This window comes from Urtica dioica, chromosome 1 (assembly GCF_054948205.1).
Source record: "Urtica dioica subsp. dioica isolate 48M chromosome 1, U.dioica_male_clone48M_v1_H2, whole genome shotgun sequence".
NCBI classification, from domain to species: domain Eukaryota; kingdom Viridiplantae; phylum Streptophyta; class Magnoliopsida; order Rosales; family Urticaceae; genus Urtica; species Urtica dioica.
The window spans coordinates 5,864,988-6,147,592 of NC_142756.1; the positions used below are offsets into that span (position 1 = coordinate 5,864,988).

The 282,605-nt window shown below is 37.3% G+C and overlaps 29 protein-coding genes across 35 annotated transcripts in view; 16 read left to right on the forward strand and 13 right to left on the reverse strand.

Annotated features, from left to right (window-relative positions):
- Window positions 1–5,975: 5,975 nt before the first annotated feature.
- Window positions 5,976–6,929, forward strand: LOC149406745 (protein C2-DOMAIN ABA-RELATED 4-like). Its single transcript, XM_089608518.1, has 2 exons — window positions 5,976–6,218; window positions 6,355–6,929. The coding sequence occupies exons 1-2, from the start codon at window positions 6,108–6,110 to the stop codon at window positions 6,739–6,741; spliced, it is 498 nt and encodes a 165-aa protein (XP_089464644.1). The 5' UTR covers window positions 5,976–6,107; the 3' UTR covers window positions 6,742–6,929.
- Window positions 6,930–8,515: 1,586 nt separating this feature from the next.
- Window positions 8,516–12,811, forward strand: LOC149406746 (PROTEIN TARGETING TO STARCH (PTST)). 2 transcript variants are annotated; one of them, XM_089608513.1, is made up of 10 exons: window positions 8,519–8,630; window positions 8,700–8,784; window positions 8,930–8,960; window positions 9,074–9,353; window positions 9,437–9,526; window positions 9,824–9,892; window positions 10,151–10,256; window positions 11,539–11,627; window positions 12,254–12,366; window positions 12,466–12,811. In XM_089608513.1, the coding sequence occupies exons 3-10, from the start codon at window positions 8,944–8,946 to the stop codon at window positions 12,566–12,568; spliced, it is 867 nt and encodes a 288-aa protein (XP_089464639.1). In that variant the 5' UTR covers window positions 8,519–8,630; window positions 8,700–8,784; window positions 8,930–8,943; the 3' UTR covers window positions 12,569–12,811. The 2 variants fall into 2 exon arrangements, with proteins under 2 accessions (XP_089464637.1, XP_089464639.1); XM_089608511.1 differs by having other exon boundaries at window positions 8,516–8,784.
- Window positions 12,812–18,738: 5,927 nt separating this feature from the next.
- On the forward strand, window positions 18,739–20,389 carry LOC149406747 (uncharacterized). Its single transcript, XM_089627187.1, has 2 exons — window positions 18,739–19,100; window positions 20,021–20,389. The coding sequence occupies exons 1-2, from the start codon at window positions 18,851–18,853 to the stop codon at window positions 20,188–20,190; spliced, it is 420 nt and encodes a 139-aa protein (XP_089483313.1). The 5' UTR covers window positions 18,739–18,850; the 3' UTR covers window positions 20,191–20,389.
- A 288-nt stretch (window positions 20,390–20,677) lies between these two features.
- Window positions 20,678–27,056, reverse strand: LOC149406748 (putative ABC transporter C family member 15). Its single transcript, XM_089608526.1, has 10 exons — window positions 26,918–27,056; window positions 23,909–26,265; window positions 23,735–23,821; window positions 23,021–23,653; window positions 22,776–22,940; window positions 22,388–22,682; window positions 22,102–22,316; window positions 21,715–22,020; window positions 21,323–21,626; window positions 20,678–21,238 (listed from the first exon to the last, which is right to left on the reverse strand). Exons 1-10 carry the CDS (start codon window positions 26,943–26,945, stop codon window positions 21,120–21,122), a joined length of 4,509 nt encoding a protein of 1,502 aa, XP_089464652.1. The 5' UTR covers window positions 26,946–27,056; the 3' UTR covers window positions 20,678–21,119.
- A 12,402-nt stretch (window positions 27,057–39,458) lies between these two features.
- On the forward strand, window positions 39,459–40,956 carry LOC149406749 (thioredoxin O1, mitochondrial-like). 2 transcript variants are annotated; one of them, XM_089626308.1, is made up of 5 exons: window positions 39,459–39,634; window positions 39,727–39,801; window positions 39,882–40,057; window positions 40,139–40,253; window positions 40,734–40,956. In XM_089626308.1, exons 1-4 carry the CDS (start codon window positions 39,550–39,552, stop codon window positions 40,244–40,246), a joined length of 444 nt encoding a protein of 147 aa, XP_089482434.1. In that variant the 5' UTR covers window positions 39,459–39,549; the 3' UTR covers window positions 40,247–40,253; window positions 40,734–40,956. The 2 variants fall into 2 exon arrangements, with proteins under 2 accessions (XP_089482434.1, XP_089482426.1); XM_089626300.1 differs by lacking the exon at window positions 40,734–40,956 and having other exon boundaries at window positions 40,139–40,536.
- Window positions 40,957–57,738: 16,782 nt separating this feature from the next.
- Window positions 57,739–59,524, forward strand: LOC149406750 (Eukaryotic aspartyl protease family protein). Its single transcript, XM_089608540.1, has one exon. It carries the CDS (start codon window positions 57,949–57,951, stop codon window positions 59,275–59,277), a length of 1,329 nt encoding a protein of 442 aa, XP_089464666.1. The 5' UTR covers window positions 57,739–57,948; the 3' UTR covers window positions 59,278–59,524.
- A 6,528-nt stretch (window positions 59,525–66,052) lies between these two features.
- On the forward strand, window positions 66,053–68,372 carry LOC149406751 (uncharacterized). Its single transcript, XM_089617589.1, has 4 exons — window positions 66,053–66,098; window positions 66,202–66,533; window positions 67,003–67,661; window positions 68,102–68,372. Exons 1-4 carry the CDS (start codon window positions 66,053–66,055, stop codon window positions 68,370–68,372), a joined length of 1,308 nt encoding a protein of 435 aa, XP_089473715.1.
- Window positions 68,373–69,716: 1,344 nt separating this feature from the next.
- LOC149406752 (uncharacterized) lies at window positions 69,717–71,319 on the reverse strand. Its single transcript, XM_089627640.1, has 3 exons — window positions 70,816–71,319; window positions 69,928–70,551; window positions 69,717–69,844 (listed from the first exon to the last, which is right to left on the reverse strand). The coding sequence occupies exons 1-2, from the start codon at window positions 71,200–71,202 to the stop codon at window positions 70,033–70,035; spliced, it is 906 nt and encodes a 301-aa protein (XP_089483766.1). The 5' UTR covers window positions 71,203–71,319; the 3' UTR covers window positions 69,717–69,844; window positions 69,928–70,032.
- Window positions 71,320–73,852: 2,533 nt separating this feature from the next.
- LOC149406753 (Pentatricopeptide repeat (PPR) superfamily protein) lies at window positions 73,853–76,345 on the reverse strand. Its single transcript, XM_089609855.1, has 2 exons — window positions 74,961–76,345; window positions 73,853–74,434 (listed from the first exon to the last, which is right to left on the reverse strand). Exons 1-2 carry the CDS (start codon window positions 76,284–76,286, stop codon window positions 74,108–74,110), a joined length of 1,653 nt encoding a protein of 550 aa, XP_089465981.1. The 5' UTR covers window positions 76,287–76,345; the 3' UTR covers window positions 73,853–74,107.
- A 600-nt stretch (window positions 76,346–76,945) lies between these two features.
- LOC149406754 (NADH-ubiquinone oxidoreductase-like protein) lies at window positions 76,946–78,407 on the forward strand. Its single transcript, XM_089625478.1, has 2 exons — window positions 76,946–77,145; window positions 78,062–78,407. The coding sequence occupies exons 1-2, from the start codon at window positions 76,996–76,998 to the stop codon at window positions 78,176–78,178; spliced, it is 267 nt and encodes an 88-aa protein (XP_089481604.1). The 5' UTR covers window positions 76,946–76,995; the 3' UTR covers window positions 78,179–78,407.
- Window positions 78,408–80,864: 2,457 nt separating this feature from the next.
- LOC149406755 (aquaporin NIP2-2-like) lies at window positions 80,865–84,553 on the reverse strand. The gene is made up of 5 exons (XM_089625714.1): window positions 84,316–84,553; window positions 83,837–84,061; window positions 81,921–82,115; window positions 81,776–81,837; window positions 80,865–81,292 (listed from the first exon to the last, which is right to left on the reverse strand). The coding sequence occupies exons 1-5, from the start codon at window positions 84,436–84,438 to the stop codon at window positions 81,040–81,042; spliced, it is 858 nt and encodes a 285-aa protein (XP_089481840.1). The 5' UTR covers window positions 84,439–84,553; the 3' UTR covers window positions 80,865–81,039.
- Window positions 84,554–87,347: 2,794 nt separating this feature from the next.
- Window positions 87,348–89,407, reverse strand: LOC149406756 (E3 ubiquitin-protein ligase RHF1A-like). Its single transcript, XM_089617600.1, has 5 exons — window positions 89,336–89,407; window positions 87,988–88,034; window positions 87,824–87,886; window positions 87,617–87,728; window positions 87,348–87,527 (listed from the first exon to the last, which is right to left on the reverse strand). Exons 1-5 carry the CDS (start codon window positions 89,405–89,407, stop codon window positions 87,348–87,350), a joined length of 474 nt encoding a protein of 157 aa, XP_089473726.1.
- Window positions 89,408–90,522: 1,115 nt separating this feature from the next.
- Window positions 90,523–94,231, reverse strand: LOC149406757 (aquaporin NIP2-2-like). Its single transcript, XM_089625784.1, has 5 exons — window positions 93,994–94,231; window positions 93,515–93,739; window positions 91,599–91,793; window positions 91,454–91,515; window positions 90,523–90,950 (listed from the first exon to the last, which is right to left on the reverse strand). The coding sequence occupies exons 1-5, from the start codon at window positions 94,114–94,116 to the stop codon at window positions 90,698–90,700; spliced, it is 858 nt and encodes a 285-aa protein (XP_089481910.1). The 5' UTR covers window positions 94,117–94,231; the 3' UTR covers window positions 90,523–90,697.
- Window positions 94,232–104,175: 9,944 nt separating this feature from the next.
- LOC149406758 (Tetratricopeptide repeat (TPR)-like superfamily protein) lies at window positions 104,176–112,838 on the reverse strand. The gene is made up of 18 exons (XM_089608562.1): window positions 112,505–112,838; window positions 112,232–112,330; window positions 111,201–111,391; window positions 111,012–111,116; window positions 110,340–110,440; window positions 109,834–109,912; window positions 109,685–109,696; window positions 109,529–109,594; window positions 108,490–108,558; window positions 108,344–108,400; window positions 108,118–108,195; window positions 107,019–107,116; window positions 106,905–106,950; window positions 106,541–106,668; window positions 105,830–105,938; window positions 105,215–105,277; window positions 104,889–104,957; window positions 104,176–104,664 (listed from the first exon to the last, which is right to left on the reverse strand). Exons 1-18 carry the CDS (start codon window positions 112,590–112,592, stop codon window positions 104,464–104,466), a joined length of 1,659 nt encoding a protein of 552 aa, XP_089464688.1. The 5' UTR covers window positions 112,593–112,838; the 3' UTR covers window positions 104,176–104,463.
- A 3,470-nt stretch (window positions 112,839–116,308) lies between these two features.
- Window positions 116,309–119,584, forward strand: LOC149406759 (uncharacterized). The gene is made up of 2 exons (XM_089617612.1): window positions 116,309–118,528; window positions 118,580–119,584. Exons 1-2 carry the CDS (start codon window positions 116,309–116,311, stop codon window positions 119,582–119,584), a joined length of 3,225 nt encoding a protein of 1,074 aa, XP_089473738.1.
- Window positions 119,585–120,017: 433 nt separating this feature from the next.
- LOC149406760 (uncharacterized) lies at window positions 120,018–121,298 on the reverse strand. The gene has a single exon (XM_089626529.1). The coding sequence runs from the start codon at window positions 120,982–120,984 to the stop codon at window positions 120,415–120,417; it is 570 nt and encodes a 189-aa protein (XP_089482655.1). The 5' UTR covers window positions 120,985–121,298; the 3' UTR covers window positions 120,018–120,414.
- Window positions 121,299–131,140: 9,842 nt separating this feature from the next.
- LOC149406761 (glutamine synthetase cytosolic isozyme 2) lies at window positions 131,141–134,566 on the reverse strand. Its single transcript, XM_089608567.1, has 12 exons — window positions 134,380–134,566; window positions 133,752–133,791; window positions 133,550–133,653; window positions 133,392–133,440; window positions 133,188–133,294; window positions 133,003–133,090; window positions 132,727–132,855; window positions 132,546–132,620; window positions 132,398–132,451; window positions 132,284–132,321; window positions 132,044–132,203; window positions 131,141–131,631 (listed from the first exon to the last, which is right to left on the reverse strand). The coding sequence occupies exons 1-12, from the start codon at window positions 134,454–134,456 to the stop codon at window positions 131,479–131,481; spliced, it is 1,074 nt and encodes a 357-aa protein (XP_089464693.1). The 5' UTR covers window positions 134,457–134,566; the 3' UTR covers window positions 131,141–131,478.
- Window positions 134,567–143,509: 8,943 nt separating this feature from the next.
- LOC149406762 (uncharacterized) lies at window positions 143,510–143,961 on the reverse strand. Its single transcript, XM_089617629.1, has 2 exons — window positions 143,956–143,961; window positions 143,510–143,911 (listed from the first exon to the last, which is right to left on the reverse strand). The coding sequence occupies exons 1-2, from the start codon at window positions 143,959–143,961 to the stop codon at window positions 143,510–143,512; spliced, it is 408 nt and encodes a 135-aa protein (XP_089473755.1).
- A 20,625-nt stretch (window positions 143,962–164,586) lies between these two features.
- On the reverse strand, window positions 164,587–167,139 carry LOC149406763 (uncharacterized). 2 transcript variants are annotated; one of them, XM_089625496.1, is made up of 6 exons: window positions 166,978–167,139; window positions 166,829–166,902; window positions 165,600–165,773; window positions 165,180–165,261; window positions 164,988–165,104; window positions 164,587–164,847 (listed from the first exon to the last, which is right to left on the reverse strand). In XM_089625496.1, exons 3-6 carry the CDS (start codon window positions 165,716–165,718, stop codon window positions 164,797–164,799), a joined length of 369 nt encoding a protein of 122 aa, XP_089481622.1. In that variant the 5' UTR covers window positions 165,719–165,773; window positions 166,829–166,902; window positions 166,978–167,139; the 3' UTR covers window positions 164,587–164,796. The 2 variants fall into 2 exon arrangements, with proteins under 2 accessions (XP_089481622.1, XP_089481615.1); XM_089625489.1 differs by having other exon boundaries at window positions 165,600–165,785; window positions 166,978–167,137.
- Window positions 167,140–169,884: 2,745 nt separating this feature from the next.
- EMB2656 (ARM repeat superfamily protein) lies at window positions 169,885–176,549 on the forward strand. The gene is made up of 12 exons (XM_089608581.1): window positions 169,885–170,372; window positions 170,977–171,180; window positions 171,532–171,677; window positions 172,350–172,618; window positions 172,896–172,993; window positions 173,140–173,287; window positions 173,382–173,821; window positions 174,207–174,703; window positions 174,833–174,893; window positions 175,124–175,399; window positions 175,569–175,833; window positions 175,983–176,549. Exons 1-12 carry the CDS (start codon window positions 170,022–170,024, stop codon window positions 176,333–176,335), a joined length of 3,108 nt encoding a protein of 1,035 aa, XP_089464707.1. The 5' UTR covers window positions 169,885–170,021; the 3' UTR covers window positions 176,336–176,549.
- A 3,066-nt stretch (window positions 176,550–179,615) lies between these two features.
- Window positions 179,616–190,004, forward strand: LOC149406765 (exportin-4 protein). Of its 2 annotated transcripts, XM_089608587.1 has the most exons (33): window positions 179,616–179,988; window positions 180,249–180,362; window positions 180,727–180,814; window positions 181,073–181,181; window positions 181,373–181,471; window positions 181,731–181,773; window positions 182,006–182,077; window positions 182,247–182,342; window positions 182,455–182,685; window positions 182,945–183,128; window positions 184,186–184,297; window positions 184,379–184,465; window positions 184,600–184,738; window positions 184,981–185,077; window positions 185,169–185,231; window positions 185,373–185,482; window positions 185,711–185,815; window positions 186,197–186,270; window positions 186,422–186,497; window positions 186,711–186,902; window positions 187,053–187,124; window positions 187,345–187,416; window positions 187,492–187,556; window positions 187,653–187,755; window positions 187,828–187,959; window positions 188,066–188,209; window positions 188,335–188,442; window positions 188,532–188,582; window positions 188,751–188,828; window positions 188,932–189,045; window positions 189,142–189,341; window positions 189,431–189,500; window positions 189,604–190,004. In XM_089608587.1, the coding sequence occupies exons 2-33, from the start codon at window positions 180,264–180,266 to the stop codon at window positions 189,790–189,792; spliced, it is 3,474 nt and encodes a 1,157-aa protein (XP_089464713.1). In that variant the 5' UTR covers window positions 179,616–179,988; window positions 180,249–180,263; the 3' UTR covers window positions 189,793–190,004. The 2 variants fall into 2 exon arrangements, with proteins under 2 accessions (XP_089464713.1, XP_089464717.1); XM_089608591.1 differs by lacking the exons at window positions 179,616–179,988; window positions 180,249–180,362; window positions 180,727–180,814; ... (1 more) ...; window positions 181,373–181,471; window positions 181,731–181,773 and having other exon boundaries at window positions 182,019–182,117.
- An 18,599-nt stretch (window positions 190,005–208,603) lies between these two features.
- Window positions 208,604–210,615, forward strand: LOC149406766 (nudix hydrolase 18, mitochondrial-like). The gene is made up of 5 exons (XM_089608597.1): window positions 208,604–208,812; window positions 209,249–209,360; window positions 209,459–209,542; window positions 209,828–209,956; window positions 210,073–210,615. The coding sequence occupies exons 1-5, from the start codon at window positions 208,715–208,717 to the stop codon at window positions 210,181–210,183; spliced, it is 534 nt and encodes a 177-aa protein (XP_089464723.1). The 5' UTR covers window positions 208,604–208,714; the 3' UTR covers window positions 210,184–210,615.
- A 4,449-nt stretch (window positions 210,616–215,064) lies between these two features.
- Window positions 215,065–219,141, reverse strand: LOC149406767 (G-type lectin S-receptor-like serine/threonine-protein kinase At2g19130). The gene is made up of 3 exons (XM_089608603.1): window positions 218,635–219,141; window positions 217,594–218,066; window positions 215,065–217,222 (listed from the first exon to the last, which is right to left on the reverse strand). Exons 1-3 carry the CDS (start codon window positions 219,077–219,079, stop codon window positions 215,684–215,686), a joined length of 2,457 nt encoding a protein of 818 aa, XP_089464729.1. The 5' UTR covers window positions 219,080–219,141; the 3' UTR covers window positions 215,065–215,683.
- Window positions 219,142–223,551: 4,410 nt separating this feature from the next.
- Window positions 223,552–227,610, reverse strand: LOC149406768 (G-type lectin S-receptor-like serine/threonine-protein kinase At2g19130). The gene is made up of 3 exons (XM_089608607.1): window positions 227,098–227,610; window positions 225,684–226,156; window positions 223,552–225,299 (listed from the first exon to the last, which is right to left on the reverse strand). The coding sequence occupies exons 1-3, from the start codon at window positions 227,540–227,542 to the stop codon at window positions 223,764–223,766; spliced, it is 2,454 nt and encodes an 817-aa protein (XP_089464733.1). The 5' UTR covers window positions 227,543–227,610; the 3' UTR covers window positions 223,552–223,763.
- Window positions 227,611–230,501: 2,891 nt separating this feature from the next.
- LOC149406769 (uncharacterized) lies at window positions 230,502–231,431 on the forward strand. The gene has a single exon (XM_089617655.1). It carries the CDS (start codon window positions 230,502–230,504, stop codon window positions 231,429–231,431), a length of 930 nt encoding a protein of 309 aa, XP_089473781.1.
- A 3,155-nt stretch (window positions 231,432–234,586) lies between these two features.
- LOC149406770 (uncharacterized) lies at window positions 234,587–235,499 on the forward strand. The gene is made up of 2 exons (XM_089617666.1): window positions 234,587–235,294; window positions 235,386–235,499. Exons 1-2 carry the CDS (start codon window positions 234,587–234,589, stop codon window positions 235,497–235,499), a joined length of 822 nt encoding a protein of 273 aa, XP_089473792.1.
- Window positions 235,500–254,408: 18,909 nt separating this feature from the next.
- Window positions 254,409–257,165, forward strand: PDLP7 (plasmodesmata-located protein 7). Its single transcript, XM_089608614.1, has 4 exons — window positions 254,409–254,851; window positions 255,573–255,942; window positions 256,330–256,443; window positions 256,790–257,165. The coding sequence occupies exons 1-4, from the start codon at window positions 254,477–254,479 to the stop codon at window positions 256,795–256,797; spliced, it is 867 nt and encodes a 288-aa protein (XP_089464740.1). The 5' UTR covers window positions 254,409–254,476; the 3' UTR covers window positions 256,798–257,165.
- A 10,245-nt stretch (window positions 257,166–267,410) lies between these two features.
- Window positions 267,411–270,416, forward strand: LOC149406772 (uncharacterized). 2 transcript variants are annotated; one of them, XM_089608624.1, is made up of 3 exons: window positions 267,411–267,520; window positions 268,174–268,425; window positions 269,645–270,416. In XM_089608624.1, exon 2 carries the CDS (start codon window positions 268,180–268,182, stop codon window positions 268,411–268,413), a length of 234 nt encoding a protein of 77 aa, XP_089464750.1. In that variant the 5' UTR covers window positions 267,411–267,520; window positions 268,174–268,179; the 3' UTR covers window positions 268,414–268,425; window positions 269,645–270,416. The 2 variants fall into 2 exon arrangements, with proteins under 2 accessions (XP_089464750.1, XP_089464752.1); XM_089608626.1 differs by lacking the exon at window positions 269,645–270,416 and having other exon boundaries at window positions 268,174–268,703.
- Window positions 270,417–281,944: 11,528 nt separating this feature from the next.
- LOC149406773 (putative inactive receptor kinase At1g48480) overlaps window positions 281,945–282,605 on the forward strand; it is a 4,026-nt gene continuing 3,365 nt past the window's right edge. Inside the window, exons 1-2 of one of the 2 annotated variants that reach the window (XM_089608636.1) lie at window positions 281,945–282,433; window positions 282,503–282,605. The exon at window positions 282,503–282,605 is cut by the window's right edge and continues 704 nt beyond it. In XM_089608636.1, coding sequence (XP_089464762.1) covers window positions 282,076–282,433; window positions 282,503–282,605 — 461 coding nt within the window. In that variant the 5' untranslated portion in view covers window positions 281,945–282,075. The other variant, XM_089608630.1, reaches the window with a different exon arrangement.

The window sequence follows — 282,605 nt, forward strand, 5'->3', positions numbered from 1 at the left end:
GCCGCCCGATATTTCCTCGAAGGTCAGAATCTCTACAAAAGGGGATTTTCCCGAGCTCTACTCAAGTGCCTAGATGAAGACGAAGCCGAGTACGCTCTCAAAGAAATCCATGAAGGGATATGCGGAAGTCACATCGGATGCGAAGCATTGGCGCAAAAGATCATCCGACAAGGACTCTACTGGCCGACATTAAAGACCGATGCACGGCACATGACGCAAAGATGCGTCAAGTGTCAGAAGTTCTCAAACATCTCGAGGCTTCCACCTAATCCGCTCATCACCCTCTCATGCCCGATCCCATTCGCAGAATGGGGAATAGACCTAATCGGAGCTTTGCCAACAGGCCGAGGAGGATGCAGGTATGCGATTGTAGCCATCGACTATTTTTCAAAATGGGTTGAAGCCGAACCCCTAAATAAAATAACGGCCCATGCAATTGAGAAATTCGTATGGAAAAATATCATTACTCGTTTTGGAATACCAGTCAAAATTGTATCCGACCACGGAACCCAATTCGACTGCGATTCCTTCAAAAGCTTTTGTGAGAAATATGACATTAACAAAGTTTTTTCTACACCAGTCAGACCACAATCCAATGGATTGGTGGAGGCCGTCAACAAAACAATAAAACACGGCCTGAAAACAAAGTTAGACGAGCAAAAGTCAGAGTGGGTGGATATGCTTCAAGAGGTCCTCTGGTCATACAGGACCACCGAGCACTCCGCAACTGGCGAAACACCTTTCTCCCTCGCATACGGTTCCGACGCGGCCATACCGACCGACGTCTTAATACCAACAATGAGAAGAGAAAATTACTCAACAAAGGTAAACAACGACATGCTTGAAATTAGTCTAGACCTGTTAGAAGAAAAAAGAGAAAACGCCAGATTGAGAAATCTAGCTAACCAGCAAAAGGTTTCTCGGTATTTCAACAGGAGAGTCCGACCAAGGTCATTCAAAGTCGGCGACAAAGTCCTCAGAAGAGTTTTTCTCCACACCAAAATCCACCAGGAAGGAGCCTTCAACGCAAACTGGGAGGGACCCTACATCATCCGAGAAGACTTCGGAAACGGGGCCTACCGACTACAACAGTTGAGCGGCGATATGGAGAAAAACCCCTGGAACGCTGAGCACCTTCGCCAATTTTACGTTTGACTTGTTTATTTGTTAATCTTTCAAAAAGCGGCTTGGTCGCATGTATCGCATTTACATTTTCAAAAAGCGGCTTGGTCGCATGAATTATGTTTACTTGTTAAAATTTTCGAAAAGCGGCTTGGTCGCACGTACTTATGATCTCAAGTAATTTTCTATCTTTCAATTTTCTACTCGGAGTTTCGAGTAATCACGTGCTTATAATTTCAAGTATTTGTTCATCTTTCTTTCCTCTGCTCGTAATTACTTATGTATCGCATTATGTATTACTTATCATAAATTATCTTTCAAAATTTCGACAAAGTAAACTGGGCGGCTAGATAACTAACGAACAGTTTTTAGAAAATATACCTAGTAATAGTAATACTTTACTTTACCAAAATTTTGAAACTAAATTTACACAAAATATAGATCCGACCAAGGATCATTTGTTCAAATCCCGAAAGGGAAAAACGAAAATTACATAATAAAGATCCGACCTCGGATCAATTGTTCAAAACCCAAGCGGGTTAGCAGAAATAAAAAAAAAATAATGATAAAACAACAACTATAAATTCTACTCCTGGTCGCCTTCTTCGCTAGCCCTTGACTCCGAGTCGAGATCGAGATCCGTCGCATCCAGAGTAGGATTCTTCGGACCAAGAAGCCGAACAGCCTCGGTCATCCCAGCGGTATAGAGATCATCGCGCATATCACGATAATCGTCGGAAGCTTTGTACTCTTCCACCGCCGCTAGACGAGCAGCCTCGAGGTCTTCTCGGAACTTTCGAGTTAACTCAGACCTAACCTTGGCTGTCTCATCCCTGGCAACATCTCTCTCCTTGAGAAATCGATCATTCCTTTGTCTCAAGGAGGTGAGCTCGGAGCCTAGCAGTCCGACTAGCCCGGTCATACTGACAAAATTCTGCAACGATCAAACGATCAGCCACAATGAATTATCAAAAGGGAAGAGGTACCGACTAGACGAGTCAAAACTTACCGAAATCGCCAAGTCAGTGGCCTGGTTAAGCCTCTCCAAAGGCTCGAGCATGAGAACCTCCTGAGCCTTCTCGGCAGGGAAACGCTCGCGGAAGAAAGAAACGACCGGAGTCAAAGGATCAGAGGCAGAGGAAGGCTCGGCCAGACCCTTAACGGGAGAAGAGCTCAGAGGCTCCGAGACCTTCGAAATCGACGAGGACGCCCGCTTGCCGGCCGTCGAAGCCTTAGAAGCCTTGACGCGTTTCGGATTGGGAGGGATCAGCTCGGGAGCGGATTTCTTTTTTGCCATCTGGGCGATCTCTGTTAAGAAACGAAAATGAAAATGAGAAAAGAACATATGTAAGCTGAGAAAGGACAGGTAAAATACTTACTTGAATAAGGGTAATAATAATATTGGTCGAGCAGGTCCGGGTCCGATAACAAAAACGTCGACCGGTCAGCCTCTGAAAGATCAAAAATTTCCGAGTGAAGTGGTCGCTCCTCCTCGGAGTATTGCGGAAGGGAACCTGGAACCAAACATAAAACATATAAGAACCCAGAACAAAAGCCCGGCTCAGATTATCAAACAAAAATTCTGGATCAAAATCACACCCAATTCCGAGAACGGAGCCCTTATGGGGCACCTTTCATAAGAGGCGTTCCCTTCAACCCAGAAGAAATGATCTTTCCAATTTTTCTGGCTGGTCGGCAGGCGAGTAACCACCTTAGACTGATCGTCATTAGCCCGAGCATAATAGTAACCATGCTGCCCTGGGGCCGACTTAAACGAGTAGTATTGTGAGAAATCTTGCAAAGTGACAGGGCGATCATAAATTTTCGCCCACAGCACAGCCATCCCGACAAAGATTTTATACACGTTGGGGACGAGCTGGGTAGGAGAACAACCCAGGTCGGAAACGAACTGGGAAATGAGAGGATGCATTGGCAACCCTCCGATCACGTTCAAAATGGCCCTATTGAACGCAATCTTTCCGATGGGAGGCTGATCGGCTCTCTCGTGTTCCAAAGGTGCCGAGAGGATAATTCCATCAGCGATCTCGAATTCCTCCCTCAACCCTTGTAGATATTTCTCGGTAACCCGAGAAGTCCAAACTTTGGCCGAAAACTGGCCCTCTTTCCGTTCAAAGACCAGGGCCTCTTCCTCTTCCTCTGGAAGATCAACCCCAAAAGTCCTCCCACTTGGACCCGGAGTACCTTGAGAGCAACCCTCTCCTCGGTCTTGCGAAAGAGAAAGGCTCGTCGTATCACGAGATTCCGACCCGCTCTCCTTCGAAGAATCGGACGAGGACGATATCTCCACGACCATAGTGTCCCTACACGACAGGGAAGACGAGTCAAAAACCTTTTTCTCGTTATCAACCCCCTCGGACTCAGGATTGGGAGGCACGCATGATTCATCATATGCCATTACAGGACGGTCCCATCCGATCTCTGGGACATGATACCACACGGGACTTCTGAGGAAAGGAAACTTAGGACCCATCCAACAAGGTAACACTATCGGGATCAGGTTCCGATCTCCGAACGACGCGAGGATCGAAGCTTAGATCAGGACGCGCAAGTCCACCCATAGCCCTAATGAAGTTGAGAAACTAAGATTCCTAAAGTCCGAAGGGTCCGAATACAATAAATAAAGAAGATATCGATCGCCGAACAACAATCTCAAAACAAAAGGAAGGTATCAAAACAATGAAAAAAGAACAGACCTTACCCGCGAGATTGAAGATCGGAAGATCCGAGCAAAAACGAAAAAGCCAAAAGCACAATCTGAATAAGCAGATCAAGCCGAGAACGCTCTGAGACCAGAATTCAGAAGAAAAAGCGAAATGAAGTCAAAAGTTGAGGAAAGGCCTTATATAAAGACTTCATGAACGGTGAGGATTAAGCTTGTCCAGGAAGCCAAACACATCTGACCGTCGAAGCAAAAGACGCTACGGTTCAGAAAGACCAGATGACAAACGACGTCGTCCTGTAAAAAGAAAAGAATGAAGAATTCTACTCGGATCATCCCGAGACGAGTAAGCAAAGATGAACACGGTCACAAAGCAAACCGAAATAGTTCCTTACCATTTTTGCTAAAGAAAAGACTAAGAAACTGGAGGGCAGCTGTTACGGGATAAATTAGTCAGACTCCGATCTGGCTAGTCGGACTACCGAGCAGCGAGAAGAATCCAGCACCGAGCTCAGGTTAAGTAAACCCAAGGGCCATCCATTGAGAAGGAACGAACCGTTCATAAGTTAAGAACGAAACCCACCGATCAGAACTTCGAAGAGAAGAGAAGAACGTGGGTCAAAGACTAGTCAAAACTAATAGAAAACATGTTTCAAGCTCTAAAACGCACACCTCGACGGTTCAGGAACCACGCAAGGAGCATTAACCGCCCACCTCAGAGAGAGGCGAAAGGCAGTTACCTATAACCGTCCAGAACGTGGGATTGATCACCCCACGTTCCTCAAAATAACCGTCAAAGACACGGCCAGATGAGTATAAATAGAGGCAGCAGCACAGAACGAGGGACGGACTTTTTTACACACTTTCTTTCACTTAAAATCTCTAAAAAACATTGCTCTCTTGTATTAGATTCGTCTGTATAAAGAGAAAGTCTTGCCTAAATCACCTCTGTACTCGGAGGCTTTGTACTCGGAGTCAGTATATTTTCGTGAGATATTGTTGTACTAATTTTACAGGTCAACAGACGGGCAATTCAAAATCAAGACGAAGAATATGAGAATTGGAAATGGATATCACTAGATGGATTCAAGTAGATAGAAACATCACAATTTTCAAATTATATATTTTTTTTTTCCAATTCATAATGAGAGTTCTCAATTCTATCTAAAGAAATTAAGTTTTTAGGGAAAGCTCTTGATAAGTCTAATGCATTATCAAATATCATCATGATAAGTCTTAAATGAAAAGTGAATATATTACAATTAATTAAGGTACATTTAGTAACTCCAAGATCTTAGTTTTGGTGGTACTTACTCCTCAATCCTCATTTGTGTGAGGTCTCATCCTGTGTTAGGGCGTGATTTCTATCTCAAAACTTGTAGAAAAAACGCAAATTTAAAGGATTTATCGTCATTTGTATTTAAATGTGTAATATAATCATTTTGTATATTATACATGATAAACATGCTCAATTCCCTTTTTGACGACCCTCCCGAGCCGAACTCGCTAAAGGACTTCCTAAAGGCACGAGTCTTCCAAAAAACGAGAGCCGCAATGGCCAAATGCGACCTAGGCAGGTAGAGAGCATGGGACATGCCTCACTTAACTATTACAAATTGCATTTTACCCCATATTTATTATTTTTATTTTTAGTTTAAAATTATATGATTTTTTCATATATGTCCTGTTGAAAAAACATTTTTTTTACACATTCCTCTTAATTTAAATTTTTGGCTCTGGCACTTGCGATGCGACGATGGCTTCAAGAGGAAAAGAAGAAACTTTACACACTTTTGAAAGAGAAAAAAAAAAAACAGAGAGAACGTCGCAGCCTTGGTTATTCAATTATCTTGATCCAAAAGAAAGTTGACCTACACTGTTTGATTTAAGAATTAAGACTAGCTGACCTAATCCTAGATTTGGCAGTTTTAGCACATAGACTATTGAGTTTGATCCAATAAGACCAAAACACAAAAAAGCGGTTAAAAACTACGCGTGGTTCATGTGATTGAATTGAACACGACTTTCCAAAAATCACGCACGTCGAAATTTACAAAGCAGAATTTGATTTGAACGTTGACAATGACATACATGATGCAATGAATAAAATAATATAAAAATAATAATCTATGTTGCTTTTGCGCGTATATAAATAAGGCGTCGAAAACAAAGCTATCTTCAAAACTCAAACAAAACTTTACTCGATACCCAACTACAACATACTCACAAAGAAGAGATCCAAATACCAGAAAATCGAATTACCCAAATCTTCATTTAATTTTTTCTCAATTTTATCCTTTGGTTCATGGAGAGCTGGTTGGGACTTCTTAGAATTCACGTGCAAAGAGGAGTGAATCTTGCTGTTCGAGATTCTCTCAGTAGCGATCCTTATGTTGTTGTTAAACTTGGCAAACAGGTATTATTTCTTTCTTCAGTACAACCGAAATTCATGGCTTTTAAATTTATTATTTTTATTTTATTTCGAAATCTCAAGGATAATTATTTTGATCTTATCCATGAACTGATAGTGATTTAAATATCGATTTTGGCAGAAGCTGAAGACTAGTGTGGTGACTAGAAGCCTAAACCCAGAGTGGAATGACCTTCTTACCCTTTCAGTTTCAGACCTGAACACCCCAATCAAGCTGTTTGTGTATGACAAAGACACGTTCAGTTTTGATGACAAAATGGGAGACGCAGAGTTTGACATCGGTCCATTTCTGAAAGTCTTGAAGATGGGATTGCAAGGTCTACCCAATGGGACGATAATCACAAAAGTACTGCCCAACAGACAAAATTGCTTAGCTGAAGAGAGCAAAATCTACTTCTCAAATGGCAAGGTTGTTCAAGATATGGTTCTCAGGCTCAGAAACGTGGAGTGTGGTGAAATTGAGCTTCAACTTCAATGGATTGATGTGCCTGCCTCACGGGGTTTGTAAGCAATATCTTTTATTGATAGCAAAAATTTGGTGAAAATCTTATCAACCAATATTCTCAAGTGTAAATTGTAGTATGTTGGAGGTGAGAGAGATAATTGTTTTTCATTTCCTTACATATATCTTTATTCTTTTATTCATAAAATTGTGTATTGTTTTGATCTAATATAGCGAATACTATTGTTTTTTTTTTCTTCTTCTTCTTCTTCTTCTTCTTCCACTTTTCCATAATCATATAAAAAAAAAATACTAAATTGCATGTATTAAAGTCAAAGTACGAAATAAAAGAAATAAAACTAATGAAAACGGAACGAGATTCAAGGTTGGCAGTCTAATGAAGTTAACTTCTTTAGGTAAATTTGAGAAAATATGTGTTGGAAAGATGTAAAATTGATTTTTTTTACAATATTAATAGTACAAATTTGAAAAATATGTGTATTTCGACAAAAATACCCTTAATAAATATATTTCAAATAAAACATTAAACTCAACATTTTTCTTTTAGGTGTGTTAAGCACACAACATAAAAAAGCATAGCATTTCTTCATCAAAAGAGCAGAAATAACAACATACAAATTTAAACCCAAGAGAGAATAACCATAGAAGAAATTCTCAAGCACCTACTCCACATTACAAGTCAAGAGAGCATAAAAAATACAAAGGACATATTGACATGACCAGTTTTCAATTCATAATGATATGGCTCAATAAGAAAATCTCAACTCATTGGGGTTTTCTATTTGATTCAACCTGTGAGTGAAACATTTAGTTAGACCATTAACTATCAATGCAAGAATAATAAAGCAAGAACACGTAAAAAAATTAATAAAAGACACAAAGAATTAGTAATCATGGTCAATGAAAAAAATTCATAATCTGGAAGACAGTATAAGTTTGGTGATGAAAAACAATTTACTAATTAATCAGATGTAAAATAATTTAAGGTTGCATATTACCTCTCAAACTACCATCTCCTCAAATTCTCCGTTTCTAAGCTCCTCTTACATTAGAGATCCCTCTCTTTTTTCACGCAATCCACTCTCGAATATTGTCTCAAGCGAATACGCAAACACACGTTTGCTAAACAGTTCTAAACAAATAAAGCATAACAATGAAAAGTATTTCTTTGAACTCGTTGTCGATGAAGATCCTCAAATTAAAGAAACGAGAATAATAATAAATCGATCGTGTGTGACGAAAACAATTGCTAACATGAAACATAAATTCTATGCAAGTTTTGCTTAGATTAACCAAAAAACCTTTAGCCAATCAAATCGATCAAGAAGCTAAATTTTATCATATTTTTCTAAATATATCGGAATTATAAATATCAAATGTCTTGAAAAGTAGTTGCAAAATTTTTTGTACAATTTATTGTGTTTCGTTAAATTAAAACCATGTCAAGGAGATTTAACATAATTTATAAAAGGGTCAATTAGGTAAATAGCCACATTTACATTTTGACATTGTTAAATAATCAACGTTTTGTAAATTTTGCGTAAATATCTATTTTCATATATTTACAGACGTAAATCTTAGATAAATAGTCACTTTTATTTATTAGGCCACGTCATCTTTATGATTATTACCTAAAATTTACGAAACGTTGACCATATAACAATCAATTCCATTTGTATCCGAAATTCTCGGAAAAAGAAAAAGAAAAACCTTATCTTTTATGCTGGAGAAGCAAGAGAACTACCTACCGAAAAAGGCCAATAATCAATTGAACAACGACCAACCGAAAAAAAAAAAAAAAAAACAACAACAACAACACACACACACACACTCTTAGTTTCCTTTCTACAACAAGAAGGAACCTGAAAAGCGTCTTAGATAATACGAACGCACTCAGCACCAGAGTGTCTACATATTGCTCGTTCAATTGCGAGGTACCCAAAAACGTTATGCTTTCCCGTTAGTTCTAGGGTACAGATTTTGATTCAGAGCTCGTTTTTTAGTTGCCGAAAGAATTAACTTCTTGATCAAGCGAGGAACTTTTGAATACCCAGTTACGGTTTTGATATCAAATGGTCTGTTTATGAGGTAAATTTTCTACCCACAGCATTGCCTTGACAGCAAGTGTTTTTAATTTATTTTTAACTACGAGATTTATGAACAACAAATTTTTGTTCGATTACTGAACGAATGTTCTAATCTTAGAATCTTCTTTATTTCACTCTTTTTGCAGAAAGAGTTTTCAAGATGGAAATGGGTTTAAGGTTGGTATAGAATATTTTTTTTCCCTTGGTGCAAATAATACAACTAATAATTTTCATACTTTATGAGCATGATTAATTTTTTTTTTTTTTTTGCTCATTTACAATTGTTGCAGATGTTGTCTTGTTCAGAAAGTACCATATTTGATCAGGAATCCTACACCATTAGACCTCGAAAGCTCTCATCAGTCTACATGGAATACGACCCGGCTCGGTTTGAATATCGGCGGTCCAAAGTTGACTCAATGTCGGGTTTCGTTCGGGAATCCTCACACACAACACATATCTCGGAGAGCTCATCGTGGTCCTGTTAGCGTGAAGGAATCTTCGTCCGTGGAATCGGAAAACAATTATGCGGCCGAAGAGCCTGTTGCTAAAACACTAAGCGTTGATGAGGCAATGTGACTTGCATTATGTTGTCGATTAATGTGCTCATTCTTTAGTGTTATTTGCTGATAAATGTGGAGATTCTGTTTCAGCTCAAGGCTTGGTCGGCCAACAGTGAAAGAGCATCGCTTCTCAGAAAGCTAAGTGAAGCCAACCAGCAAAACAGGTTCCTAAAAAGGCAGGTTTGTTCTGTTTTCGGTGTCTTTTTTTATAGTTGTATCAAGCACTTTTTTTTTACACTTTATTACAGTTCAACATGGAAATTACCTTTCCCAAAATGGTTGTGGCTCGCTGATATAAATTAAATCATTCTGTTTTGGAAAATTCAAGTGAATAAATTAATAAAAGAGATATGCCGAAATTATTCGGTGGAAGGAAAATGATAAGAGCTCACTAATATTCGCAACATCAACACCTCAACTTTGATCACTAAAACTAGCAATAATCTGATATAATCGTTTATCGTCTCTAATATGTAGTTGCACATAAGGGAAGAAGCCTTGGTTGACTTCAAGAATGAGCTTGCTGATATGGAGCTCGACATTCAGGTTCCGTCTCATTCATATTACCATGACATCATGCTCTTGTTTGATAAACGTAGTCTTATTTTCACGAGAAACAGAAAAATTCATGTTTTTTGTTGGACCAATTCACCATTTATTTTGTAGAGAACAAATTTTAAATTCTCAAGTAGTTTGGTAACTACCAAGCATATTGTCAGATGGCCTAGTCATCGGTCAGAATACAGCATCATAATAAACAAGTCCTACATTGAAACGGGTTTGTAATTTTATGCTTGTGATCAGGCATCAGTCAAACTATCCATAGAACTAGCAAACTCAGCCATTCCAGAAGGTACAAGAAAGATCAATGGGAAATATATTCAATCCCATCTTCTCTCCAGACTTGAAGGTATTTTCATGTTTTTGAGGTTGCTATACAACAAAATCCTCCTTTTTATGACAAAAATTCCACATTCTAACTGGAGATGAGTAAACCTTACATTCTGTTGCTGACTTGCAAAATATCTGCATAATGGAACATGGCTTATATATAGTGTCGACTCTAGGTTCATCTTTTTTATAATCCATGGATTTTTCAACCTCTTTTCTAATTTCTATTTTTGCTAGGGAAAGAGATTTCTAAAAAAGAACATAAAGATTGCTTTGTTGTGTTTGAAAGTACACAAAAAAATTGAAGGAAATAATTAGGAATGTAGGAGGAACATAGAGATTTTGGTAGACAAGAATAAGGCTCTGATTTCGAGATGGTTGTAGCGTAAAATCATCGTGGCAAACCGCGGATAGAACCGTAAACATTTGGGACCCAGGGGACAGTTCTAGAAGAACATTTCACAGCCCATGGAGGTCAACCTATTCGGTTGAAGAGGAATTCTTCAAAAGAGTTTTGTTGGAAGGTATGCGATGGTTTGATAGTCAGATTTTGGGAGGATAGTGGTTTGATAGTCAGATTTTGGGAGGGTAGTTGGATCGGATCGCAATCGTTGGGCAAGAAAGCCCGAATAGTAACCAAGGCTTCCAGAATGGATGGATTTCGATGAACGATGCGGAGGCTTTCTCAGTAAAATAATTTTACTCGACCCTTTTTTTTTTCCTTTTTATAGTTGCTGTTTTGCAACGGAGTTATGTATTCCAAACTCAAGTCGTTCCTAGAAAAACATGAAAATGGAGATCATAAGCGAAAAATAATGTAGGAACTTCTATACCAAAAATTACTACACTGCCCTTAGGACTTATGCTTTGTGCTCGGATTTTAAAGCTTACTACAAGTTCCCTGTAATCAGCCTCATAAAGGCTTTTCTTTCTCTCCTTTGGTGTTTGTAGCCGCCGAAATCAACTTGTGATTTTGTTAATTGCAGTGAATGTTTTGTAATTCCTTGTCATGGCAACTGCCAACACTATTCGTATAGTTTCTCTTGAAAAATTATGTAGAAAATGTTTGGTAGGTGTGTTTTTGCTTTTCCTTTATTTTCAGAGGAGAATAAAATCGATGATATAGTCGATATATTCTCTTTTTTTCTTTTCCCTCAAGTTTCTTTCATCACTGTCTTGTGTCCCAAAAAAAACATTGACGATTTCATGTTCTCCATGACAATTGATATTATTTTATTGAAGTGACTGATATTTTTATTTTATAAAATCTAAGGTTTCAAATTTGTTTTGCATTTTTGAAGGTGTACTCGAGAAGTTACGAGCACAGATTAAAGATGTCGCTGTTACACAGTCTAGGGAGGTTCTCGTAAGCTGGTACGGTATGGCTGAGGTGAGTTAGTAGCCTCTTTGATCTTAATTTCCTCCTTAAGAATGGACTTCTGTGCATTTTCAAAAGTAAAAATTGGAATTACTCTCAAGACAGAGTCAGTACTTAAAGCTTGACCTGAAAAAAAATAAAATAATAAAAGAAGAAGAGACACATACACACACATGGGTATGCAAAGGAAAGATCTTATTGATGAAGTCTCCTTATTGACGTGACCTCCTTTTAGGATCCTACTTTGAAAATATGAACAAATTTTATAAGGTAACGAGTTACTCCTATCATTCTCGAATTGGTCTTGAGATGAAACCACGTGATAAGAGACCGATCAATTGTTAGTTAGACCTATCTTTGTGCATATATGATTACCTCGGGTTATCTCGACGCTCTCTCACAATCGTCTCAAGTAGTTCCTTGAAAGTGCCATATACACCAAAAAAAAAAAAAAAAAACCAATGAATTAGAGTTCTAAACAAAATCACGAACATCAATCTTTGATAAACTCGTTGTTTGTTCATCTGGCCTCGTATGAAATCCATTTGTGTTATCATATCGATCATTAAACTATGTGACATCTTCCCATGCCAAAAAAAATCGTGTGACAAAACCTCATTCCGTGTTCTTGGTAACAGAGTGTTCAGGTGATGGGAACTTTTGACGGTTGGAGTCAAGGAGAGTATTTGTCGCCCGAATATATGGGTGCTTACAATAAATTTTCAGCGACTTTGTTGCTCAGACCTGGAAGGTATTTCCAACACTCATGAGTCGATCAATAACTGCGCTTTCTTCTTTACTGTTACTGCTTAAAAATGTGTTATGCCCTAAAAGGTTTTGTTTTGTGAAGGTACGAAATCAAGTTCTTGGTGGACGGAGAGTGGAAATTGTCGCCCGAGTTTCCTTCTGTTGGTGAAGGGCTGACGGAAAACAACTTGTTGGTTGTTGAATAAAAACTTCCCCGGAATCAAGTATTAGCTCCTAACATAGATTTTGTTTTTTGTTTTGTTTTTTGTTTTTTGTTTTGTTTTTTTTTTTTTATGTCTAATGTACTTGTATACTCTTTTTTTCTTCCTTGTACTTTTTCTATAAATTGTCTCGCCACCATTACTACAAATATAGGCATCGGGTGCAGCGAAAAACGCACCCGATGCCCAGAATGTCGCACCCGATAGTTTTTCGGGTCGCACCCAATAGTCCGTCACTAAAGGCTTCGGGGGTGCGACATGTCGCACCTAAAAGTGTTGCATATTAGGTGTGAAACTTTTAGGTGCGACTTGTCACATCCGAAGTTGCACCTATTTGACTTCAGAAAATCTCAAAAAATGAGTATCAGGTGCGACATGTCGCACATAATACGTTATTTTAAATAATTTTTTTTTTACAAATTAGAAGATGGAATCCTGAAACTATGTTGGTCTCGAGCCGCTCCGCCTTCGGGTTCTTCTTCTGGGTCTGGCGTGAAGAGGATGTTGGGGCCGTTTCGCCGCGGTCCGAGCGCCCAGATCTTCTTCAGGAGCTTCGGCCATTGTCGCCGGCATTTCTCTGCCCGGTCCTTGTCGTCCTTGTTCTTCGACGCGATGTCGATCTCGATGAGGTTTCCGAGGACGCCGAGCTTGCAAAGCGCGTCCATTACCAACGCCAAAATGATAGAGAGAGAGAGAGGCTGAGGCCGAGGTTGGGGTTTCCGCGGAGCGAGGTCGTCGCCAAAGAAAGAGAAAAAGAGTAAGATAGACCGAAAGAGAGTGAGATATATAGACATAGAGAGTGAGAGTCGCTTACAATGAGGCGGCGGCGAGGAGGAGAGGTGATGAGGAACAAGGAGCCACAAGAAAAATACCAAGTGCCGGTAGGACCCGTGACGAGGGCTCGAGCGAGGAGATTCAAGGAGGAGCTTAACAATCTGATCATCAAGCTCTAAGATGAAGAAGGAGATAAGCTCGCAAAGGAGAGAATTCAAGGAAGCCAAGAAACACCAATGAAGAATGTTATTTGGGTCGAATTGAATTAGACGGACTATTCCTATTTTGCTATTTCAATTTGAATTCGAGTTAAACACCTTTATGTGAGGATTTTCATTCTCTCTTTGGTTGTTTAGAACTATTCGAGTTTCTTACAAAGCGGTGCGTGTAAGAGTTCGAAACCGACTCATCAGACGGTCATTCGCATCCGTCCGTGGCGTCAATCGATTCACCCTCGTTCCTAAATTGTAGATGATCCGTCGCTGTTTTATTGGGATATTGGGTCTCGGAGCTTAGTCGGCCGAGGTTCATATCAAGAGGCGGCGGCGAGGACGTTTGTCGCGCAGAGAGAGTCGCATAGGTTCAGAGAGAGAGAGAGTGGAGTCGCGAAAATGAAGAAGAAGAAGAAGAAGAATGAGCGATATTTTATAATTTTAACCTAATACTTACAGGTGCGACATGTCGCACCTGTTGCTCATATTGGGTGTAACATGTCGCACCTAAACATTAGGTGCGACATGTCGCACCGGATATTAAAAAAAAAAAAAAAATTCAATTCAGGACAGTAAAAATAAGAGGGATTTTAAGGGGCTGTTTGGTAACGTTTTTATTTTTTGTTTTTAAAAATAAAAAAGTGACCTTAAGCAAAAAAAAAAACGTGTTTGATAAAGTCATTTTTGTTTTTTGTTTTTAAAAATAGGGGAGAGAATAAAACAAAAACTGGAGAATAAAAAAAACTTGTTTTCAAAATTTTTAAAAACAAAAACTCTCGAGATTCTTCTTCTCTTCGAACGCCGATCTCCTCCGCCGATCTCCTCGACGCCGACGCCGCATCTTCTCCGCCGATCTCCTCGACACCGACGCCGTCTCCGCCGCCGTCCGAGGCTGCCGAGGCGTCTTCCACGTGGCATCCCCCTGCACGCTCGAAGCCCCGCGGGACCCGCAGGCCGAGCTGCTCTCGCCGGCGGTCGACGACACCGTCAACGTCCTGCGCGCCGCCAGAGACACGGGCGTGAAGCGTGGTTATCACGCCGTCGATCTCGGCTATGGTTCCGAATCCTTCGTGGCCTCAAGGGAAGGTCTTTGACGAGGATTCCTGGACTGACCTTGACTACTGCAAATCTCGTCAGGTCTATAGTTTTTTTCTTTTCTATTTCTTTTTCTTTATGTTTAGAAATCTTATCCGCAAAAAAAAAAAAAAAAAAAAAAACAAACAAACAATTATCATTATTTTACGAGAAAATTTGTTATTAAATAATTTCACATTAATTTGTTGCTTAACAGATAAATGAATTATTTATCCTTATTTAGTAATCTTATTTCTAAATTACTGTATATATTTATAACTCATTCCCAGAATTATTAGCTCATGCTATAGCTCTCTCAAAAAAAAAAAAAAGACCTTAATTTTTAATTTTTTTTTCGTATTTTATGCTTTAAATAATAACAAATTTACCCCATGATTTTTGTTATACTTTAAAAGCAGACAAACCAAACATGTTTTTATTTTTTATTTAAAAATAAATAAAAATGTGATTACCAAACATGTATTTGTTTTTTCGTTTTAAAAACAAAAAACAAAAACGCAATTACCAAATATGTTTTTATTTTTTAAAAATTAGAAAACAAAACAAAACAGAATTTGTATTTTGAAAAACAAAAAACAAAAATGTTACCAAACAGCCCCTAAGCCCGCCTAAAATTTTTAAAACTTTTAGGTGCGACCGGATAGTATTGGGTGCGACATGTCGCACCCGATACCACTTAAAATGAGCGAAATTTTTGGTTTTCTGGAAAGGTATCTGGTGTGACATGTCACACCCAATGCCGGTTTAGATGCGACATTTAGGTGCGACATGTCGCACCGGATACCCTTCCGCACAAAAAAATGAAATTTGTAGTAGTGCACATCGAGATAATTTTTCAAGATTTATTATCTCGTACCGAAATTTAAGGGAAATAATGTTATTTGGAAAGAGAAAATATGGCTCGTGTTAGGATTTTTTATCCCCAAATCCGACCTAAAACATAAACGAATCACACAAAATTACGAAGAACAATAGCACAGATTTATAGTGGTTCACTTTCAATGCGAAAGTTACGTCTATTTTACTAGTGCAGATCTCATTAATACTCAAAATTGGGAGAAGGGTGTTTACAATCTCTCACCATGCGAATCATCGTCTTAAGATCTTCAGTTGTCAAACCAATCAGGCTCCATACCTCAACAGCTTGAACTCATATCTTCAATAATTGTATTTATTTATTGAGTAATTTAGAAGACAGTAAATATCATTTCAAACAAAATCAACATCATCACAAATATTATAACAAAATGTCTTTTCGAAACTCTCTGATTTCCAAATTTGGTTTTGCTGATTTTGGAGAATACGTTGAAAACAATTGAAAGCATATGATTGATTAGAAATGGATGCATTATGATGGAGAGCATCAAAGACTATTGAATTTCACCGGAAAAATATATATTTTCTATTTAGAAGTATTTATTTTTTTCTTTGATAGACTTTGGTAGCGCCAGACAAATACCATATAATTCAATCAAAATCTATGTAATTAACAATAAAAAATGAGAAGGTAATGTTTTTGGTGTGGGCTCAGTCGACGATTATTTTCTAATCCTTCTCCATTAATGCATCATGCCTGCCTCATTATTTCCTCAGCAAGAGTCTTTAATTATAGACCAATAACTTGCATCATTTCGACGATTCTTTACAATTAAATGTCCTTTCAAATTTCAATTAATAAGACATTGTAATATTAGTAATACAACATTAATATCTATTCATGTGTTCAAGAAAGGCAAGAAAAAGGCGTGAACGACTATTTTAGTTAAAATTATGACATGTCCTCAACTGGAGAGAGAGAGAGAGAGAGAGAGAGAGAGAGAGAGAGAGAGAGAGAGAGAGAGAGAGAGAGAGAGAGAGAGAGAGAGAGAGAGAGAGAGAAAGAAATTGTTTTAGACCATCATAAATGAAGACAATTGTTTTGCGAGAGAATAAGTAGTGCATCGTATAAAACCCACCTAGAGTTTTTTTTCGATCACTTTCACTTTTCTCTTTGGAAAATTCACGCAACCATACTTTGCATGTGCTCATCTGTCTATCATGGAGATCATCATCGACAGCAATCTCAAAGAAACTTGCAACTTTTATACCGTCGTACTAAGTGTGTGAGAGCGTGTTTTTCATTGACGTGCTATAGCTAGTCAATCTTCGAGAGATGATTTGGTGAAAGTGAGAGGGAGTCTCAGATCTAAGGAGAGCTTAGATTGCAGATCCATTGAGGAAGTCAAAGACGGGATGTTGCAGAGGGAGTTGTCAAACTTAATATTCATGTACCTTTGACTATTGAGATAGTGGATTGTTTTTCACCACCGGACGTATCAACCCCCTTAAGTAGGTGCTTTATCACCGAACATGATTACCAATTCCGTGTGTCTTCTATATGTTTGATTGATTATTTATCAGTTGGTTTAATTAATCCTGTTAAAAATAATCAGTTGTTCAACAAGTAGCTCTACCAACTTAGTTGAACAACCATCTAACATCACGTCACGTTAAGTGATTTAAAAACTAACGGTTAATTGGGGAAAATAAAATGGGACAAACTTTGCAACGTCATTAAATGAACGAAAATAAGAGGGAGAATTACATCCCGCTCATAATTTTTGACTTTTAAATGCGACAAAGTCGTATCCAAAGCCAAGGGTCACCATTGGATGCGACTAGTCGTATACATGCTGCATCCAATTATCAATAATCCCAGTTAAATGAGCGAAATTTTGGTGACTCTTGGTGACTCATTAGTATGCGACTAGTCGCATCCGATGCTCGATTGGATGCATCCAAAAGTCGTCCAAAGCCAATGACCCAATTTGTCATAGTGTTAATCGGTTAAATCTTTGACTGTTTTGAATTTTTAATGGTTAATCATTAACCGTTCAAAATGATTAAAAAATTTAACCGATTAATCATTTTGTCCACTTTTAGTACTTGACACCGACACCATCAACGTCTTTTGACGTTGCGTTTGCTCGCTCATACAAGCCAAGCATGAGAGAGTTCCGAGTGTCACTCTGTAGACTTCATAACAATAAATATTGATTATTTCACATTATGACATACCATATATAATAAGCTGTCATCCTAGCTTTTCTATTTCTATACGAGACTCTTTCTCAAACGCACATTTCTTTTTCTTTAGTGAGCAAATAGACAACACATTATTCATCTCGTCATTTACACCGTTCTTATAGTTCGGAATAATCATTGTTTGACTTGACTACTGATCATTTCTCTAAAGTTAGATATGCTCTCTATAAAGGTTCAAAATCGTCCAAGTGATGACAGTGTTGCCATTGGTTAGCTTTATAAATGATTCCATACCCAATACACGGAGAATAATATTATAGATGTTCTCAATCGAGGTTATGGACATTTAATAATCACCATCAATATTAACCAGAAAATTTACAGAAATAATGTGTAGTATTGCTTACAAGTTACTTGTATTTATTTGAATAACGACATTATTTAAATCGTAAGTAACAATCTTGCGTTAAATCAAATTGTTTTTATTTGACTATTAAAAATCTATTATCTGTCCCCACAGGCTGAATCTTTTGACTATATTTCTAACGTTAAAAAAAATTAATTACATAATTATTGAAGTTCTAATACGTAGGCAATTAGACAGCCTCATTGTCCTTGTATACCAGAATACAAGTGGTTTCAATATAAAAATAGCATGCCTAAAAAATTTAATCAATTATTGGAAGGGGTGTCAATACTATGCTATATCAAATAATATAATAGTGAATTATAATCTCTATATTCCAATAAAAGAATTCAGGGGACCCTCTATCTCCGTCACTATTTAACATTTTATATATTTTATAATAATATATGATGACACTTTTACTGTGACACATCAGTCATCACATACAATGAAACATGCAATATTTTTTTCAAAAATATGAATGAAAGTCAAAAACCGGTTGTTCTATTATTTCTCCTTGGATGTAGTGAATCTCCTGGAAAGCGCTCGCCTACCATTGCGCTTCGTTTCTAATCCAGCTTCCACTACATATATATATAATATATACACAAAAGTATGTTTTCACTTTCCCATCCTCATATTATTCTTTCAAGAGAGAGAGAGAGATAGAGAGAGAGAGAGAGAAGTGGTGAAACTCGCATCTAATTTTCTCTCTCTCCGTCTGTGTTTGCCCTAATTGATAATCTCAGGCGAGCGATGTCAAGCAAGGGCAGGAATTACAAGAGACATAGCGGCGGCGATGATGAGAAAGAGAAGAAGAGGTTTCTGATAACGGTGAACGTCGTGGGAAGCGCAGGTCCGATGAGGTTCGTGGTGAAGGAAGACGATGCGGTCTCGGCGGTGATAGAAACGGCTCTCCGATCCTACGCCAGAGAGAAAAGGCTTCCCATTATGGGCACCGATTCAAATCATTTCCTTCTCTATTCCGCCAATGCCGCTTCCGATGGTACATTCCATTTCTTTCTTGTTTCTCCATAAATAATACTTCCTCTAACCTGTTAGACCACCTCTTTCTTTTCTTTTTATTTTTCATTTTCATAATATATATATATATATATATATATATATATATATATATACTGTTAGTTATTTTATATGTGAGAAACTATTCCGTTCGTTCATATGATAATAATAATACTACTTAACGATCAAGATATGAGATTATATATATGCTGTGTATTTTTGGGTACACGGGTAAACAAACACAGACTTGATATGTATTTTTTATTCGCAGTGTTGTTTTTTTTAGTGGTTTATTTAACTTTTTTTTTTATGTAGTGCAATTATATGTTATAAACTCAATATAATTATTGGTTTGGGGGCTACCTTTGTCCAGCATGAAACCATGTATTTTTTATTGTGAAGCTTTTGATAATCACACAGCTTCATTTATGGTATTATAATTCGTGATTGATTATTTGGTAACTGTTTGTTCTTTTTTTTTTTTTTTTTTTTTTTTTTTTTTGTAAGCTTATTATTCGTTGCTTTCAGTTAGTGGTGACCAATTCAATTGGAAATTCTCAGTGGTTGTCCTTGTTTTTTTTTTTTTTTTTTTTTTTTTTTGAAATAATGAGTTCTGAATTAATTGCGGAAAGTACAAAAAATGGAATATTAGTTTCAAATGATGTTAAGAATATTTTATGGTGTAACATGTTCATTGGTCTCACAATTAGTTAGAAAATACATTAATAAATTCAACCAAGGTTGAATTCTTGTTTGGAGGGCTAAGAAGAAACATACAAACCCTTCTTTTTTTCTAGTCAATAATATTCGTTTCCACACAAGAATAAATTTTACTTTCCAATGTCATTAAACCTGTCTCTTGCTTTGCCTATAATTTAATGATAATTTTGTTTTCTTACGTAGCTTTAAACCCAGTGGCCAAGATAGGATCTCAAGAAGTGAGGACTTTCAAGCTTTGTAAGAAGCAGAGGCAATTACAGAGAAAGGCATCAGAGCTGATAGCTCAGAAGGGTTTTGGGTGTTGGAAATCATGGCTTCATAACCCTTTTACTTCCAAGTTACTTTCCCACTGAAAAAAATATCTCAATTAGAAACTCCTCGCTAATGTAATCAGGTTACATAACTGCGTACTAATAATAATTTCATAAATATTCATGATCGGACAACAATAGCAACAACCGATCTGATATTGATATAGAACTGTCAATATAATGTTTAAGAGGAAATTAGTTATATTAGTCTTCGTTTTCATGGGACGGAAATTTAATATCAGCTGGCCTTTATTTTCATGAGGAATATAATCAACTTTTTTGAAAAATAGAGGTTCACATGTGTAAAGGTCTAAAGCTGGAACGATTTCACTCAACAAACTTTGAATCCGAATATAACATCTGATCTGATGCAACTTCAAAAAAGCAACAAGAGAGTGATCTTTTGCTTTTGTTGAACATCAAGTCTATGATCATCCGGCCATAATCACGGAAATGATCCGATTAACACAACACAGAGAACTCATGTTCAAGGGGTTCCTTTCTATGCATCTTTATATATCTCTAAATCAAAGAAAACATGTGTATAGCTATCTTATTGATCATTACAGTTCTCGCCAACAAATTCATTTAGCACCAAACTTCGAAAAGTTATTGCGAAAAATGGAACGCAATCCGATATCCACCAACGGTGATGTTCAGTCTTTCATTTTCCTAGATTTTTTTATTAATGGCGAAAATAAAATTTAGCTCAGTAGCACTAATACTGCAAAAAAAAAAAAACAAAAAAAAACAAAACAAAACAAACTTGTTTTTTGCTATTACATTGAGTGAAAGTCCAACTGCTCTACGTCTGGAGTAGAGGTACTAATTTATTGCTAACTCGAGTACCTAAATCCCTTAATAAGCCTTAATCCAATAATTATCCTCGGCTCAGCTTGACCTGATCCAGAGCTATGAGCTCATTATTCAATCATCAATATAGATTTTGATTTACTTTCTTTTTTCGCTTGCTAAGCAGTTAGGCTGTTGAAATTCTTCGATCTCGTAGAATACTCCTTTACGAGCCTAGAAAAGAAGGAATCTTCTCTCTCAAGCAATCTAGTCGGCGAGTCATACTCCGCGATCCTCCCTGTTTCATCATTGGACAAAAAGCTTTCATAAAAAATCCAAAAACAGACAGATTTTTTTTTCGGTTATTAGTTAGCTAGCTCACCGTCGCTGAGGACCAAAACGAGATCGCTGTCGACGACGGTGTGGATTCTGTGAGCTATCGTGACGACCGTGCGATTCTCGAACTCTTTGCCGATGATCTTTTGGATCACGCAGTCTGTTGCAGAGTCCACCGAAGCCGTGGCTTCGTCGAGCACGAGAACGGAGCTTTTCTTCAGCAAGGCTCGCCCGAGGCACAAAAGCTGTCTTTGTCCCACGCTCCAATTCTCTCCGTTCTCGACCACTGTGGCATCCAATTTCTTCTCCTTAGAGCCGACCAGAGCGGCGAGTTGACATTTCTCGAGCGCCTGATAATACGCCAAACAAGTTTAGTGATCCCAGATATGAATCAGCTGATGATGAGGACTGATAGTTTTTTTTTTTTTTTTTTTTTACCTCCCAAGCCTCGGAGTCGGAGTGTTGGTGTAGCGGGTCGAGGTTTCCTCTGACGGTTCCTTCGAACATTGTGGGATCCTGTGGGATGATGCTGAGCCTCGATCTCAAGTCGTGGAGACCGATCTCGCGAGTGTCGACACCGTCGATGACGATGCTTCCTTCGATCGGCTCGACGATCCTGAAAAGGGCTTGTATCAGCGTCGATTTCCCGCTCCCAGTCCTTCCCACAACTCCGATTTTCTTCCCTCCTGGAAATGTGCAGTCGATGTTCTTCAGGACAGAGGGAAGATGATCCGCGTAGCGAATCTACACCGAAGAAAATCATGATGTGACAAAGAATATTGCTGATTAGTATTTTTTTTGTTTTTGTTTTGGATAAGTGCTTACATGGAGATTTTTGAAGCGAATTGTTCCGGACGCTGGCCATTCGTTTGGCGGTCTTGAATTTTCGATCAACAAAGGCGCTTCGCTTACGATTTTTGAGTACTGAATGATTCTTTCGACTGAGATCATTTTGTTTTCGGCATTGCATATATTCCATATAACGCTGGCTTGCAACACGTTTAGATTTATTCCGTACGTTACAGCCAACCCCGCTATGCCTGAGTAAAAAAATATAAGAAAATTTATTCCAATCCAATATTAAAAATATCTTTTTTTTTTCGATACTCACTTGGATTAATAACCCCTTCGGGCAGCGTCACGAGCAAGACCAGCGAGAAGGCGAAAACGAAGTTCGATAGGACGTTCAGCCTGAAAGAGAGCCATTCCATCGCAGCGACGTTGTGAAACCATGGAGCCGAGTGATTGTCGATGAGGCAAATATTGGCTTCGATGAAACGGCATTCTTGTTGAAAAGCGCGGATCGTTGACACGCCCGATAGTGACTCGGAAAAGTGGTGGAGAATCGGACTCCTTTGTATGCCTTCCAATCGCGCCAATTCTCGAGCCGTCGGTATGTAATATCTCTGCCAATTAATTTCACCATAACAATGTTTCATATAATCTCACTACAAAAGATAGAGAGAGAGAGAGAGAGCTAAAAAGAAAAAACATCTTACTTGGAACCAAATGCAAACGGCAGTGACCGGAATAAAGATGAGAAACAATTCCCAAGCTACTTGTGACATCACAGCAATGGTCCCCAAAAGCTGTATGATCGAAAAAGCACACCAACCTAATTTCTGCGGCATTTCCAAATCAACGACGCTCTGATCCATAGAAGCCTGTAAAAAGTTTAAAACAATTATTATGACACATCTTATTATATGCGAGGCTCGAAAATTTGACATGGTTTTTTTTTTACCCTGCTTAAGATTCTTCCTGTTGGGGTTGAATCGAAAAACGACATAGGAGCTCTTAGTACACTGTGTAACATGTTCATGAAGAGCTTCTCTGCCGTCCAAAGCCCTGCGATTCCCACCAATGAGGCCCGAAGCAACACGCAGAGCGAGCCTCCCACGGCAAGCAGAGTGTAGATCAATAGTACAGAGTTCATTCCCACTTTAGGCTCGGTCCCGGATTTTGTAGGACACGACCAAGCGATCCAATAGTTGCTCGCTATCTGTAGGACTTGGAACGAGGATTGCGCTAAAATTATGATCGGGACGAGGGCTCCTCCTTTCACGATGGTCAAATAAGCCCAATACACGTCTCTCCCAATGCTTCCTTTCTCTCGCTCTTCGTCTTGGACAATTTTTCCTGTCTTTTCGGTTATCTCGGGGGAGAGATCGTGGTCGGATTCTTGGCGCGCTTGTAGGTGCTCGGAGCTTGAAAGGGACTCGCCATCGGCTACTTGGTGTGATCTACTAGTATTTTCGGCAGTTAGGATCGAATCGAGAGCTTGGCTGTGAGCTCCGACCAAGGCTTCGAATCCTATGTTTTCCTTCAGAAGCTCTTTGAATGTTCCGGCTTGTGCAATTTTTCCACTTTCCATCACCTAATTGATGCAACAAAGTTAGTCCCGGTTTTTTCCTGAGAAGCTCATTATGCTCATCATGTAAGCCTAATAATGACTTACCAGAATAAGGTCCGCAGCCGGGAGAAACTCTACTTGGTGCGTCACAAAAATAATTGTCTTTTCTCGGAGTATTCCCATAAGGCAGTCCTACGAGAAGCAGCGTATAACGGTATAATCATATTGCGAAGCTAGATTTGATACTTAATATTCATTGTAAAAGGAAGAGAAAATTACATGAAAGAGTTGAGTGCCCGTGTGAGCATCGACGGCGCTGAAAGGGTCGTCGAGGAGATAAATATCTGCGTCCTGGTAAACGGCACGAGCGATCTGTATTCGTTGCTTCTGACCACCGCTCATGTTGATCCCTCTCTCTCCGATCTCTGTCATGTCGCCGCACGGGAAAAGCTCCAAGTCTTTCACCAAAGCGCAAGCCTTGACCGTCCTCTCGTACTTGTCTCTGTCGTATCGGTTCCCAAACAAGATATTGTCTCTGACATTCCCCGTGAGAATCCAAGGAGACTGAGAGACATAAGCCTTCGAACCGCTGATCTCGACCGCCCCGGACAGCTTTTCCATTTCCCCGAGAATGCTCGAGAGCAGGCTCGACTTCCCCGACCCCACGGTCCCACACACCGCGACCTTCGTTCCTCTCTTGACTCTCAAGTTTATGCCGTTCAGAGTCGGGGAAGCCGACTCGGCGTCCCACCTGAACTTCCCGTTTTCCACGCACACGTCGAACTCCGTCTCGTGCCTCGCCACGCGCTCGACCGCGTCTCTCTGAAGCTCTTCCTCTCCGAAGAAAGAAGCTAATCTGTCGGCCGAAACCTTTCCCTGCGCAATCACGCTGAGCAGATCGGGGAGAGCGAATATCGGGTCCTGTAACATCCGGAACGTAGCCAGCGCCGCTAAAACCCTCCCGGCTGTGAGCTCGATTCCCATAACGATGCACGACCCGAACGTCACGACCGAGATGAACGTGGGCGATCCCCAGAAGATAAAAGCGCCCAAAGCGTTCAGTTTTATCGACTTCCACAGCCAGCCGCGCTCCACACTCCTCAGCTCCTCGAGCTTTTGACGGAACCGAACGTCCCAAGCTTGAAGCTTCAGTATCTTCATGTTCCTGAGGATCTCCGAAGTGGCCTTCATTCTCTCGTCCTTGGCTTCCATGATCATCGACTGGTATCTCTTTTGAAACCTCGTGAGCGGAATGTTGCACGAGAGCACCGCTAGAGTCGCGGCCAACGTGGCCGCCGAGCCGAGGCCGATATTCGTGTGTAAGATGTAGATCGCCAGCGAGATTTGGATCGGAAGCATCCAGATTATGTTCAAGTACCACATGAAATCGGTGATCCTCTGTATGTCCACGCTCATGTAGTTGATCATCTCTCCGCTGGTCCGGTTCTGGCGGGACTGGCTCGAGAGAACCAAGCCTTTACGGTATATGCGAGATATCAGGGCTGCTCTGAGACGTAGGCCCAGCTGGCGGGCCCCGAATATCCACTGCCTCTGCGCGGTCGTCTCGACCATCTTCGCGACCAAGAACGCCAGCGCGAGAAGGTATCCGTGTCTCAAGCTCTCGCTCTCCTTTTCGCTCAGAAAAGTCACAAAGTCGTTGATGAGATACGGACCCACGTAAGAGGCCATAGCGTTTATCACCGCGAAAGACGCGTTTATGGCCGCTTTCCGACGAACAAAGTAATATATGACGACGTAGATGGACGGGTATGTGGTGGCTTCTTCTTTGTCCCTCACATACTCGAGGCTCTCGTCAAATTCACGAGAGAGGAACTCGGCTGAGTCTTTGACGTCGATGCCCGGGATGTCCTTTTGCTCGAGGGATTTCCTGTACCCGACTGCGAACAACGGGCTGAGCCAAGTGAATGTGACGAGCTGGAATAAACTAGCTTTCCCGTACGGAGATTCTCTTTGTCCCTCCACGTGCTTATCGCTCTTACCGTTGATAAGAGGCTCGGTGACTCTATTGGTGTCTTGTACCACCGCTATCCCCGTTTTCCCTCTGACTGAGACGCCAAACACCCAAGCGGACAAAACGAATTCGAAGATATCAGCATAGTCTCGCAGCCCCAGCTCCGAGTGATCTGCAATTCCCGTGATGTGAATGTCGAGAGCCACGGATATCATTGACATTACGAAGCTCCATAACCACCACACCCTGAGTAACCAAGGAAACATCGCGAGCCTATTCTCGATAGTTCTGAACAGCCCTGCCGTCGATGCAGCCCAAAACAAGACTCGGAGCGTCTCCGAAGAAAAGGCTCGGCCTCTCAACGAGCAGTGGGTTCCTTGTCCTCCAAGCAACATCAGGAGAAGCATTGCGACGTGATTTCCCATCAATGCGATCGAACAAACTATGCTCAATTTAAAGCTGATGCCGAGGCTGACCCGAGTCGAGGACCTGTCTGCAGAGTTTGTCCCATTTTTTTGTGGTGTGGGAAAGAATTTCACTATTAATTGGAGTAAAAAGACTCCAATAAATAGTAATTGCACTGCTATGTTGATGTGCTCTCCCAAGCAAGCTATGTTTTGGTTGAGCCATAATGGTGGCAATCCGAGATGAAGATTCTGTAAATCTGTAAAAAAAAATATTGCAAAACAGTTTGGTTTTTCACTCTGCTTGTCTGTCTAATATCATTATATTCAGGTTAGAAAAGTTATTTTTTTTGGTTCATATCGTTTCCCTTTTAATAATACTACGCCGGAATTTTAATTTACTACTTTATAGTTACACCCCATAAAGAAACCATTAAATAATCAAGCAAAAGTTGATTATGTGAACAAATAAGATTTATGTGCGAGGAAAAAAGATCTTTTTACCAAATATACGTTTATGCCAATTGTAGAAATTAGAAGATATTTATGCACCATTTACTATGCACACGTTCCTAAAGGATAAAGCAAGCAGTTTACAACAAATTTTAAGTGTTAAATCATGAAGAGAAAAATACACTCTCTCTAATAATAAGTATGTTGAAGACGAACTTGTATCCTCTCGTAAAAACTAATGAACAGAGACGAAGGAGAACCAAAAAAAAACAAGAAAGAAATAGACGCAGAAGAAAAAGAAAAAAAAAATCATTGTGCATTTTATAGACGCAAAATTAATAAAGATGGAAAGAAAATGAAAATCAAGGGTTTTAAGAGTTGCGAGAGAGTATTAGTGATGTGATGAGCGATCGAGTGCATGTGTATATCTGCATATTGAGAGAGGGAGAGAGAGATTACGCGTTATGAGGGCTTGGAAATTGAACATGACTTCTGAGGCAGGAGTTCAAAGCTTCATAATTCTCAGTATCAGTGCTCTCAGTGCTTCAAGATATTGCGAGTATATATGTCGGCTCAGAGAATATAGACTTAAATATATCCAATATATATATATATATATATATATATATATACTGTATACACATATGTTGGATGCTTTTGGGAATCACGTTCACGCTCCACTAGTTTCGCATAAAACTACAAAAAAAAAACACCCTATAGAAACATTAAATCGAATTGAAAGTGACTTTCACGTCATCTGTTTCTGAGTGATTGTGTGTACACATCAAGGAATCTCTTTTCAATGCGCATAAATTTTTTGGCATATAATTACATATATATAAGCTAGCTAGAAGTCAGAAGTGATAATTTACTATATATCCAAAGTACATGTATCTATCTTTTCACATGTTTTCTTTTGAAAAGTAATTATTATTTCACAAATTTTAAATGAATATTCAACGGAGTATATTATTTCATGTTTATTTATTTTTAATTAATAATAAGTTTATTATCTCTCATTCTCTTTTGTGAGGCGTATGATTCCTCATTCTGAATCCAATCATACGTCTGATGAAGTTCTTCATCTTCTCATTACATTTTCTCTGCCGGAGTGGGTAATAGAGTTGTTACGTATGTTATTGACTTATTTTTAATCGGAATCTTTTTGGCAAGATGTTTCTTAATATATTTCACAAATTTACTTACACATTTTGGTCACGGCGATCAAATATCGCAAAAGTATCATTTGATCCGATCATTTGGGAAATTTTTTGTTTTTTACAGATTATCCTCATGCAAGATCTACACTAAAACGTTTCTAAGCGTTTTAAGTTGTCAACCACTATAAAAGAAAGGTTATGTCATTAGTGGACTATTTTACGCATTATAACAATTTTCGAGCGTATCAGTTTAGATGTCGAAAACAATTTGTGTCTGTGAGTGCGCGAGTATACATATATATATATATATATATATATATATATATATATATATATATATATATATGTGTGTGTGTGTGTGTCTTGTTCTTCCCACTTATTTGTGAGTGTTAGATATTGAGTTTTGTATTTGCGATCACAAACTTTGTAATTGCGAGTAACAAGCACTTGGGTGATAATGCTAAGCGAAAGTGAGTGGATCTCAGATTCAAAGGGCTTAAGTTCAAAATTACAAGTAGTAATAGGAAAATGGTTATGAACAAATGATAAGTCAAATAAGACCAGCATATACTATTGACTACTTATTTAATTAAAAATTAAATTTTTGTTCCACTGCGCCATAATCTTTAGACGTAGGTGACGTTTTATAGAGCTGTGTTAATAATTATTTATGGCTTTCAATTGTTATTTGGTCATCTATTTTTTCCAGAGAATCTTGCCACACATATTATTTCAACAAAATGTGTGATACCTTGCCTTTATCTCTGCGAGTCTGCGTAAACATAATTTCAAGAGTAGTTTATCATGTCAAACAAAAATGCATCAACACAATTTTTTTTCACGTTGTAATTCAAAGTCATCAATGGTCCTGAATTCCAAACATAACTTGATTCCTTGACTTTCTGGCTTAGAGCGCGGCAATACTTGATTTCTTGACTTTCTGGCTTAGAGTGCGACAATACTTGATTTCTTGACTTTCTGGCTTAGAGTGCGACAATTCATTTTTTTTTTTTCTGATTGATATCATAAGTTCAAATAGTAGTCCTCCATATGCTCGACACATCGTTGTTTAAGATTAAAATTCCCCCAGATACACAAATACCTCAAATTCTTGTGGTCTTTGAAGATTTTTATTTTCACCATACAATAACACTTACATAGCTTCAAATAAAGACAACCACTCCCGTATCAAATCTATGGATGAGGTAGCTTTTTACATGAAGCTTGAGAAGTTGTGAAGCTTAAGCAACGTTAACCCGTTGTTCTTGCATAAGAACATGTCTAATATTTTTTTTTCCCGAGACATAAATATATACAGTTTATTAAGATATCTATGAGAGAATTGTTGCTGAGTAGCCTCTAAAGTTAGAAGAATCTCTTCATGCATTAGTTATACCACTTAAACTTGACATGGTTCTTATTATCTTGTAAATGAGCATCAATTTGTTTTTCAAATGAACGCAAACGCTACCAAGCCAAAAATGTGGAATTGCTTTTGAGCTTAACATGTCCCAAAACTAGACAAATATTTTCTTTGTCAGTGTAGGTTCCTACTTGTGATGCTAAATGTTCTAAGAATATGACGTAACTCCTCCAGAAATCACGCTTCTCCTTTTTCAGCTTTAAGTTGACAACACAAAATCCGTAAATGATTTGTATGACATTATCATGCCTTGAAGTACATCGAGATGTAATCAATAAAGAAAATTATGAATGTATTCGAGTGAGAGTTGAAAAATGGATTCATTTAGTCCATGAAGGATGTTCATGCGTATGGTAAACTCAATCGCATAACAAACAAACAAAAATCGTAACTCCTACCAAATAGGTAAGTGGTTTTGGAAATTGTCTTCTCCTTGCTTAATTTTCATATCAATAGTTGAAAAATATTATGAATCAACCAAATGAATACAACATCAACACGAAGTAAAAAGTATATGAAAAAAAAACGAAGGTCTGCAATTCAATTATAGGTGATCAACACTTTCCAACACTTGAGTACCCACATAACAATTTCTAGTATATAATGTTCCGCTAGCTATTTCCGTATGCAAGTGCATGTAGTTGCTCGAGTAATAAAATCATAAATACGAGTTAATCCAACGAGGACTATACTTAACTGAAACTGAACTAACTAGCAACAAATTGAACTCAAAGAAAATGATGATTATTCTTAATTGCGGAAATTAAATAAAACACAAAATAAATGATTGGTGAATGGATATGAGGAAGGCAAGGGCAACAGCTTTGCAAAACTCTCCTATGATCGGGATTCCTAGAACTATGCACGATTTCACTAATCACACTCACGTAATATTATCGCTAAATCTCTCTCGAGCATCTAACACCCTATGTCAATATCGGATTTTTATTTCTCGATCTCAAACCCTAAAAATATGGCAAGCATTACAAACAAGAGTGGTCATACAATTCCATAATAGTATAGATATCTCTAGTCTAGGAATGTACTACGATTATCTAATTCTTATGCATGATCAACCTAATCTTTCTCAAGCATCAAGTCAATCATAAAAATCGTGAATGAGGTCGCGAATCTCACACAAGCATCAAGCATGGAATAAAAAAAGCGATAGAGAGGATGAACATAAAATACTTCATTCAATTGAACATGAATCTTCAACCATATTCAAGCAAATCTAAGCCATCACACTCAAGGGGTCCAGTTCATGGCGTCGACATAAATAGAAACACAAAATAAATATAAACAAACCATGAAAACCATAACAAAATAAATAACCATCATCGGGAGTTCCAATGAATATAGATATAAGGAAAAATGCTGAATTCGAGGTTGTCAATCGCGACGAATAGTGGTCTTCCTCTCTGGTTGCCTGATCTCGCCCAACTAGCCAAGCACTAATAAAAACTCTAAAATAAAACCTAACTTCTGAATAATGAGAGTCTAGTTCGTTTATAGGCCATTAGATATTATCCAAGGGCTTAAACTGCTTAAAAACACGTGGAATTCCGTCAGAACTCGCATCTCCGAGGCTCGCTACTAGGTCAGCATGGCACGCTCAGCGTGTTGCGCGGCGCGCCCAGTCTGCGCGCTGAGAGCGCATTCCCTGCAGAATCTTTTAGAGGCTGACTACGATTTAGTGCTACGCGTTGGAGTTTCGTGCGGCACGCAGCTCCGTGTTCTTTCGTTTCTTCATCTCGTATGACTTCATTGGAATGGCGTTTGCGCCGAATGGCTTCGGAACTTCACGTGATGCTCCAAAATAATCTTTAAACTCAAAATATTATCGCAAACCTCTAAACTACTCTAAAATGCATTAAATACAACTAAAATCACTCAAGAACTACGATTTAAGTTCGACAATGAGTTATTAACACGTATGTTATGCTCTTATCCTTTCAAGTTCTCAAATGTTGTGGGGTCAGGAAACATAATTTTTTTTAAAAAACAATTATAGGTGAACAGCACAACATATGCCACAAATCGCGTTTTTAAAAATATAATAGTAGAGCTCCCCAATGTGAAACATTTGGGGTTTATGAATCATTTACACAAGTCTTGATCTATATAACTTCTCTTATTGTGACAACATGCCAAGCATAGTACGACATGAAGAGAAATGACGATAAGAGGTCCTAGCATAGCCTGATCTCTATTTGAAACTCAATGTTCCCATCAAGTGAAAACTCGACAACATAAGCCCATGATCACACGTTTCTACCTAAATATAGTTATGATGTGTGCGGTTAAGCCACAATAAAAAAAAATCTCAAATTTTGATATATGCTCTATTTTTGTCTTGTTGTTTGTTTGAGTTATCTCCAACAATTTTTATCTCAAAATAATATTTTACAATGTCATTCGGGACATTTAAACGTTTTTAAAGAGAAAATTGCGGCATAAAGACCTAATGTTTACGGATTGTTACACTTATGTTTCTATCGTTTAAAAGTTATTAGAAAAATATCCAATGTCAAGATTTTGTTCCATTCAAGTTCCACCATTAGAGTTAAGGTGTTAAATTGGATGGAAGTACACGTGTCAACATCTTGTGAGTTTGTCAAATTTAATTAATTTGTAATTTTTTTAACTCTCTCTCTATATATCTAATGAGGCAAGAACCGGTTGAATCACAGAAAAAGACAGCGTATCGGAGAGCGGAACCTAAGAAACCACCGCGGCGATTGGAATCCTCTCGGCGCTCATTGGAACTGCTCGAGCGACGTCATAGGTCAATCGAGGAACCTTGTACTCGTCGGTGAACGAGTATTGAGAGACTTCATTAACGTTGGAGACCGCCATAACCATCGAAGGCATCTTTTGATTTCCAATTTGAGACCTCAAGTATCACTCAAACTTTAACCCTAAACCAAAACCTAGATCCGACGAAGTAAGAACAAGAAGTGGTGAGTCCAAATCACACCGGAGATACAAAAGCGATCTCGACTCCATACTTTGACGAATCAAAACAAAACCGTATGTGAAGTCGAGTGAGAGGCCGAGGAAAAATCGGCGCATATTATTGGGAAGTGATTAATAAACATGACGTTGGGACAAGGTTCAATTTCGTCGGTGGATCTGTAGAGGATGGGACGGGTGGTCTTCGTTCTCCTGTTTGCTTGCTTGTGGTTGTGGTTTGGTAATCTCGATTACCTAGGCAAAACAACCCATTTATAATGATAATCTGAATGAGAAATTTCATTTTCTAGACCTAAAAGTTATGAAAATATCTCAATTAGACTCACTAGTTAATAAATATCTAAAATTAGACTTTTGTACCAATTTCGGACAAAAAAATACCCTTTCAAGGTAATATAACCATCTTTACTTCATTCCCTACTTTTTTTCATCTCTCATTCTCTCTCATTTCCTCTCGTTTCATCATTTTCGAGTATCCACTTCGTTCAATCCCGTCGAAATGGGTTAGTATGCTCATTCATTCATCTTTTATAGTTATGTTGATATAGTTTGTGTAGAAAAAAAAAGTTGGTAGATTTAGGTCAAATAACCCGGAATTTAACGTTATTTCCGATGAAATCTGATAATTTAGGATAAAATTTAAGTACTATTTCCGATGAAATTTAAGCTGAAATTCTAACAGGATCCGACCGGATCTGGCAGGATCCGACCGGATCCGACAAACTGCCAGGATCCGACCGGATCTGGCCGGATCCGACAGTTGTCCCAAGAAAATTAAAAAAATCTTGTTTTTTTTTTATTTAATGTATTTTATGCGATATTTTCTGCAGTTTTGTTGATGGTTAACGGCACATGGGAGAGAAATGGACACTTATACGTGTTAAAAAATGCAAGAACATTTCCGCTTGAAGTTTCGAAAGAGACGACGTACACGGGGTTAGTCGACAAGGTGTACAATAGAGTCGATATAGACAGATCAAAGTATGACTTAAAGTTAGAAGTTCCATATGAAGCGGGTAATATGCCGATTGAGTCTGATTTGTTGAAGGACGATATTGATGTTAAGTACTATACGAAATGCAAAAGTCGTAGAAAATATGCACTTTGTGTAACTTTGATATCGAAAGAAATCACAGCGTTCAGTGCAAACAAAGTAGATAAAGGAAAAAATGTTATCAATGAAGAGTTGCCTTGTGTTGAACTCAACAAGAGACGAAAGAATTTGATAATCACCGATCGAGATGATGAAGTATACGTGCATGACAGAGATAATTATCACAACAACGAGGAAGAAGATGATGAAGAACAAAATAACAAAGTTGACGAAGATAAAAGTGACAAGGGAGAAGATGGACACAACAGTGACAAAGAAACAGAATTCGAAGAGTTTGCGAATCATGAAGAATATAAAGATTTTGTTAAACATTTTGCAGTACCATCAGGACACGGTGAACCATCAAAACAAGGTGAACCGTCATGTGACCCTCGTAAAGATGTTTCACAAACGGATTTCGTGCGTTATTCATGGGAAGCCCCTGACTTCACAGCCGATGATGTTGTCAAAGAAGAACGTAATGAAGGTCCAACTCTGTTGTCACATTCTTCTAAAACACGAGTTATAACAAGTTTAATTACGTAATATATAACAAATAATTTTAAAAAATCCACTAATAAATTATAAAAACAAAACAAATATCCTACATTCATTCTTTATAACGTATATCATTCAAAACACAACTAAAAACACAACTAAATCATTCAAAACACAACTAAAATCTGAAGGAAAAAAAAAAAAAAAACCCCACAACTAAATATCATTCAAAACACAACTAAAATCTGAAAAAATAAATAAATAAAAAACTAAAATCTGAAAAAAAAAAAAAAAAAAAAAAAAAAAAACACACAACTAAATATCATTCAAAACACAACTAAATATCATTCAAAACACAACTAAAATCTGAAGAAAAAAAAAAAACAAAAAAACAAAAACACACACACAACTAAATATCATTCAAAACACAACTAAAATCTGAAAAAAAAAATAAATAAAAAAACACAACTAAAATCTGAAAAAAAAAAATTAAAAAAACGCCTTCGAGAGGTCGGATCCAATCGGCGTCGGAGACGGTCGGATCCCATCGGATTCGGTCGGATCCCGACCGAATCCGATGGGATCCATAAAAAATACACAGTTTTAAAAAAAAAAATCAACCCCATCGGATACCTCTCATCCCAAACCCAGATTTAAAAAAAAAAAAAAAAAAAAAAAATCACCATGACAAATCAACCCTAAATAACTAAAAACCACTCTGATCTTATATCCTATCAATCTTACACTAATCACACCATGACAAAACCATTAAAAAACTTACCATTTTTTTTATCATTTTGAGGTTTTGAAGGCTATGGAGGTTGATGGAGGTCGGATTTGTTGAGGTCGGCGTCGGAGTTGGTAGTGGGCGTCGGAGGTGGCGCGGTCGGCGTCGGATTTGGTGAGGTTGGCGTCGGATTTGGTGATGTTGGCGTCAGAATTGGTGAGATCGTCGGATTTGGTGTGGAGAGAAAGTGAGAGAGTGAGAATGAAATAGATGGAAAGAGATGGAGATGAGGTTTATTTTGAATTGAGGGTATTTTTGTCCAAAATTAGTACAAAAGTCCAATTTTGGTTTTTTTTTTTAATTAACGGGTCTAATTGAGATATTTCTATAACTTTTAAGTCTAGAAAATGAAATTTCTCATCTAAATTTGGGTCCCTCGCTAGACACAATATTCATATCACAATATAGATGACACTATTAATTGATTTTGCTATAAGGAATTAATTATGGAAGGAAAAAAAAAAAAGGAGGGGGCTTCTTTCTTGTTGGGATTTTCAACTATGTTTCGTTGTTGGACTTGAATTGGGGTTTCTTTCAGGTGATCAACCATGGCGTGGTGGCGGAGACTCGCCGGAGACCAGATGCAGCTCGTGTCGACCATGGCCACAACGAGCACGCCGTATCGACCTTTCATGACGGAGACTGTGTAGCCGGCGGGATAATCAGTTGATCGTCACCCGAAGCTTCGGCGATGGTGGCATCGTCCAGGATGCACATGTGTGTGTTCTTAAAAAAAAATTGTGTGTTTGTGTAATGTGTGCGTGAAGAGAGAGAGAGAGAGAGAGAGAGAGAGAGAGAGAGAGAGAGAGAGAGAGAGTTTTAAAAAAAATTAAAAATTAATTAAATTTGTCAAACTTACCAGACGTTGACACCTGTATTGCCATCCAATTTAATAGCTTGAATAGAACAAAAATCTTGACATTGGGTATTTTGTCCATAACTTTTAAATAATGAGAACATAAGTGTAACAATCTGTAAACATTTGGTCTTTGTGTCACCGTTTTGTCTTTTTTAAAACTACTTTTTATAAATTTATGCCCTATAAACTTGTTAGATAGTTGCACTTTGACCCATTTGCTAACAATTATACGAACTTTTTTTTTCTTTGCAGCCATTAGTTTATATTTTTATGAAAAATTCATCATAACTTTTATTTTTAATAAAAAAAAAATATTCATCATAACTTCTTCGGTGCATATAATTAATTTTATCAACTCATATTTTAGTAATATAATAGATTACTTCGTAAGAAATTATTAATTTAAAATTAGTAATACACACACATTATATAATATTATATTAAATAATTAATTTTATAAGAAGGAAAAAATATGGGTGGATGGTTTAAGTTTAATAGAAGAACAATGAAAGAATAGTGATGAATAATAAATTGTTAAAAAGTTAATTGTTATAATGTGAGAAAATATTATAATCAATTTATTTGTTGTTTTGTATAGATTAAAAAAAATAGAGAGAAATCATTAATGTTTATTGCACTAAAACTATTATATTACCTTTAAATGTACATAAAAAATTCTCTTTCATTTAATTAACTTAACCCAGCTTATTTGAGGCAAGTTGTTATACCACTTCTCTTATTATGGGTATGTCGTGGGATCGAATCTAACGGGCAACATTGCCCATATTTATTTAATTATGGGGTGTGTTTGTGTGGTAGCATAATAGGTTCTTATGTTTGTCCAGCCCATATTTTTGTATATATATGCTCTTGTATAATTGGCTAATAACATCTCCCTAAAAAAAAAATTATATTCATAGAGGTTATATATGTAATTTACTCTTTTTTTCCATCCTTCCAAATCCATCCAAATTAGGAGCGATAGATTTTGGTAAGTCTCATGGAAAATCAATCCCTCCAAATATTTTTATTTTACTTTCTCTCATCTCTACCAAACACCATAATAGATTAATTTCTATAGTTTGATTTCTTCATCTTAATTCATCATTCCGCTTTCTCTCTTACCAAACAATACCTAAAGTAAAAACGAAAAATACTCTCTAAAGATGTAATTGTTTTGTTCAAAAAATATGATCGTACTATCATAAAGCATATATATACTAAAAAATAAAAATAAATAAAAAGAGGCATAAAATATTTCCCTAGTGCTTATCATGATTATATTTGCTTCGTTTGGCGTTGTTGTGAGTTTAAAAAAGTGTTTTTTATTCTACTGTTAGAAAAAAAAAACTGTTGTTTTCAAAATCATATAAGTATTTGATAAACTGTTGTAAAATTGTTGTAACTGTTAGCAGAAGCAGACTTAGAAGTGATTGGTAAAATATGTGTTTATATTTGTAATTAATAATTATCTATATAAAATGTAAATATTAAGAATAATACTAATATATTCTTAAGTATATCAAAAAATAATAAACTGGGTGCCTATAGATTATAAAAAATAAATTATAAATTTTGGTTACATCAAAAAAATATTTGATAAAAGAATTTAAAGATAATTATAATAAAAAAGTTAAAGTAAGGGGAGAGTGAGCATACTAGCCCAATCAACTCATCAATATTAGGAGAATAGCCCAAGTTTGAATAAATTAAGCGAATAGCCCAATTAATATCTCACTACATATATTACCCTCATATATAAGAGCAAAACTCAATTTTCCCAAAACCTAAACCTAAACTCGTTCTCATCTTCGTCCATTTCACGCCACCGATCCACTTCACGCCGCCGATCATTTTAACGCCACCGCGTCGTCGCCAATCGCCGTCCATCCTCGTTGCTGATCTCTAACGTCGCCGGCGAGATCCGCCATAGATGCCGTCAAGATCCGCCATAGACGGCGTCGATTCCGTTGAACTCCGGCGGCTCGGAGAATCGACGCCTCAGATTGACTCGAAAATCGGCAGGGGGAGAGGAATCGGCGGGGGAGAGGAAATCGGCGGCGATGGAGGGGATTGAGGAGAGCCACTTTGTAAATTCGCGAATCGGTTAATTTAATTAATCTACCGGAGTTAGTTAGGTTAATTAATTAACTGATTCGTGAAGGATTTGAAATTCACAAAAAATTTACAAAAATCATAAGTTAAGTCAATTGATATTCAAAGCATTCAATTAATTAACCTAATTCCGAATTCAATCATTTAGTAAATTAACTTTACTCACAAAAAAAATCAGAACCTAAACTAATATTCAACCAATAAGTTAATTAATTAATCTAACTCACTCCAGTAGATTAATTAAATTAACCTATTCGTGAATTTACTAAGGGCGTTATGGTCTGAGCCGAAAATATGGGCTATTTGTTTAATAAAATGAAACTTGGGCTATTACCCTAATAAGAATGACAAACTTGACTAGTTATAACAAATTTCACTAAAATAAGTATAAACCAAAACCTCAAATTACGTACAAATTTTTTTATTTTGATTTTTAATTAAAACACTAAAAAAAAATTTCAATTTAAAAAAAATAATTATTTTACCAAATACTTAAATACAATTTATCTTTTAGAAAAAAATTAAAACAAATTAAATAAACAATGTCAAATAGTGTGTTGAAAGGTCCGAATGCATTCTGACAGCATGAATCATATGAAAAGACAACCATATCATACATCAAACATTTCCCTAGTGCTTAGTACTGAAAGGTGAATATACATTATGAATCATCATTGAACAAAATACCATCATATCATATATTTAAAAAGAGAGAAATTTATGTTATTAGAGGAAAAAAAAGTTACTTTGATATATGCTCACGCATGGGGGGCGGAGCTATGTTGATCCGAGGGTCCAATGCTCCCCTCAATTTTTAAAAATTGTAATTTTTACCATAGTCTAAATTTATGTAATTTTTCTAAATTTGTTTCTTTGATTTTGTTTTTTTTTTTTTAATTTGTCCATTCTTATTGGAATTCCGAACTCCGCCACTATGCTCATGGGTTACCGGCATAAACAAACTAAAAAAATTAGACAATCCCATATATCTATACTAAATTAATCAATTAGAAAAATATTTTAAAACTCCAAGTGAAATGGTCCATCAAGCTATGCACTTTTTATATTACAGTTTTTATTAGTTTTCTAACAAATTTAACATCAATACAACATGATAGTCTCTTCTATATTTATTCGAATTTGTCAATCTACTTCATTTTTTAAAATTGATATACTATTATTATTTTATTACAATTTTTTCTTTTACAATTTTATTAACTTTATATCAATTTTAATATTTTTTTTTTAGCAAATTGTTCCCTTCTCTTTCTCCTCATGGTTAGGGGTGTTATAAGTTATAACAACGAACTAGCTCTTGTCACCAATTTTAACTATTTTATTAGTTTATAATATTGTGTTTTAGAAAGGGAAAATGATACAGATACATATTGTATTTTAGTGAAATGTCGAATTTAACTTTTGGTTTTCAAAAATGTCGAGCTCATATCCTCTGTTTAACTAAACTGACAAAATTATACTCTGAAATAGACAACAGTGTCACAAATATTTTTTTTTATTGATTTTTCATTGACTTCGACTATAATATTTATATGTAAATGCCAATCATCTTCATTCATTCGTGCCATATATGTAATTTATTTAAAATTAAAAAATAAACAACAGTCTCTTAATCGTGAAGAACACAGAAATAGAGAAATTGGTAAAAATCGAGTTAATAGTCATAAAAATCACAGATTCGAACAGAGAATCTAGGGTTCGGAATTGCAATTCGAACACAGAATGAAGTCATCTCTCGGAAGATTTGAATTTTATTATTTAATTTTAATTTAAGGCTAATTTTATTTCAAAATTGGAAATTTAGAAATTAGGCAACTGGTTTGGATTTGATTCGGGTTTTTTTTATATATATAAGATGTAATATCAATGAAAGAGAGATTTGTGACATTGTTATCTATTTCAGGGTATAATTTCATTATTTTAATTAAGCAAATAATATGAAATCGTTATTTTTGAAAATCAAATATTAAACTCGACATTTCACTAAAAACACAGTATATATTTGTGTTATTTTCTCTTTTAGAAAAACATTATTAACTTTGTAAAGTTTGGTATATTTTCTAAAATTTCTCCTAGACCTAAAAATTGTTTGCAAAGAAGGGCGTGTTTTGTTTGTTTGCTCATTGAGACTGTTTCGGACACACACTTCAGGAAAGAGAAGAATGGCGGCCATGGCAAGAGTGATGATGCAGCAAGTGATGAAGAACAGGCGGTCCTGTAATCTCCAACGTCACACCTTCTCTTCATGTGCGCGTGATTCGACAAACCGTAACCACAACTCCATTGATTCTGGATTCGATTCTCTTCGTCTAATCTTGCATTGAACTGATTTTACCCAGCTTCTCCTTCCAAATCCAAGATGGCTCTGATCGAGTCCGAGGAAGAATTGAAATCCGCTCTCAGAAAAACTCAAGGTAACATTCAAAAAGAAGAGACAATTAGAGAGGACTGAATGAAATAGTTGAATGATTGTGCGAGTGATGATTATTGACAGAGGAGGCTTTGCCGGCGATATTCTACTTCACGGCGGCGTGGTGCGGACCTTGCAGAGTGATTTCCCCAATTTTGGAAACCCTAATCGAACGCCATCCAAATCTGAACACTTACAAAATCGACATCGACAAGGAAGAACTCGGAAAAATGCTCAGCCAATTGGACATCACTGCCGTGGTAATCAATTGTAACTCTCATCTCATCTCGTATCTCGAATCTCGTCTCATTTTGTCTCGTCTGATGAGATTCTCTCGGCAGCCAACGTTTCATTTCTACCAAAGCGGGAAAAAGGTGGATCAAATCTTGGGCGCTGATAAGAACCGCTTGAAGACTGTCATGGACACACTTTACAACAACTCTGAGTGATAATTAGGTATTTGTTTTCCTTTACAAATTGAGCACTGTTTTTGTGTGCTGGTTCATATGATGATGGTCAATAACGGTTTGGTTGGTCCTGACTGGTAAAAGCTTAGGCTGATAGAAATTTGTTGGTCAAATATGTTGCATAATCAATAAGAATTATAAACTGATTGATCAAATGTATGCTTAAATGTCTAAACACCTCTGATATCGAGTCCTAGAGGCCTCCTAAATTATGTAAGCTGTGCTCTCTTTTAAGATTCATTATTTGGCTACGTAATATTGATACGCGAATACACGACGTATTTGTCGAGGAATGTTTTGTTTTTTTGGGCTATTTCAGCACTCGGGAGACACTATTCAGGTAATTTAATGAACTGAATGCTCAAAATATCTGCTATTAGCAGTTGATTTGCGAAAATGAATTGATCTGTATATTTCTATGATAATCAGATAAAATGGCCTTTGTGTTCTATAATTTGTAAACCTGCAGAGTTGTGCTACCAATGCTTTTGATCTCCTTCACTAAGGCTATATTTTGAAACCCGGATTTCACTATGAGAAATGAAATTTTGAAGGAAGATGAAAAATTACGTGGAAAAGTTCTCCAATGTGTTTGAAAGACGATCTGAGGAAGAAGGAATGTAGATTTCTTATAGTCCTTGTTTGAATGTGTTTATAAGAAATTTGAATCAAGAGACCATGGAAAATTAGATGGTATGGGACAAAAAAATTCTCCTGTGTATCATATACGGAAAATGATTCAAAGAATGGGTCCTTCTTCCGTCAATCGGAGCAGCAGGCGGGATCGTTATTATATGGGATTCAAGAAGAGTGTCGGTTGTGGAGAGCTTAGTAGGGGATTTCTCGGTTTCAATTAATATAGAGAATGACGACCTTCCGTGGTGGTTCTCCGGGATTTATGGTCCGTGTCGAGCCGCTGGTAGATCAGAATTCTGGGATGAGTTAGCAGGGCTAGGTGAGATATGCGGCTCTCGTTGGTGTGTCGGAGGGGATTTCAACGTCATCAGATTCGCCGCAGAGAAAAATAAACCAGTAAGAGCTAGACGAAGCATGAGACTTTTCAACGAGATCATCTCTGACCTTGCCTTGACTGATCCTCCGCTCCACAATGGAGAGTTCACATGGTCAAACTTCAGGGAAAGCCCCACGTGTTCACGTCTAGACAGATTCCTCTTCACAACAGGTTAGAGGGGTATCTTCCCGTACTGTTTACAAGAGGTCCAATTTAGGGGTGTTTCGGATCACTTTCCAATCACGATTACCACAGAACCGGTCAAATGGGGCCCGGGTCCTTTCAGATTGGACAACGAGTGGTTGGAACACCCCGATTTCAAGGCTTTGGTCGTCGGCTCGTGGTTGGAACCCGTCCCGGAGGCTTGGACAGGTCACCGAATTATGGGGAAGCTCTATGGTCTAAAAAAGAAAATCAAAGCATGGGCATCTGGTGAAAAAGAAAGAAAGATAGGCCAAAAATTGAAAATCGAAAAGGAAATTCGCACTTTAGATAGAAAGGAGGCTGGTCCCGACTGGTCGGAAGAAAACCGTTTCGAAAGGGCCTTTTTGAAAAGACAATTGGACAGTATTCTCGAGAATGAGGAAATGATAGCTAGGATGAAGTCGAAAGTTGCATGGGCCAAACATGGAGATGGTAATACGAGTCTCTTCCATTCTCTCTTGAGTGCGAGAAAGGCCAAGAATTCCATTTGGAAGTTGGAAAAGGCGGATGGGACCATCACGGTCAATGAGGCTGAAATCGTCGAAGAAATTAACTGTTTTTTCGAAATTTTGTATCGAGCGAACCCATCTACGAGAGGAGAGTGGAACGACATTCTTTGGCAGCCTATGGACTCCAATATCGCTGAAAACCTCTCGCGACCTTTCGAAGAAGAAGAGATAAAAAGAGCGATTTTTGGTTGTGCGAGGAATAAATCTCCCGGACCGGACGGTTTCTCCATGGCGTTTTTCCAGGATTTTTGGGAGATCATCAAGGTCGAGGTGCTTCAATTCTTTAGCGAGTTTTGGGAATCGGGTATAATAAACAAAAGTGTAAACGAGACCTTTGTATGCTTGATTCCAAAAAAACTCAATGCCAGTAGAGCCAAGGATTTCAGACCAATCAGCCTGGTAACAGGATTGTACAAAATTTTGGCAAAAGTATTGGCGGAAAGAATCAAAACAGTTTTGGACAAAATTATTTCCCCTTTCCAAGGTGCTTTTGTCAAAGGACGTCAAATCGCAGATATGATCCTTATTGCAAACGAGGTGGTTGAGGAAACCAAGAGGTCGGGGAAGAAAGGAGCTGTTTTTAAAATAGATTTTGAGAAAGCTTACGATATGGTGGAATGGGACTTTATTGATTTCGTCATGGATATGAAAGGTTTCGACGGAAGATGGAGAAAATGGATTAAAGGATGTCTTTCATCGGTCTCCTTCTCTATCATCATAAACTAGAAAGATAGGAATCCTTTTTCGAGCTCGAGAGGTTTACGCCAAGGAGACCCTATCTCGCCTTTCCTTTTCATCTTAGTCGCGGATGCGATGTCTAGAAGAATTCTACGAGGTGTGGAAAACGAATCTTTCAGACCCCTCGAGGTAGGCTCCCCGAGTTTGAGTCTCTCCCATCTACAGTTCGCGGATGACACTCTCATCTTTGGGGTTTTCGATACACAAAGTTGGGCAAACCTTGTAGACATCATTCGTGACTTTTGCAAAGACTCGGGTCTTAAAGTCAATATTGAGAAAAGTAGTTTGGTTGGTATTAACTGCGAAGTAGAGGAAAGTGAGAGTCTCGCAGCTTCTCTCGGTTGTCAAAAGCTGGATTGGCCCATCACCTATCTTGGATTACCCCTTGGAGACAACCCGAGGAGCAAATCTTTCTGGGACCCCGTTCTCTTCAATGTTGCGAAGAGACTCGCTAGGTGGAAGAGAGGCTTTCTGTCGAAAGGCGGGAAATTGACACTCATACAATCAGTGCTATCTGCCCTACCGACGTATTTCATGTCAATCTTCAAGATGCCCAGAGGGGTAGCTGACGAAATGGAGAAAATTATGAAATGTTTCTTTTGGGAAGGTTTCGAAAACCAGAAAAGGCGGGCAGCGGTTTCTTGGGATGAGTGTTGCAAGCCAAAAGAGGCGGGAGGTTTGGGGATTGGGAGACTAGTTGCGAAAAACAATTCTTTGCTTGCGAAATGGCTTTGGCGCTTCCCAATCGAGACGAACTAGTTGTGGCATAATGTGATAAAAGCAATCTACGGAACTCAAGAAAACAGATGGGATCCGGGGCCTGCAACGGGACGCACCCTTAGGAGTCCGTGGAAATCCATTTTTTCGATCCAAGAAGAATTTTATAAGCGGTGCTCATGGATAGTACGAGACGGTAATAAAGTCAGGTTTTGGGAGGATGTCTGGTGCGACGGTGAGAATCTGGAATCACGCTTCCCCGGGTTATTCCGTTTAAGCTCTCTTAAAAATGTGCCAATTAGGAAAATGGTCTCTAACCCTCTTACAGGTACTATCGAGTGGAACTTCAACTTCTCACGACACTTAACAGATAGAGAGGCCTTGGAATACGCGTAGCTGATGGACTCCCTAGAGTCTGTTTCCCTCGGGGACGGGGTAGAGGATCGAAGGGTTTGGTTGGATGACTCGGAGGAGTTCTCGGTAAAAGCTTTGCATGTTGCACTCGCGTCTCTGGGACCGACCACTACAGTGTCTTTCTACGAAACAGTATGGAAGTGTGCTTCCCCAAAAAAAGTTCAAATCTTCGGGTGGAGATTGGCACGCAAAAGAATAAACACGGCGGACGTCATTCAAAGGCAGAATCCTCACCAGGCCCTTTCCCCGAGCTGCTGTATCCTCTGTCACAGAGCAGCGGAGGACATTCATCACATTTTCGTCGACTGTCCAGCAGCCTCAAGCATTTGGAAGTGGCTCTTCGGGAAGTTAAACATTAATGCCTCTTCGATTGTTCTTCTTTCTGATTTTTTCTTGCTTCATGAGACACCGGGGAAGAACAATCGTTGGAAGGAGGCGGTTAAAACGGGGGTGCTGGCAGGCTTTTGGGCTCTGTGGCTAAGCAGGAATAAATGTATTTTTTAGAACGAGGGATGGTGTCAAGAAGGAGTCCGGGAAGTTCTCAATCGGAACATTGCTATTTGGCTTCACACTGCTTGCAAGGATTTTAAAAAATACTCTTTGGTGGACCTTCAGCGAGACTGGAGTAGTGCTATATAGACCTCCCGGTTTACATAGAAATCTTTTGGATATATTTTTAGGTTTTTTGTTTTTTTGGTACCTTTTTCTGACCGACCTCCTGGTTTGTTGTGGGAGGTTATGAATTGGTCTGGAGAGCGTTTTGCTCTCTCTTTTTGTAAATTGGCACTTTTAGCCTGTTAATATAAGATTCTTGTTTCAAAAAAAAAAAATATACGGAAAATGAAATCTGGCACATTCTTTGAATTTGAATGTTCCTCATTACTTTCAAGGAAAGTTAAGAGTCCACACTTCAATTACCTACCTAGTCTTTCTTCAATAAGCATGTATCAGCTAGCCTTGTTCAGGTAAAACTACTCAACAATTATCTTTTTTTTTTGTTCTATTTATACATAGTAAAATAAATTTATATATTTACAAAATAAGTATGGTTAGTGAGAGCAAAAATAATTGAACGTGTGTTTTTCTTTATTGATGAATATGGTATATATAGGAATACAACTGAACTGATTGCCTAAGTAATAGCACTGTACGTCTAACCTCCTAACAACCTCCTAACAGCAGAATAAATATCTAACATGGCCAAGTTTGTTGCAGTGGTCGCAGGTGGGCCGGTCGGATTTGTTCTTGGAGAAGCGTTGGTTCGAGTCGGACCTCGATGACATCATGGCGGTGGTGGTGTCTCCCTGATTGGTTGTAGCGTCGGGTATGCTTGATCCGAGCATGACTTGACGACGACTCTCTTCTCGGCGAACTTCTACGAAGACCTCTCGGGTACTCGGGAATGGCTCTCTGCCGAGTACTCTTCCTCTCACTTCATCGAGCTCTTGGTTCAGCCCAACTAAAAACTCGAAGACTCGCTCCTTCTCGATGGTTTTCTGATAAAAAATACAATCGGCAGGGCAGCTCCACTCATAGTTACAGTAGAGGTCTAGCTCTTGCCACAGCATCTTTAGGTCAGTGTAGTATTGAGTGACCGTCTTGTCACCCTGCTTTGCCTTTCTCAGCCGAGTCTTGATCTCGAAGAGTTGTCCAGCATTTCCGAGATCTGAATACGTCTCCTTCACCGTTGTCCAGATCGCGTTTGCTGTTGGAAGAAATAGATAAGTCCTTCCTAGGTTAGCTTCCATAGAACTTACCAGCCATGACATGACCATGGAGTTTTCAGCCTCCCACTTCTCATAACCGGCTTGGTTTGCAGCAGCATCTGGCTTCGTCGTCATTCCTGATAGGTAGCCAAATTTTCCTCTTCCCTGCACAAAGAGTTTAACCGACTAGGACCACTCCATGTAGTTTCCTCCATTTAGTTTATGTGAGGTGATGGAATGATTTTGGAGAAAGTCTGTGGTCGAGTTAGAGCTCGATCCTCCAGATAGATAGGTGTTTCCAGTAGAACCGGTGCTGTTTATACTTGGTTCGGCCATTTAGAATTGGCAGGAACCTATAGGTGTTTTACTGCTCTGATACCATGAGAGCAAAAATAATTGAACGTGTGTTTTCCTTTATTGATGAATATGGTATATATAGGAATACAACTGAACTGATTGCCTAAGTAATAGCACTGTACGTCTAACCTCCTAACAGCAGAATAAATATCTAAAACTGAAATAAATAAATAACCAGATAATTATTCCTACTTAATCTGAACTAACTTAATAACAACCGATTAATCTACTCTAATTTACATATATTTACACGTAATCTAACAGTTAGTTATGATGCTTTTAAATTTTACACCAATAGTTAACCCATTCGCGCGGAAGGGCGGAGCTAGTATAGCCCGGGGAGCTAAATTTGTTCTATATTTTTTTATACTATTTTCTAGATTCTTAACTTTTTTTTCCTTTCTTTTTATACAAATTAGTCCCCCCGAACTTTTATTTTGCACGTTAACCCCCCTAATTTAAACTTCTGGCTCCGAGTCCCTGCCTGTGCGTCTGACTCATAATGTATTATCATCGTACTGGAATTCTTGCTTTTTTATAGCACCTGGAAGTGGGACAAGCGAGTTCATTAAATCCCTTTGAATCATGAATATATTAATTAACGAGTTATTGAATATTGATTAAAGTTTCAAGTTACAACTTATAATTTGTTGAAAAAAGAAAAAGGAAAAAAAAACAGTAAACAAAGCCCAAAATAATAAATAAATTGTTAAATAAAAATTGTAAACATTAAGAAAAATGATTATTTGTAACTTAGAAATAATTCGTTTTGCGATAAAATTTCATAAACGTTATGTATGCGATAATGTTAAAAAAAAAGTACCACCCCAGACAATTTCCAGTATACAAAGGTTCCTCACGGTTGATGTTTGATAAGGCCACAGCCTCATCGACCTTGTCAGACTTTTGCACACATCAAATATCGACCGTGTCAAGCAATTTTTTTCTCTTAGATTATTTTCTATTTATTTATTTTATTGAAGAAATATATCAAATAGTCGAACGCAAATGGTAACCCCCAAATTTCAGTTATTTAACATTAAAGATCAACTCATGCTCATTCTAAATAGTACGACGTATACACTTTGTTTTCACTAGACTTGTTAAGTACTGCAACTTAAGCTATTTTTTTAACTTGTGGATAATCAAGCTAAATTTTTATGGTAAAAATTTAAAGTGGTAATATACCTAATCCCTTTATTTTATTTTCGTCTTCCGTTTAATGACTCAGTTCCCCTTAATGAAAGAGGCCTCCTTGTTGAAACAAGGTGGGCTTGATACAAAGATGATGTGATACCCAAACACCTCTCTATCGGTATTTGCCAATTAACTCTTGGGCTATTCTTCAGCAATAGATAGAGAGTCCGTAAACACGAAGGAGGAGAGAGATTAAGAGATGGATATTGTAAATATTTTATATTTGTCATGTATGGTGTGCCTTAGAAAACCTTTCAATCTGTTTTTTTAATTATTCGACCTTTGTGCTGTGTTAGGTTTGAGATACCAAATATACTAGTGTTAGAAATAACTCTAGTTTATAATAATTGACAAACATATATTTTTGTAGAAATAACTAGAGCCATCTAATTTAATACAAAAATCAAGCACGCCTCACTTACTCTTATTCCAAGAATGATCGTTTTATTCTGAAAATATCTCATTTTGTGTATAGTTATATTAGACTTAATTTTTCACTTGTTACAATTTTATTTCATTTTTATTATTTTTTTACGGTTTTATTAAAAATATCTGCAAAATGAAAGTAAAAAACGAAGTACTTATGAAATATTTTAAAATTTAAAATATTAATGGAATCCCCATCTTGAAATGAGGTGTTTGTGAAATTTCCCCTATATTTTTTCTTTCATTTTTGGACTCGGAAATATCTGGGGCTGCTATTGCAAATACGGATCTACAATAAATTCAGTTGATAATTGCCCAACTGTGCGTACAAAGTACGTACATTACCTTTTACCCTATGCTAGCTATTTATTATAGACGAATTTCATTGTTTAGGTATAACGTCGTAATTAAGTTCATCAAGTGTATATACATAGATAGTCAAGAGTCAACAACAACCCAGCTCACTCTTTGGGCTAAATTTATTCTAGACTTGTAATATTCACCCAGATGTATCCACGCTCAACACATTTTCATACTCGATTGAATTCTAAATGTAGTCCTTAAAAAAAAAAGGTGATGATGGCATAGTCCAGCTTGTATATAGCTTGCACACATTAAAATCGATTAATGTTGCGATATTCATTTCAAGCCCATCAATGCTTGATATCATCTATAGAACAACATGTTATTTATGCTTTTCTTCGTCACGTTAATTTCCCTTTTTCCTTTTTTTTTTTTATAAGTAATAAATTTGCAAGGCGTGGCTTAATATATATTAGAAGAACTGTCCTTGGAATATATTTGTTTCTTCTTATCTATCTAATTGGATAGTTACGTTTATGTATTCATGTTTAGTTTTTTTAATTAGCCATGCTATGAAAGCTGTCGAACAATAATTGAGGAAGTTGTAAGAAATATATCCTCTTCAAGGAGGCATGCAATGAGCACTTTAGAATATCGCCAATGTGCATATTTATATATTAATTATATTATTTAAACATTCATTATAGGTTTTCAATTCCTCTAGTTAATATAGTACCTAAATCCTTTCAACAACTTGTTTATATATCCATATGGATAAGGACTCTATTATATACTTTACATAAAATTGGACACGTACCACTTGATCTATTGTTAAAATATGTTTATGGAGATTGATTACCCGAAGTGTGGTCCAAAGCTAGCTCTATATGAAAGCGAAACTTTGATGCCTAAAACGAAAAAGAAGAAGAGGAAAAAAAATTGAAGTCTAGTTGATTAATTTACATGAATCCCAAAGTTATCATTAATAAATATAGTTCTTTAGCTGGCTGCTGATCATAATAGTTAATGATGTCACTCTTAACAATCAATATTATACTCGTTTTCAAAAAAAAAAAAAAAAAAAACAATCAATATTATACTCAATATGGATGAGTGTTATTATAGTGAAGGTCATATATTATTTGCCCAATCAGTGACTAATGATTCTATTTATTAGTACCGCATCTAGTTTTGAAAATATTGTCTAGATCGAACACATTGGTAATAACTGGTGGGCTTGAATGGCACGTACGTGGAACAATTTTCTGATAATTGTCTTAAAAATTAAAAACAATAGAAATTAGTGAATGTAAGTGTGAGAGAGACATAATGTAGTGGAAGATAGTAATCTCAAACCAAATAATTTATAAAGATATAGTATTCTTCTTAAATTATAAAGGTATTCGAAGGATCTCCACTCGAACGTGTAGGACATATTGAAACTATCATTTCCAATAGTATCTTCTTTTTCTTTTTCTTTTTCTTTTTTTTCTTTTTTTGTTGTTGTTGTTGTTGTAGTTGCGGAACTATAGCTCAACAACTATCCCGATATGCAGAACTTACCCATAAATTTTCTCTTACAAATAAAGAATTTATTCTCAAACAAAAAAAAAAATGACCTTATATATTCTCTATGAAAAATACACGGAAGCTCTATACGAGCTTGCGCTTTCGAACATTCTAAGAATTCTTGTATTCAAACACTTGTAGATCTATCATTTCTCATTTCTCCTAGCCTTATAAACTAATAGCAAGTATTCATTCATAGTTCGATATTTTTAAATATTTTTTCTAATTTTGTGCAACAACATTAATGAACATCTTGAATGAGACCAGTAACATTTCAAAACTTGAACCAAAATTGTTTCAAAGTTCGATCTCTTTGTGTTACAATTTAAGTGTGTTTTTATAAATACCCCGAGTCTAGTGGTTGCTTGGAACCATGGTAATGAAGTGAGAATTCACCAATACACTAAAGTATGCTAATGGTTAGAATTTTTTTTTTTTTTTTTTAACTTTGCTCCTTTCTGACAATATAAATTTGTCACATTTTTGGTATGTCTATCTTGGATGAAAATTAAAAAAAAAAAAAAAAGAGCCTGATAAAATTTTATTTATGCTATAGTTTATTTTGTTATGGCCATTGCATGACCGCTTGTATAAGAAATTAATTTTACATTTTCTTAGGGATGGATTAATTTTGCTATTATAATTATATATTGGTAGCTGAAATAAATGACACCAATTAAATTCATTTGAAGATATCTTAGGTATTCTAAGCTATTTATATATTTTCATTGTATATATCAATTTTTGAGTAATTTATTATGCTCGTGAAAGGATTATATAATAGACATCGATCTATAATACGTTGAGTATGAATCATTACTTGATCTTTTACATCATTAAGTGGAGATGAAGGAAAAAAAAAAAAAGGAAAAAAAAAGGAGACAATAACTTAAAGCAATAGAAACTTTTGTTGCAAAAGTTAATATATATAACAAGTTATTCGTCAGACTTTTTTTTTGTTAGACTTGTTTTGTTTGGTTGAGTTGGGTGGTAGGTTCAATGGAAACCAGCTGCGATTGACCATATACCATCTTACAAGTTATACTAATTCGAACAAACTCGTCACCATCGACTACTATTTACCATTATATATACTGTGTGTGTGTGTGAAACTAAGTTTCTCATTCGATAATAACTTACACTGAGGAGTGTCCTTTGATTGAAAAAAATACGAGAGGTCTAACTAAATACTCAATTAATATAAATAAATTTAGAAATAGCTAAATTTTAAACGAATTCGCTAATATAAATTAGATATCAATTATTTTTATGCCTTATATAAATTTAAATATCGGGTAAATATCTTATATGCGTATGTCAATGTTTATATAAACAATGTTTTTTTTAAACCATAAACAATGTCAAATTTCAGCTATTTTACTAATAAAAACGAAAACTTTATATATTTTACTAAAAAAAATTAAGGGGTTGATTTATAAATTTTTTAGAATAAAAAAATGTAAAACAAATTCATAAAGGGGCAAAAATGCAAAAACAAAATTGGGTGGCTATAGCACCCTCTCTGGATCCTCACTGCTTCGTGCCTTGTATACGATGTATGTACACATGTATAACGTTGTCCATCCATATATTGTAAATCTTAATTCGGTGCCGTCTTTCCTCAATAATTTGAAATTTGAGCTTGTCATAGAACATATATGTGAAACATTATTCCAAAGCAACAATCATGACTGAAACATCAAGATTAATGTTCTTTGTTTTGTTCTTTATTTAGTCTGATCAATGCGAATGGGACCCATATGGCCATATTGCATTAGCCTCACAATTCATGACACCTTTGCTAAATGGAATCCTACAAATAATAATAATTATTAAAATTAGAGTGAGTCCTTTACTTAGAGAAACTTGAAAAACTAAAATTTAATATTACCTCATATTTAAAAATTAAGTTCTATTCATAATAATTAAATTTTTAATTTTTATATCTTCGAATGCCTTCATTTTTTTTAGTGATTTCAAAGTTTTTGCCCTAAGATTTTTTTTTTTTTTATCGTTTTGAAGTTTTCTAACATGGATATTTTAAATGTTTTATCTTCTATCGAAATGGGTCCCATACTAACTCTCGATCTGTGATTTTTAGATTAATTTAGATGACATATTTACCATTTTTAGGTTTGAACCTTCAAATGCGTGTAGATGGAGTTGTTGAAACTCCGTAAAGATGAAAATTGTAAGTAATATGATTCATGTTGTTAAATCCCAATATTTTGATATGCATCAACTCATCAACCATTCATTTGAGCTACATGAAAAATTATTTGAGTACGCTAACATGAAAGCTATCAAACTAGAATAACTATATCAATACCAAAAACATCTCATTTATCCATTTAGATGTGCTCCCTATATCGATGGGCACGCTTAAAGTCACTGCGCAAGGCGAATTAAATTTTGATGGACGGAGTAATGCTAGCACAAAAGCAGTTAAAGCACTGGTTCATTGAGTTTCCAAAAGAACTTGGGTATGAATAGAATTTTGAAATAATTGACGACTTGAGATAATTTAAATGTTCCACAATATTTTTGCAGGGACGTTAAGTCGCTTCTCTTCATTATTCTTCTTTTTTCCATCTCGACTTTTCACATGTGAGACATTCGTCTAAACATTCTTACTATGTACGATATAAGTTGCAAGTTCGGACATGTGCTTGAGTTTTATAGATATGCAACATGAATCATGCACATGATGACTTGATGCACATGATAAAAAATATTGGCATTTACATGAGTTACAGTAGGTTTGCAAGTTCGGACATGTGCATGAGTTTGGCAACGTCTAAAGACGTTTAGACGTACTAGAGACTGATTGTTTTTCCAGAAATTTATCTTTGCGCCAAATAAAGCTTATAGCTTTAGTGAACATTTTTTTCATAGATTATAGGTCTTCCTCTCAACACAACGATCTTTTATCTTTTCGGGAACAAATTGTCAAAACTAAGGATAATTGAACTCAATAATTAAAATATCGATTCCTATAGAAATGTCAAAGGTCGGATTTTTACAGATATACAAATTATCGAGACGAGATTATTTATATTTTCTTTTGAAATGTATGCTCAAGCGAGATGCACGAACTAGATTACGATGGTAAGATAGTATTTCTCGAGATAATGAACCTTGATATACATCAATAAAAATACAAGTGCCGATAGCTTTTTCAGATCAACGGTAACAAATTTCATTGAAGATGCATCACGAGCTTTATTATACAATATACCTTAGTTTTTACACTCAATAGTTGGCAAACACAAACATATTCCCTAATGAAATGTCACCTAACTCTATGACCCACGAAAATATGCATGAGATATTTTATGATGTCTCAAGTGAACGTGCATATTTCCCACTTTTATGGGTGCAGACTCGCCCATATTCAGGGCACGGACACCAATATTTATTATGAAGAGTTAGACTCACCACTACCTCCTTAAAGGGTAGTGCGAATTATTAAATGCCATAGATTAAAAGCTTTTAATGTAGGTTTTTTTTTTTTTTTTGGGTGTAGTATGGAAGATGAAGACACTATCAGTATCTTTGTACATCCCTATCCTATATTATAAATAACATATGATAATATAATATAAACAGCGTTTTGATGTATTGTGCATTGAAATCATTAGCTCATTTAAAATTATAAATCCTTTCTATCTCTATATATACAGATAAATAAAAACGTTGTGTAGTTAGAAAGATACCAAGTACGTTACTCCATGAAAAATTAGTTGTGTCCATTTTCTTAAATTTATTGTCCTCAAATATAATTAGGGATGATAATTTCATATTTGTGTCTTAACTGTGTCGTGTTAATTGTGTTTGCAAAATAATTGTTAGAATCAAATCTGATCATTTATTATAGTATGTAACAATGTATATCCTACATTTTTTTAACAATGCCCCGTGAATTATATAATATGTAACAATTTTTTTTTTCTTCTGACAATCGTTTATCACATATTCTTGAAGCTTTTCAAAACTAATCATTCCGTCAAATATTTAACGGATTTAGCTAAAAGTTAAGAATAAAAGTATAAAAATAATAATTTTTTTCATTTTAATAACAAATATTAGACATTTACTCTCTCTCTCTCTCTCTCTCTCTCTCTCTCTAAGGCAGAATCCTTGATTTCGAAAATGAATAGTTCTATCTAATTAGCAAATTAACATCAATTGCGTATTTACCCGAATTGCGTAAATGAATTCAAGGAAAGAGGGCATTGTGCATATTCCAAAAAAAATTTGCTTAATGAGTAAGGACTTTGTCAAAGAATCAGAATACAATCTATCAATTTCGGCAAAATATGAGTGTATAAAATCTATCAACCAGCCTCTCCACTACACCACCAACTCTTTCAAACTCAATATTGTCGACAAGGTTTCGATGGCGGTGGATTTTAATCACGGGCGCCATAGAGGGTCCTGGGGGGAGGGGTTCGCCGTGGCAAAAGGTCATGGGTGGAGAAAGAGCACAAGCCTTTTCCAGCACATTAGCGCTGTGAAGGAAGAACATGAGGTGGTCTCTGGTTCGAATGCCTTGGAAGCTGAACTTGAGATCTGAATCGCCATCGACAATGGCGCGATGAACCCTAGGGCGGCGGGCTGATCTCCGCCTTGGGGATGGAACATCGTCTAATACAAGATCAACGCGCTTCATTCGTCGTCGCACTTCAAGGAAAGACATTGCTATTACTTTGGAGAGATCAAGGAATATGAGGAACGAAATCGATTCAACAACAACGCTGCTTCTATTGACGTGTGTCAAGTTCTGTTAAAAAACTAGACGAAATGATGATTTGTGAAAAATCTCAAGATCACGTAATAAACGATTGTCAGGAGAAAAAAAAAAGGCAAAATAAATATTGTTACAAGTTATATAGTTCAGGCGGTTAAGATGAAATTTATCATTTATTTAATCATGTTTAAATATTCGAACACGACTAATTGTGATATCCATCAAAGGCAATTACCATATAAATCATCAAGAAGTTACAAAACGGTTGTCCTCAACAATGGCGACGGAGCAACTCGGCGAATTCTTACTCAAAGAACTTACATATAAACACATCAAAGAATTTAGTAATCAATTTAAAAGAAGTTAAAGAAAAATATGCACAAAATGAAATACATCTCTAGTGATAAATAGTTGTACTACTACTGTTTCTTTGTTTTTATGTGTATTCGCTATTTTTGTTTTTTTTATCATATTTTGGGATCCGTGATGGCTTACTAATGGTAGAGTAAAGTCACTGTACAGACTTTAAATAATCAAAAGTCCTAAAAAGAAGCGGCCAACAAAATTATTTCTTCTTTTAAAGTTTTTTTTCAGACAAAAAATATATTTAAGTTTAATTAGCTTACCTGCCGCCACTTAATATGTCAAGTAACTGTAAGTTATTTATTTTATTTTGCTGTGTATAAATATTTTATTTATTTATTTTATATACTACTCTACTTTTAATCAATAAATAAATAAAATCACATACGGAAATATATATCGAATTATGATCTAGTTTTATCAACAGATTGAGATGCACTTTTTATTCCTGTTGAAGACCACTTTATTAAAAAAAATAAAAATAAAAAACAAAAAAACTTATACATAATAGTATAATACTAGTGAAACCGCAAGAAAATGTAAGACAAATAAATTTCGTCATTTGTAATAGTATAACATGCATGCCCTATGAACCGTTTCTCATCCGTAATCGATAATCAATCGTGCACTTTTCTTTCCTAAATAAAGCCGATCTTTAACCCCACGCATAATAGTGATTTCGTAAATTAAAAAATAAAAGTAGGGATTTGGTAAAATGTAATAAAATAATAAAAGCACCTCGAGACACCTTTTGTACATGTCCGCTTAGTTTAAGAAAGAGGTTTAGAATCCCTACAATTTAATAATCATATAATTTGAATGTTTCTTTTGGCATATAATTTGACCTAACCAATCGGCAAACTGTAAATTTGCTTCACCTAGTCAAATTGGTCCTACAAAATTTATTGCTTACGCAAAAGATATTTGTCTAGAATATCACAGCTCACAAAAGTACGTGTTAAATAATTATTTAAGTGGCATTAATATGTTATAAAGATAAGGAATGACATTTCTTTATAGTAAATTACACGGCAAGGGGAGAAAATAAGTCAAGGGTAGACCTTCCTCACATTAAAAAAAAAAAAAGTTTCGAAAAAAACAAATTATAGTCAGAGGTATTTGTCCAATTACTTTTTACTGCTGTGTATGTTTTACCATGTGTTAATAAATTGTTTCACTGTTTCTTTCTTTAAACGATCAAGGCCTTTTACTATATCACTAGAAATACAACGATAGATATCGACATGGTCAACAAAAAATTGCTTTGTTGGGTAAACTTAACAGGATTAGCTAGTGCTAGATGGTAGGTATATATTTACATATATTATATATATGTACGTATATATTATAAAATTGCTGAAAGAATAAGTTCAAAGGGGAAATAAAGTGAAGTCTTGTAGTATAATAAAGTACTTCTACGATATCTAAGTGTGATGATGATCAAGGTTGATGTGTTCGTTGGCGTCAAATTAAATTTGAATTCAACTATATGAAATATATTTATAAAAGACATAACTTTGAAAAGTTAATTGTAACATAATATTTTGTAAAACATATTTATAAAAGGCAACCCTTAATCAAGGTGTTCATCTCAAAATCACTTTAAAATAAAAAGAGTAACTCATGATTTTTATAGACACTTGTTAGTTCTCATTCATTTTCAATATAAAATTCTCAACATATCCCCTTAGCATGATAACTACGTGCTCCACTCATCTTAGATCGAATATCAATAATTGAATCAGATACCCGTTTGGATTTTGTGGACTCTGGTACCATGTTGAAAGTATCACAAATTTTAATAACATCATATTCAATTGACAATGAGGGTAACGAAAATCAAGCATCCAATTCGCTATTTGAATATCAGAACTCCTACGATGCCGCCGTAGTGAAGAAGATTGCACATCCTTTATCATGAAATTTTTTTTGCGGCCACCGGACAATGGATGACTAAAACTTGACGTTGATGTTACCTTGCCTCAAGAGGATATAGGATCAGACTTCAGCGGAGTGGTGCGGATCAACTTTGTGATGTTATTAGAGCCTTTTGCAGTAAAATCTCATGCATTTGCGAGTCAGTTTTAGTTGTGTATTGCGCTCAGAGAATGTGTTCTATTAGCCAAAACAATTGTCTCTCTATTATTAGTGGTGGAGAGATATTGCAAAACGTTGGTGGAAGTGATTGATGGACCTTCGTCTATTATTGAAGCAGTAGTCAATGATATTGAGTATTGAGTTCATTCTAGTGTCGATAGAAAAGAACACATTATTGGAGTCAAAAGAAAAGATAAAAAGAAGTATGAAAGACGACTTCGGCAAATTCGGGGGCTGCAAATAGAACCTCGAAATGACCACGACCATAATGACCTCTACCACATCCAAAAATATTTAGAGTTTTTTTTTTACTAATAAAAGTGGGTTATATGTTAAGAAGGTAACATTTTCATTTTTAAAATTTTGTGAAGCAAAAAGTCAACTACAATTTAGAATAGGAGATATATTTAAGGCATTAGAACAACTTATGAGTTAAAGAGATACTAAATTATAGATGTGATATTATTAAAATTTAAATTTATATAGACATCTCCACTTAACTATACTCGAAATTAAAGAATAGAAACAAATAGTTTTGATATTTTTCTCTTTTTATATGTAAGAGCATAATATTTATTTAGTTTATATAAAATAAGATAAAAAAAAAAATTATAATGCTACTACTTTTTATTGAGAATAAGTTGATTTATTTTAAAGTATACCAACGTAATAAATATAAAACTTATTAGGTTTAGATTTATTTTAAAACCAATCAAATTACTCAAACAAAAGTTTAATGAAACCGCGTTAGTTAAACATTTTTCCCCAACATATTCAATTCAAAATATATTCATTATCTAAATCGACCGGTCTGTGCATCTATTTCACTTTCACTTACACGAATCACGAATGTGGACTAAATCATTATTTGAGCAGGACTGAGAGAGAGAGGACTGAGAGAGAGAGAGAGAGAGGACTGAGAGAGAGAAAATAAAAAAAATACAAAAATCTAAGCGCAAAATAAAAAATTCAAGTTCTACTACCAAATCCGACACACAATATAATAATAGCAAAAAGGTCCAAGTCTGACTCATGAGTCATCGGTACGTAAAAACAGAGCGGTAGATCTTTACGCACACACACATACAAGTTACAACACCCCAAAACAATCAACATGCAATTAATTACATAAGTACCATCAATGTCATCTAACTACTCAATTAAGAAAACGCGTCTCACTTCTCTTCTTCTTCTCTTCTTTTTCTCTCTGTTCAATTTCCTTTCCGTCACGGTATATAAATCCCCACAGCCTCACCAATATATCACCCACTGTACTAAACCAAACTCAACAGCCCTATTTCTCCAAAAAAAAAAAAAAAAAAATGTCTCTTTCCACTCTCTCCTTCTTCCTCGCAACTCTAATCCTCTTCTCTCCCCTCTCCGCCCGGAGCCCGAGAAACGACACGTCGTCGTTCTCAGTCTCCTTCCCACTCTCCGCCGTCCGATTAAACGCGAAACCCTTCAGATCAGCCTCCCTGGTGGTCGCGAAAACGACAACGGCACCACCGTCGTACAACTACAAGCTGTCGTTTAAATACTCGATGGCTCTGATCGTACCTCTCCCGATCGGAACGCCACCTCAGACTCAGGACATGGTTCTGGACACGGGAAGCCAGCTGTCATGGATCCAGTGCGACAGGAAGAAAATCCCGAAAATAGCCCCGCCTCCGGAGCCGACTTTCGACCCGTCTCGCTCCTCGACCTTCTCGGCCGTTCCTTGCTCTCACCCGGTCTGCAAGCCGAGAATTCCCGACTTTACCCTCCCCACTTCTTGTGACCAGAATCGCCTCTGCCACTACTCGTACTTCTACGCCGACGGGACGTACGCCGAGGGCAATCTCGTCAGAGAGAAATTCTCCTTCTCCCGTACCCAAAGTACCCCTCCCTTCGTCCTCGGCTGCGCCAAAGAAGCCGACGACAACAAGGGCATTTTGGGCATGAACCGAGGCAGACTCTCCTTCGCTTCCCAGGCCAACATCAAGAAATTCTCTTACTGCGTTCCGGTCAGGAAATCCTCACCCGGGTCGGGTTCTCACCCAACCGGGTCTTTCTACCTCGGGAACAACCCGAACTCGAAGTTCTTCCAGTACGTTGACTTGTTGACTTTTGGTCAGGGCAGTCAACGCATGCCGAATCTGGACCCGTTGGCGTTCACGGTCCCGATGAGCGGAATCAGGATCGGTGCCAAGAAGCTGGATTTGCCAGTTTCTGTTTTCAGACCCGACGCGGGTGGGTCGGGTCAGACGATGGTGGATTCCGGGTCGGAGTTCAGCTTCCTCGTGGACGAGGCTTACGACAAGGTGAAAGCCGAGGTGGTGAGGCTGGTGGGGCCCAGGATCAAGAAGGGGTACGTGTACGGCGAGGTGGCGGACATGTGTTTCGCCTCGTCGGAGGCGGCGGCGATCGGACGGTCGATCGGCGACGTGGCGTTCGAGTTCGAGAAAGGGGTGGAGATCGTGGCGCCGAGGGATAGGATCCTGGCCGACGTCGGCGGTGGGGTCCACTGCCTGGCGATCGGACGGTCCAGCATGCTCGGAGCGGCGAGCAACATCGTCGGGAACTTCCACCAGCAGAACTTGTGGGTGGAGTTTGATCTCGTCGGTCGTAGGATTGGGTTCGGTAAGGCCGACTGTAGCAGATCGCTACTCTAGGCCGACTGATGACGTAATGTGTTACAGACGCACTATAATTAACAAACGAAGGTGGAAAGTGCATGTTTTGATACTTCATCAACGGTGTGCAATAGTTTAGGGTCATGATATTAATTACTATTATGTGTATGTATGTATATGTATGTATGTAGGTACATGTTGAGATGTCTTGAGTTGAGACTTGAGACTGAGAGAGTAATCCATGTATATATGAGGATATGAATTTTATATTTTGTTTATTTCTCTATACTTTTCTTTTTAACTTTTGATCTTTGGATGCATTATTATTCTATATAATAATAAGTGGTAAATTGTAACACGTAAAAGAAATCGAAAAATAATGACAGAAGGTTAGGGCTTTGGACCATATCATAATCATAATGACAAAATGTAATCATAATGACAAAATGGACATTTTGCTTTTCTCGGGAGTGGTCAAAAAAATCTTGGAAGCGAAATATCATGTCACCCCACATATTTTTTTTTCCACTTAGCTTAGATGTGTAAATGTTTGGTCTTTTCGAAGTATACACCACGCATAGTAATTAATACACGAAAATAACCCACATGGTTAAACCTAAAAAGATGCGGATATGGTAATTTCGACAAAATCTCAAATAACCCGTAAGAAACCACTACTTGAAGTCAAGACATGGCACAAGCTAAGCAAATTAACCACTTGTCTCCCACTATAATTGTTGATGGTCAACAAGATTTGAGCTTACCAATTATCTTGTGAAATTTGCTGTCATATCAAGCACACAAATTCGAAGACTTTGTTTATGAGAACCTCTCAGCAGTTTATTAGGTATTTCTGTCCATAATATAATAGGTGTAGATAATAATTAACTATAAAAAGGGATCTCAAGATATCAAGTGGATAGCGACAATATACAAAGGAGCACTGCTATTCGTCCCGATTCACGAGTTCGAACGATCCACTAAGAGATTGACAAGTGTACAATTTTAAACAGTGTTTATCACTTTGTGAGAAAGGATCGTGAGTCGTAACTCGTGCCTAAAATCATTTCCGTATATAAAGAGATCTAAAAGCTCTCGAGAATAATAATACATTTAAAATCAGCGAGCTTCTACCAAGAAAACATCTTTATGAGTGCAGATGGTCGTTCACCATCATACACCAAATTAACAGGATAGTGGAACGCCTAAAACTTGACTCGTAAAAAAATGATACACACAAGCATACAAAATCGACAATCAAGACATATTTTCACATGTGACCAAAATAAAAACGTTACACATTACATTATTTTCACTGTAAATCTATATATATTGGTCATGATTTCAATCGATGTGAAAAAACGTGTTTCTAAATGGTGACCTTGAAGGAGAACTCTACATGTATATATGCCCTCGAGATTTAGCAACTCCCTCAACGATGGGTGTAAGCTCAAGATACTCTACGGCTCAAGTAGTTCCCCCCTAAGCTTGGTTAAAAAAGTTCATACAGGTCAGTCGTCACAAAGTCATGCAGACCATACATTATTCCCGAAACACTCAACAAAACAATAACACACCATCTTAAGTGTGTTTGTCGATGGCATTGTTATTATCTAATATAACTTTAAGGAGATAGAAAGTTGAAGATTATGGTCTTATTATCGTAGTTCGAACTGAAACAAAAGCTTGAATATATAACTCGACGAGGAAGTAGCTCGGTCCAAAGAAAGTGTTGTGGTTTCTCAACGAAAGTACACCATTGATTTGCTCAAAGAAATTAGCATGCTAAAATGCAAACTAACAGACGTGTAAAATTGAATGAGTTGGAGCATGAACTGGAGTTTCTATGGATCCATATCAAGCTAATACGTCACAAGATGATATCACAAAAGACGACTCAGTCATCAGTTATCAAAATTGTCTTATTCGTTCTAGAGATTTATTTTCGTGTATTTAGTAATTCGTCATTCCATAGTAATTAGTATTTTTTTTAAATTAATGTAATTAGTTGTGAAAATATGTGTAACCTATTCATGAATAAATAAGTAGTATATTTATTTTTCTCTCAATTTATTTCGTCACAAACGACTCTATATAATTGTGTATTAGGTCTCATATGGTGACATTATCTAAGATTTAGCAAAACAAGACAAAAATTTAAATTTTTGGAAAACATAATAAAACCACCGGGATGCAAGGGGAGAGAAATTCTATTTATGCGGATTCTCTGTGTTTCGTGAAGGAGCACATGCACGGATGGTTACACGTGTTCGATTTTCTCCGGTTTTTATAGTTAATTGAATGTTTAAACCGCCAACTAGAAAGAGACAAGTAAAAATATGACTGAAATAAATCATTTAAACTAACCAACACTGTTTAAATAAATATCGCCATAAATGTGCCTTAATCGACCACCACGCAATTGTTCGTTGCCGTTATCTCAGGAAACAAATTGATCTATATCATGTGAATGTCGGGTCGGGTATCTAAAATATAGAATCAATCTTCCAGTTTCTGTCTATATTTGAATATCTTAAATGTTGAATTATTTTTCTAGCAACCTGATGTGTCTATTGATTTCACAAATTTTCTTTCATATTCTTGGATTTTACCGAGCGAGACTAACAAAAAATAAATTTGTCGTACTAAATGTTCCTCAAGAATTTATAGCTGTCCTATTAAAAAAATGATAAAATGTTTCTCAATTGTAAAAGTTCTCAGCCGCACATCTCTTGATGAGTTTTTGTTTATTTAAAGTTAAACACATGCACGCATAATTATATGCTCTAGGGAGAAGTCACACGTAAATAATATACTAACAGATGAAACTCTATAGTTTATATACTATTACTATACTATCAACTCATTATAAATTCATAAATAGTGTGAACATATCACTTGTGCTGTAAGTTGATATGTTATTTTTGGAGGCTCATGTGTTCGCCGCTACCGGCTCAACATGTAGACCACGTAAAGGCATGGCGTGCGGGTCCCACTATAGTCAAGGCCCAAAACAAAATTTTTGTTAACCATTTCAAATATAAAAAAAAAAAAAAATTATGAATATTATTACTAGTTTTGCATTATACACTCCATAAAATCATGAACATGATCTCTTTGTTGTAAATTTATGATGAAAATCCTTTCTAATGTAAAATCAAGTAATCTATGAGGGCTAAAATATTTTTTGGTTAAGATTTGAGCTCTAATCGGATCTAATCATAAAATAATTAAAATCGTAAAAAATTATAAATAACACATAAATTTATAGTAATTCACTCTCATGCAAGAATTATGTCCATTTTATCGCTACATATTTTATTACTAACTTAAACCCAAAATTGTGCTTCCAATCTCTCATATACTCTAAAAAAAACATCAGCACTCCAAATACGTATAGAGAAAAAAATTTAAGGCCTTAAGATACAAGCCTAAGTTTTCAAAATACCCTCGGCTAATACCCTTATAATATTATCATCCTAAAGTCTTCATAGCATTAACAATGAATCAGACTACTGCTACGAGAAATTGAGCCTTTTAAAAACGACAAAAAATGCGTCTAAAATCCCAAAAATCGCTTCTTATAAAAGCGACTTTAGAAGAGGTAATAATCGGTTCGTTAGGATTTTTCTCAAAAAACAAACATAAATGTTTGTAAATAATTTTTATAGACACGAGAATTTTTTTTTTTTTTAATTCAAAGAGGTTGTATGAACAATGTGGATACGTAAAATAATTACTGTGAAATATTAAAAATCCGACAACAATTTAATTCACAATCAAATATATATAATCCACTTAATTAGTATGTATGAATAAATAAGAACATTTATGAATCGAGAAACAAAATAAGGCTCAACCTAATGCTTTTAAAGAGTAAATATCTGAAAAGAGAAAACCGAGATTGCCTCCCAACTCCCAAGTCCAAAGATGATCTCTTAACACTCAAGTAAATACTTTCAATTAACAGCAACAAAAAAAAAAAAAAAAAAAATGTACATATTTTCAATGTAGCAATCGACCCAGATGGCCTCTAAAGACGATCTCTAACAGTTAACTTTACGTGACAATCTCAATTTCCTCCATACGATTACTATGTATATATTTTCAGTGTTGCAGTTGACTCCTTTATTTTATTTTGTTTTTGTCAGTTTTCTTTTTATATATGAACTTCTCGAGATGACGTAGGCGTGATGGAGATATTAAATGCATGTATTACTCAATGAAGGCATGGCATGAGCAACTCTTTTTCCACTGAGCGGGAAAAAGACAAACGAGGATCCTGATAGTACTGTACAGATGGAAATGAAAATACAAGTTCAAGATGACTTTTACTATTGAGCGCGTTAACCAGATAGTGCCAAAAAACATTTGGTATTTTGGGCACCAATTCCTTTCCGTCTTCTTTGGTTTTGTTGCATGAAAACAACTATATATGTATATATTATATACACCCAACTCATCGACCACCGTCTTGTTTGACAATTCAAATACGATAATCCACACTTTCACATTCTCTGAATCACTTTGTTTGTCTGGTCCCCTATAAGAGCAAACCCCAATGCTCTATATATTCCCCCTGGATTTTGCCAATGCCAGCTTTCATTTTGGCTTTGTAGCAGAGAACATTTCAAAAGGCTAGCTTTAATCCAAATTTTTTTCTTCTTTGTTTTCCCACTCTTTTTTTTCTAGTTGTTTTTAGCAGTCGAGACAGTTCAGGCGCACTAAGCCTCGTTTTTAACAGGACGCCAGTACTATCTCTAGGTTCGATTTTTAAATACTGTGAACAGAAGAAACGAATTTCAAATCATGAACAAAATAGTATAAAATAAAATAAAATCTTAAACAAAATGAATATGCCATTTTTTAGAGTAAGATTCCAGGAACATAAAATTAGGAAAATAGCCATCGTAAACTTTTTTTTACACTGTTAAATAACCAACGTTTGGTAAACCTTAAGTAAATAATCGCTTTTAGACGTAAATCTTAAGTAAATAGCCAACGTGTGTAATATGAAAGTGACTATTTACCCAAGATTTACGTTTGAAAGTGACTATTTATCTAAGATTTACGTTTGAAAGTGACTATTTACCTAAGATTTACCTAACGTTGACTATTTAAAACGTTTAAATTGACTATTTTCCTAATGTACCTTTTCAGGAAATAGTTTTAAAGCAACCAATTTATCATTATTATCATAAACGTTAATTTTATGACCAAGATACTGGGATCGGAGATGGATGACGACACTTGTATAGATATGATCTTAAAAACTCTACCTAACTCAAATAGATGGCTTGTTCAAACTCAATTGTATTTAAAAGATTAATGTTTTTATCTACGTTTAATCTCAAGATTTATTACGCACCGCATTTTTAATTTTTATAGGTAAAATATATATTGACTAGACAAACGTTGTATTTACCAAGAAAACAAATAATCATTATCATTTGGTGAACTATTAACCAAAATAACTAGTTATAGAAAGTATAAAGAGCCTAAATAAAATATATTCTTTTTATACATAAGTTTAGAAAGCACTTACCTAAATTTAAATTTTGAAAAGAAAAGATAGGAGGATAAACTAAAATAAAGTAATATAATTAAGAAATCAATTCATTATTTGTGACAGCTACCCATCTCAAAATTGTGAATCAACAGAGTTTGAGTACTTTAAACCATTCTAAATAAATGTAGAATATGGCGTGAGAACCGTACTGGTGGGTAAACTGTGGGGTATTTATCAATATATATATATAATAATTTTTAATATCTCATAAGTTATTTTTCTACTAATAATACACTAAACTAGAGTAAGAAAAAACCTTTTGTTAAAAAGAAAATGGCCCATAGCCTATAGAAGTGTGGAAAATGTTGGATTTTGATACCAAAGAGTCAAAACACCCACACTTAAAAATAAAATTCAAACCTTTTTTTTCGAGTGAAACTTCCTCAATTTATCCCACATGGAGATCAAAGCCACTTTTAAAAGAGAAATTTTCGTATATAATGATAATGACATGAATGAGAAACTTAATTCTTTAGAATTTATTATAGTGAAATTTATTGTCACTAGCTCACCTTACACTTCTTATTAGGGGAATAGCCCAAGTTTCATTTAATTAAGCAAATAACCCATTTTTTCTCAGCTGACAATTATACCCTTCACTATATACATTTGCTCAAACAAGCTCAAACAAACAAATTCACGCTCAAACAAACAAGTTGGGCGTTCTCTGTCCAGAATCCAACCATTAAACCAGCTTTTACGATCATCATCATCGTGGCAAGATCGTTTGTCTTGGTAACGAACGATCTTCTCTGAATTTCCTGATTCTTATCATCATCGCAAGATCGTTCACGCTCAAACAAGCTTGGTGTTCTCTGAATTTTTGTTTTTTGCTTTTTGTGGTTTGCGATCAAACAAGCTTTTGTCTCCGAGATTTTCACAATCAAACAAGATTTTGCGATCATCATCATCATTGCATAACGAACGATTTTCTCTGAATTTCCTAGTAAGTCGCTGTTTTTTTTTTTGGTTTTGTATTTGATACAGCAATTACAAAAAATTCTCTATTGATGTTTCGTTTATTCAATTTCGGTGTGTTCTGTCAATCCTATTGTTGATTCATCATCGTTTTTAGACAAATCAAGCTTTTATTTTTATTTTAGGGACGATAAGTTTATTAATTAACCGGATGAGTTAATTTAATTTACTGATTTCTTATTTGTGTCTTTTGTTTGTTTAGTATTTGTTTGTATATTTATGTTTATTAAATCTTCAGTGTTCATATTTTTCAGTACACTAACGTTAATGGCATCACAATCTCATTCTCGAAGTGCATCCGATGAATTACAAGGTTTTCATTTAATTTAATTAATCGTTTGAGTAAATTTGATTAACTACAACCATATATGTTTCTTTGTAGTTGTATAACTGTTTTTGTTCCAATTTTTTCTTAGAAAACGCGGCTGGGTTAATTCTTTATGATTCTTCCGGCAGTGGATCTTCAATTGATACCGTTGATATCGGAAAACAGGTTTCGATCATTGATGATATCGACTTTGACAACTTCTCTACGTCATTTGATATCAAAGAGAATGATATTTTCTTGTCTAAGGAGTATATGATTAAGGTCATGCAATTATATGCTATTACACATCATTTCGAGTACAAAGTCCTTAGATCTTCAAGTACTCGTTTCAATTTGATATGTTGTGCACCTTCTTGCCCATGGATGATGAACGCGGTGTCTTCCAAGAATTGTCATTTTTGGACTGTACGCAATACGCAAGTACACTAGTCTGCACTCTATGGATCATAGGATGGAAGTCTTTTCTAATCGTCATGTTCAAGCTACCTCTTCCTTGGTCAGTCAATGCATCAAAACAGAGTTGTTGAATAGGAGTGCTAGTCATGTTACACCGAAAGATGTGATTTCAACCATGTTGGTTAAGGGAAAAGTCGAAATTTCTTATTACAAGGCATGGAAATCTCGACAACTTGCTCTTAAAGAAATAAGAGGCTGTCCCGAGGAGTCATATTCTTTGCTTCCTCTTGTTGCAAAGATGATGAAGGAAAGGAATCCAGGTAAACCATTTGACATCATTCAGGCTCAGTAAATTAATTAACCTACTGTTCTTCATTAGTTAATTAATTAACTGAAACAACAATGCTAAACAGAAACTGTTTTCTCTTTTACAGAGATATTGTAATTATTTTACCTACTTTTTGTCAACACATGAACATTTACTGATTTACAGATCAAACCAAGCGGAGAGTTTTTGTACTTCTTCATTTCTTTTGGTGCATCCATAGCCGGCTGGAAGTATTGTCGTCCCATTTTTTCCATAGATGGCTCATTTCTTAAAAGTAAATTTGGAGGTCAAATGCTTCTTGCTTTTGCCTTGGATGGCGATAATCACATATTCCCACTTGGATTAGGTATCGTTAATTCGGAGAACGATTCATCATGGGAGTGGTTTCTTTCTAAGCTCAAAGAGTGTATGGGTGATCGTGACGACTTGGTAATCATATCCGATCGTCACATTAGCATTCCTAAGGCAGTTTCAAATGTCTTTCCATTAGCCAAACATGCCATATGCATGCAGCATTTATGCAACAATTTGAAGACTAGGTTCCATCACGGCGCCATTGAGCCATTCTTCAAAACATGTGCAAAGGCTTACAAAACTCAAGAGTTTGAAAAGTTTATGACTTTGTTGGAAAGAATTGATCTGGGCATCAAAAAATACCTAGAAGATGCTAACCCCTTACGATGGTCGCGTGCACTTTTCCCGGGAAAGCATTACAACATCATGACAACGAATATATCGGAATCGATGAATGCACGGTTGCTCGAGGCAAGGGGATTGCCGGTTTCGCAGTTAGTAATTGAGTATCACAACATTCTTCAGGGATGGTTTTTTGATCGGTTACTCTCGGGCCAATCGATGAATTCATCATTGACAACTTGGGCCTCGTTGAATATGTCTCATGAAAATGAGGAAAAAGCACGATCAATGTTGGTGAGTAACTCTAAATACTTTTAATTTACTTATCAATGGATTAATTATGTACTATTTACATAATTGATGTTGACTTTTATTATGTCTTTACTAAAATATTTGTAGTTGATACGTGAAATGTATTTTCCTGAATGAGTTAATTTAATTAACTTACTAAGTTAATTAAATTTACTGTCTGATTGCTGGTCAATCCTATTAATGTTGATGAATTCCAAGTTCAAGATAATGGAGTGAACGAAGTTGTCAACATCAACAAACGAACGTGCACGTGTAATTATTGGCAAATGAACGATTTTCCGTGCTCACACGCGATGGCTACGATGTGGAAAAACAGGCTACAAGTGATGCCGTTCATTTCACAGTATTATACAAAAGATTTTAATATTGCCACCTATTCCGCTAGTTTGTACCCGATTGATGATATGTCGAGTTGGGATATTCCATCGGAGTTGCTTAAGGCAATTAAAGCCCCCATTGTGGTAGCAAAGGCGGGAAGGCCGAAGATGAAGAGGTATGCATCATCTTCGATTGCTGCGGAGCAGATGAATTGCTCGAATTGTGGAGCAATGGGACACAACAAGAGATCCTGTCTTAAGAAGCATTAGAGTTTAGTTTCAAGATTTTGGATTTTTGTCTTAATTCTTTTATTGAACTATTTTTTATTTTAGAAATTTTCACATATTTTTGTTACCTTTTCTATACGACAATGGCTTGATTTTATAGGCTAATTGATTGTTGAATTATCTTTTTGAATTGTGCAATCAATTAACAGTTTGCTTATGTTAAGTTAATTAATTAACAGACTTATTGGGAGTCTTTATACTTTGACAAGCACTTGTGTGTTTTTGTTGCAAAAAGTGATTGGTGTTTGTTCGTCCCTTTCACACATATTTAGCTCATCACATGGATTATAACATGTTAAATCAATTGACAAAGCAACACTAAAAGTATCATATCTGATTATGTATCATAACTAATTTACTCTATATAGTTGATGAAACTAATATGTTTTTCACCACAAAAGGAATTTCAAAATGAAATCCAACTACAACCATTATCTAAACCTGCCCTTCCTTCTCATTTTTACACCTAAATCCCAAAATACTCTAATTAACCATACAACATGTCTATTTTTTGTTTTTCTTTCTTTGATACACCAGACTTTTTTTGGAATTCTTGGGCTTCTTCGCTTTTTTGTCATCGAACTGCGAAAGATTAAGACTAAATGACGGTGAATCAATGTCTTCAATTGTAGCCTTACTTTTCTCTAATGCTGATCCAAACTCCGTCATGTAAGGACTTCGTATCATCACTGCTGGTTGCTTGGGTCTTCTAGGACCTCTCTGTCCTAGTACATTTTCTTCAAAGGTTTCATTCAAGCGCAATAGGCGTGGAGACCTACGTGGCTGTGGTTTTGGCTGGTCGTTTGCTTCAGTTGCTTTTGTCGGGATTTTCTCTTTATCACCCTCTTGATTGTCCTTCAAAAATCAAGTTAAACTAACTCAACAACATGTGTTTCTATACTGTAAAATATGCCTATATTCTATATTTACCTCACATAATTTCCGCTTCATTGAAACTGCTACAAGTTCCTCACTTTTTGTACTTGTGCTATCATCACTTCCAAACATATCGACAACATCATTCAAATTGGCATCGACAGCCGACTAGACATTGAGATGTACAGTTAATTAACATAGGTCAGAATATGTTTCAGTTAATTAATTAACTTTATAAACTTACATTGAGATGTAAGTAAACTTATTGTTACTTACATTTTCATTTGCCGGGACTGGTGCAATTTCAATTTGAATTTCTGGGATATTGTTAATATCATCCATCTCAATTTCAGCTTGTTGTAAAAGAAGGCGAGGTAACATGTTTTAGTAAATTTAATTAACTTAGGCCATGAATCAATTAACTTAGTACGTAAATCAAATTTACTTTACATTATATTTCTTACCACATTTGAGTAATTCTCAGCAGCCCTTCTGCTCTCCGATGACGGAGAAAGTTGTTCCTTCAAAGCAGATGATTCTTCACTGCGTCCCTCCTTGTTAGAAGTCTCACGATTATTCTGTTATTCAAAGAAACATTGATGCAGATATTCAATTAACTGATTTCTATGTTAAATTAACTTTTTTTTACTTGCACAGCTACCTCATTTCCTTCCTCTTCCGCATGCGTCTCTGTGCCTTGTCCTTCATAACCTTGTGATCGTTCTTTATCGTCCTGGTAAGAAACATCATTTTTTAGGTATTTAGTTCATAAATTTACCAATAACTTGAACTTAACAAAGACTCTTACCTCTTCGGGATTTGATTCATTTGTTACAATTCTGTTGACGCTGTTGTTTTGTAGGTCAACTCCACCTTTTTCGTAAACTATCTTCATTACTTTAATGATTCCATCAAGTTTCGTAGTCACTATTTCGTGATTTTCCTGCATCTCTTTCTTCATCTTTTGCTGTTCTTTCTTCATCACTGCTTGCTGTTTTGCAATCTTGCTCACAATTTGAAACAGCGACGAACTATCCCATGCTTCCCCGGCATGTTTTTCTTGAACTGAATCTTCCTCATCCTCCCTCGCCTCCTCTTGCTCCTCCTCATCTTCCTCTTCCTCCTCTGCCTCTGCCTCCTCTTCCTCATCCTCATCTAATTCCGTTTCCTCTGACTCCTCCTCCTCTTCAGCATCAGAATGATCTTTATCGTTTTCTTTAAGAAGATCAATCATGTAATAAGCGTTTGTCTCTTCTTCGCTCAATTTAATTACACCTACATGTACCTGCCAGCCCAACATCATAATAATGTCAACCATTCATAATACCTACTTCCAACATTCAACATTCAACATTCAGTTAATTAATTAACCTAAATCTATTTTCAATCTGTAAATAAATTAACATAACAGACATAACTTGAGCAAATACCTAATTCAAGCATGCAATACATTCAGTTTAGGTTATGAATGTCAGTATTAATTGAATTGATATATTTAATCAAGCATGGAAAGTTATTTAATTAACTAAACCAGTCAATTAAGAATTACCTCTTTGTTGTTAAAGACATTATTGTACATCTTTGTGGCAACATTTATGTTCGGATAGTAGACGTAATTCCATCGCAGTATTCGTGGCAAGTGATCAACATTTATGATTTGTCCATAGCCGTGATCTAAAAGTGATGGAAGAATATCGTATGCCCATGCAACCAAGGAGTGCGAAAACCCTTCCAAACCGTACGCATTAACATTGTTTCGGATTGAGTTTGATGCACTATTAATTGAATTGCAAAGTGCTTCGTAACTCAGCCATCCCCACGGAAACTCATTCACTCGCTTCTCATCACCTGCTATGCATACACGACTCATGTCGATGCCTATGTTTGGCTGTTTCGGAAATAGGATCAACTCAATAATGCATGCATTTGCAAGCATAATCAGCAATTCGTCAGGGGTCTCATCGGATTTAACTTCTTTATACTTTTGGAGAAGGTCTGCCTTTGTAACTCGTCGTGTGTTGGCGAAGAATGTCTTGTAAAAGACGGAATTCTCATCCACATGTTTCAATTACAAATACTACATTAGAATATTTATCTAGATACAATGCATAACTTAATGTCTTGTAAATTGAGTTATGTAGTTAGGTTAATTACCTTTCGTGATTTAAGATAATCAAGTTCCTCTTGTGTGGGTTTTTGACAGTTTAAGCCTGTCATGAGAGCATAATCTTTGATGCCAAAACGTCTCACTTTTCTATTGATTTTGAAGGTGAGCTCATTTTCGTTGCTGCCTTGACATAGCCTCACGACTAGATGATTGATGATTCTCGAAGGGAATCTCGTGACTTTACTTGGCAATGCTTCAGCATGATGGAGCGGTAACAACGAGCCAAAGGCTGACCTGCTAAACAGTTGTCGCTGTGGTTCATTAAGCTTCGAGATGATCTGATCAAAGTGCTCAAACTTTGTGTGTGTATTTATTCTTGTATTAAGGAGCCATTTACTTCAATTGCATTTATATTTGGACTTCAAAATGATAATAAAATACATGAGTACACTATATTCATGTATAAAAAAATACACTCTTTGGGTTACTACATCAGTTGCTTACCCCCATTTTCCTTCAGATTTATGCAGGCAGATTCATAAACGCTATGGCCAGATTCATCAGTTGAATACCTAATGAATAATAAATCAGTTCATAAATTAATAAGCATTCATTAAATTAATTAACCTAATGCAGGCATTCAGTTCACTACATTAAGCAAATCAAATCCATAACACAATGACTCAGTTAATTGATTAACTCATCCAGTTAATTAATGAACTTAATGCAAGCATTACATTAAACAAAGCAATTCCATAACTCATTAACCAATTCAGTGTATTCATTAACCTATTCAGTTAATTGATTAACCTAATGCGAACAATTCCATAACTCAACCGAAGCAAATCAATTCCATAACTCATTAACCAATTCAGTGTATTCATTAACCTATTCAGTTAATTGAATAACCTAATGCGAACAATTCCATAACTCAACCGAAGCAAAGCAATTCCATAACTCATTAACCAATTCAGTGTATTCATTAACCTATTCAGTTAATTGATTAACCTAATGCGAACAATTCCATAACTCAACCGAAGCAAAGCAATTCCATAACTCATTAACCAATTCAGTGTATTCATTAACCTACATTAAGCAAAGCATTCAGTTTATTATTAACATATACAGTTAATTACAGAATAAGCATTGAGACTATACGAGCGGAGAAACTTTCTCGTAACAGGGAGACTCTCGATCCCCCGATTATATTGTAATATTTTTCAAAACTCAAGTGAGACTGACCTCGATGAATTTGCAAATGAGTTTGACCTTCGCGATCTGACCTAGTTGCCGATCTGACCTTCGCGATCTGACCTTGTTGCCGATCTGACCTTCGCGAAGAGTATCAGCAATTGGAGTACCACCGTAAGGGCTCTACGTGTTGCCGAGAGAGAAGCGCTGGTTGGATAGACGACGATCGGCGACGACACGACGGCGTGGAATGGATCGGCGGCGACGTGGACTGGATCGGCGGAGATTGGTCTCGTGGTGGCGTGAAATGGATAGGGACAAGGACCAAACGAATTTAGGTTTAGGGTATTTAGTGCGAGGGGTAATTTGGGTAGTCAATTATTAAATGGGCTATTCCTTTAATTTATTCAAAGTTGAGCTATTTTACTAATATTGGTGGACTGATTGGGCTAATCTCTAGACAATCAGGTCTATCTTTAAAACATTTAACGAGCGAGATAACAAAAATTAATCATTCTACCAAGCCTTTAATAGTTACTAAATTTTCTATCAAAAGCTCAAACAACACGCTAGGCAAAGTCTTGATATTTACTACAACGATTATACTTACTCATCTTGAAGATATAAATGTAATATATATTATTATATTTTGCAATGAGCCACCATGATTGACTTACAATGATTTGTGATGCCTTCGAAATATTTTGGCCGTCTTATAACATACCCTTCAATATATGTTGCAAATCATAATAAATAAATAAACATGAAACTGCCAACAAGGTTAATCTTGTACGAACCAAACCAAATAGAGTTTTAGAATGTTGGGCTCAATTATTGAAAAAATTACCGAGCTCGAGAAAATCTAAAGCTTGAGCTCGTTTGTTCAAAGATATTTTTTGGCTCATTTAAAAACTTGTTTATGATTTCAAAGGTTGAGCTTCTGTAGCACTCAAAAAAGCTCGTTTACAGCTTGAAAAGATTGTTTATTGCTGATCAACTTAAAAAAAAAAAAGTACTTTTTTTATTACTACGAATTTAGAATTTTAATTAGACAATTAAGGTTTAATTATGTTATTCCGCAATGTACCCGTAACTACTTGAAAATTGCTCTCTCTTTAATTCATGAAAATGAGCCTCCAAATAATTTAATCTTTCTCAAAACGAGAAGAGGTTAAGTTCCGGTGAGACTTTATATTTATTTTAAGTATGAAACCATGCACAACAGTTGGTCATAAAATGTTCGAAGTCCCCGGGTTGTAAGTTGTAACATAAGGCTATAAACCAAAGAAACCCCAAAAAAAATTAGTTTCATTTTACGTGACAAACATAGAGATTAAAAGGACAATATCTCAATTTTCGCATGGTGAAACTGTAGTACATGCATTTTTCACTTATCTGAACCAAACGAGTCTTTGATGAGACAATGAAGGTTAAAGATTAGAAAACTCCAATACGAGTAAACTTGACTTACCATGCAAACCTTCTCCGATGTACTGATTTTTTCGACATCAAAGCTACTACTAAAAAAAAAATGCAAGTATTATCATCTCATCCGGCGATCGCTTGAAGATTTACCGCGGAGCTTACCAATAAGCTCAGTATAAGAAGCGTAATCGCTAACGAGCCCCATCTCGCTGCGCAACCTATCCAAATCCTCCGGGCCCGCATTCTTGCAGTGCCCTTCCAGGAGAGTGTTGAAGGTCACGTCGTCTGGGACGACCCCCGCGCCGATCATGTCGTCGAGCAGTCTCTCGGCGTTCTTCATCTGCCCGGCCTTGCAGAACCCGTTCATGAGCGCGTTGTGGGCCGCCACCCCCGGGGCCCGCCCGTCCCTCACCATCTCCTTCAGCAGCTTCAGCCCGATCCTCACCTGAACGTGGGTATTTTTAATCCGTTAAACTTAACCGGTCGATCAATTTACATTTTAACCTTTAATAACCGTGGTGTCAGGGTTAGACCCACTGACGGAGCAGTTAAGGCCCAGGGTGGGCTCCAGCCCCCCTCAATTTTTTTTTTTTTTACTTTTTTTGCCCATTTTTAAAATATTTTACATTTTTTACACTAAATATTTATACTTTTGACCCATTTTTTTTTTAATTTTGCATTTTTACCATGAAATTTTTTTAATTAGCCCCCCCTAATTTTTTTTTTTAAATAAGCCCCCCTATTGAGCTTTTCTAGCTCCGTCCCTGGACATAGACCCGACTAATTTCCACGATGTCCTGACATTATCGACTAGGTGACTACCCCAGTGACCCTAATTCTTTGCGTCTAAAGAGAATCGAACCGGAGACGTACAAGGTCCCAAGAATCGCTCTTAAAACGAACGATTAATTAGTTACATGTTCTAAAAAAAATCACGGTTAATCGGTAAAATGGTGAAAGGTGAACCCTACCTCCCCGGATCTGCAGAAGCCGTCGATGAGCATGGTGTAGGTGGCGTCGTCGGGCCTCATCCCCGCGGAGAGCATCTCCTTCAACGCCCCCTCCGCCTCTCCCATCCTGCCATCCCTCACGAAACCCGAAACGAGCGCAGTGAGCGCCACGTCATCGAGCTCGATCCCTTGCTCCGTCATCTCGTCCCTGATCTCCGCGGCCGAGTCCGCGTCCCCTTCTTTGAAGCACCCGTCGATGAGCGTCGTGTACGTGAACTTGTCTGGCCTCAGACCCCTCCTCTTCATCCTCTCCACGACCCGCCTGGCTTGGACGAGGTCCCCGGATTTGCAGAGCCCGTTCACGAGCGTGTTGCAGAGCACGAGGTCCGGCTCGACGCCTTTCCCGACCATTCTCTTGTACATCTCGATCGCCACGTCGACTCTCCCGCTCTTGCACTGCCCGTAGATCAGGGACGTGAACGTGATGTGGTTCGGGACCAGACCCTTTTCGCACATCTCGTCGAACGCTTCGTTCGCGTCGGCTAGCCTTCCGTTCTTGCAGAGGCAACCGATCAGCGAGTTGTACGTGAACGCGTCAGCGCTCGTGCCTCTCTCCTCCATCGCCCTCTTCACCGCGAACCCTTCTTTCCAATCCCCGGCCCGGCAATGCCCGCCGATCAACGTGTTGAAGCTCGTCGCGGTCGGAACCAAACCCCGCTTCGGAATCTCGTCGAAGACCATTCGGGCGTCCCCGACCCGACCTTCCTTGCAGAATCTGTGCATCAACTTGTTGAAGTCGTAGACTTTCGGTGAATACCCGGCGCTCAGAATCTCCAGGAAAAACCCCCACACGTCCCAGGAAGAGGACCTCGTTTTGACCATCCTATCGAACAGAAAAGCGACCCCGAGCGAGGGGAATCGGGCGAGCCCTCTCTTCCGGGAGAGCCTGAAGCACTGAATGGCGTCGGAGACTAGTCCGGAGTCGGTGTAGGAGGCGATCAAATGGTCGAACAGGTGGTGGTCGAGAGAGGAGTTGGGGTGAGCTGGTCCGCGCCACTCGAGGGCGGCGATGAGAGAGGGAGCGGAGTCTTTCCCGAAGCGGGAGACGAGGAGGCGGAGGAGTGATCGGAGCTCCGTTGGCCGGCGGTTGACGATGGCTCTCTGGGCGGCGACGAGGAGTGCTCCGACGCGGTCGGCATTGTCGGCGTCGGGTTGTGGCGGCGGCGGAGGAGAGTACCAGGGTTTGGGTGTGGTGGTGGTGGTGGAAGAGGAAGAGGAAGAGAGATGGGAGATTGAGTGGTTTAAGCGATTGATTGTCCGGAGTTTCTTGAGGGAAGTACTAAGCATCTTTTGATTGTGTTTTTTGGCGCCACGGCTGGTAAGTTGCTTACAAGATAATTATGATCTTGAGCAAAAAAGATTATTATTATATTTATTTAATATATATATATGTACAAGACAAAGCCAAGAAATTTCTTCAAAGGTTAAATATAAACAAATTGATAACTATTTCAATTGTCCAATAAAATAAATTGATTTAAAAAAATATTATTGAGATTATAAGGTGTAATTATTTTTAAAAATAAGTCCATGAATTTGAAGTTATGATATGCAATTATTTTTTACAATGAATTATGGAGGGAACTTTTTTTAAAATAAGGGGGGGAGGGAGAGGTCAAATTTGTGTCCTTTTGAAAATCAAAATAAATTCTTTCAAATATATATATGTAAATTTTTTAACTAAATAATTCTATCTATTACTAAAATGTAATGTATTTTTTTTTTTTTTTGGATAATTTTAATTTAAGTGTGAAAAAATATATTTAAACTTATTGACTTATTTCTCCGCAGGCAACTCGTTGGTGGCCCAGCCCATTTAGACAACTCTAAGCAGGCCCAAGCTGGATATCGATGGGTGGCAATTTGGTAAAATTGAAACGAAGTGTGAGAAGAAGTCAGGCAGGCCGGCGGAAAAATTCCCCAAAGAGACTCTCTTAAAAAAAAAAAGATCGGTGGAAGCGCTGAAAAGGTTTGGAGAATATAGAAAGGGCGTGCAATGGCGTCGGGTTGGGGTATATCTGGGAACAAAGGTCGTTGCTACGATTTCTGGACTGACTTCAGCGAATGCATGTCTCGTTGCCGTCAGCCCAAAGACTGCACTCTCCTCCGCGAAGACTACTTCGAGTGCCTCCACCACTCTAAAGAGGTCTCTCTCTCTCTCTCGATCACAAGTTTATATCGCCTTTTTTTTATCATCTCCTTTATCCTTTTGATTTAAGAGATTAGGATTTATAGATTTGATCGAATAATATCAATTTGAATTAGGTCAAAAACATCGATTGAATTGGTGCTTCCCTTGGTAGTAGTATGATCGAAGCTGTACTGAGGATGAAATTGGTATTCCCTTGGTAGCAATAATTTAACCGATCAATGAGCGTTCTGATTGGTTATGGTTCTTCAACCGTGAATTTACTTTAATTTCAAATCAGATTGGGAAAGAATGTTCATCGTTACCCACTCATAATCCCTTGGATTCAGTTTTCGATGCATAAGCAGAATGCGAATTTTTTTATCAATTTTTCTTGGAAAATGTTTGGCCAAGTGAATCTGTGATATCATCATTCATGGCCTAGATTGTTTATGCCATTTTACTTTGTGACATGAATTCAATCATTTATTGCTTTTCCATGATGGTTGGCACTTTGTTCTTGTTCCTATGTCACGAGGTTGACTTGTTTAGATGAATGAATGAATGACTATAGTCTTTGTGTAACTTTGATCTGTGAGGAACCACGATGCAGGTTTAAGCAAGTGATATTTCAATCATAGCCGATGTTTTGTCTCATTTTTTTTTATTACTTTGGTTGCGTGTTTGTGTGCTGAACTTAAGATAGCAATTAAGAATATAGGATTTGTTTATATGTAAATGATAAGAATTCATCTGATGTGAAAGCGGTGATCAATGTGATTGTTTGAATTTCATCAGGTAATGTATTCCATAAATGAATTGGTTGTTTCACTTTTGAACATTGTCATTATCATGACTTGGTATTGTTATTTCATTTGAAGTTTTCATTTTTATTATTGGTTTTCTTTTTCCTGATATGCTTTTGAATTGGCAGTATCAACGTAGAAACCGAATTTATAAGGAAGAGCAGCGTAAAATAAGGGCAGCTGCAAAGAAGGCCAAGGAGGGCAGTAGTGGTGGTGGTGAACATCAAACCCATGCTCATGCATAGAAATCTCTTGTAATCCTTTGAATACAAAATTAAGACATTGCCTTTTTTTTTTTTTCCTTTTTACCTTTTTTTTTTGTTGTGTGGAGGATATTCGACTCTCTGTCACGGTTTATTTCAGCAGGAGTTGGTTTCAGTGTTCCTGGGCAATGTAATAAGCACAACTCAATTTTATCTTCCCATGGACATATCAATATCTGAGGTCAGGTGAACTGAATCCTCTCTTTTTTTTTTTTTTTTTGGCAAGATTAGGAAACGAAACTTGTAATCAATCCTTATTGGTAATATTTAGGATATTTCCCCAAACCTCTCCATTTCTTCCATATGATACTATGATTCATTATCACTGTCGTTTAGGATAATGCTTCATCAAAATATCATGACTACTGAAACCATAGCAAAGGAGTTTCGGTTCGTTCCGGTTATGTCTCCGGAACAGAACGTTAGTTAAAGTTTAGGACTAGTGCAGAGTTCTGGTCCTCGTTCGGAATTGATTGTTCTGGTGTGTACCGAGTTCCGAATGTGCATGTTTACTACTAAGTTACTCTAAAACACATGCGCAAGCACACTTTAAGTCATCACAAATCGGACACAATAGCTATTTTATACTATCACAATATCTACAATATAACCTATTACGAAACCGAATTAACTTCGCTTTTATACATGTATACCAATAAGAGAGCAAAAAAAAAAAAAAAAGAGTTGTCTACGCATAACATATTACAAATCCTAAAAAAAGGAAGATGATATAATCAATCAAGCATCCAAGCAACAACCGGCCAAAAATAAGCTTCAAAACGATGACCACATCCGAAGGTCTTAAGTTGACTGGAAACATAAGAACTTAACGTAGGCAGACAGCCCGAGATGTGTAAATAAAAAATTTGGCACCAATTTGAAAAGAAAACGCGACTCACTAGAATCGAAACCCACACGTACAAACTAATAAACAATAAAGTGGGGACTGTATAAACTACAAACTCCATGAAGAGAAACAAATCACGCAAATGAGCCAGAAGCCAAAAATATGATACTGGAATTTTCTAACTCTAAATTTGACTGTAAAAAAAAAATCAATTAATTAAAACCCCATATTTTTCCTTTGAGAAATATGGTGTACAACCACATGCTGAGCAGTATAATGCGAGTTCAGACATTATCTGGATCTCCAATAATAATATCCTGGCAAGCTCCAACGGGAAAGGGGACAATATGTTGATGAAGAAACTCTCCAAGGACACAAGAAGACAAATCCAAAAACTTTGATGCGGAACTATTTATATATATATATATATATATATATATATATATATATATATATATATTATCATTATTCGAGCCCCATTGTGTATGGCTTACAAACTCAATATAAACATTGACAATTCAATTTTGTATCCTCTTCGCACAAGATTACACAGGCCTCGGAATAAAAGAGTTTACAGATCTCTCTCTCTCTCAATGTAAACCGACGAGATTTTAATCCTTGGTCCAGACCATCCATATATGGGCCGCCCCATCGTCACCGTGCACGACCTCATCCTTACACGAAAGCGTGAAGCCTTGCATATCTAGTCAATAAGATCCTCCATAGCAGCGATGAGGATAACCAAGCAAGTGTAATGAAGACTCCCAAAATCGCCCTAGAGAGTATACTAATATTTTATGAAACTTTATACTTATTATTTAGTGATGTCACTTATAATATGTCAGTGATAAGTTTAGTGACACTATAGATTATACCAATCAAATCCATAGAAGTAAGAGCGTGCAAGTTAATAACACCAAGTATTTAATAACTCAGTTCCGTGCAAACGCAACCTAATCTGGAAAGATTATGATCCCAGTGGAAATAAAATTTACTAGTGAATAGTAGAAGAAGTACACAACGGTTTTAGTTGAATAATTAACCATTCAGTGTCCTTTTCTAATATCTACTTGTGAAATTAAATTCAAGCTCCCCTTGAATCTAAGGGCTTGTTTGGTAGAGTGGATTTTAGGGAGGATGAATTAATATAGATGAATTTATAGTTTCTCTTGTTTGGTATACATTAAGTAGAGGATGGAAAGAGTTAAAAGAATGATTTGACTCCGTGGGACCCACAGAAAATCCATCCCCCTAATTTGGAAGGATTGTGAGAAGGGAGAGCTTATTTGTTTTATTTTACAATAAATACTAATCATTCCTCCCTTTTATTTATTTATACCAAACAACAAATAGATGAAAAATAATATTTCTCTCATTATACCAATCAACGTTTGAGAAATTATAATCCATCACTTTTCTTTTCTTTCCTTTCTTTTTCATCTTATTTAATTCATCCACTCATTTTTCTCTTTTTCCTACCGAACAAAGCCTAAGACTCAGCCCCCTTCCACTCAAGGCACTCACAAATACCGAAGTTTTCCCTCACCAACCCTTTTCAAAAACTCCTTATGTGCAAAAAGACTCCTATGGATAAAGTATCTGTTTTATAGGAGTCAAATCCTAGACACGATGTCTTGGCTACAGTTTTGGTGAAGATTGTAACTAATTGATTCAATAAAAATAATACCGTAAGCTATATCTTCAAAAACATTGCTTGCCCAAAATACGTCACAAATCAAATCTTTCACAATATGTCTAATAGCCCAACATATTTTTCCAAAGCGTTAGAACATGTGACGCGTGACAAACAACCAATCCAACTTAACAACAGTTTACTTTATTTTATTAACTACAAGAAAAGATAGAAGTTTACATTGCTCATAATAAAACACACTAATTTATTTTGAGTTATATAATAATTAAGGCTAATTAAACTCCAACAACATTACATTTTAATTAACAAGTAATTAAAAGCTTTACTTGTAGTTAGAAATCATCAAACTGAGCCTTCCGGGTCTTTAAGGTCAATGTTGCCAACATCGCCACTAACCATGCGCCGGAATTTGATTGAAAGCGAAGGAGCGATTATGGGCTTGCGTTCACTCAATTGAATGACTTTGTATAACCAAGACCCTAACAATGTCCCTGTGAGGGGTCCCACAAAGTACACCCAAAGTCCTTTGTATTGTACGCTGGCTAGTGCCGGTCCAAGCGTTCTCGCCGGGTTCATCGATCCACCGGACACAGGTCTGTATGTATAGTTAATATATATATATATATATATATATATATATACACCATGTTCGACATTAAGTATATAAGCTTTTCCTTGGCGTTCTTAGAGCATCTTTAATGGTTTCTTGCATAAGAATTGTAGGGATTTGCTTGCAAATATAAAAAATGTTTAGCTAGTTGCTTAACCATTGTTTTGCATATTGGCTATTGATTTAGCTAAGCAAATCTAAGCAAATTGGCTAATTTAAGTTAGTTGCTTAACTATTTAACTCTATAAAATCTATGTGGCAAAAATACTATTTAGCTAAGCAATAGCCTAAGCTAAACCATTAAAGATGCTCTTATGGTATGATTATTGGTTATAATGTATGCATGATTGTTATTTACAGGTAAGTACCTTGGTTGGTAGTTGGTAAATATAATTTGATTTTAAGATTTTATAATTATACACTAGTGTGACACTAACTGTATGCTCTAATTTAATTTTTTAAACGTACCCGGCTACAATAGATGTTATGCAGACTGACGAACCAACAGCTAGACCTGCTAGCTCTCCAATCTGAAATATTGAAATAGTGTCAACGCAATTATTGAAAGTGTTTTTAATGAATTAATGGTAGTGAGAGAGTTAATATGACTGACAGCTTTAGCATCAGTGGCAACAGCGGAGGTGACGAACATCATGGTAAAAGTGACGACAATCTCCATGATCAAAGCTTGGACATCTGTTCCTGAAGGTGTTGTGGTTCCAAGTCGGTTAATTGGGTCCAACAGTTCTCTCAGTGTGAACGCAGCTGAAATAGCTCCTGTTAGTTGGGCTACGACGTAAAATGGGACCTGGTGGTGAGACAAAGAATAATATGGAAAAAAAACAAATATTAGTTTTTGTCTTAATATGAAAAAATAAATCAGTTAGTCGCAGTGAGAGCTGAGAGGTAGTGTTTACATAAATTATCGTTATTATTATTATTGATTGATTGTTGCTGGCCATATATATTTTATAGCGTAGCTGTTTACTATTGAGATTATTATGGCATAACTCATTTAGTCTACTTGATTAATATCGCTCGTGAGTCATTATGTGGAATAAGCTCATGAGAAGCCAGTCATATTATGAAAATTAATTCCGAATAATAATCTTCCAATTAAGGCTAGAATTTATGTTTTCTGTAATATTTTTGTTGACAGGCCGTATGCGAAACAAAACTGATAAGCTCTTCTAGAAATTGAAGACACTCTTATTAACAACTCCCAGTCGAAATTACGTACTGATTATAACCTTGTACTAATCTAGTGACGACCAAAATTATTTTATGAGATTACATTTTGTAGCCCCATAAATCCAACAATCCAACGAAGCTTCCAATTGTTAATTTTTTTCTTATTATTAAAAATGTCCGACATATTAATTTCATATTAAATTAACTTTAGTTACTTTTGATGTCCCATTGTCTGATCATTAATTTGTCTCATGATTTAATATCTACTCTTGAGTTGTTGGCATGAATAAAACAACGCTCACAAAAAATACAAATAAAATAATTTACATATACCTCCCTTTGTTCGATTCATTAATTAATTTTCCCATGATAGAAATATCAAGCCTTAATTAGAGTAGTTCTATGTTATGTATAATCTCGCAAGTAAAATCGTTGACCTTCAACTTTTTGATGTTTTTAAAATCTAGAGTTTAGGGCACTAGATTATAATCATACGTAAAAAATTATATACAAAACTTATGTATGTTTTGATGTAATCTATATACAAAAACTCACGTATTGTTTTATTATAATAACACATTATAAAATTATTAATTTTGTAAAATAGCATATGTCCATATATCATGTGTATAGTCTTAATATATCTTAAACATATAAAAAATATTGACGTTCAAAGACTATTAAACTTATGTATGAAATCATGTTTTATAGCTAGCCAATTGGGACTTACACTGGATACATACACGCATTCACGTTTATTTTTGTTTTATTACAAAACTGCATACGCATTTAAAAATACTTTTGTATTTTCTACTCTATTTGCTTAATTTCATGCATTGGATTTGGATCTACCCTCACCAGACTAGCCTCTATAGGCCTTACATCTTATATTAAAAGTATAACAACTTTCCTCTCTAATCTTAAGTACGAAAGTTGACTTTTTTACTTTACTTTTATTCTATATATGATGTGAACTTAATTCCTTCAGATTATCAAACTGATACACCCTTAATTTCGTTTTCTTTTTTTTAATAGGGTACTAACTTGTTAGTCAATAATAGCCCTATATAAGGGCTCATTTTCAATGCAATAGAAATTAATACAATAATATTAATATATTGTTCCCCCTCTTTTATTCTCCCTATTTCCCTCTTAATAATATATTTTCTACGGAGACGACACTCTCGCTCCCTCAAAGAGTGATATCTAATACCGATCCCAATAATATCGCAGTTGTTACTAATTTGCATGTTTACTACAAAAGCACATAATAATCATGCATGCACGTCGCAATTAGGTCAAGTACGTACGTAGTACTAGTAGAGATAGAAGTAGTACCTGTTTCCATGGAAAGCCAAGAAAAGACGCGAAGCCGATGGTGACGGCGGGGTTCATGTGGGCCCCGGAGATGTGGCCGACGGAGTAGATCATGACGGTGACGATCAGACCGCCGGCCACGGACGCTCCGAGCTGCGAAATCCGCCGCTGATCGCTCTCGCTGATCGCACCCGCCGCACACGTCACAAAAACCAGCAAAAACGTCGCCATAATCTCCGCCAACATCTACAGGGACGAAGCCGCTAAATATAAATTTATAACGTTGTAGGTTGATAATTATTTTAATTATCCGAAATAAATCGATTAATAAAACTATTATTGAGGTTATAAGTTATAATTATTTTTAAAATAAGTTACCGGAAATAATTATTTTTCAAAATATAAGTGAGAGGATTTGTGAGTCCACCTATATATATGTATGTAGGTATATAGAATTATCATAATGTGTGGGATTTTCAAATCTACGTGATTATAGTTACCTTTCTAAATAGACCAGGCTGGTAATGGTTCTTGTACAGCGCCCAGAGACGGGACTGGACTCGGGTTTTCGGATCCCGAACCTCGACGAATTCGTGCATGCTCTCAACCTCTATTGTGTCCATTTTAGGATGATTCTTGATTAGGGATATAGACCAGAGTCTCCAAGTTTTGACTACATATCACTCACTCTGAGAGAAGAAGAGGGTTGGGTTTTTTATTTTCTTACATATATATTTTTTTTTTATGAGGATATGATTTTTGGGACGTTATCATTTGGCTTAAATAGAGACTGTATATGGACAATTTATAACTAATCCATACAACATGTTATTTCTTTAATGGTCATTCCTTTGTCGCACATGTTTTTAATAGTGAAATTATTGCAAATATACAAACGTAGACTTTGAAACAACTACTTTAATATTTTTTCTTCTTCTTATTCTCTATAGCGCAATATGAAACTAGCGCCAAGGGGTGGATTGCATATAAAATAGCTAAACGTGACATACTGTTCAGCTTGTTTAATATTAATATTGTTAAGTTGTATACTTGGGAATATTCTTTTTAATGACTTGTTGGCTTAGGATCACGGTTCAATTATTGTTTTATATTCCCTCCATTTGATGATGTAATTATTTTCTGTCTCAAGTGATATGTTATGACACTCGTAAGGAGTATTAAATTATTGCTAACTCTAAAAAAAACATTAACTTTTTTAAGCTCTAAAAAAAACATATGTGTTTTTTCTTTTTAGTAACACATCGGTCGATGATGGTTACGATTCAATTATTGTTTTTCTCCTCTACTCAATTTATATAGGGAAAATATCTACAGTATCCCTCGTGTTTAATTGAAATGCGAGATTTATCCCCTCTATTTCTAGAAATATCAGACATATCCCTTCAATTTAATACAAATGACATATACCTCCCCTAAAAAAATGTTATACTACAAATATCACTCTTTTCATTTATTTTTTACAAAAAAATAATTTGAACTCCTCAAAATACCCTTAATAGAATAAATATTTATTTACTATTTTATTAAAAAAATCAAAATCTCTCTTTATAAAAAAAACCTTGACTTTTTATAAAGAAATTTTTTAATTTAATTTTTTTGTATATAGAATAGAAGATAAAAAATTATTTCATTAAGGGTATTTAGGGGATTTCAAATTATTTTTTTGTAAAAAATAAATGAAAAAGGGTGATATTTGTAATATAATATTTTATAGGGGATGTATATGTCATTTATATTAAACTGGAGGGATATGTCTGATATTTCTAGAAATAGAGGGGATAAATCTCGCATTTCGATTAAACACAAGGAATACTCTTGATATTTTCCCATTTATATATAGTCTTTGGGAAACTTGATAAACCAAACTCAGTGTAGCATCTGAATTGAAAACCAAGCCATACTTTGGATCCTTTAGGGAAACCAAGCATTTGACCATCTGAATTGTCCAAATTACTCTTGAATTAAAATTCTTTTCAAAATCAAGCCTTTATTTCTCTCCACTCCCCTTCCCTTCCGAAATCACGCGTGCCTTTTCAATTAAAAAAAAAATGCTCAACCCACAGTCCATCTCTCTCTTCACTTCTCCCCGTCGGTCATCCTCATGCACGCACGCCCATCGTCGCACACCCCCACGCACGAAAAACCCCGACGCACGGCAAACCCCAAGAAAAATGGGTAAGTTTCGATCACTCATTCGATGATATTTTGTAAGAGATTTGTTTGATTTCCTGAAAAAATGAGTTTGAGTTCGTCATGTTGGATCCAGGAAAAGTTCGAATTTGTTGTCTGTAATTTCGAACTTTATAGCTGTTATTTCGATTGCATTTCGAAGCTTACGATGCCCACGCCCTAATTCCTTTAAACTCAAATTTTTTGGGTCTTCTATGTAGTTAACCAGTTGAGAGAAGAAAAATGGGTAAGTTTCGATCTCCTAATTCGATGATATTTTGTAAGAGAGTTGTTTTATTTCCTGAAAAAAGGAGTTTGGGTTCGTCATGTTGGGTTCAGGAAAAAGTTCGAATTTGTTGTCTGTAATTTAGAACTTTATAGCTGTTATTTCGATTGAATTTCGAACTTTTTAACTTGAGTTCGTCTTGTTGGATCCAGGAAAAAGTTCGAATTTGTTGTCTGTAATTTCGAACTTTATAGCTGTAATATCGATTGAATTTCGAACTTTTTAACTTGAGTTCGTCATGTTGGATCCAGGAAAAAGTTCGAATTTGTTGTCTGTAATTTCGAACTTTATAGCTGTTATTTCGATTGCATTTCGAACTTTTTAACTTGTACAGATTTGACTTCTAATGTACACTTTTTAACTTCTTAACAAGTTCAAACGTTAATATATGTTGTTTATTTGATGGTACTTGGGTGAGTGTCATCCCGGGAAGTGCTACACAAGTGGAGAGGTATCCACGGCGGAGGTCACCATCTCCACATGGTAATCTGTCTCAACTGTTAGTTTCGTAGTTTTTAATTTTATCTTGTTACTGGTTTCGGAGTTTTATGACGTTTGTTATATATTGTTTCGAAGATAACTTAATAATTCTTGGTGTTTTGTGACTGAATTTTGGACAGTGGTGAATGATGAAGGTTTATTTTTTTTAGTGTGACGAAGACGATGATGAAGAAGGGAAGGAAAACACTGTGGCAAACATTTCAGTTATTTTATGTCTTTGATTTCAGACATTTTCGTTCTTTTATGTAATGGATTTCAGACATTTCAGTTCTTTTATGTAATTGATTTCAGACTTTTCATTTATTTTATGTAATGGATTTCATACTTTCCAGGTATTTTATGTAATGGATTTAAGACATTTCAATTATTTTATGTCTATGATTACAAACATTTCAGTTATTTTATGTCGTGGATTTCATATTTTTCAGTTATTTTATGTCTTTGATTTCAGACATTTCAGTTCTTTTATATAATGGATTTCAGACATTTCATTATTTTATGTCTTTGATTTCAGACATTTCAGTTCTTTTATGTAATGGATTTCAGACTTTTCAGTTATTTTATGTTTTTTATTTCAGACATTCGCAGGGGAAAGGCGAATGTCTGAAATAATTCATCGGGACGAAACAATCCGGAATTGCGATGCCTCTCTCTCCCCCGAAGCCGAGCTATGCTCGCCGCTGAAGCCAGATGCTGCATTATGCGGTCGTCGAGAACAAATTCATCCAAGGAATCCTAAAAAAATATATCATTACTCGTTAGTGGTAGATCGAGCCACACCACACACGTGTATACATTCACACACAAGGAAAAAAAACTCTCACATTGTCAGAGTTCCCATTCTCTCGGTAATAATGGATGTTCGGGGCGGCCACCGAATTGGTGTTGCTTGACCTTGAGCGCCTCTCCTTTTCCACCGCAGCTAGAAGCTCTTGGCTACGAGTATTATTCCATTTAAAAAAAATAGTTCAATACAGATCGATATAAAGCACGAAGTTGAAAATTTACGCACAAGAATAAAAATTGCATACCTAGCCGGATCATTTAACGAAAGTGACTGCCAGCATATCGGGCATTCTTTGCTTCTTTGAGACCTGTAAGGTACAATATCTTCGATTACAATATGAACTTTTAAGACACTTCAATTGAGAGAGAGAGAAAAAAAAATTAACTAAAAAATTACACGAATGCTCACCATTCGAGAATGCAGTGAAGATGATAGTCGTGTTTACAGTTGGTGATCTGAAACAAAGGAAAGGCATACAATGTTCATTATTATTTTTTTTTTTTTGGCAAGATTAGGAAACGAAACTTGTAATCAATCCTTATTGGTAATATTTAGGATATTTCCCCAAACCTCTCCATTTCTTCCATATGATACTATGATTCATTATCACTGTCGTTTAGGATAATGCTTCATCAAAATATCATGACTACTGAAACCATAGCAAAGGAGTTTCGGTTCGTTCCGGTTATGTCTCCGGAACAGAACGTTAGTTAAAGTTTAGGACTAGTGCAGAGTTCTGGTCCTCGTTCGGAATTGATTGTTCTGGTGTGTACCGAGTTCCGAATGTGCATGTTTACTACTAAGTTACTCTAAAACACATGCGCAAGCACACTTTAAGTCATCACAAATCGGACACAATAGCTATTTTATACTATCACAATATCTACAATATAACCTATTACGAAACCGAATTAACTTCGCTTTTATACATGTATACCAATAAGAGAGCAAAAAAAAAAAAAAAAGAGTTGTCTACGCATAACATATTACAAATCCTAAAAAAAGGAAGATGATATAATCAATCAAGCATCCAAGCAACAACCGGCCAAAAATAAGCTTCAAAACGATGACCACATCCGAAGGTCTTAAGTTGACTGGAAACATAAGAACTTAACGTAGGCAGACAGCCCGAGATGTGTAAATAAAAAATTTGGCACCAATTTGAAAAGAAAACGCGACTCACTAGAATCGAAACCCACACGTACAAACTAATAAACAATAAAGTGGGGACTGTATAAACTACAAACTCCATGAAGAGAAACAAATCACGCAAATGAGCCAGAAGCCAAAAATATGATACTGGAATTTTCTAACTCTAAATTTGACTGTAAAAAAAAAATCAATTAATTAAAACCCCATATTTTTCCTTTGAGAAATATGGTGTACAACCACATGCTGAGCAGTATAATGCGAGTTCAGACATTATCTGGATCTCCAATAATAATATCCTGGCAAGCTCCAACGGGAAAGGGGACAATATGTTGATGAAGAAACTCTCCAAGGACACAAGAAGACAAATCCAAAAACTTTGATGCGGAACTATTTATATATATATATATATATATATATATATATATATATATATATTATCATTATTCGAGCCCCATTGTGTATGGCTTACAAACTCAATATAAACATTGACAATTCAATTTTGTATCCTCTTCGCACAAGATTACACAGGCCTCGGAATAAAAGAGTTTACAGATCTCTCTCTCTCTCAATGTAAACCGACGAGATTTTAATCCTTGGTCCAGACCATCCATATATGGGCCGCCCCATCGTCACCGTGCACGACCTCATCCTTACACGAAAGCGTGAAGCCTTGCATATCTAGTCAATAAGATCCTCCATAGCAGCGATGAGGATAACCAAGCAAGTGTAATGAAGACTCCCAAAATCGCCCTAGAGAGTATACTAATATTTTATGAAACTTTATACTTATTATTTAGTGATGTCACTTATAATATGTCAGTGATAAGTTTAGTGACACTATAGATTATACCAATCAAATCCATAGAAGTAAGAGCGTGCAAGTTAATAACACCAAGTATTTAATAACTCAGTTCCGTGCAAACGCAACCTAATCTGGAAAGATTATGATCCCAGTGGAAATAAAATTTACTAGTGAATAGTAGAAGAAGTACACAACGGTTTTAGTTGAATAATTAACCATTCAGTGTCCTTTTCTAATATCTACTTGTGAAATTAAATTCAAGCTCCCCTTGAATCTAAGGGCTTGTTTGGTAGAGTGGATTTTAGGGAGGATGAATTAATATAGATGAATTTATAGTTTCTCTTGTTTGGTATACATTAAGTAGAGGATGGAAAGAGTTAAAAGAATGATTTGACTCCGTGGGACCCACAGAAAATCCATCCCCCTAATTTGGAAGGATTGTGAGAAGGGAGAGCTTATTTGTTTTATTTTACAATAAATACTAATCATTCCTCCCTTTTATTTATTTATACCAAACAACAAATAGATGAAAAATAATATTTCTCTCATTATACCAATCAACGTTTGAGAAATTATAATCCATCACTTTTCTTTCCTTTCTTTTTCATCTTATTTAATTCATCCACTCATTTTTCTCTTTTTCCTACCGAACAAAGCCTAAGACTCAGCCCCCTTCCACTCAAGGCACTCACAAATACCGAAGTTTTCCCTCACCAACCCTTTTCAAAAACTCCTTATGTGCAAAAAGACTCCTATGGATAAAGTATCTGTTTTATAGGAGTCAAATCCTAGACACGATGTCTTGGCTACAGTTTTGGTGAAGATTGTAACTAATTGATTCAATAAAAATAATACCGTAAGCTATATCTTCAAAAACATTGCTTGCCCAAAATACGTCACAAATCAAATCTTTCACAATATGTCTAATAGCCCAACATATTTTTCCAAAGCGTTAGAACATGTGACGCGTGACAAACAACCAATCCAACTTAACAACAGTTTACTTTATTTTATTAACTACAAGAAAAGATAGAAGTTTACATTGCTCATAATAAAACACACTAATTTATTTTGAGTTATATAATAATTAAGGCTAATTAAACTCCAACAACATTACATTTTAATTAACAAGTAATTAAAAGCTTTACTTGTAGTTAGAAATCATCAAACTGAGCCTTCCGGGTCTTTAAGGTCAATGTTGCCAACATCGCCACTAACCATGCGCCGGAATTTGATTGAAAGCGAAGGAGCGATTATGGGCTTGCGTTCACTCAATTGAATGACTTTGTATAACCAAGACCCTAACAATGTCCCTGTGAGGGGTCCCACAAAGTACACCCAAAGTCCTTTGTATTGTACGCTGGCTAGTGCCGGTCCAAGCGTTCTCGCCGGGTTCATCGATCCACCGGACACAGGTCTGTATGTATAGTTAATATATATATATATATATATATATATATATATATATATATATATATATATACACCATGTTCGACATTAAGTATATAAGCTTTTCCTTGGCGTTCTTAGAGCATCTTTAATGGTTTCTTGCATAAGAATTGTAGGGATTTGCTTGCAAATATAAAAAATGTTTAGCTAGTTGCTTAACCATTGTTTTGCATATTGGCTATTGATTTAGCTAAGCAAATCTAAGCAAATTGGCTAATTTAAGTTAGTTGCTTAACTATTTAACTCTATAAAATCTATGTGGCAAAAATACTATTTAGCTAAGCAATAGCCTAAGCTAAACCATTAAAGATGCTCTTATGGTATGATTATTGGTTATAATGTATGCATGATTGTTATTTACAGGTAAGTACCTTGGTTGGTAGTTGGTAAATATAATTTGATTTTAAGATTTTATAATTATACACTAGTGTGACACTAACTGTATGCTCTAATTTAATTTTTTAAACGTACCCGGCTACAATAGATGTTATGCAGACTGACGAACCAACAGCTAGACCTGCTAGCTCTCCAATCTGAAATATTGAAATAGTGTCAACGCAATTATTGAAAGTGTTTTTAATGAATTAATGGTAGTGAGAGAGTTAATATGACTGACAGCTTTAGCATCAGTGGCAACAGCGGAGGTGACGAACATCATGGTAAAAGTGACGACAATCTCCATGATCAAAGCTTGGACATCTGTTCCTGAAGGTGTTGTGGTTCCAAGTCGGTTAATTGGGTCCAACAGTTCTCTCAGTGTGAACGCAGCTGAAATAGCTCCTGTTAGTTGGGCTACGACGTAAAATGGGACCTGGTGGTGAGACAAAGAATAATATGGAAAAAAAACAAATATTAGTTTTTGTCTTAATATGAAAAAATAAATCAGTTAGTCGCAGTGAGAGCTGAGAGGTAGTGTTTACATAAATTATCGTTATTATTATTATTGATTGATTGTTGCTGGCCATATATATTTTATAGCGTAGCTGTTTACTATTGAGATTATTATGGCATAACTCATTTAGTCTACTTGATTAATATCGCTCGTGAGTCATTATGTGGAATAAGCTCATGAGAAGCCAGTCATATTATGAAAATTAATTCCGAATAATAATCTTCCAATTAAGGCTAGAATTTATGTTTTCTGTAATATTTTTGTTGACAGGCCGTATGCGAAACAAAACTGATAAGCTCTTCTAGAAATTGAAGACACTCTTATTAACAACTCCCAGTCGAAATTACGTACTGATTATAACCTTGTACTAATCTAGTGACGACCAAAATTATTTTATGAGATTACATTTTGTAGCCCCATAAATCCAACAATCCAACGAAGCTTCCAATTGTTAATTTTTTTCTTATTATTAAAAATGTCCGACATATTAATTTCATATTAAATTAACTTTAGTTACTTTTGATGTCCCATTGTCTGATCATTAATTTGTCTCATGATTTAATATCTACTCTTGAGTTGTTGGCATGAATAAAACAACGCTCACAAAAAATACAAATAAAATAATTTACATATACCTCCCTTTGTTCGATTCATTAATTAATTTTCCCATGATAGAAATATCAAGCCTTAATTAGAGTAGTTCTATGTTATGTATAATCTCGCAAGTAAAATCGTTGACCTTCAACTTTTTGATGTTTTTAAAATCTAGAGTTTAGGGCACTAGATTATAATCATACGTAAAAAATTATATACAAAACTTATGTATGTTTTGATGTAATCTATATACAAAAACTCACGTATTGTTTTATTATAATAACACATTATAAAATTATTAATTTTGTAAAATAGCATATGTCCATATATCATGTGTATAGTCTTAATATATCTTAAACATATAAAAAATATTGACGTTCAAAGACTATTAAACTTATGTATGAAATCATGTTTTATAGCTAGCCAATTGGGACTTACACTGGATACATACACGCATTCACGTTTATTTTTGTTTTATTACAAAACTGCATACGCATTTAAAAATACTTTTGTATTTTCTACTCTATTTGCTTAATTTCATGCATTGGATTTGGATCTACCCTCACCAGACTAGCCTCTATAGGCCTTACATCTTATATTAAAAGTATAACAACTTTCCTCTCTAATCTTAAGTACGAAAGTTGACTTTTTTACTTTACTTTTATTCTATATATGATGTGAACTTAATTCCTTCAGATTATCAAACTGATACACCCTTAATTTCGTTTTCTTTTTTTTAATAGGGTACTAACTTGTTAGTCAATAATAGCCCTATATAAGGGCTCATTTTCAATGCAATAGAAATTAATACAATAATATTAATATATTGTTCCCCCTCTTTTATTCTCCCTATTTCCCTCTTAATAATATATTTTCTACGGAGACGACACTCTCGCTCCCTCAAAGAGTGATATCTAATACCGATCCCAATAATATCGCAGTTGTTACTAATTTGCATGTTTACTACAAAAGCACATAATAATCATGCATGCACGTCGCAATTAGGTCAAGTACGTACGTAGTACTAGTAGAGATAGAAGTAGTACCTGTTTCCATGGAAAGCCAAGAAAAGACGCGAAGCCGATGGTGACGGCGGGGTTCATGTGGGCCCCGGAGATGTGGCCGACGGAGTAGATCATGACGGTGACGATCAGACCGCCGGCCACGGACGCTCCGAGCTGCGAAATCCGCCGCTGATCGCTCTCGCTGATCGCACCCGCCGCACACGTCACAAAAACCAGCAAAAACGTCGCCATAATCTCCGCCAACATCTACAGGGACGAAGCCGCTAAATATAAATTTATAACGTTGTAGGTTGATAATTATTTTAATTATCCGAAATAAATCGATTAATAAAACTATTATTGAGGTTATAAGTTATAATTATTTTTAAAATAAGTTACCGGAAATAATTATTTTTCAAAATATAAGTGAGAGGATTTGTGAGTCCACCTATATATATGTATGTAGGTATATAGAATTATCATAATGTGTGGGATTTTCAAATCTACGTGATTATAGTTACCTTTCTAAATAGACCAGGCTGGTAATGGTTCTTGTACAGCGCCCAGAGACGGGACTGGACTCGGGTTTTCGGATCCCGAACCTCGACGAATTCGTGCATGCTCTCAACCTCTATTGTGTCCATTTTAGGATGATTCTTGATTAGGGATATAGACCAGAGTCTCCAAGTTTTGACTACATATCACTCACTCTGAGAGAAGAAGAGGGTTGGGTTTTTTATTTTCTTACATATATATTTTTTTTTTATGAGGATATGATTTTTGGGACGTTATCATTTGGCTTAAATAGAGACTGTATATGGACAATTTATAACTAATCCATACAACATGTTATTTCTTTAATGGTCATTCCTTTGTCGCACATGTTTTTAATAGTGAAATTATTGCAAATATACAAACGTAGACTTTGAAACAACTACTTTAATATTTTTTCTTCTTCTTATTCTCTATAGCGCAATATGAAACTAGCGCCAAGGGGTGGATTGCATATAAAATAGCTAAACGTGACATACTGTTCAGCTTGTTTAATATTAATATTGTTAAGTTGTATACTTGGGAATATTCTTTTTAATGACTTGTTGGCTTAGGATCACGGTTCAATTATTGTTTTATATTCCCTCCATTTGATGATGTAATTATTTTCTGTCTCAAGTGATATGTTATGACACTCGTAAGGAGTATTAAATTATTGCTAACTCTAAAAAAAACATTAACTTTTTTAAGCTCTAAAAAAAACATATGTGTTTTTTCTTTTTAGTAACACATCGGTCGATGATGGTTACGATTCAATTATTGTTTTTCTCCTCTACTCAATTTATATAGGGAAAATATCTACAGTATCCCTCGTGTTTAATTGAAATGCGAGATTTATCCCCTCTATTTCTAGAAATATCAGACATATCCCTTCAATTTAATACAAATGACATATACCTCCCCTAAAAAAATGTTATACTACAAATATCACTCTTTTCATTTATTTTTTACAAAAAAATAATTTGAACTCCTCAAAATACCCTTAATAGAATAAATATTTATTTACTATTTTATTAAAAAAATCAAAATCTCTCTTTATAAAAAAAACCTTGACTTTTTATAAAGAAATTTTTTAATTTAATTTTTTTGTATATAGAATAGAAGATAAAAAATTATTTCATTAAGGGTATTTAGGGGATTTCAAATTATTTTTTTGTAAAAAATAAATGAAAAAGGGTGATATTTGTAATATAATATTTTATAGGGGATGTATATGTCATTTATATTAAACTGGAGGGATATGTCTGATATTTCTAGAAATAGAGGGGATAAATCTCGCATTTCGATTAAACACAAGGAATACTCTTGATATTTTCCCATTTATATATAGTCTTTGGGAAACTTGATAAACCAAACTCAGTGTAGCATCTGAATTGAAAACCAAGCCATACTTTGGATCCTTTAGGGAAACCAAGCATTTGACCATCTGAATTGTCCAAATTACTCTTGAATTAAAATTCTTTTCAAAATCAAGCCTTTATTTCTCTCCACTCCCCTTCCCTTCCGAAATCACGCGTGCCTTTTCAATTAAAAAAAAAATGCTCAACCCACAGTCCATCTCTCTCTTCACTTCTCCCCGTCGGTCATCCTCATGCACGCACGCCCATCGTCGCACACCCCCACGCACGAAAAACCCCGACGCACGGCAAACCCCAAGAAAAATGGGTAAGTTTCGATCACTCATTCGATGATATTTTGTAAGAGATTTGTTTGATTTCCTGAAAAAATGAGTTTGAGTTCGTCATGTTGGATCCAGGAAAAGTTCGAATTTGTTGTCTGTAATTTCGAACTTTATAGCTGTTATTTCGATTGCATTTCGAAGCTTACGATGCCCACGCCCTAATTCCTTTAAACTCAAATTTTTTGGGTCTTCTATGTAGTTAACCAGTTGAGAGAAGAAAAATGGGTAAGTTTCGATCTCCTAATTCGATGATATTTTGTAAGAGAGTTGTTTTATTTCCTGAAAAAAGGAGTTTGGGTTCGTCATGTTGGGTTCAGGAAAAAGTTCGAATTTGTTGTCTGTAATTTAGAACTTTATAGCTGTTATTTCGATTGAATTTCGAACTTTTTAACTTGAGTTCGTCTTGTTGGATCCAGGAAAAAGTTCGAATTTGTTGTCTGTAATTTCGAACTTTATAGCTGTAATATCGATTGAATTTCGAACTTTTTAACTTGAGTTCGTCATGTTGGATCCAGGAAAAAGTTCGAATTTGTTGTCTGTAATTTCGAACTTTATAGCTGTTATTTCGATTGCATTTCGAACTTTTTAACTTGTACAGATTTGACTTCTAATGTACACTTTTTAACTTCTTAACAAGTTCAAACGTTAATATATGTTGTTTATTTGATGGTACTTGGGTGAGTGTCATCCCGGGAAGTGCTACACAAGTGGAGAGGTATCCACGGCGGAGGTCACCATCTCCACATGGTAATCTGTCTCAACTGTTAGTTTCGTAGTTTTTAATTTTATCTTGTTACTGGTTTCGGAGTTTTATGACGTTTGTTATATATTGTTTCGAAGATAACTTAATAATTCTTGGTGTTTTGTGACTGAATTTTGGACAGTGGTGAATGATGAAGGTTTATTTTTTTTAGTGTGACGAAGACGATGATGAAGAAGGGAAGGAAAACACTGTGGCAAACATTTCAGTTATTTTATGTCTTTGATTTCAGACATTTTCGTTCTTTTATGTAATGGATTTCAGACATTTCAGTTCTTTTATGTAATTGATTTCAGACTTTTCATTTATTTTATGTAATGGATTTCATACTTTCCAGGTATTTTATGTAATGGATTTAAGACATTTCAATTATTTTATGTCTATGATTACAAACATTTCAGTTATTTTATGTCGTGGATTTCATATTTTTCAGTTATTTTATGTCTTTGATTTCAGACATTTCAGTTCTTTTATATAATGGATTTCAGACATTTCATTATTTTATGTCTTTGATTTCAGACATTTCAGTTCTTTTATGTAATGGATTTCAGACTTTTCAGTTATTTTATGTTTTTTATTTCAGACATTTCAGTTCTACCGAAGTAATTATCATTAGACATTACAAACCCAATTTTCATCCAAAAAACTAGTATCCAAAACTACCAAAGTAATTATTATTAAACATTACAAACCAAATTTTCATCCGAAAAACTAGTCTCCAAAACTACCTTAAACATTACAAACCCAATTTTCATCCAAAAAACTAGTCCCCAAAAACAGTACAAACTTTTTCATTGTTTTCATCCAATTTTCATCACCCCTTTTTCATTGTTTTCAGTTTGGCTGTACGTGTTCAACGGAGACTAGTTTTTTGGATGAAAATTGGGTTTGTAATGTTTAATGATAATTACTTCGGTAGAACTGAAATGTCTGAAATCCATTACATAACATGACTGAAAAGTCTGATATCCATTACATAAAAGAACTGAAATGTCTGAAATCAAAGACATAAAATAACTTAAAAATATGAAATTCATGACATAAAATAACTGAAATGTCTGTAATCAAAGACATATAAAATAATTGAAATGTCTGAAATCCATTACATAAAATACCTGGAAAGTATGAAATCAATTACATAAAATAAATGAAAAGTCTGAAATTAATTACATAAAAGAACTGAAATGTCTGAAATCAAAGACATAAAATAACTGAAAAGTCTGAAATCCATTACATAAAATACCTGGAATATGAAATCCATTACATAAAAGAATTGAAATGTCTGAAATCAAAGACATAAAATAACTGAAATGTCTGAAATTCATTACATAAAAGAACGAAAATGTATGAAATCAAAGACATAAAATAACTGAAATGTCTGCCCCACTGCTTTCCTTCCCTTCTTCAGCATCGTCTTCGTCACACTCAAAAAAATAAACCTTCATCATTCACCACTGTCCAAAATTCAGTCACAAAACACCAAGAATTATTAAGTTATCTTCGAAACAATATATAACAAACGCCGTAAAACTCCGAAACCAGTAACAATATAAAATTAAAAACTACGAAACTAACAGTTGAGACAGATTACCATGTGGAGATGGTGACCTCCGCCGTGGATACTTCTCCGGTGGATACCTCTCCACTTGTGTAGCGCTTCCCGGGATGACACTCACCCAAGTACCATCAAATAAACAACATATATTAACGTTTGAACTTGTTAAGAAGTTAAAAAGTGTACATTAGAAGTCAGATCTGTACAAGTTAAAAAGTTCGAAATGCAATCGAAATAACAGCTATAAAGTTCGAAATTACAGACAACAAATTCGAACTTTTTCCTGGATCCAACATTACGAACTCAAGTTAAAAAGTTCGAAATTCAATCGATATAACAGTTATAAAGTTCGAAATTACAGACAACAAATTCGAACTTTTTCCTGGATCCAACATGACGAACTCAAGTTAAAAAGTTCGAAATTCAATCGAAATAACAGCTATAAAGTTCTAAATTACAGACAACAAATTCGAACTTTTTCCTGAACCCAACATGACGAACCCAAACTCCTTTTTTCAGGAAATAAAACAACTCTCTTTTAAAATATCATCGAATTAGGGGATCGAAACTTACCCATTTTTCTTCTCTCGACTGGTTAACTACATAGAAGGCCCAAAAAATTTGAGTTTAAAGGAATTAGGACGTGGGCATCGTAAGCTTCGAAATGCAATCGAAATAACAGCTATAAAGTTCGAAATTACAGACAACAAATTCGAACTTTTTCCTGGATCCAACATGACGAACTCAAACTCTTTTTTTCAGGAAATCAAACAAATCTCTTACAAAATATCATCGAATTAGGGATCGAAACTTACCCATTTTTCTTGGGGGTTTGCCGTGCGTCGGGGTGTGCGACGATTGGCGTGCGTGCATGAGGATGACCGACGGGGAGAAGTGAAGAGAGAGATGGACTGTGGGTTGAGCATTTTTTTTTAATTGAAAAGGCACGCGTGATTTGGAAAGGGAAGGGGAGTGGAGAGAAATAAAAGCTTGATTTTGAAAAGAATTTTAATTCAAGAGTAATTTGGACAATTCAGATGGTCAAATGATTGGTTTCCCTAAATGATCCAAAGTATGGCTTGGTTTTCAAATCATATGCTACATTGAGCTTGGTTTATCAAGTTTCCCTAGTCTTTCAGCCTTAAGAGAAATTTGATGACACTAATTTTAAGAGTTGAAAAATTATGATAAACAAATATTGATTTTTTAAGTCCCATCCTGCATTACGACACAAAATTTAAAATAATTAAGTTGCTTGTTTGCTAAAAAGCTTACGAAAATGGTATTTTTTTATTAAATAAAAAAAAAATCAAATGTGTCACATAGTTCAAGACGATATTTTTGGATGACGTGACTTACATAAAGAACGACCTTTTAAACATTAATACAATTTATGAAAATTGTAAGGAGATAAATGTCATCTATCCGGTTGAATAACAAGATAAACAACTTAACTAGTTTATGCAAGACAAAACAAGCAAGCAAAAAATAAAGTAGAAAAATTATAAAGGACACAAAAAATTTATAACCCATAACAAAGAAGCTAATATGAAGAGCGGTGTAAGTGTAATCAATTCACTATAATAATCAGAGGTATAAAAGCTCAAATTTGCCGACTTCTTCGCAAGTAGCTGTCAATTCTAACTTTCGATGAAGTGCAATCTAATATCCGATCATGGATCTCTCTCTCTCTCTCTCTCTCTCTCTCTCTCTCTCTCTCTCTCTCTCACACACACACACACGACCCTCTCTTGAACATCGTCTCAATGATATAAACACAAACATATTACGATCAAGTCTCTCACAGAAATTGAAGAGTAATTCTCACACTCAATTTTTTTTTATATATAATAAAGAACTATAACTAAAAGAGTGAGTGTGAGATAAGTCGGGCGTGTGAGACCAAATTTTTTATTAACCAAACAAAAACCCTAGGAGAGTTATCTTAAAATCGCAATAAAATCTTACGTGAATCGGTAGATCATGAAACTAAATCCGATTTTATCTATAAAAAATCTCATACCTGAAAATATGATGATATATATATATATATATATATAGTTTGATTCGTGCGGGAAAAATGACATGACCAGTAACCTCGAAGATGACGATATATATTGCTTGATTCGTACGGGATAGAAGACGTGACCAAAGTAACCCACAAGGTCTTGAACAACATACATGTTTTTTTTCTTCAAACAATACATACATACCACAAAGGAATCAACATAAATAATATTTTTACATTTTTTGTTTAACACCTAAAGGATAGGCTCGCTCGTTTAACGAGCGACTTCTTATCTTGTGTCAAAAGGGTTGCACGGACCAACCTTTTTTATAAGGTCAAGGAAGGCATAACCCCGACTCAAACCCTTTACACTACTACCAATACTGTTTTTCGGTGCGGAAGACATTCGGGTGCGACTTTTCGCACCCAAAATTCGCACCAAATGAGACTTTCAGGTGCGACTTTTCGCACCGAAAACTCAAACAAGCATTGGAAAATTTTTGCTGATTTTTTTAAATTTGGATGCGACTTTTCGCACCCAAAAGTCATTCAAAACCTTTGGGTGCGACTTAGTCGCACCCAATACGTTATCAAAACTATTAGGTGCGACTTAGTCGCACCCAAATGTCCTAAAATTTTCCGCGGCCAAATTTTCCCCCTCTTTTTACAAATATCATTGGGTGCGACTTTGTCGCACCCAAAAGTACTGACAGGGGTCATTGGGTTCGACTTTGTCGCACCCAAAAGTGTCATTGGGTGCGACTCAAATTCTAGGTCAGGATATAAAATAATATTTCACTGCGATTTTCATTCATTCTCTCACATTCCGAGCCTCTCTCTCTCTCTCTCTCTCTCTCTCTCTCTCTCTCTCTCTCTCTCTCTCTCTCTCTCTCTCTCTCTCTCTCTCTCTCTCTCTCTCTCTCCGAGTTCTCTCCTACCACCACCACCAGTCCACCGAGCCTCTCTCCGACCACCACCGACGGGTACCACCACCATCGAGCGTCCTAAGGTGAGTTTCCTCTCCCTCTTTTTTTTTTCTTCCTCTTTAATTTCCGGCCAGCCGCAAACTCCGACTCCTTTTTTTCTTCCTCTTTGCAGGTACCGCCCTTCGCACCCTCGACCTCAGCTCCAACGCCTTCACCGGCAACCTCCCTCCCGGCCTTTGCTCCCGCAGCGAGCGGCCTCTCGAGAACCCTCGACCTCAGCCCCAAATTTTCTACGGTTTGGAACTTGAATTTGGGGCTTTTGTGGAAATCAGTTGACGCTGGCCGTGTGTTTCTGACGTTGGCCGTGTGTTGAGTTTGATTTTGTGATGTGATTATGAAATTGTTTAATGTTTGGGTTGAAAGGCATGGTTTGAATTTTGTTAGATTTTTCGGACGAATTTTGAGTAATATGTGGACTTGGCCGTATGAAGTTTTGAATGTGTTTTATGAATTGAGGAATTCTGCTTGATGATGTGTTGAGGCTGTAATGATTTTTTTTTTTTTTTTTGTGAATTCTGGATATTTGGATTGGGTTGTGTTTCGACCGAGGGATTTGGTTATTTGGCCGAGGGATTTGGTCGCCATTTTTTTTTATTTTTGGTGACTTTTTAGGTGCGACTTTAGGTGCGGAAAGTCGCACCTAAATGTCGCACCCGAAAGTAAAGACTTTTGGGTGTGACTTTTCGCACCCAGGACTTTTAGGTGCGGACTTTCGGGTGCGGAAAAGTCGCACCCAAAGTCGCATCTAAAGGTATCATTGGGTGCGAGAATTGACTTTTGGGTGCGAAAAAAGTCGCACCCAAAGGTCTTTTTTGTACTAGTGTTATTTGAGAGTCGGGTCCAAGTCATAGGACCTTCCAACCCGGGATCAAGCCCTCGTTTTGGGCAAAAGGCTGAACCCGAGCCTAAAAAACCACAAACCGAAACCCTTTTAATAAAAAAATGTCTATATTTATAATAAAAAAGAAAAACATGTCATTAATAATAATCTTTAATTCAGGTGTGAAATTTTTTTTTTACATATAAAAACATAAATTTGAATTACAAATCATAATTTTTTAATTATAAATAGGTTGGACTTGGGTTGGACCTTTTTGAGGTCCCAAGCCCAATGACCTATACTTCAAGCCCAACACCGGCTCAACGGAGCTGCTTTGACCCGGCCTTTTTCAAAAAAGGGCTATAATCGGCTTAAAACCCCTAAAAGAAGGGTCTGACCAGGTAGTACACGAACATCCCCGGCTAACCGATAACTCTAGGTCCAAAGAAGTGTTTACACGAGTCGTAATACAGGTTTTCGTATCTACGCCTTTTCCTTTGGTCCGGTCAACTCTTGGCTCCATTATGTGAATACATGGCAATATATATATATATATATATATATATATATATATATATATATATATATATATATTTACACTTATTCAAGTTTCAATCGTTTTAAGTATTGATATGTAAAATAAGAATAACGTTCCTTTCATTATGTGAATACATTCCAACAAAGTGTATTAATTTGATTGAGAAAATTGGTATCATTATGATTATTTGAAATACTTTGGTTTTATTTGTTATGTAGACTGCGACTCTGCAACTCGTACATACTTAAATTGACATTATATGAAATACGCTGGTTTTATTTGTAAGGGGAAATGATTGCAAAAATTTATATACTCATTTAAATTTAGTTACACGTAAATATTTTGCAGTTAAAATTTATGTTTGAACTTAACGGTTCGAATAGTAACGGACCCATTATAACATATCATGTGATATTTTTGTCAAAGAAAAAAAACTTTGAGTATATAAATAATATTTTGACTACACATTGAGTATTATTGTCACTATTTCTCCTATTTGTTATCTAGAATGCGACTCTCCAACTTTTACATACTTAAATTGATGAATTTGGATGTTTCTAATTAGTTAACCACTTGCTCTAGGAAAAGACAACATTCCCTACAGTTTGTCGGATTTAATATTTTCTTAGGGTGTGATGCTTCAACTAAATATAGATATATTCTTAAAAGGACCTCCTTAAGTCTACAGGATTAATTCTTTCTTAATGTGCTTTAGATAAGGGTTTACTTTTTGTAATTACCGTATTATAGAAGGTTTTTTTTTATGCTCTAATTTATAACCCGTCTTTTTCTTGGTTATAGAAATTACTATATATTTTGATCGGATAAATCATAGAATAATAAGGTCGGTGAGTACCATTCTAAGATGTCTTGGCTTTTCTTTCTAAATAAATACTTATGGCAACGTCTATCATTTTAATAATTTCAACCGATTGAGAAGTGCCAAATATGGAGTCGTTGGCAAAACGATGTAGACTGAAAAGATAGAAAATAATATTCCATCAACTTTAACTTTATGCATAACTAATTCTTTATTCTTTTTCTTTTTCTGCGTCAAGAAAAATTACTTGTCCTTGGTAAAAGTTTATGCAAGAAGCCTAGAACCACCCCTATCCCTTTGCGAGTGTGGTGCTGGAGCAGTTAATATATTGAGAAATATGTAAAAATGTCATAAAATTGAGTTTTTTTTTTTTTTCAATAATGTCAAATATTTATAATATGCCACATCTTAGAAAATTTTCATCGTGACTACTTGCCTCAATGTTAATAGATTCACATTCGAATGAACAAGCTATATAATGAAGTCAACGAAGTAAATACGTGTTTGTTGTGTTAGGTAAAAAATTTGAGAAATTTGTAAAAATGTCATAAAATTATTTTTTTTTCTTTCAATAATGTCAAATATTTATAATATGCCACTATTTAGAAAATTTTGATCGTGAGTACTTGTCTCAATGTTAATAGATTCACGTTCGAATGAACAAGCTACACAATGAAATCATCGAAGGAAATACGTATGTGTTAGGTAAATTAAAAAAAAAAAACTGAACTATTTTGATAAAGTCCAATTCTCCATGGGTACAAAAGAAAATACATGGGCATTGATTCTCCTCACTGACTCTCAAAAAATCATTAGTCGTCATCTAATTCACTACTTTTAATGAACTTTACACCAATATGCAGCCTATTATTTTGACACTACTAGTACTGGTGAAAAACCTTCTCTTACGTCATATATTTTAAATTAACTGTAATTAGTATTAAAAAAAAAACAAAAAAAAAACTCTTCATTCGAATATTAAAAGGAAAAAAAATAACTTTTAATTAATAATATTAAAACTTGTGTCTGTTTTATTTATTAAGGACTTCCCAATGGACTTTAACCCACCAAAGTCCAAAAAGAACAAAAACAAAAAACAAAAAAAATCAAGTACAATTTACTGAAGCTGTCTTCACCAACCAAGTGGATCTCACCTCAAGTTGAAATCCACAGAAATATGGGAAGGAATAGCATACTTTCTAATATTTTTTTTTTTTTTTTTTTACTTCTGTATTCCCTGTGCAACTCCCAAAAACTGAAGCAGCAACCAATTAGATTCCTGGGCTCTTGTGAGAGGAAAAGTCGGCTTCGAGAAGCTCAATTTCTCGTTTGAAATCCCCTAAATTGAGCCCTTTAGATAGCTTCGTCCTTTCAGTTGTGTTGTCTCCGATCAAGCTTACGAGATACTTCATACACGAAACATACTCGGCCTTTACTTCGCGAGACTTAGAGATTGAACTCTCAGACTCAAACTGCACATCAACACACATTATCATGATATTTACATGGCCACGATATATGATGACGTATATTAACAAGCCGATGATGATAAAAATACGGTTTTCTTGATGTCATATGTCATGAAAGACATTGCTAAAGTAACTCATACCGAGGTCATTTTGTACAGACACGGTTTTTAATTTTTATTTTTGGCTGAAGATTGTGCAGTGGCTGAATAGGGAACATAATATAATACCTTTTTGTATGCGGAAACGCATCTTAAGAGTGCATTCTCGGCCTCAACAAGAGGTGAACGGTCATTATTCTGCTACAACAAGCAGCATGATGATATATGAGCTAATAAGGATGCAATAAACGGAAAGATAAAGACCTGTGAACATCTTATTTGATCACAAATCACCAAAAATCTAGATTCAAAATGACTTGGGGCCATAAAAATATTACAGAATGCAAATTTCAACTAGAGTGAAATACGAGATTGTTTCTCTTTTCTCCAACTGGCTCACAGTGTGACTTCTTGTACCATCTGTAGACTGTTGAAATGACTGGAAGAAGACTAACCTTGGACTCTTGTAACTCAGCTTTTGTGATCTCCAAGTGTCCAAGTGCATTGAATGATTGTAACTGAGAAAAAAAAAAATATTAGAAACGTTAAACAATGACATTGTGGCTCACAAAGTACTACGAGAATGGTTAGCTTGGATTGAAGCTTTTTATTTTTATTTTTATCTGGTCAGATCAGACACAGTCAGACTTACAACACGTCGTGTCATTCTTCCCCAGTTACGCTGTTAGTATGGAAGAAGGATATCTCAGGGAAACAGATACAGCCTAGGGAAACCACCAAATGTATTGCTAGTTTTCTGAAATGATTATAAGGATACGGAACGGAAATTGTGCTCATAAATTACGTAGATAAACAGGCATTCATGAGTTGCGACTGGCTATAATCATATTGTTAACCACTTATGGAAGATGCTTCAATTCATATGCTATGGCTGCGTATCAGATTTGTATTGTATAAGCACGGCTGAAGATCCTACTTTTAACTTAAAAGAGATGATACAGAGTATGGCAATTATAATCCACGAAGCATTTGTACTTAGAAAGGATATAGGTGAAAAATAAAACGTCCACCATCGATTATGGAAATTTGGAGAGGGGAGAGAATCTGACCAGTATGACTAATGCTTCACGGCCATTCTGTTTGGCTCGCTCAGATGCTCCATAACTTTGTATTTTCCCGATTTGTTTCACAAGTTTGTCTAAAAACTTCTGGCTAATCCTACACGTAAAAACGTAATTATCTCTAGAATGATATACCACAAAATAAATTGTAATAAAAACAAAATACCGAAAAAACCAATGAAAGTTGAAATTATTATCAGATCATTAGAAGCTCGTCGACTAAGATTTCAGGGCATTTCTGTTAGTTTTATGATTATGTTTTAAGAACCAGAATTAATCATGTTAAAAAATTCAAATATGTTTATGTATATATATATACACCAAAATTCATTTTTCTTCTTTTCTCCTTCCGATGGACCTTGTAAACACTCTAATTATGCATATATAATCATGACACAAGTGCAAGAGATATATTTGTGAATGTGTTAGATAAGTTTAAACCGCAAGATTCATGACCACAAAACTAAGACATTTCAGTTGGATTTGAATTTTGTTGTAAGGCCTAGCGTTTGCAAAAGTGTCAAGAGTTTCTTGATTATCTTTTTTTTTACCAATTCAAGTACCCAAAACCAAGGTTCTGACCAGGAACACTACAGTCACAATGTTTAAGGCGAAAGACAAGAGAAAAGCAAATATAATGGCTTGTCATAGTGGCCTTCCAAATACGATAATAATGTCGCCCAGATAGAAGTAACAAACCTTATGGTATCTTGTAGAAGATTTTTTGCCTTGTCAAGCTCCGCAATGGCTTTCAAATGATCCAACTTCCTCAGTTTGCTGGCCTTCAGCATTGCTAACCGAGCAAGGAAGAGTCCATTTGCACCGATCTTAATATTGATAATAAATCACATTACATGTTTTATTCTATTTTCAAATTTGTTAAGAAATTTCATCGAACTATAAGGTTATAATGAGAAAGTACATATATCAATTCAAAATGAAATAAAGAACGAAGGATGAACTGAAACCAGGACCGTAAATGGCCAAATAAGGCCATACATAGAATGACAGGTAAAAAAGCAGAGAATAAATTTTGATTTGATGAGTATGCTAACAGAAAAACCTGAATGTGGTCATTGGGAAGTAAAGCTATACGAGTCTTGAGACACCTGCGACAAAAGAAAACGGAAAAAATTAAATTCCTTAACAAAATCAGGTCTTTGAATTTTAATTGTACCTTTCAAGAAGTTCTTGGGCTTCCTCTAAGTTCCCAGCTGATTGTAAGGTCAAGGCTAACCCTTCTGCCGCAAGTACCGTATCTAAAGACTCCCATCCCTGTCTTTCACGAAAATAAACATGGTAAGTTATTGATTGTGATGACCAACAGATATTATTTCACAATGAGATTCCATGATATTTATTTCTTAATAATAGGGAGTTCACATAATTTTTAATCTCTAATTTATTTGCAATTAAAATGTCATGCGGGAATCTGCTTCATTTTAGAAGTCATGGGAGGCTACTGCTGTTAGGAAAGTTGGGTATTGTCTTACACTTCAAAGAAATATAAACGCTTTCATATGAATATAACCAGCTCTAGGTACCCTGTGGGCTAGAAATATGTGAATTGTAATATGACTAAATTCCAAATAAATCATTCTCACAGTTTCTTTACGCAGATCTAGCAAGGGATTGTTCTGCAGTTTTTTATTTTAATTTTTTTAAAAAAAATTTGGTAAAGGAAGTTATACCGTTTCTGTTCTTGTTCCATTTTTTCTTCTCCCATTTATCGTCTTTTTCAGTCCTTATTCCATGATGAATATCACTTTAAAAAAATAAAAGTTGCTCCCAAGCGGGACCATTTCTTTATGATAAACAAGAAGATTTCTCGTTCTCTGGGTGCCTGTTACACCTTACTTTCAATGACACTTTCATCAATTATAAAATAAGTAAGTGGCATGTTCATGATACATGTATCTTTAACCAAACCAAGAGTGACAGAAAAGTGACGAGTCTAAATTGTAAATCCCTTGGCTAGTGTATTTCTTCACAATCTCTTATAGAAATAACAACTGCATCAGATTGGTTAACGCCGTATCAAAATGTGCAGCAATTCCATCATGCAATATATTGTGTTGGCAAGTCTATTTACACATAAATTCCAGGTGTCATACTGTGCCCTGTATTTTATTTTTTTTTTTGTTTTTCCTTTGGATTTGTTTTCTCGTTGTAATATCTTCCTTAATCAGTTACTTTTCATCTCTCCTAAAATATATATAATATTTATAATAGCAATAATAATATAAAGAAATGGGGAGAGAAACAAATGGCTGAACCTTTGTTAACTCCATTTCATGAAGCATTTTTCTCTGTATATTCTCAGCATCCTTGACACGATTGGTTTTCAAATATATCTAGATAGAGAAGAAGAAATTTAGAAAACATTTATAGCCAAGAGATGAAGCTTCAAACAATTAAATAAAACCTAGATACGTTATTAAAAGAAGAAGAAAAAAATAAAAAATAATAATAATAAATAAATAAATAATTAATCAAACAAACCTGTGCCAGGTAACGCATTCGTCTAAAGCACGTCATCGATTCTACTTCTTCAGTTTCCTACAAAATTAATGACATGGTACCTTTAAAAAAAATCAGATAAAAAAGAATGAATAAACACAATGGATTTAAACTACGTAGCTGTCCACCTCCATTATTTTGATAGAATCAAGAATCAGAGCTTCTGAATCCTTTTCGTTTCCTTGCAAATGTAGCACCTGCAGACAAAGTTTGAAATCATATCGTACGCAATTGAATGCTTGGTACAAAAGGACAGAATGAATAAATGCTGAAACGATGATCTAATTTTTAATTGGGGGAAAAATCTTGTAGATGATCAGGTGGCAACAACCACCGAAATTGGATCTTCTTTTTTGTCGTGTACATTTCACAAATAAGTTAGAGAGGAAGACGACAGGGAAATATGACCCGAGAAGAAGCAAATGGTTTTTAGTTGCTTCTTTCGAATGCTGTTTGGGACAGACTCTTTCTCAACCTCAATCTCGGAAGCGATGGATCTTATTCATTGGTGTCCGGTGCAGTTTGGAACATATGGAGGGGAAAAAAAAATCTTTTTGAGGGAGAGGATTGTACAATCGAGGATTTATTTGACAATGTAAACCACTCTGTGGCTCTTTGGCTTTCTGCTTGGCGTAAAGAATTCAAGGACTTTTTTTTCTCGGATCTAGTTAGGGTCTGGTCTAGCGCCTTGTAATTTTTCTGGTCCATTAACGAGGCTGATTCTTCTTCCCGGGTCTATCCCAGAGCACTGTTTTATAACCAATGTTCATCGCAATGAAGGAGATGACAGCGACTCTTCGGCTGCTGATATTATTGAGTTAATTAACCAGAATATTGTTCTTTGGCTCTCTTCCTTTTCTCCCTGTCAGATTTAGCTAGGTCGTCTGGTTGATGCTTCTCCTAAAGTTGTTTCTAGTTGCGTACGGTCCGGCCTCTTTGGCTTTTTTATTTTACTTTTTTACTAGTAATCTTTCGCCTTTTTACAGGTTTTGCAATGAAAAAATTCAGTTTCTAAATTTTATATAACAAAAAATTAGGCTGTAATTCTTGACTTTTGGGTCCCCAATGCAGAATGAATTATCATAAGCATAAAGTTTGTGTTTCTTCTAAAAATAAATCATAATAAATAACTACTGGATAAACATAGGAAAGATATATGCCAATTACCATTCCAAGATGATACATCGTATCTGCATACTCTGAATGGTTAAGTCCAAGAACACGGCCTTTTATCTGAATGGTTACAAATTTCAATAAAGTTACAAAAAAAAAAAAAAAAAAAAAAACAGAGAAGCCCTTTATATTGAAAGAAAATATATTTACCTTCAGAGCACGCTGTTTTGGATAATCAACAATGGGAAGCATGGAAAACAGCAACATGTAAAAGTAATTAACATACATTGGCCTTCAAAGATGATAAAGTAACTAGATTCATCAAAGAATTTATATCACGCATATACTTGCTTTATTACCTCATAGCATTTACGAGCATCCTCTAGCTTCTTCTGTGCTAAATAGAATTGCCCAAGGTTGTGAAGGGCAGCACCAACTCTGTGAAATAAAGTACATGTAAGTTAATGCAACGGCTTTGCAGTGTGGGTTACAAAAGCCAAATCAACTAGTAGAACTGGACGTCGTTTGTACTCTAATTTAATTTGTACGGACAAAAACCTTGTACTCTATATGAAACACTGAATTGCTTGGCAAAGGATAATGAGAAGGATTAAAAATCATGTTACAAAAAATATAGCACAATCAAGAAAATAAAGGGTACTACAATGAAGAAGCAGGATGATATCATTTTCAAAAACATTTTCAAATTCACCACACATTATCTTAATATTCTGAAAATTAAAAAACTCTCTTCTCTAAATGTGTTACTGGCTATTTAGCCTAACCGACTATTGATAGCTTGTTTAGATGGGGTATCCTTTTCTGAGAGCTACCATACCATAAAAAACTATAAATACACACATACCGTATATCATCAGGACTGTATGTTTCTTCCAGTATATTGATTGCCTCCAAATACAACGGCTCTGCCTTATCAAATTCCTTGTTCACTCTATACAGCTCGGCCTGGGGAAAATTTAAAACGTAAAAAACGATGATTACATGAAAACATTATACATGAAAAAACAAAATTATGGACTGAAATTGAAGAAAGATTGGTCTTGTGATAATCCCTCTTAGATAGAGACCACGTGAATGGGTGGGACTGTGAACTACTGCTAAAGTTACTCTTAGAGGGCCCTGAATATCAAGACGGGCATTCTCAATTGATTTGTTCGCTAGGGTTAAATGAGTAGTAGTCAAGCAAAGAGATATAATTCAGATTATCGCCTTGCACTGAGCCCGTTTAGCGATGTTAATTTTCATGAGGTGGGATATGATTCTTAGTCCTGGTACTGTGGAACTTTAATTTCCCAGGAGCAACCCTCAGTTGCACATTTCCCTGGCAGGGTTGAAATTATACAAACAATACAATAAGACAGTGGACCACGTTCTCCTCCAGGGCCATTTTTATCTTCTTGAAGTAATTAATGCAATGCTTTTTGTTTCTAAGAGATATAAAAAACTGTTTGCAATAAGAGTACCAGATGATAATTAAACTAATAAATCAGTTGGTTGGTCTTAATGGAAAAAGTACCAGATTATTGCATGCTGACGCAACATGTGCCTCTCTCTCCCCGAAGCCTTCTTTTGCTTCTTTTAGAGCCGAGAGGAAGAATCCTTCAGCCTCTTTCAATTTTCCCTGGAAAAAGGAAACAATGAGTAAACTAAGATTAAAAAAAAATTAAAAAAAAAGTCGGACAAACAAACTGAAAATGTCACACACCTTCAGAAATAAATCTCTTGCGTGATCCGTAAAAACTCTCCACTTTATAGTATGTGTATTGGATATGATAGAACCATCCTCAATTCTGCGCAAGCCTACAATCTCAGCCCCTTCGGCATCGTTCTCAAAAACTTCTTGTGTTGAGTCTTCTTTTGCTAAGAGGGGGCTCGTGTTTATTCCAAGAATCATTGCTGTAAACACAAATAATTAGGAAATAAGAAGCATTAGAGCTTTATACTATAGCAATTTCCCAACACGATAATGTGGTACATTATCCAGCGATTCAAATGCACTACAATCACAATCATGTGACCATAGCCATACACCGGAAGAAATACATAAGAGAATTAGAAAGGCGCAAAAAAAGAGCTAAACAAACAAAAGAATATTATAGTCCTCTAAATTCAACTGCGCTAGAACACGTAAACTTTACTCGCCCCCAAGGCACAAAATTTTAGTTTCCAAATGTGACAAATTTTCATTTTATAGAGCAAAGACACCCACGACTGAACAGTCAAAAGTGCAGCAATATAACTGAAAACAATAATGCATTACAAAAATTGCTATAGAATAAACTAACCTTTGTCCTAAATTTAAAATGTTCAAATATACAAAATACTCTTCCCTTTTTCCAGTACAAAGTCGCATGCTTCCAAGACAAGGTATGTGTGAAAAAATACAATTATATAAAAAATACGAACCCAAGTTTATTTATTTTATTTTGTAAATAAACTCTTACAAGACTAAATAAGAAATGGGAACAAGAGTACGTATAATTATAAATAAATAAATAAAAAATACAAAAAATTAGAAAAATAGCGAACTTGATATTGCTAAATAGTCAAGGTTTAGTAAATATTAAGTAAATAGCCATAAATAATGACGTGACTTAATATGGCAGTGGCTATTTACTTGAATAAAAATGACTATTTACCTACTATTTAACAAACCTTGGCTATTTAGTAATTCTCAACGTTTAAGTTGGTTATTTTGCTAAATTACCCGAAAAAATAAGGAAAAAAAATCCTTACCTGTACTGCCAGAGAGAAAAAGCCATAGACCTGGGTCTGTGTGATTGAAGCTCCAACTATGGCCCTTCGATGAACGTCTACATGAAATATTTGCAGTACCTGAAAAGGATATAAGCTTATCAAGGGAACAAAAAAACCAAAATTCTCAATTGTCTAATGATTCGAAGGAACACTATGTTTTAATGATCCGAAATATTCTGAATATTGAGAAATTTACTTTACAACAATCATAGATAAACAAAAGAAGGCAACTGCAGATTTTCAATGGCGTACTTGAAAGTGATGCGGGAGAAGATATTTGGGAAAACCGGAAACGAAATCGAGTCTTAATCAAGTTCGACGCAGCTTTTCGCAAGAACATCTCTCTCTCTCTCTCGATTTCACGATGTTCGCAAGAATGTTGTCAGGACATTGGTTGTCGAAATTTTCCAGATTTTGCGAAGCTTCCAATTACCAGTTCATTAGTCACAGATACGTAGGAGCGAAGGAAAATGTACCACTGCAGATTTTTGGAATACAGAGGAGAGTCTCTCGGACCGATCGCTCGGGAAACTTCGGCGCGCTCTTTCGTCGGAGAGCTTTGCCGTCACTTGACTTCGAGAGGAGCCTGAAAGAACGTGAAGAAGCAAAAGGGTTTTTGAAAAATGCGCTAAAACGCGGGTCGTTTTGTAATTGTGCCAGCTAAGCCAAGGCTCAAAAAAAAAAAAAAAAAAAAAGCCAAGTCAAGGGGGTTTTTTTTCTCTATTTTCCTTTTTCCCAATTTTATATTAGAAAATATATAATAAATAAATAAAAGAAAAAATGGCATGAACTAGCCAATTCAAACTATGACTTTTGCAAAATAGACATAGTTTCATTAGGTTAGGCAAAATAGCCACCACTCTCTCCAGACCCTCGATCGACTCTTCGCTCGCCGGAACGAAACCGATCAGTCTCTCCTCTGTCGCCTCGCCGCTGGGGATTCTGTCGACCGGGAGGGCCATCTCGACTTCCATGCGCAGCATCGCGGGGCCCGACCGCGGACGGTGGTCGGCCATGTGGCGGGCGGCGGCGACGAACCTTTCCAGCGAGGAAGCCCTCCTCGTCGCCGTAGCGTGACGGAGAGTCCCGAATCTCCGTCGATCTCCTCGCCTTCGCCGCCGTGACGGAGAGTCCGACGGGAGGTAAGATCTGTGCGATTGCGGTGACTGGAAGGAGGTCTGAGAAGAAGGAGATCGGAGAAGGTCGAGGATTAAATTTTAAGACTAAAAAAAATCTCTGGATTAAATTAATCATGCCTGGATTAAATTTACAAAAAATTAGAAAAATAGCCAACTTAAACGTTTGATATTGCTAAATAGCCAATGTTTGATAAATATTAAGTAAATAGCCATAAATGATGACGTGGCTTAATATGGCAGTGGCTATTTACTTGATATTTACGTTTGTAAATATATAAAAATGGCTATTTACCTACTATTTACCAAACCTTGGCTATTTAGCAATTCTCAACGTTTAAGTTGGCTATTTTGCTAAATTACCCTTAAATTTAATCCAGAAATCATGTCTGGATTAAATTTAATCCTGCCTGAATTAATCGCAGCTTGGCTATTTTGCTTATACTTGATAAACTTTGGCTATTTTGCAAATCTTTAAGTTCTATTTGGTCATTTAGCCGCTTGACCCTAAATAAAATTGAGTTGCACCCTTTAGGCGCTTGAGCCTCCACCTGAGTCAACACCTAACCCGCTCGGGCCCATTCCTGAGTCAGAGTCGGGGCTCGGGCCCATTCCCGAGTCAGAGTCGGGGCTCACCCAAGCTTGCGCTTGGATGTTTCGGAAGCTTCTTGAGTTGTGTACGTATTCGGTTTGGCATCTCCACACATTATGCTAATGTAGTATTTGTAATCTCGATACATAGCTACTTTGCCTCTAAAATTGGGATGCGAAAGATATCATTCAAAAATAGCTATAACTCTATAAATAATAATATGTAAAAAACAAAAAATTAGAAAAATAGTCAACTTAAACGTTTGATATTGCTAAATAACCAAGGTTTGGTAAATATTAGATAAATAGCCATAAATGATGACGTGGCTTAATATGACAGTGGTTATTTACTTAATATTTACGTTTGTAAATATATAAAATTGGCTATTTACCTAATATTTATCAAACCTTGGCTATTTAGCAATTCACAATGTTTAAGTTGGCTATTTTGCTAAATTACCCTAAAACAAATCATACTCACAGTGCATTTTCTCGCTCAATTATTAAACTATTTTACATTATTACGTAAGCAATTTATAATTATTCCAGTGTAACGCAAAAGAAATCATAATAAAAATGAACGTCGAATCTATATTGTTCGGCGCGTTTGATATTAAGTCTTATCACGAAATATTTACTCATTGAAAAAAAATTAGTCAAATGATTCTCTAACTAGCCAAGGTGTTTCATATTCATCTTATCAATAAATAGAAAGTGGCAAACATAAATAAAACGTTGATTTAGACATGAAAGATGGCCAAGAAATTAGGCTCACGGCATTGTTTTATAAGCCGATTCATTTAACCATTTGCATAAGTAAAAAATGGTTAGATTAATTCAAAGCAAGGACGAATGACTGCTACCAGACAAGATAGAGCATGTAAACTCTGTCGTGATGTCATCTAGATAGCGATGACATTATGAAAGCAAAATTGAAAATAGAATGAAAAGTCTAGATTAAGAGCGGTTGGAAATTTTAGCGATGGAACATATAATGGAGCATGTAAACACGGTAATTCACCTTCGAATTATTCGAATCTGACGTTCATCTTGAGTTTAAGCTCAGCAAAAGTAACCCTATTTTTTGTGTTATCAATCAAAGCAATTTGAAAAGGAATTTAGAAATGATTGAAATACTCATTTCTCATTTGATTGTTACATTAAAAATAGTTGCATTTTTTGTGGATCGAATTGGGTTGATCATAAAATATTTGGGAATCCTCTATATATAATTGATAGTGTGACTTTAAGCAAACTTTAAGGACTAAATTAATGATCCTTTACTTTGAGTTTAATTATCCTATTTATATGATTACAAACGGTTGGGAATTGATTCCCCTCATATTAATATACCAATTATTTATATTAAGAAATGTATCTGAACGCTGTATAAACTTTCACGGATATCTTTCATAAAAATTTCAAATTAGATTACTTATTTTATTTCTCATTTTTAATATCATGAAAATCTTATAAGTAATAATAATACACCATAATTGTTTACTCTTTTTTACCTAGTTAACAAGCATTAGACACTCAATAATTAAATCTACAACTGTTAGTCTAATTTAATCGGAAACTACGCAAAGATCATGAATAAATCTATTTATAATATAACTTGTAAGCTCATAAATTAATGAACTCTAGACGTTTTTATTATAAATCCACTATAGACTTGTAACATGAAAGTCTTGAATCACAATCTAGCTGGATGAAAATAATTGTTTTACTTTCTTCCCTTGATTGTTTATATTCATAAATACAGCGAATTCCTTATAAACCCTAAACATTGTGAACTTAATCATTAATGGGAGCTCAAAATAGCTTATCTCTCACAAACTCGACTACTAAACAGTTACATATTCACTTCTTATTCAGAAAATATAACCCCATTTATATGATAAATATCATCATCTAACGACATTGCGGATTGTGCAAGATAGAAGTTCCATATTGTACCGTTTATATAATGAAATTGCACAAATTGTTCCGTATACTTCAAAATTTTGGCCAACTTTTCTATATTTTCTAATTTATAGTACGTCTCAAGGGGAGTTGTTGACGTGGGACAACAAGCAATGTGGCGCCAAGAATGTTCAGTGTCGACTTGACCGAGCCTGCGCGAACCCGGAGTGGAGGACGCTGTTCCCTGCAGCCTTTGTGGAGGTCCTGGACTTCCATGGGTCCGATCATCGGGTGATCGTCATCGATACGGAGGAGCGGTCCCCGGTGGTGGCTGCCAACTTGAGGACCACGAGACGATGGGATTTCGAGCCGGGCTGGATCACTAATGCCGAGTGTGTGGAGGTAGTCCAAAACGCTTGGGGCCATGGTGTTGGTAGAGGTGGTGGAAGGTGTACTGAGGGGCTCGACCGTTGCCGGGCGGCACTTCGTGAATGGGCTCGGGTCTCGTTTGGCCAGCGCGCGCAGCGAATCCGAGAGCTCTCTAGCCGACTCGAAAAGCTCAACTCTGAGGTACGTTCTAGCTACAACTGCAGGGAGGAGAGGAAGGTTGGCAAAGATCTCGAGTCCCTCATCCTTGTTCAAGTGTCTCAAAGGTGGGGATAAAAACTCAGCCTACTTCCATGGGAGAGCCTCGAGGAGGAAAAGTCGGAATTCTATGAAAGGTATTTTCAACGAGTCTGGGGCTTGGGTTAGCACAGAGGGGGAAGTGAGGGCTGTTTTTGAGAAGTACTTTGAGGAAGTTTTTTCTTCCAATGGCGCTTCAGAGGAGGACTTCCGGGTGATTACCGACGAAGATATGGCCCGCCTTCCAGAGGGGTACCGGGAGGTGTTGGACGAGGATTTCTCGGGTGAGGATGTTGATCGGGCTCTTAAGGCGATGGGACCACGGAAGGCTCCGGGCCCCGTCGGTTTCCACGCCCTATTTTTTCAAAAAAATTGGGACGTGGTTGGCCCGACGGTTCGTGAGGAGTGCCTTGAGATTTTGAACCGGGGGGCAAGCGCTAAAAGTTGGAACGTGACAAATATAGTCCTTATCCCGAAGGTGAAGAACCCGTGTCGAGTGGGGGACTACCGCCCCATTAGTTTGTGCAATGTGCTACTCAAGATTGTGACGAAGGCGGTAGCGAGTAGGATCAAAGGGGTTCTTCCGTTGATCATCTCCGAAACCCAAAGCGCCTTTGTTCCCGGCCGCCTTATTTCGGACAATGTTGCCATTGCGTACGAGCTCCTCCATTCGATCAAGATGAAAATAAAAGGTAAGTTCGCGGCTCTCGCTCTCAAATTGGATATGAGTAAGGCCTATGACCGGGTGGAATGGGGCTTTATAATAGCTATGTTACGGAGAGTCGGGTTTGGCCCGAAGTTTGTGGCGGTTGTGCTCGAGTGTATCTCTACCCCGGTCTTTTCAATCGTCATCAATGGGAGAGTAGGAAGCTCCATCACGCCGAGTCGGGGTTTGCGTCAAGGCTGCCCTTTGTCACTCTACCTCTTCCTCTTATGCGCGGAAGGGCTGTCGGCGCTCATTCGCGGACAAGAAAGATTGGGTTTATGGACGGGATTTTCTTGCAGCCCGAATGCCCCAGTCATCACACACCTCTTCTTTGCCGACGATAGCCTTCTTTTCTGCAGTGCGGATACGAAGTGCTACTCCGCTTTCCGTTCTATTTTGGCCACTTACGAGAAGGGAACGGGTCAGCTGGTGAATTTTGAGAAATCGGCCTTTTGTTGCTCGCGCAATATCTCGGCGGAGGAAGCGGCCAGAATTTCGGACGCCCTCGGTATCCTCCACACGACGGAAATGGAGAGTTATTTGGGAATGCCGGTTCGCACCGGGAGACAAAAACTCCGGATCTTTAGCAACATCTCGCACCGGGTCAAAAAACAACTCCTTTCGTGGAGAGCGCGAATGTTCTCGGCCGGGGGTAGAGAGATTTTGGTGAAGGCGATTGTCCAAGCGATCCCTACTTTTACGATGAGCCTTTTCAAACTCCCATCTACACTTATCGATGAGCTTCACGGGCTGGTAGCTCGGTTTTGGTGGGGGGGTTCGGAAGACAAGCGGAAAATTCATTGGAAGAGGTGGGATTTTCTTACCCGTTCAAAGAAAGAAGGGGGTTTGGGGTTTAAGGACCTCGGCGACTTTAATCGGGCTCTCATTGGACGTCAAGTGTGGCGAATGATTCAATACCCGCAGTGTTTGATGGCGCGGGTGTTCAAGGCGAAGTATTTTCTACTTACGTCTGTGCTCGACCTCGAGAGTAAAGGCCACTTCTCTTACCTTTGTAAGAGCCTTTGTTGGGGATTGGAGCTACTACGCAAAGGTATTAGGTGGCAAATCGGAGAAGGTAACGTGCGGGCTTTTGCTACTCCTTGGCTGCCGAGGAATGGTGCCTTCTCGTTGATCTCTATGGCACCGGATGATGACTTTCCATGGCGGGTCGCTGACTTCGTAGAAGGGGGTTCGTGGAAGCGAGGGCTCTTGGAAGTGATTTTGACCCCTTATGATATGGAGGCGGTGATGAAGATCCCTCTTGGGGTTGGCAGTGAGCGTGACCGCCTTGTTTGGCACTACGAAGAGAATGGGGTATATTCGGTTCGCTCGGGGTATAGGCTTGCACGTTTGGAATGACATCAGGGACCGACGTCCTCTTCGACCTCGGACGCTGCGTGGTGGGAGAAACTTTGGGGTTTGGTGATTCCTCCGAAGGTCAAACATCTCATGTGGAAATGCTGGTATGATGCCCTCCCGACCTGTGGGAACCTTCGGCAACGAGGCGTTTCATGTCTTCCCTTCTGCAACTTTTGTGGAGAGCTTCCGGAGAATGCTCTCCATGCGACGTGGAGCTGCGACCGGGCCCAAGCGATTTGGCAATCGTCGATGTTGTGTCGGTGGGTGGAAAAGACAAGTTCGTTACCGTTCCAGGAGATTTGTAGACGGGCTGCGGAGTGCTTATCTGTGACGGACTTGGAGTTGTTCTGCGGGCTGGTGTGGGCCGCATGGTCTGACCGGAATCGGCGTCTCTTTGAAGGCCAAGTCAGACTTCCGGAGGCGTGGGTGAACGAGGTGGCTAGTTGGTTTGCGAGCTTCAAGGAACATACCCAACGATTGGGTGCGGGGAAATCGCCAACAGAGCCGCGGCCGGAATCCTGGGTTCGTCCGGGGGAGGGGCTGCTGAAACTAAATCTGGATGCTGCTTGGGATGAAGCAACTAAGCGAGCAGCGCTGAGAGGTGTCGTTCGAGACCATCGTGGCGAGGTAGTGGGCGTGACAGCCGTTATGCTGGGAGATGTCGACTCGGCGCTCACTGCCGAGTGTAGAGCCATTTCAGAGGGGCTGTGCTTCGTGCAATCCTACGGGTGGCGGATTGTTGCGGTGGAGTCCGATTGCATGCGTGCTACGCAGCACATCGGGAGTCGGAACACTAGAAGTCTTCAAGGCCCGTTGATTCATGCGATTTTAGCTTTTTTGGATTCCCATTCTATTTCTTGTTTTTGGGCGCCTCGGATGTGTAATGAGGTTGCAAATTGTATTGCTAAAACTCGTCTTAACCGCTTAGATGGAGACTTGAGCTATTTGTCTAGCCCAGAGTGGCTTGTGGATTGTATTCAGAAGGATATTCTATCATCTGCTGTGGCTTAATGAAATCAGTTCTTTTCCCCTCACAAAAAAAAAAAAAAAAAAAAAAGATTCTTAATTTAAATTTATTACCCTTAATTTTTATTTACATTGTTTCCCTAAAATTTTATTTATCTAGTTTGCTTTCATTTCTTTTAATTATTCATCCATGAACTTTCACATTATATGCTGGTAATCGTTACAATCGTACTTCATTTCTGTCAAGTTGCCGACAAAAATAAGAAGGAAAAAAAAAATTACACTTTCACCGTGTATTAGAAAAAATTAAAAACTAAGGACACAATCCTTAAATTCAAGAGTTCGAGGAAATTAAAAACATAAAACTTTTCTTGACTAAATTAACCTACAAAGTTTAAAAATCAAGGAAACTTTAGCCAAATGGTCTACTTCTAAGTAATATATATAAAACATAAATAAATTATTTAATAATTATCACACTCTTCGTTACAAACTACTACATGTTCATAAATTTTTTTTAAAAAAAAAGTAAATAAAAAAAATTCTTACTTCGTGTGATACAAATATACATCAAAATTTCCGTCTCTTTTGTAGCCATGCACGGTCAAATATCGCGGACTACCTCTCTTGAGACGTAGATTTAAATAAATAAGTCAATGAATGAATTATACATGGACGTTATCAACATTTTGGATCTAGTGTGTATAAACCGAATGCTATGGTCATACTCATATATGGGTCCTAAATAATCCACCAAAGAAATCAATGCACATGACACACCAACAACCTCACCTATATTTCATACCCCAAATTTAATACCAATAACACAGCTATAGCTAACGTTCCACTGCACTATCTTCTTCCAATCAAAAAACCTAAAAACGACGTGTCACCGTCGTAACTCCACGGCTATCTCGGAAAACCCTAACCGTGGCGGTCGCAACCACTCCGGTAGCGCTGTCTCTGACCCCACACACCGCCGCGGCGTGTCTCATCCAAAACCCCCTCATCAACATCCTCTTCACGTTCCTCTTGATCTTGGTCGCCGCGGACGAGGACGTGGACGCAAAACTCTCGTCGTCCGAAGAACTCACGTAGTTTTCGCGAGAAATAGTATCACTAATATTCGCGGCGGTGTTGTTGGAGCGCTCGATAAGCGAGTCCAATTGACGAGAAATTCTCCGGATCTCGTACTCGTCGAGGAGCGGCAAATTATCGCTGCCTTCTCGGCGTTGTGTCGGCTCTTTTACCGTGGTGTTTGACGAGAGTGATCGCATGGCTTCTAGCTTGTAGCGCGAGGGTTTTGGCGGGCCGTGGCGGCGCCGCGTGGCATCGCATTCGCGGGCCGTGTTTGCCAAATCGGAGCCCGATCCGCGTTGGTACCAAGCCCACGCCGCGGCCTTCACCGCCATCATCGGGTCGTTTATCGGCTTCCTTTTCTCCATAGCGGAGATGTGTGTGAGTGTGAGATAGAGAGAACAAAAAAAAAAAATCAAGGCATGGTTGTGGTGTGGTGTGTGTGAAAGATTAAGGATGTTGAGGTGGTCTCATGTGATAGAATGTGTGGCAAATTCTGGCTCCACGGTTTTTTATGAACATGGAATTGACTTGTGTATATATATATTAATTTAATTTAATTTAAATTAATGGGGTGTATGAATTATGGGAATCCATGACTAATGGATCCGGGGATATGATGTGACGTATTACTTAATTTATGGTGATTTGCAGCAAAGTTTATTTGTTTAGTAGCACTGGATTTGGGTGGTGTAAAGAATTGATGATCAGGAACTATATATTGAATTCTAGTTATGAAATGGGAGTCCTTGTTTTTAAGGGAAGCTTCGTTTCATGTTAGGTGGAATTTGTGGTTCTTTCTCATTCAATGTTGTCGTAACGTTTGCTAGAGTTGGATCTCACTCCAATAAACAAAGTCAAATAGTCTATTAACTAATTCATTTACCCAGTGCATTATCGTTGGATTTTTTCTTCTATAGGCAGCTAATTCAAGATTAGGGATTTTGACAAACACATTTATTTAGGAAGACTAGAGTTTCTTAAATAATTGCGAGGATAAGAAAAGAAGTGTTCTATTTATGTAGAAATTACACAATAACTGAATTATAAAGTAGAAATTACACAATAATTGCGAGTTTCTTGGCCGATAGTACCACATGCGCTTTGCACTGCTAATATATCATGTAATCCTGACCGATAGTGTCTCTACTCAAAAAAAAAAAAAAAAAAAAGTAGTGAAGGTTTGACTAAAACTAGCAAACAAGATCAAATTACATCTGAAACTACGCAGTGTATGTAAATTACAACTTATAAAAATTATATATAAGGAAATTGTGGAAACATGAAGAGGAAATTGAAATGATAATGTATAGTTATATTACATCATATATCTTACATATGACGTAACTATTTCATTTACAATGTAAAAAAATATGGAAAGCAATTAATATCAAAGGACTTAGAAATACAAAATTAAAAGAGCAAACTATAGATACAATTTAAAAAATCTACTAATAAAGATTTGTGATTTTGAAGGTGAAGATGAGCGATAAATCACGTCATAAACATGTCCAAATGTTAGAAACTAATAAATATGTCAAAGTAGCTTAGTTGATATCTCAAATCAATGATTGATCAAACTAAAAACTTAGAATAATTGAATTTTGACAGTTCATTAGCTAGTTTGAAATGACTAATTCAAGGATAATAGACGTTGGGTCCCAAGCGAAGTCCGTGCTCATTACTCCACACTTTCTCGGCCAACGCCTCCTTTTGTGCATGATGTGAAGCCTTGCGGCACCCATCTTGCATAGCCCAGTGGCATTTATGCCTTCCCTCGACCCGCGCGACTCGTGTGGTGTCTCAGCTTTGCATGCATACGTCCCCACAACGCCCACCACATCCACACAACCAATGATTGAAATCTCACGAGAGATAGGAGTATCTCGCACAAATTCTCGTTTCTCGCATAGGCACAGGAGTGAGATGTGAATATCTCGCGAGTTGTTGCAATTTCTCGCAAAAAAATCTCGCATTTCTCAACCAAACCATATAAAAATTTCAACTGAATTTTTTGGGCTCTCCAACAAGGCCCATTTACTATAAAAATAATTAAGAAATAAAAAGTAGCCCAATTATTTAAGTGATCGAAAGATACTTATTTAAATTATTTATAGTTGTTTTATTATTAAGAAGTACATTTTACTTCTCATGTGAGACTTTTTTTTGCTTCAGTTTAAATATAAGTGCCAACAATTCCTTACACATACACGTTAATCATAATGAATATTGTAAAGAGAAATTACTTTACTCTTTCTTGTCAACACATAGTATATATAAGTAGTAAAATACATACATTCTGTAAAAAGAAAAAAAAAAATATGCTTCCCGTATACAATCTGAATATACATATATCTATTGGGAAAGTTTCTTTTTATATAACTTTCATTTAATTTCCTTTTCAATTATTAAGAATATAAAAGTAAATGCAAGTTTTATTTTATGTAATTAATTTTATTTTGGATTTTTATATAATAATACACCGTGTAACTTTTATTTAATTACTTAATAAATTATCATAATTTTAATTTACAATAACTTACAAAAAAAATTAACATTTTAATATGTATAATTATCAAGGTTTTAAATATCGCGCGAGACGAGGTATGTACTAGTATGTATAAAAATTCTATGTGAAAACTAAAAACTCTATGTTTTCAAATTTATGTTAGATTTTCTATGTATGCATGAAAATTGAAAAATATTTTTTTTAAATATATTGTTGCACAAATACCCCGCGGGATACCCTTTTTTTGCGGTACTCCTCGGAATGCGGTTTATCACGCGGTACGAGATACCCCGAATGTTTGTCAAATATAACGGAATACCTTGGTACGAGATGGTATACCCTCAAAATGAGAGGCACGGTACGAGACCGAGATGCGGCACATCAATCCGTGCACACAACCTACTTATTGTTGGTATAGGACTTTGCCCTTTTGAAAAAGGAGTGGGCCTTGAATTCATAAACTTTTAGCTTAAACAAGCAAAATTTAGTCCATGCGCTCGAGCACAAAATTATGGATAGACCCAAATCAATGCATAGGCCGACTCATATATGTCCAGCTCAGTTTGGACATCTCAGTCCCGATTTTGAGCTCGGGATAGTGGTTGGAAGGAACGAGTCATGCAAAACATTAGACTTATTTAAACTTGAAGTCGTTACAAACTATTTTGCATGATCCATCAAGGAAGACACAACTTACCTATAGTTTTGCCCTCTTGAAAAGGATGTGAGTCTTGAATTCACAAACTTTTAGCTTAAACGTGTTGGCATTGGTGCCCACAAGAAGAGTAGTAGTTATAACTTATATATATTTGATGTAATAAAGTCTCACGAATACTCTTGCTTGTAACTGCTGAATAATTAATAAAAATTTGAAACTTTCATTCATTCTTCCTTTTTTGTTTGAAGCTTTATGATAAACCTTAGTCTTTAGTCCTTAAACAAACCAAACAACAAATAAAGAGTCAAATATAAATTTGCATGAACAAACTCTTCATGATTTGCTTAAAACAGCATATTCATAATCTAAGGATCAAAGGCCTATTGATCTCAGTATGATTGTTAGGAGAACCTATGATGTCTGGTTATGAGACATAGAGAGTTGGAGACTTTATAGCTCTTCCTATATATCTTCTGAAGATACTGAATTGACCAGTGCACTTCTAGAGACAGTATAACAAACCATTTAACCTCTTCTGTCTCAAAGTCACTATGACATCATGCTTACCTCAATCATGAAATGAGACATGTCATTTCATAGCTTACATACACTCATTTGAGAAAGTCAGAGTTCTAGATTCACTATGTGATATAGACAAGATCAATTGATGAAGTACTAAGTTATGAAGATGTCATGAACAACTTTGTGAAGATCTCATAGATATGGAATTCATGTACAAGATTGTTGAAATGCAATGTATATCACCTTAGGCTTTATTCCTCGGAATGTGAATAAATGAACTGGTCAGTGTCCAAATTGAGTCATGACTCTTTTGGATGAATCAATGCGAATTGTTTAGCTCATCGTCAACACATTGTTTCTAACTTATTCACAAGTGACAAAAGAGTTGAGGAAATAACAACTAGAATGGTAAAATGGTAATTTTATAAATCTCATCTAGTTGATGATATTCATGAAGGGTAAACATAGATAATATTCAATGGATCCACTAATCACAATTAAGTAAAATCTTGAGTAGAAAATATATTCATTTGAACTGAGAGATTTTCAATGTCAAGTTTTTAGTGGATTCAGTTGACATTAAACTAGAACTTGGAAAAAGTTTGTGAACATTTGTGTCCAAGCATGCTAGCTCAAGCTGTTCATTTGAATCCATGAGGTCAATACCACAAGTCATTATAGTAGGATTTATTAAACTAGTAGCTAAGACAAAACAAGTTCAACTGTTGAACTAGACGAATTTTATCAAAATTGTCTAAAGGGTAATTTTGTCCATAAAGACATAAGATGGTATAAATGTCAAAATAAGATTTTGGACATTGTCATATGATGAAAATGTAATGGATCCGCACGGCCAACATTGAGAATTGGGCCTTGAGGATTGAATTTCATTTTATGGAATTTTATGTGAAAATTCTACATGGGCTTTTCTTGTATTGCCATGAACAAATAAAGAAACATCTAGAAGCATGTTCTAGAAGATAAATTTCGTGGCCTCCATCATAAAAAAAGAGGAAAATTATTATTGATGTATGAAGATACTTGCCAAAAAAAAGGAAAAGAGGAAACAAATTTATAGCATGTTGCTATTGAGTTGGACGGCCAAGCTAGAAGAAAAAGGGAAACAAATTTCCAACCTTGTTATTATTATGATAGGAATGGAAAATAAAGATTGTGCTCATGAATATGTGATATTCAATAGAAAAGAGGAAACTACCTCTTCAAGGCAATCCATTCTCTTATAAATACCACACATCATTCACAATGTTGAAACAAGTTTTTGAGATTGATAGCTTCTCTCTCTAGACTTAGCCGACCCTCTCTCTCTCTCTCTCTCTCTCTCTCTCTCTCTCTCTCTCTCTCTCTCTCTCTCTTCTTGCTCTTTTGTTTTGGCACCTAGGTCCTCATTAGACCTAGCGTTTTGTATTAGCTCTTTGGCTCTAAGACTAGTTCTTGAGTCATTGTGTTTAATAGTGCCCACACACTAAATCATTTCTAAACTCGAAGACTCTAGTGGTAGAAACTATCATGGTTACTCGGATTCAAGAAGACACGAAGGAGACAAGCTAGGTGGAGAGACGAGCAATTAAACCTTTCCAGAGGCTTCTCAACGCTCAAGCTTCTAACGAGGTTGGTACCGAGTGAAAACTCTATATAGTTTTTAAATTTTAAATTATATGTTCATGCACTATGTCTAGGTAGTAAAATCGTTTTACATGTTTTAAAGAATTTTTTATATTCCGCCGCTTGCTAGAAACGATAAATTATTCTTAATCCTAGATCTATTCCAACAAAACAAGCATAATATAGTCCATGCACTCAAGCACAAAATTATGGATAGGCCCAAATCAATGCGGAGGCCGAGCTTGACTCATATATGACCAGCTCAGTTTAGACATCTCAGTCCCGATTTCGAGCTCGGGATAATGGTTGGAAGGAGTGAGTCTTGCAGAACAGTAGACTTATTTAAACATGAAGTCATTACAAACTACTTTGCATGATCCATCAAGGAGGACACACATCACGAGTTGGCTGGAAATGACCGATTTAAAAGTTGGCACAAAGCTCGCATGCGATTCGGAGAACAAATAGAGGTTTGGACCTCCAAAGTCTAGACCAAAACTTCCTATATCAAAATTATTAATATTACCCTTTGCAATCTAAGCCTTTGAGCTCATCTCGTAGTAATGATTAATATTACCCTTTGCAATCTAAGCCTTTGAGCTCATCTCGTAGTAATGATTAATATTATCTTTGGCAATCTAAGCCTTTGAGCTCATCTCATAGTAATAATTATCGATCATCAATAAAATTTATATTCTTGTCAATTCTTTGCATTTTATTTGTCGTCATATTTACTATATTATTGTATTTGAAGTGACATATGAATCCTAAAGAAGAGAATTCTAGGCTTATAACCATGTACACAAATTGAATACAATGCAAATTAAGTTCATGACTATAAAGGTGCAATATCGTATCAAACAGTTTGATATCGTCACTAGGAGCATGTACATGTCGATTCCTCTATCACTGAAAATAATTTATTTATTAATTCGATAAGAAAAAAATATCTAAAAAACAGTTTGATGATGAACAATGATCAAAATCAAGGTTCCGAAAACAACAACAATATTACATTCGGGCTAAACTTTGGAACATTATCCGAGCTGAAAAAGTATGTGTGTGAACCTGATGCAGGAGATGATCATGGAAAAATAATCAAGTTAAACTGTGACAGCTGGATTGGAGCAATTCTTATGAAGCCGAGCCATAATCCCATCTCATCGAAACCAATTTCCGTTTGAGAAGCTCGGTTAGAAACACTCGAGCTTGCCAAAGAGAACGACTAAGCTGGAATTTTCTAAAATTCTAGTTATTGCCAATCCCTTGGGAATGAATACGCAAATTCGTGCTCGTCCGATTCAATTCCAATGTCTCCTCTGCTGGTAGTTTTCTTTATTTATGTCTTTACAAAAATTCTTTTAAACTTTTGGTACGAGTTCATGAAGCTCGTAAAGGAAAAATTACCAGAAAACCGTTTTTTGTGTTTAATGCGAAAAGATGAATTCAAAACAATTTTAATTCAAAAACACTTTTAGTTTAGCTCTTGTAGTCGTTTTAGCTCTCGAGAAAAAAGTAATTAATCTAAATAAACGTGCGGCTAACAAAACAACCATATGATATAACGAGATAAGAAATCACTTACTTGATTTCCCGCTATTTGATTTTCCACGACAGAGGACAATCTTCGTGTTCTTCGCGTTTCTCGCGTTTTTCATATCCTTCGGGCTCCTCGCGTTCTTCGTGTTGGATCAACACCCATTCTTCCTAGCCGTTTCTCCGAATGAGATAGAACTAAGGCGTGAGCCAACTCTTTATCACTAATTATTCCAACGAGGTGTCAGAATAATTCCTTCTTTCTCTGGGAAGATGTATGGACGAATTTTCTCAATCCCCGAGAGAGAAAAATTCGATCACACCAAGGGAGAGTGGCTACCGAAAATTTCAAGTGTGGAACAAGGCTATTGGACGAATTTTGCACTACCCCAAGCCTTCTATTTATAGTTTGCTAGCTTACCAAAATAGAATACGCACGGGACCCGATTTGATCTGATCTTATTCTAATTAAAATGAGGTATTTACTCTATGATTATAATAAATTAAATATCTTCAAGATATTTTAATAAATAAAATATTCATATCATATCTAACATTTATTTATTTCTTATATTATAATATAGTATTCAAGTAACTAAACAATATAAAATATCTATATGATATTCTCATTAAATAGTATAATTAATATATTATATGTTTCTCACAATAAGATATACTATTCTATAATTAGAATAATCGAGAATATCTCAATGATACTGTCATAAATATTTACTATATTGAATATTTACTAAATCAGATCATATTTAATATATGATATTTATTTTCTATTTGAGAAAAATCTCAATCAAATTGGGCTTTGATCAAACAAATCCAAGGCATACGTACATTATGTTACACGCATACCACAAGCCTCACTGAGCCTTGTGGGCTGATTTAAATTGATCTTTTCAGGCCCATTTAAATATTAGTAATATTCCAAAGTTATTTAACAATTAATAACTTATTCGTAAAGTAATTTATTATGAATGCAAAAGATATTGCAACCAAGTTGCAGTAGGGAGTATGTAGTCAAATTCACATATTTACTACAGAGAATTTTAACTCATTTTATCATAGCCGACTCTGGAACTATGGACCTAATAACTCAAAACTAGATGAACACGAGCGAGAGCGTAAACACCGTTACCTCTCTTATTTCGTTCCATCAAATCTCGATGATATTCAATTAAAATCTCATTATTGAACCTCTTGAAATTATAAGAATTATATTTACTTGATCCTTAAAGATAAGTGTCCATTGATCTACAGTACGTAATTATCTACCCTCTAGGTTCAGCTCGTGACACGAAGGGTCAAATATACTCTTATCCCCTCGAGTCACTTATGAGCCATGAGTTCCACTGATTCCTTAGCGAAAGATTCCTTTGCTGCTCATAGCACAAAGGTGTCGACAATCGATCGATTATGGATTCAGCTATCAGGGTGAGCGAACGTTGACTCTCTTTATTAAGAGCTTGATTCTTGTTTTGATGTTTCCCTTCCATCACTAATTATACCCCGGTCTCCCAAATCATAAGTATATAAACCTCATTGTAGATGTGAACGAACGAATCAAATAACCGAGTATATAACCCTGATTTCCAAGAGCATATCGGGATTTATGTTGATGCATAGTGTGACCATCATTTGTGATTGCGATACGTCTCATCGTAACGGTCGCTTAAACGATATATTTAACCGCAACTTGTCCATGTCATGTATGGTACCCCATACAAAATGCTCCCATTTGTCAATATCAGTTTACAGCGAGTTGCATATGTGATTTCCTAGCCCAGACATAGATTAATCACTGACTAGTTTAAGCGCGCCACTCGAGACTTATATTTTTTCTCACATCATATGTAGAGATATAATCTCAGTTAATGCAGAAGGCTATGAAGAAATCGAATGTTGTTGCTTATAAAGATTTGCAACTAATATTTTCTATCATTGATTATCACTTTATATTTTCATTTAATAATAATATTTAGGTAATTACAATAATACTCTTAAAAATAATTACTGGAATGCCAATATGTGTGGAACATTCTCAACATCTTCTTCATCGCATAGCCTTTAAGACGTTAGGCAACTCGGGACTTCAGCTGTTGTAGCCTCCACCAGGTAGCTTGAGACCTCAATTTCCACGACCAATTTCATCGAATAAATTTCATTTAGTAAAGTTTTTATTAAAACACAATTTGTCATTTCTATTGGTAACTAATAAGTTTCCTTCACCGAAAAGGATGGAGGACCAACATAAAATGTGTTGAAACCAAGGCGAGACTATGAAGAGGCTCTCTATTATTGTATTTATGAGACCTCTATCTGCGATACCTTTCCGGCACCAAATTCATGAACCTCAGGACTTATAGTTACTAGCCTAAGTTTTCTGTTGGCCAATTTTTCATTAGATTTCTAAATCTTATACTAATATTTTCGTTATTATTGATATTTTTGTTGAATCAAATCATTAGTCAATCACAAACTACTGATATTTTATCATTGATTATTTGATTTATAGATTAAAAAAATATTAAAAAAAAAGAGTTCGAGAAAAAGAAAAAATCGAATCTTCTTTGTCAGCATTATTTCCAAGTAGGTTGTCTTGGATATTGGCGGATCAAGTTCGATCAGAGCGTTGCACCAAGACGTAATAAAGAAGTCACGTGATAGTGGAGCCATTTGATTGAACTTGTACGTACACTCTAAATTTTATGTACGATTTTCGAGTCAACTTACCCAATATCCTTGAGTCTGAAATTCGTATTCGCTCACGAGTCACGACAACCACCCACTATAATACAAGTCACATGTATGTAGAATTATATTGTCAAATATTAATTTCTTTACTTTTTGTTTAACTTTTTTGAAGTGTTTTTGTCCAAGCAAACTGAGTTCGTTGGATAATTATCTTTCAAATACCGAGACACGCACTTCAAAGTTGCAGACACCTACGAATCGTCAGTCTTAAAATTAACTAGAAAAATGCTCGATTAGAGTGTAAATAAATAAATAAACTGACGTACTCTTGTAGTTAGTTGTGTATAGTGTACGATTTAGATTTATTAGCCGAGACAAGAAGTAACGCAATATTTTTCTTGTTTTCATTTAAAGCAGTCTGACTCTCTGAACCACTAAAATTTTGGAATCAGGAACCGTGGAATATCTAGCAAGAAAGGAATAGGAATATGATTCTTATTGTCAAAGTCTCGCTGGAATTATTTACTTTTAAATAAAAATAAATATGTATGACATTCATAGGATTGGTGGTAGAAAATTAAATATTTACGTTATAATAAAGCTAGTCTTGTGAGTTTTGGGTAACCAATGGTATAGCAATTAGCAAGTTGGACTGTTTGTTATGATTTCACAAAAAGGGGCACAAATACAGGACCAATTCATCAAGTCGTAGGATGACATTTCTAGATGGTGACAAAAAAGAGAATCGTTTTATTGTCTATTTAAAAGTCGTCATAATGACTTAGCTTACCAGTCACATACCGAAACAAAGATTATATATTAAAAAGTCATTTCCTTCTAGACTCGGCAATTTTTCCATGCCTACTTATACTAATCATATTCATATTGCTTTTAGTCTATGAAATTATATGGAATTAAAAGCGTTTATTCCGGAAATATGTGCACCACTGTACTTTAAGTCAACAAAAAAAGAAAAGAGAAAGGGACACTTTCATAAAAATTACATAAATAACTAAAACTCAATTGATGATAATAATATCCTTTTGCCCAAAAGGCAGAGGCAGCCAATTCATGATGCCATTATTTTCAGCACAATTAATAATCCCCTTGCCACAGAAGAAACACACGGAACAAAACAAAACAACGCAGAAAAATAACAAAACCTAGCCTATTTGTGTTGCTAACACAATATGGATTGTTTGCACTGTGTGATGCAAATCAAATCCTCTTGTAGCATTTTTTTTATCTTCTTCTTCTTTTATCTATCGCAACCCAAAAAAAAAGGCAAGAGAGCAATCATGAAAATGAAATTCATGGCTTGTAAAGGAGGGTGGTCTCGGCGATCATGGAAGTGACAACATACGGGTCCATGTTCGAGGCCGGCCTCCTGTCCTCGAAATACCCCTTCCCGTCCTTCTCCGTGTCACGGCCAACCCGAATTGACGCCCCACGGTTCGCAACACCCTGAAGGAAAAAAAAAAAACAAAAAACATAATATTATGAGCAGAGACGAAGCCATGAATCTATACTGGCTGATTTGTTCAAGGGCTGATTTGTAAACTTTAACGATAAAAAAAATAATAATTATTAAAGGTCTATACTGGCTTCGTGCATGATTACGAGTACACAAAAGAAAAATTGGAACTTTATGGTTCGAGATCTATTTTTTATAAAAAAAAAAAAAAATAATAGGTAACTAATCAATTTAGACGTTTGAGATTGCTACATGGTCAATATTTGATAAATAGTCACAAACATGACGAGACATTCCTGATTTTTCCTTTTCATTGAAATAAAAACGTGTACATACGTGGATGTGGCTATTTAACAAATATTTATATAATGGACCCATTTTTTATTATTATAATATTTTTACCCAAAGGAAGGTGTTGATGTCAGCGGTTTCGTGTTTGCCGGTGAGGCGGCGCTCGTTGCCCTCGCCATAGGCGGCGATGTGCTCCTTGTGCCTCAGCCCCAGCTTCTCAATGGCTTTCTTGATAATCTCGTACCCGCCCTCTTCCCTCATTGACTTGGTACTGAAAACCCAACATCTTAGTTAGTTTACGCAACTCCGCGACTAAATAAATCAAATTAATTTATATAAGAAAAAAAATACCTGTAGTTTGTGTGAGCACCGGCACCGTTCCAATCTCCCTAGAATGTATGATGATTATTAGACAATGAAAGCGAACAAGAAAAAAGATTTTAACATTTCTTTTTTTTTTAATACCTCGATGGGCTTGGGGTCGAAGGAAAGGACAACTCCAGCAAGCTCTGTTATCCTCTGTTAATAAAATGAAATCAACAAATAAACAAGTTGGCCAATACATATAGAAGCAGATTTCAAGTTTTTTTTTTTTTTTTTGGCGAATTATTACCTCGAGGATGTAACGAGCAATCCACACTTGGTCTGCGGCGGAGATGCCGACGGAAGGACCAACTTGAAACTCCCACTAGATTTTTACAACAAAAACAAAAACAAAAGTTAATGTTAGTTTGTTCTTTAGTGTATATGTGGAGAAAATGAAAAGAAAAGAGATGATAAAAAAATTGTATCACCTGTCCGGGCATGACTTCTCCATTAATTCCACTGATGTTGATACCGGCGTACAAACAAGCCTTGTAGTGAGCGTCGACGATGTCACGCCCGAACGCCTTGTCAGCACCCGCGCCACAGTAATACGGTCCCTGTCCAAAAAAAAAAAAAAAAAAAAAAAATCCTTGTTAATAAAATCTCTACCCACCAAAAACAAGAGAAACATCACAATCAACACCACAAACGCTTATTATTATTATTATTGCTTGGAAAGGAAGAGTAGTGTGTGAGCTGTTCACCTGGGGACCAGGGAAACCACCGATGGGCCATCCGATGGGCCACTTGATGTTCTTCTGCAGCAATGTGTATTCTTGCTCAATACCATACCTGTTTCATCAGAAGAAGAAGAAGAAGAAAAATCCATTAATATAAGGAATTGATTAGGACTAAACCACAGAGAAAAAATGAAAAAAAAAGGAATTACCAGGTTTCTTCGGCAGCGACATCAGGGTGACTGAAGATCTTAGCAGCGGCGTGTCTCTTGTTCGTTGGAATGGGTTCTCCGGCCGGGGTGTACGCGTCGCACATGACCTGAAATAAATTGAAATAATACATAGTTGATAATTGTTTCGCCGAATAAAACATGTCACCAAAAATGTGGAAAGAAAGACGTAGTTTTTTTTTTTACCAGGATGTGGTTTCCCCGCCTGAACGGATCCTTGTAAATGGCTTGAGGGCTGAAACAAAACAAGAAAATGCGAACTGTTGGAATCGGGGAAAATTAAGCAGAGTGATTTTTAATGTAACCAGAAACTAAGATTGAAGTAAAAAAAAAATATATCTTACTATAGGATAACTTCACTGTCTGTTCCCGGGGCTTGTCCCGTGCTCGATCCGTCAAAGTTCCACTTCGGAAGCTTTGAAGGGTCGCTAACAGGCCCAGAAAGAGTCTGTTTATGCAAATAAATGATAAATTATAATTCACTGTGACAGAGAACAGGGAAAAAAAAAAAGAATTACAAAGTGAAGTCTACAAGAAATTTCTTACTCTTGCTTTGCTTCTCAGGTCTATGCCAGATCCGCCGATCCTGTTTCATATATAAAAAAAGGGAAAAAAAATACATGTAAATTTTATGTCAATTCATCAGTAATTTCAGGGTATAACATCATAGAAATCGTAAGACCATTTTTTTTTTCATAGAGCAACCCAGGAAGTTGATATCATTAAAAGAATGCATTCGTTAGCCAGTGAAGAACTTATAAATAAAAAAATTGAAACTAAAATCTATGAAGAAAAAAAAAATGCTTTAGAAATTTTTTTAGCTATATCTCTGAGCCTGAAGACCGAGGACAAAGCTGAACCCAACTAATAATATTTAAACGCCTTTATTGCATTCCTGATAATTGGAAACGAACAGGCCAATCGCTAAGTACCGGGGACAAAAAACAAGGCATACATACGCGTCATAAAAATTTGTATGGATCTTTATTATTGTTTTGTAACTCATAAAGAGGAAAAAAGAAGAAGCGAAAAGCGAGATATAAACAGACACGAATGCTTTATCCTGTTTCTGATAGTGCTATCAATCATACAGCAAAACGACATCTCAAATCAACAAAACGCGAACGGTGATAGTATAAATGTGTGAGGTGAAAAATAACGAACGATTACGAACCATATGTATTCGGCGATGATCTTCTCAGTGCAGTCAGAGAGATCGAGGTTGACGAGATCTGCAAGCGGAGAAGCCATGATTCGCACAGGAGATATCTACGAGAATCAGAGAGAGAGAGAGAGAACAGAGAATAAAGATTTGCTCTGATTTTGTGTTGAGATACGAGAGAAACAGAGGAGTTTGTTGTGCTTTTATAGTGCGGCTCTGATAATTTTCGAAAATATTATACGATGTAATTTTAGTTTTTATTCTAGTTTATGACATTTTAGTTTAATGATTTAATCAGGTTGATTTATATTTTTTTTAAAATTATTTTGTGGAAGTGTTTACCAATTATAATTTTTTTTTTCTAGAAGAAAGAGAAATTGTAGGTGAGCCTTGGGATTTTTTAGGTGACTTTTCTGTGGTATTAAGAGCCTTAATTAGACTTCCCTTATAATTAATTAGATACATTTGTCAATTGGTTGTTATTTGTGCTTTCACGTTCACATAATATTGTTAATATTATGATAAGATTCTGCATTTGAATCCATACTGTCCCATATTAACAATTTATTATTCTCGAAATAATGGTGTTTTATACTTGAATCTTTAGGAATTATGTAAACCATAACCACTCACAAGATGGGATTCCCGGAAAATTTATTTTATTATAGCGTGCGGGAGAATCTAACCTGTGGGTCCCACTTTTTTCTATTTCTCCTTCCATGCTGTTCCTTTCTTCCTTCTCTTTTTCCTACTTTATATAGTTCTTTATCCCTTATTTTTCTTTTTTTTTTTTTTTTTTTTGACTTTTTTTCATTTGATCTCATCTTTTCTTTTTACTGCTAACGGAACCATTGTTTTCCTTGTTATATACACACAGGAGCTTGATTAGACTAACCAATCAGAAACATAATCGACGTTTAGTTTATTTTACGAAATAGGTAATATACCACATTAACGAACTTGATCAGACAAAAATACTCGTCATTAAAATGAAAGTTACCAAATATAAATTAATTTAAAAAATAAAATAAATAAATAAATAAACATTACAATAAATAACTCTTCAATTGATAGATTAAAAAATTTCCTAAAAATATGAAAAATATTATGAAATCTTCACTGCCGAGTTAACTTGTCATCCGTCTTGCAGAGACTCTTTTGCTTTCGCCACCTCCGGCTCCGCCCAAAACAGGAACACTGAACAAACGAATTAATACTAAATGAATTAACGCAAATTAACATGAACTACTACGAACTAACATGGATAAACACTGAAAAAATTAACACGAATTAACATGAATTAACACCGACGAAGATCGAATATATCGTGGTCAGATGTCTCGCCGTTGGAGACGGAAACGTTGTGGCCAGGATAGCCCGCCAGGGATCTCAACCCTGTTGCATCCGGATTAACAAGACGACCATGGCTGATCTGGACAAGTCGCGAATGAAGGCAGTGACGCAAGCCGGCCTTCGTCCTCACTCGGTGCTCGCCAAACTGGTTCAGACTATTCACGCAGAGAAGAAGTTACTGAGTCTAGATAGGACCGGACGACGTTGAGTGGGACCACCCTCGCCAAATCCGAAGGGAAAGGGACCACCGAGCCTTCGTCCTCTCCCGATGCTCGCCGGACCACCATATCTTCGCCCTGAAACCTGCTAACACTCCTGCCTACGCATGCGCTAACTCCCCCCACAAATAAACCAAAATTAATACGAATAAACATAAATAAACTTGATTTACAAAAAAATAAACACAAATATACCAATCCGATTGTGAAATTTCAGGATGGCCATGGCCATTCAAACCACTGACTTTCTGCTCGAAACCCATCCGCTCGCGGTGCTTGAGCTCTACCCATTCCCATAATGCATTTATTCCGAAGCAGAGGATGACGATCTTCAATCACCCTTTATCGCACTCTCTCTTCAGTGCCATCTTCGAATGGCCGGCCCTGGAGATCTTTGTCTCTCCCTGTTCGAGTGCCCAGAGCTTGTCGGTGAGACCCTAGGGCGCCCTCTCCGGTCTGTTCGCGCGTGTCACTCTCCGCCGGTGCTAGAATTCGCTGGCAAAACCCTAGATCAGCGTTGGAGCCCGGGGAACCATCTGGAGAGAGAGAGTATCCGGAGTTATTTAATTACAAAATATGTAGATATTAATCCCAGAAATCATGCAATATATGTGGATAATCATCTGTTGACTTATTCATATGATTTTTTCTTCAAATAAAACGATGTTGCATTTGGGGTATTCTCAATATAAAAATATTGTTTGAAATGTCATGTCAATGAAATTAACTATTTGTCAAAAATAAATGTAAACATTAGTTAATATGCAATTTCAACTTTTGAATTCGACTAATCCAGTCTAATTATTCTATATATATCGCCATTGGCTCCACTTTTCGACGGTAAAGGCGTAAAGCTCTCATTTTATTTATCTGTATAAAAAAAAATGGGAAAGCTCTCAACTTTTTTTTGGTAGTAGTGACGAGCAAGACACGGCAAAAAGAAAATATAATACTACATTACACATATTGTGTAATCTGACGAGTCACGTGTTAACATTTTAGTAGAAATTACAAAAAAAAAACATAAAGTTAAATCATATTGGTTTACACTTTACACGTAGGAATTATATAGATGTTCTACTTGATCCGTCTTAGTTCTGTCCCTTGATTTGATTTTGAGCTTTGTGACTCAGAAGGGTGATTATTTGCATCTATTTACATAAAACAGAATTCCAAACTAGACTATTATCAATCTTTAAGAGTAAAATAATAACTCTAAAAAGACAATAAAAAAGTATTCATGTGTATGGCATAACTAACTAAATAACTGGCTACCCTCGATCAAATTTATAGCTCAAATACTTTAATATTAAAAATATAGTCCAATTCATGTCTATAGTAAAACACATGCATGTCAACTTAATTCAGACAACTTTCTTGATTTTTAGATAGTTGCCTAGGACTTAATTCATCAACTCATGTAGGCTTCTATCAAAAAATTCATTCACCAAAAACCGAGCCCAACAACGAACAAAACTAAACTTCTTCAAATCTATTATCAGATTGTGGAGACGGGTTCGCGGTCAAACAGCTCATCAGTTAGCTCAAAAAGATCAACAACTCTTTCTTGCGTCATTTTGTGTCTAGCATTTTTTCGCTTTTAGTATTGATTTTGGATTGGATTTTGATGTGTTCGATAAGAGAATTTGAATTGTCTTGTTATAAAACACGAGCATAGTGAATGTGCCTCGAGTTTGGTATTGTTCTTTTATGGTTTTCTATTTGATATGTGACAAAGATATTGTTTAAACTTTGATTCATTTCGGGGCATATAATTCTTGTAAGGGTTTTTAATATAAATTTTTTGCTTGATACGATGTTATGGGTTCAATCACGCAGTGCTCTCTAATGTAAATAGAAAAATGATCATTAACTGTTAATTTTACGTCTTTATTACTATTTATATTAGTGTAAATGTGCCCGAACATTGACAAAACCATTGTATTTGTAAGTTTACCGAAATCCAAAACTCTGTAAATAGTCTCGGTGTAACTCGTTAATCAAGAATATATGAAAATTCTCTGATGCCATAATATCGTAAATATTTCAAAATTTATCTCACCCCACAACTAGGCAAAACAGTAAAAGAAAAATACGATTTCATACTAATTTATATTCATCAATTAGCACAGTGAAACAAAACAAAATAAAATAGAAAGCAATGATAAAGTTTCAGAAATCAAGGTTAACATTTTCAGCCAGTTAATTAAAGTGACAATTCTAATTAAATATCGATATGATAATCACCACAAGTGATTATCAGACTTTACCACCATAAATAAACTAAAGATTACTTTTTTCTTCCCACATTTTTTGAGCATTAGATAGTGTAATACTATAACACGTGATTCAATAAGAATATAAAAATCAGATAAAAACAAATGGAGAAATGCAATGTCTATAATATTAATATCTATACACATATGAATGCGTTCATAAAAAGCGAAACTGTATTAGGTAAAAACTTTTACGATGAGGAAGAAAAAGAAGGGACTGGTTGGTTGGTAAGCCAAGCATGTGGATTGTGGAACGTGGGTAGTTGTACGGCTGAAGGACATATAAAGAAAGGAAAAGAGAGTGGAAAAACAAACGAAAGGATGAAAGAAAACGAAAAGGTAAAAGAAAAGAATTAAAGTGCATTGTTTTGACCGGTGCATTTGGCACACACCACCCACTATAACTCAGTGGATGGGCCCAGAAATACTTCTAAGAGCTCTCGAGGGCCCACCGCCTCGTGAAACTCCAAAGGATTTTTATTGTTGTTTTATTTGAAAGTTCTTGGAAAAATTTCATAAAATTTAATAATTTATGAGTGACAATTTATCAAAGGATTCAATATTTTCATTTTATCCAAAAATAAAAAAGATTGTTAGTCTAATTCTATATCAAAATACCCGTTATATTAATATAATTTTCTAATAAATGTTATTTATTCTCTCGTTCAACATCTATTACGGTGGCAAAATAACGATATACAGTCATTAAAATTAAGAGTGTAACGTTTTTCGACGAGTCTTTTGTCAATAAAATCCGAACTAATTGCTTGATAACTATATAGCAAGCGTAAAAGCACGTACGATTACGTCTAACGCTAAATTAAATGGAATGTAACGACGTAGGAAAGAGGAATAAGTTCATAAGGTAAGAGCGACAACTATCAAATAAAAAATAAACAGAGAATGGTGGTCAATAAAACTAGTCAATATTAGAGAAAACATGATCACGTTAACCGTGCCATAATCACCAAATCAATGTTTAATGATGAGAACACTCCACAAACTCGGACCTATAATGATAATTACAACAACTGCGGGCATGATCATCCCACAATTGAGGAAAACATTTTACCCAAAAAAAGAAAAAGTAAAAGAGGAAGGACGAGGTGATCTCACATATAATTAGCAAACTTAAATTATTTCTAAATGAGATAGATTAGGCTACTTTTAAAGAAAGTTTTGAGACCAAAAAATAATAGAGCGTTGCTCTTCTTCATTAATAACTCATTATAAATAGGGGTAAAATATTAACAGCTTTCCTAACTAATAGCATAAAAATAACTACACACGTTTTTACCACTAAACTACTCTCTATAATATCTAAAACAGAATAAAATAAATACTGGATTGTAACTGCTCCTAAATACATGGAAATACTAACTGATCTACGTAATTTAACACCCCCCCTCAAGTTGGTGTAAAGATATCTTTCATGCCCAACTTGCTTAGACAATCTTCGAACTTTTGTCTATAAAGGCCTCTTGTGACAACATCTGCGAGTTGTTCGGTCGTTGGAACGAATGCCATGCATATTTCTCCCCTCTCCAGTTTTTCCTTTATAAAGTGTCGATCGATTTCCACGTGTTTGATCCAGTCATGTTGAACCGGGTTGTTAGCAATGCGGATTGCTGACTTATTGTCGCAATATAGCTTCATTGGTGAGTTTGACTCGATCTGTAGCTCTTTCAGAATGCTTCTTATCCATATAACTTCACAGATTCCCTGCGCCATTGCCCGGAATTCAGATTCAGCACTACTCTGAGACACTACATGTTGCTTTTTGCTTCTCCATGTCACCAAGTTTCCCCAAATAAATGTGCAATATGCTGAAGTAGATCTTCGGTTGTCCGGACAGCCGGCCTAATCAGCATCAGTGAAGACTTCAACTTGTATGTTCTTGTTTTTCGCGAAGAGTATTCCTTTGCCCGAACTTCCTTTGAGATAGTGTAATATTCGATACACTGCCTCGAGATGAGTTTCAGAAGGGCTATGCATATATTGACTTACAAGACTCACAGCATAGGAGATGTCGGGACGGGTGTGATCCAAGTAAATCAACTTTCCAACCGGTTTTTGATACCTCGTTTTGTTAGCCGGAATATCTCCCTCGGCCTTGCTGAGCTTGTGGATGGGGTCGATCGGTGTAGACACTGGTTTGCAGCCAAGGAGACCCGTTTCGGATAGGAGATCCAACGCATACTTGCGTTGCGAGATTGCAATTCCACTCGGTGATCTTGCTACTTCCATTCCCAAGAAGTACTTGAGGTTTCCCAAGTCTTTTATCTCGAATTGTTGAGCTAGGAAACGCTTCAACTTCGCAAGTTCAGCCTCATCGTCTTTTTTCATGACCATATCGTCCACATAAACAATTAGTATGACCATTTTACCTCTCGAAGTGTGCTTGTATAACATGGTGTGGTCGGACTGAGCTTGTTTGTAGTTCTAATCCTTCATAGCCTTCGAAAATCTACCAAGCGCGAGGAGACTGTTTTAGTCCGTAGAGAGCTTTCTTCAATCTGCACACCTTTCCACCGGCGTTGTTGTCAAAACCTGGTGGAACTTGCATGAACACTTCCTCTTCCAACTTACCGTTTAGGAAAGCATTTTTCACGTCAAATTGTAATAATGGTCAATCTAGATTCATTGCTAAAGAAAGTAAAACTCTAACAGTGTTAAGTTTCGCAACCGGTGCAAATGATTCCTCATAATCTAGACCGTATGTTTGAGTAAACCCTCGAGCAACAAGTCGGGCTTTGTATCTTTCAACTTGACCATCAGCATTATATTTAACGGTGAATATCCACTTGCAATCAACTGTGCGCTTTCCCTTAGGTAGTTCAGTCATTTCCCAAGTTTCATTTTTCTTTCGAGCCCTCATTTCCTCTAAGACCGCCTCTCTCCACTTCGGAACACTTAGAGCTTCTTGTATTGAACTAGGGACCTCATCATTCGTTATAAGGGTGGTGAACGCCCTAAAGCTAGGGGATAGATTTTGATAAGAGACATAGTTGGACAATGGGTATAAGGGAAACTTGGTGCATGTTCGGGTACCTTTTCAGAGGGCTATAGGTTCATGTAGCCTATCATGGGATGACTTTGACTCTGCTGATGCAATGTTGACTGACTTTTCTATAGATTCTATGTTTTGAGATAAATCAGGAAGTGGAGAATTCATACCTTGACTGGAGCTTGGTTCGGATGTTGGCAATGCAGGGGTTTCAAACATAGTCCGTATTTGCTGCCTTGAATGAACACTGAACTTAGGAGTTTATCCCTCAATAAAAACTAGTTTCGGTGTCATTAGAAGGTAAAATATTATTATTGGTATTTTCAGTTCGGGGTTCATCAATTGATTGTGGTTTTTCAAGATTTGCAGGTCTAGGTGTGACATGTAATTTCCAAAACTGATCTTTAATATGATGAATGTTCTCCCCCTGAAGAGAAGTTTTCTAAAAAAAAAGGCTGATTTTGAAAAAATGTGACATCCATACTAATGTGGATTTTACCCGAGCAAGGGTCAAAACATTTAAAACCTTTTTGAGTTGGAGAGAATCCCAAGAAAACACATTTATCAGCTCTATGATCCAGTTTTCCTCTCTTATGATCATGAATATGAACAAAATCTGTGCAACCAAAATTTTTTGGGTGTAAATCAGAGAAACATTTATTTTCCGGAAAAAAAAGTCTAAGTGTTTGTGTCGGAGTTTTATAGCTAACAACTTTGCTTGGCATTCTATTAATTAGATATGAAGCAGTGAATATAGCATCTCCCCAAAAATTTTTAGGAACGTTCATAGAAAACATTAAAGCTCGGGTAACTTCAAGTAGGCGTCTATTTTTTCTTTCAGCAATACCATTTTGTTGAGGTGTATCAACACAAGAACTGTGGTGGATGACTCCTTTTTCAATTAAAAACTTACCTAAAATACTATTAAAATATTCCCTACCATTACTAGTTCGTAGAATTTGAATCTGAGTTTGAAATTGAGTTTCAATCCTAGTAAAGAAAATTTTTAAAAGTATTAGCAACCTCGGATTTTTCTTTTAATAAATAAATCCATGTGTTCCTAGTATGATCATCAATGAAAGTGATGAAGCATCTCGTGCCGGAAATATTTTTAACCCGGGATTGTCCCCGCATATCGTTGTGTATTAGAGAAAAAGGTTTTGATGGAGTGTATCTAATCGATGGAAAAGAAGATCTTTTATGCTTAGCTAGCTCACAAAATTCACACTGCAAATAATCAACATTTTTATTTCTAAACAGAATGGGAAACAAATGTTTTAAATAACCGAAACTAGGATGGCCTAAACGAAAGTGCCATAACATTATTTCATCAGATAATGACAAGAAACTAGAATATTGAGGTTGCTGAATTTGTTTACTCAAGGAAGCTTCGGAGTTCAGAGAATATAGCCCCCTTGTTCTTTAGCATTGCCAATCATCTTCCCCGAGCATAGGTCCTGTAAGACGCAACCAGTAGGTGAAAATATGAGTTGACGTTGTGAATCAGCGACTAATTTGTTAACAGATATCAAACTACATGCTAGGTTAGGGACATGTAGAACATTTTTCAGAGTAATGGATGGTGAGATGATGATGGAACTTTTCCCTGCAATAGCTGAGAGAGACCCATCTGCAATCTTTATTTTTTCAGAACTAAAACATGGAAAGTAAGATTTGAATAGGTGTGAAGAATTTGTCATGTGATCAGTGGCTCCTGAATCTATGATCTAAAGGGTAGGAATTTATGAGGAAATTAACAATTAGAGCTATTTTAAATTTACCTTTCTGGGCAATTGATGATGATGGGTTTGATAACTTATGTGAGGTCCACAGTTTATACAATTTCTCTAAGTCTTCTTTATTGAAGAAAGGCTGCTCAGGTTGTGGTGATTGGGCCCCATGTTCGCTGGAAGTCATTTGTGCAGCTTGGTAGGCACCTTTGCTGTCACGGGAGGATCGCTGAGATGGCTGGGAATCTGGTGGTTTTCAGTGGAGCTTCCAACACTTGGCTTTGACATGACCTTGTTTGTGGCAGTAGTCGCATATTGGGATATCATATTTTTTTGAGGAGCGGTTGTAGTCGGTGAAACGCTGACTCGAATCAGATCTGGAAGTCAGCATGACGGCTGTTTCAATCTGAGTTGCAGCGGCTTCATTAGCACCGGGTCCGAGCATGACATGGCGACGACTCTCTTCTCGCCGGACCTCTGCAAAGACTTCTCGGGTGCTCGGAAGTGGTCCTCGGCCAAGGACTCTTCCTCTGACTTCATCAAGTTCCTTGTTCAGCCCTACCAAGAAATCAAACACGCGCTCCTTCTCGATAAGGCACTGTCGGTTGAGCAGCTCCATTCATAGTTGCAGTAGAGATCGAGCTCCTGCCACAACATTTTGAGGTCGGTGTAGTACTGGGTGACTGACTTTTCGCCCTGCTTTGCCTTCCTCAACCGGGTTTTGATGTCGAAGAGTTGGCCCGCGTTTCCGAGATCTGAATAGGTCTCCTTCACCGCTGACCAGATCGCATGTGCTGATGGAAGGAACAAGAAAGTCCTTTCTAGATTTTCCTCCATAGAGTTTACCAACCAAGACATGATCATTGAGTTCTCGGCCTTCCATTTTTCAGACCCGGTTGCGTCCCTGGTTCCGTCTGGTTTCACCATTGATCCTGAAAGGTAACCAAACTTGCCTTTTCCCTGGACAAATAGTTTCACAGATTGAGATCATTCCATAAAATTACCTCCATTTAGTTTATGAGAGATAATTGAATAGTCTTGCAGTGACTCGGTGGTGGAGATGGAAGTAGATCCACCAGACTGAGCAGACTCACCGATAGAACCAGAATTAATACTTGGATCAACCATTATGATTGGCAGGATCCTATATAGGTGTTTATAGGTGTTTTATGGCTCTGATACCATGAGAGCAAAAAATAATAGAGCGTTGCTCTTCTTCATTAATAACTCATTATAAATTGGGGTAAAATATTAACAGCTTTCCTAACTAATAGCAGAAAAATAACTACACACGTTTTTACCTCATGACTACTCTCTATAATATCTAAAACATAGTAAAATAAATATTGGATTATAACTGCTCCTAAATACATGGAAATACTAACTGATCTACGTAATTTAACAAGTTTAGTCTATGATCTTCAGCATCTTGCTCTACTGCTCGACGTAGGGTTTTATATCAACCATTTTTTGTAAATACGTTTGTACAACAATGGTGTGGCACTAGAAAGAGTGGATAAACTTAAATAACATGGGAAGTATCAATATAGGAGGAGTCTCTCTGTGATAAATTGAGGACTACAGATGTACGTCGACTCTCTGAATGGAAGATATGGCAGATGTGACAGTTCACCAAAATTTAGATTAGTTTACTTGATGAAAAAGATATGGTGGTTTTAGTTTGCTATTTATCTAAGTTAGTTTGTTTGTCTTGTTTTCTTTGTGTCTTATTTAATCTAATATACTTTTTGGATGTTTGGATTTTGCTCTTATGCCCACATTCTGATGGTTATTTTTGTATCTTGAAGATGACTTAATCCTCTTTTGGGTTTTTAGTTCAAGCGCTTTATTGACGTTTTGACAATGTAGGCATTCGAATGTCTTTCTCCGTGGTTGGTTGTTCTCAGACATTTTGTTTCATCTATTAACCTTCGAGAGTTTATTGAAAAACACTTATGAATTACTTAAAATTCAATGTGGTTTATCATCCGTCGATCGGAAGCTCAAACATGCATGTTGTGTTTTCCGATTGTAATATTAAATCATTGTTCTCTTGAAATTTCATCGTTCGCTGTTATAAAAATTTATGATATTTATATTATTGAGTGATATATTATTTTACAATAGAAAAGTATGAGCTACTGTTTATATGACATCATGGGAAGTTTTAAACTAATGATAAAAAAAAATACCGATTATTGAATGGCCATTTGTTCGATTTTGTCAAACCTTGCGTGTATGCCCAATGATTTCCATTATAGACACCAACTTATAATGTCAAAATAAACACCTCCGTACAAATACATATTTATACTACAACAAAATGATGCACTGCATGACATCCATGTACATATATTTATATGCCAACTTATGTGCGTGTGTAGATTCTTATGTATGTCGGGGAAAATCTATTGGCTAGATTCAAATTTGTGACGAACGAAAGATAAATTATTACTCAATAATTTCAAGCCCTTGACTTGTTAAGATTCTTGGTTTCGCATCAGAAGGTATCGATAAAAATATTAATTCTAAAGGGTCAAATCAATAATTTTTTTTGAGGAAAAAATCCATAATTATTAATAAATAAAATATGGAAATACTATATATAGTTATATACATATGACTATATGAGTGTGTCATTCGTCTATGTACAATGCACAAACATAGACCTTCTAATTTTATAATCTAAATTTAACACTGCCGCAGCTTAAACTTTATTTTTAAGCTTTGTTTATGTAAGTGTGAGAGGTCTCAACACCAACGATAATGGAATCGCTGAACTTTCACATTTGAAATTAAACTCTAACTTGGTTTTGACACAAATTCCTTCTACGTCCGAAAATTTAGCTTCAGACCAAAGCTTGTTTCTAAGGGCCAAAAAAAAACATTATCAATGAAGTCCAGCCTAAAAAAATGAGATATCCAAATCTCAATTAAGAACATTACAAATACTGTTGATCAATGATAAATATCGTCACTGAATATAATCAGTTCAACATATAACCTTTCCAAATAATTTAGCATCTTTTCACTATTTTTCATATATACAGAAATTTTTTAACTAATAAATAAATATATTTTGCTATTTTGAGGATATAGATGAAGATAGCTTATATGAAGGAAGTAATGCCACTATAATTAGATTGTCCTGACTACAGACTAACAATTTGTTGCGGCGATTACTATAATTTTTTAATGGATGCTTAACTATTTCTTTTAGCACTGTTGTTTCAAAGCCTCAAACTGCCGGCAAATATATTTTAGAATTTAGACTACGGCTACAATTAAATTTAAAATACATCTACAGAAAATAATGTTAGTTGCTGGTCCAATTTAATTGGTAGTCTCTATTTGACTTTTAAATTTTAATGTCCACTTTCCATATGAGCCTACTTGTGTATTTAATTCTATACACAAACATTGACAACGTTCAGATTCTAAACTGAATCACAGAATAAGAAAATTGCGTATGTCGTGAAGGGACGTAGCTAACTTTTAATGCTTATACATGGTTTAAAAAGTCACGTTGACGTTGATGTTGATGTTGACGTTGGAGTTGATATTACGAGATTTAAAATGTCATTAACTACACGTAATTGTGGACATTCAATCCGAACAAAATTCGGCTCACGAATGGACCGGAAATTTTCAGTTTGAATAGTGTCGAAATCTCGACAAAATTGGAATGGAACATTCAGTTCCTGTTAATCCTAACACTATTCATCTAAAAAATATAACACCGTCTTATTTTGAAAAACAAAATAAAAATATATAATAAAATAAATGATCATGGAACGGTACCAAAATTTTAGCATTTAATAATATGTGTATTACTGATTTGTGGCTAAGATTTGGGTGGAGTTCACTCACCAGATTTGGTTACTTTCAACGTATTTTTATTCTTCGTTGCGATAGATATAAAATTGAATATTTATTTGCCAAAATCAATTTTATATTGAATGAAAAATTGATGCTCAAAATGGTGAAAAATACCAATAATTGCGAATGAATAATGAAAGTGTTGTGGTTGAGTGTGCTCTTACAAGAGTCCCACATGAAAAATATATATGGACTTTGTGTGAGCTTATATATCAAATTTGGTCAAACGAGTTTGAGTTCTCAAGAGTGACCTAATTTTGTAAAAAGACAAGGACTTAGGGAAGACCAAGTCCATCACATGTGCGGCGCCGCCGTCCGGGTGGGTTGGGCTTGGGCCTTCCCTAATTTTTTTCTTCCAGATTTTATTATTTATTTTAAAATAAAAATATTTATTACTTGATGTTGTAACTGAGCCTTTATAGCTCGTGTGAAGGCTTAATGGGTTTGTAATCGAGATATTAATGCCCATACATTTTGATTTGAATGTCATTAAGGTGTCTTCATGGAGCATTAGTGTGCTAACGGTTTTGTTCAAAGCCTTCATGGAATAGTCTATAAAAGACAGAGTCCATCTCTCATTCAAGACACATCAACACCGAACCAAGAGTTCTAAATTTTCTCTCTCCCTCCAGAAATTGTTTTTGCTTTCTTTTGTAGTTCGGTGATAGCTTCTAACGGAATGGTTCTATTTCGTCGAAGTCGAGTCTTGTGGTGCCATAGCTCGTCTTGTCCACCGTTGTATCTTGGGAGGTGAGTGCTCGTCGTTTTTTGCACCCGTGGGAAAGCAATAACACTTTAAGGAAACTGTCCAACATTCCTCGGTTTTTCCTTCCGTTTTCTCTTTTTCGGTTGAGGTTTCCATCCGGTTTTGTTCTTATGTTCTTTTCCTTTTTTTTTTGTTAATTATCTCTTGTAAGTTGTCTAATCATTTCTTAAAAAAATATTTTTTTAGAAATATTATTGGCTAACACCGGGTACCCTAGATTAAGTACAAATGACATGTAAACAAGTGATTTAATTAATTTTTATTTTACTTGTGCGGTTAGACTAGTTTACCATGTTTTAGATCTTATTTATTGTGCATTTTCTTTATGCTAGTCCGCCGAGTCTACTCTTAAATGTAAAGCGTTTTTTCGCCGAGGTTTCTCCAAAACTTCAGGCGCTCAACAATTGGAGAGAAGATGTTGGGTTGGTCGCTGACCACATGCTTTCCAGCTCCCGCCACGAAAGATCACTTAATTTGCGGGTGTCGGGTTTGAGGACGTGGTCATCCAGTGGGAGGTTTTGCTTGGGTGAGTGGCATCTTTGATTATGTATGAGTTTATTTCCGTTTCACTACAAGAAATACCACATTTAGCGACGAAACTATTAGCGACGACTTAATCGTCGCTAATCACCCTTTTAGCGACGATAATATCGTCGCTGATTGTTTGGTGCCAAAATTATTGAAGTTTGGCGGCAAAGATAATTAGCGACAAATTTATCGTCGCTAATTGTTTTTTGCGTCGCTAAGTTCGCGCGAATATAATTAGCGACGATAAAATTGTCGCTAATTATTTGTGAACTCATTTAGCGACGATAATATCGTCGCTAATAATGTAGAATTAATTTCGACTTCTAAAGAGGGAAAAGTCCCTCCAATTTAATTAAAACGAAAACATTTAGCGACGATTTAATCGTCGCTAAATCGTCGCTAATTGATTTCGAATTTTAAAGAGCGAAAAATCCCTCTCATTTAATTAAAACGAAATGATTTAGCGACGATGTAATCGTCGCTAAAGATGTGAAATTTACTATTAGCGACGACTAAATCGTCGCTAAATGCCAGGTTGAATTAAGTTCATTTAGCGACGATTTTTAATCAATTAGCGACGAGCTAAATGTCTTTAAATACCAGATCGCGACTTAGTTCCCTCATTCGCTCCCAAACCCTAAAATCCCCATTTTTCTCTGGTTTCTCCTCCTCCGCCGTGCGCCTCCTCCGCCGTGTGCCGCCAACGCAGTCGACGCCGTGTGCCTCCCCGGTAAGTCTCTCTCTCTCCTCACATCTCTCTCCTAATTTCTCTCTCCTGTCTGCAGCTCCTCCGCCGCTCCGCCGCCGACGCCGTCGCCGCTCCACCACCGACGCCGTCCTCGTCCTCGTCCGCCCCGGTCCGACAGCGCTGCTCTTCCCCGCTTTTTCGCGTTGGACGTTTGTTGTCACGGTAAGTTTTTTTTTTTATATAACTTTATATATATATATATATTAGTTATTTATATAATTAATATATTAATTATATATATTAGTTATTTATATATTAGTTATAAATATAAATGAATTAATTAGTTATAAATGTAAATGAATTAATTAGTTATATTTACATAATTTAGTATAAATATTTATATTTATAGAATTAATTAGTTTAAATTAGGTATAAATTTAAATTAGTTATAAATATTTATATTAGGTAATTTAAATTAGTTTATAGAATTAATTAGTTTAAATTAGTTATTTATATTAATTAGTTTACAAAAATATTTAAATTAGTTATAAATTTTAATATTAGGTATAAATATTTATATTAGGTAAAATTATGTAAAAACATGTAAAAACAATTAGTTAGTTTATGTAAATTAAATGGAATTGTATTTAATTCTTGTTACAAATGATTAATAATGTGAAATTAATTAGTTGATATGGATTATGAATTTTAATAATCGAACTACTGAGGTTGGATTTATTGTTAGTTTTAGGATGTTTCTATGCAGGTTTTAAAGTTAAAGGCTTGATGCCGGGTTTTTAAGTTTATAGGGGAGGTTCTGCCGAAATTTCGGTAGGATCGTAAAATTATAATATAAAATCCGAAAACTACTAAATTTTGAAATGTTCAATCTATAGGTAAAATGAGTTATCCAAATAGGAATTGGATAATCGAGGACCAACGTTTAAGCGTTGAGTTTGCGGCTGGCATGACAGAGTTCATGACAATGGCCCGACAACACGTAAATGTCGAAGGACGAGTTAAGTGTCCATGCAAGAGGTGTAACAACGTGTTGATGCAAAAAATTCCTGATATAGAGAATCATCTCTTTATCAGAGGATTTAAGAGGAATTACACGAGGTGGAACTTTCACGGGGAGGAAGAAGATGACGTAATGCAGTATCAGACGGATTACAGAGGAGGAGGCGGGGATGTTTGATGCTGGACACGATATCTTAGATCACAACGACGTAGACGGTGTTGATGACAGTATTGACCCGAATGCAGAATACCAGAGTGGACAGTTCGATGACCTTTTCAGCGACCTGAACACAGAATTATGGCCGGGTTGTACGGAGTATTCGTCACTCTCCTTTGTTGTCACGTTGATGCATTTGAAAGTGATGAACAAGTGGACGAATAAGTCGTTTGATCAGCTACTGAAAGTACTGAAAAAGTCTCATCCGATCGGCAACACGATTCCAGAGTCACACTACGAAGCAAAGGCGAAATTGCGTTGATTTGGTATGGGTTACGAGTCGATTCACGTCTGCAAACACGATTGCACGTTGTTTAGGAAGGACAACGCCAATCTAGACGAGTGTCCAGTTTGTAATGAGAGCCGGTGGCTGAAGAAAGACGGTGGAAAAAAAGTAGCGCATAAAGTGTTGTGCTACTTTCCACTGAAAGATCGACTTAAGCGACTGTACGCGAGTCGGCACACAGCTCTAGAGATGCAGTGGCACGAGAATGAACGCATTAAGGAGGATGGTGTACTGCGACATCCTGTAGACGGAGCAACGTGGAATGAGATCGACCGAAAATATCCCATGTTTGCGGCAGAACCGAGGAACGTCCGGCTTGGACTTGCCGCCGATGGTTTCAACCCATTTGGTGACATGAGTTTATCGTACAGTATGTGGCCGGTAGTCTTGACTGCGTACAATTTACCGTCGTGGTTGTGCATGAAAACATCGTACTTGATGTTAACATTGCTTATACCAGGTCGTAGTGCACCGGGAAAAGACATGGACGTTTTCTTACAACCGCTGATTGATGAGCTGAAGGAGTTGTGGGAAACCGGTGTTGTGTTGAGAGATGGTTCGATCGGTGAGCTATTCAGGTTGTTTTCCGTACTTCTATGGACGGTGAATGATTTTCCAGCGAGAAGCAGTTTGTCGGGATGGAGTGGTCAAGGGTACCTTGCTTGTCCGACGTGTAACAACGACACACCATCTTTCAAGGCTCGAAACAAGATTGTTTACTGCGATCATCGTCGATTCTTGCCGTTGTTACACCCGATGAGGAAGAGCAAATTGTATAAGGTACGAAATGAGAAACGACCACCACCATTGAGAAAATCAGCGAGCGACATACTTCGATAATTGCGATTAGTGGGAGATGCAACCCCGGGGAAGCACCTTGACTTCGGCGGGAAGAAACGAAAGCGCGATGCGAGTGAGCTGAATTGGACAAAGAAAAGTATTTTCTTCGAGTTGCCGTATTGATCGAGTCTTACGCTGAAGCATAACCTCGATGTAATGCATATAGAAAAGAATGTATGCGACAATCTTCTGGGTACCTTGCTGAACATCGAGGGGAAGACGAAAGACACGGATAAGGCGCGGTTGACTTTGGCGGACTAGAACATAAGGCACGAGCTTCATTTGTACCAAGAAGGAGATAGATGGATGAAACCGCCGTCGTCATACACTCTGACACCTTCAGAACGGAAGCGGTTTACTGAGTTCTTGAGATCTGTCAGATTTCCCGATGGTTTTGCGGGGAATTTGAAGAAGAATGTTACCGCGGATTGGAGGTTGATGGGTTTGAAGTCTCACGATTGTCACGTGATTATGCAGCGCTTATTGGCTCCTGCTATTCGTCCTTTTCTGGATCGAACCATTCGAGATGCCATAATAGAGCTCTGCAACTTCTTCAGACTTATTTGCTCTAGAACGCTGGTAATTTCAGACATTGAGAAGGCGCATGAGGATGTGAAGCTTATATTTTGTAAGCTGGAACGAATTTTCCCGCCTGATTTCTTCCCAATCATGGTTCATTTGGTAATGCATCTACCGGAGGAGGCAATTAACGGAGGTCCAGTTCATATGCAGTGGATGTATCCATTTGAGAGATACCTTGGAACGCTCAAGAACTTTGTGCGTAATCGAGCTAGACCAGAGGGTTCAATTGATGAAGCCTATGTTGTAGATGAAGCATTGACATTCTTCTCAAGGTATCTAGAAGGCGTTGAGAATCGTTTCAACATGCCCCAACGAAAAGACGTTGCGTCTAACTTCGAAGGTGTCAAACGGGAGTTATCGGTGTTTCAGTCATCAAGTTGTCGGCCTTACGGGAAGATGACCACGATACGCTTAGATGAGAATATACGATTGCTCGCTGAGTGGTACATTTTACGAAATTTTCCTGAAATTGACGATTTCATGAGGTAAATGAGTGAAATAAATGAACTTGAATTATTTATACGAAGTGATGTTTTAAATGAACTTGAATTTTATTTCAGTGAACACATAGATCTCATGGAATTAGAAGGTCGGCCAGATGTTGAAGAAGCGCATCGACTTGAGTTCCCAAAATGGTTTTGGGAAAAAGGTATTTGACTAATTAACTCAAAGAATATGATTAAACTCGCTTCGACACTAACCGCATCGTTAATGGTTGTATGTAGGTATTTCGCATGAGCCAAGACGGATTATCCGTATCCTCCGAATTATATGCATTGGCATTGGGACCACATTTCGCACCACAGACGTATTCGTGTTGTGTGGTGAACGGAGTTAAATTTATCTCCCGTCAACGTGATAGCAGAAGAACGACTCAGAATAACGGGGTATGTGTACCAAGTGAAGGAGGTCACGACTTTTACGGTCAAGTAGAAAACGTCATTGTCTTGACGTATCAGAACAATTATCGTGTCGTCTTATTTCAATGTCGTTGGTTCGGTGACCAAGATCCGAGGAAAAGGACACGCAACGACAATAACTTGACAAGCGTGTATGTGGCAAAAGAATGGTACAAAGACGAGCCATTTATTTTGGCAACTCATGCGAAATAAGTTTTCTACTTGGAAGATAACTTGAATGGTCTTGATTGGCGAATCGTCGAAGAGTGTAATCATCGAAATGTGTGGGATCTTCCTGATATTGACCTCATTCTTGGTCAATCTTCGTCTTCAGATCAGTTGTCAGTAGAACCGTCAGATTTAGATTCACTATCGACGCGTCATCAGTCTGCGATACCAGAGCCCGTGAGCAACGAAGCAGTGAACTTGTTGGAAAATATTGAAAAAGAAGAGTTTATCGATGACGAAGAAACTGAGGACGAAGATTTGATAGAAGAAGATGATTTGTCAGACGACGATGATTGATAGTATATAACGTTTTTCATTTACTTACTAAATTAACTGATTTAAATCATTACGAATGCATAACTAAATAAATTTTGTTTTGAATTTCAGATGGCCGAGACAGGCGCTTTCGAGAGCGCCGAGACAGGCGCTTTCGAGAGCTTGTTTACATGCATGCAGAAGAGCGCCGAGACAGGCGCTTTCGAGAGCTATTTTGCGAACTACAAGCGCCAACATCAGTCCGACAAGTCCGAATGGCTGACTCCTGAAGCCTCCGCACGTTATGTAAGTTTACATTTATTTTTCTTATTTTTCGATTAATATATACTAACTAGTTAATTATATCAGGATCGACTGGTCGATAGGTTTAACACGTTGCGAGCGGAGGCTGAGCAACAATGAGCGGACGTTGATATTTCCGTCCTAGAGCAGCAGGCGATCCGCGATATTATGGGTTCGCGGACTGATCACTTGACCGACGTCGGACGTTTGGTGCCACAGGGAGCACGGATGGCGGCTGAAGTCGCCGAAGTCTACGGTTCGGAGGCTGGGACGTCGCAACTAGGATATATCTCGCAGGAGGTGTTGACATCGACCCTCGCCGCGTTCGCCGAGGCAATACAGAGTCAGGTGCCCGGCCTCAACCTTAGCTCGTTCATGCCCCAATTTCCGCAGAGTTCGCAGCAGGCTCCGTCATCCCACAGCCAGCAGACTCCGACGGCCGGCGTCCACACTCCGACGCCCGGCGTCCACACTCCGACGGGCGGCCAGCAGAGGACTCCCGACGCCAGCCAGCAGACGACGCCCGGCGGACCAAGTCAGTCTACTGATCAACACGTTGTTCCGCCGCAGCCAGCAGAGTTTCAGCGCTAGCAGAAGAACGTTTCACGTCGAGGAGGGGGAAAACGAGCGCCGGGACGACAAAGCAAACGTCGCGACTAGTGTTTTATTAGATATTTTGTGTATAATAGATTATTATTTACATATTTCTCGATAACCGAAAACGTACGTAACCGGATTTTATATATTTGTTGATTTGGATATTATAATTTAGTTTTTATTTGATTTTTCATTTTAGAATTTCATAAACAAAAAACCATAAAAAATTAATAATTAACGACGAAAAAAAAAATAATAATAATAATAATTAGCGACGACAAAGTCGTCGCTAAATATTATTACACAGAAGTAATTAGCGATTTTGTCGTCGCTAATTACCTGTTTCAAAATGGAAAAAAACTTCTCGTCACGATATTTAGGGACGACATTATCGTCGCTAATATCGTCGGTAAATATTTAGCGACGAATAAATCGTCGCTAAATATATTTAGGCACGGACATTTAGCGACGATAATAATCGTCGCTAAAATCGTCGCTAAATAGATTTAGCGACGATTATAGGGTTATTACCGACAAAAAAAATCGTCGATAATTGTCGTATTTGTTGTAGTGTTTGAGAAACATTGACATGTTTCGGCAAATCCCGAGCAAGCCACCTAGTCATGTATGGTTGTTTGTTTCAGTGATTCTCAGCCGACACCTTCGACACGTCTACTTAGTTTAGTTATTGTTTCTATTTCGTTGTATTTTTACTCATTACCATTAGTAGTGTTTTATTATAAACGAAAATTCTTCAATAAAAGAATATCACATATTGCATTTTACTAAAATTTATATATATATATATATATATATTTTGGTGCCAGTCAAACTTATGAATTTATGATGCGGTTAATATTAAGCGGCCGCTAAATAGAAAATTGCACTAAGAAGAAGTGCTTACAAAAAATTTGTACCAATTTTTTTTGCAGCATTACTTGATTAACCACCATGTATTTATATTAACATTAAAAATTGTCCTTTAAATTTTGGGAGCCCGAGCAAAATAGTAAAGTCAAACGTTGTAATTGTCAAAATAGCCAGCTTTTGGTTTATTTTTAATGTGTAGCCAATATACCACATAAACAGTAAAAAAAATACAAATTTGCCCTTCATTTAAATAATATCAAATCAAAATATTTGGAAGATTCCCGCGTCCAAAAAAGAAAGAAATGAAATTGGAATCGCGTGAATAAATGCCAACTAAAACAGATCCACCGTGATAAATGCATATCTAACAAATCCACCGTGATAAATGCATATCTAACAAATCCACCGTGATAAATGCATATCTAACAAATCCACCGTGATAAATGCTTATCTTTCAAACACGCAACCAAACCTATACCGCACGAGAAAAAATTCAAAAACAAAGTCAATTAACAGCAATTAACAGATATTAACGTTAATTAACAGGATTGAAATCGTTCAAAAACCTACATAACAGCAATTAACAGATATTAACGTTAATTAACATGATTGAAAATCGTTCCATACATGAATCAGCTGGGAAGAACAAGGAAAAAATTCAATAACAAAGTCAATTAACAACAATTAATAGATATTAACGTTAATTAACAGGATTGAAATCGTTCAAAAACCTACATAACAACAATTAACAGATATTAACGTTAATTAACAGGATTGAAAATCGTTTCATACATGAATCAGCTGGGAAGACAAGTCCACATCGTACATCAGACATCAGCTGGGAAGGAGGATTTTCCTCTGCCGCCCTTCGATCCCCTTTGTCGCATTCACGAGGCACTGTCGGCAGTCATTCTTCGACAGGTCCGGCGTGCACTGCGCCAACCCGTACACCACCTCCGACCCCGGATCCAACTTCATCCCCGCCGCGAACTTCCTGCCCTCGGAGTTCGCCGCCTTCACTGCGATCTCCGACAACAGGCTATACGCCGTCAGCACGATCTGGTTGCCGCCGCCGCTCGAGGCCCGCGAAAGGTTCATCGGGGCGAGGCTTATGACTGCATACACGGGGCTCTTTTCTTTTTGTAGTAATAATAATATTTGGCAATCAAAATAGAATATCTTGGCAATCAAATCATAAATATGTTGGCAATCAATTTTGATTTTCTTTAATTATATATTTTTTTTAAATTAAAAAGGGCAAAATTGGAAGCAAAATATTGGCTTAAACGCCACGTCAGCGAAATTGGTTATTTCTCAAAATAAATGTAAAAATAGGCTAATATGCAATCTCAACGTTTGAATTTGGCTAGCCCGTCTAATTTTTCTTAAATTTTTATATACGTGCTATAGATACACAAAATTAAATAAACTTACAACAATAATTCATAGGAAAGTTCACTCAGCCGAGCAAAACGATTGACTATAGTATACTATAGTGTAGGGATAACACATTAATTATATTTTTGTAGGCTTTAATAAAGGAATCAAAATAATTCTTCGTGACTTGAGCGGTTATCTTTCACGCCTTGTCAAGGTGAGGTATCACTATCTTTTTGTAGGACTTATTGTAAGCAATAAAATAGTAATAATATGCTATTTGTAAGACAAGATTATACAAACGTCACCGAAACATTGCTGGTGTGGAATAATAAGTATATAGTTGTCTTGTCTCTTTTTTTCGCGTCCATTGGGTTTCAGAATAAACAGTCAACTTGTGAAGGCTTTTTAAATTATATATAAAATATTCTCATTTAGCTGCGTTCATTAGTTGATGATGTCAACATGAAGACTTGACGGTGGAGTCTCTGTGAAATGAGAATATCAATTGCCGTTTTGTGCCTCTGCAGGATTCGAATTATTTTTGGAAGCTAGGAAGAGAACACATTCACATGATCTATAAGAAAATATTGTTCCATGTTGTACACAAAATATATCATCAGTTGTACTCTTCTAAGTAATTCTGCGTTAAATTGGACCACAAATGTCATAAGTGACTAGAGAATCAAAACCACTTGTAAATTCACCGTAAAGTGAAAAATAGTACCTCTCAAACTCACTCTATAATAGAACCAGAAGTGATAAAATGAAGTTGGATTTGCACAAATTTAACTCAAGTTTTCACTTTATTATGGAGTGAGAGAATATTAAAACTACAAATACAAAATTTCACTATTCATTTCACTCTATTTTGAAATATGATTTTAATAATATTAAAATATTTAAACTAATTGCAAAACAACCAAACAATTTATTGCATTAATATTGTATATGTAATTATATTAATTTACCACAAAATAATTTTATATTATTCTAATTTGGTATGAACATGGATCAAAAGTCATTAAACTACATAGCATATATATATATATATATATATATATATATATATATATATTTATAAATATATATGAATTAAAACCCTAAAAACAATAAATTATTAAACATAATGCATTACAAAGCCAAGTGCAAACACTATGTTATACCGTCATTTTTCTTATGGTAAAAACGACGCCTCAATTGCAAAAATGACGTTACAATATAAAAGGACAATTTAGTCAAATGCTAAAAATACGCATGACTAAAACCAAGCGACAAGCACCAAGCGCCAAGCGCCAAGCGCAAGCGACAAGCGACAAGGGACAAGCGCCAAGCGACAAGCGCCAAGCGCCAAGCGATAAGCGACAAGCGCCAAGCGCCAAGCGACAAGCGCCAAACGCCAAGCGCAAGCGACAAGCGACAAGCGACAAGCGCCAAGCGACAAGCACCAAGCGCCAAGCGCAAGCGACAAGCGACAAGGGACAAGCGCCAAGCGACAATCGCCAAGCGCCAAGCACCGTTTTTTTTCCTATAAATAGTTCATTCTCTCAACCCCAGAATTCATTCTCAAGTCATTCTCTCGACTCAAAATATTCTCTCAACCCCAGAATTCTCTCAGCCAAATACTCTCCCAACTTCAAAATTATCCCGGATCATAAACAAAGACCGAGAGCCACCTCTCGACGGGAGGAAGAAAAACAAAAATCCAAGAATCCACTCACATAGCAAACACACTCGCCCTGAACTACGTCATGACCTGATCCCGCAAAGCGGGTACGTAGGCAGCTCACGAAGAGCACGGTCACAACCCCCATTCACCCTACTCGCTCCTCAAAAAACACAAATCCTCTTGAGAGCCGAGGAAACGTGACCCTGACAACAAAATATCGAGACACGTCGCAAGCTCGCACCCCGACACGTGTCCCGCAAATGTTATCCGAGAAATCGCATTAACATTTTGGCGCTAGAAGGAGGGGTACTCGAAAACAACCACGAGTTCTCCACCGGCAAATCCATCTCCCTCCGCGGGACCATCACAAGACTCCCTCTACGGGACCATCACAAGGCTTCCCCCACAGGATCATCACAAGCCTTCCTCTGCGGGACCGTAACAAGCCTCTCCCTATGAGAATGTTACAAGCCTCCCTATGTGGTAATCTTTATTCACGCCTCAAGACCAAGAGCCTACTCCGCCAAATCATAAAAACCAGAAGACTCCTCTGCAAGAAGTTCCACGACGGGAAGACTCCTCCGCCAAAGCATCCGAATCGCGGACTCTTCTCCTTAATCTTCAGAACTAGAAGACTCATCCACGTAAAGTATCAAGTACGGAGGACCCTTCCGCCAAAGACCTCAAGGCGACGCACAGAGATCTCATGCAAGATGTCCAACCACACACTTATCTCTGAAAGGGCTGTCCCTCGACGAGTGTAGAGCATCGCACTCAATGCACGAGCTCAAATCCAAACCCGATGGAACCAAGTCCAAGAGGCTCCACAAGCAAATATCACTCAACGCCACCTAGGCCTCATGACCCTTGTCACGCAATTCTACCAAGCCCTCGCGGCTCCAAAAATCTCGACCCCCGTGGTTTAGGGTCGCTCGATCCCCGTGATCGAGTTGCTTAAAGTCCCCGTGGCTCCGAAAATCCCGACCCCCGTGGTTTAGGGTCGCTCGATCCCCGCGATCGAGTTGCTTAAAGCCCCCGTGGCTCCGAAAATCCCGACCCCCGTGGTTTAGGGTCGCTCGATCCCCGCGATCGAGTCACTTCAGGCCCCCGTGGCTCCGAAAATCCCGACCCCCGTGGTTTAGGGTCGCTCGATCCCCGCGATCGAGTTGCTTAAAGCCCCCGTGGCTCCGAAAATCCCGACCCCCGTGGTTTAGGGTCGCTCGATCCCCGCGATCGAGTCGCTTAAGGCCCCTGTGGCTCCGAAAATCCCGACCCCCGTGGTTTAGGGTCGCTCGATCCCCGCGATCGAGTCGCTTAAGGCCCCCGTGGCTCCGAAAATCCCGACCCCCGTGGTTTAGGGTCGCTCGATCCCCGCGATCGAGTCGCTTAAAGCCCCCGTGGCTCCGAAAATCCCGACCCCCGTGGTTTAGGGTTGCTCGATCCCCGTGATCGAGTCGCTTAAGGCCCCCGTGGCTCCGAAAATCCCGACCCCCGTGGTTTAGGGTCGCTCGATCCCCGCGATCGAGTCGCTTAAGGCCCCCGTGGCTCTGAAAATCCCGACCCCCGGGTTTAGGGTCGCTCGATCCCCGCGATCGAGTCGTTTAAGGCCCCCGTGGCTCCGAAAATCCCGACCCCCGTGGTTTAGGGTCGCTCGATCCCCGCGATCGAGTCGCTTAAGGCCCCCGTGGCTCCGAAAATCCCGACCCCCGTGGTTTAGGGTCGCTCGATCCCCGCGATCGAGTCGCTTAAGGCCCTCGTGGCTCCGAAAATCCCGACCCCCGTGGTTTAGGGTCGCTCGATCCCCGCGATCGAGTCGCTTAAGGCCTCCGTGGCTCCGAAAATCCCGACCCTTGTGGTTCAAGGTCGCTCGATCCCCGTGATCGAGTCGCTTAAGGCCCCCGTGGCTCCGAAAATCCCGACCCCCGTGGTTCAGGGTCGCTCGATCCCCGTGATCGAGCCGCTTAAGACCCCCGTGGCTCTGAAAATCCCGACACCCGTGGTTCAGGGTCGCTCGATCCCCGTGATCGAGTCGCTTAAGGCCCTCGTGGCTCTGAAAATCCCGACCCCCGTGGTTCAGGGTCGTTCGATCCCCGTGATCGAGTTGCTTAAAGCCTCTGTGGCTCTAAAAATCCCGACCCCCATGGATTAGGGTCGTCTGATTCTCGGGATCGCTAATAGCCCCTACGGCTCCGAAATCAACGAAAACTCAAAGTTAGACCCCTTGCGGTCTAGACGAGCACCTTCCATACTCCATCAGAGCAATTAAATTTCTCGCACGACACGTCGCACAAGAAACTGGGGGGTTAATGTTATACCGTCATTTTTTATGGTAAAAACGACGCCTCAATTGCAAAAACGACGTTACAATATAAAAGGACAATTTAGTCAAATGCTAAAAATACGCATGACTAAAACCAAGCGACAAGCACCAAGCGCCATGCGCCAAGCGCAAGCGACAAGCGACAAGGGACAAGCGCCAAGCGACAAGCGACAAGCGCCAAGCGCCAAGCACCGTTTTTTTCCCTATAAATAGTTCATTCTCTCAACCCAAGAATTCACTCGCAAGTCATTCTCTCGACTCAAAATATTCTCTCAACCCCATAATTCTCTCAGCCAAATACTCTCCCAACTTCAAAATTATCCCGGATCATAAACAAAGACCGAGAGCCACCTCTCGACGGGAGGAAGAAAAACAAAAATCCAAGAATCCACTCACATAGCAAACACACTCGCCCTGAACTACGTCATGACCTGATCCCGCAAAGCGGATACATAGGTAGCTCACGAAGAGCACGGTCACACCCTCCATTCACCCTACTCGCTCCTCAAAAAACACAAATCATCTTAAGAGCCGAGGAAACGTGACCCTGACAACAAAATATCGAGACACGTCGCAAGCTCGCACCCCGACACGTGTCCCGCAAATGTTATCCGAGAAATCGCATTAACACACTATGATAGCCATAAACAACATAGTATTTAGGAATGTAGGGTTTATCAATATCATTGATATATTTCATCAATATCATTCTAATAATATTTCAGCTTGCTATATTCTATATAGCTCTTTCAATTAGTATTTTAGTATGATGCACTTCACTTTATAATTGCTTACCAACTATTTAAATATTATATGTAATGTGTTTTTATTTTATAAAAAAAAATTATTACTTCGTATTTATTGGAGAGTCACACAATCATTTTAAATTTATATAATATGTATAAAATTATAAAGAATGGTTGATACAAAAGACACAAATTCAATATATATGGACTATATTGTAATAACTAGAAATTTAAAATTATTAAAAATATTGGAGAAAATATGGAATATATTTTTTTGGTGTTATAAATAGAATATTGGGTTGGCGATGAAATACTGTTTGAAGTGACATAAATTGCATTTTAAAGTGCAAAAATATGCATTTATAGAGTTTTGCATTGGAGATGCTCTAGATCTTAATTTACTTAAGCCGCCCACCACGATGCACCATAAGCCGTCTACCATGATGCACCCTAAGCCGTCTACCACAACGAATTCAAAGTCGTCATAAAGCGCACCTAAGCCGTCATAAGGCAAACTAAAGCCATCTTCCACGACGCACCTAAAGCCGTCTTCCACGTCGGACCCAAGCCGCCATAAGGTGCACTAAAGTCGTCTTCCATGATGGACCTTAAGCCGTCTTCCACGACGCACTCTAAGCCATCTTCCACAACGCACCTAAAGTCGTCTTCCAAGACGCACCTTAAGCCGCCTTCCACGACACACTCTAAGTCGTCTTCCACGACACAACTTAAGTTGTCTTCCACGACGCACTAAAAGCCGCCATAAGGCGCATCCAAGCTGCCATAAGACACACTAAAGCCGTCTTCCATCACGCACCTTAAGTCGTCTTCCACAATGCACCCTAAGCCGTCTTCCACAACGCACCTTAAGTCGCCTACCACGACGCACCAAAGCCGTCCTCCCAAGACGCACCTAAGTAGCCACACTAGGCGCAACCTAAGCCGTCTGTCACGACGCACAAAAGCCGTCTCACATGACGCACCAAGTTGCCATACGTAACATAATCAAAGATGTCAAACACGGCGTGTCCACGCCTTCGCAACATTACGATAGACTCGTCCCAACCCAAAGAAGCGATACACTCGCCCGGGAACAAGGACGCGAACCATACAACGGTTCAGATGTCTCAGGCCTAATCCCTGCAAAGGCAAACATGCCAACACAATTGCTAAGGGAATGAGAGCCGAATCCTGCCAAGAGCGGAAGACTTGTCAAAACAATCGACAATGACACATGCCTACCAAAATACGCCACGACTAATCGAAACGAAAGTATACACTGACGATCAAGATGAGCGGACTTGTTCAAAAGATCAGTTTAAAGACAACATTCGAACTCGAAAGCAAAAATATATATCTCATATAAGGGAGCAACTGCTCAAGAATTCCTACTAAGTAAGCGCTAATGCAAGTGCGCTGAAAAAGGAAAAAAAAAATCTAAAAAACAAGCTCTTAGACAAGTGCGCTGAAAAAGAAAATTCCTATGAAAAACAATTCGCTAAACACTTGCGCAGAAAATAAAAACGACTACTCAAAGTTGACATGTTCGTCTCCACGACCAGGAGGCTCGACCCCGTCAAGCGGCGGGAATAGAGAGTCAAAGAAGGCGAAAGTGATCCCCCGAGAGACATTCTCGGCCACGGTAGCTTCCCGACACTCCACCGTTACAGAATGTCTGGCCTCTTCGACCCCGACGTCGAAGTCATCCTGCAAGTCAGACGCGAGTCGCTCCGCTGCGGCCTTCTCCTCAGTAAGTTGAGCAACCTCTTTCGCTAAAGGGTCACGCTCGCACTCCGCCCGGATGCATGCAGCCTCGCTCGACGTGAGCTGATCATGCACGATGTTTACCTCATCCGTCCGGGTGTCCAATTGGCGTCGAAGGTCATGCACCTCGCTCCGGGAGACTTTCGTTAATCGAGTCCCCACTTCGAGAGCTTGACGCTCTATAGTTAACTCTCTCGCCATCCTCGCCACCGCCGACTGGGCGCGATCACACCGATCTTGGACGACTCCTAGTTCCACGTGAGTCTCTTGAAGCTGCTCGCGAATACTCGCGAACTTCGTCCTTGGATGGAAACCCCGCTCGGCCCAGGCTAACTGAGACTTCGCTTGAGCAAGCTCGTCATGGATGAGTCTCATGCGCCGAATGAGGTCGTGCACAATCTTCTCGCCCAGGGTCGTACGTGCAAGCACCTAAAGCGATCAAAAGAACAAGTTAACAAAAGTGAAACCATCACGAAAAGATGCGATAAGGCAATCGAAGGAAACTTACCCTCTGGTCGTTAGAGACGTCATTGCAAAAGAACTCCTTGAAAATATCAAAGTCAAGCACAATGAGAAACACACATAATAAATTCTAAGCACATCATAATTTCATAGACTACCCCAAATATTAAATTCACTAACAAGTTATCATTTTTCATATTTTCAAATACTTGTTTACATATACATATATATATATATATATATATATATATATATAACTACAATTTTCTAACAATTAACATCAATTTAAAATGAATTTGTAACCTCTCCAAAAATATTAAAACAATAAAATATGTTTACCATGAAATAAGTACAAACAACATCCAATGAAAATAAAACTCTTAAAAATTATAATTTATATGCTGAAAAACACAAATAAGCACAATTTTTACACAATTTTCATACAATTTCTCGAAATATTGTTGAATTTGCACTAGCTTGGTTGGGTTTTGGACGACGTGATCGAAATTACAGCATGAAATGTGGCGGAAATTGTGACGAAAATGACACGATTTTTTGTGTTTTATATCATGGACTAAACGACATTAATGGACGCAACGACATGAAAATTTCCACACAATTTCGACGCAATACACGCGACACAAAATGGCGAAACACACATATGGTTGTAAACGTGCCGGACTTCCCAAATTACCGCAATTTCGGAGCAATTTTCACGTAATTTTTCGAAATTTTAAACCTCGAATATAACCAAACCCATTGCTGCCTTAAGTTTTGTGAATTTTTTTTTTTTTTTTTCTTATTGAATTCTTATAGTCAAATATATTAGGCACGCAAAGTGCTTGACACAGATTCTTGAAGTTTCTACTTTTTTGTTGTTATGAGCAAAATACTATGCTTTCTTTTTTTGCCAATGCTATCATCAGAATTAAATGTTATTAATCAATTATGCTTTCTTTCTTCGGTTTTTTTGTGTTTTTTGTTCAAAGCGTATTAACATTTATTTATAACTATTTACAATTATCAATCAAAATTAGTATGAGTAAGTTCTGATGATCAACAAATTAATATGGACTAAGTAAATTAAAAGGTTAAAGAGGAGAACAGAGAAGCATTGTTTAAATCATGTTACTGGATAATCTTGTAAATTATTTAATAAATTGGATCTATATGTATGTATATGAGAAAAGGTGATCGTGGCTTTTATACTATTTCTGAATGCTTTTTTATAAATCGCCATTTTTTTTAACGTGGATGCCATACTGATAATATACATATACATATACATATACATATACATATACGAGCCCCTTTATAAACAATGTCAAAAAAAAAAAAGTTCACGAACTGTATAGTCTAAAATAAACCTTAACACTCAAATTTGAGTGTGTTGATTGTTAGAGACAGGACACAGAGGAGAAGAGATAGATAGACCAAACTCTTTCTTTTTTCTTATGGCTGCCGTGAAACCTATTTAACCGCCAATATCATAAATCCGTATAGATAATCTATCTAATAAAAGTCGGAACAGAGAGAGGATAACGTCTTGCTAGCCGCTTCCATCAAGTTGTCCATGGGAGAGAAGGTGCGACATGTATTGCTGCAGCGAAAATAAAATCATAAAATATGAGCACTGAAACTTTAAGAGATGAAAATACACAAATCGGAGACGACGAATCAAGAGAACAGATTATAAATTCATTTTAGCTTCAGTGGAGATATAACGTAAAATAGACTTACAGCATGGTACTCATAAGCCGAATTTCCCTGGCGCTTGAAATGTTTCGCCATGATAGAGTACTCTATTGGACCCCAATCTTCGGTGTCGAAGACATTTCCCAGCGCAGCCTTGTATAACTATCCATATACAATAAAATAAAATTAAATTAAATCATCCAATCAATGAATCGAATACTGCACTCGAATTCGAACCTTGGTTGTATCAACAAGAAGCTCAGTTCCAGCGGGGTAAGATGCATAGAATTGATCAGCTCTTGAATACCCAGCTCTAGTTCTGCAACAAACAGACTAACTGTTAAGACTGCTGGTAAAGTTGCAACGGGTAATATAGTAATTTCAGGATTTACTTGCTATGACTTGAAGATTTATTAAGTATATTGATGGCCACAACTCTTTTGGGTTTCTGACATGCGATAACAAAATTGAAGTTGTTTTCGTTCTAGTTTTTCGTAGCTTAGTGGAGAGGCCTCGATAAACATAGAAACCCGGGTCCTATCACTACCACAATACATCTCGTTCATAGACCAACAACTATTTAACAATTCTATATGCAACCCGTAATCAACGACTAGTAATTGTAAGTTCTATATTTTTGGAGACAAGCGAACTCACGTAGAGTCGGTGTAAGCATAGGCTAGCGCGGCAACAAAGCAGTAGAATCCAGCCCATGACACGCCTCTTCGAAGCTTTTGAATCTTCAGAATCTCTGCACCCAGATTATACAACCCCATTGTCTCTTATCGGCTTCCGATGGGAAATTCCTCGAACAGATGGCGTGCCTACGACCTAATGCATTAACTTTAGGCACCAAAAAAACTTAGTTGAGGCTACTTATTTTTTTAATGTAAGCAATCACACAATGATTTATTGTAACCTAGCCTAGGTTGAATTAAGATGTTCATTCTATTCTACATTAAGGGTTGTTATATATAAGAATCTGTTTAGAAGTGTTATGTAAACTTAATAGCCAAACGCGTATCATTCAATAATGGCCGGTTCAGAAATAATTATAATTTTGCGTCTTCCACACCTCAGAGTTATTACAAGCCTTAAGTTCATTTAGGCATTATGTCAAACACTTTGTGCGCAATGACCAAATGGACAAAACAATTATATCCTCATACTGAATGAAGATCATAATATCACTGTTATGCATCATAAGTGATGCATACAAATCAAAGCTCTCTCCACCGAAAAATTCAGTAGTACTTCAGGAAGATCAGTTCAGTTTCTGAAGAGACAAGTTAAAAGAAAAATGTACAAAAAGAGAGTATGAAAAAAGAGAAAACAAATAATAGATGTAGAAATCAACGAAGAAAAGCCCATTCTCATGATTCAATGAACATTTCGGAATTCTGAATCACACAAATTTTAGCATTCAAAGAAAGATTCTTTGGAGCCAAAAATCGAAGGATAAAAAAAATCGCGAAATCGCAGACCAGAAAAACAAAATCAGAGGAAAAGAGAGGCTAAAGTAAATCCTGGGCGGGGAAGTAGAGGCTAAAGTAATTTTAACACCAAAATCCAGCTAAATATGTTTGCATTGCACGTCAAATGTTCGTTGAAAATCCTCAACAGAATCATTAACGAGCACAGACTCGAGCAAAACACGTTTTAATCTCAAAAATCCGAATTCAGAAATTAAAACCCTAAAAAAAACGAATCCTTGAAACCCAATCTCAGAAAAACTAGCAATCAAAGCAAACAATCTCAGCCACGAAAATGAACAATAAAAACCAACCCGAATCCACGAAAATCATCACAAAACCCGAAAGCCCCTCAAAACTCAAACCCCTAATTTTCGGATTAAAAATAAGAGAGAAATTTCGAAATCATCCTACCTTATTTCGAACTCCGGCGCGAGGCTCTTCTTCGTCCTCAAAACCACGACGAGACCCTGAAGAACAGCTCACACCTAGCCAAAACGCGAGCTCAAACGAGACTGGGAGAAGAACAGAGTAAAAATGAACGAAGAGGGAAGGAGACTTACGACACGGGCGTAGCTCGGCTTTTCCTTCTCCGACGAACGCTCTCTATCTCTCTCTCTTTCTCGCTCTCTCTCGGTGTCAATCGCTCAAAGCTTCAGAGCGTTTTTTTTTTTTTTTTTTTTTGGTATCACGACAATGAAAAAGAGAAGAATGAGATCGAAGGATTGTGCCCGTGGGTCAGGAGACAAGGTCAAACATTTGCGAAGGAGTCTATTAACTCTTGACCGCCTGAGAAAATACTCCTCAAACATACTTTCTTTTCAATTTCGTGTTGCAAAACAGTCCTTTATCTTCAAAACTTTATATTTCCGTCCTAAATACATGGAAATAAGTAATGAAATAAAATCGAAAAATTCCTTTTTTCCGATTGGAATTAAATAAACATATTTAAGTCGTCTCGGAATTAATTTTCACTCCTAGGAAAATTTATTTAAGTCTATAAATCACCGAAATCTCTTTTCGGGAAATAAAATTCGTTCGAATAAATCTCAAAACTTCTCAATTCCATTCTGAAATCTTCAAGTGACCTTAAATATTTATTTTATAAATTTATGGACTACTTCATACTCTCGAGAGATTTTTATTTGCAAAAACCACTCTCTTCAAGGAGACTCGCTTAATCTTATTAAGGATTTGCTAAACGAGATTACAAAAACACCTTACTTAACACGGGGCCTGTCTAGGCCTCGTCCGAGCTTGGTCGAGACTGACGGCGAAAAATGATTACATTATTCGTATTCTGTCGCGTTTTGTCCTTTTCCGAGGGTCAATTTTGACCCTATAACATAATATGTCTTCTTAGACTTGACTTGCAAATTTTAAAAAAAAATCTATACTTGAATTCATCTCGAACGAATTCAATTCCTTCAACTACTTTCTTGACTTGCTTGAATTTCCAAGGAGGAAATTAAAGCTCTTGAATTTATGAATTTAAATCTTGGAACTGAAGTTGAAATTGTATCATCTAGGTGTTATGGATCGAATTTCCTTTCCGGCGGCCTGTTCTGAAATAAAGAAAAAAAAATGGTGTTTGATTTTGGAAATTTCAGACTGTAGAGAGTTGGTGTTTTTGAGTTGAAAATCTGGAAATTTAGGTTGCTAAAGGTTTTTGAGCTTGGATTTGAGGATACCTTGGAAACCATGAGATTTTCTTGTTTGATTAGTGAAAGTATGAGTTGTGGGCTGTTTTAAAGTTAGTTATTCACGTCGACGAGGATATCAGTTTTAGTGGAACGGGTTTGAACCTGAGATTTGACGCTAATTAGTTTGGATGTGGGTTCGGATTGTGTTATTTGAAATGAGGAGGGAGTTTTCTCGAGTTTACGGTCTCATGTTTGTCGAGTTTAGCCGTGAGTAATTGATATTTACTCGAACTAATCCAGAGCCATCGAGGATCAGATTTTGTTGACGGATTTGTGTCGTGTTTCTGTATGTGTTTGTGTCATTAGAGTTGACTTCGAGGAGCGACAAGATGGACCGAAGCGTTGGCCGATGGACGGTGATGCTGGCAGCGTCATGAAATGGTAGGTGAGCGCCAAGGCAGCGAAATTGCATGAGGTTGTGATGAAGTCTTCGAGTCAAGGTTGGTCTCGTTCAAACTAGAATGAGCTATTTCGGTCAGTTTAGGACCAAGACCTCTTTTTCTTCGGAGCTTTATTTTCCGTTCCTTCTGGGGGCCAATCAATTCTTAAGCTCTATGTATTTTTTTATGTCACAGTGTAATTGTCAGGTTTCGGTTCCGGTTTTGTTGTAAATATTTTTGTTATTTACGATTAAGAAAGTTTGTTCCGGGGTTTGATACGAGTATGTAAACATTTGTATTATATTCAAGTATTATATTTTCAAAGGTAATCACTTGAAAAACTCATCGCGAAAAAAAAGCCCTTCATTTTTGACGAAGTAATCACTCAGAAATACTCGGAAATGCACTGGAACCTTAAATTGAATGAAATCATTTAAACTTTTTTTTATTTGTTAAAAAGACGATGAACTAACCAAAATATATCAGAAGAATTTTTGGATCTCGACCCAAACAAGCAACGAAGAAGACGAGTTCAGGGCTCCACGGCGAGGAAGAAGACGAGCCCAACCCTGACCCACACTGAGATAATGACTAACGAAGAAGATGAACATATTTATTTCAAGTTTGGACTTTTAAAATAGGCTTAGCCTTGAAATTGCAGAAAGAGGGGTGCGTTTGGATTCCGGCACGCCTCATCAAGAAGGATTCCGACGAGCCTCGTGAAGAAGGATTTCGACGAGCGAAAACTGAAGAAAGAGGGAGCAAGAAGAAGGGACGTGTCAATCAGAATGAAAACTGCGTTTGATTGGAGCAAGGAAGAAGCCAAGCAGGAGAAAAGTTGGGGAAAATTTTGACTGAGAGCAGTTGATGAAAGAATTAATTTTATCACCTACCACTAGTACTATTTGTGTCAAATTTTGGATTTTACGTCTGTTTGATATTATTAGTGTCAATCTCCCAATTGGTGTAGCTAAATAGCTAATTTAAAGTTATGAATTTGCAAAATAACCAAGGTTCCTTAATTTAGTGAAATAGCAAAAATGTGCAGTAATCTGGTTTAATTTTTTTTTTTTGACAACAAGATTAAATTTTTTGAAAGTGATATATTGCTTATAATAATCGTCAAAAATTTTAATCCTGGTTGTCAAAAAAATTTGGAAAATGTAAATTTAGCTACTTTGTTAAAAAGTTGAATATTTGACTATTTTGTTAATCAATAAATTTCAAATGACTATTAATAAAACATAATATTTACATAGATAGTAAACAAATGACTGGAAATACACAATATATAAAACCTAGGGACATGAATTATATTTTCATTTCTTAAAATACCCTGACAAAAATAAAAATATAAAAAAGCCTCGAATGCTTGAAAATCCGCCATTGAGAACTCATTCCCGCTCGAATTCAAACATCCAAAAATCGAGCAGATCCAACGACACTTTTTCTTCCAATCCGAACAGAGAGAGAGAGAGAGAGAGAGAGAGAGAGAGAGAGAGAGAGAGAGAGAGAGAGAGAGAGATGGCGGTGATGATTGACGAAGAAGAGGTTCAATTGATTCGCAAGATCGCGAAAACCCTAGACGAATCCATGGCCTCAAACGCGACGCACAACCGCAAGCTGAAGGACCTCTCGGCCCTCCGCTCCAAATCGCCACCTTCTCTGTTCTCCTCCGCCTTCCAAAAGGCCATCACACCGCTCTTCGCCTTCGAGAGGCGCTCCGCCGCCGCCGAGCGGGCCGTCCGATTCATCTCAGCCTTCGCCGCCTCCCATGTCGGCGTCTTCATCGAAGGACAACTCAGATTCCTCATCGCCGCCTCTGTTTCCGCCAGCAAGTCCGCCAGGTTCCGCGCCTGCCAGATCCTCTCCGAGGTACTTGTTTCCAGTCCGCTGTACTGAGTTTGATGTGGATTTTAGCCACTCCTTGAGAGTTTTTTTGGAAGTTGTTTTTGGCAGACTTGAAGCGTTTTGGAGGTCCGAGAAACGTTAGTGGTGGATGTGTGAAATCTGAATTGAAATGGAACATAAACGTTACAGAAAAGTTGAGACTGAACGTAAACTTACGCACAAATTGGATTGCTTGTTTCTGTGTAGCAACTCTTTGAATTTTTAAGTTCATGTTTAAAAATTAAAAAAAAAAAAACTGTTATGTTTTTTAATGCGAATTTTAGGTGTGTTGTTCAAGAAATTAGAAAGACACTGTTAGTTTGTTTGGGTTGGTCATATATATGCCTGATCTGTTAGTTTAGTTTAGCATTATACTTGTTGTAGAATGGGTATATAATTAAGTTCTCAGTTTCCCACTTTCACTTATGAGCTAGCAACGAATTGTAAGATGAATATGGATATATTTCTACTAGTTTCTGGTTCAAATATTGACTTCAGTTTTTCATTCCATGTAGAGTTCTTAGAGTGAAATTGATTTCCTTATATTTTTGCTTTCGGTGGGTCATGAATTTTTATTTTTATTTTCTAGATCATCATGAGGTTGCCAGATGATGCAGAAGTTGCAGATGAGTTTTGGGATGAGGTGATAGAGTGCTTAATGATTCGGGTGCAAGATAAGGTAGCCATAATCCGCACGTGTGCTGTTAGGGCACTTTCTCGCTTTGCAACCGACTGTGAAAGCAGTGACGTCCTTGATCTACTGCTAGAGGTTCTTCCTGTTGAACCAAGTGCGGTGAGTACCCCAGCAACGTGTTTAAATAATCACATTTTCTTATTTCGAAAATAAGGTGTACGTACATTTTTAAATAGTAAAGTTGAATTAGAATGTACTCGTGGTTATGTGTACGGGGCTTGTGCTAAACAATAAAGCCTGGCTCTAAAAGGTATTGGTGCTTTATAAATGAAAAAAGCTCTCTAGTTCACCACCTCTCTCCATGCCATGTCGTTGAGTAGAAGTATCATAATAATTAATTGTTGGTGTTTGATCCTCATATTAAAGTGTATGGTTACATGATGTAAATTTTTAACCAGAAGATACTATGGGGGGCTATGTATGCTAGTACTGATCTTTTCTTCTTAATAGGAGGTTCGTAAGACAATATTGTTATCTTTGCCTGCTTCCAGCTCAACTTCTCCAGCAATTATTGATTGTACCTTGGATGTGAATGAATCAGTACGCAAAACAGCGTATAGCGTTCTAGCTGATAAATTTCCTTTACAAAGTCTCAGGTAAAGCTATGATATGGCTAGAAAGTGCATTCTTTCTCTTTTTTTGGATTATCTTACCGTGGTTGCCTAATATAATGACTAAAGAGAAGGTGTTTGGATGAATGAATGTTATATTATTAATTGCATGATGAGATTACAGTTAGAATTTTGAATTTATACGTATGTAAACTCTAACAAACTGTTCACTCCATGAAAGCATTAACAAACTCATGGCAGTAGATGTAACTAATTAACACTCAACAGTACGTCATAACTGATTGTTACTAGACTTGCCACTAGTATCATTAGCCTTAACACCTAAGGACTTCAATGATTAAAGAAAAAGAAAGAGCAAGGACTTCCATTTTGGAAGGACCCACACCCAAATTCAAGAGCTTTAGCCAGCTTTGGGTCCGCAATACCGATCATGATTTTCCTACCCCCAAAAGGAAAGGTTTTTTCTTTTTGGGCGGTTGTTAGTGAGTACAACACCATGGTTCATATAAATATAAAAATCTCTTTCCTTTTATCGGCAACATGCATCATAACACGAGCTATGTATGTTTCCACTAGATTTATAAGCTTATCTGCAGCAGTATGGCGAACAAGCCACCCTGTCATAGTGAGCAACATTTTTATCTTACAAGTTTCCCTTTGTTTTCCATTTTTTTTCTTTCTTTTCTCCCCTCACAGCATCAAGCACAGAACAGTAATTCTTCAGAGAGGTCTCGCTGATCGCTCTGCACTAGTTGTCAAGGAGTGTCTTAGACTGATGAAAGAGGAGTGGTTGGGCAAGTGTTGTAATGGAGATGTTGTGGAGTTTCTCAAGTTCTTAGATGTTGAAACATATGAATTGGTTGGGGATTCCGTGATTAGGGCTTTACTAGAAGCTGGCTTAGTTCAAATATGTGATGATGAAAGCATCCAAAAATATATATCATCTTGCTCTTCGAACACTGACGGTTAGTCCAAGTTCTCATTTATAACCTTTAAAGCAATACTGTTTGTTTACATGCATCAATGCACACCTTGCTTCATGCAAGCTGATATAAAATATTTTAAAGGATTTAAGAAAGGCATATCTCATGACGTGCCTGTAGAAGTTTTTTTGTTGTTGTTGTTGTTGTTGTTGTTGTTGTTGTTGTTGCAACTCATCTTCAGGATAGCTGTGATTACCTTGTCTAGGTTATTTGGTGCAATAGTAGTTATACGAGTTTCATTTTTTCTTTTAAATATTAGCCGATGCTATCAATACCACCCCAAGAATTCAACTAATGGAAGCAGAAGATGCTTTTTATTGGAAGATGGTATGTAGGCACTTGCAGAAAGAAGCACAAGTAAGACTATCCCTCTTCTATTATTCTCCTCCGGTTCATATTTTCAGATTATTGAGCTTTGGTGAGCAGTAATATTATTGATTATAGAGTTGCAAAATGTAAATATATTTCGAGTTTCCTTTAAGTCCAAATTATTCACTTAATAGGCAAAGGGCTCAGATGCTGCCTCTACTATGGGCACCGAGGCAGCAGTGTATGCAGCAGAAGCCTCGAAGAGCAATGACCTCCTTGAGAGTATTCTACCGGAAACCATCTCTGACTATATTGCGTTGGTGAAAGCTCATATGGGTGCAGGTAGTGCTTAATCTCGTTTTTGTGAAAAGGATAGCTGAATTTACGTTTGAAGCTAGGCTCGTTTGTCTGAACTAACTTTGGCTGAAATATTCAGGATCAAATTATCGCTTTGCGTCTCGTCAACTTCTGTTGATAGGGGCGGTGCTTGATTTTTCTGATACTACAAACAGGAAGGTGGCTAGTGAGTTTGTGTTGGAGCTCTTACACAAGCCTTTTGACCATGAAGTAGATGATGTTGGGAACATGGTTGTTCTAGGTGATGGGATAAACCTAGGTGGAGATAGAGACTGGGCTAACGCAGTGTCTGGATTGGCAAGAAAGGTTCATGCAGCTAATGGTGAATTTGAAGAAGTTGTCCTTGGGGTTATAGAAAATCTAGCTCAGCCTTGCAGGGAGAGAGCAGCGGATTTCATGCAGTGGATGCACTGTGTAGCTGTGATTGGTCTACTCTTGGAGAATACAAAATCATTACGTTTAATTCAAGGGAAATCAATTGAACCAACTGAAATACTCCAGTCCATATTGCTTCCTGCGGTAAGGATCATGTAGCATCTTCCAGAGCTTGAATAGCTAGCTCAACAGTCCTTTTACATAGATGTTTCTTATGCACCATTTTACTTAAAAACACTTTCTAGGGCAGTTGATTTTATTTGTTTGCTACTGACACAGTAAACAAAGCATTCTGGTACTGAATGGGTGTGAACTGCTTAAATTGGTCAAATTGATTCTGATTTGGATTTTCTCAAAAAAAAAAAAATGATTTAGATAGAGTGACTACGATTTAGCATTTCCTTTATGTATGGTTACTTTCCAATTTTTGTGTCCCAAGGATATAAGTTATATGAACAGTGGCTCAAAGAAAACTTTTATGGTCATGATTTGAAAGTGCTAAGATTTTTTTATGCTGTCTAAACTGCAGGCGAAACATGCTCATCTAGACGTTCAAAGAATTGCTGTCAGATGTCTTGGACTTTTTGGGTTGTTAGAGAGAAAACCAAGCAAGGATATAGTGAGGCAATTATTGCTCTCTTTTGCTAAAGGACTTGCGCCAATAGGCATAATGGCCTCTAAGGCATTAATTGATCTCGGGATGTGGCATAATCCTGAGGAAGTGGACAAGGCTTTGGGAGAGGATCTTTCGTCGGAGATTGAAAACAACTTGGCTGCTTCTAGTCCTATAACAACTTCTGATGACGGGAATACAAAACTTCTTGACTTCTTATATGCTGCACTTGGCAAAGATGATTGGGAACATAGTGATGAAAATGAATCGGTTCAATCTATACTCGGGGAGGGATTTGTAAAGATTCTCCTTCTGAGTGAGAACTATCCAAGCCTGCCAACTTCTTTACACCCGTTGCTGCTAACTAAGCTCATTAGCTTGTATTTCAGCAGTGAAACAAAAGACTTGCAACGGTACGTATATATATATACATATATGTATGTGTGTGTGTATATCTGTACTGTTTTCTATTTCGTTTATCTTGCTATATCTATATATTTTGGCCAAGATAAAATACACCTAACTTAAAGTTTGTTGTACAGGCTGAAGCAATGCTTATCTGTATTTTTTGAGCATTATCCCTCTCTTTCAGTCAATCACAAGGTATTCGTTACACAATATTTTTATTTTTATTTTATTTTATTTATTTATTTATTTTTTCTTACATTAATCCAAAAAAAATCTAAATCTACAAAAAAAACGAGAAGACTCCAAACAAAAGAAAAAAAAAATATTCATCATGACGTTCCTTTATATATCAAGAGAGCTCAATTTATATGATATGTTATGTCATGCATTCACCTTTAACCATAAGCTATAATATATTACTGCAGAAATATATATCCGAGGCTTTCATTCCAGTGATGCGATCGATGTGGCCGGGAATTTTCGGAAACGCTGGAGGCTCTTCAGTGGCCGTGTCTAATATGCGCAAGCGTGCTGTCCAAGCATCGCGATTTATGTTGCAGATGATGCACGCTCCTCTGTACGTAAAGCAGAGTGAGACAAGCGATGAAAACCATAGCAGCGAGCAGCCAGAAGTTGCCGTGGAACAAGAATCTCCGCTTGATTGTACAAAGGAAGGGTTGGCAATACGCATAGCCGCAGAGGTAACTGCACTAACAATAAATTGATATATGGTTCGATCGAAACATTTTTTTTCTTTCTACTTTTAAAGAAACATGATTTTTTTTATTATAAAGAGGGAAGTGCTAAAAAGTTACAACAGTATTTATCTTTTGCTTCTGATTCTTACAGTTCAATATTGTGTGTGTTTAGGTGGTGTCAGGCTTCGAAAAGAAGACGACCGCAGCGATGAAGTCCTACATCTTGGCATTGTGTAGAGTTCTTGTTTTGCTTAATTTCGGCTCGGCAGATCAAGTGGCGATTCAGCTGATGAGAAGACTTTTAGTTCAAGTTTCCGGAGCAGTTCCCTTGGAGAAGGATCTTGTAAAGGAGTTTAAGCGCATGCATGATCATCTCAAGGCAAACGATATGCATTCAGATCTGGAAGTATCGCAAGAGCAGGCTAATCTTATATTTGGTAATGCATTCCTATTGGTAATGGGTGAAATAAAAACGAGTTGATCAGATGTATTTCTTTAGTTAAGACAACCACCACCAGTAATGACAAATGATTGTCAGAAACATCATTTGTCTTAAAACTCTTGCGTTTCGAATTTTCTTCTGCAGGGAAGTTAGGAATAGACTGTAGCTTCGACCTGGCTGACTCTGTAGAAACACTTCAAACCCCGGCTCCTCGGTCAACCAAGCCGACCCGTGGAAGAAGACGCCCGAGGCATCAAGAAGAGTCCTCCGAAGATGAAAGCTCACCCATTTCGGTTGTCGCTAGTGTCCCCGTCTCTGTTAGCAGGCGCTCAGAGAGGGCAAGTAAGACTGCAGCGCTATCAAAGTTGACGACGAGTCGAGCTCCCAAAATGGGTAAAGATGATATCTTTGAAGAAGAAGAAGAAGAAGAAGGAGATATAGAAGAAGAAGACAATGACTCCGAGGTGACATCTGACGAGAGTTCTGATGAATTATGATCAGTGCGCCGAATAATTAATCTTTTACGACATGATAATTTCTCACTCTCATAAGTGTTGTGTTAGTATGTTCTGGTTTGGCTGCAGAGAATGTACAGCTTTGTATGTGCAAGCAAACAAGTATTGTAATCTAGAGATATGAATGTTTTGCTGTTGTGAAAACTCATCAAGCCAAAATTTACACACCGCGCAATAGTTTTTTGGTGCGTATATATATGGAACTGTACGTCTCATGGACTTGTGGGCTATTCTACGTGAAAAATGGTTCCTTATCAACAAGAGACGCTTCAGTTCCAAAGTTTATGGTCAAAAGTATTTCGGCAGATTTCGTAAGACGTCTTTCCACATCGACTAACTATAGGGTTACATTCCTTCAAGGCTTCAACTGAATAGGGACTTGAACAATTGGGGCATTTACGTCATTAGTGACAAGCGTAGACTTTATTGATACTATCAAATAATAATACAAATATTTGACAAAAAAAATATTTTCACAAAGTAAGTAAAGCAAGCATTTTTTTTTTTTTTTTTAAAATATTTGAACATTTAGACCGAATGTGGAACAATGGAAGATGATTGTTTGTGTATATTGATTTTTTTTTCTTTTGGCCATTCATAATATTGCTATATGCATAGAAAATATTTACTGAGCATAACTAGCTAAATATTGGAAATAGGCCTTTCTATAATGGGCTTTTTCTTTCCCTTCCTGTGTCTCATTAAGAAAGGAAAGATGCTACGTGAGCATTAGTTGTTTCGCGTCAAGCATTAATTGCTTTTTTTATTTTTAGGGAAATAGAAGCCGTTAAAAAAATTTGACAGATAATGGACTTTTTTAATTTATGTGCCTAAAGCAGTCGTTTTATTACCTAAGAGTAAAGCCGGGCCTGTGCCACTGACATCTCAGCGTCTAATTGGTTTAAAGTTTTTTTTTTTTTTTTTTTTTTTTTGAAAACGTGGGCGGCACCACGGTAAAATTCATTGAAACCCTCACTTAAGTGGCGGAGGAAAACCGTGGTTACATCAACACGATAAATCATTCAAAACCTCTCGCATAGCACAAGGAGGGACAAGCCCCATCCATCGCGCATCCGAATTAAACCTAAGAGCATATTTAGCCATGTTGTGCGCAGCCACATTACACGAGCGAGGAATAAAACGAATATCAAGATTAGAAAAAGCACGTCGTCTAACCTTAATGTCTTCTAAAATCGTACCAAGCTCCGTAACCGGGATTGCCTCACCTCTAGTCGCTCGAACAACATCTAGACAATCGGAATGCACCGTAAGGCATTGAAACCCAAGCTCTTCCGCCAATCGTAAACCTCCAAGAATCGCACAGGCCTCCGCAAGAGGGGGGGAGAAACCGGACTTTTTAACCTTTATTTCCGAAGCAATGACCCAACCCCGGTGGTCGCGAAGGATACATCCCGTACCAAACTTCCCCTCCGACGTGTCTATAGCGGCATCAACACAAATGTCCACCGATCCTAGACATGGGGGTTGCCAATTGGTTTAAAGTTTTAACGTCATATAATACCGTTCGATGTCAAATTTTTATAAAATTAATGGCAGCACACACATATTAACTTAACGTCCAAAGAGTTAAAAAATCAACCGGGAATAAGGTAATTTGTTACCCTTTATTACATATTTAGAAAAAAAAAATGGGACAATGGACTTTGAAAAATTAAAATAAGGCAACAAAATTCTACCCCTAAAACAAGTGGGACTTCCACATCTTAATTCCCATAATTGTACGTTGGTCATTCGTAATAAAATCGATGTAAATATACAAATTTATTTCTTTAATAATTAACATATCATTATTAAATTTATTCTAATCTATACTCATAAATACATGTAAAAAAATTTAATTTTTGTGTGACACTGTCTTTTTAATGTCAAGCATATGAGCTTAAGTCAATGACATTATCTTCTATACTTTCGCTTTAAGCTACGATTCAGCTAAGCCAAACGTGTTCTAATATAGTGTCACATTCAATCTCAATTCATAAACTATACTAACCTATGAGCTTATTTATATAAACAATCATCATGAAAAACATTAGTATTATTCAAATTATAAATAATAAAAAAATACCATCAAGAACAACAAAAAATCACACGAGTTAGTTGATCTTTCTTTTATTTTTATTTTTATTTTTTTTATGGTTGTTCCCGATCGCAACAACCATATTTTTTTTTTCTTTCTAAAATTTGCCTATATATCTCAACTAAAACTTTATAACTACACTTTATCAAAATCTTGGAACATTATCTTTGTAAAAAATTGACATTTACTTATTTACTCTCAAAATTCACTTTTCAAATACCATAAAAATTTCAGTGGAAATATCAGTTGAGCTCCAGAAAACAAAAATAGTCGACTTTGGAGAAGACGAACAAGGAGTAGGCATAAGAATGAATTTTTTTTTTTTTTTTTTTTTTTTTTAAAGAATGAGGAAGAGGATGACTGAAATGAAAGTAAGAAGTTTATTATCATTAGAAAAAAAAAGTTGGAAGGAAAGGGTAAGAGCATCTTTGATGATAAACTAATACCACATTGACTCCATTTGTCACAATAGTATTTTAAGCTACAACTTTTTGAAGCAACATTACCTCTAGTGGTAAGCCAATATCCATCTCTTTGCTTGAATATTAATCATATATATATATATATATATATATATATATATAATTTTATTTTACTTTTTATTCCATTTATATTGGTTGAAAAAAAAGTGGGGCTCATTAATTTTGTTTAGAGTTAATTTGCTCTATATGAAGCAAATAGCCAAATATTAAAACAATGGTGGAGCAAATAGCTTCAACTTTGTACAATTTACTAGCAAGTCCTCAAACACAACCATTAAAGATTTTAATGCTCTCCTCTCTAATGGAGATAAATAAAACAAAAAATTAGTAAAATAGTGGGTTTAGCAAAATAATCAATGTTTCGTAAATCTTAAGTAAATAGCCACTGCATTTTATTTACAAGTGTATTTTTACAAAAATAACCATAAATAAGTTTAATTTTTTTGGGTATTTATGGGTATTTTTGTAAATATACGCTTGTAAATATGCGTAAACAAAATGCAATGATTATTGAAACGTTGGTTATTTTACAAAAGCAAAAGTTCAAGTTGACTATATACCTAATGAACCCCATGTAAGAACGTATTTAAACATAAAGAATGAAAAGAAAAATAAGGTTTAGAGGAATTTATTTTTCAAATAAAAAAGTCATTTAATTTGAGACGGAGTTAATAAAAACATCTCAAATGGTAATTTTGCAGAAGAAATATTTAATCGGAGACGAAAAAGAAAGTACAGCCCCAATTTACGGTGTCGCAGCCTCGTCCGACCCCTGCTCTTCTCTTCTCGGCAGCTCAATTTCTCTTCCCGTCAATTTCTCGTCCTCTCGTGGCAAATGCGAAGGTGATTCAGACCTCGCGAATCTCTCCATCCTCGCTCTTATCTCTCGCATCACGCCGCCGCGGCGGAGAAAACGACGTAGGCGAGTCTCAGGACAACTCCGACAACGCCGCCGCCGAAGTCCGTCGGCGCTGATGCCGGACTTGATGGCTTTCAGCTCCTTCACTTGCTGATTTGAGGCAGAAATGAACACTTGAACCATAAAGTAACATTAGGTATACAGTTCAAAGCATTATGTATTTTTTCCGACCATCTCCTAAAAAAAGAAACGCATAGCGTGAACAGTTAAGACTGACTATATAATATTATACAGAGATAATAATATAATCTCTATACCGAACTATTGAATATGGTTTTTTTTGAATATTTTCATGTTCACATATGCTATCAGTGATAATTAAAAAATATATAGAATAAAAAAAGAACGAAGTAAAACAAAGTGAATCATTTGCGTTTGGTCTCGGATTGATTGCAGAGAATTCGAGCGACGATGCAAGGGTTTCAAGGGAATTCTGATGGCGGGCCTCCAGATTTGGCTCAGCTTCAGCTCACCATGAATGCCATTGAGCAAGCTTGCCATTCCATTCAGGTTAATTTTTTATTGATTAAAAAAATCGCCGTTTTTGCCTTGTTTGATTGCTTTGCGATTCGCAGGAATGTTTCGATCAATATATCTTTCACTTAAGAAGAGGATGAGTTCAAATGAAAGGATCTCGAAGTTGATCCTCTTTTGAAATGTTTTAGGTTTACTAAAGGTTTTAGGAGACCTTGTCTCGCTCTTTTTTTCCATGTACAAAATATTCTGTGATTATTTTGTTTTGATAAATTATTTACCATTTCTTGAATGTAGCTTATTGTTATTCAATCTCAAGGAATGGTTTGGAAAATATGAGTTATGAGTCATTTTTTTTTTCTGCTTATGAGTTATGACTTGCTTGTTGTGCTTCATACAGTTGCACATAAATCCCGCCGAGGCTGAGGCAACTATTCTTTCACTGTCGCAGTCTCACCAGCCATATCAAGCTTGTAAATTCATTCTCGGTTAGTTTGTGAGATTTTTTTGTTGTGTTGATGCATTATGTACACTGAAGCTCTCATTTTTTCTGCTCTAGTTTGCCGTTGATTTTTCTTTTTTAGCATTGAGCATCAGTTTATCCTTGGTGTATTTCATATATAGAAAGTAAAAAAAAAAAAGAAAAAAAAACTGGGTGATGTACCATCCAAATAAGACTAAGTATATCTCAATATGTGCAGTAAATATATTAAATTCCCGTCACTGATAATTAGTTCTCGTCTCAGAGAATTCTCAGGCGGCGAGTGCAAGGTTTCAGGCTGCTGGGGCAATCAGAAATGCAGCCATAAGAGAATGGAGTTTTTTGAGTTCTGATGACAGAAGAAACTTGATTAGGTTACACATTAAAAACAACGTTTCATAATCCGGCATTTTTATTTGGTTCTCGAAAGATGTTCGAAAGAAAAAATCTCTATTTGACGGGACTCTCAGTTAAAATGTCTTACTACTACTACTACTACTACTACTATCTAGTGGGCATGTTTTTATATAATATTTCTGATGAAGGTTTTTTTTTTTGGTCGCAGTTTTTGCCTGTGTTACCCTATGCAACATGCAAGTTCTTCCGAGGGCTATGTTCAAGCAAAGGTCTCTTCTGTGGCCGCACAACTGTTGAAAAGGGGCTGGTAAGTAGTGCATAATTAAGTTGTGTGTGTGTGTGTAACAGGGGATAAAATGTTCGTCTGTAATGTTTTGACTGTATTTCATATGGAGATGGAATATTTCGAGGAAGAGTTATAAGACTGAGGTCTATGATGCTTCCGAATTCAACAGTTATGGTTGCATTCTAGAAAAGCTCGAAAGTTAGTCGTGGCTTAGAAATTTCAAAATGTCCTTTTGAGGAGAAATGAAAAAAGTCTTTAACAAAGCGTATTTTTCGTGTAGGCTCGACTTCGCAGCTGCTGAGAAGGACTCATTTTTCTTTCAGGTACTATTTTTCTTTATGCTCATTCATCTGTCCATATTGGAAATGTTTTATTTTTTTATTTTTACATATCATATTATAATTTCCATAGACATGTTGAGGTAGCTAACTGATTATTTCATTCTTATATATGAGCAAGTGCTCAATTTATCTAGAATTCTTTGGTTTTTTCAGTCCTTACCATGCCTTGAGTGCCTTAGCCTGGGAATTTGTCTTAACAGTTTTAGAGCTGCAGGTAAACCAAGCAATTTCTGGCGTTCATGGTGTAGATGTGCAGTTCATAGGAATCAACTTCCTGGAAGCTTTGGTATGTATTTCCTTGGAATACGACAATGGAAGTAATACCAGTTATGTACCAGTTTTGTGGAACACTACATTGCTTCTTTGATTTTGTTATTAATTTTTTTTTTCTCTCCTTTTCTGTATGAACATTTAAAATATTTCCAGAGCTTACACAAAGAATTTATTCCATTCAGGTGTCTGAATTTTCTCCTTCCACCGCGAGCGCAATGGGACTTCCAAGGGAGTTCCACGAGCAATGTCGAAAATCATTGGCGCGGGAACATTTGAAGGTCTTTTTCAATTGTTTTGTATTGTGTTTGTAAAGATTTTATATATTTATATATTTTTTGGTTTTTGCTGTATGAATGCTGTTATGTATATATTGGTTTTACTTGAACATAGATATTCTATTGCTGGGCACGAGATGCTGCTGTAAGCGTCACAAATAAAATAATCGAGTCTGATTCTGCCGTACCTGAGGTTAAAGCCTGTAACGCGGCTCTTCGACTCATGCTTCAAATCCTGAACTGGGATTTCCCACGTGCCTCTAGTGGCGCAGCAATTAGCGTATTCTCAGGTGGAGTCAAGCAAGACAACGATTCATCTAAGAGATCCGAGTGTAACTTAGTTCAGGTATCTAATTCCTCTAAACCTCCCACGGTTATTTCTTATATATATATATATATATATATTTAAGCTTAGCTTGCTCTTTCAGCCGAAACAGAAACTGAGACTCACTTGGTACAATTTCGATATCAATGTTATTTTGGGAAACAGCCAACCTTGCAACTTCTTACTCAATACCTACTGACAATCTAAAACACAGCCTGTAATTGTCCTCATTTGTGTTGCTTAACATTTTCTTATTATGTTCTATATTGATGTGGTGCAGCCTGGTCCTGCATGGCGCGAGGTTTTGATTACTAGTGGCCATGTTGGATGGCTCTTGAACTTATATGGAGCATTGAGACAGAAGTTTTCATGTGAAGGTTACTGGCTGGACTGCCCTATCGCTTTATCTGCCCGGAAATTGATCGTACAGTTCTGCTCCTTGACGGGAACAGTGTTTCCTTCCGGTAACTTATTTATCTTCTACTTACATGATCGTTTACATATATGGTTTCAAATTTGGTCTGAGATGTTTCCTCTATTTCCTAGTTTAATCAATTAAAGTAAAAACAAAAGATCTTAGAAAAAAAAAATCACACTTTTCTTATTGTTAGTAAAATTTATTTCTGGGAAAATATCAATACTATCCCTCGTGTTTAATCGAAATGCGAGATTTATCCCCTCTATTTCTAGAAATATCAGACATATCCCTTTAGTTTAATATAAATGACATATACCTCCCCTAAAAAAATGTTATATTACAAATATCACCCTTTTCGTTTATTTTTTACAAAAAAAATAATTTGAACTCCCCAAAATACCCTTAACAGAATAAATATTTATTTACTATTTTATTAAAAAAAATTAAAATCTCTCTTTATAAAAAAAATCCATAACTTTTTATAAAGAAATTTTTTAATTTAAACTTTTTGTATATAGAATAGAAAATAAAAAATTATTTCATTAAGGGTATTTTGGGGAGTTCAAATTATTGTTTTGTAAAAAATAAACGAAAAAGGGTGATATTTGTAATATAACATTTTTAGGGGATGTATATGTCATTTATATTAAACTGGAGGGATATGTCTGATATTTCTAGAAATAGAGGGGATAAATCTCGCATTTTGATTAAACAGGAGGGATACTGTTGATATTTTCCCTTTATTTCTTCGAGTTAAATTTTTGTCAAGTATCTGGCATCACAAATGTCAACTGGTTAAAAGACCCGTTCAAAGTAGAAAACTGAGGAGGCCGCGTATTCCTGAAACAATAAAGTGAACACTTAAGTGTTTTTTTTTTTTTTTTTTTTTTTTAAATTTTTTTTTTCTTCTTCCAAGTCAACTGCATTTCATATGAAGTTCAACCTTGATGATGATTAAGCCAGGACACAAATTTTAATGGTGCTTAAATGATTCTGCATTCCCCTAAACTTACATCTTAGGGTCCGAGTTATTATATTTTTGAATCCTTCAATCCTTCATTCATAGTTATGAGTTTCTTTTGGTAACTTGCTCTATTTTCTAGATAATGTGCAAATGCATGAACACCATCTGCTTCAATTGCTTTCGGGAGTTATACAGTGGATTGATCCTCCTGAAGCTGTTTCAAGAGCTATAGAAAATGGAAAGAGTGAAAGGTTAGGTCACATAAAACAACCTTACTCGAGTGTTTCAAATTTTAATTTATTTGGAAGTCTCACTCTCGTTTTTGTGTCCAGTGAAATGCTCGATGGCTGTCGTGCGTTGTTATCGGTTGCAACTATTACAAATCCTTTGGTGTTTGACAAGCTCTTAAAATCCTCTAGGTTAGTGGCAGTGTAGCAAACATTAATAATTTTTTTTAAATTACGGTAAATCGTGCTGAGTATGACACATTCGCAGGCCTATTATTTTTTTAGATGGTCTTTATTTTTTTTAATTTTATTTTAAAATGTGTCAGGCCCTTTGGTACACTTGCCTTGTTATCAAACTTGATGATTGAAGTTGTTAAGAACCTCATAAGGAACAACTCTGAAGAGGAAACATGGAGTTGGGAGGCACGGGATATTTTGCTTGATACATGGACCGCCCTCCTCGTGGTATACATTCCTTTTACAGCAAAGATCAGGAGAATTTCTTGTTACGTATTACTTGTTTTACTTGTGAACTTTCGCCATACACATCAAGCATAAGATATTATTGCATTTATCATTTTGCAATGCTGGGGTTTTCTTGTTGGTTTATTGAAGCCCCTATTCTAGGACGCTGTCCACGCTGTTTCTTATATGACCTGTTAGCCAAATGAGCACCGGGTTTTAAAATAAATTTCCCTCCTCTTCAGCCAGAGAACAGAAATGGTGGTACAGCGTTGCTTCCACCTGAAGGAAGAAGTGCTATTGCCAATCTCTTTGCCCTAATTGTACAGTCAGAGTTAACTGGTAATTCTGATATGTCAATTTACCACTGATTTCAGCACACAAGCTGTAAACTCTAGTATATCTTAATAACAAATGGTCCTCTGTGTTATAGCTGCATCTGCGTCGGCATACAATGATGATGATGATATAAACTATCTTCAGGCTTCCATTACTGGTATGGTAGAAGGCTATGTGTACTCTATTAAGACATTGAATCATGGATGATATATATTATATTGAACTTGAACTAGCATACTACGGTATCACCAGAGATTTCTTTCATAGCTTACATTGTTTCATTGTTTGCTGGTCACAGCAATGGATGAACGGCTAAGCTCGTATGCTCTTATTGCTAGAGCAGCTGTTGATTCCACAATTCCTTTTCTGACCGGCCTGTTTTCTGATCGCTGGGCACGTCTTAATCAGGTATCCTTTGCCTTTTAATTTCTTAGGAAAATATCTGCTGTCCATCTTAGTTCGAAATTAAGTGTTAGGTGATTTTGTCAATGATTAATCAGTGAAAAGAAAGGATATAAACTCGTATACCACGCTGAGACAGTTGACTGTTTTGTTTTTTTTGTTTTTTTTTTCCTTCTGAAACTTCTATTCTTTGCTATGGTTGATCATTCTCAAGTTATTTTTATTCACTCTTAGGGAAGGGGCATTGTTGATCACACTGAAACTCTAGAAGAATTGTACTCATTGTTACTGATCATCGGGCATGTTATTGCTGATGAGGGGGAGGGTGAAACACCATTGGTAAGTGGTAACTGGTTAGTATTACTATAATCTCATCATTAGTTGGAATAAATGGATGTCCTACATCTTCTACATTGTTTCCCGGACAAAGAAACACAACTTTATGTATAGAAAAGAACGATGTACCTTTATGATTGTCGAATCTTTACAGAGATTGATAAACTTTGTTATACAAACTGGCTTTCCCAAGGCTTTACTATTTTTCTTTTTTATTCAATTTGTTCTCTCTCTAAAGAAAATTTAAGAACGAAATAGCATGTGTAAAAGATGGGGGATATGAAGTCCATTATTCAGAATCCATATTTTGTCATAGCACATAAGTGGAAGCATTACTAGGCATTGAGTTGTAGTCGATGTTTACTTATTCTCTTGGGTTTTCAGATCCCAAATGCTATACAAACCCAGTTTTCCGATATTGTGGAGGCAGAGAAACACCCAGTCCTTATACTTTGCAGGTAAACTGTTCTTATTGCTGTATGTATATGTGTTCTGGTGACATAATAAACTCTTTTGTTTCACTTTCGGTAGATAAAGTAGACACCTGGCTCATGGTTATTTGTTTAAGAGTAAAAACTGACAAACTTATTGGCATTATCATTTATCCAGCTCAATTATAAAATTTGCTGAGCAAAGCCTAAATCCAGAAATGAGGGCATCCGTGTTCAGTCCTCGACTTATGGAGGTATCGTCATTACTTTATTCATAATAGTATCATATCCCGGTACATAGATAAAATGCACTCTTGCATCTTCTTCGACAACAGTTTTGTGTCGCCTAGCTGGCACTAAGACATATCTGTCTGTTTCGCCTAAGGTCAACATTTCAATCAATTATATCGTGTATCATTGTTGAGTTATGCCATCAATTTATATGCTTGAGCTTATACTTGGGACAGGCTGTTGTATGGTTTCTTGCAAGATGGTCTTCTACATATCTAATGCCTCCAGTAGAGAATGTTGATATCAACTCTGGAAAAGTACTCGTGAGCTTCTTTGGACAAGACGGTCAAGGCAAACCAGTGCTTGACATTATTGTTCGCATATCCTTAACGACGCTTATATCATATCCCGGGGAGAGAGATCTTCAGGTATGCATTCATAAATATCAGTTTAATTGATGCGCTTCGGACTGTTTTGTATATGTTTTTTTAATTCTATTTCTACAAGTCTTTTATGCATCTCATCAACTATTTTCAGATTAAAAATTGATGGTGCTGTGCTTTTTGCTTACTTGACAGGCATTCACTTGTCATCAGCTACTTCATGCATTAGTTCTCCAAAAGCATATTTGTGTTCACCTTGTCAACCTGGTATGTCAAAGACAGTAACTTTGAGTTGGGTCTTTTTGTCAGTTTTGGATCTTCTGATTCTTCAGGCTACAACATAAGCTAGGCATTTTAATTTTTGGGTTATGTTCAGTATGAACTTTCGCGACCTAGTACTTGTTCTCTGTGCAGTTTTCTGCTTTCCATCACAACTGAGATGTAGACATGTCTCATTTTCTTTCTTGATATTCTGTCTGAATCACAGGATTCTTGGCGTGAACTAGCAAATGCTTTTGCTAGCGATAATACATTGCTTTTGCTGAACTCAGCTCACCAGGTAAAACAAGATAAATTTGACTGATACCTTTGTTTGTCTTCTTTGATTAAGCACCGTGTTTTCCCTTTATTTCAGCGATCACTTGCTCAAACTCTAGTCCGTTCAGCTTCTGGCTTGAGAAGTGTAGAATTGTCAAATCAGTGAGTTTGAACGCTCGAGTTTCTTCCCCTATTATCTTTTAATGTGTCTGAATTCATCATATTGCAGATGGTAATATATTCACCCATTTTATTCAGGTATGTAAGGGATCTCATTGGCCATATGGCAGCATATGTTGCCGAGCTGTCAAGAAAGAAAGACTTCAAGAAAATCGCGTCGCAACCTGACATTATCCTATCGGTGAGGACTCAAACTTGAAGATTTATGCTTATATCTTTATTACGAATTATATCACGACTCAGCATCGTATAGGTCAGCTGCTTGTTGGAGCGGCTTCGAGGTGCCGTTAGTGCCTCAGAACCTCGAACCCAGAAAGCAATTTATGAGTTGGGTCACTCTGTAATGAACCCCGTTCTTGTACTGCTCGAGGCTTACAAAGATGAGGTATGTTTGTTTATTGCTTAGAAACTTGTAGCTGGAAGTTGGAATGAATTGTTCAGCATTGCTGCAGATCTTCTAATTGAAATCAATCTTTTACTGGTTTGCTTAGTCTGCAGTTGTTTATCTGCTACTTAAGTTTGTTGTTGACTGGGTGGATCGGCAAATATGCTATTTAGAGTCTAACGAAACAACCACGGTCGTTAATTTCTGCATGAGTTTGCTTCAGTTTTACTCATCACACAACCTTGGAAAGGTATATTTCACTTTCTTCTTCAGCTCAACCGGACTCGTATACCTAATTCAGATTCCATTGTTACCTACATCTGTCTACCAGAAGTAAACATAAATCACTTGTCGGTAACTGAACTGTTATTCCAGATTTCATTGAGCCTTTCAAGCAGTTTGCTCAATGAAGCAAAGACGGAGAAATACAAAGATTTGCGTGCTCTTCTTCAACTCCTTTCTCATCTTTGTTCCAAAGATCTGGTTGGGTTTTTTAGTTCTATGCGTACAGAAGTTGTTACTGTCGTTACCATTAGTTCTAGTTGTAACACTACATAAACTCTAAATTTCAGGTTGATTTTTCATCAGATTCTAATGAAACACAGAGCACAAACATCTCCCAGGTAATTTGGATTGTAATCTCGTAAGGAAAAAAAACATGAAAAACAGTTTGCCATTAGTTTCAGTTTCACCAGTGGAGGCAGTCACGTCAGTCTGTCAGTCCTGGCCAATTCTGTAAAATTTTCTTTGGTTCTAATTGGTGGTGTTTGTCTGGTCTCACTCTCTTGAAGGTTGTCTATTTTGGTCTACACATAATCACTCCCTTGATATCTTTGGAACTGCTGAAATACCCGAAGCTATGTTATGATGTAAGACCCATGGATGCATTTGATTATCATTCCATTGACTTTAATCCAATATTTAAAACCCGAAATTTTTCAAAAGCTAAGATTGGGGTGTATTCTTCTGCAGTATTTTGGGCTCCTATCACATATGTTGGAGGTTTACCCTGAAACAGTCGCACAACTAAGCCCCGATGCATTTTCTCATGTAATAGGAACTCTTGACTTTGGTCTTCACCATCAGGTAGAGAATTACTCTCTTGTCATGTTAACTCAACTCTGAACGAAAATTTTAACCGCACGTGGATTGGCTAAACTCTGGCTTATTTAACCTGCTCAGGATACAGAAATCGTTGATATGTGTATGAGATCTTTGAGAGCTTTAGCATCTTATCACTACTCCGAAACGAGAGCCGGTAACATAGGACTGGGCTCGCACGCCACTTCTGGTGTCAAGGACCAGAGTGGAAATATTCAAGAAGGCATTTTGAGCCGGTATCTTCGTTCGGTACTGCAATTACTCCTTTTCGAGGATTACAGGTACACTATGTGAATACATTTTGCATATTCGATCGAGGCACAGTTTTATGTTCCGTTTCTTATGCCAATATTTTCGCCTGTGACCTCAGTCCCGACCTAGTCAGCGGTGCAGCGGATGCGCTTCTGCCTTTGTTGCTGTGTGAGCACGGCCTTTACCAAGTAATCTCTATGTACCATTAGCTTTTACACCCAGAATCCTTTTATCACCCGTTCTTTTTTTCTTTTCTTATCACGGCCCTGTTGAAATGGAACTTTGGTGCAGAGATTGGGCAACGAGTTGATAGAACGACAATCGAATCCGGAGCTGAAATCAAGGCTGGCCAACGCATTGCAGACCTTGACGAGCGCAAATCAGCTAACGCCAGATCTGGAGCGTAAGAATTATCAGGTTTTCAGGAAGAATCTAACTTGCTTCCTGGTTGAAGTTCGAGGTTTTTTGCGGACAAAGTAAGAATGTATCACAATCAAATCGCGTAGCGAACCCAAATAGTGTCATTTGGTTTAAATTTTGTTCTATTTTCTTCTTTTCTGGAAACACACCCGAAAGGACTGCCGATCATGGTGCTTTACTATTTGTGATTGTGAATATTCCAAGTTTCATTTGTATGACCTTCATTTGAGTACTCTCAATTATTCAGCCAAAGAGTATCTGGTTTTGTTTTGCTTTTACTGTGAGAACCTCCACTACCAGGTTGCCTCATGCCCATGAGTTATTTTTTTTAATGTAAATGGCTAAATGCCAATCCAATTCCTTCCAGAGTTCATAAAACCCATCAATCGTTTTTTCTTGAACATAGATCAATCTCAGAAACGTCAACCCTTAATGATACCTATGCCAATACAAAATCGTAATGAAATATTCATTTCCGAAGTCAGGACTAGACAAACCAATCCGTATAACTGTGACAGAGTATTTTATTTTTTTTTCTAGGAAAATCACATGAAATAACCCCACAGCACATTTCTCCGTAAAAATTACATTACATAAAGAGAAAAGGGCAAGTCTGCTGTATTCTTGCAAATTTTCTAATTTTGACTAGTTGAAAAAACGCGCTACGCGCGAGTCAGCAATATTTAAAAAAAAAAAAAATTAAAAAGAAAAATAAGTAAAATAAAGTAAGTTTAGACTTTTAATTATATTAAATATAATATAGATAAAAAAATTATACAAAATATATTGATAACAGAGGGAGGAAAAAAATTAATATACATACAAAAATTATACAAAATATATTTATGAAAGAAGGAAAAAAAAATTCAAAATCGGAAGTAAAAAAAGAATCAAAACCGGAAGGGAAAAAAAATGGTTCCACGTGTCGCTGCCTAGCGGCACCAGAATTCAAGTTGAAATAAAAATATATACAAAATATATTGATGAGACAGGGAAAAAAAATTAAAGGTCGGGAAAAAAAATAAACGATAACATATGTTATTGATATAGTATAATATAGTATTAGTATTATGATTATAATATACATAAAAAAACATACAAAATATATTGATGTTTGGAAGGGAAAAAAAATCAAAATCGGAAAAAAAAAATCAAAATTGGAAGGAAAAAAAAAATGGCTTCAACGTGTCGCTGCCTGGCGGACCAAGATTCAAGTTCGAAAAAAATATATATACAAAATATATTGATGAGAGTGGGAAAAAAATTACAAGGTCGGAAAAAAATAAATGATAATATATGTTATTGATATAGTATAATATATTATTAATAATTATGATTATAATATACATAAAAAATATAAAAAAAATCAAATTGGAAAGAAAAAAATCAAAATCGGAAGTAAAAAAATCAAAATCGGAAGGGAAAAAAAATGGATTCCACGTGTCGTTGCATGGCGACACCAGGATTCAAGTTGAAATAAAAATATATACAAAATATATTGATGAGAGAGGGGAAAAAAAATTAAAGATCGGGAAAAAAAAATGATAATATATGTTATTGATATAGTATTGGTAATTATGATTATAATATACATAAAAAAATTATACAAAATATATTGATATTTGGAAGGGAAAAAAAATTCAAAATTGGAAAAAAACAAAAAACAAAAAACAAACCGAAAGGCTCCCTAAAAAAAGGAAAAAAGGAAAAAAGGAAAAAAAAAAAAAAAAAAAAACAACCGGAAGGCTCCCTAAAAAAAGGAAAAAAAAAAAAAGAAAAACAACCGGAAGGCTCCCTAAAAAAAAAAAAAAAAAAAAAAGCCGCGTGTCGGCCCCTGGTGCCGCCACGTGTCGCCTCCTGGAGGCGCCACGTGGCGGCACCAGGATAAAAGTTAGAGACCCATTGTCACTTATTAACTATGTTATGGATTAAATTCAAGATCCGCTGGTTAAGTCTTTCGACAACTTTCCACTCCACCTATTTTCAATTGTTATTCAGAATAACTAACAAGTGATAAAACTTTTTAAGTATATATACATTTTTATCTAAACGCTCTTTCTCTACTTCAATATTCACATGAGAACGACCATTGGAATATCAGTGTCATAAACTCAAATACATCAATTTCTACATAACTGTCAAAGACCCTCTTTTGCATGAATGCCAAATCATAAAATTTTCAGCTTCCAATATATTTCTAGTGTCTTAATTCTCCAGCAATGAGAAACAAAATGAGGAAGGGAAAAAAATACAGACACCAAATTATCATACTTTCCACCAAGTTGCACTGGTGTATTTACTAGTGCAGTACACTCTTCTTTGAAGGCTTTGGTCTCTAGTGCAATCGCTTACCTTAAAACACGTTTACCCAAAAATAAAAATAAAAACTTTCAAACCGACAAGGCATCCAAATCTGTTCTCTCCTTTCAATTGCTCTTGCGAAGTTTGATAGGTCTGTTACCCACGTATTTGCCTGCAACGTTATTGATAAAGAAAATGTGACATTAAGCATTATAATTCCATGCTACAAACCTAAATTACCATTGCACAACGTCACTATTTAAACTTAATTATTGAAGGGAATACCTGCACTAGCTTAATCCCAACTAAACGTGGCTTACCGGGAGTTACCGCGCCTCCCGTCCCGCCCCCGCCCGGACTCCCGTTAATTCGCCGAACGGGAGTCCCGTCCCGTTATATAACGGGACGGAGGCGGTTAATGTCTAACGGGATCCGCGGATCCCGTTAGGCATTAAAAAAAAAAAATTGAAAAAAAGAATTTAAGAAATAAAATGAAAGGATTAAAGTGAAAAGATTTTGAATAAGTGGGTAGAAATAAAAAAATATGAATGTTGTTAAATAATTAAAAATGGGTAGAAAAAAACAATAAAGAAGAATGTGAAATTAAAAATGGGCCTCCTAAAAAACCTCACCGATCCCTAAAAAGGTGCGACGGCGAGGAAAAAGAGCACCCCTTTCCTCGTTAAATGTTTGAAAATGTATCCCGGACAAGGGCCGGGATATCCCTTTGTTATACACGATACTTTAACCATTTATGTTTACGTTTGCAAAATCAACTTCAAAATCGTCTAGAATATCGAAGCACATGAATGTTTCTTGTGCTCGATTTCGATGTTGAATCCAATCTTTTCCGCACGTCAATGCTTCGACCATCTCCGGTTTCAGGCTGCATCTTCTATCGTCGATGTTACTTACTTGGGTTGTAGAGGCTCCAGATTGTGTCCCCCCCTGGCAGTGTCTGTGATGACTCCACAATAGCGACGTCCCAACTCTAGTGTTATGAGCGCTAAAGATTTTGCCACAAACGTGACATTTTCCTGCTTTTTCACCGTTGGCAATCACCTCTTCAAAGAACGTCCAGACAACAGACCTCGCTCGACGTCGTGGTGCTTGTGCTTGTTGAGGTTGTTGTTGTTGTTGCGGTGGTTGTTGTTGTTGTTGAGGTGGTTGTTGTTGTTCTTGTTCTTCTCGGGCACGTCGTTGTCGTCTTTGTCGGGTATCCTCTTGTTGCTCACGTTGTCGAGGTCGTGGAACTTGAGTTCGAGGCTGAGGTGGTGGTGGTGGGACGTCTTCTTCTTCATCTTCCTCCTCCTCGTCATCATGTTGTTCATTTGGATCTTGGGTTTCGTCGTCGTCTTCTTCTTCATTTGGATTTTGGGATTGACGATAATGTTGCTCGAACACTTGAAACTCTTGAAAAGCGACTTCGGATGGCGGTATTTGTGCTTGATATGCTTGCTCGGGATCCATTTGAGGATAATATGGCATTTGTGTGTTTGGAATTTCGGTGAATTCCGTATTGTGGAAAGTAGGAGCAACATAATTTGGATCGAAAGAGTATTCGGTGTTTGGGTCGGGGGCGTTTTGAGACAAATGCAACCAATTTTCTTCAAAACGGTGCATTCGTTCACCTCGGGAAGCTCTTCCCCTTCGACCTCCTCGGTTGTGGGATGATGATGCCATGAGAAAATGAAAGCTTTAGAGAGTAAAATTGAGAGAGTTTGAGAGAATTAGAGAAAGAGATTGATATAATTTGAGAGAGTTTGAGAGAGTTTGAGGGAAAGGTGTGAAGAAAATGAATGAAATGGGGGGGGTATTTATAGATTTTAGAAATAAGTGGGAAAAAAAAAAAAAATCCTCATTTCGCTCAAACGGCTCTATCAACGGATATATTCAAACGGCTCTATTTTTTCGGCCGTTGGATCTTTGATCCAACGGCCGAGATTAAAAAAAAAATAAATAAATTCAACGGTCGCTAACGGGATCCGCGGATCCCGTTAGCTACAGTAACGGGACGGGACTCCCGTCCGTTAGGCTTAACGGGACCTCCCGTCCCGTTACCTATATTACCGGTAGCGGGGATTCCGTCCCGTCCCGCTACCGGTAAGCCACGTTTAATCCCAACATGTAAATTTCTCGTTGACTTGATATATTTCCCATGGGACCAATTTTTTATTTTTTTATTTTTTATTTATTTATATATATATATATATATATATATATATATATATATATATATATATATATATATATATCAGAAGTGACTACAATGCAATACAATCTTACGTAAAAACTTGTCGCGTAAAGTACTATCTCGTATATCCGATTAATACAAACAGTCTATGACTTGACAGGTAAATGAATATCATTTATTGAAAACAAAGAACAATATCTCGTGTTTGTGGAAATGAAAATTGGAGCAGAATGATCTTTACTCGTTATAAATAGCAAGATACAGAGTACGTTTTAAAACTACTGCTGATATCTAACTTTAAATTAATTAATTTACTGCTCATAATTAACCCTATAAATCATAAACTAATTATGATATATACAAATAACTAATATCAAATTAACTAAGTCTGTACGGATTTTGAACTATTATCTGTGTAGTGAATCTTGCACAAACTAGCCAATGAACCCTAGTTTTCTTCCAGTGCAAGCAAAACCCAGAAATACAATAAACCAGCAAATCAAACGCGGAAAAGTAATTCAACACACGTTTTACCCTGGTTCGGCAATGTGCCTACATCCAGCAATGAAAATCACGATCACTATCAAGAAGTTCTTACACACTCGTCCTCACTTTTTCCCCAAATTGTGTTTCCCTTACAATAAGTCTCTCAAAAGTGTTTCTCCAAGTGTTTTCAACTACTAACTGAAAAATTGAAGTTACAAACAGCGTCACTACATCTCTCTCTATTTATACAACGCATGAGACTCATTAAACCACTCGAGCAATCCTAGCCGTCGATGCCTTGCGCAGGAAGCTAACTCTGTTGTGATGATCCAACGGTCTGTCTACACTGCTGATGCACAAGCCGAGTCTTTGATGTAGTTCCATGACTGATTTTCAACAATTCTCCACCTCAGTCTTGAACTCTCATGTAGCAAACGTGATCTTCATGTCACTGATCCCTAAGGACCAGCCCCTTCCATCTCCTTTCTCACATTTATCAGCTCTAGACAATGCGTGAACTTATGTCCAGGAACTGACTTTGTAAGCATGTCTGATGGATTGTCTTGAGTACCAATCTTCTCTATCTTCACTTCTCCCGAGCTGACAATGTCCCTCACAAAATGCATCTTTATGTCAATGTGCTTTGACCTTTCGTGAAAGACCTGATGCTTGGACAAGTGTATAGCAGACTGATTGTCACAGTGCACTGCAACCTGTCTCTGAGTGAAACCAAGTTCAGTCACTAGACCCTTTAGCCAGATAGCCTCTTTCACAGCTTCAGTAACATCCATATACTCGGCTTCTGTTGTTGATAGAGCCACTACTGACTGCACGTTGCTTTTCCAGCTAACAACTCCACCACCAATAGTGAATAGATACCCGGTGAAAGACTTCCTGGTATCAATGCTCCCAGCATAATCAGAGTCCACATAACCTTCAACCTGGAAGTCAGATGAACTTTTGCAGCCATAGATGATGCTAGTATTCACTGTTCCTTTAATGTATCTGAGAATCCACTTAACAGCTTGCCAATGTGTTTTTCCAGGGTCACTCATGAATCTACTTACTAGACTTATAGCATAAGCTATGTCTGGTCTGGAGCAAATCATAGAGTACATGAGGCTCCCCACTGCACTTGCATAGGGTACATTGTTCATGTGCAGCCTTTCTTCTTCTGATTCAGGTCTTTGAGTTGCAGAGAGTTTGAAGTGTTGAGCTATAGGAGTGAGAACTGGCTTTGACTCCAACATATCAAATCTCTCCAAGACCTTGGTCAGGTACTTCTTCTGGAAAAGACCAAGCTTCTTGAGTTTCCCGTTTCTCTGAATCTCCATGCCTAGAATGACCTTAGCTGGTCCTAGGTCTTTCATCTGAAACCTTTTGCTGAGAAGACTCTTCAACCTGTTTATCTCTGACATTTCCTTGCTTACAATTAGCATATCATCAACATAAAGGAGTAGGTAAACATATCCAGCATCCTTTACATCCTTGAAGTACACACACCAGTCATATTGACTTCTCACAAAACCAATCTCCACCATGAATAAGTCAAACTTCAAATACCACTGCCTAGGAGATTGTTTTAGGCCATATAGAGATTTATGAAGCAAACACACCTTTTCAGCTTTGTTTCCTATCTCATATCCCTCAAGCTGTTGCATATAGATAACTTCATCCAAATCTCCATATAAGAAGGCAGTTTTTACATCCATCTGTTCTAGTTCCCAGTCAAAAATAGCAACCATAGATAGAATGATACGAATGGACCTGTGTTTGACCACTGGTGAGTAGATTTCATTGTAGTCTATGTTAGAAAATTCTTCGAAATTGAAGACTTCGAGGCTTGAATCACGCATATGAACGCTTTCCTTATAGTATTTCGAGTACCCCAAAGTGTCTTAAGGTTTTTGTACAAGAATACCGCAGGATACGACAAGCCTGGTTCGGACTGCACCAAGACAGAGTGAAAATCCGAAAATAAGCAAGAACAATGTTTCTGGATTAGTGTTTCGGGAGTTGAGAAAGTTGGTTCGAAAACCTGTGTAGATTACTGAATCCGAAGTCGGATTATATAAGTAATCGTACCTGTTCGTGAAGAGGTTCGACGAACAGACGCACTGTTTCGGTCGAACTGCGGTTATAGTCGCAAACGACACGACCGTTGGCCAAACGATAGCTCGTTTCGAAGCGACGTGACCGTTAGTTTGAACGGTAACTAAAATTAACTACTAAATGAGGAGACGCGACCGTTGGCGAGAATCGCCGCGAGAAGATCGCGAATCGTGCCGTTTCGTCTGGAGGTCGATCTCGCCTGGAGGTCGAGCTCGCCTGGGATTCGAGCTTCATTCTTGTGTTTTAGAAGATAAACCCACAGCCTTCTTGAGTAATCATCAACAATACTCATATAGTATCTACTGCCTCCAAGAGATGCCACTTTTGCTGGGCCCCATAGATCTGTGTGGATATAGTCCAGAGTTCCCTCAGACCTATGAACACCCTTGCCAAATTTTGTCCTGCAAGCTTTCCCATACACACATTCTTCACAGAAATCTGTAGTGTTAAGGTTAGTGGTACCAAGAAGACCTTGTTTTGACAATTCAGACATCCCCTTTCCACTGACATGTCTTAATCTCAAGTGCCACAGTCTAGACAAGTTTTCCTTTGACACAGTAGCAACCAAACCAGTAGTAGTTTCACCAGATAGAAAGTAAAGACCATTTCTTCTAACACCTTGAAGTACATCTAACCCTTTCTTAGATACAGTCAAGATTCCATTTTCAGAGGTGAACTTGTAACCAGCCTGATCTAAGACACCAAGAGAGATAAGATTTCTCTTCAATTCAGGAATGTACCTTACTTTCTTGAGGATCTTTGTTTGTCCTTGGTGATTTTTAAGTCTGATGGATCCTATGCCAAGGACAACACATTGCTTGTCGTTTCCCAGGAGCACCATGCCATCCTCAGGTTTGTAGTCTTCAAGCCATTCTCTTTGAGGAGTCATGTGGAAGGAACACCCACTGTCTAGCACCCATTCAATGCTTGATCGATCACAGGTCACCATTAGAGCTTCAGCACTGTCATAGCCTTCATTTTCTGCCAATGAGGCTTTTCCAGATTTTGAAGTGGAGGCTCCTTGATCCTTCTTCAGTTCAGGGCAATCCTTCTTCATGTGGCCCTCCTTGTGACAGTTGTAACATTTGTAGGCGAAAGGCTTCTCTGGATCCTCACGCTTTTGCTTCCCTTTCTTGGAATTCTTGGAGGTTTTCTTGTCTTGTTTGCCTTTAACGAAAAGCCCTTCAGACGTGCCTTTCTTCTCTCCCTTTGATTGCAGAGCCTTTGCCTTCAAGGCCAATTGGACTTCCTCAGAGGTAATAGAGGATCGGCCATACTTCATTGCATCTACAAAGTTTGCAAAAGAGGGAGGTAAAGCATTCAAGATCAGAATTGCCTGATCTTCGTCAGGGGTATCAACTTCAATATTGGCGAGATCTATGACGATTCGATTGAATTCGTCAAGATAGTCTTCAATCGGCTTGTATTCATGGATCTTGAACCCAAACAACATCCCTTTGAGATAGATTCGCCTCGACAATGATTTCTTCATGTAGAGATTCTGAAGCTTTGTCCACACGCCAATGGCGGTTTTCTCCTTAGCAACTTCTCGCAAGACCTTGTCTCCAAGGTACAGAACGATTGTGCTGTAGGCGAGTTCGTTCATCTCTGCCTTTTCTTCATCGGTGACCGATTCAGCATGTTTGGCTTCAGAATCGATCGCCTTGGAGATTTTCATTTGTACGAGAATCGCCTTCATTCTCTGTCGCCACAATGCGAAATCGCCTTTGCCATTGAATCGTTCGATCTCCATCTTCGTGATCCCCATGGTGTCGAAAAGATTTGTTGGTAATGGCTCTGATACCAATCTGAATTTTAGTCCTTAAATTTGATGTATTTACTATATCAATTATATTTCTATTATATTTAAAGTATCAGTTGAGGCTTACGCCTCGTACATACTGAGGTGTTGCGCCTCAGGCGCCCTAGGTTCGGAGAGCTCACGCCTCAATACTTTACGTACATTAAAACTTTGTTTATATACCATTATGATTATGATGTGTACGATTATGGTGTATTGCTGTCAATTGGGCTAGGCCGTCCATGGGCTAACCGGTCTGACTCTTTTAGAGGTTTTGGACTAGCCTTACCCTTTTCGAAAAAAGGGTCGGGCCAAACTGGGCTTGTTGAAGGTCCTGGGTTAGACCTAGGTATAGGCCCTCAAACCCAGCCCGGCCTAGGCCCTAAAAAAAAGCCCAACCCGGACCCGGCCCAAGCTTTAATTAGGTTTGGTTCGGCCCATCCATTTTTAAATAAAATAAATATTTATTTTTGTTTAAAATTTATGTTTTCATGTTTAAAACCTTTGACACATAAACTCAATTTTATTATTAATGATATAGATTTTTTTTTTAAAATTTTTTGTCGTTTTGATTCAAAGTGTACATTTTGAATTTTTTAAAATATTTATTTATTATTGTTTATGATTATAGTTTAGGCTTTTAAGACCCAATTTAAGCCATTTTCATGCCCGGGTCTGGACTCAGCTTGAGGGTCGAGGACTTGGTCATGTGTTGGGTCTAAGGTCCTATTCCATAAGCCGGCCCTCCAATAAAAAGAGTTTGGGTCGGGCATAGAACTCTTTTGAAATTGGAACACATTCAGACAGGGCGCTGCCAAAATTATATAAAAAGTAACGGAGGCGTGCAAAGGTTTCCTCGGGCCAAACGGAGATTGGCCCTCGAGTGCAAAGGCAGAAGGGAGCTTGACTGCAAGACCCACCCGTCGAGCAGGGACGAAAGTCGGCCTTAGTGATCCGATGTCTCCCAATATTTCTTCAACAAAATCACAAATAGTCAAGTGAACAATCAAATTGAGTATATACGAACCACGAAAAAGTTGAGCAAACAATACAAAAATATGCACTATTTTTTACAATAGTTATCACCGCGAAACCCTTATTGTCATCAACGATTTGCATATTATTACATGAATCATAAAATAAGTATGATACAACAACGGGGTATTTTTCTAACATTCATTGGTATTTTGAACATTAGTTGCAACTAGTCAGTATTTAGATGCGTAAAAAAAAATTGATATGCAAATATCAAGTACACAGTGTACACTAAATGAGGAAAATAAACGTCCCACATGAATTCTTTATATCGAATTTACAAGATTAAGTCACTATATAAAGGAGGAAATGCAATCATTTTTCTTCATTATGACCTTATATTATTATTTAAGTTTATTCACCGATCCTCTGTTATAGTAGAAAAAATGTTATTAACATAAACATATTTAGTTACGCCGACTTAAATTAATTTGTGCAGATGTTTTATAATTATTAAAAAAAAAGTTTTAAAAATTAGAATCGATCATGTCTGGTCTAAACTGTAAGATACCGACCTTTTTTTATGTAAATAATAAATAAAAAGGTTGACAAAAGATGAAATAGAAAAAAAAATGAGAGAAAGAGGTTAAATTGTAAATAAGAGGATAAGTATTACCTTGCCACGTCATCAAGGGAGTGGAATCTTCTTCTAAGTGATTTAAATCACTCGGCCGACATTGGTAAAAATGCAACCAGGAGAAAAAAAAAAGAAGAAAGAAAGAAAAGAAAAGAAAAGAAAGAAAAAAGAAAAAGACGAAAGAAGAGAGAGAGAACTCAGGAGAGAGAGAGAGAGAAAGACGGGGGAGTGACGCGCGGCCGAGATAAGAAGAAGTGGAAGGAGTGACGGCAAGGAATTTTGGGCGGTGGCGGAGGTGAGAGTTCGTGGAGGCGCAAGGAAGCCGTGGGGAAGAAGAGGGCGACAAGGATCTCCGATCGAAGCTTAGAACGACTCGAGTTAAAGTCCCAATTTCTCAAGTTATGAACCCAGGGTTTCAGATTTAAAGATTTTGGGGTTTTTCAACTCGTTTGTGTTTTACTCTTGTCTCATCGGTTGGTTCGTTTCTATGATGTTGGGGATTTTCTGCCATGCTTAAGGTTTCAGGTTTGAATAGATGTTTCGATGATATTGGACTCAAATGATTCTGGAGATTGATTGTGTTAAGAACCTGTTTTGATGAGTTTGAAGGCTGATTTTTTTTTTTTTTTGCGTTGGCTGAGTGTTAGTTGATCTTGAATTTGTGTTGATGTTTTGAATATGAGAAATCATGGTAATGAGTTATAGTTATTAAGTTGAGTTTTGTTGCGAGTTTGTGTTGGAATAGATCAATGATTAAGAAAGGATTTCTCGCTTCTAGCAAGCGGCGGAATATAAAAATTTTCTTTAAAACTCGTAAAACGTTTTTACTACCTAGACAAAGTACATGAGCATATAATTAAAATTTTAAAACTACTTTGAGTTTTACTCGGTACCAACCTTGAATGGAGCTTGAACATTGAGAAGCCTTAGAAAGGTTGAAACGCTCGTCTCCTCACTCAGCTCGCCTCCCACTAGTCTCGTTGAACCTGTGAGTAACCATGAAAGTTTCTACCATTAGAGTCTTTAGAGAATGGTTAGGATTTAGTGTGTGGGCACTTTTAAACACTATGACTCGAGAACAAGTCTTTGAGCCAAAAAGCTAAAACAAAACGCTAGGTCTAATGAGAACCTAGGTGCCAAAACAAAAGAACAATAAGAGATTCTAGAGAGAGAGAAGGGCGGCCAACAACTTAGAGAGAGAAGCTCTCAATCTCAAAATTGTGTGTTGTGAATTGTCAATGAGGTGGAGTATTTATAGGAGGAGGATTACATTGAAAAGATAGTTTCCTCTTCTCTATTGAATATCACATATTCATGAGCAAATCATTAATTTCCTCTTTCTTCCTTGGACGTGCAACATGATGCACCAATTCCTTGAATTTGCTTCCTCATTTGTTTGCTCTCTCTTGGCCGTCCATGTGCTTTCCTTTTAGAGAAAATTTATTTTCTCTTTTTCTTTTGGAAAGTATCTTCATACATCAATGTACAAAATAAATTTATTTCTCTTGCTTAGGTTGGACGAAAATGAGCTTCTAGAACATGCTTCTAGATGTTTTTTTATTTGTTTATGACAACATAAGAAAAACCCATTTAGAATTTTCATATAAAATTCCATAAAATGAAATTCAATCCTCAAGGCCCAATCCAAGGATGTTGGCCATGCAACATATTTCATTGTCATCATATGACAATGTCAAAAAACTTATTTATTGACATTCATTTAATCCTTTGTCCAAAAGAACAAAATTACCCTTTAAACAATTTTCGTAAAACTTGTCTAGTTCAACATTTGAACTTGTTTTGACTTAACTTCTAGTTTAACTAATCCTATTCTAATGACTTGTGGTAGTAACCTCATGGATCCAAATGAACAAGTGTTGGAATCACTCTATTTCCAATTTTTTTTTTCAACTCCAATCATAACACCAAATCTCACACTAAAAACACTATTATACATTATTATATTATTAAAAGTAAATAGCCTCCAAATATTTCAATAAATAATTATAATTCTTATAACTTTTAATTATCTGATTCAATTATTTCTTACATGTAATATTTAAACAAAATTAAAATGTAATAAATTTAAAAATAATAAAATTTTGAAATAAGTATAAGTTTTTTTCTTTTAGAATTAAGTTATTATTTGTACTTTTTATGTTTTTTTGTGTGTTTAATTTTCACTTTTTAATATATTTTTAAATTTCAAAGTTTTGATTGAACTTTAATTTAATGTGTTTTTTTGTCGTCAATTTATAAGTTTTGGGGTTTTATAAAAAAAATCATGTAGTTGACAATATAAATATATATATATATATATATATATATATATATATATATATATATATAAAAATTTGCATTCAAATAAACAGCCAAAAAGTTGCTTAAAAAAATTGTCGTGTATACAATATCACGCCATATATAATGTGATACTTTATAAAATATAGCGTGCATTATGCAGTGCGGTTGGAGGCCAAATAAGAGTATATCCTGGGGTTGGAGAAGCCTTTGGATTCTAAGGTATTGGCTATGAATATATTTCAAATGCTTAACATAGAAAATATTTTTTGTTATTATATTCGGACGGTAGGTATCTCAATTTATAAAAGGAAGAACACAAAAACCGTTTTTTTTTTTTTTTTTTTTTTGAGAACCACAAAAACTGAATTTGATTGCACCAAACAATAAAAGCCCTTATTAATTATGATAATGCAAAGTCGACACATATATTTATTTCTACAAAGTAAGAAATGTCGAAAAAAACAATGGTGACTTTTTTTAATGAATGGATGTTCACATAGTTAAATAAAAATTATGGGCGTTCACGTCAAGTGGAACCACATAGAAAATGCAAGCATGATTCTAACACTTGGTGGCAAATTTCTTTGCGGACATAATTAAATCTTTTTTGACACAATTAATTCACTCAACTACTTGTGAATTATTAAATGTTTAAGTGGCGTAGATTGACTAATGACAAATATATATAAGGAAAGCGAACAAGATAAAAACGCTAAAAATGATTGCATGGAAGGTCTTGCTTCCAATTTAGTTGCCGCTTTCATTACGCCCGTGGACCTTTTCCTTCCTTAGTTTTATATATTTATTTTGGATATATAATATGGTTTTATTATTATCCCTTCTACCAAACTTCGGATTTTATTGTCATCAAATTCGGCTCCCAAATATACTTTATAATCAACACCTAACACCTACCCACAGGAATGATTTTAAGATTATAGCTACTATTATTAATACCATTAGTGATTCCCTAAAAAATATAGCATGAGTGATTAACATTTTTTTTTTTGAAGGCTTGAGTGATTAACATTTAACAACTAACAATATTATGAAATATTTATAAGATAAACGACATACAAAATATAAAGGTACTTTTGAAAACTTTGAAACACGTTTATAAGAAAAAAATCGAGAATATTTATGTAATTAAGTCTTTAAAAATAGAAGAAATAATCCTTACCCACAATGTGCCGCTAGGCAACAGAGAAAAAAAAAAAGAATAATCTTGCTCATTATTATCTAAGTTCAGCACCAGTAGAACAATAAAGACGTTTCCTGGAAGAAAAAAAAATAAGACATAAGAAGGAAAGGAAAAAAGAAAAAAGAAAAAAAGAAAAAAAAGAAAAGAAAGAACTAAAGTGAGAGAAGACAAGTGAGAGAGATCATATAAGATACTAGTAAATAAATTAGAAGCATGGTAGCTGACACAACACTTTTATATCCCCATTTTTCTTTCATTTTTTATGAGACAATAATTATAAAAAGGGTACTATAGTTTTCTAGCCCGGCCCCCTTCGCATGACCACATGGTTGTTCCGTGCTACTATAAGGTCTCTTACTTATGACTCCCCGGGACACATGGTTCCCCGACTTCCATAGGTCCTTGATTCGAAATGGTGAATTGAGATCCTTGCAGTAAAAGGGCCTGGCATTAAACAAACTGCATTTTTAGATCTAGCCAACGTTTGTTAACGTTTAGAAAAATAGCGAAACAACACAAACTGACAAGTAATTATGCCTGAACTACTCTTTAACTAGCAACAAATTTTTGCGTAATTATTAACAAAAAAAAAAAAACATTTACTACGTGTAATGAGTACGTATATCAAGCAATAAACATTAAACACGCTAACATTATTTTGACATTATGAATTTTTGAATTCCTTAAATTTCTCTATCAATATCCCCCTTTTTTTTTCCTTATTTCCTCTCTCTCTCTCTCTCTCTCTCTCTTTATGCAAAAAAAAAAGAGTCAATCACGTCATAAGAAATTTTGTTTTTATATCTTCACTACCAAAGGAAAGTGCAATTCTTTTCATGAATCAAAGGAAAACTATTTTTGTTCAAAGAAAAGTGCAGTTTTTATGTGTTTCCATTGGTCCGATCTTCATGTGTTTAAGATAATATACAATTTTCAGTTTTTGTTTCCAATGTTCGCACATGGAAAATTTCCATTTATTTCTATAAAATTTTCGAAATTTCCAATTAATTCCACAAAAAAATATCTAGAATTTTCAGTTCTTCAGAGAGAGTTCTTCCTGAGCGTAAATGATGAAAAACATCATTAACTAACGATAATAAACAAATATTTACAGATGATTCAAAGACAACAGCTGACCATATGAGATCATGCGGGATCCCATTTCCCGTATTATTGATATCATATGGGAAATGAAAAAAAAAACCATATAATGAAACAAAAATTTAGCGATGTAAGCCACATAAACATAAGCGTTTGCGTTTTAGCCAACGTTTTGTAAATTTTTCGTAAATAGAAAAAAAAATTGTAAATGTTTCGTAAATAGCCATATTTACTAGAAATTTACTCTACGCTTTTTGCTATTTTGATAGCGTAAATAGATTTACGTGGTTATTTACATAAATTAACGAAATATTGACTATTTCAAAATTTCTAACGTTTCATATGGATAAATAGTCACTGGACTCATTATAAAATGTGGTATCGGAATTTTTATCCTGGAACCATCCGTGAAATAGGACGAAACTGAGATCCCCGTTTAGTATCATTTGGTACCACTTTTTTTTTTAAGTTGTAGTTTTTTAATTGAAAATATGAGAATTTTTCTTTTATTTTAATTGCATTCATGATTAAAGTAAAAAGAAAAAAAATATGGGAAATATGAGAATCTCGAAATCGCAAAATAAAGTACCGGGTATTTTTGGTTCCGTGAAAAATAGTTCCGGGATTTTTCGGTACCATTTTGACGTTTCCCAGAGTCTCATTTTCTGCAAAATGTTGGACGGGATCAAGGGATCCCATTTTCCGGATTCCTCATGGCCGGCTTTAGTGAGGACGACTATTTGGCATAAAATACCTCTAATACATGTAAATTTGTGAACAATGTCATGATGTTACTTCCTCTGGGATCATACATTTAAACTTACTCTTGGTTCAATCTTAAGTTCTTTGAATTTAAATTTATGCCCTTCAATTGCATGACCGTTCCTCGGTGAGATATATGTTTGATGAATGTTACGTTATTTCAATGAAAAGAAATCAACTCACATACACGCGCTCGCACATGCACACACACGCGCGCATTTAATAAAAATGTTAAATCCTTTTAATTATTTAAGCGCCATGATAATTACCAAAACATTCTTCTTTTATTTTTTTATTTCTTTAAAATAATTTAAATGTAAACACGTACAAATTACTTTGGTAATTAAATAATAAGCTCACATGTAACTTAATGCATACGATTCAATTATTATATGGCAATATGGACTTAACAACTATTTATAAAACTAATTTTCTTGCAAAATAACGAAAAAAGAAATATTAGAGTAGTTTTCAAAATATGTTAAAGATAAGAATGACAATGAGTACGACTAAGACCAGATACACTTATTTCGTTATGCAATAAAAATAAATAATTTAACCTTGTTTTAAAGCGAGTCGCGTAAGCAGTTCAAAGGAACCATACCCGATATGCATTTCCCTGGCTTACAAACCTCGGGTTTAGCCGTTTACCCATCTTAAAGTATCTAACCAAACACCAAATTAACAAAAGAGTATTCCCCATGTAAACCCCAAGCCTTGCAAGGAAGAGTGCTCTAACATAAAGTAGAAATAGAGACATAATTGAAAGGTAAATAGAATATAAGCATCAGGTTTTGCCCAAATTAAATATTTGCTAATAGCTTCTTAACTATTTTACAAGTGATATAAGCAAACAAGTCAAAGGAAAGAAGTAAAAAAGCGAATACCTAACATCATACACGTAACATGTTCTTTAGCTATAAAGTGATAAAAGCAAACAATTTAAGGGAAATAAAAAAAAATGTGAATATCCTACAATACATGTTTTTCATCTTTATCTTCGGTCATATGAAAAAGAGGAAACAAAAATGGATGAATAAAAACGTAGAGAATAGAAGGTCTTTCCACAAATGGAGTTGGAATAAAAAGTCAAATCTTAAGGGATTAACAATATACTTTGAGCAGGAGAGCCGACCTAACATATGCATTTAGTAAAAGAAAAGAAATTCGAAGAAAAAGTGGGGGAAAAAGTACAAATGTTACTGTGTGCATCTAGTAAAAAAAAGGTTTTACTGTTTTAGATGGATTTCAATTGTTACTGGTATGCTGTTGTTTTTCTTCAATTGTTAAAACAACGTTTCAATTGTAAAATAACAGCACAAGGCAAAATGATAATCCAGTCAAACGGGCCGAGAATCTTTTTGACCAAAACCGAAGACCTGTAAAAATCCTTTCAAGCCATTTTATGACTGCATGCATTATGCACACCGCTTCACACACCATGCGTCATACACCACGCGCCACCATGCTTTCAAGATCAATATCTTGTAAGTACCTCACTCACGCAAACCAGAAAGGAAGTCACAACTCTCATTTTTTTTCTCTCAACTTTAAAATAACTCTCCAACTAAAAAAACATAGAGAAAATATACAAAATACTATTCTTTCACTCATCACTTACTCGCTCCACAATCTAGAGTCAAGATGAGACCCTGCACCTTACTTAGCTCTCTAGACTAATATCGAGCATCGGAGGAAATCTCTATGTTCCCTCTTAGCTCACTTTCTTGTCTATCTCAGGTGACAGAGACAAGACATGCCACAAAAAAACCGATTTTTTTGTGAAGAGAAGATCAAGACCGAAAAACCGATTTCCAGTGAAGAGAAGATCAAGATTGGAAAACTGACATTCTAGTGAAGAGAATATCAAGAAGGAAAATCATTGTCCTTATTCTTACTGTCTACTCTATCCTAAGATTCCTTAGAGTTCGTGACATATCGGATCCCCCTTTTCATAATCACGGTCCTCTTGAGTCCGACATAAAAAAGATAATACAACATCACCAACCTCTCGCTTTGCTGATTTTCTTTAGACTATTTAGAGGTCATGAAATATCGGGTCAGCACTTTTATAGTCAAGGCCCTCTCAAACCCGAGGGAGAAACGATAAAAACGACCCCTCTAGTGCTCGTGGCATCTCAGGTCCACCCCTTAGATCGTCACGTGCGCTCTTGAGTGTTGGTCCAAAAAACGACATTAACATTAACTCAAACTTGATGAAAAAAAAAATATTAACTCCTTTTTTTTACCATTATTAGGAGATAATTTCTAGAATGCAACTTTTAAATGGAGAAATTGCATCAACTATCAATATTTGATTAGTTTTTTTTTTCTAATTTCTCACCAAAAACTTAATTTAGCCGAAAATACTAGTAATCAACGTGTACAAATATAATTTTACCCTCAACATGATGTTAACAATTGATATATATTGTTGACATAGATGTCAACAATTGACATTTATTGTTGACATCTGTGAGTTTTGGTTCTCTGTTTGTTGACATAGATGTCAACAATCGATATCTATTTGTTGGCATCTATGTCAACAATTGACGTAAATTGTTAACATCAATTATTGAATGTAAAATTATATTTGTACAAGTGATTTAGTAGTATTTTTTACCAAATTAAATTAAAAAAAATTATCAAATGGTGATAGTCGAGATTATTTCTCTTTAAAAAAAAAAAAAAAATTACAATTACCGGTATGGGTGTAATAAATTCGCTACTCGTTGAAGTAAATGATAAAATTACCATCCCTACAAAGATAGATCTGGTTCTCGTTTTTTTTCTTTTAAGAAAGTAAAATGTCGGAATTCCGAAATAATATGTAAAGGACGTGGAGTCAGTAAAAACCTATTGTTATGTGTCAGCAACACGTAGACCTCGTTTCGTGCCATCATCATTTTCGGAAAAAAAAACCCCGGGCCCACAAAACCTCTCTCTCTCTGTGCCGTTTTGTTATTTAAGGTGTTCGCTCAGCGGTCACATTTTCCTCATAACCGAAACTGAAGCCCTGGTGTTTGTGGTCATCGTAAACACTGAAGCTTTCACTGCTCACTTTATCCCTTTTTTTATGAGCTCTTCGTGAAACAAACAAAAAAAAAAAAAATGGTTGCTATAGTCTCTCAAGAAAACGCCGTCGCTTTGGCTTCTCGCACCGGGAGGCACTTGCAACGCTACAACAAGGGCCGTCGTCAAGTTGTTGGGTCAGTGTCTCTTCATCCCCTTTTTTTTTTATTAATATATATATATATATATATATATATATATATATTTAACGTTTTATTCAACAATTGGTACTTTGTGGGAATCTAGTGCTCAAAGTGTTTTCATAAGCCCCAAAATTTATTCCCAGCAATGTATGTCCTAAAAAAAATCCTGTTTCATGATTTCTCATGATACAGTGATACACTAACAGGAAATACCTATATCCGATTGATTTTTTTTATTTTTTTTTTTTTAAATTATATGTATGATTTTGGATTTGTTAAGCCCTTGTCTAATTGATTGACATAGTAACCTTTGTCCTAAAAATTCCAAAATACAACACCGCTTTTGTTGACTTTCAATTTTTTATATTAATTAGAAATCATTCAAGGATTTGATTGAATGGTTTAAATTTAAATCGATGTATTTTTGCAGATGTATTCCTTATAGATACAAAACTGCCCAAGACGCTTCCTCGGAGGAAGTGAATGAATTGCAAGTTCTTGTCATAAGCTCACAGAAGGGCAAAGGCATGCTTTTTCCAAAGGTACAAAAAAATTATAAAAAAAAAAAAAAAAATTCCCTTTCCTTTGACCCGGTCAACGAGTTTTGAAATTGTAGTAAAATAATAAATTATAAACACAGGGAGGGTGGGAAAAAGATGAATCTAAGAAAGAGGCTGCTCTGAGGGAGACCATGGAGGAAGCCGGGGTGCGAGGGATTATCGAGGTTCGTTGAATTTCTTCGTTATAATTTATTCATATTTTCTGATTCATTTGATTGAGTTTTAAGAAAAATAATATGTGCATTTTGAAACTAATTGATTAGTAAAATAGTTAAAGTTTCAAGTTTTATCACTATCAAATGGTTTAATTAAAAAAAATTATTGAAATACTACTCGCATATTTTGACTATTTCATTAATTTTTTTTTTAGCAAAGATGGAATATTTTACGAATATATTAATTTTAATTAGCTATTTAGCTAAAACATTTTTGTTTTCTTTTCCTTGTAGCGGGAATTGGGAAAATGGAGTTTCAAGAGCAAGACCTACGATTCGTTCTACGACGGGTATATGTTTCCTCTGCTTTTTCAAGAGGAGCTAGAATTTTGGCCCGAGATGAATTTCAGAGAAAGAAAATGGGTAAGCTCGCACGAATGAAAGCCGGCTATAGACCCAAAAAAAAAAAACCAATTATGGACAATACTTTATAAAGTATAACTATTGTGTAATAGTGCGTGTTTTATTGATCGGTACAGATGAGCGTTTCGGAGGCGAGAGAGATTTGCCTGCATTGGTGGATGATCGAGGCTTTGGATAGATTAGTTGGTCGTTTGGCGTCGAAGAAACAAGAAAACGACAAGGAATAATATAGCCCAGCCCTTCTCATTAAGGGCTAAATCTGACATGTAAATAATTTAGTAGACAAGAAGAAAAAAGAGTGTGTTTTCGGAGATTGCTCTTTTGCTTCTTTTCTTTTGCAAGCGGTTTGTAAGAGTATGACCCGAACAGGCGACGAAAACCCGATTCGAGAGATTCGCATTTCCATTACCGCTTAATGTATTTTTTTTTTTCTCTTCTTCTTTGAAGTTCCGGTGATGAGGATTAGAAACATGTTCAAATATTAAGAATGTTTCAAGTAATAAAGTCTCCGGTTAGTGGTGATGATTTTTTTGGAGGTTTATGACTGGTGGTCATTGGATATAAACCGGATATGCGTTTGTTATAACTTATAACTAGGGAATCAACTCACGTGGAAGATTCTTATTTTCCATGTATGAAATATTCTCTTTTTTTTTCTTTCTTTTTTATTCTATATATGTCATGGTGTGTTTTCACGGCCAGGAATTAGAATGGGCACCGAAAATTGGACTTTTGTAATTTGTTTTTGACCTTTGTTGTCCCTAAGAGATCCTCAACTTGTCTTCTTACTTTTTAGTACGTCTCTGTCTGTTTTTTTTTTTTTTTTTTTTTTTTTGGATAAAGCTCCAATTCAATTCTTGAAGCAGAAAAGTCTTAAATGGCATTGGGAAACATTATTAATTGAATTGTCACTGTTAGTTCTTAACATGCCTTATCTTGAATTAATTAGGATGTCAAAATCAGTTATAAACACCAATTACAATGACCCAACTTCAGTGTCTCGGCTTTTTATTTATTTCTTCATTCCTTTATTTATTTATTTATTTATTTTTGGAATTTAGTGTAGCTTTCTTTCATATATCACCATCACATTTCGGTGGGGATCCTAATTTACGAGTAGAACCACAATGTTACAATATTCCTTTTTTTTTTTCATTTCACACTCTCTCAAGAAGACACAGGCTGTCAAGCGATTCGGTTGTGTTCATGGTTCCAAAATTAGAAACTTGATATTTTGGTATAAAAAAGATTTTCACCAAACGTTTCTTTTTTTCCTTTCTAAAGGGGCAAGTGTAATTGGATAATGTTGTTGTATGAAAGAGATAAGCACTAATTGAAGTTACTTTTGTTTTGGTAGGAGTAGGATTAAGTTACACTCCTCTATGCATTTTAATAGTGAGAATTATTGTTTATTCTTAAGCTACCGTTAATCATACTAGATCAAGTAGATAGATTGTTTTTGGATAAATGTCAAATGAGTTGATGAAGTAAAAGTAGAACGGTAAAATTATCATATTACGTTTTTGAATAGTTTCAAATAATGTTCACGAAGGGTGATTTAGTTATATACCACGTTAACTGTTGTAATATGTGTTAGCACCTTAAACAAAATGTGGCGCATATGAACCCATAGATTTTTTTTGGTATAAGACCTTTAGTCCTTTTGTAGAATCATGTGAATTTGAGACCGAAATTCCGGAAAAATTATTCGGCCAAGTTGCACATCACCAAACTTGCATGAAAAATTATGGTACCATTCAGGTACTATTCATGAAAATTAATCTTAAAAAAAAAAATTAGACTCAAGGTTATATAATTGTTTCTATTAGGTGAATAGTGTCGGAAGTAATTAGAACAGAATGTTTAATTCCATTTTAACTGGATATTACAGTGTTCTCAATAAAATTGAAGTTATTGCTTTGGAAGAATGACACATGTAGGATTACTCTCTCAACACTAGCCAAAGTTTACCTTTTACTTTGAGAAAAGAGATGGCAAATCGGCAATGGTGTTTAATTCTCATCAACGTATGACGTGAGAAATTTAATTGCTTGTCAACAATATAATAATACATCATCAATGTTGATAACACCCAATTCTCATCTACCAAACAAAGACTTAAATCTTTAACACGCAAGATCCATATAAAGAAAATGCCAATATACTAATAAGAAAATAAATTGTTGCTTTATTGGCGTTTATTTCAAGAACTCCATCGCATTATGTTTGTTTTGAAACATGATTTTATTACAAAAAGCCATTATAATGAATAAAAAAATAGTAAATATTTCATGACATATCGCAATCATTTAACTTTATAATTATTCCATGAATGCCTTCAAAAAATAAAAAAATATTATTCCATGAATTATAGTAATTATTAAATGAGACATTTTTTGGTCCACTGCTCTTGCAGTTTGGACCAATCGAATTAGTTTTTAATTATATAACACATGACTGATCAAACCCAATTTTATTATTATTATTATTCTGTTCCCCTTAGTATTATAAAAGGTATTGCATGTTATGGAACATCTTCTTTAACAATGATGAAGTGAGATTCGCTTCACCTGTCAAGAGGTCGAAATCGTAATTTTTATTCAGTCAAGATTTGTTGGTGGAGATAAAGAATGAGTTTCGAATCTCGTCAATGTATTAAAATTCATGGAATTGAGAGGTAGAACAATTAAATAAAAATAATATGCGGAGTTTTATTGATAATGTGGAATGTAGATAATAAGTGTAGATGAAAAGACAATGAAGACGTAAAAAGAACTATCGAGAGTTTGTCAATAAGATAAATATATAAAAAGAAGGCTTAAGAGATCGATTATGTGTGTGATTTCTGGAGATTGAGGCTTTATTTATAGCCGTTCTGGCGTTCCACGTCTTCCGCGGTCTTCGGTAACACGTCTTCATGATCTTTCTCCTTCGCTAGACCTTGTTACACGCGGTGTTGAATTGGTTTTCCCGTGTGAAGAGGAAGTAGCATCTCTTTTGCATTTGTAACCTCCCTCATGTGTCCCCGGTTTGAGTGAGTATGACTTGTTCCGTGATTTGACCGTTGAACTCGTCGCTTGAAGGGATTACGATGTTAGTTCATCATGAATTCAATGTTCGAGGCGAGGTGTTCGTCACCTCACCTTTGATGTCTGAGGTGGTGTTTAAAAGGGTATTTTTTTCGATGTGAAATAACTAAATATTATTTCATAAACCTTTAAGCCCATTAATTAATAAATTTGAGGTGAGCCTAAGCAATTTAGGTCCACGTGTGTGACTTAGCCCAAGCAAGACAAAATCCCACACGGGAATGGTCTCAACTAGTAGCAATTTTGATAATTTGGACAAAATTAGTAACAATTATGTTTTTTTTTTTTACACTTTTACTAATAACTATAGACATGAAAATATACAATTTTCATAAACTGTAGATTTACAAGTCTACAATTAACAACAATTATAGATATATAAGTTTACAGTTATTAGTAAAAGTGTCTAAAAACATAATTGTTACTATTTTAGTCCAAAGTATTAAAGTTGCTATCAGTGTTGAGGTCGATTCCCATCCCACACCAATAGTACTTACACCAATAAAATACTTGTAATTATTTCATAAACTTACATCATCAATTGCGTGTATAAAAAAAGAAATCTATATTTCAATTATTCTAAAGGAATCTCTAGATAAAGTCAATAGTCTTAAGATTAAATAAATGTGTATAACCGTTAGATCCGAATTTAATGCTACATGCCTGCAATTTTTGCTTATTTAACATCTCTATTATTGTGTTTTTGCTTAATATAATAAGGAAAAAAAAAATTCTTCGTAAAGTCTTTCTTATGTATTTATTTATATATATATATTTTTTGTCGGATATAAAGCTAATTGAAAAAGGCAGGCATGTAGATGAGCATCTTGAGTAATGTAATAAGATGGGCTTGAAGAAGCAACTTGGGCTTTATCTCTATCGATGGTCAACGTTGAAGGCTAGTCCAGTAATTTCAACAGGCCGGAAGATCATGGACTACGGAGTTTCAGTAATAAAAGTAAGATATTAGAGAAATAGATGAAAATAAAGGAAAACATCATATGTATCTATTGTGTTTAATAGAAATGTGTCTAAATTGAATTTTCAAAGGTAAAATAAATAAATAAAAGTCACAAAATTCATATATACGAAACAATTATGAATGGTAAGATATAACTCTGTTATATACGGTAAATTCGTTGAACAAACGTGCGATTTATTAAACCAAAATTGTATAGTTTGCTAATACATTAAAATGTTCGATATTCTTTTATAAGTAATAATTATTTAATGTAAATACTCGTAGCAACTTCATGATAATTTTCTAGCTTGAATAGTGCCAGTATTCTACATAACATTTGCATCCGTTAACATACTAGTGCCTTGGAACAGAACAGGGAAAAAAAGAAACCCTAGTTTTGAATCGCCGCCGCCGCCCCTCTGGGCTCGGACGCCGTCATTGTCGCGGCTCCGGTTCGGAGGGGAGGGCGATTCTCCACGTGACCCCCTTCTCAGTGGATGCCGTTTCTCCGCTTCTTCGCCGCCGAGCCCGCTCGCCACCGCCGGTTCAGATCCGTTTCTCCCCTTCTCAGTGGTTACAACCCATGCTTCCTGCTGTGCCGCGCCACCGCCTGGGGGCCCACGCGCTTCCGCGCCCTCTCCGCCGTCCTTCCACTCCGCGCGCGCTATGGTCCTCGAGCCCCAGGAAGCCACGCCCTGGACTACCTTCGGCCACGTGGCCTCCAACGCCGGCCTTCGCGAGGCCCTCCACCACCACCCCGCCCTCCACGTGTTCGACCTGGGCGCCACCCTCTGCACCCAGTGGCCCACCCTCCTCGAGGCCCTCGCCACGCGCTCCCTCGACGAGGACGCTCCAGCCATGAGGGGAGTGCCCTTCCAGTTCGCCGTGGCCTCCGACCTCACCCCCGAGCCCTGGGGATCCGCCAATGGGAAGCCCTGGCGGTGAGTTGCGCAGGGGCGCTAAGGGAGGCGCGTTCGCCCCACGCCCTCGTGGAGGAGCTGCGCGCGTTCAACCCCAAGATCGTGACGGTGGTCGAAGAGGAAGCCGACTTCTGCGGCGGGGTCCAGGGGGGGTTTCGCGGGGCGCTTCAAGGAGTGATGAAGGTTCACAGATCTGGGTTGTTTGGATCGGTTTTTGTGGTTGGCTTACTGTTTTGGTGGCTGGTTTTTTGTTTTCAGTTTAGCTATAGGGTTTTTGGTTGAAGTATGGATCCTTTTAATTTTTATTATGCTTGTTTTGTTTTGTCTTGTTTTGGACTCGGATTAGCCGTAGTCGCATCTCCCGTAGTGGATTTCCTGTTAGGTTTTTGTCTATGCAGGTTGAAGAGCCACCCTATTCGTGGTTATCGGACCAAGTTTGGTTGGATTTTTCCATCGCCATTCTTTGGGTTTTTCAACGAGCCTCTTGTGTGCTCTATTGGTGCTTGTAATTCTTCCCGTTGTAGGAAGTTTGTACATATCGTACTTTTACCGGAATTTAGTGTTAGATTCACCTCGACTTAGGTCTTGGTAATCTATGTACTAAGGTGTTATTCTCCTGTATTGATGGGTTTTTTTACCTTTTTTTAATGGAAAATCCGGACTATTAAAAAAAAACATACTAGTGCCTTCATGAGGATACAAAGAAACATCTCTACCTTATACATAATTCGAAACTATATCATAAATGACCTAATTATTAATTAGAGGCCGGTAATATAGCGTTGTAAATATAGAGAGATCTCGGAAGTGGAGGCAAAGTTATATCTAGAAGTCCCTCGAGAATTTGAACCACTTGACCCATCGACGGTCTGTGCGACTCGTCGTCTTGAATGCACCAACAAGCAAGCCTACAAACCTTCCCAAGCTCTTCCACGTCAGCACGACCCTCCAGCCTCGGGTCCAACAGTCCGACCACGTCACCCTCTCGTTCTCCCTCAGCCACCACTCTAGCGGCGACACACGGGAAATACTTGGCCCTCGAACCGGGGTCGTCGTCGTCGGAGTAGTTATTCCCGGAGTTTCTCTGTCCCGACACGATCTCAAACACCATCATCCCGTAGCTGTACACGTCAGCCTTGGGGGTCACCGCGACCCCAGCGAGCCACTCCGGAGCGAGGTAGCCGATCGTGCCCCGGATCGTGGTCAGAACTCGACTAAAGTCCCGACCCACGAGCTTTGCCATCCCGAAATCAGCCACTTTAGGGCTGAAATCTTGGTCGAGTAGGATGTTTTCGGGCTTGATATCGCAGTGGATGATACAATCTCTACACTCCTCGTGGAGATAAGCCAACGCTCTCGCGGTCCCTAGGGCGATTCGGTACCTCGTCTTCCAGTCCAGAACCTCTTTCTGGCGGAAGATGTGGGACCCGAGAGAGCCGTTGGGAAGGTAGTCGTAGACCAAGAGCCTTTGAGCTCCTTCGGAGCAGAAGCCTCGAAGCCGAACGAGGTTCACGTGTTGGACCGTCCCGATAACGCTGACCTCGGCACGAAACTCCTTCTCGCCCTGGTGAAACCCTTCGAGCTTCTTCACCGCCACCGCCGAATCATCTGTCGGCAAAACCCCTTTGAAGACCGAACCAAACCCGCCTCCGCCGAGCTTTTCCGAGAAATTCTTGGTCGCGTTTTGGAGATCTTTGTACCTGAAAACCATCAACGAACCGGTGTCCACCGTGTTTCCGACCCCGCTCTTCTTCTCCCGTATTCTTCTATTTCTTCTCCTAACAAAGAAGAGAAAAGCGACGGCTAGGATTATGGCTATCCCCGAAACCGAGCCGATACAGACGGCCCTCACAAAACTTTTGACCTTATTGTGATGAGCTTTGGGTCGGAGTTTGGTAAACTCGGACGACGAAGCTAGCCGGAGATGAAGAGTCTTTCTGTCCACGTCTCCAGCGACAAGTCGTTGAAGGTTTAGCAAATCACCGGTCCAAAAGGAACAACCATCGGCTTCTTCGTAAGCATATGCCGTGCAAGAGCAGTTTCTCATGCACTTTGATTCGCATTCCTTCGAGCTTTTGGTTCCATGAGAGGGTTTCTTATTATTGGGAAGTGAGATACCGGTGAGCTTGAGAAAACTGTCTCCCCCGCAAGTGAGTTGGGTCGTCCTCGAACACCCACCGGAGTAGTCCTTCAAATCCCAGTCACGCGGCGAGGTCGGCTCGAATCCGGCGAGGCACCGGCAATATGGGAATGAGTTTTCGTTGCAAGAGCTGTAGACCCCACATACGGTGTACACCTAATACATAGAAATCAATCGTATATAATTATTAATATGTTATATGATATTTATAGACACATGCGAACATAATTATCCGGGAGTTTTAGGTTTATAATGCCCAAACCTATCAGCTGAATTCTAAATTTTATCTCTAAAAAAAAAAATTAAAGCTTGAATACAAACCAACCAAAATACATTTAAAATCGAACCGGATGATCCAACACAGTTTTCTATTTTTATGTCGAATCATCGTATCTGTCTGTATAAATGAATAACAAAATGTCCCTAATACGGCAGAAGATCTTAATTCCTTTCTAAAAAATGTTAAAATGTATGTCTTTAGTATTAAATCCCTAGTATATAAAAATGTAGGTCTTTTATATATATACCTGACATCGCTTCCTGGGAAAAGACCAGATGATATTCCAGCTCTGCGGAGCCGCAACCGAACCTTGGACGGGCTGTTGGGGAAAAGACAGTGGGTAGACGATCTGTCCGGTGACTTCCATGAAGAACCGAGCGTGGGTTTTGGTATTGTTTTCCACAGAATAGACGAAGTGACTCCCATTCTCGTCGGACACGTAGCTGAAGTCATACCCTAGCCGCCGAATGCTCTGTGGGATCATGTGCTCTATGTCGCCGGTGGTCCAGTACTCCACCGTCCCATTCCACCGCGCCGAGTACGACCGCTTCGCCGGAACCGGGACCAGCGAGAACCGCCCCGGCGCCGGATCCTCCGAGTTCTTCCACGACACCATCGTCTGCGTTGTGTTCGTCCTCTTGTTGGTCCCGAATCTCCAGCCCGGTAATAGTGTGTCTGTAAGATGCTCTACGCTCTCCCATATCGGCGGAGCTAGGAATTCTGGTCGGACGGGGCAAATTTGAAAAAAGAAATTCAGCCGGGGCAAATTTGAGTTAAGAATATAAAAATTGATACCAAAAAAAAAAAAAAAAAATACTCAGGGTAATTTAGGATAATATCCTGTAGTGGCTCGGCTCTTACTTTCAGATGCTCTATGCTCTGCCATATCGACGGAGTTAGGAATTTCAGTCCTACAATTTGTTTTCAACTTGTTCGTTTAAGTGTTATTAGAATTTTTCCGTTATTCGCTCAGTGGAGCTAGGAATTCCAGTCACGGGGCAAATTTGAAAAAAAAACAATTCGAGGGGATAAATTTGGGTTAAAAATATAAAAATTGAAAAATAAATAAATAAATAAATTTAGCACAAGTTTAACAATGCATGATTTTTTTTTTCATAAAAAAATAATACATTATATTTAATCAAGACATTTTATTTTTGTGTTTATGTAATCAGGTTAAATAATAGATGATTTGTTTTTTCATAAAAAAATAATACATGGTATATATGTAATCACATGATAAAAAAATTAAGGGTAAAAAACAGTAATCTAGTGGCTCCGTCCTTACCGTCCGATGCTCCCTCGGCGATCAGGACTAGGATTCCGGTGTTGAGAAGGACGGCTTTTCGCGATGAGACGGTCGTTGTTGTGTTGGTGGACCAGACGGTGACTTTTTTCTCGTTGAGGAGGATTAGGTTTCCGTCGTCGGAGATTTTGAGCTCCGACGAGTGCTTGTCGGAGACGGGGCTCTCTCGATTGGCGACCCAGATCACGGGCTGCCCTTTGACGAGCTCTTTGTACCACATGCCAATGTAGTATTTCGAGGAGCGGCCGGGTTTGAAGAAGCCGAGCTCGAAAACCCCGCCGGAGGAGATGATCGTCCGGTCGCCGGAGAGAGAGCGGTTCACGGAGATTGTGTCGGTGCTTCCGAGTGAGCGATTTGGGTTTAGAATAAGGGTTGTGAAGAGAAGAACTAGAGTTGTGAGGGCTTTCTGCTTGGCCATGGTGTTCATGGTTTCTCAAGTTCTTGGCTCAACTTTATTATATAGGGGAAAAATTTATATATACAAAAATAAAACGTCTGGACTACATAGGATGTATTAGTTTTTTATGAAAAAAAAAATCATGTACTATTTAACTTGTGTTATGTTTTTTTTTTTTTTAATAATTTCTATTTTAATGTTCACAAGCAACACCCGATAAGAACATATCAAGACAAAATGGTAATATTGGCCTTATTTTAGGTTAAAGTGGTGATATCTCAAGACAAAAGGCACGCAAGAGAACAAATCAAGAAACAAAAGTAAAAAATGATTTCAAAGGAAATATTAAGTTTAAGAGGCCTTTTAGTCTTTTTTACATTTATTTTTATCGTTGTCATTTATTTACAGGAAAACAATGGAGTTACAGCTAAAAGTTGTGGGTCCTAGAAGTGCTAAGAATGTATAACGACCCGCTTCAAGTCTTCATTAAATTCGCTACCTACATATTTGTGACTTTATACATGCTTAGTTACCATTGTCTATTGACTTGCGATTCACCGACTAGCTCTACAAATTAACACGTACGATTCTTTTCAGAAGCAGTCACACGGTTCGTGGTAAAACTTTCCAAAAAGTCACCCATTTGGAAACTACACCATGTCTAACGGGTTTATTTTTAGAGTATTCTCAAGTGATAAACTTCCAAAAAGATATATTATTGATATGAGTATAGTTTTAAGATAGTCTCATACCCTCACAGTCTCAAAATCACCACCGTCAAACATTCCACGAACGATGTGAGATTGTAACATCCTTGTTTCGTGTCTTTAAGATTTTTCACCCACTTGTGACTTGTACACGGTTATGACTTTTAGCTTAACCCTTATTGTATTTGTTTACTGTGATTGTTCAACCACTTTGCAGGGTAAGGATAAGTGTAATACCTTGACTTGTGGCTCTTAAACTAATAAATTGTGTGTAAATATAGCTAGCTTATGACCAAATTTAAAATTATTTATTTATTTTTTATTGACTTTATAGTAACACGACATTGTCAGCTAAATATTATAAAGAAAAATTACGCACTAAAACCTTTTAAATTAATTATATTTTTGTAACACAAAATACACATGCGAACGCGGAATTTGAACTATAATCCTCTCAGCTAAAATGACAATAAATATCATCAGCCAAATTAAGAACCCTTATTTATTTGCGATGTAGAAGATTTAAGAATCTTACTTGTATTGAGACGTGAATGAAATATATGTAGCGACTGTATGAGATTCGTTGTCCCTGGTATTTGCCTATTTTTTGCATTGATTTGATGACGAAAAAAGCCGTGTCTAGCTACCAACAAAAATGTATAGGAAACAAAGAAGAAAAAAAAAGTCCTTCATTGACTTGACAAATTACACATCCCTTGTCTCTGAGTGCTCCACTGACTCATCATTCAAAATTGACAAACCATTCCGTGTAATATACTCCCATATTGGTCACTCGATATCATAATTATTCGTTGTGTAATCATTTTTTTTATTTATCCACTAGTTTAAAAACAGTTGTTTTTGTCCTATTGGTTAAAAAGATACTGAATACCCTCACTAGTATTTTCATAACTATTAATTTTATTTACAAAAAACGTGGGATCTTAGCTCATAATATATCCAATTTAAGAGTACACTATAATTTCTGTACAATTGACTCATAGCACATATTGAACTTCTCCTAGGTCTTCGTTGTTTGACTCATAGTTACTGAAGAAGGATATGGAATAAACTCTCTCTCTCTCTCTCTCTCTCTCTCTCTCTCTCTCTCTCTCTCTCTCTCTCTCTATCCTTTGTAAGCTAATCAACCGGATCCGCTTTTTAAAAGTTTTGGACCGAGCCAATCCTTTTCAGAAAAAAGATCAGGCTGAATTGAGCTTGTTGAAGGGTCTGGGCTGGACTTAGGTATAGGCCCTCAAGCCCGGCCCGGCCAGTGCCCTGAAAAAAACCAACCCGAACCCGGCCCGAGCTCTAATTAGACCCGGTCCGGGTTCAACCCTTTTTTTTAAATAAAATAAAAATTTTATTTTTGTTTAAAATTTATATTTTTTATGTTTAAAAAGTACATTTGACACATAAACTCAATTTTATTATTAATGATATAAATGTTTTTTACTAAAATTTGTATCGTTTTGATTAAAAGTGTATTTTATGAATTTAATTTTTTTTTTTTTTTTTTTTTTTTACGATTATAGTTTGAGCTTTTAAGATCTAATTTAGGCTTTTTCAAGTCCAAGTTTGGACCCGGCCCTCAGGCCTCAGCCATGAGGATTGAAGGCTTGTCCTGGGTTGGGTGATCCTATTACATAGGCTCGGTCTGACCCAACTCTCTAATAAAAAGGTTTGGATCTTTTCTTAACTTGAAAAAAAAAAAAAAAAAAAAACAACTGATCCGGCCCTTTTGACATTTTTACGTGCACTAGTGGAGCAAAGATGGGATTTGTATCATGAAAACAACTATCTTGGACGTGTATTGAAGGAAAGAAAACGAAATAGAATCGAAGAACTACTTAATAGGCCCACATTCCACGTAATTATAATAGTCTATAAATCAAGTGATCTATTACATGGGTATATAAAATGGCAATGGCTACAATAGAAAGTAGAAACACACCACAATTTCAAACAGTCTCCCCTTAAAAAATCACAATTGTAGAAAAACAAGAGCTAATATGCAATGCGAGTTTAGCTTGGGCCTCGTGATCTCATATTCTCTCCCGCATGGGCGCTAGAGGCTGTTCCTTCGTCCACCGGCAACGACGTCCGCAACATCCCCGCCCCAACATCCCCCTGCCCTCCGCTCAAACTCGTCTTAACCCCCGGGGACCAAAAACATGATTGCTGACATATATACTCGGCAGCCAAGAAACTTTTGTCGAGAAGAAAAAAGATAAAGCCATATTTTTACATCATAGTTATTGCCTTATTGTTATAAGATGTATTGTTGTCAATTGGGACGAGCCGTCCGTGGGCTAGCCCAACTATCTTTTTAAGAGGTTTTGAGCAATACTTTTCGGAAAAGGCTCGGGCCAAACCGGCCTTCCTGAAGGGCCTGAGTTCGGGTTAGGATGTAGGGCCTCAAGTCCAACCCGGCCGGACACTCAAAAAATCCCAACCCAAACCCGGCCTAGGCTGTAATTATGTCCGGTTCGGACACAACCATTTTTAGATAAAAATATTTTTTTTAAAAATTTATGTTTTTATATTAAAAAAATACTTTCGACACATAAACTCAATTTTATTATTAATGATATAATTTTTTTTTTACTAAAATTTATATTATTTTTAATTAAAAGTGTATAATTTTTTTAAATATTTATTTATTATTTTGTTATTATTATAGTTTGGGCTAATGTTAGGACCTGAGATTTAGAATATTAAATAATAATAATAAGAGTTAGTTGAGGGATTAAACAGAAAAGAGTAGAAAGTATCCAAGCCTATAAATAAAGCAAAAAACTGAAATTAGTGGTCCCTATTATTTCGAAATTGAAGCTTCAAACCTACAAACCCACTAACATCAGACAAACACATCAAATGTGGGCCCAAGTGTTTCGAATTTAAGGCTTCACAACAACAATCTCCGGTCCACCGTACACAGTGGTCCCTACTGCATTTCTTATTTAATAACACTTTCTCACCGTATTTTGGTAACTTATGGGTTGTTGCGCTACTTTTGGAATCCCTTTTCTTCGTCGGAGACTGAGCTCTCTTTTTCGGAGACTTTCTTTTCATCTTATTCTTGGCCGGAGACATCTTTTTCTTCGCCGGGGACTTCGTTCGACCACCTCCAGTGCTTCGCATCGAACAACCTGGAGGAATCCACGCCGAAATTATCCTTTTTCGAAGAAACCCTAAAAATTTGCGATTGGGGGTTTTCTTTTTTAGACTTGTTTGGGCGGGCTTTAGTTTTAATCTTTATTATTCAATCAATATCATTCATTCAAATATAATTAATAATTTCGAGTTATTTAATAAATGAAATACAATTATAAAACTAAATATACCTTTATACCCTCCATACTCAGCTCACGTGAGTGAAACGTGCACCTCAATTGGACGGTAACTGAAAAAGTTTAACAGAAGGGGCAAAAGTCAACATCAACCTGAGTTCAGAGTATTTTTTGTTGAAAATCCGAGTACAGGGTGCACTTTGTTAATCAAGCACGAGTTCAGGGGGTAATCTTGTAAATTATCCTAGAGAAATAGATGAAAATATGGAAATCATATGTATCCATTGTGTTTAATCGAAATGTGTCATAATTCTTTTTAATTTTTAGAAGATATATCAAGGAATAAAATTGAATTTTCAAAAAAATTTCAAAGGTAAAATAAATAAATAAAAGTCACAAAATTCATATATACGAAACAATTATGAATGGTAAGATATAACTCTGTTATATACGGTAAATTCGTTGAACAAACGTTTTATTAAACCAAAATTGTATAGTTTGCTAATACATTAAAATGTTGGATATTCTTTTATATGTAATCATTATTTAATGTAAATACTCGTAGCAACTTCATGATAATTTTCTAGCTTGAATATTGCCAGTATTCTACATAACATTTGCATCGGTTAACATACTAGTGCCTTCATGAGGATACAAAGAAACATCTCTCTACCTTATACATAAATCGAAACTATATCATAAATGACCTAATTATTAATTAGTGGCAGGTAATATAGCGTTGTAAATATAGAGAGATCTTGGAAGTGGAGGCAAAGTTATATCTAGAACTCCCTCGAGAATTTGAACCACTTGACCCATCGACGGTCTGTGCGACTCATCGTCTTGAATGCACCAACAAGCAAGCCTACAAACCCTCCCAAGCTCTTCCACGTCAGCACGACCCTCCAGCCTCGGGTCCAACAGTCCGACCACGTCACCCTCTCGTTCTCCCTCAGCCACCACTCTAGCGGCGACGCACGGGAAATACTTGGCCCTCGAACCGGGGTCGTCGTCGGAGTAGTTATTCCCGGAGTTTCTCTGTCCCGACACGATCTCGAACACCATCATCCCGTAGCTGTACACGTCAGCCTTGGGGGTCACCGCGACCCCAGCGAGCCACTCCGGAGCGAGGTAGCCGATCGTGCCCCGGATCGTGGTCAGAACTCGACTAAAGTCCCGACCCACGAGCTTTGCCATCCCGAAATCAGCCACTTTAGGGCTGAAATCTTGGTCGAGTAGGATGTTTTCGGGCTTGATATCGCAGTGGATGATACAATCTCTACACTCCTCGTGGAGATAAGCCAACGCTCTCGCGGTCCCTAGGGCGATTCGGTACCTCGTCTTCCAGTCCAGAACCTCTTTCTGGCGGAAGATGTGGGACCCGAGAGAGCCGTTGGGAAGGTAGTCGTAGACCAAGAGCCTTTGAGCTCCTTCGGAGCAGAAGCCTCGAAGCCGAACGAGGTTCACGTGTTGGACCGTCCCGATAACGCTGACCTCGGCACGAAACTCCTTCTCGCCCTGGTGAAACCCTTCGAGCTTCTTCACCGCCACCACCGAATCATCTGTCGCCAAAACCCCTTTGAAGACCGAACCAAACCCGCCTCCGCCGAGCTTATCCGAGAAATTCTTGGTCGCGTTTTGGAGATCTTTGTACCTGAAAACCATCAACGAACCGGTGTCCACCGTGTTTCCGACCCCGCTCTTCTTCTCTCGCATTCTTCTATTTCTTCTCCTAACGAAGAAGAGAAAAGCGACGGCTAGGATTATGGCTATCCCCGAAACTGAGCCGATACAGACGGCCCTTACAAAACTTTTGACCTTATTGTGATGAGCTTTGGGTCGGAGTTTGGTAAACTCGGACGACGAAGCTAGCCGGAGATGAAGAGTCTTTCCGTTCATGTCTCCAGCGACAAGTCGTTGAAGGTTTAGCAAATCACCGGTCCAAACGGAACAACCATCGGCTTCTTCGTAAGCATATGCCGTGCAAGAGCAGTTTCTCATACACTTTGATTCGCATTCCTTCGAGCTTTTGGTCCCGTGAGAGGGTTTCTTATTATTGGGAAGTGAGATACTGGTGAGCTTGAGAAAACTGTCTCCGCCGCAAGTGAGTTGGGTCGTCCTCGAACACCCACCGGAGTAGTCCTTCAAATCCCAGTCACGCGGCGAGGTCGGCTCGAATCCGGTGAGGCACTGGCAATAGGGGGATAAGTTTTGGTTGCAAGAGCTGTAGACCCCACATACGGTGTACACCTAATACATAGAAATCAATTGTATATAACTATTAATATGTTATATGATATTTATAGACACATGTGAACATAATTATCCGGGAGTTTTAGGTTTATAATGCCCAACCCTATTAGCTGAATTCTAAATTTTTTCTCTAAAAAAAAAAAAAAATTAAAGCTTGAATACAAACCAACCAAAATACATTTATAATCGAACCGGATGATCCAACACAGTTTTCTATTTTTATGTCGAATCATCGTATCTGTATAAATGAATAACAAAATGTCCTTAATACGGCAGAAGATCTTAATTCCTCACACCGGGGTAAATTTTAAAAAAATGTTAAAATGTATGTCTTTAGTATTAAATCCCTAATATATAAAAATGTAGGTCTTTTATATATACCTGACATCGCTTCCTGGGATAAGACATGATGATATTCCAGCTCTGCGGAGCCGCAACCGAACCTTGGACGGGCTGTTGGGGAAAAGTCAGTGGGAAAATGATCTGTCCGGTGACATCCATGAAGAACCGAGCGTGGGTTTTGGTATTGTTTTCCACAGAATAGACGAAGTGACTCCCATTCTCGTCGGACACGTAGCTGAAGTCATACCCTTGCCGCCGAATGCTCTGAGGGATCACGAGCTCTATATCGCCGGTGGTCCAGTACTCCACCGTCCCATTCCACCGCGCCGAGTACGACCGCTTCGCCGGAACCGGGACCAGCGAGAACCGCCCCGGCGCCGGATCCTCCGAGTTCTTCCACGACACCATCGTCTGCGTTGTGTTCATCCTCTTGTTGGTCCCGAATCTCCAGCCCGGTAATAGTGTGTCTGTAAGATGCTCTACGCTCTCCCATATCGGCGGAGCTAGGAATTCTGGTCGGACGGGGCAAATTTGAAAAAAGAAATTCAGGCGGGGCAAATTTGAGTTAAGAATATAAAAATTGATACCAAAAAAAAAAAAAACTCAGGGTAAACAGTATAATTTAGGATAATATCCTGTAGTGGCTCGGCTCTTACTGTCAGATGCTCTATGCTCTGTCACATCGGCGGAGTTAGGAATTTTAGTCAAAGGAGCAAATTTGAAAACGTTATTTTGAACTAAAATACCATATCGGTGGAGCTAAGAACTCCAGTCAGGGGAGCAAATTTGAAAAAAATTATTTACTTTGGCTAAAAATATAAACTAGGGGGGATATGGCCCCCGTTAACTTTTAATATTTCGTACAATTTGTTTTCAATTTGTTCATTTAATTGTTATTAGAATTTTTCCGTTATTTGCTCGGTGGAGCTAGGAATTTCCAATCGCGGGGGCAAATTTGAAAAAAACAATTCGAGGGGGGCAAATTTAAAATAATCACTACGAATTTGGGTTAAAAATATAAAATTGATAAAAACAAAAAAAAATTAGCACAAGTTTAATAATACATGATTTTTTTTTTCATAAAAAAATTAATACATTATATTTAATCAAGACATTTTATTTTTGTGTTTATGTAATCAGGTTAAATAATACATGCAGTGACGGAGCCAGTATAGGCCCACAAAATTTTTTTTTTTGCACTTTTTGCCCATTTAAAAAAAAAATTACATTTTTTTCCTTTGAAAATTTATACTTTTGGCCAAATTTTTATAAATTTTTTACAATCAAGCCCCCTTTGAAATTGTTTTTCAAATTATCCCCCCTTGATGGGCTTTTCTGGCTCCGTCACTGAATACATGATTTGTTTTTTCATAAAAAAAATAATACATGGTATATGTAATCACATGTTAAAAAATAAAGGGTAAAAACAGTAATCTAGTGGCTCCGTCCTTACCGTCCGATGCTCCCTCGGCGATCAGGACTAGGATTCCGGTGTTGAGAAGAACGGCTTTTCGCGATGAGATGGTCGTTGTTGTGTTGGTGGACCAGACGGTGACTTTTTTCTCGTTGAGGAGGATTAGGTTTCCGTCGTCGGAGATTTTGAGCTCCGACGAGAGCTTGTCGGAGACGGGGCTCTCTCGATTGGCGACCCAGATCACGGGCTGCCCTTTGACGAGCTCTTTGTACCACATGCCAATGTAGTATTTCGAGGAGCGGCCGGGTTTGAAGAAGCCGAGCTCGAAAACCCCGCCGGAGGAGATGATCGTCTGGTCGCCGGAGAGAGAGCGGTTCGCGGAGATTGTGTCGGTGCTTCCGAGTGAGCGATTTGGGTTTAGAATAAGGGTTGTGAAGAGAAGAACTAGAGTTGTGAGGGCTTTCTGCTTCGCCATGGTGTTCATGGTTTCTCAAGTTCTTGGTTCAACTTTATTATATAGAGGAAAAATTTATATATACAAAAATAAAACGTCTGGACTACATAGGATGTATTAGTTTTTTATGAAAAAAAAAATAATGTATTATTTAACTTGTGTTATGTTTTTTTTTTTTTTTTAATAATTTCTATTTTAATGTTCACAAGCAACAACCGATAAGTACATATCAAGACAAAATGGTAATATTTGCCTTATTTTAGGTTAAAGTGGTTATATCTCAAGACAAAAGGCACGCAAGAGAAAATATCAAGAAACAAAAGTAAATAATTATTTCAAAGGAAATTTTCAAGTTTAAGAGGCCTTTTAGTCTTCTTAACATATTTATTTTTATCGTTGTCATTTATTTACAGGAAAACAATGGAGTTACAGCTAAAAGTTGTGGGTCCTAGAAGTGCTAATAATTTATAACGACCCGCTTCAAGTCTTCATTAAATTCGCTACCTACATATTTGTGACTTTATACATGCTTTAGTTACCATTGTCTATTGACTTGCGATTCACCGACTAGCTCTACAAATTAACACGTACTAGTCTTTTCAGAAGCAGTCACGGTTCGTGGTAAAACTTTCTAAAAAGTCACTACACCATGTCAAACGGGTTTATTTTTAGAGTATTCTCAAGTGATAAACTTCCAAAAAGATATATTATTGATATGAGTATAGCTTTTAAGATAGTCTCATACCCTCACAGTCTCAAAATCACCACCGTCAAACATTCCACGAACGATGTGAGATTGTAACATCCTTGTTTCGTGTCTTTAAGATTTTTCACCCACTTGTGACACTTATACACGGTTATGACTTTTAGCTTAATCCTTATTGTATTTGTTTACTGTGATTGTCCAAAACCACTTTGCAGGGTAATGATAAGTGTAATACCTTGACTTGTGGCTCTTAAACTAATAAATTGTGTGAAAATATAGCTAACTTATGACCAAATTTAAAATTATTTATTTATTCTTTATTGACCTTATAGTAACACGACATTGTCAGCTAAATATTATAAAGAGAAATTACGCTACTAAAACCTTTTAAATTAATTCTATTTTTGTAACACAAAATACACATGCGAACGCGAAATTTGAACTATAATCCTCTCAGTTAAAAATGACAATAAATATCATCAGCCAAATTAAGAACCCCTTATTTATTTGCTTACACGGCCTAGTGATGTAGAAGATTTAAGAATCTTACTTATATTGAGACGTGAATGAAATATATGTAGCGACTGTATGAGATTCGTTGTCCCTGGTATTCGCCTATTTTTTGCATTGATTTTATGACGAAAAAACCCGTGTCTATCTACCAACAAAAATGTATAGGAAACAAAGAAGAAAAAAAAAGTCCTTCATTGACTTGACAAATGACACATCCCTTGTCTCTGAGTGCTCTGTGGGAGTGAATATCTCTCCCTTCCACCAGGCGAATTGGACCAACTAGGCCCAAGACGAGTTCGGCCCAAAGGAGACAAGATAATCGTTAGTTCGGCCCAAAGCCCAGTTCGGCCTAATAAACCTAGGCGCAGGCGAGATCGACCCAAGACAGTATTTCAAAGAATCCCAACTCGACCCGGGCCCATAAATCTTCTAGACGGTCCCGCCAAGTAATTTGAACGACGAATCACCTAAGAAACGGTCAAATCGCCTAAAGGTGGGGATGTACGCGAGATTGAAGACTGGAAGACCGATTCTGCTCGTACACGTGTATCGATCTAAAGAAGCAGGAGAGTCAGCGAGCTGGCTATAAAAGCTCATTCCATTTTCATTTTACGCTATTGATTTTCGAGAGAAAGATTACACTATATTATTCTATATTCGTCTGAAGTTTTCCTGCTTATTCAAAAACAATTTCTTTTCTTGTAAGGTTTGCGTTCATTAATCAATAAAAGGAATTTCCTTTCGCTCTTTCTGTATTTTTATCCGTATGATCTATTAATTTCTTTCGGATTTCGGTTCAATCTTCATAATCGGATTCTGAGACCCTTAACTTATATAAATAAATATACGAGACAATTCGAAATAATCTGGTATAGATTGTTGGGACGAGAAATCGGCTCAACAATTTGGCGCCGTCTGTGGGAATCTTATCAGAAACATAACGCTGAAGAACACAGATCGGATCTGAAAGAATGTCTTCTAACAGCGAGCACGAAATCCCGGTTTCTGGAGCCGATCCGGAGACACGGGCTCTTCTGCTGAAACTCGTTGAAACCACTGCCGAATTCCAGAGATCAACCCGATCCCAGCTCGATAGCTTGACAGCTGCGCAATCTTCACTTCAAGAGCAGCTCGACGCTGAGCGAGCTATTCTGCTAAGTTCGACCGGTCCGCCTACCGCAAACGGACGAAGGTTCGCCCCACCCGGGATGCGGCTAAGCTTCTCCGGGATCCACATGTCGCCCGACACGGCCGGCCCCAATAATACGGCCGGAATGGGCCAGTTTGATGGACAGGTCGAGGCCAGTGTTTGGCGAGCCAGACCGACTCAAGGCAACCTACCGCCCCCGCCTCCGGGAGGCCATCTTCCTGGATATGTTCCTCAGGTCATCAACCTCCCCCGCGAGGAAGGAATTCCTGAGGAGCCGAACTATTTCGAGCCGATAGTTCGTCCAGAAGAAAGGAACCCTCAGAGAGGAGAAATCCGAACTGGGGGAGAACAGTTCGCCGTAGAAATCCCGAGGGATGATCACCCCGTGTTCAATGCCTTCCGTCAGATGGTGGAGGAGAAGTTCCGGGCTGTAGACTCCCGAATGCACTATGCCACGAGCTCGGCCCCCGAGATCGACCGGCTGGTGGCAGATACTGGGCGAACCCCTTTTTTCTCCATGTATTACCCAAGTTAGAGTTGGGGATACCGGAAAGATCAGGTTACCCAAGTACTCTGGTACTTTCAACCCAAAAACATACGTAACTGCCTTTCGCATCGCGATGGGGCGAGCATGTCTACGAGATAACGAGCGAGAAGCAGGGTTTTGCCAGTTATTCGCCGAGAACCTGTCAGGAAGCGCCTTGGATTGGTTTTCACGTCTCGAAGAAGGGTCGATAAGTTCTTTTCAACAGTTGTCGGCCCCATTCATCAAACACTACTCGATGTTAGTAGAAGATGAAGCGACCATGGCAGACCTATGGAACACCCAACAAACCCGAGACGAAACTCTGAAAAGCTTCATGACAAGATTTAAGACTGTCATGTCAAAAATCCCTTCCGTGGAGGGAGAATCGGCTCTGAACGCTCTAAAAAATGGACTGTGGCACGAGTCCAGATTTCGAGAGGAAATGACCGTGAACAGACCACCCACCATCGAAGATGCAATTCACCGCGCCTCAAACTACGCCAAAGCTGAGGAAGAAAGGGTCCTCGTGTCAAAGAAACATAATCCAAGGAAGGTCCCTTCCATGACACCTGTTTCGGCCATGGCCAGGACACCTGGAATGAGACCTTACCGAAACAATGAATGGAGGAAGCCTTCGAACATCCCAGAACATGCCTTTAACGTAAACGACGAGGGAGTTTCCAAAGGAGGCACCCCGAAATGGCCGCGTGACAAGAAAAAATACTGCGATTTCCACAAAAATTATGGACACGACATCGAGGAAGCTGAAATCGAGCACAAACCCAACCAGCTATCTGGGTTCAATGGGGAAGTAACACCCTCTCTAGGAATCATTGAACTCCCTGTACGGGCTGGAGACATAAACCGGATGGTCGAATTTACCGTTCTCGACTGCCCGTCCCCGTTCAACGCTATCCTCGGGAGACCTTGGATACACAGAATGATGGCGGTACCATCAACCTACCACTTGTGCGTACGATTTCCGACTCCCAACGGGATACAAGAAATCAGAGAGAGCCAATAGGCATCCCGAATTTGTTATATGAATAATCATAAAAAAAAATCATCGAAAAGCAACAGCCAAAAGAAAACAATTCGGAAGATCCATCTAGCGAAGAAACCAACGAAGGCCAATAGCAATCAATGGCCATCGAAAACGAGATCATCCATCTGCCTCCGATGGAAAATTCAGAGGAAAAAGACGAGCCTAATACGGAGTCAATAACGCAGATTCAGATCGACGGAACTGACCCCGTGAGATGCGTAGGCATCGGGACCAAGTTGAAAGGGATGGTACGCCGAGAACTGATAACGTTTTTGAAGAAGAAAAAAAAGACGTTTGCATGGACGACAGAGGACATGCTAGGTATAGACCTCGAAATCGCCGCGCACCAACTCAACGTAAGTTTTAAGCCCGTAAAACAAAAGCGTAGGAAACTCGGCCCAGAGAGGGCTAAAGTGGTCAACGAAGAAGTAGATCGCCTCTTAAAATCCGGTTTAATACGCGAAGTAAAATACCCCGATTGGCTCGCCAATACCGTCGTCGTCAAGAAGAAGAACGGTAAATGGCGCGTGTTAATCGCGTTTTTGGATTAGCACTATGAACCGTCCGTGGTTCGATCTAGGGCCGGACCCTATGACCGCACGTAGGTTGGGTTTGGTGAAGTTCTTCTCTTCTCATCGTGTTTGTGTTATTTGGATCTTCGGGTTTTCGAGTCCTTGAGTTTCCGGATCTTGGGATCTTTCGTGTTCTTCGTGTTTCTCACGTGTTCATCATGTTCTTCGGATCTTCGAGTGTCCGGGTCTTCGGATCTTCGAGTATTCGGGTCTTTGGATCTTCCACGTTCTTCGTGTTCTTCGCCGGGTCTTCGAATCCTTGCACCTTCACCTAATTACAAGAAAATGTGAATCTAGAGGGACGCGGATGGTTTTTCCTCAGCGCGCGCTCCGACGCTCAACATTAGTCGTGTTGCATTATGTTCTTGGTGAACGATTTGTACTCGTCTCTATGTTTTCTAGAGAGAGAAAGAGGTGGTGTGATTTTTGTAGAGTTTTGACAAGTTGAGAGAAACTTACTTTGTGTTGTGAATGAGTGAGGTATTTATAGGAGCCAAGGGATTTGGTGAGAAGTACTTGGTTTGGGTGGTGGAGATGGCCGGGTGGTCTTGACCGAGCGAAGACGACCGGGTGATCTTGGCCGAGTGAAGACGACCGGGTGATCTTGACCGAGTGAAGATGACCGGGTGATTTCGGCCGAGTGAAGATGACCGGGTGATCTTGGCCGAGTGAAGATGACCGGGTGGTCTTGGCCGAGTGAAGATGACCGGGTGGTCTTGGCCGGGTGAAGATGACCGGGTGATCTTGGCCGAGTGAAGGCGACCGGGTGATCTTGACCGAGTGAAGACAACCGGGTGATTTTGGCCGAGTAAAGATGACCGGGTGGTCTTGGCCGAGTGAAGATGACCGGGTGGTCTTGGCCGGGTGAAGATGACCGGGTGGTTTTCTTTTTTGGCCGGCCGGGTGGTCATTTTATTTGGCCGACCGGGTGGTCATTTTTGTGGTTTTGTCTTGAAGATTTGTCAAGAAGTCTAGCTTGAAAACATTCTTTGAGAGTCTTTTGAAAGACATTCCATGAGTGTTGACTCGGAGCTTGGTGCGTGAGTTTTCTTGTGGGCTTGTGCCTTGTGTATGGACTTGATGTATCATCTTTTGCTCTTGGGGTGTTATTTATACCATGTGAAAATAACGGCATAACAGCGCGTATGCGTCGACTATACCGATCTTAATAAAGCTTGTCCTAAAGACAGCTTTCCCCTACCACACATAGAGCGCTTGGTGGAAGCCACCGCCGGTCATAAAATCCTGTCGTTCATGGATGCGTTCTCAGGATACAATCAAATCCTGATGCATCCCAATTATCAGGAAAAAACCGCTTTCACAACCGACAAGGGTATCTATTACTATAAAGTAATGCCCTTCGGGCTAAAAAACGCAGGAGCCACGTATCAACGATTAGTGAACAAAATGTTCGCCGACAAAATAGGAACAACAATGGAAGTCTACATCGATGACATGTTAGTAAAATCGCTACGAGAAACAGATCACATCTCACATTTAGAGGAATGTTTCAAGGTCCTAAACAGTTACCAAATGAAACTAAACCCATCTAAATGTACCTTCGGGGTATCTTCGGGGAAATTCCTCGGGTACATGTAACTCAGAGGGGGATTGAAGCCAACCCGGACCAAATACAAGCACTCCGAAATCTACCTTCCCCCCAGAAACAAAAGAGAAATCCAGAGACTAACAGGACGCGTGGCAGCCCTTAGCCGATTCATTTCCCGATCGACCGATAAGTGCTTACCCTTTTATAAGCTCCTGAAAGGAAATAAGAAGTTCGAATGGACAGAAAAATGCGAAGAAACATTCGAGCAACTGAAACAATACCTGGCCTAACCTCCGATCCTAGCCAAGCCAGAAGTAGGAGAAACGCTCTACCTATATGTAGCCGTATCGCATACCGCGGTCAGCGGAGTCCTCGTCAGAGAAGAACGAGGAGACCAAAAACCAGTGTTTTACATAAGCAGATCACTTGTTGATGCAGAGACGAGATATCCAGCAATGGAAAAATTAGCTCTGACCGTCGTCACAGCGGCCTGAAAGCTACGACCATAATTCCAGTCCCACTCAATAGTAGTAATGACCACTCAACCTTTACGATCATTCCTCCACAGCCCTAACCAATTGGGGAGATTAACAAAATGGGTCGTCGAGCTAAGCGAGTATGATATCGAATATCGCATTAGAACATGCCCGAAGTCACAAGTTCTAGCCGATTTCCTTATCGAGCTCCCCGCAAATGAAAGCAAGACCACGACAAGCGCTGGAAGTTGGACCCTTAAAGTCGATGGTTCATCCACAAAACAAGGGACCGGGATTGGGATACATCTGGTATCGCCACATGAAGAAGTGATTGAACAATCCTTCCGCCTGGATTTCACCGCCTCAAACAACGAAGCCGAGTAGGAGGCACTAATCGCAAGATTACGCCTGGCAAAAGTTGTGGGAGCCAAATCCATAACCGCCTTTTGTGACTCGCAGCTCGTTGCGAAACAAATCAACGGAGAATTCGAAACAAGAGATGAGCGTATGGAGGCATACGCATAATTAGTAAAAGAAATGACAAATCAATTCGAAAAATTCGAATTAACCCGCATCCCTAGAGGAGAAAACACCACCGCTGACGCCCTCGCCGCCTTAGCTTCAATGTCAGATCCTACGATAAGCCGAATCATACCGGTCGAGGCAATAAAACAATCTTCTATCACTACCAAAAGCACAAGCATAATGGTAATAATAGAAGAGGGGGACTGGAGAAGGGATATAATCAGATATATCTCCGAAGGCCATACCCCGACAGATAAGCAATTACGCCGAAAGCTAATTAGCCAAAGCGCAAGATTCTCCCTAATAGACGGAGTGCTTTTCAAGAGAAGTTTCTCCGGAATATACCTACGATGTATAGGAAAAGAAGAATCCAAACGCATCCTTTCCGTAATACACGAAGGAGAATATGGGAACTACGCGGCCGGAAGAGCCCTGGCGATTAAAATACAAAATCAATGGTACTTTTGGCCAACCATGGTCGTCGACTGTGAGCAACACTCACAGAAATGTGACCAATGCCAAAAGTACGCCCCCAATATCAAGCAACCAGCCGAGGAACTATCCTCCATATCCGCTCCATACCCCTTCCTAAAATGGTCCATGGATATCGTCGGCCCCCTAGCCAGAGCACCAGGAGGGCTGAAATTCCTCCTTATCACAACAGATTATTTTTCCAAATGGGTTGAAGCCGAAGCATTCGTCTCGATAAGGGATGTGGACGTAAAAAATTTCATTTGGAAAAATATAATTTGTCGACATGGAGCGCCGCAGGAGATAATCACTGACAACGGCGCACAATTCATAACAAAAGAGTTCCGACACTTTTGCGCAGCAGAATGAATCACTTTACGATTCTCGACACCCCGATATCCACAAGGGAACGGACACGCTGAGGCTACCAACAAGACAATCGTTAGTAACCTGAAAAAGAAACTTCTAGCCAAAAAAAGGGCGATGGGCCGACGAACTCCCTGGAGTACTGTGGGCCTACCGCTCGAGTCCACGAAGGCCTACCGGGGAAACCCCATATTCTCTTGTCTACGGGGTCGAAGCAATATTACCCATTGAACACGAAATTCAAACAATTCGCACCATGTACGCGAACGATCATGAAGAAACTAACAATAAAATGTTGTGTGACTCCCTCGACTTGACAGACGAAAGAAGAAACCAAGCTTTGACGCGCATGAATTTATACCAGCGATCAATCGCCCGATACTACAATAAAGGAGTCAACTTCCGAGAATTTAACACTGGAGATTGTTGCGAAATAACTCGCGCACGCAAGCGTACGTGTGTCGCTCAAGTAATATAGAATGTAAATTCGAGTATCGTACCCACAGGGACTAGTGAAACAGCGATTTCCTAAAACTTGATGCCAATTAACTCCAAGTAAAATTAAGAAGATGGTTGTAACAAAAGCAATAATAAAACTAAAGCAGAAAGTTAAATACGAGTTTTTCAAGAAGAGAAAGTAGGGGTCACGACATCACCAGAGCTAACTAGGTCGGAGGGTTTCGTGTTTGAACAACAAAATCTACTCCTATGGATGCTATCTCACTCTATCAAAATTATTCACTAGCCTCTCTCGAGTGTTCTAGCAAACCTATGTAATTGACGGATTATCATCCTATCGGCTTCTAATCCTATTAAAACAATCACACGCAATGAAACAAGAGTTCAAACGATTACATAAATTGCCTAGATTTTCTAATCTAGGATCAACTATGGAGACATGAACGAAAGCACAATTATTTACTCTCTCTCGAGTAGCTAAACAATCCTAGATAACAATTCTAATGGTGATCAGGCACTAGAAAGCATAAGGAACAATTCATATCAAGCAATCCATAATAATGAAGCAAACAATAATTATCTAACCCTAACGAACCCCCCAACCATTATCAATCCCGGCTACATCGCAACCCCATAAGAAACTTAGCCTCTAATGGAGTTCATAATCAACGCTAAACATAACAGAATAATTAAAAGCAATAAAATAAAGATTGAAACCAAAATAGAATTCATATTAAGTAAAATTGATGTTCAACAATAATTTAGAGCAATAAAATAAATAAAAGAAGAGAAGAAAGAAGAACGAATGAATTCGGAGAAGGAGAACTCGTCAGGTTGTCAATTCCGTTGAAGAACGTCTTTTTCCTCTTTCAAAAGCTCTCAAGAACAACCAAACAATAAAATAGAAACTTAAACAAAGGAAAAGATGTGTTTTTCGGAGCTTAAAGTCGCATATATAGGTCAAGGGATGATTTTCGGAGCTTATTGGGCCTTTAAAATGGTTCAAATAGCCTAAAAACATCAAAAACGGAAAGTAAGTCCGTCAAAACCCGAAGGAGCGCGCGGTTGTCGATGCGCGGCGCGCGGACTAGACTCCAGGTTACGCGCGCTCCGTGCATAAGACTCTGTGCGATTTCACGGTATATGCCTCCGTATGCGCGGCGCGCGACCAGAAGCGCGCGGTGCGCGGTCTCGAAGTCTGTCTTCGCGCGGCGCGCGTAGTCGCCAATTTTCTTGCTTATCGCTTTTTGACTCTATTTCGACAGTTTCGTCTCCAAATCCGCCCTTTTTCCATGAAATTGACTGTAGACGCTCTATTTCTCCTCTGAACCTGAAACTACTCAAAAACCTACTGAAAACCATTAAAATACTTGAGGACTCGTCGGTTTTTTGTTCGGGAAATAAGAGTTTTACGCGTGATTAACGCACCTATCAAATCTCCCCAAACTTAAATCGTTGCTTGTCCTCAAGCAACACAAAAGACTAGACAATAAAATAAACACACCAAAGAAGTTACACTAAAAACGAATGGTGATCACAAAGTTTAGCAACAATGTCAAGTGTTAGTTAAATGCCTCAACCTTCAAAAATTTCCGAATCCAAGTCAATCATCACATGAAACCAAAAACAAAAAAATTAGATTGACTAAATGGCCTTTTGCAACACATTCCCGATCAAAATCTCTCGTGTGTGAAATATGTCCCGAAAGAGAGAGAGGTCAACTCAATATGTTCGTTCACGTCTTCTAATGTAGAATGCTTAAACGATAATGAGATGAATGTGAATTGAACACCATAATGCTTTTCGCCGCTCACTCTCCACTAATGCAAGACACTTACCGATGAAATCAATAGGGCTTTGTCGGCTTGTAATGTTAGGCTAGGGTCAACGGTAGGATATGGTCAAAATGTGGCTAAAACGTCAACCTAGCGACTCAATCTCACCAAACTCACCAACTTTCACATGATATTACTTACTCACCCATTCCCACGTTCATGGCATAGAATTTCACTTTTCAAGAACGTTTTCTTTTCCTAAGCCTTTACTTCCCAATGTTTTTCCCCCAAACTTTGACTATGCAACGTCTAGTCTCTAAAACTAATGTCACAGAATACCACGCCAAAAACTAATACAAATAAATAAATAAAACGCATAAATTAAACACTTTTTTTTGTAATTTATTTTCTTTTTCTCTTTTTTTTTCTTTTTCTTTTTTTTTTTTCTTTTTTTTCTTTTTCTTTTTCTGATACAAAACAATAACAATAAAAATAAACACGAACAATCACCGGCGTGGTGTCTAATGAACAATAAAAAAACGTAGAGACTAGTCGAAAAACATGTCACTAAATCGAAAGAATTTACTCAAGAGTCGCTAAGTTAACGTGGTTCTTTGTGGGATTTGAAATATTATTGGCTCGGCTTTTTTCTGACTACGTATCTAGAAAGGATTAGTCGTTCGACTTTTTCTGAAAGGGTGCTCAAGGAAGTATTACGGGTTGGATTTTTGGCTCTGATCGGTCCACATGAATGCATATGTCATTTTTCCTAGGTTCATGTCATGTCATTTCGCCTCGAAGAGGGCTAGAGCGGTTCTTAATGTTCGTGAGCTAAAAGACATTTAAAGATGTGATCGAACCTCTAAGGACTACTCAAACCCCGGGACGACGTGTGTGCATAAATGGGAAAAATCAACCGAAATTGTGTTACTCAAACCACTAGTCAATCACAATGCAGCACAAAAAATTTTAAAATTGACTCAAACTCGGATTTCTTCGAAAATACATGGCATCATTGGCAAATTAATGAGAGAAAACACTTTAATATTATCACTTATAAGCAATCACCAAACAAAATTAAGAAAATAAAAATTAAATAAAAACAACCTAATCTAACATAAATCCTCCACAAAGTAGTTCATCCCCCCAAACTTAATCTCTACATTGTCCTCAATGTAGATCCATAAAAAAAAGACGGAAGACAGAGAACTTACCTCGCGGGGGTGGTAGAACTCCCCTACTCGTCGCCGCCGCGCTCGGGCAGCGGTGGATCTTCTTCTACGCGCTCTTTCTTCCTCCATACCTTTTTGAACGGTTTCGGCCAATGTCATCGCCATGGCTTGGATGGAGACTTCGGCTTTGCACCGTTGCTCTCACTTTTTGTTGATTTTTCTGGAGGAGCACGTGGCAGAGGTGTGGGTGGTGGAGTAGTGACTTCGTCAGTCTCGAGGACGTAGACCTCTTCTTTTTCCTTCTTGCGCTTTCGGGTTTTACAGATCCCGAACGTCTCTTCCTCGTTATTCACGCGCGTCATCAGCTCGCCTCTTTGTACGTCTATGCAAACACTGCAAGAGGCTAAGAAAACCCTTCCAAAGAGAATGGGGATATCATGATCCTCGTCCATGTCGATGACGTGGAAATCGGCTGGAAAAGTGAAATTTCCGATTTTTACGCGGAGGTCTTCCACGAAGCCGTGCGGGTGCCTTACGGTCCGATCTGCCAGTTGGAGAGTGGTGCGTGTGGGCTTTAGTTCACCTACCCCGAGTTTGTTGAAGACGGCCGACGGCATGAGGTTGATGCCCGAACCTAAATCACACAAAGCGTTCTTGATAAAGATGTCTCCAATAGTGCACGGCAATGTGAACTTGCCCGGATCTTCTAACTTTGGCGGGAGCCCTTGTTTTAGAAGTGCGCTACACTCGGTTGAAAGCGCCACCGTGAGCCGTTGCGGGAACGGAAGTGGTGTCTTATAGATATGGACCGATGCAGCCTCTTCTTCTTCTTTCTTCGGGCTCTCAGTGACTGCCACATGTTGATGAGAAATGGCATTGCAATGCTCCCTTGGATACACTTCGGAGGTGCTTGGAAGTGTGCCTTGGGGTCGTGTGTGGATGGCGGTTGCGAGTTGCCCCACTTGCGTCTCGAGATTTTGGATCTGAGCCGATTGGTTTGAGAGTGTCGTCTTCATTTTGTTCATGAAATCAGTGGTGGAATTCACGAAGGCAGTCGTCGACGTGGCCAGATTAGCTACGAGCTCCTCCAGATTGGTCTCGTTCTTGTAAGCTCGCAATGGTGGGGCTTGATATGGCGGTGGTCGGGGCTGAGTCTGAGGCGGTCGAGGTTGAGATTGTGGTGCGGGTTGCATCGGCATGTTATTCTGGGGACCGCGCCATCCCCCATTCTGATAGTTTCTCATCGGGCTTTGATTGTAGTTGTTGTAATTTTGGTTGGGCGGCCGATTGTTGATGAAATTTGCTTGTTGGCCCTTGTCCCCTTGCGTGCACTCATTGCTAGAATGAGGGCCGGCACACCAGAAGCACGGCTCGGGAGTATGGGCTTGGATAGCTTGAACTGTAGCTTTCTACTCGTGGAGCATTTTGGTGAGGTCGGCCACCTGTACTGCGATAGCTTTTATCAATTCCATCTCGGGCGTGACTGGCTCGCGCTTCTGAATCCTTCGATCTGAAGGGCATTGGTCGTTGTTGTACGCGAGCTCCTCGAGGATGGCATGAGCTTCTTCCTCGGTCTTTTGGAAGAAGGATCATCCTGCGGCGGTGTTGACGAGGGTGCACGATGAAGGAGAAAGGCCGCCGTAGAAGATTTGCACCATTGTCCACCCTTGGATGCCATGGTTAGGACACTTCCGTTGCAGCTCCTTGAAGCGTCCCCAAGCTTCAAATAAAGACTCACCCTCGAACTGGGAGAACGAATGGATTTTGTTACGCCTCTTATGCATCTTCTCGAATGGGAAGAACTTCGAGATGAACTTCACGCGCGACCAGAAGCGCGCGGCGCGCGGTCTCGAAGTCTGTCTTCGCGCGGCGCGCGTAGTCGCCAATTTTCTTGCTTATCGCTTTTTGACTCTATTTCGACAGTTTCGTCTCCAAATCCGCCCTTTTTCCATGAAATTGACTGTAGACGCTCTATTTCTCCTCTGAACCTGAAACTACTCAAAAACCTACTGAAAACCATTAAAATACTTGAGGACTCGTCGGTTTTTTGTTCGGGAAATAAGAGTTTTACGCGTGATTAACGCACCTATCAGAGATCTCGTGCTGAGAAAAGTGTATCAGAACAGGGCCGAAGAAAACGCCGGAAAATTTGGAGCAAACTGGGAAGGACCATACCTAGTCTCAGGAATCCCACGAACAGGCGTCTATAAGCTTGGAACGCTCAACGGTATCCCAGTACTCAGATATTGGAATATCATGAACCTAAAGAAATATTACTGTTAAAAGTAATGTCATAACAATCGAACTACGTAACGGCTTGATCCCAAACATGGGTACGTAGGCAGCCTTGAAACAAGGTTCAGCCCCCACCTCACATAAATAAGAGAAACTTGGAACGAACAAGTTCGATTCAGATCAATTCGCCAAGCACGGCGGATTCGACTTACACCCGCAAATGAACATGCCCAAGGCTTTGTTCATGCGTTGTGTACGATAAACCACTATAAACCTGACTCAAGAGCAAAGACTTAGAGCTTCGGTTCGGAAAAACATATCGTGTATAAGGCATAACTCGGAGGCATGCCATATACATAATCCCGATACGATTAGGGGTTCGACCGACGATGGCTGACACACATCATGCGAATAAGTTAACAAATAAGCGCCGTAGTAAGTAAGCGCGTTCGCTCAAGCACACAAATTTTTAGACATTAACAAAGAAAAAAAAATATAATTGTCTACTGTCTACCGAGACGCGAACAAAAGCAATAGGCAAACATTCATGACATTTGATAAAAGAAATAAAACCATGTAATATGTTCGAAGCAAATAAAAAGATAACAATAATAACGAAATGAAAAGAAGTTCGACAAACTTGCCCAGATGTCGGGCCCAAAATGAAAGCGCCCACGCAGGGGCCCAAAAACATAAAACATTTATTTCAGACTTAAAAACTTGGAAAAGATTGGGCGAGGCGAGGCGGATCTAGGCCGATTTGTCCTTAGCGAGCTCGGCCTCCTTCGAGTTCTCCCTGGCCTCATCGATCAACGCAAGCACGGCCTCCGAGCTGTCGAGCATCGAGCTGAACTGATTCGTGACCTCGGAAGTCTCGGGCGCAGGCGCATCGGGGGGTGAACGATCGTCGTAAGGAGTGAATTCAAGATCCTCGGCCCCAGCAAGAGAAGGCAAAGGCACGTTGTCGAGCTCAGCTTGAAGCTTCGCCAGCTCGTCCTTGACCTCTTGTAGCTCAGTAGAAGCGTCAGCGATCTCCTTGTTGACGACCTCCTGAAAGATCGACGACGCCGCATTGGCCTGATCGAGATTCCGCAGGATGGTCGTCCTCTTCTTCCCGGCCGTGACGAACTGGCGGTAGGCCACCAACGCCCCCGAATGTCGTCGTCTTTAGCCGAACGGTAAGCTCGGTGCAAGGAACGATTCCCCGCCTTCTCCTTCGCTAGCTCGGCCTTCACCCGGTCCAATTCGGATCCAAGGTTGCGATGGGAGGCCTCGGCCAGGTCCAGCTCCTTCTTCAGGTCGACCCGCGTCCTCTCGGAGTCCTGAAGGCGATCTTCAAGATCCTTCACGCGACGAGCATACATGTCCGTCTCGGCGATGAGGTGGTCCATTTGACCAAGGAAACCCTGGCACTTCGTGAGTTCGTCCTCGGAGGCCTTCAGCTTAGTCCGCACCTCTTGGTTCGCGAGGGAGAGGCGGTTGTACATCACCTCGTAGCCGAGGAAGCCCTTATTCAGCTCGGCCATGAACTGCAAAAGTGAGAGTTAGCCATGAGAAAATAAAATGGAAGCCAAAAAGGAAATCGAAACTTACCCGAGAACCCGCCGCACTGACGGAGCGATAGTAGCTCGCCCCGTGCATCCTCGAGACCATCGGGAGCCGGTACTCGGGGAAGTTGAATTGGCGCATGAGACACGCCGCTGCCGCCGGGTCATCACAGACCGGCTTGTCGAGATTCCAGTTAAACGCCAGCTTGCAGGAGCCTGGCGGAGACCCCTGCGGCTGACCGGACCCCTTCACGGCCTTCCCGCGATCATCAGCTCGTCCCTTCTTCGGGTTGTTCTGCTGGATGCCTTCTACCTCCTTCCTCTTGGCCTGAGAGGATGGAGTCGATGTGGACTTAATCGCGGCTGCCGAAGCCTTCGCGACCTCGGCGGACGTAGCTTTGATGACCCCGGCAGAAGGGGTCTCAGCGGCTTTGGCGGCCTTGGCAGTCTTGGCGACCTCAGGCTCGCCGTCGAGCTCGATGAGCAGTGTGGCCGGGGGAACCATAACTGAGAGCTCCTGAAAGCCGGAAGTAGGAGCCGGCACTGTCGGAGCAGACGGGTTGGCCTTCTCGGCCGATCCGGACGAGGTTTCGGCATCACTGGCTGCCCTAAGGGCCTTCTTCTTGGCCCGCCAGTCTACGTCCTCGTTATTCATCTCGGACGAGGAGGAGAGGTCGTCTGAAGAATCGCCTAAGAAAAGATAAAAAAAAAAGTGATAAGTAATAATAAAAATTGCGAAACGAGGTAAAATTCGGAAATAAAGACCGACCTAAAGGAGCAGAGAGCCAAAGATCGGCTGCTACGAACCGAGCTTCGGAAAAGGATTTCCAGGAAACTTCACAGGCGCGCAGCTTCTGGACTTTGAGATCGAACGTGTCCGACGGGAAAACAACGATCTTCTCTGCAAAAACAAAACAACGAAGCATTAGATCGCTCCAGGCGCGCGCTAGCCAATTCGCAGATCGCCAGAAAACCCCCCCTAATTACCACAGTCCGTCTTCCACGGGACGGACAAGCAATTCTTCTCCACCTCGACCATCTTTTCGCTGACTTCGAAATAGAAGTATTTCGAACCCCAGTTCTTGTCCTTGCCTGGGAGGTCGGTAACTATACCTTGACGAGGTCGGTTCGCCAAGTAGAAGCACACCGGATGGTGCTTCGAGTTACGCTTCGCGACCAACAGACGGCCGAGGTCATTTACGTCTAGAGAGACCCCAGCCTCTTTAGACAACAGCAATAACGCCATCACTTGGCGAACAAAATTCGGATACATCTGGGCGAACTGAAGTCCCAGACGGTCGCAAAACTCAATCAGCAGTCGGGGAATAGGAAAGCGCAGTCCGCACTCTTCGAAAAATACCTGGTATGCACAAACATATCCAGGGATGATTCGATCGGCGGACTGGCCTCCTACCTTCACCCTGAGCCCATCGGGAAAGTTGTATCGCTCCCTCATATCGACGAGGTCGCGCTTCGTCAACGACGACGGCAACGACAACTCACTGTTGGGATCATCGCTCTTCTTGTCGGGAATCGATATTTCACTTTGCAGGTTGGTTTAAGGAAATATGGGCAAAGAACAGGAACTCGGGATAAAAATCAACTAAACCTAGAAAGCCCAGTACCCGCTAATATGACAGAAGGGAAAGGAATCTCGAGAGTTTTCACAGCCAAAGATGGCAAAAGCAAAGAAATTCAAGAAATGCAGAAGAAGAAAATGAAGAAGAGAAAGTTGTGATTTTACCTTTGGGATGTGAACGAATCGATATTAATGAGAGAAATCGAAAGGTCACAACTTTATTTAAGCGTCAAATCGACGGTTGAGAATCCTGAGAAGATCGCTATAATTAAAAAAAATCTTTGAGTTATCGAGGCACAGACGTGGCGACACGTGTCCTTGGCGCCTGCTCAAAAGTAACCAAGAGGTAGAAATACCCGAATATTTCGTCGAATTTCAACCAGATTATGAAAAAATCTCGGTTCGACAAAGTATATTCTATATTATCTCATAATATAGAAGATACTGGGGGACTGATTGTGGGAGTGAATATCTCTCCCTTCCACCAGGCGAATTGGACCAACTAGGCCCAAGACGAGTTCGGCCCAAAGGAGACAAGATAATCGTTAGTTCGGCCCAAAGCCCAGTTCGGCCTAATAAACCTAGGCGCAGGCGAGATCGGCCCAAGACAGTATTTCAAAGAATCCCAACTCGACCCGGGCCCATAAATCTTCTAGACGGTCCCGCCAAGTAATTTGAACGACGAATCACCTAAGAAACGGTCAAATCGCCTAAAGGTGGGGATGTACGCGAGATTGAAGACTGGAAGACCGATTCTGCTCGTACACGTGTATCGATCTAAAGAAGCAGGAGAGTCAGCGAGCTGGCTATAAAAGCTCATTCCATTTTCATTTTACGCTATTGATTTTCGAGAGAAAGATTACACTATATTATTCTATATTCGTCTGAAGTTTTCCTGCTTATTCAAAAACAATTTTATTTTCTTGTAAGGTTTGCGTTCATTAATCAATAAAAGGAATTTCCTTTCGCTCTTTCTGTATTTTTATCCGTATTATCTATTAATTTCTTTCGGATTTTGGTTCAATCTTCCTAATCGGATTATGAGACCCTTAACTTATATAAATAAATATACGAGACAATTCGAAATAATCTGGTATAGATTGTTGGGACGAGAAATCGGCTCAACATGCTCCACTGACTCATCATTCAAAATTGACAAACCATTCGGTGTGATATACTCCCATATTGGTCACTCGATATAATAATTATTCGTTGTGTAATAATTTTTTTCACTTATCCACTAGTTTAAAAACAGTTGTTTTTGTCCAATTGGTTAAAAAGATACTGAATACCCTCACTAGTATTTCCATAACTACTTTTATTTACAAACGTGGAATCTTAGCTCATAATATATCCAATTTAAGAGTACACTATAATTTCTGTACAATTGACTCATAGCACATATTGAACTTCTCCTAGGTCTTCGTTGTTTGACTCATAGTTACTGAAGAAGGATATGGAATAAACACTCACTCTCTCTCTCTCTCTCTCTCTCTCTCTCTCTCTCTACACTCTCTCTCTCTCTCTCTCTCTCTCTCTCTCTCTCTTAATAATTTTCGTATAATAATTTCTACTTACTTTCTTAACTTCATATTTTAAAAATCTTATGGTAGGTAAGAAATCCTAATAGCTCTAATCAATAAATAGTTGAGTATACTTAAATCAATTAGTGTTGTCAATTGGGCCGGACCTTTTGTAGGCTAATCAACCCGATCCTCTTTTTAAAAGTTTTGGACCGAGCCAACCCTTTTCAGGAAAAGATCGGGCCGAATTGAGCTTGTTGAAGGGTCTGGGCTGGACTTAGTTATAGGCCCTCAAGCCCGGTCCGGCCAGTGCCCTGAAAAAAACCAACCCGAACCCGGCCCGAGCTCTAATTAGATCCGGTCCGGGTTCAACCTTTTTTATTTAAAATAAAATAAACATTTTATTTTTGTTTAAAATTTATATTTTTATGTTTAAAAAGTACATTTGACACATAAACTCAATTTTATTATCAATGATATAAATGTTTTTGACTAAAATTTGTATTGTTTTGATTAAAAGTGTATATTTTGAATTTAATTTTTTATTTTTTATTTTTTTACAATTATAGTTTGAGCTTTTAAGATCTAATTTAGGCATTTTCAAGTCCAAGTTTGGACCCGGCCCTCAGCCATGAGGATTGAAGGCTTGGTCCTGGGTTGGGTGATCCTATTACATAGGCTCGGTCCGGCCCAACTCTTTAATAAAAAGGTTTGGATCTTTTTTTAATTTGAAAAAAAAAAAAAACTGATTCGGCCCTTTTGACATTTTTACGTGCATTAGTGGAACAAAGATGGGATTTGTATCATGAAAACAACTATCTCGGACGTGTATTGAAGGAAAGAAAACGAAATAGAATCGAAGAACTACTTAATAGGCCCACATTCCACGTAATTATATTAGTCTATAAATCAAGTGATCTATTACATGGGTATATAAAATGGCAATGGCTACAATAGAAAGTAGAAACACACCACAATTTCAAACAGTCTCCCCTTAAAAAAATCACAATTGTAGAAAAACAAGAGCTAATATGCAATGCGAGTTTAGCTTGGGCCTCGTGATCTCACATTCTCTCCCGCATGGGCGCTAGAGGTGGTTCCTTCGTCCACCGGAGACGACGTCCGCAACATCCCCGCCCCAACATACCCCCGTCCTCCGCTCAAACTCGTCTTAAACCCAGGGGATCAAAAACATGATTGCTGACAAATATACTTGGTAGCCAAGAAACTTTTGTCGAGAAGAAAAAAGATAAAGCCATATTTTTACATCATCGTTATTGCCTTATTGTTATAAGATGTATTGTTGTCAATTGAGACGAGCCGTCCGTGGGCTAGCCCAACTATCTTTTTAAGAGGTTTTGAGCCGGCCAAATACTTTTCGGAAAAGGCTCGGGCCAAACCGACCTTACTGAAGGGCCTGAGTTGGGGTTAGGATGCAGGGCCTCGAGTTCAACCCGGCCGGACACTAAAAAAATCCCAACCCAAACCCAGCCTAGCTCTAATTAGGTCCGGTTCGGACCCAACCATTTTTAGATAAAAAAAATATTTTTTTTAAAATTTATGTTTTTATGTTAAAAAAAATACTTTTGACACATAAACTCAATTTTATTATTAATGATATAAAAAAAAATTACAAAAATTTATGTTTTTTTTTAATTAAAATTGTATAATTTTTTTAAATATTTATTTATTATTTTGTTATTATTATAGTTTGGGCTAATGTTAGGACCTGAGATTTAGAATATTAAATAATAATAAGAGTTAGTTGATAGATTAAACAGAAAATATCCAAGCCTATACAAATAAGGCAGATTTAGAAGGAAATGGCATCAAAGAATAATCTGAAAAGTGTTTAGTCTTTGTATGGAAGAAATTTCAAATTTGGAGAGCACAGACCTCTCGAAAGTTCGATATTCTTTGTATTCATTTCGTTCACATTCCCATCAATACAATTAGATATTTCGGGGTGTATAAGTTTTTATGGCTCAGTTTAGACCATTTTCATGCTCGAGCCTTGGTTGGGCCGGGTTGGGCATAAAGTCCTATTCCATAGGACCAGCCCTCCAATAAAAAAGTAGGGTTTGGGTCGAGCCCAAACTTCTTTTAGACTTGAAAAAAAAAGGGTTGGGCCTGATGGTGAATTGCAAGTCGACATGACGTTGGTCCAATTTATACTATAACTAAAAGAGAGTGCACTTTCACTATAGGGACACCATTAGGATACGGTGACACGAGTTCATAACAAAGTGCTTCCTACTTTTGACGAGAGGCATAGAAAGCAACATCTACTTGTAAAATGACATATATACTATAACTAAAAGAGAGTGCACTTTCAGTATAGTTACTTCATTACTAACGTAAAATACTATTTTCTCTCTACAGTTTATTTCATATATTTCACTCACTCTCTCTTCAATTATATAGTTTCATAAAATACACTGGTCAAATTACTCTATCTCCTCACTAACGGGCTCAACCTTTTTGACACTTTTAGACTGGACGAAAGCAAAATTAAATAATGTCTCTCAATATTTCTTAAATCAAAATTACAAATAGTAAAGTGAACAATCAAATTGAGTATATACGAACCATAAAAATTTGAGCAAACAATACAAAAATATGCACTACTTTTTACAATAATTATCCCGAAACCCTATATTTTCATCAATAATTTGCATATTATTACATGAATCATAAAAGAAATATGATCCAACAATGTCGTAGAATATATTACTTATAGAATGAATGGAATGAAGTATCGATGATGTTCGTAAGTGAAGCGACTCTGTCTTCGAACACGTCCATACTTCAAAAGTAAATAAATAAATAAAAATTGGACGAATTAAGCCACTTCAAACGTTAAGATTGCTAAAACAACCTTTAAAATTTAATATTAGATATTTACCTATAACTAATTATGGATAACATCAACCAAAACATAATTTAAAAAAGTTCTTTAACAACACAAGAATGTGATCTAAAACACTAACCTTATTTACGACATCGACACTAGAACATGTAGTGCATAATCGTGGCATCAGCAACAACACAACAACTATGAGAGAGAAGGAGAAAGAGACGGACAGGGCCAATAAAGAGGTGTGATTGAGAGATGATAAATAGAGAGAGAAGCCAAGAGATGAGAGAGAGTGAGAGAGAGAAAGGGAATCATTTAATTGAAAATAGAAGACTTAACTTTAGATACCAAAATTGTAGAAATTTTTTTTCTCTCATCATCTAACTAATAAAACTGTCCAATGTCAATTTTTCGTTATTTTGGTCAAAATAAAAAACTTTTAAGTAACTTTTTAAATGCCATATTTCAAAAATAGCTGCTATTTTGTATTCGTTAAAAAAATGGGTAAATAAATTTAAATAGAGTCCAAAACCAAGTTTTTATTAAAAAAAAATTGTAAACATAAAAAATGGCTATTTATAACTTAAAAAAGATAAAAGTTCTAAATATGTTATTTTTGTGCTGATGGGTATATATATATATATATATATATATTGGAGCTGATGGGTAGGCATATATATATATTGGAGCTGATGGGTAGGCATATTTGCATTTTGCATTTTGCTTCCCTGTTGGAGAGGCCTTTAGTTTGTGAGCTTTGTCGAAAGCCCTTTTTGTGGATCTAATACGAGAGTGAGAAAGGGAAATGTTTCTTTATTTTACTTCATTCTTTCAACAATATACATTATCAGAAACTTTTTCAAATACCACCATTTTTTAATTAAAACGGTAGACAAAATTTATTTTAAATTAACTGTAGTAATCCAAATAAAAAGATGTACGGTAAGAAAAACTGTAGAGAGCTGATGTTTATGTGATCTATAAGTTTTAATTGATATATAGGGAATTGAATTTAAAATGTCGGTACTCCAAAAATAAAGGTAAAAAAACCTTTGTGTAGTGGGCCGGTGGGACTCCAAACGGAGTTGGCAAGTAGAGACCAGAACAAGCTTCATTTAATGTTTTGCCTCTAGTCTCATTCATCTTTGTTGCAAACTCCTTTTCATTTAGCTCTTTACACAAACAAAAGTTGTGGCTGAGAATTATGGGTAGACCATAACTCTGTTTTGTTGTGGAGCGGAAAACAACGTCACGTCTTTGTGTATTTTGTTTTCCTGATCCCAACCTGTTTTTCGGTTCCGATTCAATCCAGCCCAGTCTATGATTTTTTTTTTTTTTTTTTTTTTTTTTTTTTAACTCCTGCAAGGTAAAATTGGTATTTTTATATTTTTTTTTTACCTATTTAATATTAGATATATTAATTAAAATTAAACAAATCTAAAAAATTACTTAAATAAAATAAACAAATCTAAAAAAAAAATACTTAAATTGATAAATACGTACAGAAAAATTTGTTTAGAACTCATAAATATAGTAATAATTTCAAACAGATAAGATTATGGGTAAAGGTCTTGAGTAGAATACTAAAAATCATATATTACCCATACTCATATAATTTTTAATAAGTAATACTCTTATACCCTACCTACTACCCATTTATTCGGGTAAGACTCTACCTGTGGCGGGTAGGATCTTGCGGGCACGTGGGTACATGGGTAAAATTGTCATTCTTAGGTTCGAATGTGAGCATGTCTGTCGGACCGAAAGATGGTGAACTATGTTTTAGTAGGGCGAAGCCAGAAGAAACTCTAGTGGAGGCCCGAGGCGATATTGACGTGCAAATCGTTCGAATGACTTGGGTAGCTACGGTGACAACTTATTTTTTTAGAGTGCACGTGGGAAGATGGCATGTTATGCTATAAGGAACATATTATATATCTCCCTTGAGTTTAATCGAAATGCGGCATCTATTCATTTTTAGAAATATTAGAACACACCATTAGCATCACTATTAAGACTTTGTACCCTAAATTATCTTTAACCATCATAACCCACCCTTAATCTCCGAATATCGTCGACTTTTTGGTGATTAAAAGATGAGGTCTCCATTTTACCTTTAATGAATCATTTTCCTTTTATATTCTGATACACACTTGTTTTTTCATTGAAAAAAAATACCTAAATGTGAAGCCGAACAGAGAAGAACGAATGACATGAGGGGTTTGACGAACGATTTTACGTGAGAAACTACTACAAATACTATTTTCCGGTGCGGAAGACATTCGGGTGCGACTTTTCGCACCCAAAATTCGCACCAAATGAGTCTTTCAGGTGTGACTTGTCGCACACAAAACTCAAACAAACATATACAAATTTTCGCTGATTTTTTTAAACTTTGTCGCACCCAAAAGTCCGTCAAAACTTTTGGGTGCGACTTAGTCGCACCCAATGCTTCATCAAAACTATTAGGTGCGACTTAGTCGCACCTATAGTCTTAAAACATTTGAGCGGTCAACTTTCCCCCTCTTTTTTGTGAAATACTATTAGGTGCGACTTTTCGCACCCAAAAGTACTATTGGGTGCGACTTTTCGCACCCAATGTCTTAAATTTTATCGCGGTCAAATTTTCCCCCTCTTTTTTTTGAAATACTATTAGGTGCGACTTTGTCGCACCCAAAGGTACTGAAAATTGACTTTTTGGTGCGAAAAGTCGCACCCAAATTCTAGGTCATGATATAAAACAAATCAACCCGAGCCTCTCTCTCTCTCTCTCCGAGCTCTCTCTTTTCCCATCTTCTTCTTCTCTTGTCCGTGCGCGAGCTGTGACCCCGAAGAAGCAAGGAGGCCGCGAGTTGGAGCGGTGTCACTGAGCTAAGCCCCCGCCGCCGCCGCCAGACCTCAGGTGAGTTTCCTCTTCTTCTATCTTTTTCTCTCTGTCCGACTCTCTCTCTAACTTTGTCTCCCTCTATTTCTTGTTGTAGGTCTGTAGACCTGGTTCGCCTCTCGCATCCCCGTCGTCGGCTCCGATCCGACCACCGAGCACCGGCCGAGAAGAAATCGCCGACCCCTCGTCCACACGACCCAGCCAACCACCGAGACTCACCACTGGACGCGCGCGCGGACCGAGAAGGAATGGGCCGAGAAGAAATGTGTTTTTTTGTGTGTGGGTGTGTGTGTGTGTGTATGTGTGTGTGTGTGTGTATCCCTGGCTCGGAAGCTGTGGAGCCGGTCGCAAGAGGAGCAGCGAGGAGCGGCGACGGAGATCCGGTCCCTCTCGAAGAGAAGCACCTAAATGTCGCCATTTTTTTTTGTGACTTTTTAGTGCGACTTTTCGCACCCAAGACTTTTAGGTGCGGACTTTCGGGTGCGGAAAAGTCGCACCTAATGATAACTTTGGGTGCCAAAATTGACTTTTGGGTGCGAAAAAAGTCACACCCAAAGGTCTTTTTTGTACTAGTGGAATGTAATAATGGTTTCATTTGAACAGTTAAGCACGAGGCAATTATTATTTGATTTATTCGAATATGTGATTCAAGGGTTAGGGTTAGCAAGGTTTAGTTCAAACCGGTAACCATGAGATAATTATGAATTGTTTGAATATGGGATTTGGGGGTAGTTAACAATGAGGGATTAAAGCCTTAATGGTAAAGTAAGGACTTTATCTTTTAATTATAAGAAATTCAACGACTTTCAAGAATTGCGGGTTGTTTTTTATGGTTAAAGGTAAGTTAGGATACAAAAGTTGATATTAATAATGATGTTATAATATTTTTTTAGAAATTAAAGGAATAAACATTGTGTTTCGATTAAAATCAAGAGATACTATATATACATATTTTTGTCACATATATTAACTTCTGTTTGTAAAAGCTCAGTTGCATGTCAATACGGATGTGTATTAAGCTTTTGTAATCCGTTCTATACTGGCTTTCTTTTTCCAAACACAAAAAATGACGCCAGTGTGTGATTGTGGACTTTTTATTTATTTATTTATTTATTTTTTTGAGGAAGCCAGCCTGCATTTCTAGTCAAATTCACATGATAAAGTTGTAGCCACTCTCATGGCTTTCAGTATGGTTATATATGTCCTAATATGTGCCAATATATAACCAAACCAATGTAAGGATTGACCATGCACGCTGATGAAGAATTTGAATCACAATCATGTACAAGTTTATTTTACCTTTAACAAAATGTGGCGATAAAATCTGAATGAAAAGTGTTGTTAGCCCCTAATTATATCTAACTAGAAAAATAATTAAGTAATAAAATAACAAAGATTTATAAATATTAATTGTTCATTGTTAATGTGAGAAGTACGTCTGCTCTACTTTACTACTGCAGTCCAAAGTTATATTTACCATTTTTTAAAATATAAATAGAGAAACTTCATAATAACTAATACAAACTGAAATTCTTAAATGTACCCTGAACTATCCTTACATTATAATTTTCGCCTAAAGACCTCTACCCCCTACGACCCTCTGGAGGAGGGTTTTTACACCCTATATGCCATGTCGATTTGTAGAATAACTGTCGTAAGATCTTTGTAGTCTAGCGTATAAATTAAGCTCCACAACTCAACAATCTCCCACTTCAAGACTAACATCATGATTTGTCTCCCTCTGGCTCCAATCCTCATCTAGTGAGTCAAATTGAAGTCAACTTCAGTTCTAGCAAACGGTCTTTGTTAACATGTGTCTAATATATTCTAACTTCTTGAGATCTTTCTCAAGCACTACTACTCTCCATCTTCTAAAACTATGAAGAGGTGATACTGAAGTTGTTTATGTTCACTACAACAAATACTAACAACAACCACAATTTTGTTTCTCGGGAATAGCCACGACAAGTCTATGTTACGTACGTATTAACATGGTATATTAGGTTTTTCGCCAAAATGAATGACACTATAACGTACTATCATAATATATATGATCTTGCTTCAATTCTTGCATAAAAAATTATAGCCAAATCACAACTACGTACTCATCAACTTCACAGCTAGAGAGAGCTGCTATCTTAAGCAACTTTGAAACTCAACAAGTGCAAATTACCCACACGTAAACATAACAGTGAACTTAAGCATGCCCTTCGCACCCGCACGTTGACCTGACCAGATAGGTTAATCTACGAAATAATATTTGTAAGGGTTTACATAGTCTAACCCCATAAATTAGGCTCCACAACTAAAAAATTATATATGTATTCAATAAAGAAACAATAGTACATAACCGATGATAGTTCTTAGAGAGCTAAACCATATCCAATACTCTCGTTTCAATAACGATATATCATTGAAACTTATATTTACTGTCGTTTGGTGCTCTATTATTATCAATAAGCTTTGACACTATAACATTTAATTTCAAGATAATTATTCCGCAAGAGAATACTTCATTTTAATATATAGTTGAAATGTATATTCTCCAAAAAAAAAAAAAAAAAAAAAAACAATACCACCAGCAAGAAAAAAAATTACCGTGGCCAAAGCGACAGAACTTTGGATTGTGGCACTATATGCGTAGAAGTTATATACGATTAAGAAATTATACACATATGCGTGGATAACAATGAAGCAAACGAAAAAAAAACTCAAATCACTTTCCCAAAAGCTATATAAAATGACAAAAACATAAAAAGCCATACTAAATAATAAAAAAAGAAAAAGCGCAACCAGGAATCGTCAACTAAGCAAATGAAAATAAAAGTAACAAAATATACCATTCAATAATAATAATAACAATACTAATAATGGTGTGGCTGTGGCTGTAACTGTAACCTGGAGTAAGTAAATAATTTATCAAGCTTTTATATCGTTAAATTAGAAGCTACCTCACACACACAGTACGTACTGCCCCAAGTTAGCACACTAGAACAGCTCACTAACTCTCTCTCTCTCTCTCTCAGCGTCAAAGATGATGATGATGATGAGAAAGCTGTTTCTTCTTCCACTGGCTGTGGCTCTGCTCCTGAGCAACAGGCGCGCCACGTCATCGGAGGCGGAGACGGACAAGTTCGTGTTCGGGGGATGCACGCAGCAGAAGTACGGGGCGGAGGACACGGGGTACGCCGCCAACGTGGAGTCGCTGCTGACGTCACTGGTGAACTCCGCCACGTACTCGGCTTACAACAACTTCACGGTGGCGGGAGGGACGTCCCCAGTGTCGGGGCTGTTTCAGTGCCGGGGAGACCTCTCCATGCCCGACTGCGCCACCTGCGTCGCCCGAGCCGCCTCCCGCCTCCCTTCTCTCTGCCCCGACCGCCCATGCGGGGCCGCTCTTCAGCTCCAGGCATCCATTCTTTTTTTTTTTTCTAATCTTTTTCGTGTCAACTTTTGAAAATTACAATTTTTTTTTTTTTACTAGTTTTTGTCTAAAGCTATACGATTGTTTCATAAACATACTCCCTCCCTCCCTGAATAATAATAATAAATAATAAATATTGTTATCAAATTTTCTTCGTGACTACTACAAATTTTAGCTCGGCCATTGTCCATGCTTTCAGCCTAAATTATTATCGAAAGATTTGTGGTTTAAACTCCAAAAAAAGTTTTATATTTGCCTAGTTCTATAATTTATTTACCATTATTGCCCCTCTTGATCTCTAATTTTTTTTTTTTTTTTTTTCATAAACTCCGTAAAAGTTTCATATTTTCATATCTCTAAATTTTATTTTCCATTATTGTCGAGCATAATATTGTTTTCATAGTGACAAATTTGTGGTTTAAAATTCGAAAACGTTTCATGTTTGCCTATAATTCTAAATTTTGTTTTTCATTATTGCCCTCTTAAATTGAGTGCTCTATTTTTTTTATTTTTTTTTTCCTTTTTTCATAGTTACAAATAATTATAGAAAGATAAACATGTGGTTGAAACTCCAAAAAAAAAAAAAAGTTTCACATTTGCCTAGCACTAAATTTTATTTTTTTCATCATCCCCCTCCCAAATTTTATTTACGACATTTGACGCCCCTCTCCTTTAATTTTGTATATTTATGGTTCCGCCCCGGCAGGGATGCTACATTAAGTACGACAACGCTTCCTTTGTCGGATCGGAGGACAAGACGGTGGTTCTCCGGAAGTGTGGGCCCCCGATGTCTGATGGTGACGTGGGGGCCCACGTGGACGCGGTGCTGGCCTCGTTTTCGGGGTTTGGGGGCGGAGCTTACCGCGAAGGTGGGGCCGGGGACGTGAGAGGCGTCGCACAATGCGTCGGTGACTTGAGCCTCGGCCAGTGTCGCGATTGCACCTCCGAGGCCATCAAAAGGCTCAAAACCGATTGTGGCCAGGCGACTTTCGGAGACCTATTTCTTGCCAAGTGTTATGTCCGCTATTCCACCGAGGGGGCTCATCTATACGCCACCACGGATGATCACGGCCATGGTAAATTAATTTTCATTTTAATTAAAGAATTTCTAGTTTTGTTATTATTTTGGTGCTTGAGATGGGAAAGATCCTTGAATCTTATCCTAAAAAAAAAAAAAAAAAAAAAAAAAAAAAAAAATTGTTGGTTTTGTAATACAAGAATGTGACCCATTGTGGTCCTTTTTTTTTTTTAATTTCTTGTAATGTTTTGGTTGAAGACAAATTTTTGGTGAAAATTGGTGTGGCAAATATTTCAAAATATTTTGTCCCGAAAAAAATTGTGGCCATATGTGGTATAGAGAGTACTTGAATTTTATTGTGACGTGGGAGGGGAAATTATTGTTTTGATTTGGGTGAGGGAAGATAGTCACATGTTCATGGATTTGGTTTGAAATGAATTTGCAGAAAAATCAAGCAGCGATGGCGAGAAGACATTTGCAGTTATAATTGGTTTATTAGCTGGAGTTGCCTTGCTCATAATTTTCCTTGCTTTTCTGAGGAAGATTTGCGCGGGTTCTGGTAATATTATTTTTCCTTAGCTACGTTTTATTTTAGGTAAAATTCAAAATTTATCAACAAAATAGTCACAATTTAAATTTTTTAGTATAATAACTAATGTCGTGACTATAATGGCTAGTCAAAATAGTCACGATGTATGTTACCAATTGATAACTGTCAAAAAAATTATTAACATGCTCAACAAAAGTATGAAAACCTTGTTCTTGCACATTTTATAAATTTTGACCCGTTTTTGCTAATTTTAGAGACTAGTTAACTATAACACTTTTTTTATTATTATTATTAAAGAAAACCCCATGAAGATAGTCCACTGACTGTTACATTTGGATGTCACTTTCTCATGCAGGTAAATAAGGTTAATTTATACGAAAGTTACTTGGGGAAGGCTTTTAGAAAACCCGCTGCTCTGAGCAAAGTGACTTGCTACTTTCTTTTTCATCGTTACCGTGTCGACTTTGCTTGTATTTACTGTTTTCTTTTCACTTTTTCTTGTGTTTGGCTTTTTATATTTCTCTCCAAAAGGAAGTTTAAATAGAAGATGGGAAACACGTAACGTGGTTTTATTTTTCCCAAACAAAGTTAGGAAAAGAGAGGGAAAAAAAAGGGGTGAGAAATTCCAATACACTCTCCACTTCACAAAAGTTGTATCGTTGAATGTGTTAAACAATTTAATTATGCATGATTCTTTTTGTAAAGGGCGTAAAATATGGTCTTTTTAATTTTGTGATTTGGCCTTGGTATTATGTATGAATGTATATTATATATAAAGTAAGATTAATTTTCTCTTTTGTCTACTTTTGTACCTTTTTTTTTTAGATTTACTTTCCTAAGCTGTCAATTGGCATAGTGTCTTAAAATAATATTGTTTTTGGGAATGCATTCAAATCATGTACAATTTTGATGTAAACTATGTTCATGCTTATGGAACCCGGTAATCAGGAAAATTAGAAGACCAACTAACTAATACAAAGTCCCTCAAAAAAAAAAAGTCCGCGTAAACACTTCTTTGTTCACCTTTAATTGTCCAATGGGATTGGATGACAATTTGACCCGTTACCCGCGTTCCGACCCGTTATCCGATTTATTCGGGTCGGATAATACCCGTTCTTTTTGGGTAAACAGGTAAATGGGTAATACCCGTTAAGGTTTTAACGGGTCCGGGTACGGGTAACGGAATAGTCATTCCGTACCCGGTTACCCGGGACCCGACCCGTTATCTTTTAAATATTTAAAAAGATAATAAATTTTTATATGTTGCAATGAAGATGATAGCGTTGCAATGAAGATGACCAAATTTACAATGAAGATGATCAATTTGCAATGAAGACTTCTTTTGTATTTTTTATTTATTTATTTTGAATTTTAATGTTCTTTATATTGTACTAGTACTTTGATAATTTTTCACCTAAATTTTATTATTTTTAAACTTATATTGTTGATGGATTTTTATTTTATAAACGGGTAAACGAGTAAGCGGGTCTACCCGACTCGCTACCCTTTTTTTATACCGGGTAAACGGGTAAACGGGTAACGGGTCTAATATTTTTAACCCGTTTACCCGGCGGGTATCCCCGTTACCCGGCCCGTCTCAAAATCCAGGTAAACGGGTCCGGGTAACGGGTAAAAAATTATAGCGGGTACGGGTAACGGAATAGGTATACCTAAAGCTGGTCATATGGAACCCGGGAAATGGGATCCCCCTGGTCCCGTCCCATATTTTGCGGGAAATGGGACTCCCGGAACCGTAAAAAATGGTACCGGGAAATCCCGGAACCATTTTCCTCTGTACCGGGAATTCCCGGTACCATATTTCGCGGTTCCGGGATTCCCATATTTCCCATATTTATTTATTTATTTTTTTTAATCATGAATACATTTAAAAATAAATAAAAATTCATATATTTTCAATTAAAAAAATACAATTTTAAAAATATGGTACTAAATGGTGCTAAACGGGGATCTCAGTTCCGTCCCATTTCCCGGATGGTTATGGGACAAAAGTCCCGGTACCATATTTCCTAATATGGTTTTTTTCCATTTCCCATATGGTACAAAAAATACGGGAAACGGGGTCCCGCGGGATCCCATATGACCACCTTTAGGTATACCCGATTTTACCCGTACCCGTTGTCATCCCTAATTCTCGTTACTATAAATATTTTCAAATAATGAGTTAAGAGACTTTCTTTCAACATTTACTTTTCCAAATTACAAGACATAACGAAATTAGATAGGGATCCCTACATAATATGGGTCGACAAAATAATGTTTCCATCATGATTTTATTAAGATTTTTTATTTGTATTTTAGTTGTCTCACCTGATTTTCAAATTGGATTTGCATAGTATTGCAATCAACATACCAATATTTCCAGCTTAAAAATTGGATTTGCAGAGAAGAGTCTCGCTGATGCATTAGGTGCAACAATTTCTGGGGTTAGCCTTTCGTTGCCTTAGAGTTTTGCGGAGAGGTTGTCCTAGGCTGAGATGGACGAAGCCGAAGTTCACCAAATGGGGCTAATTTATAAATTTTCAAAGAAAAAAAATATATAATTTTTTTTAAAAATGGATCAAAAGTATAAATTTTCAAGGTATAAAATGTAATTTTTTTAAAATAGACAAAAATGTAAAACAATTTTTTTAGGGGGGCTTGAGCTCCCCCTAAAATTCAATTAGAAGCGTCACTTCAAATTTGACCGCATGCAAATCCAATTAGAAGCCATGTCGCTTCTATAGTACTTCTTGCTATATGGTGGGACAATGTCTTCCGCGAAATAGATGGAAGAATTAAGAATCAACATGTTGCTTTTATAACTCAATTTTTTGCGAATTCAACGAGGCGTTAGAGGCGATTGTCGCAGATGTTTAGAAGTGGCATTTAAAACTAATTTCTAAAACTCTTTTTTTTTCTAGTTAATATGGTGGTGTATTTTATCAAGGGAAAATATCAAAAATACTAATAAAAACATGTTATTTGCAACGTAATGTATTTTTATGAGAGATATAAGTCATTTATATTAAATTGAATGGAGATATTTGATATTTTCAAAAACAGATGAGACAAATCGCACATTTCGATTAAACACATGAGATATCGTCGATATATTTTTTTATATATAAATTAGAATACCCCATTACAATATATTTATAAAATTAGAGTAATTTCGTGATGTTAAATGGCCATCTAGTGTGCTTTGAAAATAGTAAAGAGTAAAGAAAAATAAGCAAAGTTGACAACGTTCCACGACAAAGCTCTCGTACATAGATTGACGTGCCGTCGTGTATTTGGTGGCGCGCATAATGCTCTCCTACTTTTCATGAACGAGCTTTTTGCTTGCTTTATCAAATTCTCAATCCTTTCAGCTTTTCAAGCATTGGTGGTGTATTTATTTCGAAGAGATTTAAAATTAAATGTATACATTCACTTTTCTATTGCCATATAAGAGGGTTTCTTTCTAGATTAAATTATGTGATGCGCTTTTCTTTCTCCCAACGGATCTTCAACTCTCTCCTTCTTTAAATAACCAATTATTATTTTATTTTTTTTTCATTTCCCGCTGCCGTATCTTCCGATTTGTAAAGTACATAGGGTATTAAAAAAAGAGAACTAAAAGATTTCTTTTTCCCAGCATATTCTAATACTATTTCATAGTGTGACTATTTCATATTCTAATGTCTTGGTGTTATATATAATTTATAACTAAACTTGGTTTCAAAACTAGAACAAACCGGAATTTTGACTTGTTTCTCACCCATAAAAAGATGCCGGAATTATGTTACAATATTGTTCACAAAAGTGGAATAAACGAATTTTGTGAACAAAACTTGAATTGATTTTTTTATTATTATTATATGTGAGCAATATCAAAACATAAAGGTATGTTCTAGTTTGGCTAGAATTTCTAGCCACTCCCAGAATGGAACACTCTATCCTGGGGTTCAGACAAACTAAATAATTTTTCAGTCCGAACTCTCAATTTAATTTATAACACTATTTATATTCTTGTTAGAACAAAACTTACGATTGTAATTTTATTTTTAATATGGACAAAAGTTTAATGACACCTCATATTTGCACATTTTTTGTAAATTTTTAATTATTTTATTAATTGTAGACAATTTTAGCTAGTTTGTAAACTCATTACTTTCAAATGACTACTTAGTTAAAGTATCATTAAATTTCAGTTAGAGTAAATACCCAAATCTTTTTAACCATAACTTCACAGATAAATCATAGTTTTTTCTTGCTCTAGCTAATTCTCTTAGAATATTATTGACCAACTTTAGTGGAGTACTAGCGAGACTAAAAAGAAAAAGACAACTTTTAATAATAATTGAGCTTATAATTATATAATTGCTTTAAAAGTAAGAATTCAAAAGTATATCCCACCGTCTAAGCTTCTATAGCTTTGTATGACAAACAAATTCACAATTCTTCAAAAAAAAAAACATAAAACTAAAGAAAGCACCAACAAATTCACAAGAAAGTAAGAGAAAAGAAGAAATTTCTTTGGTGCTATAATCAAATCATATTACACTATTTTCAGTCTAAGCTCAATTATTAGAAATATAAAGTCCCTTTACATGAATTGATGGTTCCATTTGTAACACCTTTAATTATGTTTATGCATGAATGAATATGTAAAGGAAACTTTATATTTTCGCCAACTACATCGTTGATTTCCAAATAAATCAATTATTGGCCTGCTTGAACTTAGACATTAAGGAACCTTGTATACAGATTTGCAAGTGGAGGTTATACTTAAGCATCATGTTTCCAAAAAAAAAATTATAATCATCATCGTTTAAGACCTTTTTTTAACATTTCGTAACCGGTATCCAATTCCAAACACTTGATGATAAATTGGTTTGAATTCTCTATGAATATCATAAACAAAAAATAAATAAAATAAATAAATTCCAAGGATATATACAGCTATACTTCATAGCTTAATTTAAAGTACAATATATAATTTGTTTCTTTTTAATTTGTTCGGGAAGGGAACGCCATAGTAATTCTACTAGACATATATAATTTTTGTTTTATCATAAAACTAAGTTTCAAAATGAAATACTAATTATTATGACACGACATCGAAAAAAATTTACAAGCATTTTTTATAAGGAGCTTGAGTAGACTAACTAATCAGAAACATAAAATTGTCAAAATAACCAACATTTGATTTATTTTGCGAAATAGTCAATAAACCACATTAATAAACTTGATCAGACAAAAATACCTTTCATTAAAATAAAATTTACCAAATATAATTAAATTAAATAAATAAATGGAAAACATTACAATAAATAACTCTTCCATTAGTAGATTAAAATTTTTCCTAAAACGATGAAAAATATTATGAGATCTTTACCGCCGAGTCAATTTGTCATCCGTCTCGCAGAGACTCTTTTGCTTTCACCGCCTCCGACTCTGCCCGAAACAGCCAAACTGAATGAACGAATTAACATGAATTAATACTAACTAACATGAATTAACACTGAAGAAATTCACACGAATTAACATTGAAGAAGATCGAATATACCATGGTCAGATGTCTCGCAGGCGGATACGACAACGTTGTGGCCAGGCTAGCCCACCGGAAATCTCAACCCAGTTGCAGCCGGATTAACCGGATCGGATGGCCATAGCAGATCTAGACAAGTCACGAATGGAGGTAGTACGCAAGTCGGCCTTCGTTCTCACCCGGTGCACGTCGGACTGGTTCGGACCTCGCCGGAGAAGACTCATACAGAGAAGACGTCGCCTAGTTTGGACCAGACGACGTCGAGTGGGGCCACCCGCACCTAATTCGAAGGGCGAGGGACCACCGAGCCTTCGTCCTCACCCGATGCTCACTGGACCACCCTTTCTCCGCCTCGAAACCCGACGCGCCTGCGTCTCCGCCAACTCTCCCACAAATAAATCAAAATTAATACAAATAAACCGAAATAAACTGAACTAAATTGAAATAAACTTGATTTTAAAAAAAAATAAACACAAATATACCGATCCGATTGTGGAATTCCAGGAACACCATTGCCATTCAAACCACTGATTTTTTGCTCGAAACCCTTCAACGTGCGGTGCTTGAGCTCTACCCATTCCTGGAATTTAATTATTATGAACCAAAATATGACGATCTTCAATCCCCCTCGGTTGCACTCTCTCTTCAGTGCCATCTTCAAACGGCCGGCCCTGGAGGTCTTCGTCGTCTCCCTGTTCGAGCGCCCAGAGCTTGTCGCTGAGACCCTGGGGCGCCCTCTCCTGCCGGTTCGCGCATGTCACTCTCAACCGGCACTGGAATTTTTGCACGCGAAACCCTAGATCACGCGTCCGATCTTCGCTGACCTCTCTCGCTTCAGATCCGCTTTGGAAATTCGCGTCTTCGCCTTGGTTGATGTCCGACGTGGTCGCGCGAGTCATCACTTCTTCTCCTTCGACCGTCACGACCATCGCGATTCCTTTCGCGCGCCGATCAGTATTGGAGCCCGGAGAACCGTCTAGAGAGAGATAGAGAGAGAGAGAGAGAATATGGAATTATTTAATTACAAAATCTGTTGATATTAATCCTTGAAATCATGCGATATACGAGGATAATCATTTGTTGACTTATTCATATAATTCTTTACTCAAATAAAACCAGATTGCATTAGGGGTATTTCCGACATAAAAATATTGGCTGAAACGTCACGTCAACGAAGTTGACTATTTCTCAAAATAAATGTAAACGTTGGATAATATGCAATCTCAACATTTGAATTTGGCTAGTGCGTCTAATTATTCTTTTTTATCTCATAAATAAAACAATAGACATTAAATAGTTTAAAAAAAAAATCTAACTAAGATGTTTATATCCTTCAAAATAAAATTTATATTTATTGTATTTCTTTGTACTTCTTGCTATCTTTGGACTCTTGAGGTTTAAAAATTAGATAAGTTTATTTAAGATGATGTATTGTAAATGAGGGGAGAGAGAGAGAGAGAGAGAGAGAGAGAGAGAGAGAGAGAGAGAGAGAGAGAGAGAGAGAGAGAGAGAGAGAGAGAGAGAGAGAGCAATTGAAACGAATAATAGTTAAAATATATATATATATATATATATATATATATTATTTGTATACATGTTAATTGTTAAGGTTACAAAATTCTTTGAATTGGTATAATAGTCGAACGTTGCTAACTTATTAAACAGTTGCTATTCCTTTAAGGAGTACTGTTTTTTGCATATAGGAGTACTTAGGGTTTTGTTACTTTTGTATATAGGAGTTAGGGATATGATGACTAATGTAAACGGTTTTCAGAAAAAAAAAAAAAAAAAAAAAAAAAATGAAGCCAATGTTAGCGCAATATAAAGACAAAAGAGCTATTAGAGATACATCCACTAAATCTAAGTTAAATATATTGGGCCATTTTCTACAATTAGAGAATTGGGCTGAATGAAATGTTCTAAAAATGGGGGCTGCTCAAGGTGGAGGTCAGGCCGGTGCCCTTCTCGCCCTCCCCTTGAGCCGGCTCTGCTTGTTATTAGGGATGGAGTCAAAAATATAAATTAGCGAGAGTTAGTGTATAAGAAAAATTTTGGGGGAGAGGAACTAATTTGTAAAATTTTAAAATAAAATAAAAAGAATTTTTTTTAACAATGGGTAAAAAAAATATAAATAAACAAATTAAGGGGAGGCTTCAGCAACCCTTAGGAACACTGTGTCTCCATCCCTATCTGTGGCTCTCACATGGTGGTGGTTGATAAGTACGATTCATTCCCACTTATCAATGTTTTTTAAAATGAATCGACACTTGTTCTTGAAGCTTTTTATGTTATTTTTGTAGTTTTTAGTGAATTTTCAGGTTGTTGAGGCATAGAGAACATTTGGAGCTTAATGGAGCAGTTTTGGAGTGATTTAAAGACTTTCGAATAAGTTCGAGCAAAACAAGAAACTTAGTGCCATCTTCTTCGCAATTTGGAGATTCATCATTGAAGATTTTGGATGAGTTTTTTTCCATGACTGAATAGATATTTCTCTTAGCTTTTCTACGCGTGTTCGTTTGTCAAAATCGAAATTTGGAGCAAAAAGTTATGGCCAATTCAAGTTTGTTGCGCATTTTGGACAACATGTCAACGCTATGGGTGCGCTTCAACGGCGCACTGCGCCAGTGCAATTCTTTTCAATAGCACATCGCCTCAGAACATTTTTAACATAACACGTTTTCAATACCACGCCTCGGAACGCCTTGGTCCAGCAATGGGATCCTTTGCATATTTGACCGTATGAAGAGTTTTATTTTTATTAATGCCCTAAGTAGTCTGGTTAGTTTGACTCAAGGATTTAATGTACGCAATTAAGTAGTCTGGTTAGTTTTCAATAAAAAGAATTTTTTTTAACAATGGGTAAAAAAAATATAAATAAACAAATTAAGGGGAGGCTTCAGCACCCCCTAGGAACACTGTGTCTCCATCCCTATCTGTGGCTCTCACATGGTGGTGGTTGATAAGTACGATTCATTCCCACTTATCAATGTTTTTTAAAATCAATCGACACTTGTTCTTGAAGCTTTTTATGTTATTTTTGTAGTTTTTAGTGAATTTTCAGGTTGTTGAGGCATAGAGAACATTTGGAGCTTAATGGAGCAGTTTTTGAGTGATTTAAAGACTTTCGAATAAGTTCAAGCAAAACAAGAAACTTAGTGCCTTCTTCTTCGCAATTTGGAGATTCATCATTGAAGATTTTGGATGAGTTTTTTTCCATGACTGAATAGATATTCTCTTAGCTTTTCTACGCGTGTTCGTTTGTCAAAATCGAATTTTGGAGCAAAAAGTTATGGCCAATTCAAGTTTGTTGCGCATTTTGGACAACATGTCAACGCTATAGGTGCGCTTCAACGGCGCACTGCGCCAGTGCAATCCTTTTCAATAGCACATCGCCTCAGAACATTTTTAACATAACACGTTTTCAATACCACGCCTCGGAACGCCTTGGTCCAGCAATGGGATCCTTTGCATATTTGACCGTATGAAGAGTTTTATTTTTATTAACGCCCTAAGTAGTCTGGTTAGTTTGACTCAAGGATTTAATGTACGCAATTAAGTATTGAAGTGTAAGCTCTCCGTACTTGAGGTGTTGCGCCTCAGTACGTACGAGGCGTAAGCCTCAAGACAATACGTTAAAAATAAAATAAACATTTTTAACGTAATTCGTGAAAAAAATATTATTCTTATTTTGCTTTCAATTATTCTCTATATATTGACTAAAGAGGCTTTAAAATGATGAAGGGGAAATAACATATATTAGCTATGTTTGGGCTTAGCTTATTAAACATCTTTTTAGTTTTTTCTAAAAGTCAAATCGTTTTAAAATGTTTGGCAAAATAGCTTTAAGTAAAAGTTGAAAAGTGATTTTCAAAATATAGAAGAAAATGGAAAAAGCAAAATTTTTATAGATTTTGGGGAAATTGTTTTCTATTTTATGTTGAATTACGGTTCTGTTCTTAATCATTCAACACAATTAAATGTCAAAATTTTGTTTATTTCTGATATAAGGCTGTGCGCGTACTTCAGTGGTAAGTGGTAATAGATAACATTGTTTTTTTTTTTAAATTGTATTATGAGTTGTAAACTTTAGAGATGTACAAGTCTACAATTATACTATTTTAAATTATCTTATATATTTGTATTAAAATTAGACACTGATTATAAATTTGAAAAATAATATTAGTAAGAATATATATATCATGTCATTCTTAATGTTAATACTTTATACAAAACATTTAAAATATGGGTCTCACACACACACATATTGTTATTTCTATCTTTCAATTAATAATTATAATTTTATTATATATAAATATTAATAATTTTTATCAACTCAAGAGATATCTATTTAGGTCTTTTTTATAATTATATATATTTTACCAAATGCTAAATCTTTTTTTGCTATTTGCAAAAATTATTTTAAAAACAGTTTACCAAATATCTGTCTGCTTTTGAAAAAAAACAATTTTTTTTCCAAAGCAGAATCTAAAAATATTTTTTTAAGGGCATTGTAGCGAAATAGCCAAAATGAAACTATGAAATTTGTTTTTAGCCTATGTTTCACAACTTTTAGTGAAATAGCCAACAGACTTATGTGGCAATAATTAAGGTCTGATTTACCCTTATTTATTAACAAATTCGTCACTTTCTCTCTCCTACTTTTTTCCTACACTTTTTTTACATAAAAACTTCAAAAAACCATATATATCTCATATGAACTCGAAATTGAGTGATTCCAAATCCTACGGATTTGTGACGCCGAGATCTTCAAAAATAGATCCATTGTGTTTGATGAAAAATCATGTTTAATACCATAGATGTAGAAAAATCACGTTACTACCTTAAATATAGAAATAACTGGAAATTTTTTATAATTATTAAAAAATAAATGGAAACGTAACTATGATGCATTAAACATAATTTTTCATCAAACACAATGGGTCTATTTTTGAAGATCTCGATGCCACGAATTTGTAGGATGTGAAATCACTCAATTTCGAGTTCGTATGAGAAAGATACGAATTTTTGAAGTTTTGATGCAAAAAAATTATTTTAAAAAAATAAGAGAGAGAAAGTGACGAATTTGTTGATAAATAAAGGCAAATCAGACCTTAATTATTGCCACATAAGTTATTTGGCTATATCTCTAAAAATTGTCAAACATAGGCTAGATCCAAAATTACATGTTTAATGTGGCCTAGTTACTTACAAATCTCTTTTTTTAAAGCAAAACCATGTCAAACAATGTTATTGTCAAATGCATATAGTTAGAGGTAATATAAAAAAAAAAGACTAATAAAAAAAAATACTAAAGTAAGAATTAATGGAAATTGCTCCCTCAAAAAAAAAAAAAAAGAATTAATGGAAACTGCTAATAAAAATTTAGAATAAATTAAAAAGATAAAACACTCTATATCTACTAACTAATTAAAATATAAAAAAATTAATTCTTAAATATAAAACTAAGTGATACCTGTATGATTAGAGAACCCAATTGCTCGCTGTCTCGCCTTCTCCCACCGTATCGCACCGTCTCATCGTCACGACCACCAGGTGATGTTCAAACTCTTAGCTTCAGTTTATTTATTTTATTTTGTTGACGTGTTGATTATTATTGCTTGAATTCCCTATCTCATTTCGAAAATATGTAATCGATGTGTTTTTTACTCAGAGTTTTTTTTGTTGTTTTTAGTTTATGTAATTTGAAATCGTCTAAAACTCAAAATTCGTTTCTGGAAAAGTCTAATCAAGATATATAAGGTAGAGCATTCCAGGGTCGCTGATTTTAGGGCTTAGATGATGATTTTTGTTCGTGTATTTGGATTTTGGGGGATTTTGTCCTGGGTTTTGACTTAGAAGTTTAGGGTTGCGTTTTTCTTAGTTGAAACGGAATAAAAGTAAATGAAAACCTTGATTTCTCCTACTCCTACAAATGTAGGCCTGGAATTTGGGTACTCAAAATAACGAAGATGAAACACAAACCAATTAAGAAAAGCCCTAAGGTTATTTATTTATTTATTTTTTTTTCATCACATTCGTAGTGATCTAGTTCTGGTTTATTGCCCTAGAGACTGCATAGTTCATGATACATTTAGACGCTGAGACAATATACATTTTTTCTTTTCTTGATGTAGATTGTTGTTGGAGCTTTGTTTGTGTACCGAAAAGAATAAACATATTCTTTGTTTATTCTTTTCATTTTATAGGTAAAAATGGGACTGTGGACGCTACTTGAAGGGTTTTTACTTCTTGCAAACGCGCTAGCGATACTGAACGAGGATCGTTTCCTTGCACCCAGAGGATGGAGCTTCGCAGAAGTATCAGGAGGCAAGACTAAGTCCTTCAAAGGGCAGATCATAGGTCTCATCTGCGCAACTCAATACTTGAGACTTCCTCTCATTCTGTTCAACCTAATATTTATCGTGGTAAAGCTGGTATCGGGGTGATGTTTTGTTCAGGTGAGTTGTGTCTGAATATATTTGTTTCCTTTTATATATTTTTTTTTCGTCTTGAACAAGTTACGTGACCAAGGACGTAGTAGATCGGACTACATTATTCTTCTGTAATTGGGTATGACATGTTTTTGGATGATCCGATTTTCATGATTCTCTTTGAATCTCGTTCTTTACAGAATTAGGATGTTGTTGGTAGATTTAACTTTGTTGACTTTAGATACAATTTGATGAAGGTTTTGTTGGAACATTTTCTTGTCTGAAGTTATTACTTTGCATTAAAAGTGAATCACTTAGTCGTTGAGATAGCTTGAAGCGAATTACAGTTGAAGCAAAAGAGTGCAAAACTTGGGCTTGTCTTGCTGTATCTAACTGAGCACCACTATGGGATAGTTTCGTTTGGTTGTTTCCAATATATTATCTATTATCTTTTACTTTGATTAAGACTTCCAATCTATTTGATCCACACAACTGGCTGTCTGACCATCCTCCTCGTAGATACTGATTGGAAACCAGTTGTATTTTTTTTTTTTTTTTTTTTTTTAACATTTTATTCATCGAGTCTTATGACTATTCATATACGTCACTACTATTCAGGTTTCACTCTGCCCTTAGGGAATTGGATTTTTTTTCCGCACGGATTTAGGGCATTGGTTCAACAGTATAAAAAGAGAACATATGAAGCCTATCCTTGTCGCATGTTTGAATCTTGGGGGTCGAAATTCCGAAAGGGCATTTTTCCCAAACTCCCCATCATTCATGAACACTACTGTATTTTCAATCGCAGAAAATCACAATTATTGGCTATATAGCTTCCAGATCTCTTGAATACTTTCGATTCACAAGCCTTTTTTTAAAATATATATATATATATATATATATATATATATATATATATATATGGTGGCATTCCAGAGTGGCTCTGAAGAAGCCAAATATCGTTTTTGAACCGCAGCCAAAACTGCGATCATGTCTTCCAATGCAAACTCTTTGACAGCCTCAATGCACTTCTTTTCTTCTTTAAAAAGGGGATTAAACAAGCTGGTTGAGAATATTACTTTTTTTTTTCTTATCCCTTGTAGCAAGTTTAGTACTATTGATAATTTATTTAAATTAAATCATAATTAACTAGATAGTTCCAGTTGTGTGGCTCATTTTATTTACCTTGAATTTGGCATATGCTAGTTCAGAATATGTAGGTTAATGCTTTGTTTTATTGCGTCAGGCTAATGTTCACCAGATTGATCCACGGGAAGAAAATCAGCTCGCTATCCTTTTCTCCCCTTATTACAAAAAAAAACCTCACATAAGAATAACTTCACGCATCGGGTACCCACTTTTCAAACTTAAGTTTCCGAATACCTCATAACTATTTTTATTATAGAAAAAGTATTTCCTTGTTGTTTGTAGTTTTATGCGACTTTTCTGATTTTTTAATGTTTTATATTTTCATCTGAAAAATGAGTTGTTTGTGTAACTGTACAATTCTTTGATTGGTTTTGATAGATGATTATATCTTTGCATTCTAGCAGAGGCCTTGTTTAAAAAAAAAGAAAGAAAGAAAAAAAGATAGGCAGAGGCCTTGTTCGATTAGAGAAGCTCTCACTTCACCCGTTTTTAAATTTTACAGTACACATATATTGTGCTGAATAATAGATTCCAGTTATCATATTCTCTATTAATACTCTTTACTACAATACTTCAAAATGGCACTCTCTTTTCTTCCATTCTGGTGTTTAGATTTTGTCCGTTATTAACTTGAGCACGGCATCAGCTAAGACTAATCAGTTCGTTGATATTCTCGAAATGAAAATTTTCCAGAGTCGAAAGGTAATAGGACTATAGAAATAGCCTTATTTGGTAGGGCAGAAAAGATTGCGGAATAGACGAATTTTTACAATTTGTATATTTTGAGTGGATAGAAATAAAATCAGATGATTTTGAGGATTGTTGCTGATGGTTTGGCAAAATTTAGAAAAGCCAGTTGATTGTTCTTGTTCCTGGAAATGTAATTTTCCCTCTAGGTGGTGTCGATTCGTTTTACTTAACAAGTTAAAAAAAATCAATCAGATGTATGTATTTCGTTCATATTGATCACAGCTATGGAAAAAATAAAATATGTTCTTTTCTTTTCCTTTGCATTCTCTTGTAATTCATTCATATATCATTTATCCTACCAAACAATGCATTACTCAATTAATCTCTATGTATATTTGTGTGTGCATGGTCCGATCTGCTTTAAAATTAGTCTCCGAGTTAGATTGGACCGTGTTAAATGTTCTGGAAAATTGAGACCGAATCAGACTATAAGAAAATAAACTAATTTGGACCAAACCGTTTTAGACTTGTTCTGTCCAATTTGGACTGCTTGAAACAATTTTGAATATTTTTATTGGAGATTAGCTTAAAAAATATATATTTAAGAAAGGTTAATATAAATTTTTTTTAGTTAAGATGTTAAATTCACATTAGTAGGTTAGTTAGAATTATAATAATAAATTAAAAAAAAATTAAGACTGGCCTTGTCCCGTGTAATAGTGGTTTCAAGTTTTGCAATCTGATCAGATCAGCCGATTAATAAAAAATCATTTTAAAGTTTAAACTGAATTGATGCTTTAAATTATTAATGATTTCTCGGTTATTTTTTGCCCACTACAACATATTTCCATGTGAAAATTTTCAAGTTTAACCTTATGAAACAAACTGTTTAGTAGTACACTTTGTAAAGTGGGACTATACTTGCAATAGTTTCTCAGATTAATAATAATGTTGTACCTTCTTGCCTTCAATATTTCCCCAAAACAGACTCAAATGTCACCATGTAGCTTACATTAAATGAAATAAAGAAAACATATAAGAAATTAAAATATTAACTGTTGTATTTTGAATTTTATGGCTTCTACTAATCAATATTTTACTTGGATATTTTTTTAGATATTTTTTTAAGTGACATTATTGATCAAGATTACAAGATATATTAGTAGAGTAATCGCAAACGACACTATTGACTAAAATTATATGATTTATGATAAATTTTAAACAAAGTACATGTGAGATTATTATTAGATCAATCTAACTACCACTATTTTACTTTAAAACCACCATATAATTTTCTTCATGGAAACTATAAATCAATAAGTGAAAACTACGGACTATACAATAGTATAGGATATATCTTTCATTATCATTATTAGTATTATTATTGAAATTCAGGGTAGACGGAAAAGAAGAAGAAAAAAACACGTATGGAATAGTTCCATTGCTAGATGATAAAATTAGATTCCTTGTATATTCTATATTTTTTTTACAAAGCTGCCCGCTAAATCAAACCAACCTCTACGTACATAGAATAATTCAATTCGGGAATCATGACTTTATCATTGACGCTGGAGAATAAAGTTGTCTCCTCTAGACTCTTTTTCAATAAAGGAACATTGACGCCGGTGAACAAAGAAATTGTCTCCTATAGCTTTCTTTTATTATTATATTATTATTTTTAGAGAAAAAAATGGAGCTTAAATCATGTCGTCAATGGACAACCGCTAAACTAATGCACGAACTTAATAGAACTTCCAAAACCACTAATTAGTAGGACCAGTGCCACGTTGTCCTTGTTATCACGCTAAACACCGAAACAAACCTCACCACTAATTATAATTCTAATTTCATAACTTGCTCAAATGTATTACCAAAATTTAATTTGTAAGTTGTAACACTAATTTTAATTATAAAATCATAGATAACTAAATTGTTGAAGGTGTGTAGCCTAATTGATTTTCGAGCTGACGAGCTGAATACCGACGCCGAGCTGAAGTCTATACGATAGTTTGAATGTCATTTTTTAGTCAGGAATTAGGTTAAGAGTATTATGAGTATTTCAGACATGCATGCTGCCCTGAATATTTTTCTATAAATATGTTGTAGTCGTCACTTTTGTCTTTGTGTGAAAAACAAGAGAGAAAAGTCGCTACAAAGAGAAAGAGAGACAAGTTTGTAAACACATTTTCCCGATTGGGTTTATGGTGAATTTGCAACGGTGAAATGAACGTAGATCTCATGTTGAGATTGAACCACTATAAATTTTGTGTTTTTTCTTTGCTCTTGTTTTATTTCATCATCTGATTATGAGAGGGGTTTCAGCGGTTAAATCCCAACAACTGGTATCAGAGCTTCTCAGGTTGAGTCGCGATGAAGAATACGATGGGAGGTGAAGAAGCCACGACGCACGGGATCGAAAAGTTCAACGGGTCGGACTACGCGTTCTGGAGAATGCAGATTGAGGATTATCTGTATTCGAAAGCTTTCCCAACCTCTGAAGCGAAGCCGAAGAAGATGGATGACGCGGAGTGGACTCTCATTGATAGACAGGTGCTCGGAGTCATCCGACTGATGCTATCAAAGAATGTTGCATACAACGTGACGATGGAGAAAACCACCGCGAGCATTATGAAAGTTATGTTCGACATGTATGAGAAGCCTTCGGCGAACAACAAAGTTTTTCTCATGAAGAAACTATACCACTTGAAGATGGAGGAAGCCGCTCAGGTGGCCACACACGTGAACGAGCTCAACACGATCGTCAACCATCTATCATCAGTTGAGATCGAGTTGCTAGAACTAATCTTGCTCGTGTCTTTACCGAACAGTTGGGAGTTGATGAGGGCAGATGTTCGTAACTTGGTTGGAGGCCCAAAGTTGATGTTCAACAACGTGCGAGATCACATTCTTGCCAAAGACGTGCAAAGAATTGATTCTGCCGAGGCCTTGACGAGCTCGGCCTTGTACGTGGAGAACAGGGGGTGAGAAACCACGACACAAATCATAACCGAGGAAAGGCAAGTCGAAGTCACGCAATGGCCGAAGTCAGTCTAAGCCTTGACAATCATTTGAGTGCTGGAATTGTGGTCAGGCAAGCCACATCAGAAAGCATTGCAAGTCACCACCCAAGAAGAACAAGGCCGGTGTCAACGCTACCATGGATGACTTGATCAATGCGTTGTTGTTATCAGTCGATAGTTCAATCGACTCGTGTGTGCTCGATTTAGGAACATCATTCCACACTACGGCACATCGTGATGTTATGGATAACTACGTTGCTGGAATCATGGCAAGGTCTACTTGGCTAATGGCGAACCTCTAGCATTTTCGGCATTGGAGATGTCAGGTTCAATATGTCAAACAGGCAAGTCTGAAAGATCACGAAGGACAGACATGTGCCCAAGATATGGTGACGGTCACACTACGATCATTGGGAGTAGCTCGTGGAAGGTGAAAAATGGAGCTATAGTTGTAGTTTGGGTCAGAAGTCGGGCACGCTCTGGATGACGTCGAGCTATCAAGATATGGTCGCCGCGGTCGACAACACTGATAAGACCGAGCTGTTGCACTGAGGCTCGGGCACATGGGCGAGAAATGGATGAAGATGCTGGTGAAAGACGGTATGATCTAAGAGCTAAAGATGATGGTGTTAGGAATTCTTGCCCACGAGAAGATACTTATGTAAATTCTCGTTGAAATTATTAATAAAATAAAGTTTGACATTTATTATCTATTTGAATTGAAAGCGTTATTTCTTATTTAATGAGATTTATTAAACATTCATTATTCCATAGCCTCCGTATCTAACTGAGTCACGTGCTGGGCACCTGAGTTCGGGCGGTGTGCTAAAACATGGTCGATGACTGATATACGCCTGGAAAACTATATCTAAAGTCATATATGTGGAACACATAGGTGAATGCTGATCACTATGTGGGAGCATTCTACACTTGTGGTAAGTGTACGACCTGGATAGGTCTTGGTGTAGATGTGTCGTTTAAGGACCGTTACGACACACTAACCGAGGCCACTATGATGGTCACAGTGAGACTTGATCTAAATCCTGAAGTGATCATGGACACTGGGTTATGTTACTGAGCTCTTTGACTCATTCGCTAAAAGGCTATTCATGCTAATCACAGCTTATGTCTTGGGAGTTTTCTCAGAGCATGATTCGAGTGGGAAGTGATTTATAGATACATAATCCAGCCTTCCTGAAAGAAGGTTAATGTTCACTCACCTAAGGGTTGATTCCAGAACCGATAGATTGCTAGCACTTTCGAAGTAAGTAACGTTCGAAAGAATCTTTCGCTGGGGAAGCAACAATGCTTAGGGCTGATATGTATCAAGAGAAGTATAATGGAAAAATTGACTTCTCTTGACACGGGTTGAACCTGGAGGATCTTGATCACGAACTGACTATATCAGTGGACACTCGTCACGGTGAGTAAATATAATTCTAGTATAAAGGAGAGTTCAGTCTTGGCTTACAAGGTGGAGTATTTGACCAAGATTAGACGAATCGATGGAAAAAGAGAAAGGACTATTTTGTCTTTTTCATCGGATTTGTTAAGCTCCTATTACTAGGTCCATAGTCCCCGATTCGGCTCTGATAAAGGCGGATAAGAACTTTCGTACAATAATGTTTATCATTATTAATCTCACTTGCTGTAATTGTGATTGACAGCATTAATTCTGGAAAACGGGTATTCGCAGAATTAAATAAATATTTATGGTAGAATTGTTTATTTATTGTTTGATCAAGTAAATAAACAATTATTAATTATTTGTTTATTGTTGGACCAAGTAAATAAATAATTAATTGAGTTTTAAGCAATTGGGCCTTGCACAAAATATGAAAATCGGATTTGGGAATTTTTGGCTCTAGGGTTTGCGCAAATCCCCCCTTGGCCGTGTGCCTAAAATTCGAAATTTATAATATTGGTATTTACCAATATTTTCTCTTTAGTTGTTTAAATAAAGGAGAGAGAAAAATATAAGATATTGTCCTATATTTTCTCCTTATTTAAAGGAAAGTATTTAGGAGAATATTTAGGAGAATAATATATTCTCCTTTATTATCTCACTAAATAAATTATTCTCTATTTAAATAAAAGAATAATATCACATAGATATTGATCTGATGGATGAGAGAAAAAGTAGGATTCACTTGTTGAGATCCAAGGGCCTAGATTAAATCATGTAGTATGAACACAATAAAAGGAAATAAAATATTCTGGAAGATTCCATGAATATCTCCTTTTTACTACTATAAATAGGGGTTCATGAGAAGGCAAAAATAAGCAATTATTTGAAGCAATTTTGAGTGAAAATTTCGTGCAACCTAGCCTCCTTGGCCGTGCACTTCTACTTCTCATCCCCTCGGAAATTCGTTTCCATTCTTAGTAAAATAAGAGCGAGATCTCGAAACACCTAGTTTCGTGATCTAGTGAGATAAAGATTATGCCCACTCATCTTTCTTATTCGTCTCGGAGATTACGTTTCGGAAGACTAAGGTGACATCACATCGAGTCCTTGAAGAAGGAGTTCTTTGCTTGATCGTGTGGAAGCTTGTACGTTCAAGACGAAGACGGATTGTGAAAGCTTTCAGTTCGTGAACCGAAAATCAATGTAAGTACTTGTTTACTCTTGTTTCGGTTGCTTGACTTATATGCTCTCTCATAATATTAATTAACGTAAATCTAGATCTTGTCATATAATCATTAAATTAATTAGCTCATGATTAGCGTAATTAATTACTTTTCCGCACTTATATGGTTATATGGGGGAATCATCCCCGACAGATGGAATATCACATATGCGAGAGCTGCGTTCTCGAGATGTAATAGCATATTAGCTTCACGAATGCGAGCAGAGAGCTAAAGGCGGAGAAGCACATGCTGGTACATATCGATGTATGGGGACTAACTCGTGTCCCTTCACTCGGGGATCTCGCTACTACGTGACGTTCATCGATGACTCCACAAGGAAGGTCTGGATTTATTTCCTGAATAATAAATTTGAATTGTTCGCTACATTCAAGAATTGAAAGGCAATGGTCGAGCTAGAGACAAACTCGAAAGTGAAGAGCTTGAAGCTAGATAACAGAAACGAGTATGTCGACTCTGACTTCAAGCAGTGTTGCGCTGAGAATGGGATCATGATGGTGATGACGATCTTGGGGACTCCCCAATAGAACGGGGTAGCGAAAAGGATGAACCGAACTCTGAATGAGCGAACACGGAGTATGCGGATTTACTCTGGTGCACAGGTTTTTTTATGTATCTCAACTATATCCTCTTGACAGATAGATGAGAGCCAGAGTGCTACAAAGAGGCTATATAGGTCGATGCCTCGACCAAGTGAAAGCTTGCCATGAAGGATGAGATGGATTTGTTGATGACGAATCACACTTGAAAGTTAGTCGAGCTACTTGGAAGGAAGAAATCTCTACACAATAAGTGGGAGTACCGGATAAATGAGGAGAGCGATGGTTGAAGGCAAGATTGGTGGTGAAAGGCTTCCAATAGAATGAGAGATTCAATTTCACGGAAATCTCATCTCCCGTAGTCAAGCTCGTGACTATCCGAATCGTATTCGGACTAGTAGCCAAGGAGAATCTGCATCTCTAGTAGATGAATGTGAAGACAACATTTTTTTCACGGTGATCTCGACGAAGAGATTTACATGAGGCAGCCCGAAGGCTTTGAGGTAAAAGGCAAAGAAGAGCTCGTGCACAAGATCTAGAAGAGTCTCTATGGGCTGAAGCAGGCCCCACGACAGTACTACAAGAAGTTTGACAACCATGAAGCGAGTTGAGTACGTTAGATGTAAGGTCGACCACTACTGCTACTTCAAGAGATTTGAAGACTCCTATGTGATTCTTCTTCTCTGCGTCGACGCCATGGTGATTGTAGGTGCCGACCTAGACGAGATCGACGAGCTAAAAAAGAAACTGTCCAAAGAGTTCTCGATGAAGGATTTAGAAGCCGCGAAACAGATTCTCGGGATGAGAGTCAAGATGACCAAAGAGGGTATTGAGGTCTCGCAGGAGGTGTACATGAAGAAGACACTCAAGCGCTTAAATATGGAGGAGGCGACTTCGTCAGCACACCGTTGGCCATCCACTTCAAGTTGTCCAAGGAGCAGTTGCCAGTGACAGAGGACGAACTAGAGTACATGGACAAGATCCCCTATTCTTCGACCATCAGAAGCTTGATGCACACAATGTTGTGTACAAGACCGGACGTTTCTCATGCAGTGGAATTTGTGGGCAGGTTTATAAGTAACTCAGGGAAATAGCACTTGGAGGTTGTGAAGTGGATCCTCCAATATCCGAAGGGAAGTTCGAGCTCGGAGTTGATATTCAAGTAGTCCAAGCTGGGACTTCAAGGCTAGATCGACGCTGACAATAGAGGCTACATCGACAACAGGAAGAGCACGTCCAAATACGTCTACACATGTGGATGGATGGTTATCTGCTGGGTGTCGAGGTTGTTGTCAGTCATTTTCGGAAAACCCGAGACGCCAAGAAGGCACGTCGCTCAAAGGGCCGATGGTCAGGCCGGAGGTCCTGAAGAGCGGCAAGCCTTCAAGCCCTCGTCCAAACTCTTGACTTCTTGAGTCGAGCTTAGCCCCTCGAGTTGAGACTTGAGTCGGTTCCTCGAATCGAGCCTCGCTCTTCGAGTTGAGCCTTGAGTCGGTTTCCTCGGGTCGAGCTTCGCTCCTTGAAGTTGAACTTCGAGTCGGTCTCCTCGAGTCGAGCATCGCTCCTTGAGTTGAGCCTCGGATCGGTCTCCTCGAGTCGAGCACCAACTCGAGTCCTATCCGTCAAACAAACATTTGTGTCATAACCCAAAATACCATGCCCACAATAGTTCAACGGGCCCGGAAGCGAGACGGTCGCAAAAAGCCCACAGAAACGAAGCCCAGCGCGCGCGCCGCGCAGGTCGTGCGCTGCAGGTTGTGCGCCGCAGGTTTTGGCACCGCGCGCCGTGCGCCAAGGCTCGCGCGCCGCGCAGGTCGTGCGCCGCAGGTTGTGCGCTGCGGGTTTTGGCACCGCGCGCCGCGCGCAGCGGGTCGCGCGCCGCGGGTTGTGCACCTCTTCTTGAAAAGAGACGCGTTCCTAGTCCCACATGGACGCCGAATGACCCCCTTAGGGTCCTCAAACACCTATATAAACCCCCTCTCATTGAGGGGAAAGCCATCTCATTCATTCTCAAGGAACTTGAGACTTCTCTCTGCTTCTCTGGATGCCATCCTTGGCCTGAAGCAGATTCTCCTCGATTTCTCGTTCTCAGAGATTCTGAAGCGCTTTCCGGGGACTCCCGAGTGTCGACTCTCTTGATCGAACGATTAATCTTAAGTCCACGAGTGCTCTAACGGTTTTCGACTGAAAATCGCCTACGCGTCTAGCACCCTAGACGCGTCCACCATTTCTGACGAGAAATCGTCTACGCGTCCGGCATTTCCAACTAGGAATCGCCTACGCGTCCGGAATCTCCGCCACAACAAGGAACTCTTGACTTAGAGTCTTCCACGTCTCCAAAAGAGAGAAAACACACATTCTCTCTCGCATACGCGATCTCCGAAGTTCTGAGGCGTCGCCGAGGACTCCTCCGCGCCTCGTCTCATTCGTTGAGCACGCCTCTTCGCCAAGGCTCCGCGCCTCATACTGCGTCACATACGCCTGAACTACGTTCTGACCTGATCCCACCCACGGGTACGTAGGCAGCCGACAACCAAGGCACGGTCACTCCTCATCCTCACCCCCTACCTCTCCCGAGAGGCGGGTTGATCGGAGAAAACCCTAGCTCGAGACTATCGAGTTCACACTCTAGGCCCAGGTGCGATCACTTGGTCCGGCCTTGGATCGAACCGCCCGAGGTTTTAAATAGTTGTTCATTTTCGTGCGACAACAAAGGTTGCAAAAGATTGTCGCCTTGTCGAGCTACGAGGCTAAGTACGTGACCATCATCGAGGCTACGAAGGAGATGATATGAATGCAGACGTTTCTGCGCGAGCTGGATCACGACCACGACGGGAGTGCGCTATTCAGTGATCGCCAGAGTGCCATTCAGTTGGCGAAGAACCCGGTGTATCATGCTCGGACAAAGCATATACAACTGCGATACCACTTTATCATATCAACATTGGAAGATTGAGTATTGGTGCTTGAGAAGATTACAAGAATTCAAAATCCATCTGACATGTTGACGAAGTTAGTGCCATATGACAAACTGAGGCTGTGCTTTATCTCAGTAGGACTCCTTGCATGATGAATGGAGTCCCCGCTGCAAATTGAAAACAAGTGATCTTATTAGTCTCCAAGTGGGAGATTGTTAAAGGTGACGAGCTGAAGACCGGCGCCAAGCTGAAGTCTATACGAAAGTGTGTATGTCTTTTTTGGGCCAGGAATTAGGTTAAGGGTACTCTGAGTATTTCAGGCATGTATGTTGCCTTAAATGTTTCTCTATAAATATGTTGTAGTCGTCACTTTTGTCTTGTGTGAAAAACAAGAGAAAAATGTCTGTACAGAGAGAAAGAGAAAACGAGTTTGTAAACACCTTTCCCGATTGAGTTTATAGTGAATTTGCGGCGACAAAATTGACGTAAATCTCACGTTGAGATTGAACCATTATAAATATTGTGTCTGTTCTTTGTTATTATTTTATTTCGTCTTTTGATTGTGAGAAGGATTTCGGTGATTAAATCTCGACACAAATTATACATTGTCGCATTCAAAACTTGTGATTTGGAAAACTATAATACAACTAGTATCATACATTATAGGGTTAATATCAACATAAATACTTAGTGAAATTTGTTGTAACTAACCAAGTTTGTCATTCTTATTGGGGGAATAGTCCAAGTTTCATTTTATTAAGCAAATAGCCCATATTTTCGGCTCAGACCATAACGCCCTTGGTAAATTCGCGAATAGGTTAATTTAATTAACCTACTGGAGTGAGTTAGGTTAATTAATTAACTTATTGGTTGAATATTAGTTTAGGTTCTGATTTTTTTGTGAGTAAAGTTAATTTACTAAATGATTGAATTCGGAATTAGGTTAATTAATTGAATGCTTTGAATATCAATTGATTTAAGCTATGATTTTTGTAAATTTTTTGTGAATTTCAAATCCTTCACGAATCATTTAATTAAGTAACCTAACTCACTCCAGTAGGTTAATTAAATTAACCGATTCGCGAATTTACAAAGTGCCTCTCCTCAATCCCCTCCATCGCCGCCGATTTCATCTCCGTCGCCGATTCCTCTCCCCCCACCGATTTTCGAGTCAATCTGAGCCGTCGATTCTCCGAGCATCGCCGCCGCCGGAGCTCGACGGAATCGACGTCGTCTATGGCGGATCTTGACGGTGTCTATGACGGATCTCGCCGGCGACGTTAGGGATCAGCAACGAGGATGGACGACGATTGGCGACGACGCGGCGGCGTGAAATGGATCGGTGGCGTAAAATGGACGAAGATGAGAACGAGTTTAGGTTTAGGTTTTGAGAAAATTGAGTTTTGCTCTTATATATGAGGGTAATTTAGGTAGTGAAATATTAATTGGGCTATTCACTTAATTTATTCAAACTTGGGCTATGCTCCTAATATTGGTGTGTTGATTGGGCTAGTATGCTCACTTTCCCTAGATTTTTTTCATTTCATATTTATATACTTGTTTTTGCAGTTAAAATACCTATGTGAGCTATGTAAATTAACTCTAACTAATAATAATAATAAGAAAATAATCAAAACTCAAATAAGACTCTCATATTATCATGTAACCATTCAAACTATTTGATGTAGTTTCTTAAAAAAAAAAAAAAAAATAGAAAATCTAATTTATAAATATTTAAAGTGACGATATTTAAGCATATACGACTCACGTAAAATTAAGTAACAATATTTCATCAATTTAAAGAAATATGCTATCGCATATTAAAATTATATATAGATCGTGGCCGTATTTTTATTTTCTATATCCTAATTTTAGAAATCAGAGATCAAATATTCTCTAAAATCTTCTATAATTTTTTACGATCTCAATTTTGCAAGATCTTTTGACAAAATAATAGAAGAAAATAGATCGAGCATATTTAAATTTCACTAGTGTGAAAACATCTCTCTACCACAATTATAATAATATTCAGATTTCCTCACATAAAATATATATATATAAATATATATATATATATATATATATATTTATAAGTATATATATTATCGCTTAGATCCAGATACTTTAGGCGGCTAGGCCGATACTTTACGCAGTAACTTTTTAAAAACGAAATGATTAATTTTTAGTCCCTGCTTTATGCATACGTGCTTTACAATTTACATGTACTGCCTTGATTTGAATCTTACACACGTGCCTAAAACATTAGGAAACAAATCAAATTAATTTCCAATAATCCGAAAAACCTAAATGCATGATTACGACAAAATCTTCTAACCTGCACTTCTCAGAAACTCGTAACCATATCACAATTCACTAATAAACCCAAGCATTTAATAACATTATAGCATCCCTAAAATGCGTAAAAGTCAACCACTCCTGTGCCTACAATTGTAGACCCTTCAAAAAGCCCCGCCAGCTCAGCACCAACGTCCTTTTTTACAACTCTCTCTTTCTGAGACTCCCCCAACAAGTTTTTAAAATTCATTTTAATGGGAGAGAGGGTTTTAATTCATCGTCCCAACTAACTCCAAAAACCCTTTAACACAATACACACTTTCTTTCTCTCTCTCTATCTCTCTCTGAGGCATATTATTTTCCCTCTCTTTTTTTATCTCTCCATCCAAACACGCTGATAATCATCACTCTTTCCGAATGAAGCCTCGGATTCGATTATTCCAGATTCTTCTTCTTCTCCTTGTTCTTCGTATAGGAGAATCGGATGTTGGATCGGACAGAGAGGCTCTGATCAATCTCCGGCGTGATTTCGGAGGTCGAACGCTCCGGTGGAACATCACCGAGATTTCCCCGTGCTTGTGGCTCGGAGTCACCTGCGATTCCGTCGGAGTGACCGAGCTCCGGCTTCCCGGCGCCGGACTCTCCGGCCAACTCCCCGTCGGGATCGGAAACTTGACCAGACTCCGAGTCCTCTCTCTCAGGTTCAACGCTCTCTCGGGCTCGGTCCCTCAAGACCTAGCGAGGCTCTCCGGACTCGCCGAGCTTCACCTCCAAGGTAACTCCTTCTCCGGCGAATTGCCTAGGTTTTTGCTCGGCATGAAAAGCCTGATACGGCTGAATTTAGGCTCCAACGACTTTTCCGGCGAAATTCCCCCGGATTTAAACAACTTGACGAACTTAGTCGCGCTGTATCTGGACGAGAACAGGTTCACCGGCTCAATACCGGA

What these genes read in the sequence shown, in the direction of transcription:
- LOC149406772 (XM_089608624.1), top strand. Translation starts at nt 268,180, where the DNA reads ATGGGACTGTGGACGCTACTTGAAGGGTTTTTACTTCTTGCAAACGCG.
- LOC149406751 (XM_089617589.1), top strand. Translation starts at nt 66,053, where the DNA reads ATGGCATCACAATCTCATTCTCGAAGTGCATCCGATGAATTACAAG. An exon ending in TGCATCCGATGAATTACAAG is followed by an intron (nt 66,099 to 66,201) that starts GTTTTCATTTAA and finishes ATTTTTTCTTAG; the next exon opens with AAAACGCGGCTGGGTTAATT. An exon ending in GGACTGTACGCAATACGCAA is followed by an intron (nt 66,534 to 67,002) that starts GTACACTAGTCT and finishes ACTGATTTACAG; the next exon opens with ATCAAACCAAGCGGAGAGTT.
- LOC149406770 (XM_089617666.1), top strand. Translation starts at nt 234,587, where the DNA reads ATGACAAATCAATTCGAAAAATTCGAATTAACCCGCATCCCTAGAGGA. An exon ending in TCTCGATAAGGGATGTGGAC is followed by an intron (nt 235,295 to 235,385) that starts GTAAAAAATTTC and finishes TCATAACAAAAG; the next exon opens with AGTTCCGACACTTTTGCGCA.
- LOC149406768 (XM_089608607.1), bottom strand. Translation starts at nt 227,542, where the DNA reads ATGAACACCATGGCGAAGCAGAAAGCCCTCACAACTCTAGTTCTTCTC. An exon ending in CGCCGAGGGAGCATCGGACG is followed by an intron (nt 226,157 to 227,097) that starts GTAAGGACGGAG and finishes CCGTCCGACCAG; the next exon opens with AATTCCTAGCTCCGCCGATA. An exon ending in ATCCCAGGAAGCGATGTCAG is followed by an intron (nt 225,300 to 225,683) that starts GTATATATAAAA and finishes TCTATGTATTAG; the next exon opens with GTGTACACCGTATGTGGGGT.
- LOC149406747 (XM_089627187.1), top strand. Translation starts at nt 18,851, where the DNA reads ATGTCAAGCAAGGGCAGGAATTACAAGAGACATAGCGGCGGCGATGAT. An exon ending in CGCCAATGCCGCTTCCGATG is followed by an intron (nt 19,101 to 20,020) that starts GTACATTCCATT and finishes TTTCTTACGTAG; the next exon opens with CTTTAAACCCAGTGGCCAAG.
- LOC149406750 (XM_089608540.1), top strand. Translation starts at nt 57,949, where the DNA reads ATGTCTCTTTCCACTCTCTCCTTCTTCCTCGCAACTCTAATCCTCTTC.
- PDLP7 (XM_089608614.1), top strand. Translation starts at nt 254,477, where the DNA reads ATGATGATGATGATGAGAAAGCTGTTTCTTCTTCCACTGGCTGTGGCT. An exon ending in GGGCCGCTCTTCAGCTCCAG is followed by an intron (nt 254,852 to 255,572) that starts GCATCCATTCTT and finishes CCGCCCCGGCAG; the next exon opens with GGATGCTACATTAAGTACGA. An exon ending in CACGGATGATCACGGCCATG is followed by an intron (nt 255,943 to 256,329) that starts GTAAATTAATTT and finishes ATGAATTTGCAG; the next exon opens with AAAAATCAAGCAGCGATGGC.
- LOC149406748 (XM_089608526.1), bottom strand. Translation starts at nt 26,945, where the DNA reads ATGTTCAATTTCCAAGCCCTCATAACGC. An exon ending in CGGGCACTCAACTCTTTCAT is followed by an intron (nt 23,822 to 23,908) that starts GTAATTTTCTCT and finishes TGCTTCTCGTAG; the next exon opens with GACTGCCTTATGGGAATACT. An exon ending in CGTTTTGGTCCTCAGCGACG is followed by an intron (nt 21,239 to 21,322) that starts GTGAGCTAGCTA and finishes ATGATGAAACAG; the next exon opens with GGAGGATCGCGGAGTATGAC.
- LOC149406758 (XM_089608562.1), bottom strand. Translation starts at nt 112,592, where the DNA reads ATGTTCTTGCGAAAAGCTGCGTCGAACTTGATTAAGACTCGATTTCGT. An exon ending in ATTCTATCAAAATAATGGAG is followed by an intron (nt 108,401 to 108,489) that starts GTGGACAGCTAC and finishes TTAATTTTGTAG; the next exon opens with GAAACTGAAGAAGTAGAATC. An exon ending in ATGAAATGGAGTTAACAAAG is followed by an intron (nt 107,117 to 108,117) that starts GTTCAGCCATTT and finishes CGTGAAAGACAG; the next exon opens with GGATGGGAGTCTTTAGATAC.
- LOC149406763 (XM_089625496.1), bottom strand. Translation starts at nt 165,718, where the DNA reads ATGGGGTTGTATAATCTGGGTGCAGAGATTCTGAAGATTCAAAAGCTT. An exon ending in TATGCTTACACCGACTCTAC is followed by an intron (nt 165,262 to 165,599) that starts GTGAGTTCGCTT and finishes TGTTTGTTGCAG; the next exon opens with AACTAGAGCTGGGTATTCAA. An exon ending in CGGCTTATGAGTACCATGCT is followed by an intron (nt 164,848 to 164,987) that starts GTAAGTCTATTT and finishes TTTTCGCTGCAG; the next exon opens with CAATACATGTCGCACCTTCT.
- LOC149406759 (XM_089617612.1), top strand. Translation starts at nt 116,309, where the DNA reads ATGGTGTTGGTAGAGGTGGTGGAAGGTGTACTGAGGGGCTCGACCGTT. An exon ending in GGCACTACGAAGAGAATGGG is followed by an intron (nt 118,529 to 118,579) that starts GTATATTCGGTT and finishes GAATGACATCAG; the next exon opens with GGACCGACGTCCTCTTCGAC.
- LOC149406754 (XM_089625478.1), top strand. Translation starts at nt 76,996, where the DNA reads ATGGCGTCGGGTTGGGGTATATCTGGGAACAAAGGTCGTTGCTACGAT. An exon ending in GCCTCCACCACTCTAAAGAG is followed by an intron (nt 77,146 to 78,061) that starts GTCTCTCTCTCT and finishes TTGAATTGGCAG; the next exon opens with TATCAACGTAGAAACCGAAT.
- LOC149406767 (XM_089608603.1), bottom strand. Translation starts at nt 219,079, where the DNA reads ATGAACACCATGGCCAAGCAGAAAGCCCTCACAACTCTAGTTCTTCTC. An exon ending in CGCCGAGGGAGCATCGGACG is followed by an intron (nt 218,067 to 218,634) that starts GTAAGGACGGAG and finishes CCGTCCGACCAG; the next exon opens with AATTCCTAGCTCCGCCGATA. An exon ending in TTCCCAGGAAGCGATGTCAG is followed by an intron (nt 217,223 to 217,593) that starts GTATATATATAA and finishes TCTATGTATTAG; the next exon opens with GTGTACACCGTATGTGGGGT.
- LOC149406761 (XM_089608567.1), bottom strand. Translation starts at nt 134,456, where the DNA reads ATGGCTTCTCCGCTTGCAGATCTCGTCAACCTCGATCTCTCTGACTGC. An exon ending in GTCGCTGCCGAAGAAACCTG is followed by an intron (nt 133,091 to 133,187) that starts GTAATTCCTTTT and finishes CTGATGAAACAG; the next exon opens with GTATGGTATTGAGCAAGAAT. An exon ending in GGTGCTCACACAAACTACAG is followed by an intron (nt 132,204 to 132,283) that starts GTATTTTTTTTC and finishes TTGGGTTTTCAG; the next exon opens with TACCAAGTCAATGAGGGAAG.
- LOC149406760 (XM_089626529.1), bottom strand. Translation starts at nt 120,984, where the DNA reads ATGGAGAAAAGGAAGCCGATAAACGACCCGATGATGGCGGTGAAGGCC.
- LOC149406756 (XM_089617600.1), bottom strand. Translation starts at nt 89,407, where the DNA reads ATGCAAGGCTTCACGCTTTCGTGTAAGGATGAGGTCGTGCACGGTGAC. An exon ending in GGGCGGCCCATATATGGATG is followed by an intron (nt 88,035 to 89,335) that starts GTCTGGACCAAG and finishes CCTTTGTTTCAG; the next exon opens with ATCACCAACTGTAAACACGA. An exon ending in TCGTTAAATGATCCGGCTAG is followed by an intron (nt 87,729 to 87,823) that starts GTATGCAATTTT and finishes TAATACTCGTAG; the next exon opens with CCAAGAGCTTCTAGCTGCGG.
- LOC149406757 (XM_089625784.1), bottom strand. Translation starts at nt 94,116, where the DNA reads ATGGACACAATAGAGGTTGAGAGCATGCACGAATTCGTCGAGGTTCGG. An exon ending in AGCCTGGTCTATTTAGAAAG is followed by an intron (nt 93,740 to 93,993) that starts GTAACTATAATC and finishes TCGTCCCTGTAG; the next exon opens with ATGTTGGCGGAGATTATGGC. An exon ending in TTGGCTTTCCATGGAAACAG is followed by an intron (nt 91,794 to 93,514) that starts GTACTACTTCTA and finishes TCTCACCACCAG; the next exon opens with GTCCCATTTTACGTCGTAGC.
- LOC149406746 (XM_089608511.1), top strand. An exon ending in AAACACTAAGCGTTGATGAG is followed by an intron (nt 9,354 to 9,436) that starts GCAATGTGACTT and finishes ATTCTGTTTCAG; the next exon opens with CTCAAGGCTTGGTCGGCCAA. An exon ending in TCTTCTCTCCAGACTTGAAG is followed by an intron (nt 10,257 to 11,538) that starts GTATTTTCATGT and finishes GCATTTTTGAAG; the next exon opens with GTGTACTCGAGAAGTTACGA.
- LOC149406745 (XM_089608518.1), top strand. Translation starts at nt 6,108, where the DNA reads ATGGAGAGCTGGTTGGGACTTCTTAGAATTCACGTGCAAAGAGGAGTG. An exon ending in TTGTTAAACTTGGCAAACAG is followed by an intron (nt 6,219 to 6,354) that starts GTATTATTTCTT and finishes CGATTTTGGCAG; the next exon opens with AAGCTGAAGACTAGTGTGGT.
- LOC149406749 (XM_089626308.1), top strand. Translation starts at nt 39,550, where the DNA reads ATGGCGGCCATGGCAAGAGTGATGATGCAGCAAGTGATGAAGAACAGG. An exon ending in CGCTCTCAGAAAAACTCAAG is followed by an intron (nt 39,802 to 39,881) that starts GTAACATTCAAA and finishes GATTATTGACAG; the next exon opens with AGGAGGCTTTGCCGGCGATA. An exon ending in AATTGGACATCACTGCCGTG is followed by an intron (nt 40,058 to 40,138) that starts GTAATCAATTGT and finishes TTCTCTCGGCAG; the next exon opens with CCAACGTTTCATTTCTACCA.
- LOC149406752 (XM_089627640.1), bottom strand. Translation starts at nt 71,202, where the DNA reads ATGCTTGCAAATGCATGCATTATTGAGTTGATCCTATTTCCGAAACAG. An exon ending in ATGTCTTTAACAACAAAGAG is followed by an intron (nt 70,552 to 70,815) that starts GTAATTCTTAAT and finishes TTGGGCTGGCAG; the next exon opens with GTACATGTAGGTGTAATTAA.
- LOC149406755 (XM_089625714.1), bottom strand. Translation starts at nt 84,438, where the DNA reads ATGGACACAATAGAGGTTGAGAGCATGCACGAATTCGTCGAGGTTCGG. An exon ending in TTGGCTTTCCATGGAAACAG is followed by an intron (nt 82,116 to 83,836) that starts GTACTACTTCTA and finishes TCTCACCACCAG; the next exon opens with GTCCCATTTTACGTCGTAGC. An exon ending in ATAACATCTATTGTAGCCGG is followed by an intron (nt 81,293 to 81,775) that starts GTACGTTTAAAA and finishes CTATACATACAG; the next exon opens with ACCTGTGTCCGGTGGATCGA.
- EMB2656 (XM_089608581.1), top strand. Translation starts at nt 170,022, where the DNA reads ATGGCGGTGATGATTGACGAAGAAGAGGTTCAATTGATTCGCAAGATC. An exon ending in CCTGCCAGATCCTCTCCGAG is followed by an intron (nt 170,373 to 170,976) that starts GTACTTGTTTCC and finishes TTTATTTTCTAG; the next exon opens with ATCATCATGAGGTTGCCAGA. An exon ending in TTTCCTTTACAAAGTCTCAG is followed by an intron (nt 171,678 to 172,349) that starts GTAAAGCTATGA and finishes CTCCCCTCACAG; the next exon opens with CATCAAGCACAGAACAGTAA.
- LOC149406766 (XM_089608597.1), top strand. Translation starts at nt 208,715, where the DNA reads ATGGTTGCTATAGTCTCTCAAGAAAACGCCGTCGCTTTGGCTTCTCGC. An exon ending in GGCCGTCGTCAAGTTGTTGG is followed by an intron (nt 208,813 to 209,248) that starts GTCAGTGTCTCT and finishes GTATTTTTGCAG; the next exon opens with ATGTATTCCTTATAGATACA. An exon ending in AAGGCATGCTTTTTCCAAAG is followed by an intron (nt 209,361 to 209,458) that starts GTACAAAAAAAT and finishes TTATAAACACAG; the next exon opens with GGAGGGTGGGAAAAAGATGA.
- LOC149406765 (XM_089608587.1), top strand. Translation starts at nt 180,264, where the DNA reads ATGCAAGGGTTTCAAGGGAATTCTGATGGCGGGCCTCCAGATTTGGCT. An exon ending in TGTACAGTCAGAGTTAACTG is followed by an intron (nt 185,078 to 185,168) that starts GTAATTCTGATA and finishes TCTGTGTTATAG; the next exon opens with CTGCATCTGCGTCGGCATAC. An exon ending in TCTTCAGGCTTCCATTACTG is followed by an intron (nt 185,232 to 185,372) that starts GTATGGTAGAAG and finishes TGCTGGTCACAG; the next exon opens with CAATGGATGAACGGCTAAGC.
- LOC149406753 (XM_089609855.1), bottom strand. Translation starts at nt 76,286, where the DNA reads ATGCTTAGTACTTCCCTCAAGAAACTCCGGACAATCAATCGCTTAAAC. An exon ending in GCTTCTGCAGATCCGGGGAG is followed by an intron (nt 74,435 to 74,960) that starts GTAGGGTTCACC and finishes ACCCACGTTCAG; the next exon opens with GTGAGGATCGGGCTGAAGCT.
- LOC149406769 (XM_089617655.1), top strand. Translation starts at nt 230,502, where the DNA reads ATGGGGCGAGCATGTCTACGAGATAACGAGCGAGAAGCAGGGTTTTGC.